The sequence below is a fragment of the Sitodiplosis mosellana genome, unplaced genomic scaffold (assembly GCF_009176505.1).
Source record: "Sitodiplosis mosellana isolate CC-2019 unplaced genomic scaffold, AAFC_SMos_1.0 Smas_scaffold_6226, whole genome shotgun sequence".
Classification (NCBI taxonomy): domain Eukaryota; kingdom Metazoa; phylum Arthropoda; class Insecta; order Diptera; family Cecidomyiidae; genus Sitodiplosis; species Sitodiplosis mosellana.
The window spans coordinates 15044464-15282139 of record NW_022601467.1 but is presented as its reverse complement, the minus strand read 5'-3'; the positions used below and the strand labels follow the sequence as shown (position 1 = coordinate 15282139).

The following is a 237676-nucleotide window of genomic DNA, read 5'->3' as shown; positions in this document are numbered from 1 at the left end:
GTTGCTCACTCTGCTTCACACTCTCTGCGGACGGAAAAGCAACAATGCTCCCATTTGTGATAGATGACGAACCAAAAGTGTGCCATATCGCTGAAAATTGATTTTCCAACTCTCTCACCTTCTGGCCCTTTCTCTTTCTTTCTCTTCCTTTCTCCCTTTCTCTCACTCTCTTACTCATCAGCTGTGGCAATGCATTCGAAACTGAATCTGTATCGCATCATAATTAGTTTGACTCTTTACCTATTCACAGGGCAATATTTGAAGTTGCGATTCAATCAAGACATAAATCACATGTGGATAGGTAGCACTGAGTATATTGAGCACATAAATTTTCGGTTTTTATTGACAATGGTCACTATACTTAAGCGCCGATGCATATTCCTCAATGCCGTTGACAAACCAAAAGTGTAAGAGAAAGAGTGGGGGAGAGGGAGAGAAACAAAATACACGAAATTGGCAAAGGGAATAACGTGTCAAAACTTTTAATTTATATTCGTTGCATGTAAAAGAAGAATATCCATAATAAAATGGCATTCAAGCGTAAATGCGAATACTCTGTCGTTCGGTGCAACGGGCAAAACTGGGATAAAATAGTGTGCAAAAATAACTGTTATGATGTAATTTTTTGTCAACGGTGTGTCCGTTTTTTCGTCTCTTTCTCTTTCGCACGGTTGAGAGCAAATCTCATATTTCATGTCCATTGCCGTTTTTTATCCGCGTATAAACCATTTCCCTTATGAGCTAAAATGAATGAATGTAACAAAATCAAATAAAATGAAATGAAATGACGGCAATTCCGTTTTTTTTTATCGGGTATAATGTATAAATTCATGGTCACACTGGACTAATATATCGAACTGAATTTTCCATATCGTTACTTATTTTCAATGGTCCAAATAATGCGTTCTTTTTTTAATTCATTCAATACACACACACAAACACATATAAATTTTTACGTTTTTTCGCAATGACATGGTCCACACATGAACACGCATCCCGTATGCTCCAAACATGAATGAGCTCGGAAATCTATGCTGTGGAAGCTTTGAAGAAAGAAATATATATGTTGTGTGTGTGTGTGTGTGTGTGTTTGCTCAGTGTGTGACCGCACCTTAAGAAACCTGCTCCATGTTTCAACTAAATGCCATTCGCCCCGTATATATTATGTTGATCATGAAACACATTCTCGTACACTGGAGAAGGTGTGCCATTTATTTTATTGTTAAATATATATTTTTTGTGTTGTCGTTTTGAATTGCGACCATTCACCATCAATATAAAACGTATGTTTCACATCGATTTCAAGAAAAGCTCTCTGGGGACACATTTTCCTGCTTATATTTTATCCTCTCGCTTCTGTTTTTTTTTGTATTTTCCGACAGTATTTTCTGTTTTATTTTTGTACAATTTCATTCATGACGCTGAGCGGCATTTGGTTGTGCCATTAAACCGGAGATTTGTGATAAATGCCATCCTTTACTTTTTTTTTTATTTGGCATTTAATTTTTAATTTTACATAATGTTACGGAAAGTTCAACGAGTTGTTCCGGTTTATTTTGCTTTGGAATTGTATTTCAGCATCTGTTTTAAATGATTTTAATGAATGTTTAACTAAATGGATGTTACCTCTGAGATGAGCTCTGGCTGATTCCGGAATTCAACCGATCCGGAGGAATTTCGCGGCTTATTTATATCCAAGCGCAAAATCCCTCGTTTATCTCCTATTTTCGTGTAATCCGTTTTTTCACTTGACTCACTCATTTTACTTTTTTCGGCTTCACACAATACGGTTTTTTTTATAGAATAAACACACAATTTCTCCTTTTATCGATTTTAAATAATAACAAAATATTGAAATAGAAACAAGAATAATTTTATTGAAATAAAACAAGAATGAACCAAAAAACCCAAAACTTCTTCCTCGTCGAGCTTAAATTAAAAAAAAATAAAACTGTTATTTTCCCAATCGAAACTCAATGTTTTGTTTATTGATGGTATAAAATGGAATGTGGTGACCAACTTAGTGAGATGGTATGACTTAAATGGGTGCTGTTGTGCCAATTATCTTGGCCTGAAGTGAAATGACAGAAAAGTCGTTTTTCAGCCGCAGCCACTCAACAAAGGTGTGCGAACGCCACACATTTACCCAACTTGAAATTTATTTAAATGAAAAATAACGGAATTCTAGAGAACATATAATATACTCACGTGAGTGCGAATGGGCTTTGAGAGCGGCAGCGAGAAAAAGACAACAGGCAGAGATAGAGAGAGAGAGAGAGAGAGAGAGAGAGAGCAGCACATGACATACACATTTTACTTTATACATCCTGTACACATTACATACCCATAATGTGTGCGCACATGTAAGTTCGCCTATCGCCCATTTGTCTGTGGCACTGGATATAGTTTAACGCGCACCAAAGTCGTTCCACAATACATATATTATTGCTGATGACATGATATACCGCGAACCTTCAACTGCTGCAAAATGCACAACCACCAAACACACATACCGTGGGCTCTATATTTGGTCGACTTCTTCTCTTTCTTCATTCACCGAAAACAACAACAAAAAAATGTTATAAACGTAATAGTAATTAGCTAAAAGTATAATAATCATACATATAGAGATACTCACCAGTGTGAGTACATGAGCGTGCGCGCGCGCGTTGAATCTGAGCGGAGTGCTCGATGATGGTACGTGCCTCACGCAAGTGAGCTCGATTAAATGCCATCTGCTCATTTACTTGGCCATTACAAAATGTGTACAGCCGATCTATTTCAATCACCGAAAATTGGCGCCGACATGAGCATGGGCACACACACACACTCGAACGAGACTTTGCAAACACGGGCTAAGGCACACGAAGAATATGCTTGGTGCAAATTGTTCGATTTATGTTGGTGGATGTGACACAAGCCACTTGAAACATTTATTCGCAGAACTTGTATGTGCATTTCGTCGTTCTCTCGTTTCATGCACACAGGACACCTTTCTTATCCGGCCGGAAAGAAAGCGATGCTTTGCAACTTAACATTTATGGTTTTGTGGTCGACAATATTTGCGAAAAAAAAATTTAAGGCTACCCCATAAAATCAGGAGATCAGTACATTAATTTCATTAATTAAATAATTCTCTAACCGGACAAAATGAATGTGATGTGTCTGTGTGCGGGACTTTTTTGTTGTTATAATTTAAAACGAGCGTTTTTTCTTCTTATCATAAACGCTTTTCCAAACTTAATGCCATCATGTGAACGATGTCTGGCCGCAGGCACACCTCTTTCGCAGTTCAAGGAAAAAAAGAGACACTTGAATTTATATGAGAATGATTGTCGGTGGGTCGCTTGGTTGGTTGGTCGGGTGGACGAACCAGAAATACCTGGGAAATTCCATGGATAATAATTTTCCCAGTTTGCCTTTTTTCTATCTCTGTTATTGTTGGCTTTGTTGCTTGCAGAAAGACAAAAATTCGACGGTTCAAAACAATTCAACATGATCTCTAGTCACGAATGCACATTAATGCATAATTTTGCACGTGCATAACTTACCTTTGATATTTATGAATTTAGCGTTTTTTTTCTGCGCCATAGCTCTGCCATCATTATTTTGAAATATGTGTCCTCGATTGCTGGGGAAAGGGTGGATTATTATTTATGCCAAAGCAATTTAATGAACCACTGTTGATTTGCAAAAGCATTCCAAAAACAGGGAAAGAAAAGAAAAAAACGCACACAGAAATATTTTTAATTATGTTAAATTTGTGTATATATTCAGTCTCAAATTTTGTCTTTAACGCAAAAAATACGATAAAAAAAAGCAAACGAATTTTCATGAATCTATCGAATTTTGTTCTTCTGTCTCTATTGAACGCGTCAAATTTCTATTTGATCGAAATAGCCCTAACCGAATTTTTTTTTTTTCTCTCTAATTTCTAGATTATTCGCATTTTACTCAATTTATCACTAATTTTCTAATTACATCTCTAATTTCCAAAAATAAAGGGAGCACAATGAAAAATGGCTTTGTTGACCTAACAAAATTAAATCTAAACCTAAAATTTTCTCGAACTCTCTTATTCGTTTCAACTATGTCTAACACCTGGAGCAATGGGAATCGTTTGTTTGGTTTGCATAAACCGTTCAAAAATTGTGATCGTTTTTTCTCCATAGAAAATTAGTGTTAATTTGCAAAACATTTAGCAAAATTGTAATTTAATACGAAATATGGAATCCATTGTTCATATTTAAATTTAAACATTCCAAATATTTCAAATCAATGCAACCAAATATTTAATTATTTTGTGTGTTTTTGTCTGCCTTTTGGAAATAACACTGGTAATAATGCAGCCGAGAGAATCTATGAACTCAATTAACATTTGTGGTTTTACTTGACCAATATATATATTTTGTATTGAGCACATGTTGAGAACGGTTCTTGTACCTATGTTGTTCACCAATCAGTTTTTGTTCTGTTTTCGATGTTGAGCATTTCGATTTCGAGTATATGTATATATTTTTTTTAAAGTTATGTTCGTTTACATCTGTGAATGTTCAATCAGTTACTGTTGTTTGAGCTGCAAATATATAACATTAATTATGTGTTTGATATCTATAAATATATAAACGGCTTCTCTCGTTTTTTTTTCACGAATCTCATTATCACTTATTAATTAAACTACGACATTTGATAAATAAAAGGCAGTCGCAAAACAGATATTTCCAACTTTATGGCATATACTCTCGGTTGTTATCGTGTTTTTTTTATTGTTCTTGTTTTTGTTTGTATATAATTTTCTATAAGAAATAAAGTTTCGGCTCACAAAATAACATGCAGATGAAAATCACACATTAAACAGAATTTAGTTCAAAAAATTTCACGAACAGTGATTTTACGGGGCTTTTGTGCGTCACTTCAACATGAATACATTAATTATGAAAGCTATTCAAACGCTGTAACCCTAAAAAAACAGGTTTTGTAGAGAAAAATCGTTAGCGTTTAAAAAAAAAACGAAAAATTCGTTTGCGTTTCGAAAAGAAAAATTCTGAGTCAAAGTAAAAGCACAAATTCCTTCAAAGAAAAATCGAAAACAAATGCTAGAAAACTCGTCGCATGTCGAATTCCACCAAATTAAACCAAACGATATCAAATACTAATGCATTCATCGACAGAGAATGCAAATTATTGCATAAAGAACATGTGAAGGCTTTATACCATTTGTGCTTTTTGCAATAATATGGAGCCGCCATGATTATTTACCAATCAATAGTACTGAAGTACAGTGTATTTGATTGCGTAACTTCTCTACTACTGCTTGAAAGCACAATGGTATAAAAATCTGCAAGAATCTACGTCTCGTTCTTTGAACGAAAATACTCTGCAATTGCCACACCAAATGCATTTTCAATTGAATAAAAATAGAAATCTCAATATATAATTTAATGCAATCTCTTTTCGTATACAATTATCGATTTGAATGAGAAATATTCTAAAATGTTGCAAAACTATCCTAAATGTTGTTGGTTTTTTTCCTCCAAAATGTCTCAATCGATAAAACATCATTGATACAAATTTAAAACGAATTGTATTTTTGTGAATAGATTCGAAATGACTTCTAGCCCGAGTTTTCGATTAATAAATGTAATTCCGTGGCCGAGTGCAAATCGCTATTTTTTCAAGTGAATTTCATTTAAATTACCTATAATTCTAAATAGTACAATATTTCAACGCAAAATCGTTAATCTCGAAATTAGCCTAACCTAAATAACCTCGCGTATTGTTCGTTGCTTTCGAAATGGGGAAAAAACACTTTAAATATGAAAACCGGTGACTGTAATCCAAAAATTACTATACAAAATGAACCTAATTTCGATATGTTAAAAAAAACCGCGTGGAATTTCGTTGTTGTTGCATTCGAGCATTAAAGTGAAACTAAACGAGAAAAAAAATTAAACAAAATGAAAACTTATTAAAACCCTAATTCAAAATGTAAACACCATTAATCCGGCTGTGTGATGCGTGTGCGCGCCCTCTTGCCTCTTCTCTCATCGAGTGTACATGAATTAAAAACGTATTGAATTAAAATAAATACGTTCAAATTTCGCTATTTCGATTCAATATTCCGGTCGGAACGATTGTTTAGCGGTCTTGTTATTTATACGGCCACAATTTGATTATTGCGAATAACAAGAGATTAAACAATCTTTGTGTGCAATTAGCACACTATGACATTCTCTCCATCGCTCTCTCTCTCTCTCTCTCTCTCTCTCTCTCTCTCTATCTCACTTAAAATTTATCATGTTGATTTTGTTGTTTCCATGGAAAATGTGTAGTGGTTCTCATCTAAATAATTGTTTATTTTTTTATGTTGTTTCGGCATCTCGTTCTCGCTCTCTATGCAGCATTTTAAAATGTAGTCACTTTGCCCAAACGCAAACCCAACAGTTTTCGACGCTTCTTTGCACTTAATTTGCCCCATAAATTGCTGGTTCCCTCCACTAGTAGATACTCGTCGCATATTTCATCTGTTTCGCGTAACGGTTGTTGATCATCCGGATTGCGTTCGGAACGTGAATCACCCGACACAAAACCACTCTCTGGACGCGATAACGATGTCGGGTTGGAATTTAATTGTTGAAACCAACGTGCCACCTTTGCAGTCGATGATAACTGAAACAAAAGCACAGAAGAACAGAAAAAAAAAAATTAGTAATGAATCAAATGGTTTTTTTGTTGTTGTTGAAAATAGTAATAACAAGAAGAGAAAAAAAACGAAACATAAAATGAAAAAAAATTAAAAACTATGCGAGTGGAATAATGAATTTAGTTTCGTGTAATTGAATCGCTGGCGTAGCAAGTGCATATTTTCTCTCATTCTGACCAGTTCTTTTCAAACAACTTGGGATAATAATAATTCGCTACTTTATCTATTCGAATAAATGTACTCATCGCAAGCGAAATTAATTGATTCTCATTGTCATTGTGTGCGATGCGTGTGTGCAGCTGAGTTACCCTCATTTAAACGCCCTCACGCTTCTCGTTGCTGAACGATCTTTCTGAAATCAAAACGACGATGATGACGACTACCGAACAAAGAACAGCCGAACAAAAGTGAGTGGCTTTTTATCAATTGCTTCAAGGAATTCAGGACATATCAAAGCCATTCCCCAGCACAGATTTGATATCATTGTTGAACATTAGCTTTGATGCATGTATCAAGTGGTAGAGGATTTTTTTCCCTCGTTCTCTTTTCAATCTCTTTCTCTCTCTCGTTCGTTTGCTTGCAATGCAAACGGCAAAACCGACATGGGTTTCGAAATGTTGGCAGGCAATCGGTAGATACCGACAAATTTAGTATGTTGTATATCTTTGTAAATGTGTGTGTGTGTGTGTGTGCGGTCGTTGTATTCTATCAAGTGTGGAATATCACGAAGAAAATTGTTGATAAAGTTTTATCCCTCTAATTGCATGTAATGCTAACTTTGGGTGGAGATAACAGAATTCCACTGGTTCTTCTTTCCCACAGACGCAAACGTCTCTCTCTCTCTCTCTCTCTCTCTCTCTCTCTCTCTCCTCGCACCGGAAAAATATTTTTTTTGGTAATAAACACCACATCGAAGCACAAAGCACAGACCGATAGAGTCAGTTCGACTTTCAGCAGCGCCATTGAAAACGTACTGTGTGTTGTATTGTCGAACGGTACTGATAAAGTTGAAAAAAAAACCAGTAACGCAAAAAGTACAAACCATTTAAATACTGAAAAAGGCAAATGCGACGAAAGAAAGCAAAGAACGGCACACATACAAGGGACAATATTGATGGTGTTGTTTGTAAAGTTCATTTTGAAACGAAATCAAGAGTTACGCATTCGTATACGAATTTCAGTGTGGAATCTTCACCATTCACAGCATTAATCAAGGTGAACACGGGAAATGAGAGAAAGAGCGATCGAGCGAGCGAGAGACCAAAGTGAGAGCATCGAAATTGAGAAAAGGGACGAGAACATTGAGAATGATGAGACAGAATAAAAATGAGAAGCGAAAAAAAACCGAACAAGTTACACCATCGAAAACCCAAACAAAATAACTACGCCACTTAAATCAACAAGAATACAACTTGCGGAAAAGTTCAATTTATAAAACTTGAAAAAAAAAAATCGGAAACAGTATGCTACGCAAATAATTGTGAAATGTTTTCATCTAGGGGCTTTTTACTCTTTTTCATATATGTGATTTGTACGGATAAACGCGCATAGATTGTGTGCCACAGTGAAGTGTGTCGAATTTTGCACATAGTCACGAATATTACGCATAAAAGCGAATACGCGTGCACATAATGACGCCACGATGCGATTTAAGACGCATCAACACAATGTCAACATTCTGTTGTATCGTTAAGTTTCGTTCAAACAATATTTGACATCAACAATTTCTGTCTTTAATATTTATCAAATCTCTTGCTAATGAGATTGTTCTTAATTGATGAAAATTGAATTTAAATATAACACAAAATTAAAATATAATAGCAAAGAATAAGAATGAAAACGAAAATCAAAATGTTATATTATACAAATATTGAAGTAAAATCGCCGATAGTTTTGGTAGATATAAAAATCGTTGAAAAAATAAGTGCGACGATTTATTATACTTGGAAATAGCATCTGGATTATAAATAATAAAAAATCCATATGTACAAATGATTGAAGTTAACGAAAATGATCAGCAAAAAATGTGAGCCGAAATAAGTACAAATCAAACACTTGCAGTCAAGTATTTCTTGAATTTTTACATGAAAAAAGTCGTTGCACTTTGAATTCAAAATAGTCGATATTGTGGCGTGTGACCAATCAGAGAAGGAAACATTTTAGTAGGATTCATGCGAAATTATTCGCAGTATGAATGGTCTATATGCAGTATTCGGACATCGAATGTGTGCACTTCTAACGAATAGGCACCGCATAATACGCATAGTACGAAGAAATCGCCACATACTATGATTTGAAGCGCATATTCTTCGCATAAAACGAATTTTTTTCGAGTTAAATGCCCCTAGGTTTTCATTTCTCGGGCGGACGACTCTCTCTTTCTCTCGCTCTCGCTCTGTTGGAAAATGGTAAATTGCAGCGAGGGGAATTCGGTTTCAGCGTGTTGCTCTATATTTTTCAATTTTTCCATCTCTGCTTAATCTTTTTCTTCTCCTTTTTTATTTGCCAAACATGCATTTTCAAATCCATCTCAAGATCACTTTCATCCCTCTCTCTTTCCCATTCGATGTATTCTCACATTTCATTTTCTCTTCATTCCCATTGTACAATTCATCCATGCACAATTTTCACTTGAGTGCAACCTCTTCGCTGTTACAATGTTGAAAACATTTCGAAGAACGGAACGGGAAAAAAAGGGTTGTAAGTTGATGTCCGTTCGTAAGTTGAAGATTAAAATCGAGAAAATCAAAAAGTATGGAGAAAAAAAGAGCACGTAATGTGCGAACTGAATACTTTTACACGGTCAATTAAGAAAACACTGAATGATTCATTCGCAGTGATACTTTATTTTAACGTGGCGAACGTGTGCCGTTGTGTGCTTGCTGCTGCGTTGTTCAGTGTTTTCCTCTTTAAATGGATGGGTAATTTGTGACGGAGAAGCAAGAGAGAGAGAGAGAGAGAGAGAGAGAGAGAGAAAGTACTCTATCGCTTAGGTTTCGATTGTTTACGGAGTTTGTGATCACAATCCACTCTAATTGGCAAGCGAAAACAATTTCGTATACATTTATTTGGTAGCCGCATTCAAGGAAAACTTGTTCACGTCAACATTTCGAATGCCAAGAAATGTGGCTTTGCATTGAAAATGCTGCTGTAATTTGAGCGCCCACTGCATTTTCCATTGAATTTCAAAATGCTACCAATTATTTTCACAGTACTTACCGTGTTGCATCGTGTGAAAACTTACAAAAACAAATGAACCATTTTTGGTATTTGAATGTGTTTTAATTGTATATTTATTATAATAAATTAAAAAGTTTTCAGTTACACAATAATACAACATGTGAAAGGATCGATCTCAATAATAAATGTTTCTCTCATATATTCATCATTCCGAAGTTGAGCAATGTATATTTTGCGTGTTTTTCGCTTTGGTTTCGTTCATTTTGGCCGAAAGAGTTTTGTAGTTTTTGTTTTTCTTTGTTTCCGACTATCACTCAAAAACTAATTCTTAGAGCTTTTGATATCCTTTTCATCATTTTTTTCCGTTCAAATAACATCAACTAATATAATCATTTTTTTTCTTAAACGGGGAATATAAATAGTGTTCTATGTGAGTTTTTATCCTTTTCCTTGTATTTCCTGTTACCGTGTGATGACCGCTGAGCCGATATTTATGTTGTTCTTTTTTTTTTTGTTGGTCGATATGTGTAAAATATATGTTTTGGTTCAGTAAAACATCTAATGTTACAATAATGTTCTTCTTTTTTGGTGTGTGGAGAGATAATAACTAACAAAGTCAGGAAATAAAAAATGTTCCATGCAATTCAATAGAGAGACATCACATAGAGATAAATAACACTAGGTGTACATTAAATGGTAGACGTAAAGATAGTCCTTTTGAGCAAAAATTCATTTCGATCGCCCTCGTTCGTTCGGTGTGTATGTTTGTGTTTGTGTTTGAGGTTTTTTTTTTCTGTGCAGGCAAATCATGTATGTTTGCTTCAATTTTTGCCAAGGAAGCACTTCAACTGTTACTTAAATAAATTGATATAATTTTAATGCGATATAAATAACAAGTGACACGTACTAATAATCATAATTGAGCGTTTTGGATTTGTGTTTCTATTTTGGCTTGAACTGAGTGTATGCATTACGGGGTAAATTTAGATGAAAATTGATGGTATGCCTAGTTTTCGGTCTAATTGTGGTGATATGAAGTGGTAACCAAATCGAAATGAAGAGATAGAGATAAACGGAATTGAGAATAAAAATTTTTAACAGAATATCTATGGTCAAACTGATCGCATTATTATTATCTACTTGGTTGTGTGTCTTGCCCATGCAGTTCGTTGCACCTCGCTCATTAATTGACTTCGTGGTACTTTTTCGCTAGTGGTTCTCGTTATTGTACTGGGTGTAGCCGATGATGGCAAACGCTTGGAATTCATGATGTTGCCACACTCGTCGGTGATATGAAGCGTGAAATCGGGCAAAGTGACCCGTTTATCATTCTTTCGTATGGTGCCACTGCCAATGGTCGTTGCAATCGATGCTGACGATCCCGATGAGGTGAGCGTATTGCTCTTGCTATCAGATGATAACAATGGAATTGGTGTTACCGGTCGAAATTTGTCGGCCGAATCAAAATTGGTGAGTACGCTGCCACTGAGCGGTATTGCCGAAATGGATCGGAGAAATTTGGCCGTATCATCGCTATATATGTTACTGCATTCGGCCGCTGGTGTTGGGATTGTAGTCGCTGTCATTGTGGTTAACGGCGAATTATTGTCCAACATTGGACTGCTCGAGTATGGACTTCGATTGAATACCGGCGATGGCGTTAAATTTCTCAAGCTCGATGGCGAATTCAGCAAATTTCCATTGTTGTTGTTGTTGTTGTTATTTATAACATTGGCACTAGTACTGGTACTGCAATTCATTGCCGTTGATTGGACACCTCCGTTGAGAATGTGACTCAACAACGAACTGTTCGGTGTATTCATAATACTATTATTATTGCTGAAACCTAAACTAAGATTTTGCAATCGATTCAATAAATCCTGATTCGATTGAAATAAATCGCTCTGTATGAAATTGCTCGTGAGCTTTGTGTTGTTGTTGTTGTTATTATTCGTACAATTATTGCTAGTATTGTTATTGTTGTTGTTGTTGTTGTTAAAACTATTACTATTGACGATGCTATTTAAATTTGGCATTGTATTCAATACGGTATTTAAATTGCTGCCGAAATTTTGAAATTGTTGCAAATTCTGGCTCTGCTGATTTAAACCGCTCAATTGTTGGCTGAGTTGTGTGAGCTGCTGATTGATTGTTCCCAAATTGTTGAGCTGCTGATTTATGGTCGCAATACTGTTATTATTCGGTGTCATAACAAATGATTTACGAATAGGTGAACCACATTCACCCTGCTCAGAGCCAAATAAGGTGACGGGCGACTGAAACGGGAATGAAATTGAATGGTCAATGGTTTTTCATTCTTAATTGTGTGTGAGTGAGTGTGTTCTTTTTTTGTTTTCATTGTGATTTGTGTTTGTGCCACTTTTGGTCCCATTTTTTGTGTCTTTGTGTTTGTGTGTAACTTGTACATTGCAATTTAAATGACATTAATTTCCAAACTGAAATTGAACGAATCAAAAAAAAGGAAACAAAAATCATCACATGGATACGGACAAAAACAACAATGAAGGAAATAATGAAAAAAAAAGTTTAACTTTGAGAAAAGAAAAACAAATCATACTTACCTGCAAATTAATCAAACAATAATCAAAAAAACTCACAAAAATCATGCAAAACATCAAAGCATCTTTTTGACATTAAATTAAATCGAAATTAGAATCACAGAACGAAAAGCAAATTATTATTCTTATTTTTATGTAATGCAAACGAGAGAAAAAAATCATAACGTTACACAAAAGTTTCATGTCATAACACAAGTTGAACGAAAAAAAAGAAGAAATTTTTTTTGACAGCAACGGCATGTTTTTAGAGCGAGCACGGATAAATTAACGGTAGAAAAAAGTTGGTTATTCTCACATTTGAGAGTCAAGCACAGTCGAACACACATGTCATGCGTGTCATTCATGGTCAGATCATGTGAAAAAAAATGTTGTGTTGGGAAGCGAAAAACAAAAATTCAAATCGAAAAGGATATGAGGTAGGGGATAGGGCAAGTGCAGTTATGCTACCTGTGGTGCCAGACTGATGTTTGCCGATGTTAGGCCAGCTCGTTCATTTTCTGTGTACGTGTAACCACCCAGTGAAGCCAAATGCTCGAGCAATTCTCGATTCTGTTGCAGCAACTGTTGCGTTCTTGCCTGAACCATGGACGATAAGCGATGAGCAGAGAAGAAAGAAAAAAGAGAGAAAAAATAGACCCAAATCACATCCACAGTTAACATCATTTTCATCAAAGTCAAAACGACATTCAAATGAATCAAGCGTTAATATTGATACGCACCTGTGCTTCGATACGTGCATTCGTTTCACTGATCAATTGCTCACGAACTTGCATCAGTTGAAATAGAGCCTCACGTGTTTGCATCGCCTGTTGTTCTAATTGATCGCGCAAATGCTGAATTTCCGATGCCGTTGATAATGGTGCGCTCGGTGATTTATCGTCATTACTCTCCTGCAAACGAACGGGATAGAAAAAAAAACGTGTCATGTCGGAAAATGCAATCAAATTGGTACATAACCATGGTTATGGATGAACCGAAGAAGGAAAAAAACATCAAATCCACTGACTTGCTTTAAATTGACTTACGTTCGGTGATTTTTTCGGAGTGAAATTCGAAACTGGCATCAAATCCAAATGAGTTGGCCGTTTCAAAGTGGATTCAGGTGTGACCGGAATTGGATCTAAAAAAAATACCAAGAAAAAAAAGGTAAATAAGCATCAGAGCACCAAATGTATAAATAGAAAAGCTCATAAAATCTAACTACGTACACTAGTTTGGACTATGGAGATTTTTCGGTCATAAAACCACCGCAATTAATCACTTTTATTTATTTTTCAAGCAAATTCAATCATCAGGCGCCAATTTCAATTTCAAACCCAAAATTCATTAATCCAAACAAACAATAACAATAATCAAAGGTGGAAAATGAAATTGGCGAGCATTTTTCCGGATTTATCGTCATACATATACATCGGGCAAATAAATTAATATGTTTGAGTTCATTCGTGAAATGAGTTAATTTACTTTTAGCATTTACCATGCAAATCAGTTTACTAACTGTTCCCAATTAAACGTGAATAATTTCTGCTACACAGAAAGAGAAAGAGAACATGAAAAAAACTATCGTAAACGCGACGGCGACTAGGTTCGCGCTTAAGAGCGCATAATGTGAATGTGTTTTTGTCGATTGTTTTGCGTTTGATGGTAGCAAACGGATGCGTATTCCCTCGTAATATATAAATCAAATTCACCGAGAGAGAAAGATGTAAATATAAATATTTTTCGTTTATTTTGTTGATGTTGTTGGCCATCTCGTGTTGGGTTTTTCTCTTTCTCTCTCTCTCTCTCTCTCTCTCTGCGCTGAACAAGTGCGTCGTCGTTGACGTCAATTGATGCCTTGATTCCTTTTGTTTGTTTTCTTTTCGCTTTCACAATTCACTTGAAACGGGCGCTTGCTCGCTCGAGCGAAACTTGTTTTATCTTGCAATAAATCCTGTTGTAGCCACTTACGAAGTACGTGCTCTAAATGCGCTTCGAAATGATTACGATATTTGTACAATGTCTAACCAGTAAACAGATGATTTTGTGGGACACAACACAGTTTCACGTGCAATCTTTTTCGCTATCCCACTCCGTCTTTCTCTCTCTGTGTCAGCAGAGTTCAGATTCAACAAAACATGAAGGTATTAATTCCCGGTAATTCCTATTGTTTAATTAATTGAGCACAAACAACGAAAATAATATCCTTGAGTGTTGTTTTTCTCTTTATCATTACAACGGTAGTTCTACGAAACGGATGAATGGGTTTCAGTTTTTTGGGAGGAGGGAAAAACGTTGAAAATCAACCTAATTGCATAAATCCTAATTAGAATACGAAGTTTTTGTCTGCCTCACCGTGTGTGTGTGTGTGTGTGTGTGTGTATGCGGTTATCATACCATAAAATGTCAAAGTACATTGTTTGGTTCAATGAATGCGAAATATGAAATCAGTAAGAGTTTACCGAGTTGAAACTACGGACATACATACACCACAGGCCATAAGTTTGGATACCCCTATGAAACGTTTGTTTCTACGTTTTTTGAACATTTTCACTTGAAATTTAGTATTGGATATGAAAATATATCGAAATTCTGACCGAATGGATGATTTGGAAGATAAAATTTGGTCGGCCTATGGCCATCTTTTGGCCTTTGACCTGTGGGAGCCAAAATCGAAGTCTAAAACGGGCCATCGGATTAAAAAGTTATATACGCCATTGGAAAGGTCTTGAAAAGTAGGTGTGATTTTTGGTATTAAACATCAAAATCGGCCGGCGTTTGGCCAAGATATGGCCGTTTGTAATTTTTGGCCGAAATCTTCAATCAACCATATCTTGGCCAAAAGCTGGCCGATTTTGATGTTTAATACCAAAAATGATACGTACTCTCCGAGACCTTTACAACGACGTATAGCATGTTGAAATTGGACAAGCGGTTTGAAATTTAAAAATTTTGGGCCAAATTCATTCATAGGGGTATCCAAACTTATGGCCTGTGGTGTAGCTCAGAGTAAATCAGTGAATAGGCCTAATTGATTACTAGCTGACGAATATCGACGAAAACCACTGAGAAACTTTGTGTTTATTGTATGCTCTAGCTGCATTGTGTCTTTGTACGTGTTGTGCAGCGAGTACAAAATGTAGATATTTTCGTCTCATTGTCGTTGGCTGGCTGAATTGTTTGCTCAAGCTCATCGTCATCGTCATCACATTCATCTTCACATGCCGCACATAATTGAGCAAACAATTTCATCAGGAGTTTAATGAAATGACTTTCTTTTTTCTCCGTTCGCTTCGATTTTCTTTACATTGCACATTGACTTGTTGTTCCTTCATTCTGCGGTAAACATGGGTGCGGTGTGCTGTTGTTTGCATTTCGATCGATATTGCAACATTTCATTTAGTTTTCCGACATCAAATTTATCGTCGAATGCATTGATTTCGCAATCGTGTTTTACGTCAAGTAATTCCACCCCCCCCCCACTCTCCCCCAATCTCCGCCATCTCTCTCACTTTTCCTCTGTGTGTATTCGATATTTCCATTCCGTTCGTTTGTCGATTTAGATTTTAAATTTAATCGCAGCCACAATGTTTCAATCACAACAAAACCGAATTTCAAAATGTTGTAAGCCACGAAAACGCAATACACACATGCTTATCGAGATAGACTTTTTGCGGATGGTTTGAATGAAATCGAGTAATTAATTTTTCGACAGAATGAAAGAAAAAAAAAACATTGGAGTTTATTTTCGGATTGCCTTGAACCTTTTGCATTGCAGGGAACTTGAGCAAAGTCTATGTTTCTCTCAGTTTCTGTTTTTTTTTTCACTCTGCCTCTTTGTCTCTCGCTCCCTGGCTCTGGCTCTCTGTCTTCGTGTTGATGCAAATGGAAATGTCAAGCACTGCTAATAAGCTCTCCGATGTGAAACCACAAACTCGAACTCAAACTGGGTTTTGGTACACACATACAACTAACACACATGCGGTTTTTGCATTGTCGTCGTCGTCATCATCATCGAAGTGAAAGAAAAAATGGTGTGCAATCGTATCGTGTCAATCCTGCCGCAAAGCTTTCATCCTTTCTCGACGGTATCGATATTCTTATTTATGGCATTACCAATAGACACGTACGACTTTTCAACGATGTATTGAAGGATGTGTGTGTATGTGTGTGTGAGTTACGCAGAAGAACGAAATACACAGAAAATAAAAGAAAATAATAAAAACCGAAACCAGAGTCTTGAAACCGAGAGATAAGATCTTTCTATTACATGCATTCATGCACACACAAACACACACACGACTGCGAGAGAGGAAGGAGAGAGAGTCAATGAATATGCTATTTTTAAAAGATGGTTCACCAATACCGGTGCTTTTCTCTTTGCTTCTTGTACTCTACTGTTGTTGGTGTTGCTTCTTTGCTCTCAACTTTTATTGACATACTGATTCCTTATCGACGATGATGACATGGACAGGACACGAGATACGTTGAATAAAATCCATGTGCTTCGATGTTGCAACGCACCCATGTGAGTTGAGAGTTAGTTTCATGTCAAACATGAAAAATCCGAAAGAATACATCGTAAAAAAGCAAAGCATCGCACACACACACCCAACATAGCCGGCGCTCATGTAAAATAAATCAGAATAGATGCGCTCAATTTGATGGTTTGACTCAAGGCGAGTATTCGATACATATACACACACGCTCACAGCATCGAATATATGAGAAACAGTCAATTTATCTCGCATTTTTCATGCGATTCCTCTTCGGTTTCTCTCTTGGTAACATTTTCAACCGATATAAAAAAAAAGAAAAGTCTTAAATTATGTGTGTCACACAGCCAGAGCAAGCGAGCGTGCAAGCTACCAGTCCAACGATATTAGTCAGGATAATATCGACGTAAGGTGATCGATGAAATAAATGAATCGTATTACGTACGTTCCACAAAATCATCCACCGAACATTGAATACAGCGTGTGTACATGTGTGTGTGTGTGTGTGTGTGTGGGTATGTGCAAGAGTGGAATAGAAAAAAAACGCAAGCCATCCAGCCAGCCAGCCATGAGTCTCTCGCCTCATCTTTAACTTTATTTAAGCATGAGTTCGTCTCAGCTTACTTGACAATCATGATCCGATTAACCTGACTTTTAGGGTTTTATGTTTCATCTGCGATGCATGAATTTGCTGGTGTTGCGAAAAAATAATAATAAAATTGATATTATATGAATAATTTAGCACTGGTTTATTCGTGTGCAAAATTCGATTGAAGGGTGTGCGCTGCTTTTCTTCCACCAGCGACAGAATTCACTGAATACACACACAATGTTGGCGCACCGGTTTTTTGTGTTCACTTTTCTTTTCATCTTGACTTTAACATTTCCTGGCTGAAACATTTTATATTTAACGTTTGACGCGTCTCCGATTCATCGCACACCACACCTGAATCGGGCGACACAACAAAGCAGCATCAGTAGCAGTAGCAACAGCAGTAGCAATAGCGGTATCATCGCATGAACAATGCTTTTGTCAACCAATCGCTGCAATCGGAATAATCAGTTTTATGTTCGATGAAAATTGTTATTGCTTTATTTACACTTCATTGTCGCACACATTATATTCGATTTTATATGATCTAAATGTGCATGGGTAAAAAAATGACAATACACTCTTTCACTTGCTCCCTCTGCTCGCTCGCTCGCTCTGACAGGGCTTGTGTCGGTGTAACACGAGTACGGGCGGTAGCGCGCCGTATTTTTGGAAACGAGCGCATTTTGGTGGAAATAAGAAATCGGATATGAGTTAAAAAAAAAGTATCGTTTTGCATTTCATCCCATTAAAATTCATAGTCTTACATATGGCATAAGTCAAAATGTCATACGGTGTTGCTCGATGTAATGCAATGCAATAAAACTCATCGCATTTCGCTTGCGAACAAGAGGAATGGGTGGAAATGGAGCACACATTCATTTCACATACATGCATGGAAAAAGTTTTCCGCACGAATTCGCCTGCATTGAAAGCAAAAAGAATATGTGTGTGTGTGTGTGTGTGTTCGCGTTCACTTCCCATATGAACAATACGAATAACGAGATTAATACTAAAAGCGTTTATAATGTTCCGAGTTTTGACAAGTATTCAAATCGTATTCATTAATCCTTTATTATGGCAGAGACAATCGCAGCTTTTAATGCTATTACCTGCGTCAATTTCAATGCAATCGAATATCAGTAAATGTTCAACGGAAAATAAAAGAAGAATGCCAATATGATCGGGTATTATTTTCTCAATTTATGTAGGGATTTGCACACATTCAGAACACTCACAAAAGAAGTCAAACGTCGACAATGCCTTCGCCACCACCATCATCAGCATCATCATCATCGCCGGCTCTTCCATTCGTTTGCCACGTTTCATTACAAAACGGATGGTGATGATGATGATGATATTTTCTCAACTGCTTCTTATGTCTATTTTAAATGAATTAGTAAATTAATGGGAAAGTGTTGTAGAATAGATTTCAACTTTTGAAAATATAACAAACACAGTGTGTGCAAGTTTAGAGCTCTCACGCGCAGGCTGTGCCGACAGCGCATTTCCGACTTGTGTTTATATCATCTTTCTTTACAGCTGTCGCGCGCGCAACTTGTATCTCTCTTTTTTTGTTCATGCAACGTGATTGCACATTGAAAATTTTAGAATATTATTCATTGAAATACATTTTCCGACGAATTTTCTCTATCGCACATATTTCTCATTTTCGCTCCATCTCTCTCTCTCTCTCTCTCTCTCTCTCTCTCTCACACACACTCTCTCTCTATCTACCGACTTTTGCATTTGAACACGACAGAGTTTTGCATTTAAACACTAAATCAGCAAAAGTCTATTTAAATTATATTCATCATAAAGTTAATACCACCAGAATTCACAGAGAATCAGAATAGAGGCATCTTCATATATCACACACACATACTCCCGACAGCTGAAAGGAATTGAATAACGCAATGCATGCAAAAAGGATATAATAATTCGAAAATTAATGGAATCAATAACATAAACTGTTATGCCATACCATTGACACATGTTCAATAATTTATCGTGAAAATGAAGGCAAATTTCCTGCTCTGCTATGTTTAGCCAGCGAGCAAATGTTATTCGAATTTCACAAAGTTTGCGTCGAATTTGTTTTTTTCTTTCGATTTTTATTCTCATTCTCGTGTCTCTCGACTAGAGAGCACGGATGTTGTTGTCGTGTTTCGGATGCTGCATATCGCTCATCAGTTGAGAGTTTTAGGCGGTTTCAGGCAATAAATAATATTTAAGCGTTTTACTGTGAAATGCAAACTTTACACTTTTTTTTCTCGTGTCGATTTATAGGTTTCGTCTAACTTTATTTTCATTGGCCTACATATATTATATTTTGTCGGTTCGCAACAGTGAATTTACATGTTGAATTTCAAAGTTCGACATGTGCTCATTCGTTTCTTTTTATTGAATCATTTATTAACTCTATGACATTGTATGTGTAAATAAAAGTGATGAAGTCCTTGCCGATAGCACACTAAAACGTGATTTATTTTATTGCATGAAAATGAAAATGGGATTTTACCTTTCTTGGGTTCATCCTCGTCACTGATGTGCTCAGCCGAGTATCGGTCCGATAATTGAGATTCCGACTGATCGTCTGCATTTACCATGGAATTTTTCTGAAGACTAAATTTGTGACACACTTCGAAAGCTTGTCCAATGGTTCGAACGATGCGCATGGCTTGTGACTGCAATGAAAAAGAAAGAGAAACAGAAAGACGTCTCTAGAGTGGCTTGAAAAAAAAATAAACTGGTGAACTTAAAGTAAAAGCATCGATGAAAAACATGGCCAAAAGCGAAAATTGAACGATTTTGAATGGTGAAGGCTCGCACACACACAGAGTAGAAAAGAGAGATAGAGAGAGAGAGAGAGACTCTCTCTTCAAATTCAATTAAATCAAATAAAAAGTTTGAACGTCATTCCATGCATTTCTACCTCGAGTGGCACTTGGCTCATATCCATCGATTCGTTTGAGACAATCTTCTCTTCGTCTTCGGAGCTGCTTTGATTTTTTGCCGAATGTTTTGCACGTAGTTCTTTAAGCTTTTCATTAAAAATGACTGGTTCACGGAATGAAAGTTTTTTCTTTGGTTTTGTCGTTGGTTCCCCGGACGATTCATTGGCTTTCTCATCGCATTTGGATTTTTTTGTGTCTTTAGCCGCTGGTTGTTCAGCGATGCAACCACCGCCGCCATTACCACAATCGTTAATGGTGATAATTGGCACAACGGATGTCTGGCGTTTCAAAACTTTTATTGGTTTTTCTCGAACAATTTCGTTCGCATAGAGGTCATCACATGTCTTAATTTTTTTAAACTTCAAACGAGCCTTCGAAATGCTCGGATGATTTTCAACGATTTTGTCACGTTTACGATCACTCGTCAACATTTTGTTGGCATAGCACTGATCATCGTTCGGATCGCACGCTAAATTGCCCCAAGATCGGCGTCTGTGCCGCATTTTTGGCAATCGCACTCCACTTTTGACATCGAAACATAGCTGATTCAATTCACCATCATAGGAACGTCGACGTGCATGCATTTTTGATTCCTTCAGTTGCTTATGCTTATTCTTTCCTTTATCGGAACCATCATGGCACTTTGATTTACTTTTTCCGTTTGCCAATTTTGCATACGTTTTACTGCTATCGATGTACCAACGTTCGTCATCACCATTTTCAATAAACAAACTCCGTTTGTGTGATTTGGTTGAGTATGCCGGTTCAGCGGACGGTGATCGTCGGTGCCGTGTCCATACGGTGAGCACATCAAGCGCTTTTCGATTTGCCGCGATTGAGTCACACGATTTATTCACTTTGTTTGAATCAATTTTCGATTTCCATATGTCAGTTAAATTAAACAATGTCAGTCGAGCTCTATCGATCACACTCGGCTGATGATGATACGGCTCTTTGTCAGAGGTGAAATCGACGATTTTGCCCCGGATTTTCGGCGATTTCGTAAATGGTGATGGATCGTTTTGCTTATGGTTTAACATTTTTTTCTCTGTTTTGTTTTTATTCCCGTGAAATGTTTGTTCAAATTTATTATGTTTCATCAACACGGTTCGCATCACATTGCACGAGAGAGGGAGAGATGGATTGTGGATAGCTCTCCGTTTAGCGCTCACTCACTCATTTACATGAAAAAAAAATTCTGTCTAGAATTTATTTTACTGTTTCTCTGTTGTTTTTTTCGTTTGAGTTTTGTTTTAGGTTTCGGTAGAAATTTTTATTCACCAGTGTGCTATTTGCTATTGCAGTGAGAGAGGATGAAAAAAGGAACACAATTGTGTGAGGGACTGTACATTGAATAAGTGTGTGTATGTGATTTGAAACAGTGAAAAATTGTGTACGAAATCGGAACGAAGAGTCCCCAACGAATTGTTTTGGATAAACTTGTAAAATTAGAATGGGTGTTTTTTATTTTTCTCAACTGTGGTCGCATTACTTTATGGAACAATAACTGACGAACGCTTGCCAGCCATTGTGATTATGGCCATTTGGTCAAGCACTTTTTTCCGCAACAGCGTTCATATTCGGTAACAGTTTCTAACTTCATTTGTACACTTGTGATATTTTTGATGTGTTCCAATTCATGTTTCAGCATTTTTGTTTCCTTTTTCTTGTCGAAACTCACGACACTCGGGAAGTCACTGAGCGGTGACTAGAGTAAGTTTTCCGAAAATATTTTTCAAACACATTCCAAAGCGTATTTATTTTCCCGTTTAAAAATGATTCATAATTCACTTGAACGACGACGACGGTGACGATTGCGAAGCAAGCGGATTCGGGCAAGCAAATGGGGAAACGACCGAAAAAAAAGAGTCGTTACTAAATTTACTGTTACCTATGTAGCACATGGCATTTAAACGATTATTAGTGCGATTTTAAGAATTTTTCGTCTGAACTTCTTGTTCTCGTCGTGTTGTTTTTTCTTCTTCTTCAGTTGTTTTGGCGGAAATCTATTGAAAATATCATATATTTCATCGACACGGTTGACGAGAGAGAGTGAGTGAGTGAGAGAGACTAGCAAAGCAAATCTTGTTTGCATCGAAATATTTTTTTTTTTCTTCTCTTTTTTTACTTTTGCTGAACGATTTTCAATATTTTGTGCCCGAGATTGAGTTTCGCATACAAGTGGGAAATCCAATATATATATTTTTTTCGCCATCCACTTTTTTCTTTCAGTTAAAATCAGTTTAGCTATTTTTGAAGCTTGCAGTTCATACATATTTCGATGGCGTCACTTGTGCGAATGAGCAAAGCGTAAAAACGAAATGTGATTGTCAAGTGAAACAAACCAATTTTCTAGAATTATTGTCGTTTCAATATGACGTGTGCTTTTCATTCTCGGTTTCTCTCGTTCATGCGAAATGATCCGCGATTTATGTAAATCGATGGATTATGGCCCAGTCGGGAAAGAGAAACGGAAAAAAAACTTCACGAAAACGAAATAAAATAACAAGAAAATTTGTTTATTGGAGCTGCTTGTACTCGTCGCAATGTTATTATTATTTTCGAATGAAGCCAGAACCGAACGAAGTGAAAAAACAACAACTTCTGTCATACGTCATTTTCGTTCACATTTCTTGCTCCTCTTATTTTCATCACATTTTTCAAAGTCACGCGGAATATTTAGACTATTTAAATCGCTTTTTCGCATCGTTTTTTTTTCGTCTCCTCTTCTTTCTTACGTCTGTTGCTTACGTTTTTCCATCGATGAAGAAAGAAAAAGAATAACAAATAACGCTAGAAGCGCAGCACAATGACACAAAAGTATTGCTCTTTCACTCCCCCGGGAAACACAAACGTATTGCACGGGTTCGAAAAGAGTGTAAGTTTACTCGTGCCATTTTACGATTTACCGTTAAAACAAAACACACACAAAAAATCGACGGGTGTTCATACTTTAGTGGCAATAACAAGTTATGACTTAGGTTCCGAGCTAATTTCTTTTAAAAGCTTTTTCACACCGTGTGTGTTTTTTGTTCATTATCTATATAATGCAGGGAATGCATTCAATAGTGAATTTTGCAGTTTAACTTCTTATTTACTGCCATTGCAAGCGAGTCAGCATCGATGGCATTCATCGAACAGAATCAAGAAGAAGCAAGGAAAGACCACTAAAAGAATGGAATAAGCTCGTTAATATCGTTGTCAAAAGAACACAATTATCCACTGTTTAGTTTGCACTAAAATGTTGTAGCCCAAATTGAACTTTTTGCAACAAAAACAACCAAACACAATATCACACCTATTTCTTGTGAAAATATCTCAGTTTATTGTCATAAAATTAACGAGAACTTTTTTTTATGTTATCATAATTCACACCATTCAAAAAAAATCTGTCGAAAAACGTTTTTTTTCGGTCTTTATTCTGGTTGTTGTTTCGTTACTTTTTGAGCACTCACAAAATTACAACAAAACGATCCAAACAATCGTAGCGTTTAAATAAAATGATGCGAGAAATACTGTGTGTACTTTGCTTTAGCACCGACCGAGATCTAGTGTTTGTTCGTTGGCACGTCGGTTTTTCAGTCAACGAGAGTAAGAGAATGTGTGTATTTTTGTTAATCACAGCTGTTCATACACATTCAAAGGAAAATCGCTCGGTAATACACGATCCTTTGAGTCCGTTTGATGTGTGTATGTGCCGCTGTTTTGAGATTTTTCTCTATTTGTGACATTACACAGAGTTAATAGCATACATCAACACCGTATACGGTTGACCGATCTGTGTGGACGGTATTGCGTGTGTCCATACTCACATTCAATGGTCACCGAATTGTTAAATGCTCTCAAAATAAGTTGAATTGTTGTGTCGTGGTTGATTTGGTGTGGGGCACACACACACACGGTATATACATATGTGTATTTCATTAAAATATATCACAAAAAGAATGGTCAACCTGATCGCGATCGACTTTATAGCAGATTTAGCTTGTTTTGTTTGAAATTTTCCGAATGTTTGTGTCGCGACTGACGCGCCATGGAGAGAGTGTATGTGTTTACTCAAAGCCGTATATATTTCATAAAGGCTGGTCCAGAACAAGTCACTCAAATGTATAGTGAGCCAGAGAAATGTGCAAACACCAAAAAAAAAGAACAACCAACAACTAGATCGGTGTGACTACGAGGAAATTCGATGCGAAATTAAACAGAAATAACGGCCACGCAATAGAAACACAGAGAGCCATCGAAATCGAAAAGTAAATTGCCTTTTGCCCAGTCGCGCACACAGCGAGACAGAAAACAGTGTACGACCACATGGATTGTATAACGAATAAAATAAACAGTGAAATTGCAATTTGGACATTTGTCGAACAATTGTTCGTTTTTATGACGCTTTTATTGTTTATTTTCGCACAATTTCCATTTTGACAATTCAGCAGAAGAAGAAAAAAACACTAAATTAATCCCATAAACATTGTTTTGAGTTGGATTACACGACGCAGTTCCTTTTTTTTGTTGTTGTTCGGTTTGTTAGTTTGTTAGTTTCATTAAAATGTGCATAGCATGGACTTCGACTTTCAAGTTGGCATCATTCGGTGTTGACAGGAATAATACGGAGAGTTCTTGAAATTCGTTTGTATTTATGGCTCGTCTATTTTGAGTCATGGGTAAAGCATAAAAAAAAGGTGCGATCAACATTTCGTTGCTTTTTAAATACCTTTAAATAAATTGGATGAAGTTAGAACGCAATTCGGGCAAGCGATAGAGAGAGAGAGTGAGAGAGAAAGAGAGACGCATCACATGATTACCTAATCATTACGTATCTGAATTTTGATTCGATATTTTTCGATGGCCAATTAAATTGATTGCAAACATTGAGCATCCAGACATTGAGCGTATTTATCTCGAGTGCGATACTATTTATTGATATTCTAATAATAAAACACATGGCAAATAGCGTATTGTAAACAAAATCATTCCAATTTACTTGGCATCAGGGCTAGACGATGTGAGTGAAAGAGTGAGTGAGTGAGTGTATTTTCTTCTCGCCGCTTTGCTTTCTACTTCATCATCGTATTTACGATGGATTAATTGGCATCATAGAATGGCCCTGCCGTAATAAAAACAAATGGCGTAAATATATTTGACGCTCGGAACGATTTTTTCCCGCTCATTCGCTCTCCGCTCATCGTCATGTTCTTATTAATTGTTCATTTGAGCAGAGAATACATCATGGACACTTTTATGAGTCATGTGTCATGCTGCTGAAATATCAAAATGGAAACGTTTTTCTCTTTTTTCCTCGCTCTCTGTCGTTTCAGTTGTTGGCGTACGTCGCTCTGTTATTTCCCAGAAAAACACACAATCTTATTTATGTTTGGCCGCCGCACATTGTCCCCAAATTTTACACACACATATATATATATTTGCTGAGCTTGGTTTGTTCATTATCGAAATTAAAACAACACAGAACATAATAGGATTTACTTGATTGTATCAGAAATGGCAGAGGAAGTAATTCGTTGCCGCACCTCCATTCTTCCTTTTTTAGTTTCTACTGCTGCTGCTGCCGTTTCCGAGGTACGCGCACTTTTGTTTGCGCCAACGGTAAATGAATTTGCAATTTTCGAATAACAAATTCTATACATCTATGGGTGAGATTCAGAGTGGAGTATGTTTTCTGATGATTCGGTTGGCGTTAAAGTAGAGTATGTTGGCGTACCGTCTAGCCTCCACGGTAGGAGGATAAGAGCTAAGAGATAGCTGTCTTCAGCTAAGTTATAGAAGATCTCGAGTACTACAATTTTGCCGAAGTGACCAAGTTGTTATCTTTTATCAGTTCCAACCGCAAAAAACCGTAACCACCCGCCAAAAATGTACATACTCGCCTTTAATCACTTTTAAGTCGAAAGAAACTTACTCTTCTCTTTCATAACAAAGTCAGTGAAACATACACTACTCTCAGTCTCACCTATAGACATGTTACTAATTAAAGGTTCAAAATGAAGAGAATCATTTCATTGCAAGTAAATAAAACGCTTCGAAAGCAATCTATTACCAAGCAGAAACACTCATTAATGTTCTTCTCTGCTTCCGCAGAGGAAAAAAAGCGTAACGCGTTGATTCAATTTAAATGTTCAATATATTTTATTTTGCCATTTTGTTTCTGTTGAAATGGACGCTTCGCATTTTATTCATAGGTAGTGGACACACGAGTCAGTAAAAAAAAGCGCCACGCGAATAAAAGACAAATGGCATTTTTGTCGAATGGAATATTGTAATTGGATCGCGTAACCTTTTTTTTTCTCGCAATCAAATGAAGCACGTGAAACAATTCGAAATGATAATAAAATAAATTCACTGGTATTGCTGTTGTGTTTTTCTCTCTATATCACTCTCTCGCCCTATCGTTCCCTTTTTTATTCTCGCGTACGTGTTTTATACATTTGTGATACAGTGAACATGTTGACTAAATTTCCGAGAAGTGCGCAATGACAACACGAAATTTCCAGTATTTTCGTTCGCAATGAATTTTCAGTAATGATTAAATAAACTCCCGTTGTGTGTCTCTCTCCGCCTCACATCAAATTTGGTGCACACCATCGTCTCGGTCTACTCTCGGGTACGAGGAAAAGAAAAAGAAAATGCAAAAAGGAACAGCCGAAAAGAAATCGTAGAAACGTTACGGTGCGAAAACATCAATTAAGCCAATTGAGATAGTACATCGTTTTTTACGGTTCATGAATACGCACACACACACACAGAGAGAGAGAGAGAGAGAGAGAGAGAGAGAGAGAGAGAGAGAGACCAAGCATTCGGCGCGTCAACATATATTTCAGGCCGAAAGCTTTTGATAGCCTTGTGTAAATAGCATGACGGACAAACAGTCAGTTCGACTGGTGCTTGCTTTGCGATATGCTTTTGTTAACGTAGAAAATAAAGTGCGGCAGTCTCGTCTCTGCCTGGTAACATTTCTTCTAACATTTCCTCGAGTATTTTTCAGTCAATATTTCAATGGGATGAAATCTTCATACTCTTGAGCACATAAAACGATGGCAAGCACAGGCACAACGGATGTTTGCCTTCGATGGACGATGTCACTGTTATCGTTGTTGTTGTTGCTGCCGTTGCTACTGCTGCTGCTGCTGCTGCTGCTGCTGTCACTATTCCTTCATTGAGTGTATGTGACGCAGTTCCTGTATACTCTTTTACCTACTTCAGCATACCCCAAAAATGCTTAAAGTAATTGACGCTTTGATAAATGGTCAGGATAATGATGTTGATATTGATCTAAGTCTTCATATTGTAGTTGTTGTTTTTTATTCATAAATGTTACAAGCTGTTTAACTAAAATGATTCGCTCTTGATTTTTCCCGGTGACGCATTTTCTTTTTGCCTCTCTTTTGAGACGATTAACAAAAATTGGCGACTATAAAAACGGAATGATCGATATAGTTGGTTTGGAATCAAATTATACGATGTTTAAATGTAAATTGGTTTTATAGACCAAAAATTGGTTGTATGAGTGAATGTATGCGTAGGCCAAAAATAGCCACTGTCGATCATGATGAGGAAGCAGTGGCTCACAGAAGAAGAAAAAAATTGATTACACTCAACGGAAAAACCGTAAAATCATGCAAATGAATAATTAATCGAAGAATTCTACAACTGAAAATATTTGTTTTATTTCCCTAACTCCTAAAAATGAAAGCCCATTTGGAATTGCACGTGCTTTCGTTTGGTTTTTATTGTTCGTTCCGGTGCAGAAAGGAAGAAAAAATTCCCTCTTATGAATAACAATGAGTTCGCCAGAGGCGAAACCAAGGTTTTTTTTCTCTCACTAAATCCATATGTTCGTAGCAACAAGAAGAAAGCCAATACCGAATGGTTGTGAGTAGTGTTTTAGACGGAGAGAGACCGAATGAAAGAAAGTGAAAACGAAAGCGAAACGATTATGGGCAGAGCATGTGAAAACTGCTAGCAACGTGAATTTGTTAAAGTGAAATGAATAATGGTAGAAAACTTCCGATTTCCGGTACCAAATGAACGGCACAGCTTCCACTCGGCCATAAATCTTTGCAATCTGTGTGTATTAAATTCGTCCGACAATTTCAACTGATTTAGGTAAAAGAATAGTGGATTTTCTATTCCGTTTCTCTCCCTCAATGTTTTCCAATAATCATGTAAGTGTGTGTGTTGCTACTGCCCTTGTTGCTGCTATGCAGCCACAACCAGCAAATTCAATTTTGGTCACTTGGCGATGCGAAAGAATAAGAGATTCCTCCATTCTTTCCGATGAATTTTTACATATTTGGTCCGCATTTAACCTCAAAAAATCTCCTCTTAAAAAAAAAGAGTAACCTACCTTTTTATTGCTTTTGAACACTGAGCATTTGAACGTATCCGTACTGCCATCTCTTGCAATATAACTAAATATTTTGAGATCGCTGCTATCGTGTGAAACATAAAAAATCCTATAAATTGGATGACTCGCTAGCTCTATGTCGTCATCGTCAGACCATTGCTTTTTCTGCAAGAAGAACAACAACAACAGTGAAAAATAAGCGTTAGCAAAGATGAATGAAGAGAATGGAATTAATAGTGAGTGGGTGCATCAAATAGAGGAAGGAAGGAAAAACAAATGAAAATCGGTTGAAATTAAATCAAAATCAAAAGCATACAATTTCACTCGCCCTCTTCATCATTGCGTCAATATCCGACTACAATCAAAGTCATGCCAGAGATATGGCACCGAGTGAATACATACCATTTCATATAGTGTTTCGGTTTATTTAATATATATATATATAGCAGCACCTGCACAATTTTGTGAACTTACCTTCCGTTTTTTCTTTTTCAACGAAATTTTAACGCCATCCACCGATACATGGAGTGTTACTTTACGCTTTTTCAGATTTTGTACTTTGCATTCATACTGGAAAATTGAAAGCAAATAAAAACCAGGATTAAAATAAACAATTTCAATGATATTACGTTTTGGAGTTGCCTCTCTCTTTCTCTCTGTCTATACAGGAGATATTTTTTTTTGTTCATGGCTTGTCGTTGTTCGTGATTTCATTTGATATGCTTTTTCACAGTGCTCAATGCTCGGGCACAAAGAGTTCTTTTATTTCTTTTATTTAAAATTATTTTGCAATTTGTTTGATCTCGTTTTTTCATGCTGTGTGCTTTTCTGTTTAACCCATGGAAAAAGGATGAACGAGTGAGACTGGCTCATTCTATTAATCCGTATTCAATTTATAATTATTCAGTCTATTATGCGATTGCAAAATATACTCGACTCACTACTAAACTACGGAATTCAAATGGATTTAAGGTAGATGAGGTTTTTTTTCCGTCGAAATCCATTTAAAATTCCATTTTAATCCATTTTGCCATAACACATAACCCAATTGTTATTTTCATACCAATAAATGTGTGCAAATCATTTTAAATTGTCAAAATTTTCAAGCTTTTTTCAATACCACATCTAATTAATTCTAATTCAACTATTCATTCAATTTAATCGGGAATGTATAAAATAATTCTTGCCTGTTTCGTGGTTAATAATCAACTAAGCCGAACCAAACCAAACCAATCTTGGCATTGCATGTAACATGTAAAGCATTTTCAACATAATCTCAATAAATATAAAATGTTGTAGTACATTCCATTGCCGCAAACAAAGTATATACAGAATCTGAAGTGTGGGGCTTGAGTTGTGTGAAAATGTTGCAAAATGAATGTGGCGTGCGGTAGAGGGGTGGTGCTTAACATAAAATCCACTTTGTATTGATTAGCCAGGAGATGTCATTTCAAGATGTGATCTTATCAGAAGTAATTCCAATTAAAAGTGCGTCACTTTGTACAATACGATGCCATTTGCGATTCCATTAATTTGAAAAGTGTAGCTTAATTTGATAGTGCCAATAGCGAGCAAAAGTTTAGCAAATACAGTAGCATTCGATATCATCAAATAATAAATGATGTTTATGTGGCAAAGATAGTCTGTGTATATGATTGTACGGTTTTGTAATTGCTCGTATGGGTTTTTCTATGTGCTAGAGTGACAAGCATCAAATATATTCGTAAGCAATGTGAATCTCAGCTGTTTATTTGCACTCAAGCCGACTTAAGCAATGCTAACACTGTCGTTGCCGTTGTCGTCGTCGTTAGCATCATCCTCATACACATAGTAACAAGTAATTGCGACTGAAAGTGAAGACGTTTCTTTCCTTAATATATTTGCTTAGCCGCAATTCGTAATTATAAATTTTCATTTTGTTCCGTCGTTTTGTGCATGTGTTATGTGTTTTAATCCCTTGTGTATAAACGGCGCTGAATACGGATCGTGGATTTAGCGTTAAGGCCATGTATCTGTATTAATTGCACGTAAACAATTGTCAACAACAATATCATGTTAAACATTTGTCACAAATTCGTATGTTAAGCGGCTTCGCTGGAAAATATGGTGTGCGTGGCATTGAAAGAAATTGACGGGAGATAAGAAGAGGGTGACGCTCGCGGAAAAAGCACTTCTTAAACACCTGAACACACATGAATTTGGCGTATTTGTTTGTTGGATTAATGGTGAGAGATTTTGTCGCGCATTCATCATTTCGCACGAATATCAAATATCGTACGTTTTGTCGATGTTAAACATGTAAATTCGTTGCATTAGCGGGGTGTTATTCGTTGGAACTCCTGAACAATGTTGACTGATTTTTGTTCCCTACTTACCGTCTAATTTTTTTGCCATGTAAAGTGAATTATTACAAATGAATTTCTTTATGTGTTTTCCCTTTTTTTGGGGGGGGGCTAGAATCGGCTGTACGATTTTCAAGCCATATCAAAGAAAAGCTTTTCAACAAACAAACGGCACCGACACAAAGTTTAAGATGGATGACGCAACGAACGACCGGCGAAAAGTAGAAGAAGAAAAAACGCAAGGAACGCACTGAAATTTATCACTGTTGAATATAAATGAGTTCATTAAACCTCGCATCTTTGCTTGAATCGATTACCGAGCGTGTGTAAATGAAGCCGAATTTTGAACGGTTTTGTGATACAATTTTGCATTTATGGTAAAATGCTTTTTCGCTCTTATTCGCTCGTTTGCTCTCTTCTTTTTGTCGTGCTAAGTTTGCCGGCTTCGCCTCTTTTTGTTGTGTTTGGCGTATGTCGCTTCAACTCGAGTTATTTGCAGACACAAACACACACACACACACACTGTGCAAAGTTCACAGCCACCGAGCGGTGGCAGTGTCAATGATATCAGTAACGGCGGCACATAAAATAAAAGCACTCTATTCGATTCTCGACATTTGTTTGTCTATAACAGCTTTAATGCTCCGTTCTTATAGCGAAAATTAAATATTCTTGATAAGCAATTAAAAGTTAATTGCTATGAAATACTTCGTTTACAATTCATTCACATCGGCGCAAAAGTGCCGTCGAAAACAACACACAAGTAAACGATTTTGGAGTAGAAAGTACACGATCTCTCGTTGCGATTAGAAGAAAGACCGAAATAGACACAGATGGAGCGAGAGAGGCTGGGGCACTTCAACCTCTCTTACTTTTGGTCTTTCGGCAAAAGTTTGGTTATCACGTTTGATCACTAATTTGTGCAATTTGCGGCGGTACTTATGGATATTTGGTCTCTTTGCACCTAACCGAGTTGAGTGGCTATGAAAATTGAATGTCGACTTCATGTCACTTTATTCAAAACTTTTCATTTTCATGTAAAATTTTGCGACAAAAATTGTATCCGAAATTTTTCTTCCATTCTGCTCTCTCTCTCTCTCTCTCGCCACGTCTTCAAAGATTCAAGCAAACCCGTATTTCGGTGCAATCCCAGTTGGATTGAAAGGAAGAGAGAAGAAAAAAAAATTCGGTTCTGATGCGACACAAATGAAATCACGAAAACTTATTATAATTAGAATAAATTGAGGGTTCCCTTTCAAAATATAAACGGCTTTTGACTACTTACACGTATTCTTCGCATTGCCTGCACAATTTCAGTCCGGCTGTTGGGTCTTGGAACCTCTTGCCATCCAATCAGCTGTAATGAAATTGGAGAGAGAGATATGGTTGGAATAAATTAAAAATTTAAACTTGAACATTCAAAATTCAAACTGTGATTTTGTAATTTTATATATATTAAAGAAATTGCGGTACACACAGATTATGTCTTTGAACTTTTGTTTTTCGAGCCTGCCGCATTTGTGCTCTCCGGAAATGACTGCGGCATCGTGTCTCTAACGCAGATTTCTCAGTCAATTGCATAATTGGCCGACCGAAAAACGGTACGAGGAAAACAAAACCATACTAAAAAAAAATCTTCATCCAGTTGCAAAAAGCAATTAATAGTTAATAGGTCTTTAAGACTGTCGTAGTGAACAGCGTCTTAAATGCATTTAGTGGAGAAAATTCTGACTTTCAAATTAGCATGAAATTCATATCATTTGCAATGTCTCTTTCACTCTACCTCTCTCAACCGCTTTCCTTCTCGGCTGAAGAAAGTGATGAGTTTGGTGCGAACAAGTTTTATACGTAAAGTTAATTGATTGTTAGCAGGAGTATTTCCGCTAACCAACCAATTACCGAACGTGTAAAAAGTTTGCGTTTTCGATGTTTTACACTTTTCCTTCAAGTACTTTTCACTGTATTTTCATCCACGCGTGCATTCTCTCCAGAGGCGGCCGTGTGCGTTTTCGTGTGAAATGCGAGTGCTAGAGGGAGGGAGAAAGAGAGAGAGAGAGAGAGAGAGAGAGAGAGCAAACGGTGAACGGTGTGCAAAATACACTCGATAATGTGTAACATTGGACGATTTGTAGGCATTTGTAAGCATTGCGAAATTCAATTTATATTATATATCATTCACCGTTTGTCGCTTCAAATCTAATTTTAGGTGTTGAGTTTATTTTTGCTCGGTGCTTTTAATATGAAATGTGCTTGACTATTATTAGTTTGTGAGCGAGGAGGAATGAGAGAGTGAGAGAGAAGCAAAGTGTGTGCGAGTAAGAAGCGTTTGCACGCCATCACGCAACTATTGCAAATTCAACAACGGCAATACGAACAAAATTCATTATGTAGTTTTTCGACTGCAGACAGCAACAGCAGCATCGCAAACAACGAGTTTAAATATCCCATGGGACACACTTGTTGTATGTTTTTTACTTTGTATTCGGCTTTGCCGATGCGGATCATTTTAATTTTATTCAAAGGTCAGAAACATCTGTCTGCACTCGGCACTGCAATTTTGATTTAATCAACGGAATAAGCCGTTGTGTACCATCTGTTTGGTTCGGTTTGGTTTTTTTCTTTCATTTTTCGGGGCGGTTTTAATTTGTGTTTGTTGCCCGTCGTTACTCTTCATAAATTTGTGTGTTTTTTTTCTTCTCTATCTCTCTCCCTGTGTGTTGTTATTGCTTTCGCTATTTTCTAGCGGACCTAGTTTTAGCCCACGAGAATTGGCCCTATCGAAACAGACGTCGGCACACAATCTATGTTTATAATTTCAGAATATATTGACGTAAGCAAAAAGGCGTTCACACTGTGCATGTTTTTTTTTCCTCGTGTGCATCGCACATTGCATTGCATTGCATTGCGCGTACACCACAAATACACATAGCATAAAAAAAAATTGCGCGAATGCAGTTTCCTTTCGGAACAAACAGAACAAAACCGACCGAGAAAAAAAAATCACGCGAAATTGGTGCAGATCTCGCGAAATTCAAATTGGCCGTTGAAAAAACAACAGAAATTAGCGTTAGCCACTAACAGAGTCAAATAGAGAAGAATGAAACGCATCAAATGAACACAGGACTATATATATATATATATAACACATCGGTCAATAAGTCCCGAGCCTAAGTAGGAAAACAACATTTTTTTGCCAAAATTCAATTTTATTCATCAACATAGTCCCCTTTTAGAGTGATACAATCATTCCAACGCCTTTCTAGCTTTTCGATACCAGTTTTGTAGAACGATTTGTCCTTGGCCTCAAAATAGGCTTCAGTTTCGGCAATCACCTCCTCATTCGAGCCATATCTTTTTCCCTGGAGCATTTTTTTGAGATCGGCAAAAAGCCAGTAGTCACTGGGGGCCAGATCTGGAGAATAAGCCGGGTGGGGAAGCAATTCAAAGCCCAATTCATGCAGTTTGGCCATCGTAACCATCGACTTGTGACACGGTGCATTGTCTTGGTGAAAGAGCACTTTTTTCCTTGCCATATGAGGCCTTTTTTTGGCGATTTCCTTCTTCAAACGCGTTAGCAATGCTATGTAATATTCACTATTGATGGTTCTTCCCTTTTCAAGATAGTCGATGAATATTATTCCGTGCGCATCCCAAAATACTGAGGCCATAACCTTGCCAGCTGACTTTTGTGTTTTTGGGCGCTTTGGTCGACTTCCACCGGCTTCTGTCCATTCAGCTGACTGCCGATTTGACTCCGGAGTGAAATGGTGGACCCAGGTTTCGTCCATGGTCACATAACGACGCAGAAACTCGTTCGGATTGCGCTTAAAAATGGTCAAACAGCTCTCCGAATCATCGACACGATTTTTTTTTTGTTCCGGTGTCAACAAACGCGGCACCCATTTCGAACACAGCTTTCTCATGCCCAATGATCATGCAAAATTGTGTACACACTGCCTTTTGATATCTTTAGGATGTCAGCTATCTCCTGCAATTTCAGTTTGCGGTCGGCCATAATCATTTTGTTGATTTTTGTGATGTTTTCTGGAATAACTGCCTCATTTGGCCTACCAGAGCGTTCAGCATCATCGGTGTCCGTACGACCACGTTTGAAATCGGCAAACCATCGTTTGATGGTTGCAATTGATGGAGCAGAGCCCGGGTAACACTTTTGAAGCCATTCCTCAGCCTGAACGGTATTTTTACCCATTAAATAGCAATGATAAATCAACACACGAAATTGCTTTGAATCCATTGTTTTGAAAATTACAAAAGTAGCGTCACTTAAACCACTGTAACTAGGTAAATAATAGTCCAAATGTCATGAAATTTTGACAGTAATCTTTTGAAGGTTGGTACTTTCGAAAAATCATGTGGATATTTCATTAGTGGCGCCATACGGTGGTTAGGCTCGGGACTTATTGACCGATGTGTTATATATATATATATATATATATGTGCTAATCGATTTGCACCGCAATTTAGTCAAACAGTATGACGTACGCGGCAAACAGTGAATTTCGTCCCAATTTCAGTTCACACACAATAAATGACTGTTCAACGAGAGAAGGAAAAACCAAACGGAAATTCGTATCCTGCGTACGATGCGACAACGCACAATTAAATCATCAAATCAATGGATATAAAAAAGACGAACAATTAAACAAAATAGATGAATGACACAATAAAATGTTGGAATATTGCCGAAGCCAATAAAAATGGCTGGCTCACTGAAGTTGAGTAACTTTTTAATTGGTCGCAAACTTTATCGCCATTTAATGAGTCGGCCACTTTATTTACCCCTGACCAGGAACTGAGGCTATCCACAAGCATTCCCGCATTTTTCGCATCAAACATGCACAAGTATTGGCGTCATTTCAGACTAATCCCCATGTTTTTATGGCCATGTGTTGTTGGCTGTGACGTATGCACTTTAAATCATCACGAGTATAAATTCAATGGCAAAACAAATGTTCAATTCATTTGTTCTCCATTTACTATACAAATTGCCATCACGTCAAATAAGAACAGAAGAAACAGAGAGAAAAAAGATGAGAAACAAATGGCAAAAATTGCAAGCGTCCAATTGTGTATTTTTAGAATTGCTGTGCTGTTTGCTTTGAATGCAATTTGTTTCTATTTATAAGTCGCGGTTCTATTTCCGATGATCAAGGAGAACAAAGAATAGAAATGCATCAAGACGTTGTGTGTGCTTTGTGCAGGAAGGGGCCAAACACCGAACTCATTAAGCAAACACACACACACACACACACACCGCACCAATAAGATCTTTCACGCTTAACATAGATGCATTCGATCCACTTTACAAAAATAGCTGCGGCGTGCGTAAGCAACCAGCTTTTATCTATCCCTTTTTACATACGGTGTGCGTGTGTGCCTTTTACAACATCATTTCTTTTCGGTCATGTTTCGATCGCTAATTTTAACCACAAGTCACTTATTTTTGTAATACGTCAAATCATTGTTGCAATGAAGTTTTCACGCCATCCAAACCAATTTATTTGGGTAAATACGAATAAATTGTGATCAAAACATGATTTATTCGTTGCTTATCGATCCGAATTCAGTTCTAATTTGCAAGTAAATGGGATTAGAGTACAAACAAAAAAGTCGAATGATTTTCTTTTCTTGATCAATGTGATCCATTTTGTTGAGTATCACCATGCTGAACATTCAATCATGTAACGCGAATAAATTTCACTGTTTGTTGTTGTTGATTCGAATAATTGATGGAATTCAGCTGTTGATTTAGTTGAACACTTTCTGACGAAAGGATCAAGAGCTCAATCAATAATACACTCGTTTTGTTTTGACACCTGACCTTAGTCAATGTGTGAAGTTATCAATCCAACATTTGTTTTATACACTGAGCGGGCGGAGGGGGTGGGGGAATCGCATTTCGAATCAAAATAGAAAAGATCACACCAAACGATGTACATGTTTACGCTTTAGGACCGTTGTCTAAATATAAATCACAAATTTTGACCCAATTTTTTTCGCAGTCAACTTGTGTATTTCGTGTCATATTTTATCATGAATGTGTGGCTTGTTTTGATGAACACATCAAGATCAGAATTTTAATGACAATTAATAACGTGTGTGATCTCTAACTCTAAATCGCCGTTAATCCAATCAAAAGAGTGCCACTTTTCTCGATTCTTTAGGTCTGATTTTCTTGTTATATTAAAAAGGAATCAGGCTATGGCATTCTTCAAATGGAACGTTAACATTTACGAGACGCGTTTTTCCCCAACACAAATAATATTTATTGGCTTGAGTTTGGCTCGACGAGATAAGCATTATTTGATGTTCTGTGCAATAGATTCCATTGAAGCGGCGGTAATACCGAGAAGTGATTTGTCAAGTAGCTAAAAGGATCCGTTCCATTCAGTCTTGGGTTTTTCTGCACACTTTTGCCGAGCAAACATGCAGGGCAATCATTGGTCTTTGGCAATAATTCAAATCAATATCAGCTGTTTTCATAAACAAGTAAGCGAGCAACAGCAACAACAAAATGCCATGAAATAAATGATAGAAAACCATTTTCAAGTATACGCTCCATTTATTTTGTCATCATTACAGTGGTTTTTTTCTTCTCTTCTGTACTGTCTCTCTTGACGCAATTTCATTGCGATGAAGCTACTAAAATGAATCTCGTCGTTGATTCGGTGCCGGTTAAAAGCGGCGAATAATGGTGACAATGGGGAAGAGAGATGGAATCGCTAAGTGTGTTTAACCAAACCAAATATTCGCTTAAAGGATCTTGTAAGCACAATACACACACACACACACAAACACACACGAGCAAAAAAAAATAACGAGAACTGAATGTACACGAATCGCGATAGTGGCAAATAGCTGGGTTGTGTATGATATGGTGTGTGTGTGTGTGTGTGTATTTTGCATTTGTCGTATTTGAGCGATGAAAAGCGCTATCCGATTTCATCTACCACTCATACACACACACATACACGTAGAAAACAGAGAATGAATGAGAACGAGAGAAAAAAGAGTCTTTGGCTATTACTTTTGTGGAATCCATGCTGCAGTTATATCCGCATTTGCATAATGTACTGCGTTGAATAAAGCATCAAGTATCCTTATTTTCGACTTTATCATGCTTATCGAGAATTTTGATCTCAATTTTCCAAATGGCTAATATGACAGCTAAAACACAATGCGCTCGTCGTTTGTGCTCTCGCTTTGGCCGTATTATCATTCAGCTTTTTCGTCGACGTTTCTTCCCCCTGCTTTCATTCTTCCGTCCATGCCGAAAATTGTATGGCTTTTTCATTTTTATTCAGCTTACATATCTTCCACTGGTCACAGCACATTCATATTACATTTTCGGTTCTTTTCTTTGGCGGAACACGGACATGGCTTGGCATTTGTTTCTGGCTATTCTTGCTTCCATTTTTATTACTGATGCTGATCACAAACAAGCAGATATTTACCAAAGCTTTGAGCATTTGCTACGTGTAAAATTTCAAGTTATTTCTTTGCCCCGAAAAAAAAAGTTCTATACATTTTTTTCCCTTTAAAAATGACAACGAAACACTATAGATTATATACACATACACACAGTGGGGCCAATGAATGCAAGGCGCGCGCGAGATACAAGTTTGTGGTGTTTTTATTTTTCAGTTCACATGCATGGTTATCAAAATGTGAAACGAACTGGAAAAATGTTATTACAATACATCTATTCAATGATTATGGCTTCCAATTTTTTTCTTCTGTCTTCTTCTTTCGTTCTTGATGCGAACATTCTACCATCATTCATAGAAATTGTTGTATAAATTTGGAATTTTTAAAACTCCCACGTACACATGATGCGATGAATTTGATGAACATTCGGTTGCGGGTAAATGCGTCAGTCTACCGAATCAATGTTCAAATCGGATGAGTAAAAGTGAAAAAGCTTTTTTGTTTTAACAACAGTCCATCGAAGGATTTGTATACATACAGTATTTGGCCACGGAAGTGATTGCGTTTTAATTGAAATCGCTCTTTTCCGAAATGATGTTAAAATGAAAAAAAAAACGCTTCAAAAACAAAGCATCAGGATATCATTTGAAATAGTGGATGATGCGCGGGCGGGTAGGAGCACAAGTGCGCTTCGGGCTAAGTGAAAAACGATTTGTTTTGGGGAAAAACAAACGTTGGCAATTTCGGTAGGTTACTTTTTTTTCGGCGTAGTCAAGATAACATTGGAAATTATTGCGAGTTTTTCCATTAACAAACTCAACACGTTTCGAATCACGAGTGAAGAGCGGCGCCCAGATTACCCGAAAACCTATTACTCATCGCAAAATGTTTTCTATCTTGCAGAGCATGCAGCCCATAGCGAACAATATTTACGCTAGACATTTCATTTTAATAGAATACCATAATCAATGAAATCACAATTTGTACAATATGGTTTTTTTTCTCTCTCGTGCGGTAGATGAGAGCCATGCCGCATGTTTCGAATTAAAGTTACGAGATATTGAATCATGGATATTCCATAGACCAATTTAATAAATATTATTTATCAAATATTGATAGCACTTTTGGATTCATTGCGATTCCATTTTCGCCCAATTCGATGATGAACGTGGGCCAGAGAGTGGGAAGTGAGCGAGTACGAAAATGTGAAGAATGTCGAAAGAAGAAAGAGATAGATCGTTTACTGTTGTTGCTTCAAGATATTCCATTACTTCTTTCACTCCGTTTACTCTGAAAGCGCGCGCTCACACACGCTAGTTATACACGCAAAGTTGTTATTTCTTTCAAGTGGCATCTATGAATGGAAAAACTTTCATTCGACTTGATTGTGTTTTGGAAGCTTTTTTTTTCTTTTCGCCGCGCGTAATGCAATAACATGCAGCATAAATAGGAAAAGCGACGACAACAGTAACAAAAAAAAACACACACACACACAGCTATCTAGCAGAGGCGACAAGCGAATAGCAAGTGTTAAGGAATTTTGTGGAAAGGAAAAGTGTGTACGTGTATGACTATGTCAACTTCAATATTTGCAATGTTTGTGCGATGTGAAGCGGTGAAATGAATGTGTGCGGCGACAGCGGCGGTGGTGGTGGTGGTGGTGGTAATGGTAGTGATGCTCTTTTCGCATATATTCTTTTTCACACCATCATCAGCAACATTTCGTTGTTTTTAATAACATCATTTTGTCTGAGTGCAATACATAAAATGCTATCTAAATATTTTCTCATTCCCGTTTGTGTGTGTGTCTGTGTTTACTGTTTTGCTTTTTCCCTTTTTTGTGTGTGCAAAATAATACTTGCCTTGACGTTGGTGGCACTTTGTGTGATGCTGCGTTTGTAGATTCGTGAAAATAAAAATACGAACGGCGACAGCAACAGTAGAAAAAAAGCGCAACTGAGACACAGAGAAAAGGTTGAGAACGGAGTAAAAGAGCGAAAGAGAAAAATTGTTTTTCATATCGTGTTGTTTTGGTGATAGCAAAACTTTGTGCCAATCTATCGTTCCGGCAAGCGCAAAAAAAGGAGTGAGACGGAATGTGCCATGTGTTTTTTTTATCCTCGTATGTGTGTCATTTATAAGCCATATAAATTCCGTATATCAATGCGTAAAAGTCTTGATGCTCTCATTCAATATTTATTTGGTGAGGAGAAGAAAAAAAATAACTATACTATGGATTCATGCACGCATTTCGAGTGTCTTTGCCATCCTTTATTCTCTTTTGCTACCTCTATCCGTTCGTTTTCAATAGCATTTTGGTTTTTTAATAAATAAATTAAATTCGTGACTTTTCCATCAATACAAATTTTTGAACGCTTTTTCCACTCACTCTCATACACACGCAGAGAGAAAATGTTTGCGCTTTTACTTGTGCACACACACATGCCAAATGGTTATAGCCTCTTTTGTACGAAGTGTCGTTTCATTTTCTCATTTCCCTTTTCAACACAAAAATAATAGTCAATTTTCTCTTCATCTTTCTCGCATTTTTTTATGCGCTCCGATCTGCTTTTTTCTGCTTTATTTTGCTTCGTTTTTAGAACATTTCACGTAGAAGCACCACATGCACATTCCATGCCAAATGTAGAAAGGCTACGAGCAACTATTTAATAATCCGGTGGAACAACTTCGCTGTTATAGTGGTTATGAATAATATTACGTGCGTCAAGCTGAGCAAAATCTTTCATTAACTTTCACACTGCGAGCGCGCTCGAGAGAGACGAAGCGAGAGAGAAAAGTTTTGCAGCAAAATGTACACTGTCACTGTGTGTTTCATTTCATTCTTCGTATATACTATAAGATCCACAACTGTGCACATATGTATTGGTGTCGCTTTTTCTTATTTAACAACAGCTACGAAATTTCTTTTGTGCGATTTGCTTTAAAATTTATATGACGAGTGAATGATATGGCAAGCAAAATGGGGCCAAAAAAAAAACTTGGATGTCAATAAAAGTGAGAAAATGATGTATGGTTTACGATGTGAGGGAATGGCGTACAAACGAACGAGAGTCCAGTCCTTATTTGAAATTCAATCGATGACTTCCGGTGACCCATTCGGCATGCAGGTTGTCACCATGTTTCAATAAGCCAATTTAATGTTGCAACATATCGGAACGATGTGAAAGATTTAACAGCGATAAAAATGTTTATGGTTTTTTTCATCTCACTTAACCCCCCCACCCCCCTCCCCCTTGAATGACTTCTCTTTGGATGCTCTTGACTAATGATTCAACGAAACGAATGTACGTTTCAACCCCTCCTCTTCCCCAACGACCACTTGACGCTGATTCTCGATTTTTTTTCCATATATCTAAATGCTCAACAACGCTGGATTTTATGTCGTTCATTCGATTTGTAATCCGATATAATCATGTGTTGATTGCCCGTCGATTTTCCACATCGGACACGTGCTTTCTGGTTAACATACAATCCAATTATGTTGGGCAAGGGATTTCTCGATTCAGTCAGAAATCAAATCTAATCTTGTTCGCCATTTCTCACTCTCTTGCCAACGCTATCACTTGCACTCATTCCCAGGCGAGTTTATATCTTTAATCTCTGTAATCGACGATTTCATCATTAAAATTGAAATACACAATCATCAGATAGATGCGATATCCGTTGTTCCGCGTTTTCTCTCTCTCTGCTGGACTTTTATTTTGTGCTCACGCTCTGTCCATCCATTGCAATAAAGTAGAATGTTCTGCTTGCTATACAATATATTAGACAATTGAATCGAACAACATCGTAACATTGATTGTATAATATTTTAAAGTATAGCCCACACATTACTAATACACAATTCCATACAAATCACTTGGACAATTGTGTGCCAGAGGCCGAACTGTGTCGTTCATTTGGGTTTGCGAAATATATTGACAATATATATATATACATGTGTGTATGTGTTGTCATTTTCAATAACGTTGCCCTTTTTTTCCGAACATCATCGGATTACTCTTGTTCATTTCACTTGTCGACCTGATCAAGTGAGGAATGAGCACAGGGAGAGAAAGGGAGAAAGCTTTTATTTGCGAAATGAACCTGAATGAAAGTGGACTGTTGTTGACGTGTTGACTCATCTGCATTGTCACACCGACATCTTAGTCGCTCAAATGAACAATAGACAGACACACACACACCCTCGGATCCGGTCTATTTCGGAACAATAACAAAACTGAAATGCTGGAAACATGCGCTCGAACAAAGCACGATTAGTTGAATTGTACACATGCATGTGCTGTAAACACGTTTGCACCAACTATTTTTTTTTTTTACATTTTCACCCTAAATCGAAATCCCATCTCATTTTCCATTGAAAATAATTTAAAACCCTTGAAAAAAGAAAGTAATCCATCTAGGATTGTAATGTAAATTTAAAAAAATCGATATTAAGCTTAGAGCAAGTTAATAACAGTGAAACTCATCAATTCATAACCTATCAACGATGCGGAAAGTTTTTACGGGAGTGAGAAATAGAGAGAGAAAGATCACACTGTTTTTGTGCGTCGGCTGATTTTAAGTGTAAGGAGTCAGTTTTTGATTTACCAGCGTGGAGGAGCTGATAAGATGAGTGTTCCATTAAATGCCCATTTAAAATCATTTGAACTTGAGTGTCTTTGTTGGTAAATTACATTACGGTTGGCCATGTAGTGCCGTGCACGCTCTTCTCCTCACCCACCTCTCCTTCTCTCCTTCCCGCCCACGGATTTCTTGTCCGGGCAATCGTCTCTCTGTCTTGAGCACACTAGACTCGGGGTTGAAACACTCTCTTATCTCATTCGACAAAAAACTAATTATAAAAGTTTTTCTACGTAAAACTTCATCATCAGATAAAAAAGGCAATTAAAAAGACAACACTTTTGCAAGCACATATACAGAGAGGAGGCGCGAGCGCTCACTCGCTCGCTCGGCGCATACATCAAGCAGGCGTTATCGCTGGTGTGTTTTTTTTTCGTTCGTCTTGTAAGCTGCTGTTATTATTATGTATTAAATGCTGAATATCTTATTAAATACAGGCGCGCACACCAGTTACAGCTCGTTGGGGTGTCGCTGCTGCTGCTGCTGCTGCTGTTGTTGTTGTTGTTGCCGCTGTGCGATTGTGTAAAATTCAAAAACACAAACATTTTGATTCGAATAAATGAGTGATTAGATGAGAAACGGCAAAATAGTGGCACATGTATCGACTGATATATCGCCGTAGTTAAGACGTATAGCTATTAAACTTTTGCAAAAAATTGGTGAGTTTTGATCATTGAACACTTTGCACTCATTAAAAGTTGTTTCAAACTATGAATTTCGTATTTATACGTTTATTCGCAGATTTACCCAGTCGCATGGAACAAGAGATGGATCGAGACAGAGAACGAAATTGTTTCGCACTACTGGATTTGAAAATTCCAAGCCGAAGACAAACATACACCTTTCCCTCTCCCTCTCTCTCCCTCTCTCTCACGATGAGTATGAGAGAAGAGTCAAGTTCACAAAAATAATGACAAATGTGAATATATGAGCTGCTATACTTTGGTACACACCGTGTGGTTGCGTGAGTGTGTATGTGTCTTGCATATCAAATCTCGTGCAAATGTGTTTGTTTGAAAACACTTTAATACAGCAAACCGAAATCTAAACCAATTAATTACGCAATCGACCGACTTGAAACTTGAGCTGGGTATTCGAATATTGATGAATTGTTTACAAACAAAAAGTATTTGCTCTCTTTGTCAAAAGTTTCTCGGCATTGTTCTTTAATCAATGCTCAAAACATGCAAATTCGTCGTCTTTTTATTACGGTGCCGAGGTACAAACTGTTGCTACAAACGGTTAATAGACACAACACAGCGGCTGAACTTTTGTTGAAACTGGAATTATAATCGACATTTTGCGGCTGTGGACGCAAACACCAAGCAGTGCAAACAACAGTAAATTATTCGCATTGATTCGATATAAATGATGCACTATGCAATTGGAAAATATTGTCATCTCTTTAAATATTGAAAGACACCAATAAATAACCATGGACCATTGTGATTTATTGCAGTGAAGGTTTCTTTTTCTTCTATTTTGCTGTTGTCAGAAAACCTCACTCTCTGTCCATGAAACGATGGAGATGCTTAAAATAGCATTACAAAAACGATGATGAAAGATCCGATGCACTCTTTGGCATTTCATTCATATTAGCCAATTAAATGGGATGCCGTACTGGTGTACATGTACACATTGTACACACCACTAAAAATTCATCACAGCACTGAGATTAACGATGAAACATTGATGTAACTGTGTGTTATGAAACGGACATCGTCTGCTTCGGACAATTGCATCTCATCTCTGCATTCTCGTTTGAACATCCCCCTCTCTGCCTCTCTCACTCTGTGTATGCCTCGCACATCACACTGTGTGTCGTCAACAATGTACCATGTTTATTTTTCAAACACCAAAATAGTAAACATATCATTCGCATCAACCCATATTTTGCATTTCGAAAATTGAATTTATTAATATGACTTTGCGTGATCGCTCGCTCGCGCTTGTGTGCGTTTGTGTTTGTGTTTGTATGTGTGTGTGAATGTTGACGACAGTTTGTTGAATTTAAGCGTCCGCATTGTTGTTGATTTTCAAATAATTTTGGTGTTGAAATGAATGATGAGGTAATGATTTTATCTCATTGCATCTCGATGGTCATGTAAAATGTCAGAAATTGAATAGCATTCAATTTTGTGCAAAATGTGATATGATGTGTGCACATCAAATATTAAGAGTTTATCTCGCGCATAATATAGTGTGTATGATGTGTGTATATATTGTATTTTCAGTATTTACGCTGTGCTGACGACGTGTTTGATTTTCGTAAAATCGTAAAATACACCAAATGCGAATCATAAATTATTTCTCAGGTCGGTCCAAAAACCAGGAAACGAGCCATGAGCCACATACAATCAATAAAAATAACATGAAAACGCATTTAACTCTCTCTCTCTCTCGCTCTCGGATGCTAGAGACGTATCTTTCTCTATGTAGCTCTCGCTCGCTCCCTTGTTCGCTCTTGCGTCTGTCAACCCCTGCGTCTGTCTGTGGCTTTTCCTCTATTTTACTTTTAAACAAGTCACGATGCATGAAAACGCTATAATCCTCTTGAGTGGTCATAATACCGAGGCACACAGCTTACGCTGTGGAATAATAGAGCGCACTCATTTACCCCGTGCAAAGCTCGAGATATCGTTTCGTACGCTTTATATGCGCGATTTCATACGTGGCTTTTTCGATGAGAAATAAAAGTCGTCATTGTTGTTGTCATCGCCATCATCATCGTATCGATGCCATTTTCGTGCTGAACTTATTGAAAAAAGGGAATTGGTGTTCGAAAAAAAGAGTATGTAGCTGCCATCAATGGCCACGTAAAGCTTTAAGTTAAAAGATTATTGTTCATGACTTTCTAAATAGATTTCAAAGAGTAAATCTGCTTTATTTTTCACATAGCTCACTCTCTCTCTCTCTTTCTCTCTCTCTCTCCCATGTTGATGCTTTTTTCCGTGTTCTCCCGACGATTTTCGAGTTTTATTGAAATTAAACGAATATGAAAATGAAACCATTCAACGATCTGCAGCACAATGCAATCGTTACAACGGCTTTGTAATGGCGATAAGAGTGTGTAACATATAAAAAAGCGGCAATTGAAAAATATTATCGAAAGATTTGTGGAAAAATCGCAATTGAAATCAATTTTTCATCTTGATTTATTGATTCGTCAATGAGGGCAAGATAGAGAGAGATATCATCTCGTTTCCCCACTCTCTCAGCATTCGGTACTTGGCTTGTTTTTGTGCTGCCAGACAAGTGCCGAAAGAAATGTCTGTCTGAAACAAATCTTCACTCGAGCTATTATAATTTAAAAATGGGAGACGCAATGGAAGAAAAAAAAAATCGTAGCTGAAATAACATTATTTAAGAGTACTTTTCAATCATTCTCATTCTTTGGGCCTTGATTATGCAAAGTAAAGAATGTTACCATATCGAGAGAGAAAAAGTCAAACACACACACACACTCATACATCCAGAAATACCGCTTTATGAACTTAAGCTACGAAAAATTAAACCAAGTGGAAGCTGATTGAAATCGTAGTGAGTGCTGTATTTGAAGCCTGGTGTCACGGTTTTTTTTTGCTCACTATGACTTGCGATAGAGCGTCCACAAGACAATTGAACAGAAAAAGGACAGAACTAGAGCACACACAACTCGAGTACGAAAAATCATAAAGAATAAATTGTAACGACGTCTACCGCGTGCTAGTTGGTTCAACAATCTACCACGATAATCAACGCCATTATGGTAAAAGGAGTCGAGCACTCCAGGATTTTTCGTGCAACGAAAACTCTTTTTGCTGGTGTTGAGTTTGTATGTGGTCGAACATCAAAGTTATTATGATGGCGAAAACGAGAGAAGAAAAATAAAGAAAAACAAAAAAAGGAAGAAAAAACCAACGAAAAGAATGGAACTAAAATTGCCTGAATTTTTACGATGCAAAAATGTGCAGCATAAAATGGAATGGTGACGAAAAATGGTGTGCGATGGATAAAAAATAAAAACGAGAGAAAGACGAAGAAGAAAAGTGTTGACGCTTCTCTTGGGAGAGAATAAAAGCGAATTTCATGTGCCATAAAAAGCATTCATTGGATTGTAAAACCATTTTACTGGATAACGCCAACACATTGGCCAACCGAGCAGCAACAATAACGCACAAAGAAAAACCGTACAATATCTTTCAATTGTATAGGAAAAAGATGAATGGCAAGTAAAGTGGATGAAATATGTCATAATGGACGGCACAAAGCGAGTGAACGAGCGAGCGAACAGCAAGGAAAGCAAATTGAACTGCAAGAAGATGGTAGAAAAAATTTCACTTATTACAAATGCTAAATCATTATCGCTCAACCTCAAGGTAACCAATGCAAATGTATCTCACATAAGACGTTCGCTCGCGAATCGCAATGCTTTTTATTCCGTTCGCAGTCGGTTTTTTTTCTCTCTGCTGTGTTCGTTAGTTACGTGTTCGAACATTCCGTTTTCGCTTTGAATCGCAAAGCAAAGGAGATACTTCCCACCGATACCGGCGATGATCATGGGAATTCAATACAGGGATGCAAAATAGTATCATCTCAGTCTTTTTCTTTTTTTGCTCGTTCAGACCGCACTTTTTTTTCTCATCTCGTCATTTTTATTACCATCATTCTCATTTCGGATGGAATATTAAATAGAGGTAATGTTCATTCCCACAGATATTTCGCGTACGCTTTTGAACATTAGCCTGCAGCAGTGAGCAGTTTCAAATGCGAGTCAGTCAACGAGAGAGAGGAAGGAACTGGAGATGAAAAACGGACAAGAGGAATAATATCAACCCATTTTCTCTATTTTCATTTCTTTGTGATTTTGTAAGCGATTTTCATTTCGTTGCGTCTTCATGTTATGCGATCTCTCTCTCTCTCTCTCTCTCTTTCCCAAACACACACATACTGTGCCTCCCCATTTTTTGCATTTCCTCGCTTCACTAAATTGTCATTCTATGACTTAACAAAAGCTGTCATTTTTGGATGAATGGAACTCTGAATTTTTTCCTACTTGCATTCGTGCTGTTGTCTTGCACAAGATTTTTACATTTACATTGCTAATGGATTTGACAAGGTAACAACGGAGAAGACAAATGTAAGAATTTTACTTTTTGCACTCATTTCTTTTTCTGTGTCTGTCTCATCTCATTGTATGGAAAAACGGTATGCATTCTTATCGTTCGTCCAATTGCCTTTTTTTCCTCCCCATTCGCCGATGTAATCTTGACATTTTGATCCATGCGCTATCTCAGACTTTTGTTTGAATGATGATGATTACGTTTCACGCCATTGTTAGCAATTATGCATAAATACTATTGAATTTAATGACTGAGACAATTGCAAAATGACAGTGACGGCAACGCGCGCGTCTCCAAACTTTTTCTTCTAGAATTGAAACGGCGCGCATTCTCATTTTTATTTTTCATCTTGTACACTTCGTGACTATGCCATGATTCCGCATTTGATAACATATTTCAAGTGTTTTTTGTGTTGTGTGATTACTGGTTATTTGTATCGCACGTAATTTTCATTTAAGCTCTGGTTCGTTTTCGATTTTTTTTTATCGTTGTCAAATTGTGTGAACGAATTAAAGAACGTAATTTATGAGAATAATTATCGCCAATTCAAGTGAATCTCTAGTGTGTTTGATAACAAGACGAAGCTATTACTGCTGATGCTGCTGATGCTACCATTGTCGAACCGAGTGGCTTCGAATGGAACGCAAATTATATGTTTGCAAAATTACGATGTAAATGCTACTTGAAAGCGTTTTAATCGAATTGTTCAGCAATTCTGTTCGATGTATAATTAAACAATGCTTCGAAACACGCTTTTTCACTTTTGTCGAGCTGCCTCCACACATTGGCATCGCTCAACAATTCAGTTAATGCTTAATGTGTCGAGAGTACTTCTTTTACTTCCTGAAATCATCGCTTAATGTCCTATTATAAGCACGCGTGGATGTTCTTTCATTTGTCTGGCGTCTGCTGTGGTGACGGCGGTGGCTGTGGCTGCGGCTGCGGCAGCTTCAATTTTTTTTTCATTTTTTCTCTGGCTTATTCCCGAACTAGAGTCGTCAACCCGCCACCAGCATCTTCGCACTGCGCACAAAATTCTACCCGTTCAAAATGCAAATTGAAGTTTAAAGAAAGCAACCAGCAGAAGAAAACACAATCTATCTTATCATATCGCAATTTTTCTTTCCAAAGCACAATCCTTTTTCGTTTCTTTGTTTGGTTTGGTTTATTTTGTGTTATTGCAGCGTGTGTGTGCGTCTGTGTATTTATGTACCACGGAAACAAAGTTCCGAAACCAAACCAAACGAAAACGAAAAGTTATCGTGTTTCGTTGGAATCGTGTCTTTTGCTCCGCAGAAAGATAGACAGTGAAAAAAGCGAGCGGAATTCACACTTCCATTTATTCGAACATTTATTGCCGATGCCGCCGCCGCCGTCTTTTATCTCTCGGTCGGGTATTAAGTGCTTCAAGTCGGTGGAAAATGCTTCATAGTTTAAAGATAAACTCACAAATGCAACATCCAACTCATTATAATGGATTTGTGCAATCAGTGATGAAACCAGTGCCGTCTTAGCCTGGAAGCGAATGAAGCAGCCGCTTCAAGGCCCTGCGATTTCAGGGGCCCCGAGCTGCTGAAAAGGCCCTTGAAATATTAAGAGAAAATCTTATTAAAGAAAATTGAAAAAAAAGCACACAAAAAATACAAAAATTCTCAAATTTATTTCAATCTTCGTGGTTTGTTTACTGTCTACAAAACAGATGATGCGCGTGACGACGACGCCGTGGAAATGGTTTTGGCCCTATTTATTTAGCGTAAATCAAATCATCAATTATTTCATCGAAATCCAAATTATTCAAAATTTCACATTCAACCACTGAGCAGAAACGATTGAATGTCAAATAAGAATGAGTAATCAAAGAATTTCAACTGCAAGACGAAAAAAGTCATATACATACATATATTTCGCCTAATTTGTTGTTTCTGTCTTACTTTTTGAATGTAAGTAGTGTGGCCCACTTTTTAATAGAATGGTCAGTGGTATAATTGTTTACATATCAAAATATAAACAGTTTATCGATCAACCGGTTGAGCGAAATTCTTTATTGCTAAGTATGGTTGACTCTTCCAGACGAATGTAATTAAACATAGAGGGAGAATAGAGATAACGATAGGTTTCGTTTGTCAATTCGAATCGGATGTTGAGACATATATACATTCGTATGAATAAGAGCGTTCATGTCCAGCAGTATTGAGCAGTAATCAAAAAATAAATGAAAAACGGCATAGTTTAATAACTCTGAATTCATCTTTTTGAATTCAATCGAAATTGGCGCAACATTCGAAATATTGAATTTTGTGCTATTGAGAAAAAAAATTTAGGGCCCCGGAAAATTTTTGCTTCAGGGCCCCCGAAAGTGCTAAGACGGCACTGGATGAAACCATTGAAAAAGAAGGCAGAGAGAGAGAGAGAGCGAGAGAGCGAGAAAAAAGCGCCCGACACCAACACCATTTCTATGACGTGTTTTCGTACTTTGCGAGCAACAAATTAAAATTGTGTTCATCGTTTCAGAATTTTTATTTCGTTCCTCCGGCGAGCTGTGCTCTTTTAATAACGAGTTTTCAGCACATAACATTCCAATTTGCATTTATTTTCAAACTATTCGCAACCAATTTTCGTCTGTAATGCATGTAACGTACTCCATTCTAATCGCATACTTTTCGGCAACTTTGAACTCGAGTCAAGCCGAAAAGTTAACCAATTTCACTCATGCGAGAGAAAGATGGTGAGAGAGCGCAACGCGCACGAATATGCCGATTTTCCAAGAAACGGATTGGAAAAAGCACGGGCAGCTGCAACGTATCACCTCAAATACGAAAAGCGCCATCTGCACATATTTGACTATTCAAAGTGAACTAGCTGTCATCAGTATCGATGAGTCATCAATGCTCAATTTTGGGTCATTAACGGTACATTGAAAATTGCAAAAGTGCCGTTTATGACCTAAAATTGAACATCAATGACTCATCATTACTGATAACAGCTAGTTCACTTTGAATAGTCAAATATGTGCAGATAGCACTGCAAAATCGTTCATCACTGACAAACGTCAAATTAGTATGGAAAGAAGTCAATGTTGCAGCCTCCTGAAAAAGCATCACTGGCTGGCCTTCATTAAACGCGAATGAAAATGCGAATTGGATGACTGGGCGCGCTGAAAAACAACTGGATAGTCTTGCACAAATAAAATCACTCGCGCGCACTCCTCCAACACGACGATTTGACGTTTTCCAATTTTAATATTATACTATCATTAGCAAGGTAAGTGCTTACTAGCTCGGAACATTTTTAGCACTACATGAAATGTAGAGCTACTAATCTGCGTTTTTTTTCTAATACTTTTTCGAGCCATGAACAGAATTAGAGTGGTTTTCAATTTTATGCTCATATTTTGTATTCAATTCAAACTAGTGGCAGTAACGACAAACAAGTGCATAGTATCTCGAAACGCTAATCAAATTTTTATTATCAAATGTTGTTTAAAATTTACATTACTTTTTCCTTCTTTTGTATAGTATTCTCCGAGTCTTGAGCATAATGAAAGTTAATTTAGATTCTATGCTCATATTATTTATTTAATTTAAAACAGTGGTAGTATCTTTCAAAAAAGAAATCAAACCAAGATCTTGCAATTCATTTTTGAGATAACTGAGAAAATCTTTTTTCTGTATCAACTTTGTTGCAAATATATATCCTTCGTATTATGTTTTTAATCCATAATATTTTTAAAAGGGACGCCTTTTAATGATATATTACTGCAAAATTACTTAGATGAAATACATTTCATGTAGTGCGCAAAAAAAGTAGTTTGTTGTGAAGCAAAAAAGTAGAATAAATAACTGAAATCTCAAGAACGCAGAGCGGAGCGAAGCGAAGCTCTGCGGTCTTGTTTTTATTTCGCTTTCTCTTCGTCAGCATAGGATCTGTGTGTGTGTGTGTGTGTGTGGCGAAAAATTAATAACTTTGTCATAAATTTCAACTAATTTTAGTTCCTGAGAAATGAGAATTTATGTGGACGCATAACAAATTGTAAGGTTGGGCGACCGTGTTATTCGCTGGATGAAAGCTCAACAACATACAAACAAAAAAAAGTACCGAACACACGACGAATTTCGGTTTTTCTGCTTCCTTTCGGTGAACCGTATTTTTTTCTTCTTCGTCATTGTAAAAGACGTGTATTTTTACTGGGTGTGTAAAATTCTTCGCTTTTTTCGGCTTTGCAATGAATCGACACAAAAAACAAAATTTGTTTCACCGCAAAAGGAAGATTTATAGGCTCATCATAAGTTTTGTGTGAAGCTTGTAGACGAAGATGGAAAAAAAAGTATGTCTGTGCATAGAAGCACTTAAAGTGTGCAGGCGCAGCTACTTTCTTCATTCTTTTCTATTGCTTTGCGTAACATTAATGAAAAAAAAAAAGGAAGAAGCGAATCGAGAGAGCGATAGAGGAAAGAAAATCAGATAAAGAACAAAACTTCTAGACGAATGGTGAATAAATAGAACACCCGTTTTGTACTTTTGTGTGTATGTGTGTGTGTGTATGTAGGAGAGAGAAAAGTTCTTGGGGCATCCTTTTCAATCCGGAATTAGTTGCTGATGATGATATTACATTTTTCTTTGTTACGGAAAACTTTTCCAAAGCCATTATAAAAATTTACGCAAACATTCCTTCAATGCTGACAACAACAAAACAACATCGAGCGAAAGAAAAAAAAAAATCGCGCGCGCACACACACATGCCCACATCAAAAAATAAGGTGTAGGCGAATAAGAACCGAACGGTACCTAACAGTGGAATTTCCTCCAAAGTTATTCGATAAAACGGCAAAAATTGCGCGAACTCTTTAAGTCTCGTTTCGAAATGAAATTGTGAAATTGGTTTATACATATTCACTGCATACGAAATCATATCGTGTGCATGGTTGACAAATAATTGAAATGACGACAAGAATTGGATCGTTCAATTTTGATGGCAGAAGAATTTTGATATTTTTTTCCGTTTTTCTTCTTCATCTTCGTACTCTTCGTTTGAAAAAGATATCATTGTCGATGATTCAACACAAAAATGAAGTGATCATTCAAATGGCAGCCGGCTGAAATTACACTTTGAATTAAATAAGTGGCTTTCTGCCATTTATCAATCACGGCTGATGGAATACCGTATGCAAAAAGTGCAAAGAGCACGGTGTCACTCGAGGGGTTGGGTCAGATGGCATGATGCTTTTTTTTCTGATGTCACTGCTGCTTGAAACCAATAAAAGTAAGACTCAGGTTTCCAGTTGATCCTGAATTGTGCGAATCACATCACCAACGACGACGACATTCACAAAATAACAGACAAAACAAGCAACACCAAATCACAGAACAAGACTAAGCATTATATTCTACGGTTCAAACATGATTTATCTGATTTTTCAACGTGCAACAGCAAGAAGGAAGAAGAGAGCGACCGAAAAAAAAATTGAAACGAAAAGGAGAAAAGTTTTCTTATAATCATGGTTTTGGCTTACGTATTTTGATAAGACCGTTTCGAATGGAAATGCCACCGAAACGATAAATGAGCTCAATAACAACACACATAACCGACGAAGAACAATGTCATAAAATAACAAGATCCAAAACAGCAGCAGTAGCAGAAACAATAACTAAAATAAACACTGACGAATTATCATTTTTCCCGTTTTCCTGCATAATTTTGCGTAAAGCGACAGAAAAAAAAAAAAACACATTGTGAATGGTCGAGTGCTGCTGGTGTCGCTTCGCGTAAGGACTGTCGACAAAACGACAATAACGATGAACCATGGAATGATTGATTGGCGAAATTGGTTAAATGGCGAGGTATTTTCTCAGTTTTCCGTTTGTCGGTTTCTTTGCGAATCGAGATGCCGCTGAAGGGAAATCGCATTTAAATTGTTTTCGGATACAGCAAAAAGGTTCGAGTGTGACGAATTTTTTTCGGACGGTTATGATTGTGTGTGTATATGTATGTGTGTTTGTGTGTGGTTTTTCATTTGTATCCCATTCAACAATCATGAGCCTCATTTTTCTTGCCATTTCAACAAAAGCTCCTTCAATTTCTCTTATTCGCCCTGAACCGATCGAATATGATGTGCTTGCCAGACATTCTCTACTCGCAAATGTATACGTGCGATGCCAAACGATGCTGTTCCAATTCAATATTTACAACTTTTTCGATAATAAATTCATTATTGAATATATACATCATCGAAACATATCGAAATCAATAAGTTGGGTATCAATCATGCTGCATAAATATTGTTATTACACTGACGAAGTGCTCATGAAAATGGGAAATCATTGGTATTTGGTTTATTGCGTTTGAAATGTTTTTTTTTCCCTGCTCTTCTTCTTATTCCGTTTTTCTCGCAGGCAGTTTGTTACACGTGCGTATACTTACAACTGTGGCGAACACATCTTGAGGACAATGATTTGGTGTGATGCGACCAACTCAACCGAATCGACAGACGAAACGAATCGAAATAAATGCTCATTCTTATTTTCCCTAGCTATTAGGGAAATATTTTGGGATATGAAGGCAAAACTTTCATCGAGTCATGATTTACGAAATGCTGGAAAGAAATGGAGAGAAAACACACGCTTCGGATTATGTTTAGTGTGTAAGCAGGTGCTGTGGCATCGAAAGCGTCTATGAACATAATAATCGAACGTTTCGTGTATAAAATTGATGCGCCAATTATCAATCACAACGGGAGAGCTCGAAATTCGGTTGCAAATCCATCAATAACAATGTTGTCCTAATGAACGATGTTATCGTCCAAGTAATCCTACTACATAAAAGATTCGCTTCAACAAATAGCCTAGTTTTTTTCTTGTTACGTTCGTTTATTCGTTATTTCTTTCAGTCTGTCTAGAGTTCTTGCTCGATAAAAAATTAATTGGCAACATGCTGAATTACGTAAGTACATGTCAAAACAAAGAGGCGCCGCTTCGAATCAATTTTTTCTGGAACGCCAATCAAAACTGACGTCTCATTCAACAAATATTTGTATAAATGGTTGAAAGGTGTCGATTGAGATCGGTGTGCTTTTTTTTTATTCGCTTGCTTCAAAATCACAACACAACACAAATCAAAACCTCATCATGCCGAGGAGGAGGATACGACAGAGAGTTTGTTGCTTACGATTTCATAATGGAATATGTTGAATTCAAATGAAGAGGAAAATTATTGTGTTTAGTATGGATTGGCAATTGTAAAAAAGCCAAAAGAACTAACATTAAATTTATGTTTATGTTGTGTCGGCCGTTCGGTGCGATGAACTGGATCACCGACTTTGATAAATGCGGTCAACTTTCGATTGTTTCGGATTGAAAGTCGAAGAGTATTTTATGGTTGTTTTGTGACGGGTCATCAACAATCAAACTTGTTCGAGAGAATCAATGCGAGAGCCAGTCTGGGCCCCGAGAAAATCATGTGCACGCAGAAATGAGAATGGGAATAAATTTATTACTTCCAAGAGTTTCCAATGATGCTTTTTGGTTCGTCCTTTCTCTAAAAAAAAACTTTTTTGGAAATAGTCGAATGCAAACAAAAATTATGACTTATAGGAAAAAATAGACTTTGGCTTCAAGCTCTTTTACTCTTGTTGTCCATAAATTGTTTGGGCGAGAGTGAAAAAGTTTAAAAGAGTTAGTTTCACCGAATGATTTATTCGAAATTAGGAATATCTTTGTCAACTGCTTCCAAAGTAGTATTTAATACTCGAAGTGTAGTGACCGAAGTGGAGGTTTTTGCGGTGTGGTTAGCTGAAACGCAAGTACATTTCACATTTCAAGTCTCAACAAATGTGCAACACATTTTGGTTGCTTATTTTTCCCATGCTCTGCTCAACAACATACGCTCGTTTTTCAACGTTAGTTAACTTAACCATTTTGTCTGGAAATTCACATATTTAGTTTTCGCAAAATTCCGGTACCGTACGCACACTTCATTTTAACATTGCAACGATAACGAACATGCAAAAGAGAATGAGCTTTCCCCATTCATTTGATTATATTATTTTAATTCATTGCATTTCTAGTTCAGAGAGAAATGCTACAAATTTTATAAATTATCCAGAATTCAAGTGTTTCAGCTTGGACGTAACATTGTTACTCAACATGAATTTATGAAAACATTTACTGCGACACCGTAAAACTTTTCGACTTTGGCATTCGCATTCGCATTCAGTCGTATTTGCGTAAAATACGAGTGTAAAGTAAATTATCATTTTGCTGAAATGGTTTGGTCATGCCATTCACTCTGACTCTCCCTGTCGCTCCCGCTCTCTTCCGCCATCGTTGTGAAAGAGTGACTCGGTTGGCGATTGTTGTTCTGTGCACAGGTCATTAGACACAGGAAAATCTTAATTATTTATTTGGCTTATAAATTTCGAAACTTAAAAAAAAAACATAACTGGCTTACGCATAGAATTCGCATTCATTCGAGTCTGGCGTACGTGTGAATATACTGAATGGGGATGCAATGGATTTTCAATGGCACGAAAAGTTTTTCGTTTTCAGCTAGAAGGCAATCAATTTCAATGTTAAAATTTAATCTACTCGTGCAGAACATTCATTGAATTTTCAATCGATCAAAAAGTTGGAATATTCATTTTGAGCAATTAGAAGATTTGATTAATTAATTATATGATTCGATGTAAAAGTCATGGAAAACAATCCCCAGCCCCAAAAGTATCAATGCGAGCGACTTGTTGTGATTGTAAACGAATGCTGAATACGAAATTAGGTTTTTCATCGTATTGAGAATTGGTTGCTGTGATTTATTCCACTTGATTATTATCTAAAGGGATCCTCATAATTCTTCAAGCAATAAAAAAGTGCTTCTTGTCAAAATATTCAATAATAAGTTTGGGTTATCTTCAACACCTTCGAAACGGCTGTGACTTTATTTACTCCATTCAGTCGTTGGCGCTGGCGTACGCAATTCCGAAGCGCTCAAAAAAGCCAATTAATTATTTTGTTAAAGTATCACGATAGACAATTTTTTTTTTTCGTAGAAAAGGGTCGAATTTGGTTTTTTGGAGGGTGCAAAAACGTTTCGAATTCCAACGTTTTGGCGGTCGGCTGCATGCCGAAATCTTGAAATTATGACAAAAACAAAACAAAAATATTGAGGGATTTCAAAATCACAACTTGGGTTGTACTGCACTTAAAAAAGAAAAGAATCTTCTATGAAAAACACAAAGCTAAGACAGAATGATTTAGAATTGGTTTGGTGAAAAGGTGAGTTAATTTACCTACTTATTTGTTACGAAACCATTTTTTCTCGCCCGAATTATTCTATATGAAGATATGTTTTTGCTTCATTTTAACCAACAGCCAAAAGGGTCGAAAACTTAAACGACCTCTCTTTCTCTCGTTCGAAACGTGATTACATGTGTTTGCCATAAAAACCAACCAAAATGAATGTCAATTTACGTTGAATGGGGTTCGCTTTTTTATTCAAGCATAAATGATGCGGAAAAAAACTCTTTATGGGCATACGATTAGAGCAGGAGCCACGATGCGAACAACAAGCGAGCGAGAGAGAGAGAGAGGGGGGCAGGGGAATTTAAGCCTTTTGCAAATGAATTAGATGAATCACCATCGATTGTTTCTTGATTCACTTCTTTAATTATTATAGAAAGTCGAAACAAAAGACCCGCCACAATTGCTCGGTATGCAAGCGAAACGATTATGAAACCATAGCGGCGTCATCACCGCCACCTCGGTTGCCTCCATCATTGTATCCACATCAACTATGATCTTTTCGACGATGGACGCAGGTGATTTCGAACAATAACAACAACAGCAACAACAAACGGCATGATTCATTAGAGCCGGATTTTAATGGAATATTCCGTTGAAATTTAATTAATGATTAAAAGAAAATAGGATTTGGTTGAAACGATGGAATGGATGCCATTGGAAATTTTAGCTAAACCCATTTAGCCATCAAAGTGATGAATAATAGTTATGGCAACAGGATATTGAAGAATTCATAATATCCAATTCGCGTATTCGGTGGCTATCGCAGCGCGGCGTAACAACTGAATTGAATTTGAAATTTTATCGATGCTATTTTCGTAGCGCGAATCAATTCCATTGAGCGTTTATTATTCAGAAGATTATGGTGACCGAAGAGCGCTAAATGAATGTAAGGCCACACACTTCTATCATCTAGGCCGAAATGTCTAACCGAAAATGATGCTGTTCAAGGGTGTGTGCGCATTTGTGTGTGTGTGCTTGTGCGGAAGCCGAAAACGAGCGATCGAGTGTGATTGTTGTGTGCTTGATGCATACAAATTAATTCGTGTTTTTCCAATATCCGTTCGATTGTGTTGAAACGATTTACGCTGCACAATGGCCTGTTGTAATATGCATTGACGAAAATTTTATGAGGTTGGCCACGATGGAGGCAAGAGTGTGACGCGTATTCCCTTCTTGTGTTCAGCACATCATCAAAATCATGAAAATTTGTGGTCACAACTAACCACCAACGGGGAACAAACGCATATTTTAGTGTTCAATTTGGTCGTTTGAATGATGAAGCAACTGTTTGTGCTGCTGACTAAGTGTATATCCTCAGCCGGAGCGAGCAAATGAGCGGTCGCACGCTCCACAGAAACTCCCTTTTTATTGAGCATATAAAGCGCGCTCGTACACACACACACACACACACACAAACACAAACCATCACATGGAATTCACGTTTGGATTGCTTATTTTTATCGCTTATTCAATTCCTCTAGTGTAATTAATATTCTCAATATTGAAGCAATTTAACCTTTTAACATGTTCTGATGTTGAACCGTAGATATGCTGGCATCATCGATTGTTTCTAACGGCAACGCGGCTCAATATTACCGTTCGGTTTGTTTGGTTTGCTTGAATATTGCTCCGCTTTTTTCGTTTAAATCCGATGAACAAAAAAAAAAGGCGAAAAATTCGCAAGTCACTTGAAGGAAATTTCGTGATTTCATCGATGTATGCTTTTTTGCTTGTTCTCGCTCTTTCTCCTCTACCCATCGCTCTCTCCGTGTCTCCAATGTTCATTGGAAACTTTCCCGACGTTTCATCGAGTTTCATTTGAAACGACAAGCACATATTTTTAGCATCGCTTTTACCAAAGCACACACACACACACAACACATCATAATCTTTTTTCTCGCGAATGGTATGAAACAACGAAAAATGAATTGTGTATACATATAAATTCGTCTGAGAGAGCCATGGGAATGTTTAGTACTAACTCAATGTTGTTGTGATTATTCAGTGCGCGTTTTTCCCTCCGTTCGAAGTCCACACACGAGATGCGAGTGATTACACAAAATATGGCACATATGGATGCCATGTCACGACTATTCTCACATTTTCGCCGTGCCGATCCCGCACTCTGCCGTCTCAAATGATTGTGTGTGTGTGTGCGCGCTTGCATTCCTTGTTGTTGTCGCGTTATAATTCTGGCGCGTTTTTCTCTTTCTTCCTTTTCTGTCATCAGCTTTTGTTAGCCTTTGATTGAGCTCATGAAAATGTGTCATATGGTTTGTTGAGCAGCACATACGAGGCTCTTGTATTGTTGGTTTTCTTTATGTCATTAGCAATAGTTGTCCACATTTTACGAGAAGAAAGAGAAGAAAAAAACGATCCACTTTTAATCCTTCTGATGGTCGTTGTTAGTTTCATTGGTCGAATAAACGCTTTGTTTACAAATTACTAACTCAAAGCCTCGCCGCTGTTGTTTACAGCACGAATATGTGAGTACAGACATCCAAGTAAATTGATTAAATTTTTTTTTGTCAATTGTTTTGAAATTTTCACATACACAGGCACAGTATATACGGAAAAGAACCCACACACAGCCATTGAGTTCGAGCGAATAAGATTTAATGAAAGAGAAAACCACAAGCTGCCGGCTACAAAATGCTGGTACACGACCATAATGATTCTATTTTGCTCACGATCAGAAAGCTCTAGACCAATAGCTCAATGGGAAAATTTCAATTTATGCAAAATAGATATTGCTTGTTTACAAAGTCCACATGTTATATTTTCAATTTCTTTGGAGAAAAAAAAGTGTGTTTTTTTTCCTTTCCGAAATGAAAGTAAAAGTTAATTAATGCAATTGCTGATTTTACTTGTTTGTTATGTGCTTGTTTGTTTTGAATATGTGTGTCTGTCTATCAGTTTCAGCAGATGAAGCAAAAAAAACAACAACATGGAAATGGCATCACATTACTGCAATTAGTTAGAATCGATCATATTTTCCACCATAATTTTCTCGCTATCTCCGTTCACGGCACGTCGAGAAATCGTGTGTGTGCAGGGATGAGACACATATGGTCCAATGAATATGTTATTCATTCAGTGCAGCGCACGAAACCGTACAACGAAATTATACTTTTCCCAAAGTGTGTGTGTGTGTGTGTGTGTGTGTGTGTGTGTTGTTCATGCCAATTCGTGGTAACAGATTCATAATCACATAATAGTACATATTTATACCTTATGAAATTTTGCATATACTCTATATTCGAACACGTGAATCATTTGGTGCATTGTACGACCGGATTGTGAAACAGAATGAACTTATAATGCTACTACGTTCGTCGACGTTGTGTTGTATGCACAGGCACACATGATTTTTTTCTTCTCCTATGCTTATCGTACATTTTGCTGTTTTTTGTGTTTTATTTCAACCAATTTACATATAATACACATCTAAAACTATGAGATTCTCTCTCGCATCAACCGTCAATTTTCTCGTATATGCATCATAAATGCTGTACGTAGCCAGCGAGAGAGTGAATAGAAAAATACACGGAGAAATGGGGGAAAAAAGCATCGGCAACATGAAATAATTGCATCAAACGAAGTAGATGCTAATTAGATTGATGGAAATAATAAACCAGCTTTGGGTACTTCAATATTAGGAAATAGGCGTTATACGCTGTGTGTATACATGTGTGCTGTATGTTGTGATGGGTGTTTTCTTTCTTTTTTTTCCATTCATTCCTCTATTTCATTTTGCGTAAGTGCCAAGTGTAGTCATGCTTGTTCACTCTCATCCATACACTTGTACGCGCGCGCTGCAACGGCATGCAAATCCATTTTCTAACCGTTCAATTTTTGATTTGATAATAACAAGGAAATTGACTGTTAGATTGATGGAGCGGCCCCGACGCTCTCTCTCTCTCTCGTACCAATATGATAATTGAGTAGCCGCAAATAAAGCGAGTGCAATATGTATCAATATCGCATTCTAGTAGCATGCGGATGGACATTCCGCCAATTAATGTAATTCCGTACGTTGGCTGTTGCCAATTGGGCGTAGCAAACTTCGATCAAATTGGCTAAAAATTGATATTTACTTTTTCTTTTTTTTTTCATTCTGCTCTTCCTCATAACACGACTGCAACACGGCAATGACAGTAACAACAAAAAAATCGAATGTTTTCGAACCTTGTCACCCAATTTTTTTTTTATCGCCACAATATTTTGCTAACACTGATTTCGGATGCGCGCATTTTTCATTTTTAGCATTTTTCCGAACAATGTCAACTATAATTGAATCAACGACACAAATGACAATACATCAATTAATATTCGAGCGAGAACGTTGTCAGCGTACGACACAAAATATAAAATATTGCACGCGCGCTCGCAAGAGCAGGGAAGACAGCGAAATAAAAAAGAAGCAAATACACCAACAGGCATAACGCGTGGTGAGGTGTACTCCATTTTTCATTTAATGCAAATAAAATTACATAATCAAAAGCGAATTCAATTTGAATGAGTGACACGAAACGTAAACAAATTGATATCGGCACATGCATATACAAGGGGTTTCGCGTTCGTTGTGAAATGAACACAGACGCTAACACATTTGACACAGTAAAATTGCCGTTTTTCCAGTTAAACTGCATTGTTTTACATATTTAATCATCGAAAATCGATTTTAACTGGCCAAAAAAATTAAAATATCGTCAATTTTGGACCACGTGCTTGAACTCACACACACATACACACGCACCGCGCTGATCATCAATCCACTGATTGACAGATTCTTTGGCCGTCAAAGATTTTACGGCACCAACTGAAACAAGCGCGTGAAATTTATTAAAGCAAATCTCGATGTAAAAAAAAAACGATCAACACAACACGCCGAGGTACGTTTCATGGCATTCATCACTTTTCGAACCGTTGTTAAAAAGCTTGACACAGTGTTGACGGTTCTTTTTAATATCAGTCAATTGTTTCAAGAATTTTTCGGGTCGCACGTGTGCACCTACATTTCGGAGTGTTTTTTTTTCTTCTTTTCTCCTATGGCATGAGTTCTCCGCAACATTTTCGTAACAATTCCGAAACACCGTCATTCCTACCGAACAATAGAAAAAACGAGACACAGAAAGAAAATATTAACATTTCGATGATGTTGCCCATTTTGATTTATTCATCGTCACATAGAAAAGTCTTAGACCCTTGAATGAAATAGATATCAATTATGTCAAATATAATCAGTTCAAAAATTCTTCGGGGATATTGGACGGTTAAGAGTGGCACACTTTCTTTCGGAAGTGTTTGGGAGTTCGATTTTGTAATCTTGGCGCGAGACTAGAGCACATCGCTTTCTAGTCACACAAACACATTTCTCCAGTTGACGAAGTTTTTTTTTCGCATGTTACTTTCATTCGATCCTATTAGTGTCAACTTTAGCTTCAACGCCAATGTCCCGACCCGTCACTCTATACCAAATTCTCCCAAATGATTTCATTAATTTCATAATTTCATCGTCTATGTCATTCTATATCTCCATTCAAATTTTCTCGTGTGTTTTTCGCACATTTTTCTTGCAGCGCCACGAACTCTCGTATCATTTTGTATTGAAATTTCGTTAGTTCATGAGTTCGCCGTAAATTTCGTCAAAACGTGTCGTCACTTTGCATTTTTCATTGTTCGCCTGTATGTGTGTGTGCTTGTGCCTGTGCCTATTTTGTGTGAAATTGAAATTTCTTTTAATTTCTTTTGTATGCATCGCGCATACGAAAATTCCTCCCTTTATTTAATAGAAAAAACAGAAACAAAGTGAATTTTGATTGTATCGTTCCCCATCCTTCGTCGCACCGAAAAATGCTTCCAACAAATGTGACATTTTGCAATGTGACGAGGCATTTGATTGTAGAATTCGTTGCTACTCATTAAAATCTCATCATTTTCAATAAACCTTTTATGATGATGGCCAACATTAAACATTTTTAACCATATACACTCAGTGTACAACCGAGAAATTGATTTATTCGTTGTAGACGTCGACGACGACGATGTTGTTGTGGAGATACGGATGAATGAGCAACGGACGACAACGATGAAAAATTATAAGCACAACATCTGTTTGCACTTTAAGGAGAATCGTCAAATTACATGTAAAAATCATAGTTAAAACTGTCGGCCCACTTTTCTTGTGTATCGCCGAGACACACAACCCGACGAACGTTGGCATATCATTTGGCATTGTTCATTTATTGCGCTCTCGCACACAATGCTACAATGACTACGACTACGACGACGACGATGATGATGACGACTTGCATGGGATTCTTTTGCTACTTGACACATTTCAGCATAAATGTTTTTCACTCCTTTAAACTAAACCATTTGTCAGAATGATGGCGATTGTAATATTTTCGGTTGGCCACATCTAACGATCCACAGCGGCAACGGAGGAAGCGTTGTGTTTGTGCGCCACCAAAAATGTATTATCACGAGTTAAGTAGTAAAAATTAACTAGAATAAAATGAAAACAGCCACATTACCCCACACAAAATATGCACCACGCACCCAATTCAATAATATTATAATTTTAAGGATTTTGAATGGCGCGTTTATGGAAATTAAAATGATGATTTCTATTTAATTGACGTACCAGAGCTGACGCCGCCACCATCACCAGCATAGAGGCGAATATATGCAAAGTTAACGAGATGATGATGTTGGATGAGTGTGCGGCTGGTACTTGAATTGGTAACGAATGTGTGGGTGTTGTGCGAAGGAAAAGGGAAAGAGAGAGAGAGAGAGAGAGAAAAAAAAATACCCCTAATAAAAATGCCATCGAGCGTACAACATATTGTGCACAGAATACTCCACTCGAGAGAGTGGCTGCTTGACCATTGTCGGATGCTGAAATCTTTGATCTACAACAGAAAATACTTTTTTTATTTGCAATGAGCCGGACACGTTCAACATCATCTCTCTCTTCCTCATTCACGCGCACAACATGGCTAAATAAACTTTGGCAAAGATGCTATGTTGCGCTCCATCTTTTTGTATTTAAAGATAGATCGAGTGTGAAAGAACGCCTTAATTTTTTTTTCTGCTTTGCTTTGCTTTTACTACGGAATGTGTATGTGCAGTCATTTTCGTTGTGTTTATTTTATGAGGAATTGGTCACGATGGACCAATAAAACGACTGAATTTTATTCTACATTTGCATTGAGAACTGCTTCTATTTCGTCGACTTCGTTCCATACGTTATTTTTTGCTGCTCCGAATTTACTCAATATTTTAGGCCAGTAACGACAGTATTGTTTACGTAAGTGCTACGAGTTAATAACACACGAGATGCATGACACCGAGGCAAAGTGAAAGACAAAGATAAAGACAAAGGAAGAATGGAAGAAACCATTTGCACAGAAAGCGTATTGGTTGTGAATCGACAAACCGACCAAGGATAAAAGGCTACGACCGATACCGAACGCACAAACAGATATTATGTCGGAAGAGTGCGAGAAAAAAAAACAAATGCCTTACATCGAAAAAAACAAAAGGGCAAAAGACTCACCAGCAACTCAAAGCACACGCGCACATGCACAAGCGTACGCGCGCGAGCTTACACATACAATATAGATAAATATAAAAATGGACTGGTTGTTAAAACCTTTACAATTCATTTCCCCATTTCATCTAATAATGCAAAACATAAACATAATAAATGGTTTTGTTACATGGACCATGGCATAGGCATTCGCTATGACTAGCTAGTTTTTTTTTCTTTCCCAGATAGAGAGTAAGTAGTCTTTATGCGGACAAGAAAACAACAACGTAAAAGAAATGTTATCGTTTTTGCCGCACAACCGAATTATCTATGTACAAACACTCATTTAAAAGCCAGAGATCCGGCGTAGAGTACAAAGTGAGTTTGTGTGTTCATTTTTCGAGATCGGTTCGCGCGAACGAAAGCAACATGGCTATGAAATAGAAAAGAGTTCAAATTGGAAAAAGAATAGTATGGAACGTGCACAAAATTTAGGTTCTGTATAATAGTTTCGCAGGCTTCGTTTCACACTCTACTGTGGACTTGATGAACGGAAGAGGATGTGGAGAGTGTGAGCCAGGAAAAAGAGCAACCGAAAGCGACGGCACACAAAATGACGCCGACGACTACGGATATGATGATAATGATAATGAATTCACATTGTAAATACAATATACAATCGAAAGAAAGAGAGAGAGAGATGCCTCGAAGATTCTATGTTATCGCCGTTGTTGTTATATTTCCCACACTTGCTCTCATATTACGGTAAATTTGTCTTTTTTGAAAACCAAATAGGGAAAGAATGCGAACCGAAAGAGACGAGCATGAAAAAAATAAACGTCATCAACTTTGAGGAGCTGAAAGAAAAACAGCGTCAACGCTGCCGCTGGATATTTTTTTTCTGTATGTACTGCGAGTACATTCTTGCGAATATACGCTCTGTGAGCAATGCTCAAGTGATAAAAATTGCTGCAGCTGCGATTTTCAGCCGAATACTAAGAGATTTTTGTCATTTCGATGGATTGATAAAAGTATGTTTTGCTGATGTACACAATCGCCAATTTAATTTGTAATATTTTATTCGGCACACACAGAGAGCGAGTGACACACAGTAGACAGGCCGAAAATGTACGAGAATTTCAAGTAGGAACAAAGCACCACGCAAAATGGTAAATATATATATATATATGTAAATCAGGACGCACGCAAAATGTATGAGCTCCAGTATGGCATGGTTCGCTCTATATCTAGTTTCGCCAACATGCATGTGAAGTGCCGAATAAATAATTTAATTTTATCCTATAAATACTCATTATATGGCTTTCATCTTTTTCTTGCCATCCATTACATTTAATAGAGATTGCGGACACAAAATCAAGTCAGGCGAGAAACGAGAAAATATGCATGGAAATGAAATTCGAAAGCTGAGCATTTTCACGCGTACGCACTTGAAATGAAAAGCAGCATTGCTCGCATTTAGCCGAAACTCAAAGGGCAACATTTTTGGGGAATGGAGAGAGAGAGAGAGAGTGAAAGAGATAAGCACCGAGCAACCGAGTGACAGAGAAATAGAAAGAGCAGAATGTTTCCTCCTTATACGGAATGTCGCATGTCCAAAAGCGAGCAGATAATAATCGCTTTGTATTCGTTACATTTCAAAATATTTGTGTGTATCCTTTTGGCATTTTTGCGTCTGTTGCTGATACTGTGTGTGTAATTTGTTTTGTGTTATATTCAACGTTGATGCTTTTTTTTATTCTTCCTCGGTTTGTTTGTTTGCGCCTGAATCATTTTTTTTATCATTCGTTCGTCTCTGTGTTCCATTCATTCCACTCTTTTAAAATGCCACAGATGCAGCCTGCGTTTATATGTGCGAGACATCAAAATTACGTGATGCCAACAATAAATATTGCTGTGTGTTGTGGAAAAAGAAGAGAGAAAAAAAAAACAAGAGAGATGTCATGGGTTGAAATTAATATTCGTTTCATATCATTCCAGCTTTTCGTTTGTCCGCTCCTGCACATCTCCCGAAAACACAACGAAATAAAAATAAAATGTGTAATGTGCTTTGAACATTTTCAAACGAATTTGGATCCCGTTTGTTCCGATTAAATCCACACATGAAAAGAAAGTCGTTGTGCAAACAACAACAGCAACAACGAAAAAAAATGATTTAAATTTTTGCAGCTGGCTTGCATTAAGTGATGACGATTTTAGCCATTTTGTGCTCGAACGAAGAAAGAACCAGAAGTGGAGAAGGAGAGAGGCAGCGATAAAAAAAAGAGTGTTTCGATAGCAACAACTGTGTTGAATGCGTCGACAATTATAAGAATAAATATTGAAGCGAAAACATAAATCGGATGAATGATTTCCCCGTATTCCGTTTATATAATCAATCAAAACGACACATAAAAGAGAAAGAATAGAAAAAATGGCTAAATAGCCAACAAAATGGTCAAACGATGGCGCTAGAACATTATAGCTATCGTTCTTTGAACAACTGAATTGACCATACTGCATACGCTTAGAGCGAATTTATTTTTATTCTTTTAGAAAATATATATTTTGTTGTGTTGTGTTCTTTTTTGTTGTTGTTCCTTTGCATATGTTGTCGCTTCGCGTAGGTATTGGCTTTTGGATTTAAATTTGTTCATTTGTTCGCTGCTGTCGGCTACGAAAAATAACACAAAAGACAAAACACAGTGCAGAGAGAGAGAGAGAGTGAGAGAACGAGACAGAGGAACTTGAAAAAGGAACATCATGCATAGCTTAAACTGGTTTTTACTGCCCACAAAGGCCAAAATCAAACGAAAAAAGTAAACTCGTTCCATTTAGCCCATAATAAATGCGCCATCAATCAGTGTATGTGCACCATAGAGCAGATGCACACACAAATTAAAATTGATTTGAAACCGGGCGAAAAGAAGACGCGATCACTCAATACATTCAACTTTGCTGTCGACGTTTTTTTCGGTTTGGTGAAGACTCACAAACTCACACAAACTCAAAAAAACACACACTTCATAAACACTTTTGATAAAGTGGATGACCTATACGAAAATAAAACCATCGCGAGCGCGAGCACATCACATTTTTTTTCTTCAGTGCAACGAACTAAGAAAGCTGCAACTTTGCACGATATGATCAGACCATTCAATGGATTTTGCTCTTATTTTGTTCCGATTCTCCTTTGCAAAGTTCAAAGATTGAAGTCGAGACCAATCAATACGTGCAATTTCTGTCGAACTCATCGCGGTCATGGATGTCAGTGTGAATTTGATCCGAAAATTCAGTTCCATCACATTGATGATTACTCCACGCTCCGCGAGTCACTCACTCATCACGAATAATGAATAAATAATTGTACATCACTTGGCGTTCCTATCTTTCGGGTGTACCGTGTATATACGATGCGTATATATTTTGGGGTCGTCACAAGTAGCAGTTGGAACTTAACAAACAGTAATTTATGCGTTGAAAACGCTGCAGGTGGAAGATGTCAATTGTTGCCTTGCATCTCCTTCACGGTTGTATCGTGTCGTGTCGCGGTCTCAGCCCAATGTATATCAAACGAATGAAAAATCACGGGCCATTTCTCGGCCCACATCTTATTAATTTTACAAGAACCTGAAAGACAATCTCCGAATTTCAATTATTTCGCATATTTATCAATGAGTCCAGCTGGTATTTTTCGCTCTCTACTCTCTCACTCTTTCTCTCTTGCACTCACGCTTATTCTGCGTGTGCGTGTACGTATGCCCTAGTCTGTTCGGGTGTGCTGATTAAGAAAAAGAATGCCCGGACAGCAATTCCATTTTCATGAGAAACGGAGCCATCCAATTTCGTAAGAAAGTTGACGCAAATAATGCCATTCACTGACATGATGCATCTCTTTGAGCCAATTTTTACTGTCCGCGAATACATCTCGCTTTTTTTTCGCCGTCTTCTGCCATTTGATGTGTGTGAATGTAGCACATAAATTTAATCATTCCTCGTTATTTTTCCGCTCGTCTCGTTGTCGGAGTTTTCGTCGAAATTACAGCGATGTGCTGCACCGTGTGTGTATGTGTGTGTTGAGAGGAAAAATGTCAGAGTCAATCATAAAGCCAAAATATGGGTTGAATAACCGCAATTGCGGGCTTCAAATGTAATCAATTAATTCCAAATGTATGCGTAAATTCGACGAATTCTCGACAATGTAGTCATGAATTTTCATCTTGGTCTACATTTTTATTTCGGTGTTTGTTTTGAGTGAAACTCATTATGTACAATTTATGCGGAACTCGGCTCGCTCTGAATTTGCGGAAACTCACCGGATTTTAGTTGATAGCGGTTTGTGTGCAAGCACCCGCACCGCATTTACACAGGACTAAACGACAGAAGCATTCGAATTTTAAGTGTTGTCATTTTTGACACTTTATCTACAGCGTGCATCATTTGATCTCACTCAAATTCAATTAAGGGAAAAGTCCATTTTGGTTTTTTATGACTTTTTGTTTACGGTTTGAATGGACATTTTTGATTGACAATGCCCCAAATGAATTGATACCGTTTTCATGTTTACGCTCAAATTGCTTAAGTGGAAATTAATGCACGTTACATGTTTACCGCATTAAAACAACATTCACATTGAAATGGATCGATGTTTTTGACACTGGTCATTATCAAAGGGACTCATTTTCTATGCATTAAAACAAAGTAATCATCGAAAGATTCATCCATAACCCAATTTTGCGGTCGAAAACTAATTTCAGAAATGTTGATGAAGGATTTTAATCAATCTCTGCTATACACAATGATTCATATCCACTGTGTGTGTGTGTGTGTGTATCTCTGCGCGTTAGCAATACTCTGCAGTTGTCATGGCCCAAAATATATAGCAAATATGATGAGCAAAAACTATCATCGGCTCAATAGAGCGAGAGAAAGAGAGAGAGAGAGAGAGCGTAAGTGAGAAAATACATATTTAGATGTTAAATGTTTGTTTTGTTGGATTTCTCAAAATCGTGCAATAACATCATCCCAGTTTTTGGTATTTGTACAGTTCCATCCATTATCATATATTTGCAAATGGGACTTGACACCCCGAACAACTTTATCGAAACCATTCCAAAAATATCGGCTTTTTTCTCTTTCTCTCTCTCTCTCTATCTCTGTTGCTGCCAAACAAAAAATAGAACTTTATTGCTGTTGTCGCATGAGTTAAAGACTACATATATACATTAATATCTGAGCCATATGAATGTTTTATTCGTTATTGTCTTGTGCCCAATTCGAAATGAAAGCTGCACAATGCAAACTTCCTATTATTATTTTATTTTTCTTCTTCTGGGTATGTCATAATGTGTATGCAGCACATTGAAAGCCGTTAAGTGAGTGTTCGGCGAAGAGAAAATACGCCACGCCAAATGGAGGAAGTTTACTTTTTGATATATGAATATGCCATAAAAATGCTCTTTTTCCAGTTCTACGAACTACACGTGTATTATTTCTCTTGACTCTCTCTCACTCTCTGTCCCTTGGTCTCGGGTTTTTGTTCTTAATTCTTTTCTCGGAACATTGTGTCGATTCATTGCTTAAAACAAATATTAGTTAATTTAGTCATCAACTCATTGGATTTGAAGCAAACGTAAACTCTTAAGCAAACGCAATCGCAGTGAGAAAGAGAGAGATAGAGAAGAAACCCATGCTGCTTATTTACCGATTTAATATTTGGTACATGGTTTCAAGTTTCGTGTTGATTGAGAGCCGCAGCCATTAAAATCATCATACAAATCAAACAATTTACACATTTCTTTCTAATAGGCTTGTCGGCGGAAAGGAAACTCAATGTTTTCAATCGACCGCATCAAGAACAACAAGAAATGGAATGAAACAAAAGAAGAAGAAAAAAAGAGAGTGTAATTCAAATGGATGTTCATCTAAGCCTAAGCTTAATAAAATCAAGAGCCAAACAAGCCGATGAAAGAGGAGAGTGAAAATAGAATCTTTCGAGATGAAAACGAATGCTTTTTTTTCTTCTTCTTCTTCTTCTTTTTCTGCATTGGAGTCGAATTTTTCGACGCTTTTCATTTTTACGAAGTCTCCGGTTACTTTTTTCCTTGTTAAATGGTGTGAGTTTATGTAGCGTTTTGAATTATTTATTAGATCGATCCCTGTTGGGCATACATTATCAAAATGGAAATGCGAAACGGAACATTATATTCACTTATGGCTTTTCCTTTTTTTCCGCTCTCTCCCTCTCGTCTCAATTTATCTCATGGAAGATTTTTTTATTGTTGCTGCTCCTTTTACCACTTCCATGCAACCCAAGCTCGAATTTCCTTGTCGTCCGTCGTTGCGGCCGCCTGTTGTCATTTATTTTCTCGGCTCTTTTGTGTCACCGAAAATTATACAAATTCAGCAATATATTAGCCACTCACTCGCAAATAATGGGGTTCTTGAGTGAGACACTAATCGAAATTATGTATTGGAACAGATGTCTCCAACGGAATAAGTTTTCTCAATGAAAAAAATATAAATTATGGAGCATTTTATTTATACACCGAAATCGGACAGGAAAAAAAATCGATCGAAACAAAACGTTCACGTTTTCTTTCAGTTGAGTCAATTCAGCATACGAATTGAGAATTTCTCAATTCGAATTTATTTTCGGAAATAAACACTTTCGAATGAGAATTTCAGTGAAGAGAATATATACTCAAATTTATCATGCACATTGATCCAAAATCAATTTCTATTTCAATGCAGTAATAAATCAAATGTTATTTTGTGGATTTGAATATGTCTAAATTTAAATGGATTCCATCTGAATCAATCCAATTTGCTTGGGATTTGGTCGAGATTATTGCATTCATGCAATTGCACTGGAATGCATGGGACATTTGAGATTAGAAAAAATATATATACACTAGTGTGTATTTCCATGCTATGCCTATTATCGGCACAGTTCGTATGCACACGAAAGGAAAACGAGAAGGAAATCTGCTAAATAAATTCGTTAAAAATGTAAATTTTCTTCATTTTATTTGCATTTTCTCCTGTATATGGGCGACATACGTTTTCGACCATTTAGAATTCATGAACATAACGATAGTCGTTTTCTATCTCTCTCTCTCTCTCTCTCTCTCTCTCTCCCTCTCTCTCTGTACTGTTCGTAGGGAAACAATTCTACTTGTGTGCAGTTTTTGTTGCTCAGAACAACAAATTGGATCACGGCCATTGGAGCAAACATAGTCATTGACAGAGAGAGAGAGAGAGTTGTGTTGTACTACGGGTGACAAATGATTTTAGAGCGTGTTTCGCACGAAATTTGAAAGTAGAATAGGTGAAATAAATAGAGATACCTTTGACCTATCGAAATGGGTGACTGTCATTCGAGAAGTGAAAACTGATTTCCGTTGTTCAATCAACAATGTTTTATGCATTTCTTCAATTCTCCTGCTAACCATGCAATCATGTAATGCTCAATGTGCTATGCATTTGCATCTCCCTCTCTGTGCTTTTTAATGTTGTTATGTGTTTTGTACGGAATCGTTTTAGACACATACAAACACACAAAAAAACCAAATTCAGCTCAGAGATGTGGAATGAAAATCGGCAATATGCCGAACAAGCTTTGAGGCAACATATACATCGAGCGCGGGAGAGAAATTGCGAAGAGAAAAAAAAATTGTCAAACAACCGACCGATACAGCAGAGCGAAATAACATTGAATTGCAATGAATGAGGAAAAACAAAGGTATTTTTTTTTTTGAATAAATTTACGAGCTAAAATTGCATCTCGCGTCTGTTTGCGCTTTGTACACAATATGCGCTTTCATCAACACTAAGATTTGCGCATGCATTCAATAAATTGCTTGAGGTAGAAACGGACTAGTGTGCACATCGTGATTTATTCAAACATAGAAATAAAAACAGCGAACAAAAAGAAGAAAAATATGTGTACAACAACAACAACAACAGCAGCAGCAAACCATACTTGCGTTGAATTCGTAAACTGAATGTGAACAACATTGTTTTGATGCCCGTTTAATATATGCGCAATTTTACCGAGTTCGGAGCGCTTGCGATTGAACATAAACGATGCTTTTGTTATTTTTCCTTTTCTCTGTTTGTCGATACTTTGTTTTGCTTAAACAATATGTTTCGAGTGTCATAATGAGCAATGATTGAATTGGAAAGCCGGAAACTCGTGTGTGTTTTTCCATTATACATCCAAATCACCTCACCGCTTCCGAAACAATGCGGGGTTGAATTGGTATCGTAGACAATTTGGTGTTGCCATGAAAACTGCACATTTGCACATAGTCATTTGTGCGATAAACAATATGCGAATTGGTTTTTTTTTTCTTTTCTTCTCTTCCATGTCCGCCCAGTCTCTGGAGTCGAGAAAGTGTCAAATGCACAGAGAATACATTTTAATCAATCGTAAGCTGATTTTCTAATGCTTTGATCTTCGTTTTGTACGTGAGGAGAAAATTGCACCTGCACAAAAACAAAACGAAAGGATTTGTTGATGTGCACAGCTGTGTGTTTGCATTTGGAATGCATTTTTGCATGTATCCAATATATTTTTCATGAAAATTAAGTTGTGATCAAGTTGAAACATGACATTTCTTACGAACTCGATGTGTTTGTGTTTTTGTGCAATCGAAACCGATGGAATGGAACAATGGCAAAAGCCACTTTCATTGCATTCCTTTGTATCCCATCGAATCGATCCAATCCAAAGACCAATAGCAATTGTATTGCAATTTTCAAACACAAAGCACTCGTGAAATTGTTTGTCAGTTAATTAATTTTAAATGATGTTCGATGATCGTTTATTTTGTGTATTAAAACGTATTTTATAAATGAATGAACAAAACTGAATTATTTAAGTCACTTGAGAAATAATCGCCAGAACTTAGAAAATACATTTCGGTTCACCTCATTCCGGCAAAATGCAAATGCAATTGGCGCGTCAATTCATCTGTGTTTCCTCCTACGAGACATAGACACACACACACAATTTGTTCATACTGTCTTTGGTTTCTTTCAAATCGATATGTAGCTCTACCTCTCTTGCACTAAGCGTCTAAGCCACATTCATCATATTATCGAGTGTTTAATAAAACGATTAGCTGTAAATAAAATATGCATGGGATTTTTTGTCAGTTCCGTAGTAGCGTGATGTGTGTGTGTGTGTGTGTGTGTGCTCAATGCTCGTGCTCGTACATTCGATTCACTCGATTCGATTCGAATCGTTTCAAGGCGAACAGCATTCATTCTTAATCGCGCGAGAGAGATCTCACTTGAATTGCAATTCATATATTGCATTCTTGGGAAGTGCTGAATTAATTGAACATTCTGTGAAAACATCGAGCACGTAACATCGATGAATCATTCACAATGTAAGCAAACGAGTGCGCTCGACTCGAATATTTATTTGTTGCCGGTGTGCCTGCCGTTTTGTGATCATACTCAAACACAGAGTTTTTTTTATATATTCAATTCATAGCACAAAGATCATTTCCATTCATTTATTTCATTGTCTCATTCTGCCTCCCTTTCTCCTCCATCCCCACCGACCTCGACTGCTGACATGATTGCAAATTCATATTTTCAATTTATAATAAATGCAGAATACACACAACATTTGGATGTTGCTAGTTTTGCAGTCATAACCCATTCAGTACATCGGTGCACAACTGGCTTGCCATTTATGGCGAATATACGACGGTCTAATTGATTAGTTATGGTACACCATGCACACATAAAACACTGAACAAAAACAATCCATTCTTAAAACTTGATTCCATTCATTACGCCAACGAGTGAAAATACAGTGCCGACGAGATAACGAGCGAATGGTGGTGGTGACCACGAACGATTTCCATTTCGTTTTCGATAAGGTATGATTTTATGATATGAAATCAATAAAATCTATTTTCGTAATGTGAAAAACCCGATATAAGAAAACTCGATGAAAAGCAAAAGCCAAGAATTATGCATTTCACCGGATCACGGACAGAGAAAGAGAGAGAGAGAGAGAGAGAGAGAGGGAGATAAAGAGCGAGAGAGCATAAAAAAAGAAGAAGCTATAAACTCGTAAAGCATGTTTCCATTCCCAAAACGAATAGAACAGATTTCATGGCATTTCCATTGCTGGATACTCAATGCTCGTTTGTGGTATGCTGCAGTTAGTTTGGTCGTTGTTCTTTATCTCTGTTTTTTCTCTGTTTTTACTCTGTTTCTCGCTCTCTTTCCGTCCACTTTGCAATCGAAGATTTCGATTACTTTATCAAATGAAATTTTCATAAGCCTTTGAATAAAGTTTGGTGCAGTGCTTGAAACTGGGCATCGATAGCGTCATCTTTTCCGTACTCATCACGCTCATTATGGGTACTTTCGTCTTCGTTTTATCTCTCGCAACGAACACCGAATACACAACCACTCAAATATTGATAACGTATTATGACATTGTGTGTGCAAATGGTAATCGACTGAATGAAGTTCGTATCCATTCGGATTAATTGAAGATATTGGCTGTAAAATGTGCTGTCGACAAGCTCCTTTTTAGCTAACATATATAGTATTTTGTGCATGTGAGTCGAAAGTTGAGTGAGACATAAAGAGAGAGAGAGACAGAGAATGGATGTGTCCGAAAGAGTGAGAAGAACGAGGTAGAGAGTACGTAACAAATGCAATTTACAGTTCATAAATGCACTTTATTTACAAGCAAACCGTTTCGTGCAAAACGTCTCATGTCATTCATATTTCTCTGAGTTGTGCTGAGTGCACATCACAGTTTGCGGTAAGGATGACATACAGGCAACAGGAGCTAAAAAAAAGCATACACACACAAAGAACGACTCTCTGCACTACTTTGAATGGGTAAATTTTTTGTCCATTTGCACGAGCGAACGATGTTCGCAGCTTAACATCCGTGTTTGCTAGTTTGGTCGTAGTGTTTTGTTTTTTCGTCCGAAAATTGGAAAAGTTGTGAGTAGCAAACAACGTGTCAAACGAAAATTCATGCTTTTAAGATGCAAAACATTTTATCATCTCGAATGGACAGCACCACTGACAACCTTTTTTGTTCGATGAACTCGATGACATTTGGTGCACTCTATTTGCGTGCCAAAAGGGAGCAAAGTTTGCGTTTTTGTGTGTGTGTGTGTGTGTGTGTGTGTGTGTTTGTGTCGGCCAAACATTGATATGTATTGCTATACTACCCAAATCAATCTCATTTGCTTCTCCATTTTTTTTGCTCTCTCCTCATTTGCTTGCGAAATGGTAACTCCATAAATTACTCTGAATTCAACAGAAGGTTATTCTTTGAACTTTCATTTTCATCGGGCACTGTTTTAATTGTACACTTTTTTCTGGTTCAAATAAAAAAAAATGCTAAACAAAATAAACACAAGACGAGAAGAAGCTGCTTCTAGAAGCATGATTTTTTTTATCGAGAAAATGGTATGATGCAATTTGCATTTTTTGTGAGCGTCATTGGGTTTCTTTGTTGTGTTTCGATGCACGATTGCAAATAGTACGGCGCTGTAATTGCTTGTTTTCTGCTCTTAAGCCCATTTTAGGCGTATTAGGTGTGAGTGCGAGCAACCAAAATCGGTCCAAGATACAAACGATGCCATATGAATACGCGAGTGCTCTCTTTATCTCTCTTTTTCACTCGCTATCGTTTGAATGAGGGCAAATTTTGTGCACAAAATACCATCAAATGAGTAAAATATTGTGTGGATTCTCTCATGCATGTGTTTTTTTTCCTTTTCTTCTTTGTGTCGCTTTGAAACCAGTTCATTTCTGCATTGCTTTTCTTTTGTCGTTTTTCTCGAGAATTGCAGCTTTCTTAGCTAAAATAACATGTGCAATGCTTGTTGTACTCGATGCCAGCGTAAACTTACAATGTTGTAATTTTGAAAATTTTAGTTGTCAGCGATACACGAAATGATTTCGTGAAAGATGAAAAAAAAACAGACAAACACCACCAGAATATCGTAAAGTTTCGCTTAGCTATTAGCATTCATAACAAATAGTTCATTCTTCGTCTTGTTTTTCTCTTGTTCGCTCTTGCTCAAGTTTACAAAGAATTTTAAATTTTTTTATTCATTTTACTGAAGATTTCCATCTTCAAGAATGTGCGCATCTTGTCCAAAGTCTTACGTTTACTCACGATCTTTTGGATCTTTTCATTTTCGAAGGAAAAGAATGAGTTGTTTTTGGGCTAGCTGATTCCTTGCATTACACCACCCATCAAAAGAGTGCACACTTTTGTTGTTGATTTTTTTATTCCGCGTTTTCAATTACCCATTTTGAGTTGAGCGTTAATCAAGGAACAAGAAGAGTATCACATTCATTTACTGGAATTTTTTTTCTTTTAAAAGTTTGAAGCTCATTATGCACAAGCACTGAAGCACTCGAACAACTTGGAGAGAAAAAATATTATTGGCTACATAATAACCAAAAATAACCCGTAATTGTTTCGTTCAAACGAGAGAGAAAGAAAAAGAGCGATTGGCGTGAAAATTGCATTGATGGTTTGAGTGCAACGCCATTTGGTTGGCCAATGTTCATTCGCATCGCTGCAGTGCAGAGCTAGTTGTTATTTTTTATGCTCTCCCTTTCGCATTATGCGTTTGAAAATCGAATTTTGACGAAACAACATACAGAAAACATCTTCATTATGTATAAATTAAAATGTGCCGCAGTCGATGCAATGTGAGCAGCGATGGGAATTGAGCAAAATGAAGGAATCAAGAGCAGAAAAGAAATATAAACTGCACAGAAAATGAGATAAACTGCAGACTTTTATGAAATTTACAAAACTCCATGGTTCACAAGAGACGATGCCATTTTGAGCTTTGAACATTTTGAGCATTGACTTGAGGGAATACGAAACGAAGTATGGTTATTATGCAAAAAAAAAATGAGAGAAACAAAGCAACAACTTCAATTGGGTTCGCTTTCGGATGGGTGTACCAATGGGTACACTGCATAGTTTGTACACCATACGTGACGTATGTATTGAGCCTCAATGTAATTGCATGTTCTTTGCAAGTTTTTATTCGAAATTATTGTAAACTTATGAAATCGGCAGTAATCGTTTCGGGTCGGATTGATTTTTGCACACTTGCCGACTGATTCGGCGGCTCGATATGAAGTGCTGCTGCTGCAAACAATACATTAGAGCAATGAAGACGGAGTGTTAGCGAGAGAGTGAGAGAAAAAAGCACGTACAATCTAACAAATATCAATAAATGAGCCGTCGGCTCTACCATAGCCTATTTTTCAATGCATGAGCTATAATTGAGCTATTTTATGGCTGTTTGGATGTTGCTCTTTGAGTGCGCGCACTGCACCAACAGCATGATCTGCATATTTCTGACTCTACACACAAGATGGGCGCACGAGTGCGCAGCGCACAGATATGTTTACATAAATTCTTGAATTCCACGTCAAAGCGATTGGTAAACCTCGATTTTAATTGTGAAAAATGGCTTTTGAGCCACACATCAATCACGTTCAATAAAGTCAACGAAAAGCGCAATTCCAAGAATTATCGTGATGTGATACAACTAATGTATTCCATGTTTTTGCTGGCTTGTGGTTTGATTTTGTTGTTGCTGGGATTTTTTTTTTATCTTCTTTCTTTGGTCGCTTTTCATGTACACACGAGGGAAGCAAACAGACAGACACATACAGATCAGCCAAATGTTATAGATAAGAAGCTGAATTCGTTCTTTATTAAAACGTAATCACCGCACAAATATGCATGTGAATTGTTGATGCCTATTGAAAACGGCTTGAGACGATGAAATAACAAAACATAGACGAGAAATAGTCGAGAGAGAGAGAGAGAGAGAGAGAGAGAGAGAGAAGAAAAAAACATCGAGGCGATTAGTCGTCACCAAGGTTGGATATGTCGTGAATGGAGGCACTTCAAATACACAAACAAAGTGAAATCGTCGTCGTTGTCGTCATCGCCGCCGTTGTCGTTGTTATTGTCGCGCTAAACTAACCAATTATTCGCATAAATGTGCTCGAAGTGCATGGTCCAAAGCAGGAGTCATATTTTGCCAAGTCTTACTCTTTTCAACTCTATCGATGCATATGTGCAACGCAGAAGAATAGTTTTTTTTTCTTTCTACGATTACTTTTTCTTCTTCTTTTTCTTTTCTCTTTCTGTTTTTGGCTCTCTCTCGTTATGGCATTCGAAATCATTGCGAGAGAGTTCAACATTCTTTTTATTCGCATCAACATCTCGGCGTTGCTTCAAATGCAGACAATCTGGACAAAAATAGAGAGAATGTGATTATATTTGACGTTCGGAATGGCCGAGTATGAACACTTCAAAAGGGAATGGGTACGTGATGCTAAAGCTGCTGCTGCTGTTGCTATCGTCATTGTTGTGAAATACGATTTATTCATGCTTTTGAAATGTGATCGGAGATTGAAACCTTTTTGACATTGTTTCAGTATAGAAATGAAAATATTGTTGCATTAGTGTGGATTAATGCCTGCCGCTGGTTTGTGCCCGCTTTTCGTTCGTTCTTTGTTCGGGGCCTACACGGTTAAACACGTCGCAATGCGGCACATTCATGGCTGGCTTTTGTGTGTGATCTTAACAATTAGAAAAATATACATTTTAAATGAATGATTTTAAATGTCGACTTTGTCGTTAAGATCCATGAGCTTGGATGCTCTCTCTCCCTCTCTTTCGACCTCTCTCACCTCCTCTCTCTCTCTCTCTTGCTCGCATTTCTCGCATATACTTAATGACTGTTGGAATGCAGAAATATGTCTATTGAGTATCGCCATTCATAAGCGAGTTGAGCGATACAGTGTTACATGTCCGTTGTTAAGAGAGAAAAAGCAGAAGAAGAAAAAAAAACGTTAAATGAACTGAGCATAAACGCATAGATATTCACTACTGTAAATTGCTAAGTGTGCCTTTTCTTTCTATAAATCTCATATATCCGCATTGTCAAGTACGGTCATTTTTCAACTGCTTCTATGTTTCATTCAGGTTGTGTGTTTGATTCCAACCGAGAGAGAGAGAGAGACAGAGAAATGCTGAACGTTTTTCTCGCTAAAACGGCAAAACGATTAAAGGTGTGGTGTGCCGTATGGACAGCACTAAGCACTCCATATAATGAACAATAATTGCATATGATCTGTGTTTTTATTGCAGTGTAATAAAAGCCAGGCATAAAAACTTTTTGAACTTTTGTTAGTCACACATTAAATCAACCGCAGTGTGCATAAAATGCACACACTCATTCAACACCCATTCATTCATTTTTTCAGTTATCAGCTCGTCAGCCAGTCAGACGCATACACTTTTTTTTATATCTCTTAAAATGCTATGATTGCCGATTCGGCAATGTTGAACGCGTTGAACTCGCTTAACTCGGTCTGATGAAAGATTGATTTCGGAATGAGTCCCAAGCGAATTAAAAAATGAAAAATGCTTGGGTCGAAATACCTTTCAGTCCAAAATTAGATAGAGCCATAATCTTTGGATATACGTACCTAAAATGAGACAAAACAAATTAAAAGAGTTATTAATGTTTATTAGACAATTAAATCAAAGTGTACGGAATAAAGTGATTATTTTCATTAAAGTCAAAACATGACCTAACACAATTGCTATCTGCAGAAAATCTATTCGCTTCGAAATTTCTGTGACGAATTGAAGTTCAACCGTTCGCTACGTTCGATTGTATTTCATGAGCTTAGACAATTGTTGTGTGTGTTTTTTTTGCGTCATTCTATTGTTGTCGATAGAATGAACGGCAAATTTCGTCGAGTCAAAATAAAAAAACACGTTCATGCCTGAAATACGGAGAAATAATCTATATTCCAAATGGCATGTATTTATCTAGCAGCGTGCTCTTGTTCGAAACTTTCAGTTTTCTTTCAGTTATGTTTCTGTTTTATATATATTTTTCTCCCTACATTGTGAGTACGATGAGGCAAGCATGTGTCTGAATTTGCATGTTTCGACTCTTATTTGGTTCGATGTTCGCCCAAAAACCTCAAAATTCAATTCTTCTTCATTTGAATATGTGAACCATTAAAATGTTAAACGTGAGAGAATGAGCGCAAGCGACCAACCAAATGTGTGCGTATGGTTGAAGCGGAAAAGATGGCAATGTACAAACAACGACTGCCTCCGCCGACAGAAAAAAAAAACAATAAAATGAAATGATTCGTGAATGAACTTTCGTACGAAAAAAGCGAAATGACTTAACGAAAAAAGAGCGAGCAAGCAAGCAAAGCCAATATAAGCAATCCAATGTCAAGGTTATTTAAACTGCGAACCGTTTACCATCCCAATTTGATGAAGCGTGGATACCATCTGTTTTGTTGCTATATTTAGTGTACACTTGATAATTTTTTTTTCTGTTCTTCTATTGTTCTGTGTGTGTGTGTGTGTCTATTTCGACTGATTGATTTTTGCCGCTAATTTCCGTATTGGTTTCTTTTCGTTTACATTGTTGAATTTGGGTGTCGATTCCAAACTCAATATTTGTTCAGATGAATAAACGTTCGATAGCAATGCCAAGAATGTGCCACATTTATTTACATTAATTCACAGTTGCACGTAGACAGTCGGTAGCTATTTGGAACTGGTTGAAAATTAGTGTTGTATGTGTTGTGCACACGAACCGTATAAATATGATAAAGTTCAGTGCTCGAAGTAGATGCAGTACTAATGATGCTAGTAGTGTTGTGTTTACCACTCTCGTTTTGCATTGTTGATCTAATTAGCAACTTAACTCTTATTTCGCTTTGTAAACGTGCGTTATCAAATGCCGTTTGATGGTTAAATATATATCGGACATTCCGATCCACTTTGAGACCCATCAATGATAACGCAAGAGAGAAAGAGAGCGAGCGAGCGAACAAGCGAACGATAATGATTGGCGCTTCGTGTGTTGCGTTCATGTCAATTGTTATGTTGCCGCTGGTTGAGAGAAAGAGAAAAATAGAGAGCGCAAGAGAGGCTCGATGATGTTGTGGCCCCGTAATGATTGCAAATGTCGATGGCGATCATAATGATGACTAATAGAGATAAATACATATTACTATTACAATGTTCGGAGCCACTCGATGTTGGGTTTTCAAGAATGTGATCAACCTCGGAATATAGGTAATGGTGTTTGTAGCTATTATAATCATCTCTCAATTTGTATATCGCCATGCACTTTGATTCACTTTACGAATTATCGCTCTCCCCTATCTCTCTCTCTCTCTCTCACCTTTACTTTCTTCGTCTTGTGTTCCATCAAGTGTACTCGATACCATTGAATTGAGTCAATACACAACTGAATCGGAGAATTGGTTAATTCTAAGTGAAGTGGGCCTTTGTGCTATTTCTGCATGAGTGAAATTGATTACTCATCACAAATGGAATATTGTTCAGTTTGGTGGAGATTCTTTGACTTTATGAAATTAGAATTTAGAATAATTACTTTTGTATCAAATTGATGCCATTGAATGGAAGGTGTGGTGCTGCAGCTTGGAAAAAAACCAACGACTTTTGCATAAAATGATGAATTTCGAGGAAATGTGTTCAAAGGTATGGTTGTGTGTATGTGTTTGTTTTCAAACAGCAATTAATCCTCAAAAAGGTCAGTTGTGCTTCACATATGACTTCGCGTGCTGCCAACCGAACGATACAGAGGGCATCAAATGAACAAATACAAACTTCGTTTGGAATGCGCTGATATTCAACCGGAACACTGTATTTAGTTTTTACTAGCCGAGCTACATACACATTTTTTTTCCATGAGTTCTACTCATTCCATTCCAGGAATTCAAAAATGTACCGCAAAAAAATTTTGAGTTTGAGGGATCACCATGGGAGGTGAATAAAAAGTGGACAGTAACAAAAATGCAGTGATAGAAATAAAGGTTTCCAAAATTTGTTTCAACAAACAACAAAAACAGTATGAACAAAATGTCGAAAAACAGTTTTGAAATAGAAAAGTTACGTACATAACGAATAAGAATTGCGATAAATATTTATGCTATTTCCAGAGTGAATCCATGAAATAACTACGTACATTGTGTTTTGAACTTCTCGTATTAATATTCTGAGTCATATGAATAGAGCAACGAAATAAAAAAAGACACCGAAGAAAAATAGACAGGCAGGAAGATAACCGAAAAAATATGAATATAGATAAAATCAAAAGTCAGGTCATAGTAACGAAAAAAAATATGCCAGACCGAATAAGAATGTACATAATGTATAAAATATCCAACGAAAAACGGACACGAGGCAAATGATGATCGAACGTAACAACGACAGACGAATGAGAAAAAAAACGAACCCATAGAGGCGAAAAATAAAAAGTATCGTAGAAAATTACGAGAGAGAGAGAGAGAGAGAGAGAGAGAGAGAGAGAGAAAACGCAACGAATGAACAAACTAAAACTGGGCTGGGGTATGGTTGATTTTATGGTTGGTCGATGTTAGTTACACTAAAATGAACTTCATGTCAATGCTTACGGCATGCCAATAGCAAACACAACGCACGACCACAGCATAATGTTTACCAAATGGAAGTGCATAAGAAAAAGTCATCGCATTTGGTCGGCCAATGTGGTGTGCGTGCTTGCGCGTGCATTTCGTCTTGTTTTTTTGTTTTTGTTGTTTCTTTTCTTTCTTTCTTTTCAGCGTTCCATTATATTGATGTTATTATAAGCGCGATGAGATGTTGGTGATCGAGAAGAAGCCTCTCAAACTACATACAATCTGTAGCCAAAATATGGGTTTGGAAAAATAAAATCATTCACCAGCAGTCGCTACAACAACAACAACAACAACAACCACAGCAGCAGCAGTAACAACAACAACAACCCGGCCGATGCTAATGCTTAAAAGAATCAAGCTACAAAACAATTGAGTGTGTGTATGAGTTTATGGTAGAATCGGTGAACATCGAAGCACAAAGTTCGCTGAACCCATGAAAGTGCCCGTGTGCATTGCTGCGATAGTTTCTTTGTATATGTGAAGCGAGCGTGAGTGAGATTGTGTGTGTGTTTGATTCGTGTGCTCTTCTCGTTTTTTGGTTCTCTTTTTGTTTTTATATTCTTTTGTTAATTTCGTGCGCTCGAGCACGCATTTTTTGATACCATAAACTGAACTATCTGTTCACTGTGTTTTTGCTCACAACGATCTGCTGCAGTCGCATAACACAAAGCACTGAAGAAAAAGATGACGACGACGACGACGACGACGACGACGACGAAAAAAAAAACACATATAGTAATGATGGCTCGAACAGAACATAATCGAATAATGATAAAACTTAGTATATTCTATATACGTAGCAGCAGCAGCGTGCACACATTGAGTTAGCACACAAAGAATTGAAGAAATCATCTGATGATGCACGGTCGGTCTCTCTGTGAGTGTGTGGTTGAGTGTTTCACAGGGAATTCTTTTGAAGATGCAACTCGACAAAAAAAAGAGAAACTATGGATAAATCTGGTTTTTATCGAATGGGAGCACACACATACACAAACTATGGGGGACAACAACCATAGCGCGCTATCACTTCAATTGAAAATCAGAGAAAAGAGAACAAACGAAATCAAAAACAAAACACACTAAAATCAAAATTATTATTTTTGTGTGTTTGGAAAAAGCAATTCAAAAGAATCAAACGGAATCTCTTGAGAACGGGATATGTCGATAAAACGAGAAGACTCTCCTAAACTTAAATGAACTCGTCGAAATAAATCGGTTTGAAATTAAACTTTATCTACAGATTAGATGCTATGAAATAACAAATGCCACGAAACCATCCAATAAGAATGTGGTAGCGAACAAAATGTGAGAACAAATCCAGGAGACACGAATAACAAAATAATAAAAAAGAATAAAACCGTTTGAAAAAGCAATGATACCGATAGCAGCAGCAGCAGCATAAAATAATGTGATTCAACTCTTTGACTTTATTCCAAAGCGGCCAAAGGTGTATGTGTGCTATGGAAAGTTGAAGCGCACTGAATTTCAAAATACACACAAAGACACAGGCAAAAGGAAGACGGCGTGAATAATAGAAGAAGAAGAAGAGAAGGAAAAAAAAGCGAAGCAGTACAAAACAAATATACGGCGAACGACAAAAAAACAAGACCACGTCGAATAAAAGGTTCAATGTCTATAGGATGAAAATCGAGTTTTATCATTTGTTTGTCGTATAAATAGCATTCGTATCTGACTGGATCGTTCTTATAATATGGCACTCATTCTCTCTCTCTCTCTCTCTCTCTCTCTTTCTCTCTAACACACATCTATCCACATTCTCACACTTTGGGTCTCGCGACAACGGCAGCACTAGCAGCCACCGCCAGCGCCGCTACAATTTTCACATCAAATTCCGTCCTAGCCGACTGACTGATACAATTTCATTTTCCAATTTCGTGTGCTGTTAGCGACACAATATATCTTGTTTGCTTTGCGCCACCACAAATGGCCCTTTTCTTTGATAAATTTTGCGGTGACGAAGTTGACGGCAATATAAGACGATACGGTACATAAATCCATCGAGTTTAAAGTTTTCAACAACCGGGCCGGCACTGGATTGATGTGCGAACATCGACATTTTCCTCGCCCAATCGATACAATGGTTTGGTTTGGATTGCCTTGCCGCCTGTTTATATCATCGAAACACTTTCGATTTTCGTCTCCAAGACGAATTAATCGCAAACCTAATCTAATGAGAATGAGTCTGGTTGAGCAATTTCAGACTAGTCACTGAGCCAACCACACTTTGTTCACCAGTTCGATTGATGGTATACCGTATGTTTCCACCGACCATTTTAATTGTCGTTCATAAAAAGAGTTGAGAATTATAAAAGCAATCAATTTTAATGAATTTCTGTATTTCCTTTGAAATGCCAAACGGAAAACTATTTTTGCCTTTTGGACGCGAATTCTGTGTTTATGTTCTCTATTCCATGTACAACGATAGAAAAAGTTGAGAGTGGTATCGGTATAGGTTTTCGTTCCTTCGTTCGGTCATCCATAAATTGTGTAAAATTTAATTTTCAATTACATTTTCATGTGATTGAGCCGTTGAGAACGACCGACCGGTGTCGGTAGTGATGAAAACTGTGTATAAATTAGCCAATTCGGTTTTTGTGTTTTTTCGAGTGGAGAATACCGAGTTCGCCCACTTGTGTGCTCACTCTCTGAATCAGACCAAAATCAACACTAAAAATACATTGGGGAAAACTTAAGTCGTTCAATATTTCTTCGTGTTCGTTGCGGCCGCTGCTGTTGTTATTGTAGTTCTAGTTGACTTAAGGTGCCACTGATTTGAAATATCGCTTTGTTAAAACGACGAAAATCATCATCGGTAGATACATTCATTCACATGTGACTTTTCCGCTCTCTTGTGTTTTCTTCGATTTTTCTGTTGTTGTTGTTGTTGTTGCTTTTCATTCGTTTTTCTCGCCATTCAAGCCATTTTTCTCGTTGTCTCCTTTCGTTAGCTTGTGTCGTATATTTTCCCTGAATGTGCGCAAAATACAAATCACCAAAATTACGGCATTCGAAAATGATTTATTCATTTGAAAAGCAGTGACATGTACATAAAACGCCACTTAATGACCAAAATCACCGCCAGTGTTGACAAAACCGATAAATTTGTAGATCAAAAGCAAATATTATTGCGAGTGTGAAGAGAGACGAACTCGCTATCATTTCTTCGTCATATCGAAATGAGAGCATGTGGCTAGCTCGTTTGCCTCATTCACTGTGTGTGCTTCATCATAGCAGCCGCGCGCATCACACAAAACACACACATATTCATCGGAATGAATGATGTTGGTGTCGGTGCTATCTTTTGCAAACTATCATTGATGAGTGACTGGCTTAAAAGTTAAACAGTTTGTTATTTATGTTATGGTATATCTTCATTCGTAGCCGTTGTCGTATCATATGATGTTGTTACGCGATACTGTTCCAACATGAACCAAACCGACAAACGAACGAACGAACGAACATTTGCAACGTCATTACCAATATTATCATCAGTGAAAATTATTTATTTTATCTATTTGCTTCGACTGATGAATGGCAACACCGAAAACTGTTTGTTTTTAATTCAATGTTGATTTCATTCTATTCGCTCGCTCTCGCTCTCAACCCACTATGCCATAACTTTTACAAATGCAGACTAAACATTTGCCGCACCGAGTGTCCGAGAGAAATGTAAACGATCAGAGTGAGAATGAGGGAAGGAGCGCGAATGCATTTGCATCAAACTGAAATTCATATCCACCAACAACGCACACATACTCATGTCCGTCTAATGATTCAGTAGAAGTCGGTCTGTGAGTTGTATGCACATGTACAGAAAAACACACGATATATTTTGAACTTCGTGCACTTAGAATTCCAAACAATTACTCATTATGTCGGTTTTCGAACCGAATGGGAAACACATCGAAAAATACCGAGAAAAATAAACGAAAATAATACAGATAATAAGTGACGTTCGACGTATAACATTCTACATATGATTTGTTTTTCGTTGTACTTTTTCCTCTCTTATTTATCTCTCTCTCTCTCTCTCTCTCTCTCTCTCCGTTTTTCTCTCGTTCCATTCCATTTTGGTTTGAAAAATGAAACTCAATAAACTTGAAATGCGACAAGTTCAGTTTCATTTTTCGAAATGAAAGAACATATCTATACAATATAGAACTGTGGCGGTCGTTATAGTTACACATGGATGGCTTCAGGGGGGACCTCTAATATTTATATGATCGTGGTTCGAATTCGGGATTTAACACGATAATAAACGCAATGCAGAAATGGTTTAACAGTATCCAGAAACGAAATTGCAACAGTAATTTTGAGAGGCGAGCAAAGCAGCGAGACCGTAAAATGATGGATGATACAGAAATGTGCATTCGATTCCCATATACAAACACTTTGGGCAAAATGAGGGCCAGATATCGGAAATCATAATTAACAGTGAAAATTGTGAGAGTTGAAAAGACTGAAGAGAAAAATTACGCGACCACAAAGAGAGAAAAAACACGAGTACGTTTTATTTTTCTACTACGGTCATTAGTATTTGTTTTAAAATGCTGAGTAATCGTTGCAACTTCATACACACAATACATGCTCTTTGTCTAACATAATGGAGGCAATTGTTGTACTGTACAATTGCAATCGCTGCTGTTGCTGCTGCTACAAAAACCACAAGATTGAAGTCATTTCGAATCATAAAACCGAATTATATGCAAAACAAGTATGATATGCCGCCGTTTGTTTTGTGTAAATAAAAGAGAAAAGAACCGTTTTCAAACAAAAGCGGTACATTCGCCCTGGATGAGAGAAACTAGTATCTTGATGATAGAATGTAATGAGACGTGGCGAGATTCAGTACGCGACTTTAAGAATATGTATATTTGTTGAAAAGAAAAGAAAAACGTATGTCTTAATGCTTGCTCGCGAAATCAAACAAATTGCTCTTGCTCATGCCCATGAGGGAGATGCAGTTTTGCGATTTATTCAGGCGGCCATGATTTCCAAATAAAAATGCTCTCTCTCTCTCTGTCTTTCTGAATACACACAGCGTCATTGTCAATTACATAAATTATTAGTGGTTGATACACACACACACACACATCCAACGTGATCCGTATGGATCGAGTTCAATGCTTTGAACATTCCACATTCGATTATTTCACATTTTCCAATTATTATGCGCGACTTTTATGTTCGGATCAATATTCCGATTGCGATTCGATGCAAATGCAATCGGAAGTCTTTTTAAGTTCGTATCGAAACGATTAAATTGGTTCGGTTCGGTTCGGTTCATTGTGTGTTAACCCAGTGTGCAAAGGACAGAGAAAACAAAATGAAAGAGAGAAAATTCACGACAAAGCGACGAAGAATTGAAAATTTATTTTTATTATCTGAAGGTATTGTGTGTAATTACCATTGGCACAGAGATTGGCTGCTGATAAAAACCATGGGGAAAAGTCAATGCGCAGCATTCGGTTAAGCTCGCATATTTTTATTATTTCAATAGATACACGAAAAAGAAAAGTAACATCAACATATAGGGATTTTCTAGCAATAATAAAAAAGAAGAATCTGGCAAGTAATGCTGCTCTCTTCTTCACTCTCTCTCAGTCACTATTTTTTTTCTCTTCCACGGCCTGGTCGAATGGGGATCACTTCGGTACCAGTAAACACGAGTGCTGTGTGCAATGTTACTTATCTATTACGTATATAAACGTTCTCTGTTTAAAATTTAGCCGCAACATATAGAACACACGGTGTATACTGTACTGTGCTGTGCACGAATCGCATCGCATCTCTTTTGCTTGGTGCGATTCTCGTCTTACTTTCCGTGGAATATCTTTGGCATGGCATGGCATGGTATGGCATGTGTTCCGTTCCATGTACTTTATGGTAGGAACAAAGAATAGCAAACCATGTGTAATACAATAATATGTTTTGTTTTTTCTATTCGTTGTTGTTGTTGTTTCGTGCTTTTCTCTGCTGCTGCTATATTTTTTCCTCTTCTTCTTCTTCATCGTTTGGCTTTCTTTTCGTTTGATGAAGTGCTGAAAAATGTGGCTTTCAGCTTGAATACTGCAGCTTTGAGAGAACACAATAAAATGTAACACATTCATCGTCAATGTGAGTACCATAAAAAAGAATGGTTAAAAGTAAATGCTGCGCGAAAAAAGGGCGAAATGTAATGATTTCTTCTCTCTTTCTCGGTTTATTTCTCTTTTCGGTCGTATTTGCCATAGTTCTTGTCCCATTCAGAGTGATGTACACTGGCTGGCTGGCTCACACAGTGAGTCTCTTTTTGCTCTTTATCGACAACACACTTGAATGGGCTGAATACGATTCATGGCATAGAACGAAAGAGTAACATTATTCTAAGCGCATTTTCATGGATATTCAAACGCACGCAATATACATCAGACGTTGACGCTTTCTTTCCACACCTCGGGCACACACACACACACACACATATCTCACTTAATATTTTTGTTATTTTTATTTTTTTGATAAATGTTGCATATCTCATCGTTTGAGGCTCAGTTGTTGTGTGTTGAAAGCGTGTGTTTTTATATCCTTCTACATATTGTGGCGGTTATTATTCTCTTTGGTTCGCTTTTTTTTCGTGTGCTCTCTCTCTCTGCTCACATCTATTTGCTCGCCTATTTGCACGTAAACTGAGCCGTTTAGTTTTCAATTTATTTGCCACTTACTTCTTACACACAGGCACAGAGAGTGGGAATAAAGCGACAGAAGAAAAAACTGAAGAGTTTTGATGAAAGAAAAATGAAGAAATTGAAAAATAATATACTCGAAGCGCTTTGATGCATGTGTTTGAGACTTGTACGATGTATGCTAGTGCTTCTAATATTGACGTTGTTATAAATTGGACAAGAAATTAAGTGTAATGCAATAAAGTAATATGTTGGCTTCACTTCAATTCTCAAACATACACGTTTTGGGACGAATGAGGCATCAAAAAAGTGCTAGCATATTGTTTCTTCTCCTTCTTTTTCGTCGTCGTCGTCGACAATGAGTGTAGAAAAATTGAAAAATAAAAGCCCTAAAAAGCAATATACGATTTTCGAAGTCATGTTGTTGAATGAGAAGCATTACGCAATCTAAGCAGCCAACCATCGATGTGCTGCTCTGAGAATCAAATACAACAACGAACAGACGAAGAGGGAACACAAATGATACGAACGCGAAGCTGTAGTAAACTACAATTATTTATTACAGACAAGAGAGCAAATGCATTTGAAGCCTTTTCGATACGTTTAGTTTGCTTTTGTTTCAGATCGACATTTTCGCCTATTGGAAACAATAACAGCAACGACAGAGTGAGGGAGAAGTAGAGTAAAAAAAATGTGTAATAAACGAGATTCGGTCGGTTCAGAGAGAAAACCACACGAGAGAGAGAGAGAGAGTTAGAGAGACATGGAGAACGAGATGAAAAACAATGCACTCAAATGGGCAAACACTAATAACGAAACCATTTTAACGATTATTGGCGCTGTAAAGCCAATGTCCAACATCACAAACACAATATGTGACGACAAATAAACAAACGCACGCATACACACACATTCCACAAATCATGGGCTCATTTGCTATGTAATTTCTTTGTTTTTATTCTCGTTATAATTTTATTTTTATTTATTTTTTTTCGTTTTGTTTCGCGTCAATCGAAAAATTTCACTGTTATTGTAGTTGAACTAGTTTCATCATGTCATGATTGCTGTTCAAAATGCAATTGTTTCGTATCGTGCACTAGTTACATGAGCGCATATTGTGTGTATCCAATCAACGCAGAAAACGTGTTACTTACACGTGCAATGAGTGCACACACGTGTTTTTATTTAGAAAGCTTCTGGTTTTGCTGCTGCCTTCTATGTTTAGTATTATTCTTTTTGGTGTTTGTTTGGCACTCTCTTTTGTTTCATATAAGATGATGTGTCGATGCAATGGCCCGACTTGACCATCCATCCATCAAGCCAAAATGGATGACCGAAAATGTTATGCACAAGAGAGAAAACTCTCACATCATTGACCGCATGTATACGCATACACACTGAATCTCAATCAAAATCAAATCGAAGCTCGTGCATTTGGTCGCGTTGGACCGATTTGGGCATCGAAAAACCATATTCAAGGAGAAACTTTTTTTTTGCTAAAATAATTGCGATCGTAAAATTTATAATTGGGCATTTTCCGAGCGAACAAAAGTGAAATTGGTATTATTATTTTTTTTATCAATGCTCTCTCGCTATTGAAAAAGCCAATTGAAATAGGATCAATTGCTAAAGCCAGCAGGCAATGAATGGCCATATGAAAAATGGGGAAAGAGAAGAAAAAAAAAACAACAACGATAGAAAAAAATATAAAATAAAATTGCAAACGTAATTCGCTTGATTTTACCCATTTCCATTTGATGCCCGTTAATTGAATTTATTGTTCGAGTGCTAAATGGACACACATTCCAAGCAAAATCATTCTGGTTTCTCTCTCTCTCTCTCTCTCTCTCTCTCTCTCTCTCTCTCTCTCTCTGCAATTTATGCATGTGCTTGTGTTTGTGTGCATATCAATATATTCCATTCACAAAAGTTGACCGCGAATTGAATTACAGTGCCAATGAAATGTTGATTTAAATTAAATAAAGGTGAGAGCGTTTTTGTTGTGCTATTTTCATTTTTCCTGCAGCATATCAACACCAACGCCCTACATATATATATATATATATATTATAGTTTTGGCATCGAAACAAGAGCAACGCCACAAACCATTTTCGCATAGTTAATGCAAATGATTGCAATAATTACGAATTAGATGTGTCGATGGTATGCCGATCAATGCACAACTTATATTTTTAGTGAAATGAGTGTGCAGCTGTGGGTGCTGACCCATCACATTCGGCACGCTTGACTTCATCAAAAATAAATGATAATTTGTATGAGAACAAAAAGAATGAACTGACAAAACGGAACCACAAAAAAAATATATAAACCAACCGTTTTTCAGTTCGACAACAGAAAAAATTAAGTTTTTTTAATTACAATTTTCACTGTCGTAAATAATCATGATTGAATTGCATGCTCGTTAATTTTATTATCGCGCCAGTGATATTAATTATAGCTTTAATTCAAGTTCAATTTGTTAGCACATTGGTGATTTTTATGATGTGCATGCACAGGCACACACACAAAAGCCCGTTGTCCGTTTCATTACGTATCGTTTCGCTTTTGTTCCATAAAATCGATTTTATTTCTCTGAGTCGTGGACACATTTGATTTGATTGCAAATAGTGTTCAAGGGATATTTTTTTTCAGCCCATTGCTGCTACATATAGTTTTTTTTCATGCGCAGTGAAAATACTGATTTCCTATAAATTATGTCTGATACGAGTTGCTGTGTATAAGTGTGTACATTTGTAAATCCTCGCGATTCGCAAAAGTACAATCAAAAACGGAAAATCAAACTGAAATAAAACTCGTTAGCCAATTATCTATGGAGCAATACGAGGCAGCTGTATCACCAGCATGTTCTCAGCTTGCTGGGAACACATATTGGCATAAATATAGGCTCCGTGATAAATAAATAAATAAACATTTTTGTTAGTATCAAAAACATACAACAGTTACGAACAGATGCGAAATAGATACAAACTCGGGTTAAAATTTTCCGGAAATAATCAACCATTAAAAACTAACATTTTTTTTTCTCTCATTCGCTCGTTTTATCCTCGATAGCTCTATGTTTCCTGCGTTCGTTTGAAAATTTTGCGTATCTGTTGGCAATTGTTTATTTGAAAATGTGCACAAAACCGCTTCAAAACAGCTTGCCGTGAGCTCTCAATGGATGATTCTATTTGTTGCATTCTCGTGAACTCCACTAATAAACAAACACACATATACAAACATCCATCCATATCCACGCCAATTCAACTATATTACAAATGTTGTTTTGCAATGAATGAAGAAGTAATATGAGCCTAAAGTTCAGTGCGTTCTCGTACGCTATGAATGCATTACACATCAATTTGGATGTGTTTTTTTTCACTCCACTGAAAAAGCATCTCAACAACGCTTGAAATATTCAAATGCCTTGCTAAAGGCAGTCCTTTGTCGACGCATCGCAGATAGGGATTCCACGTGGTGGAACCAGTACAAAAACCTCACCAATTTCAATGAAATTACTTCGTCAAAAGTGGTTTGTTGTCAGTTGTGTTGGTATTCAAAACCAATTTGTTGTATGTTATGATATGAGCGTGTTGTTTGGATTGCTTTCAATTAGTAGTTCCAGAAACTGGTATGAGTGTGTGTGTGTAAAATCGAGAATAGTGAACTCTGAAATGATCAAAATTCGAACGTCTTATCAGAGCGCATGGTATATAGACTAGGCAAAACTTTGAATTACACTTAATTATCTCAAAGAGAATCTACCCACTCAATAGAATTAGAGTAAATTTGTTTTGAACACTTCCATTGTTTCGATATGACACATTTTATTGGTAGAAATAAATAAAAACACAACCATTTTCGTCGTCAATTGTTAGAACAGCGATAAAAGCGCGTTCGAACACATCAAATTTAATGTTGTGTTGCAGCAATTCATTTTGCTCCAAATAATCGTGAGCAAATGCTTGTTAGATATTGTGTTATTTCAGAGCGACTGCCAAATATTTGTGATAATAATTGAACGTTAAACGAAATAATTACACATTCCCATCATCGAAATGAGAGAGTACTCTCTCTGTCTCTGCGCAACGCGCACGAGTACTAATTTAACAAAAGCATTAGAATTTGATTCGACAGCACAACACCGACGAACGAACGATAATCACAGGAATGCAGTGTCATTAAACAGTAGTTTAGTTAGGGTGTAAGCCGATTTATTTTTCAAGTAATTTTCCTAATTCAATGTTGTTTCATTTTTAATCAAACAACAAAAGTGCGACATAATTTTAAAGTTGAGTAGCATGCTTTTAAATGAACTCACTTATGTCGTAATCTTTTTTTTGTGTCTGTATCGCTTTCTTGCGCATTGCGCTCTTTCCCAAAGAGTCTTTTAATTAATTTAATGTGAAATCCGGTAGCACTCGATGTACGACGTAATGTACGAAATCATTATGAGTAATGTGATTTAAAGTGTTCTTGTGTTGTGTCGTTTTTTTTTGTTGCCTCTTCAGCCATGATGCTGCTGCTGATTTTTCTTCTGCCCCAATCACGCGCGATTGTTTCAATTTGCATTTCGAGAATAGTCATTGATTTCAGCACTCGAGAGTCTCGCTCTCTCTCCCTCTTTCTTTTTCTGTGCTAAAAGTCACGGTAAAGTGCTTTGCATTGGCTTTGATTGCATGGGAAATGGGAGAGAACACGATTTTCGTGTGGAGTGTGGAAGAAGAAAAAATGTGCACCGCGTGCGTTTGAACGAACTTCTGCCAACGACGAAAAACGGTTATAATAAATCTAGCACTGGCATCTCTGTAAATGGTAAATGGCCAAGCAGAGTTACTCGTGCATTTCATTGTTAGCCATGGTGTTTTCATCATTTCAAAGCACATTGAACGCTTTAACCAAACCGAACCGATTCAATGCTGTGTGTGTGTGTGTGTGTGTGTGTACGATCAAAATGGATGCATACAAAATATACGCGCGCAACACTGAATCGAAAAGCAGTAGCCAAATACCTATTTTGTGATACCCGCATGCCTGAACTGCGAATATGTACGGCTAAGAAAATGAAATTGCACACCTCTAGCAACGCTTTGAATGTTCAAGCTGCATAACACACATAAACATACAGACACACGTGTATGGTCGCTGCGATGCACTACGTGCAGCATGAGCAATGTTGCAATTCAGTTTTTCATTTTGGGGGGAACTTTCTCATGTTTGTTGCTAACATTGTGTTTGGATCCATTTAAAATGGTGTAGTGTAATGGGCTGCCGGAATAAAATTACTTTGGCACAAACAGTAGCACCGCATACACACACACACGCTAGATGCAACTGGTCATCTGATCATGATATATACACGAGCATCGATACACTTTAGAGCAGATAATAAATTTAAACAACAAAAACAAAAACGTGTGGCATGGGGGAGAAAGAGAGAATGAAAAGAGGGAGAGAGAAAAAAAATTGCGAAACATAGTAAAGTATAAAGTTTATCTATTTGCCACGTGCATGTTTGTTACATCCAAAAGCCAAATGCATGTTTGGGCAGCAAGGGAAAAACTATGCAGCATTTTTAACGAAGCTAATTTGCAATTACTCTGTAAACCAAATAATTGATTTCAGTGGGCTAGGTTCCGTCGATGAAAAACATCCATGCAACAGCACCACCACCAGCAGTCGCAGCAACTCGAAAATGCAGCACCATCACGACATTGTCTCTCACTGGCAAAAACTTTTTTTCATCATGATTCATAAAGCCAATTCTACTTTTTTTCTCTTCGACTACGTGACCAGCGATGGTGATTGTGTGCTCTGTATATTTACTTTTTGATGAATTCGCTTATAGTTTTAAATATTTAAAACTGTTTTTTTCTCTCTCTCTCTCTTTCCATGTTTCTACATAACCTTGTTCTCACACAAAATTTAGTTTCTGTAGAATCAATTTGGAATATATGTCATATATGGGGAATGATTCACATACATATATCTATATTGTAAACTACTCACAAAACAATTAAAAAGTTGTGTGTATATTTCAAAGGAATTTCATGCGCGTATTCATTAATGATTAAAACAAATTCCACGGAGAAAAAGATGACGCATAGGCAAAAGATCAAAATGATGTTTGCATCTTCGAAATTCAAATCATATTATACCTGTGATTTGGTGGAGACTTGAAAACATGACACGACTACGTCAATGGGCAACAACATCAACACGATGGTTTAACGATTAAGAAATACCGTAAGTTTGGTTTTATAGTGACAAATGGAATTGGCTGGTTGCGAATGAACGAATAAATGAGCTAGCAAACGAGTGAGCGGCACGAGTAACAAACATACAAAAGTACCATACTAGCGTGTTGCCAGGTCGATGATTCATAATCCGAATGTTGTGTAAACAAGTTTTTACCACATGGCAATTTATATATACATACGGCACACAGAAATGTGTGTGTGTGTGTGTGTGTGAACATTCAGCCGATCTAGGTGTCGATTCGATCGAACGCAAGAACTACTGAATGACATTGTTTTTATATTATTGTGCTGGGGATACAGAGACTAAATACAATGATACAATTGCAACATAATAGGTGGGCGCTTGATCGAAACGTTTTGCCACACGTTTTAAGAACTGATACAGCTCCATCAAAATACACAACCAGGTTTCTCTCTCTCGTTGTATGCCTTTGTTTCTTCTCATTCTTGTTGCGCACAACAGCAAAAAATAGCCCACAAGAAACGACACGACAATGTATGCCGACATAGTGGATGTGCATTTTAGAGGAAATAAAAAAAAACATTGACGCGAAAGGTGCAGACAAAATGAATAGCACACATCGATTAGCTCACGTGTTTGGTGTTGTGAACCCATATTACCAAACAATATCAGAGCTCGGGCTAATAATAGCATCCGATTTAACTATGAATGAACTTTTTGGAACATATTTACGTTGTCAGTCAATGTTCCATTTTTGAAGCGACCCATACGGCGTATTCGTGTGTGTGCGTGTGTGATTGTGTATATATCACCACCGCTAATGGACTAAATCATGCAGCGGTCACTCAATTATGGAGTAATCATTGCATACGTTAATTCGGTCGAATGGATTATTCAGAATGGACAGTGGGCACACACACTCACATACCCAACGTATGTTAAGAACCGTAAACAAAAATCTGATGAAAAATTCCGTTTCAATTATAAGCATCATCTAATGGACACACATTTACTTGTGCATGGTTACTGTTGTAAGATTTGAATATTTCAAGTGAATTTGCGAATTGATTTGTGAGCGAAAAAGAGAATTTTCTGTTGCCATTTTCAAATTAATTTTCAGCCAATTTCAACTCGGGTACATAAAGAATATTAATTTTCTATCGATCGATGCTGAAAATAGTTTGGCAGTGTTAGTTTGTTTGTTTTTACATCGTTTACACATTTCGATGAGCCTATTTTCTAATCACTCAAATGCCAACTGTATCGAATGACACGCGTCGAATGAGAAATTGATGACGACAACAGCAACAACAAGGAAAAAAAACCAAATTGTGTGCAAGAAATCACGAAGTATACATTGAATTATTGTTTACTCTAATTTAGAAACATTGAGCTGGTTTCGTAATCAAAGTAAAAGTCAAATGGACTTCGATCGCTAGACCTAAATTAGAGCTTGTATTTTGCAGATGTGATCTCATTTATTTTCTATACGACACACACATCCTTCTGTTTCATTGAGCATTTGCAACAATCGAAATCGAATTTTCCTCGAAATGAAAGCATTTATTTGGGTGTGTATGTGTGTGTGTGTGTGTGTGTGTTTTTCCTCTCTTCCTTCTGTGCTCCAATTTCGATTTAGTTCGTTAGTTCGTGAAAAAAAGAGTTTTTCCGTCCCCCCTCCGAAAAATGTTGATGACATTGTCTGTTGAACATAAATAAATAGACGCTAATCAAGGAGAATGTTAATCAAATTTCCATTTGACACACACTCGTAAACGATTCATGCTCGTTCGAATGGAAAATGGCATCACCATCACCATTACCCATCTCCGTTGCAAAGCATCGCATGCTTTGTAGTGTTGTTACACGCACACATTTTTATCATTCGACTGAAAAGCCTGCCTGCCTGCCTGCCCGTGTGTGGGTGCGCGCGAGTGTTCTTCATTCTGGGAGACGTTCCAATGCTTTTAAAACAATTTCCGGCAAGTTAAGAACTTGGCAATGAAATAAAAAAACATGAACCCAGCCTTTCTGATCATGAAAATAGTAAACAATACAGCGCCCCCTGGGTACCAAGTGTAATGTGTCATAATTTCAACGTTTGAACTAACACAGACGCGTACTTTTTACAGCAAACTATGTGCATGATTCTCTATTTCTCCAACCAGTCTCCAGGTGTCGCTTTATTGTTCTTGTTTGACGTTTTCTATCTGTTTGTACAGACGATCAGAGAGGCTGCATGAACCATGCATTTCCTCCATCCCCCCCTCACTCTCGTCATTGCTACATGTTGATAACCTTATGATTGCTACTACAGCATCGAAACATTTTTTGGTGTATAGTACATTTTCCATTTATCGAACAGTTATCACGGACGAAACGGAAAACCATCACGTGGAAATTGATAAAGCATATTGGTTTGCTACTTCGTGCGCAAATGAATCAAAAATGCTCTCAAAATATTTACTTATATATTTCTTGCTTTTTTTTCGTTTGAAAATGCGTGTTGTTTTTCTCCCTCGTTCTGTTTTGCACTGAACGACTTTTCTCGATTTGTTGACAAATCAATGCGGGAGTTTTCAACGTTTCGATGAAAAATTTCCGCGTCAACTCAATGCTGCCGGATTAAATTTAGCTTTTCATCTACCAACGATCAGTTCAAAGCGCCTTATTGCTGCGGGATTTCATTGCTAAGAATGGATTATTTTCAAATACGAACATTTAAACGACCATCTGACTTTTTCTTGCTCGTTCCCTCGCTCGCACTCTGTCCCTTGTGTTTAACTTGCGAAAATTGGCAACATTACGACGACCTCGTTGAACTTTCTTTCGCTTCGGGAAAACGGTGTTGAAAAGTGAAAATTATTATACACTCGACGCGTGTATATAGAGATATGCTGCCATGTATATTTTCCAATTAGAATATCTGCTTTGCGATTGTGAGCATGAATGCAAAATGCGAAATGTCACCGTTTCAAACCAATAAACGCGCAATGTTTTATCAAGAGTGGAGGGGAAAAAAATCTAACGAGTTAAGCTCGAAGAATTATCGTTGAGTGGCTGCTGCCTCTCGCCACTCGAAACTCATTGCAAAACCATTCAGCTTTCTGCAATGCTGCTGCTGCTGCGTCATACAAGCGCTTGAAATGAGGGAAAAACTCATTCACATTCGAAATGAAAGATAGAGTCTATATATAATTTATTGCTAAAGCACTTAACCGTACAAAGGCACGCAGAGAGAGGGAGAGAGAGCGAGATAGAGAAAGAGAAAAAAAACACTACGGACACAAATCACTTTATCCAGAGCGTTATAATTTAATAAAGGGATTTTCTCTCTGCAGGCATGAGCTTTATGTTTTACAACTGCATGCCATTAAATAGAGTCGCACAAAATTCGGTGTCAAAACCAAACGCCGCTGGTTTAAAAAAAAATAAAACCAAACCATGAGCAGTAGCAAACAAGAGGCTAAAAAAACTTGAAAAAATACACGATAACGTTCAGTGAAAAGACGGAGAAAAAGAGCGAGATCGAAAAGAACATGTGTAGTATAATGGTACACGATTTCGACTATTGTTTCGCATTTTCAACCCGAACATTTCACCTAAATGCTACTTGTAGTGCAATCATGGGCTGAAGCAGGCGATAGTAATGCGTTTAAATATAATCGGTTACATTCGTTTCGGATCTCAATAGACACTTACATGCTCAACTAAATACTTATTTAAAGTGTGTGTTTGTGTGTCGGTGAATTGGATTGGCGCGGCACAGGGCACGCAGCAACACTGTAAACGAAAAACTCGTACTCCAACTCAAAAGAAACCCGACGAAATCACTACGGACTTTATACGCTTGACGCTGGTTATCGCCATGGCTCTTGTGTAATATTCCAGAGGAATTATGCTCACATTTGGTGTAGCGCAATGTCTGCATCCATTCGCAAGAGATCATTAGAAGTTTTGGTAGTTCACATTAAAAGAACACAGTTATAATATGAAATCACACCAACACCACCACCACCACCTCTACCGCAGCCACCGAATTGCAGAAAAAAAACCTGAAATGGAAATTCAAATTAACCCTGAATCGGTCGGGTTTTCAGCTTCAATAATTCATTTCACTGAATTAAATTAGGTTTGCTCTGCTTCGGATGTTGGCATGGTTGACTTAATTTTGACTTAAAATCGCCTGTAGCTTTTTCCAATTTTTCTTCAACCATCCTCTCCTCTCCAAGCTGGAGATTCCAGCCCATTATTTACATACATTGAAAATGAATAAAAAAAAGTGAATCATGGTGGAGGGTGGAATGGTGTCTGGGGTCACACCAATGTGTCATAATGAGGGTTAAGCGATCCGAAGTGAAATTGCATATCAAGTGGATAAAAATCTCAATGATAGGAATGTTCTTCGTGTTTCACGTTGGCATATTTGAACGACGGCACGCATGTTAAGCAAAAGCTTATCTAAATACGCAATAAAAAAAAGCAGCAACAGCAGAAGCACCATCGCAATGCGAATGACAAGAGGAGTACAAGAGTGAAGGTATATGTATACGATTTACACGAAAAGTGGCAACACATGCGGATGAAATAATGAAAGAAGACAAATTTTTATTTCAAACATTAAACGCAAAGGTTTTATTCTTCCTTTTTCGTACCGTTTCTAATCTTTTTTACATGCCATAGTCATTTCGAGCATCTTCATTTCGCTGTATGTCTTGAGCCAAGAGTCTTGGCAAAAAGACAAAAACTCGAGCAGCGATGACGACATGCATAAAATGTGTGTACGTCTACACATACTCAGTTAGCGAGCAAATGCATGACAACGTAGCACTTTACGCATCAGCTCGTACACGAAACGAATAAATACGATGAAATTACCTAATTTTGAACAAATTAGAATAAATGCTTTTCACGTATACATAGACATACATGCCGCGAAACGGCAGCAAGGATGTGTGTAATGTATATGGGGCTGGGTATTGTTCAATGCAGAGGTGTAACATTACCTCGAAAAATATTCCTGATGGTTCACAGTATTGAAACCGTTAGAAGAATGCGATAGCAACAGCAATGAAGACGACGAAGGCACCAGATCGAAAGTATCGTAACAAGAGAGAGAGAGAGAGAGAGAGAGAGAAAAACGTGTATTTGCGTTGTATGCTTCCTACGCAGATATGTTTGATTAAGGTAGTTCAAAATATGCAATACTGATTACTGTTCCGCAGTCATGTATCAAATTCTTGCTCAAATATCGCCGTCCGCATTCTTAAATTGAATCCAAATTAGTGGTAAATAAACACAAATTTTTTACATCCCCCAAACCGTATGTGTATGCTTGCCTTCGGTTCCATCCAATTATTATGTGCCATGCCACACATTCCCGTCGCTTGGAAGCAACTTCGAACATTTGGTTTCGGTTTCATGTGCTCTTCGTTTTTTTTCCCTTCGTTTGCGGCCACAAATTGCAAATCAACTTTTCAAGGTTGACAATTTCATTCATTGACTGTGCCACATTTGCCGTCATTTCCCCAAGGGAAGATTATTCGATCTGGTTTTTTTTACATACCATGGTAATGTCACACACTATGTGTATGTATGCGAATGAATCGGGACACAAATCGATGTTGAACATTCGGAAACATAAGCGTGAAATTCAATCACTTGAACACATTTTAACGCACATCCAATTCTACGAAGTGTATCAGGTTAAACGATAATGGAGTTGAATCGATGTGCGTTCGAACTGTCTGCTCTCACTTTGTTTGGAGACTCGATCGAGTACATGTGTGTGTGCGTATGTACCAAGCTAATTGAGGCAACTTCATTGAAAATTATTAAAAGGCTAGGTGTGTGTATTTAAATTTAATTCAATATTTAAATTCTCACTTGAATACATTCCATTGGAATGCTGAGTTCCTTTTTTTACTGTCTCTCCTTCAAAACCGAATGGTTGAATGAATAATACAAGCAATAATCGTAAAAAAAGAGAGAACATAAAAGTAGCCGATTCATTTCCTCTTCACCCGTTCCTGTGCCCGTGACAGTGTTTACATTTGCGTTTCTATTTGCACCAAACCAATTTGATTTCTCTTCGTGTGGATTTTTTTTCTTGCTTCTCTTGTTCAGTTTTCTTTTTCTATTCGATGTTCCACACGGGTGTGTGTTTGTCGGTATGAGAAGAGATAGAGAGAGTGAGAGAGATCGTGTGGCTGGCGCTCAATTCAACAAAGTAAATTTTTGATTGAAATTCTATTTCATTTTTCTTACTGAATATACATTTGCATCGATTGAATGCGATAGAGAAGGAGAGAGAGAGAAAGAGAGACACACACCTAATTGTTATTCCGATCGTCGAGTGGAAATATAACTCCAAGATATATGTATATATGTATGAACGGACGGTAAAATACGTAATTTGTATTACGTGAAAAATGTATTATTGCACCGGTGCGCTGTGTGCATACTCATAGCGAATGGTTGAGTTCGGGTTTATGTTTGGGTTTGTAACGTCATTGTAACAGGTAAAACATTGAATGTATAGATTGTTGTGCCGCACTCTTTATTCCTTTCGATTGAATTTTTTTCCCCATTCAAACGGGTGCACTTTGATTGAAGGGTGAGAAAGGACATGGTGAAATCGTTATTTCTATCTTGTATCATAGCGATTTTTAGCAGAGAGTTAGACAGATAAAAGTTAATAGCCACAAATACTGTGATACGATTTGGTAGCGGCTCTGTGTGTTTTACATATCTTTTTTTTTCAACTTCTTCATCCTCACGATGAAAACTATAGCTGTGCCATATTCGTATCTTAATAACCATCCTAATAATTTTGAGAGATTATTGAGATCCGATCATAATACCGATAAATCTTAATAACGCTATCAACTGTTTATCAGGTTATTAACTATATTCAAATAATAACGTTACCGGATGAATCTTAATAATATCGTTTTGAAGTGGATCTTCAGGATGGACCAGATCCGGTTTGACACTGCCCTTGGCCCATCCTGAAGATCCACTTCCAGAACTGGGAGCAGTTCTGGTCGATCCTGAGGATCCACCAAAACCCACTTCCAGAACTTGATGATTATTAAGATTGAATGTTGATAAATTATCAGGATTCGATCTTGATAACTTCCAAACGATATTATTAAGATTCATCCGATAACGTTATTATTTGAATATAGTTAATAACCTGATAAAAAGTTGATAGCGTTATTAAGATTCCATCATAATAACGATATCGAACGATATTTTTAGTTTATTACGATATCTTGATAAAAAAAAATCGTGAGCACAGCTATAATGAAAACGTGTGAATAAATTGAAGTTAAAAAGTACTATTTCGGTCGACTTCCACAAACATACACAACCGTCGACCCTAAATACGGTTCTCCAGTTTACTCTTACTACGCATAGTACTGAAGCAAAAAAAAAACCTGATATTAACGCAAATTCAACATTCGATCTGGTTGATCAGGTCCGTCGGTACACTCTATTTATTTTGTTTATCCATATTTAAAACGTTTAGCGATCGTTGTTTGTTATATTTCGGCTTCTTTCTTACATATTTTCCTGTTGTCGGTGTGGCTGGGCGAAAACGTCGGCATATACTCTGTGTTGTGTTGCTGCGACAATGTCGTTGTCGAAACTATCGACGTGCGTGTGTGTGTGTGTGTGTGTGTGTGTGGCTCAGTGAGCGTGCAGAGAGTTTTTTATTGGATTGCATTGCGTGCAGACATAATAAAACCCTACGATACAAAACCAATTCAATGTTTGTTATGCACATCATGAAGGACACACGATAATTTAAAAATGATCTTAATGTTTGAACACACAAAGGCAAATCTGACATTCAGTTAAGAATGACAGAGTGAGTTCGAGAGGAAGGGACAGCGACATAGAGAAAGAGAGAGAGAGAGAGAGAGAAAGAGATTTCGATTTCAGTCCCGTTCTGTTCATTTTGGTTTTGCACAATTTCACACATCCAAGGAATTGTGTGCATGCACAAACACTTAGATTTACTCCTTTGCATTCCCTATTCCGAAAATCATCTCTATAATGCATTTTGTGTAACCGATGTGCGTTGTATTGGCCAACTGAACAGCACTTGAACAACAGCGACAGCGATGACGGCAGCGGCGGCGTCAGGCAGCGGTGGTTTGCTTCCATTTTGGGGACCGGCTAAAAGCAAGCTACAGGAAAACTCAAAATTCTATCAGCAAACGTATTTACGCATTCAGGCGTGAATATTTCACGAGGTACCGATCGATTGTGATGCCATTATGTTGTTTAAACCAAACCATACCAACAGCTCTTAACCACACATCGCCTGCTAGCGTTTTCAAATAATTTCACTTTTATTATTGTCGTTTCAGTTGCCTGATACCTTACTCTTTTCATGGCAAACGATGCCGTGCTTCACCTCTCCTCCTTCTTCTTCTTCTTCTATCCATTTCATTCTTCCTTTCAATATTCTTTTTCTCGCTCACTCGTTCGGCTTCCTTTCCACGCGACGCAAATATATTCAAATTGAATTCTCACCACGAGATTCGCATTCAAAGCGCCGAATGAATTTTGAATGTGTTTAAAATTTTAAAATCGTAAAAAGTATTTTTCAATTGTTCACGAAAGCGAACGCTAAAGTCTTGAAGCTATCTGTTATTCTTTTAATGCTTTTTCTTCTCTTTTGCTTTTTCTTTTGCCAGTTTCATTTTCTAAAGTTTTGACTCTGTGTGTTTTTATTTTTCTACTTCGCTCGCTTAAGCTATTTCCATCTTGTTGCTGGCGTATGCATTATTTTTTTTTGTGTCTTCCAAATGTAAAAGAATCTCATGTAAACAAAAATCGCTGAGCGAGAGAATCAACGGCAAGCCGAGACGACAAAGAACAATAAGAAACTTCCTTAGAAACACCAAGTCGCACAAAAGTCTTAGTCTAAAACAAATATTTTCGTGGTGCCGATTTCGCAAACACAACATAGAATGTGTGTGTGTGTGTGTGTGAGAGAGAGAGAGGGGGGGAGAGAGGGAAAGAGAGGGGTGAGAGAGGGGGAGAGAGGGGGAGAGAGAGGGAGAGCGAAGAAAAAAACGGAAGTTTAGGATACTTTAATATATGAGATTTTGTGGATAGCTTGAAGTGTATAATTTACTATCAATGTGACTTGATCTGTTCGAGTCAAAAAGTCATCAAATCAGTGCAAATCTTCAAGAACACAATTCGTCTTCATTGCATTCTCACTTTTGCTGTCTCGTCGTTCAATTCTCACCCACCTTTTCCAGTCTTGGCGCAACGCAGCATTGTCTTCTTTTTTATTCATTCGTTTTTCTTCTATAAGATAAGTTCGGCCATTGTTCGGTCTTTTGACAGCTAACAAAAAGAAAGAAAGAGAGAGTTCGCGACACAAACTAAATCACGTAATGAAGAAAAAGCAATCAGGAGAAATGATTTCATTTATCACAGTTGCTGCTTGCTTTGTTTCGACGAACTCTTTAACAACTGTGCAGCCAGACAACGCTAGCGCTTATCCACCGAGATAACCAAAAAGCTAAGAGTTGAAATTGGTGAACAGCGAAGGATGAAGACCGAACAAGAATAACAGAGAAAAAAATCAACCCTGAAAAAAAAGCATTAAATGAATTATACGACGAATCGTCTTGGTTCAGACGCTACAGAGAAAATGAACACGCAACTCATTTTGATGCCACAATTCCAGAAAGCCACACGCACAACACAAAGTTACTAGAATGCCATTACAAAATGAAGCGAGACAAAGAGAGGAGGAGGAAAGAAAAGAATCCTGAGATTCGAAAATGAAAATACATTTACTGGATACCATTCGCTTCGAATCCTTTTTTTTTATTCCGCTTTCTTTGTAATTATTTTAATCTCTTGTCCTTTGTTTTGCATCAGGTCATCATTTGAAGTATACGATTCTCTATCTCTTCCGTTATCTCCGTTCGCTTCACCTCATTAATGGCTTTGAATCGCAATGACAACGAAATGAATTCATCTCTGATACGCATCTTAATATTGCATACATTAAATATGACCTTATCTATTCTCGAGGCTTTTTTGCCCGATGGTGATATAGAGATAGAGCGAGAAAGAGAAAGAGAGGGAGAGAGAGAGAGAGAGAGAGAACGAGAAAACACTGAACGACAAGTGGGCTACCACTTGTGTCATTGACGGAAATAGTAGTGGAGAGATTACGGACACCAGCAAATGGAAGAAAATTAATCTCACGTGTTGCAAGTGTTTACAAATCACTTTGTTTGTCATAATCATTAAATCACCGACCGAATTAAGCATGTGCACAAAAGGTTTCGACACACAGAGAATGGAATTCTCCGCAGCAGCAGCCGTAGCGTAACCCACTCATTGCTCTATACGTATGTATATATTGTGGTAGGTAATAATGTTTTCGAGGTTCATTTCCTTCGATATATTTCATTTCGGTATGCGGTTAACTAAGTGAATTTGGTGTCAGAGACCACTGCTCAAGCAGTATTTTCAAATGGCATCGCATACACATTTGTTTCACCATATTCTGGACACACAGAACCCATTGCTAGCAGATATGATAAGCGAATGCATTGGTTTTTATGTGTACTTTTCACGATTTTTCTTTTCGATAAATCTGCTGTCCATTCAAAAATGTGCGCCTTGTGATATGGCCGTACACAGATCAACAGTGCGACTGTGGAATGGAAATGAAATAATGAGGCGAAAAGAGAGAGAGAGAGAGAATGAAAAAAGTGGCTCGTTGATGTGATAAATTTGTTATTTAAACTTGGACAGACACAGAGAGCAAACTCTCTGTGCATGCATCAGCAGTAGCACCCAGCAATTGAGTAGCCAAAATATAATTTCATGTAATTATATGCATAATACACACAAAGAGAAGAAACGAAAAAAAAAAATCGCGTGTAAAAAAAGTGCAAAATTAACCGACTTACCTTGGCTTGAAATGTGATGCCATGGAAGAATGCCTGTTCAGCATGCAATGGTATGCGTAAATCCTGGTCGTCTCGCACCAAATCGTACGGCGTTGACGGCATTTTAAAATAATTCAATATCGCTGATTCGGTGAATTTATAATATCATGAGATAAATTTCATTTTTTTATCACTTTTCCGTGAAAACGATTTATTGATTTCAACCGTTGATGGATTTTCTTGAATTTTGGCACTCATATACTTTTTTTTTATTTGTGTGTGTGTATGTGTAAATAGAGAAATGCGATCAATTTAATTACTCCTCCGTACACTTTTTATACTTCTTCTTAGTCGTGGTCGTCGTATTTTTCTTCTCTCGAAGATTTCTCTTTCAAAAATGTGCGTCGCTTTGGTAGCTCGTGATCGTTAGCCAAAATAGAAATGTAAAAAAAAACCCAGTAATTGTGCGTGCAGTAACGATGAAATTCTCCGGTTTTTTTTTGGCCGTCACTCGCTCGCTGTCTGCTTCGAGGTGATGCAGCTACACATACAACGTAGAAAGAATGCTGCGTGTATGTGTGTGTGTGTGTGTGTATATATATATATATGTCCGATTGCTTATGCCAATTGTAATTACGCCCGGCTACACGCTATAGTTTTTCGATCCAGTGTTTATTTCTTTTGGAGGACAACGGATTTTTTTACCAAACACTAAAGCACAGAAGAGAAGAGGAAAAAAAAATGTAAAACGAAACCGAAAGAGGAAAATAGAGAAATAGAGAGAGATGGAGAAAAATCAGTTTTATTTGCTTGCCGTATTTTCCTGTCTAGTTCTTGTTGTTTAAATAAAACTAAATCGCAATGAAACAGAAAGTTAAAACTAACAGCAGAACCAATTAAAACGACTGAGTGAGCCAGAGGAAGCTGGAATTGATAGAATTTGTAAATTTCGGACGGAAAAAAGAACAAAAAAAATAGACAAACAGATTAAGCAAACGAAACATTAATGTGATGTTTTAAATGTTAACAAAATTGCATTTAACGCGTTTAATTTATAATTTAGAGACTTTGTTTTTTTTTAAATAGAAAAACCGCACATAAACTTGGTATATACACAGCCGTTGGTGTACGTCATCGGCATGACGACACACGCACTTTTCGAACAACATCAATTGCGAAGAAACCGTTTGGTCAACAACTGCGATGTAATATAGTTTCGGCAGACAAAATATACACCCACGGCTCAATTATTATCTCTGTTTTGCGCGCACACATCAATTGGATTACACACTGATCGCACACTCACGCCACTGAACAATCGACAAAACGCGCGAAATCATTCGGCCCCATTATATATAGAATTTGATTCTTTGGGATTACATAAACATTGAATTCGGTCTACAAATAAATTTCTTTTGCCTTCAATTTTTTTTTGTCCGACTTGATTCGCTCCGTCGCTCGCTTGCACGCCCGTTTTCGGAGCGCTCTGTGTTTATGAAATTAATTGTAACTAATTGGAATCCATTTAATTTGTTGTGAAACCTTTCAATTTAGAATAAAATTGAAATTAAACGTTAATGTTGGGATCTCATTGTGTAATTGTATTGTTTGCAACGAGTATCGTTGCGATCTGGTGTTCTCCCAATCGAAATCACATACGCATACAGAGTGATATACACCAAAAGAGAGCGAAAATTGCACCAGTTTTTATTTAATGAAATGGCAGTGGCCTTAATGCCATCAACGACAACAATAAATGCCGGCACAAGCAAACAGATGAACGGAAGTCTACGAAGCAAGTGCTTATCTTAGCAAAGAAAAGAAACGAATCATCATCTACGTAAAACTTGTGCAAATCGGATGATAAGAGATAAACAGCTGAAAAGCTTGTCAAGTGTGTGCTATTGACCTAGATAAAAACACTAAAATTGTCGAATGTCATAGAAGTGTTTAGAATCTTTTCAAAACGAGCAGAAAAAAAAACGGCAATACGAAAATATTTCCGAAACTGTATATACAAACATTACACTCACAATTGTGTTCAATTTGATGTGGTGCGGTCACTTTTGTTTTGCTTCGTATGTGTCAAAAGTGATGTGTCGTAATTGCAAAGTAATAGTTTTAACTTATTCACTACTATAAATAACTGAGTTTTGCTTGATGTTTACGAAACATGCACACACAAAATATGTATGAAACACACAACAATTTAGCGGCAAATTGGGAGCGAAAGTTGTAGAAGCAGAGAAAAAAATGAGTGTGCGCGCGCCTCTGCGCACAATTGATTCTGTTTCTTTGGTTTTTGCTTTCGGCGTTTGCTTATTTTATTGGATTCGTGTTGTGTTGTGTTTCATCGGCAAGCAGTGTGTTTACAAAATATCATTTGTGCGTTACAGTTTTACAGCGGGTCGATTGAAAGGCGGCCAAAAAATGAAATAAGAACGGGCTAACTGAATATTTGAAATGTGAACATTGTACTCGACACAAACATCAAAACTTCGAGTACATGAATCAGCACGCACCACACATCGATTCGTGATGCGAAATGAGTACTTTTTCGGGTGTGCAAATGATGGGTTTTTCGAGTCGTCTCTGTCGAGACAGACACACAAACAGAGAGCGAGAGGAGGGAGGGGGGGTGCGAAACCGAGAGTGAAAATGGTTGTTAGAACTTGTGTGAATGTGTTAACGAATTCAAGTAAAATAATCAACTGGCATGAATGAAAGAACAAAAGTGAATTGGAGGCATGAGAATCACATTTATATGCTATACACATGAATCCACACGAAACAGCCATTTAAAATTGAATATTTTATATTTTTGCCACCTAATTCAAACATGTTGCTCGCACGAGAGATGCCAATTGATTTGTTCGCACACCGTGAGCACATTCAAACACACACACAAATCTCATTTGTGGTGCGATTTGTTCTTTTTGTTGTTGTTCTTGCCAATAATCCTTTTGCAGTCGGAGAATGAAATCAATTGTTTCAAGTAGTGTGCGCTTCGTGATTTAGACTCGTGAATTTCATCATTTAACGAATCAATCACTAGCTCTATGCAAATGATGGTAAACATCAAAAGACACCGAAACTAGAAATGCTCGCAACCGTTTTTTTTGTCATTTACGACCAATAAATGGGCTGACAATTTAACAAGTTGATCGGAAAAAATCTCATCCATGAACAATGGTGAAATGCTCAAGCCGCAGCAGAAGAGCCAGCAATAACAGCAATCAAACGAAGAGTGAATCATTGTTGTTTAGAAGTGAGTGCAATATCCGTCCTACGTGACCATAGATTCGATTTTAAATGAATCGAAACATCCGGTGTTGATTGGAACACATCGCATGGTCGTCATCGTCGTCGTCGTCGTCGTCGTCGTCGTCGTCGTCGTCGTCGTCGTCGTCATCAAAGTATACATTGTAAAGTGCACACAGTAAACCAAGGCGATTTGTTGAAGCATTTTGTTACCTTTACCGAAATAGTTCGTTCTCGGTGTGTGTGTGTGTGTGTGTGTGTGTGTGTGTGTGTGTGTGTGTATGCATTATTTAAACTGAAGAAATGGTTTTATTGACGCCATCGCGCGCCGCGCACCTCATATTTACTCGGCCATAAACAAACACACATAACCGATGTTCTGGCTGCCTTAGATGGAGTTTGGTGTGTTCGTGAATAAAATTCAAAAATTCCAAGTCTCATTCTTCAGGCTCTTAAAAACTCAACGGGCGAAGGCGAGGAAGAAGAAAAAAAATAACGAAAAGAAAGAAGGTGAAGAGAATTTTTGTGTGGTATTTTCTAGGTGCAAGTGAGAAAGCGACTGAGAGAGTGAGAGCCAACAGTCCAAATGACAAAATAAATATGCATGGCGAGAAGACATGGTGCTCAACGACGAATACAAACTGCACATCGTCTTATTTATTGTTTACGAATGCACGTAGTATGTTATTACTATTTAATGCATTATGAATGCTGCTGTGTCTCGACCATTCGCATCAAGTGAATGTGCATGTGTTTGTTGTTGGTCGGTCGGTCGGTATGTGTATATGTGTTGTATGCATATTAGTATTGAGCTCTTTTTATTTTGTTGTTGTTGTGTTCGCAGTGACATGACATTATGAAAAAATAAATAAATAAATGATCTGCTGCATAGCCAAACAAACGCAATTAGATTTGCGGCCTGCATTTGAGAAGTGACTTCGAACGAAAAAGACGAAGATGAAGACGATGTCGACAACAACGCAAAACGAATCATATGAGATATCTTCTTGGATACGCTCGGAGATGTTGCATTGTAGATCATCATGCAGCAAATGTATTTATTTCGTAGTCATTTACAATCGGTGTTTTTTTTTCTTCGCTCTTGCAGTGTTTGATGTGCCATTAAGTGCACTAAAACCCGCTGATCAAATTATTCCTTTTCGAAGTAGGAGCTTAAGTTTGAATTGTGCTCTCAATTAGTTGCTTGTTCTAACTCTGTCTCTCTCTCTCTCTCTCGCGTCGCTCTTCTCACCATCGAATCATGGTCACGTCGAAATGCAAGACTTTGACTTTGTTCTTCCAGTCATGCAGTTGCATGCACATATTTGCCATCCACTGTGAATTAGCGATTAACCACACGGTGCCACTTTGTTTTTGAGTATGTGTATCTTCTGTATTAGGTGGATTCTTTTTTTTTGTTGTTCGTCGCAACACACAATGGCCACATCACTTGATGGGCAAATGACTCTCGGATCGTCAACGGCGATGTCGATAAAGGCGCTTAGCACGCAAATATTTCCGATGAAATTCACTTCGATTAAAACAAATGCACTCTATTGAAACTTAATGTGTTCGGGTTTGGTGCATACACTACGATTTTGTCTTTTTTTGTGTTCGTCGTACATTCCTTGATCATGCCCCATTCACTGCATCATCATGCATGCACATCGAGTTGCTATGTGTGTTTCTTTTTTTTCGTCTCTCTGATGTGTGTATTTCGCGCTAGTGCTTCAAGCTGCCCGCTTAATCCGACCATTTAATAATTCTTTCTTTTTTTTCATCGTTGACCCGATGTATATATGTGTAATTGCTGGTGCTATCTCACTCGCTGGCTCGTCCACTGTTTTTTTTTCTCCCTCATTCCCGATCTGTTTCGGTTTCACATTGCCGTTGCTATTCACGTTTTTTTTCTCTTCTTTCGATTTGTTTCACCCGCTTGTGCAAAAATCGTATTTTAAGCATGTACTAATTTTTTTTTGTTGTCTGCTGTGGTTTACCTATAAAATATTCATTTATTTATTGCTTTTCTGGGATTTTATTTTTAGCCAAGAGGCATCTCACACTCTCTCGCATTCGTGATCCTATGGCCGAAGCAAAAGAGATTAAAAGCAACCAACAAACAACTGGCACACACGGAGCCAATGCGAAAAAAAACGATTCCTTTTTGCACACACATGCACGCGCAACTACGACGATGACGGCGGCAGCAGTGGCAACGGCATTTGTCATTCCAATGAATACATACATATGAATGTTTTTTTTCGCTTGTGTCCACAATACAATACGATATGATTTTTTTTTCTTCCATTTTGGACACTACAAAACTTCTCATCATTTCGGCGTGTATGATGTGTTCTTTGTGTTTTGTTTGGTTTCTGTTGCTGTTCGTGTTGTTGTACTCGCCAAAAAATTGTAACAGTTTTATGACAATTTGTTGTCTGTCATTGTTGTTAACCGTTAAAAACGTGCAAAATGGCTCAAACGAATCGCTTCTAGTCATTCACACTGTCAACTATTATTTCAACCGTTTATTTTTTCATCACTTTTATATGTTTGATTCTCATCAAAAGTTATCCACATAAATTAATTTAGTTTTTGAGAATTAAAATTAACTTGCTCACATTTGACTGAAATCGAAAATTTCATTTTCTTTCTGGCGTCGCGCGATTAGTTATTTACTAATGAATGCTTTACGATCCATAATTTATTTAACCATTTTTTGATTTATTTAATTAATTCTGTAAGGTGTGTGTGTTTCGGATCTTTTCTTTTTCAAAAACATAGATCTTGGATTATACGCAGCGGTGTGTGTGTGTGTGTGTGTGTGTGATGTTAGTTTGCCTTTGATTTTTGTTTCCTTCATGTGATATTTTCGGTTAAAAGCGCGTGTTCGGTTGCGATGTGTGTTGTTTCATCGCATTTGAATTTGGATACATTCAGATTAAAGACGTTGCGAAGAGAACGTGGTCCACCATCAACAACAACAACAACACCAATAACAATATCGTTTGATGCGTATGTGGACGATTCAAATGTTTACGATCTTTTCTCGCTGTATTTACAGACAAAATTTTTCACTTCACGTCCATTCATTTTGTTTCGGGGGAAAAAAACAAGAAGAATAAAGGCAAAACAACCGAAAACCGAAATTAAATTTTATAAATTTCGATTTTCATTGAAATTCGAAAAATTCCACGGGATTCGTTGGTTATTGAACAACACATACACCGAAGATAAATCGCTCAGGTTTCGTTTGAATTAATTCCGCTGTATTTACTTCCGTTGTTCTGGTTCGGTTGATCAAAAATCGACTCAACTTGTTAGAATTAATCTACCAGTTTTGTAAATATTATTTTTAGTCACATCAGAGATATAGAACAATTGACAAAAACTACGAAACTATCAAAATTATAATTCATAATAAGGTTTCTCTACTGGGAATAAAATGTAAACCAAATTTCTAACCAAACGAACAACATCAACGATAGAACAGAGACAGTGCAAAAAAAACGACCACTAAATTATTTGAAATGTTTAGCTATAGAAAATACCATTTGACACAGTAGCACACAAAACCGTATGGAATAAAATACAACAAACGGCATGAACAACGCCGATCAACTGATTCTTTTGAATTTTTATTTTGAGTCAGTAGCAGAGCAAGCAGCCCGTCGTGTAGCACACCATCGAAGCGAACAACATATCCGCGGTAGAAGGCAACAACAAATACACATAAAGCGCCAATGAACTCGCTTCGCACATGTATGCTTTCGATATTCTCTCGTACTATGTGACTACAGTGAGAATATGGCCTGCAACAAACAATAGCAGCAGCAGCAGCAGCAGCAAGCAGCGACAACGGTATGTACACGGCTATGCTATGGCATGTCAACGTTTCCAACAGCCGTTTTGTCCATGTATTTGTTCAACACACTATGGCTATGTGCGCTCGTGTTTGTGTCTGTGTGCGTGTCTGTTATGGAGTGGAAGAGAAACGTTTATTTGTCGGAGTGTGTAATTCATATTCGCTTTTGGTGTACGATATGCCGTTTGTTCTTTGTGCAGAAGTGGATAAAGTGAATTGTACACTGTGGTGTATTCATATTGATTGGTATTGTGTATAACCTGCTCAATATTATTACGTATAAACGGCATGCTGCCGTGTGTGTTTTTTGTTTCTCTTCTTCTTCTTCTTCTTCTTCTTTTCTGCGTTGTCCGTTGCGACCACAGCAGAACAGTTGTCGAAATTTGAAACTTTGTCGCGACAAGGTATTTGTTAACCGAAAAACCAACATTTTCATCACAGAATAACGATGTGGAATCTACGTGGAATACAGAGTATTTTTTGTTCATTGCGATTATTTTGAATATGCTGTCCATTCCCTCCAGGTTTTGATTTATGTATCGAAATCGAACGAAAACTATCAACATTTGCCATATTTCATTTTATTCCGAATCGATTTCGTTCGGTGAGCTTAGTCATGCCGTTCGCTTTCAAGCTTCGATTGACAATTGAAATGTTTCAAACTTTTGGAATAATCAGCGCCATCTTTGGTACGAAAAATGCTAGTACCTGTCACGAATTCCATTCAAAGTGTTGGTGTTCGAAATGTTTCACTTGCAAACCGACTTTTTTTCATGGTTTCATCAAAGCAAACGATTTTGATAGGAATTTAACGACATTATGAAGACTTAGCATTTACACGATTGCATTTTTTTCATTTCTGTTTGCACTATTGAAGTCGGTGGGCTATTTATAAAAATTATCGACAGTAAATTCAAGTGAACGTATTCCAAATAATAATGCAAATGATGACGCATGTGATGAATGACGAATACAAAAAAAAAACTTCTCATGAATTTGTATAGTCCGAGCAAGTGATTCGTTAATTTTACGTGTCTTTGCTTCGAGTTGACAACAGCCAGGTGTATCACACGTGTTTTCCGATTAAACCCAAGTTTCATATTTTTCAAAAAGATCGCTCACTAAAAAATGAGAATTGCTGAGAAAATGATTCGCTTAAGATAGATCCGCTGAAGAAAAAACCCTGAAAAAATGCGCAAAGTCCTGAAAAATGTTCAAAGTCAAGTAAAGGAAAACTCCAAAGTTTTTTTTTTTATTTAGTTTTTTCTATCTTTTTGATAATTTTTATTTAACTCTATTTCATTAGATGGTTACATTATTTTAACGTTCGGTTATTCATTTTGTAATTCACCAATGGAAGAAGGGAAATTATGATTACTTTCTCGGAAAATAAAATTAAACCTTCGAACACAAAAAATGGGACATACAAAATGAAGTTAGTTTAGTAAAAATAAATGATTGGTTGCTTCAGAATGGTGTTCGTTCACGAAGCATTTGTGTTTGGTCATCAGTCTGAATCAGGATTCAAACACTGATTGAGACCGCTACAACGCGGCAAATGAAGTTTGTTTTGTTTGTTTTTTTTTTTGGTAAGGAACGAAAAGAAAGAATTTTGTATGAATTGAGAGTGGATGCAGAATGTTGTGAAGCTGACGTTTTATGAGCTAAGTGTAATTAATTTTGCAATTAATTTAGTCGACTTCTTCCATGTGTGATGCATCTTCGGCGTCATCAACGAGTGGTGGCACATCACCAGCGGCTGGGATGTCATCGGCGGCCATTGGTTCGTCTTCGTCGATGCCAAGACCCAATTTAATCATACGATAAATGCGTGATGCATGAACTTGTGGTTCTTGCAATGAGAATCCAGATGAGAGCAAAGCGGTTTCGAACAACAAGATGACCAAATCCTTGACAGATTTGTCGTTTTTGTCGGCCTCAGCCTTTTGACGCAATGTTTCAACGATTGGATGGTCTGGATTGATTTCCAAATGCTTTTTGCCGGCCATGTAACCGAGTGTGGATGTGTCACGTAGGGCTTGAGCTTTCATGATACGTTCCATATTGGCGGACCAACCGTATTGCGATGTAACGATACAGCATGGTGATTGGACCAAACGGTGTGAAACGACGACCTTTTCGACTTTGTTGTCCAACACGGATTTCATAACCTTGCACAAGTTTTCGAACTTGACTTTATCATCTTCGCGCTTCTTCTTTTCCTCCTCGTCTTCGGGCAATTCCAAACCTTCCTTGGTAACCGACACCAATTGTTTGCCTTGGAATTCCTTCAATTGTTGAATAACGTATTCATCTATTGGTTCAGTCATGTAGACAACTTCATAGCCACGTTTCTTGAGACGTTCAACGAAGGCCGAGTTGGCAACTTGTTCACGGCTTTCACCGCTGATGCAGTAGATGTGCTTTTGGTTTTCCTTCATGCGGCTCACGTAATCGGCCAATGAACAGTATTCATCACCGGATGCGGATGTGTGGAAACGGATGAGTTCGGCCAATTTGGTGCGGTTTTGGCTGTCTTCGTGCACACCCAATTTCAAGTTCTTGTTAAATTGATCGTAGAACTTCTTGTAGCCTTCCTTGTCTTCGGCCAATTCTTCAAACAATTCCAAACACTTCTTGACGATGTTCTTGCGGATGACCTTGAGGATCTTGTTTTGTTGCAACATTTCACGCGAAATGTTCAATGGCAAATCTTCGGAGTCAACAACACCGCGGATGAAGTTGAGGTAGTCTGGGATCAAATCTTCGCAGTTGTCCATGATGAAGACACGACGCACATACAATTTGATGTTGTTCTTCTTCTTTTTGCTTTCGAAGAGATCGAATGGTACACGACGTGGGACGAACAACAATGCACGGAATTCCAATTGACCTTCAACGGAGAAGTGCTTGACGGCCAAATGATCTTCCCAATCGTTGGTGAGCGATTTGTAGAATTCACCGTATTCCTCTTGTGAAATGTCGTCGGCGTTACGGGTCCAAATTGGCTTGGTCTTGTTCAATTCTTCATCTTCGGTGTATTTCACTTTGATGGTCTTCTTCTTCTTCTTGTCTTTTTCTGCTCAAGCAAAATGAAACGAAAGAACAATCGATTAGTCATTTGTTCAAGCAAAACCACAGCAAAAAAGTTCGATAAACTTCAGAATATGAAAATAGCTCAATTTGAACTGAGTAAACTTTGCATTTTTATTCGTATCTAAAAATAGCCGTATTGTGTACATACCTTCTTCATCTTCGACATCTTCAATCTTTGGTTCTTCACCCTCCTCTTTCTTCTCTTCCTCTTCCTTCTTTTCTTCCTTCTTTTCATCTTCAGCTTCGTCGTCGCTTACTTCTTGGTCGCGTTCCTTTTCGACCAACAATTTGATTGGGTAACCAATGAATTGCGAGTGCTTGGTAACGATTTGCTTGATTTTGCTTTCTTCCAAGTACTCGGTTTGATCTTCCTTGATGTGCAAAACAATCTTGGTACCGCGACCCAATGGTTCGGTGTTGTCAGACTTGATGGTGAATGAGCCACCGGCTGATGATTCCCAAATGTATTGTTCATCATCGTTGTGTTTCGATGTAACGGTGACTTTATCAGCAACCAAGTAGGCAGAGTAGAAACCAACACCGAATTGACCAATCATGCTAATGTCAGCACCAGCTTGCAATGCTTCCATGAATGCCTTTGTACCGGATTTGGCGATAGTACCAAGGTTGTTAACCAAATCGGCTTTAGTCATACCGATACCAGTATCGATGATGGTGAGGGTACCAGCGGCTTTGTTTGGAATGATTTTGATGTACAATTCCTTGCCGCTGTCGAGCTTTGATGGATCGGTGAGTGATTCATAACGGATTTTATCCAAAGCCTATATCGAAACACAAAAATCAATCGAAAAAAAATGATTAGTACACCAGAAAAAAATTGAAAAATCTCGAAAAATTTCATCAAAATGTTTGGAAAAAAACAAATATCCCGATAAATGAAACGAAAAAAAAACATTGAAAATTAATTTGGAAAAAAGGATCATCGTTCTTAGCATGCGATTCAGAGCAAGTGCATTGATTGCTATGTCCACGTGTTTTTTTCTGCATACTAACTAGCTCATGAATCGTGCAAGAACGACAAAGAAAATCGAAAGTGAAAAAAACAAAATGGACGCATTTGGGCTGTTGACTAATCCAATGAAATACTTACATCAGATGCGTTTGAGATCAATTCACGAAGGAAAATTTCTTTGTTCGAATAGAAGGTGTTGATGATCAATGACATGAGCTGAGCAATTTCAGCTTGGAAAGCGAAGGTTTCAACTTGTTCTGACATCTGTAAATGAGGCCAAAGGAGAGAAAAAAAATGTATCCAGTTAGTACTCGGTATAAATGACGGTATAATTTTTTTTCAACCGAAATAGCGGAAAAAATGCGTTGTGAATTATTTTCAGTAGGAAGGCAGCATAGAGGTTTCAACATTTTTTATTCAGAAATGCACAATTCTATGTTTTATCATCATAATGAATAATTCACAACCGAAAAATGTGAAGTGAAAAGAAAAATCGGTGTGTCTGCACCATTACGAGAACATTCGCGAAGGCTTCTCTATGACGCGCACTTCATGCAACCAATAGCAACTGACAACGACAAAGGAAAAAAAAATCGAATTTTTCGCTAAAATCGAAATTTACGATTACAAAATCTGATGCAATTACGTTCAAACAACTTTAAATGGTAAAATCAATGGTTTTATGGTGCGAACAACTTGGTTACATGAAACACGTTTTTTTTTTGCGCGTTACACTATGCTTCCCGAACATTCTCACATTGAACCGGCAAAATTGACACAATTTTACAAGTAAAAAATGAATCAACTTGTCGAAATTGTCAGCAAAAATGACAAACCGATTTTTAATTTACGAAATAAAATGAGTAAAAATTTAATACACACCTTGAGTAATTGTTCTTTTATAATTTACTTTTTTCAACAAAAAAAATCACTTGGTTTATTCTTTCTATTCAATAGAAATGATTCGCTTGTGTTTGGTTTGCTGTGTTTTCGCACAACTGTTCACTTTGCTTATTCAGTTCAATCTGACACAGCGCATACAATGGCCGTGTATATATACTAAATAGAACTTTCGTCTCGAAACGTCTAGAAGAATCTAGAAAAACGGACAGTTCCTTCCGGTTGCGGTCGAATGTTCTGTAAACGTTTTACAGCGTTTTATGTATGAAACACGGCAAAATGTGTAGCCACAAAATTTACTAATATTAATTTTAAACGATTTTCAATTGATTTTTCAACAAAATCACCGTAATTATGAAAATATGCGTAAAAATGAGATTCATTTTGACTTTTACCGCGGTATTGTTCTAGAAACATGTCGTCGTTGTGTTGACGGTTCCAACAGTTGAACGTCAGAGTTTCGGGCACTTACTTAGCGTTCGAACTGGCAGATGGCGCCAGCCCATCAACACCATGACTATGATAAATTTTTTCAATAAATTTCATAATAAGTTCCATTTAAAACATCGTTCAAATGATAATCACAATAAAATTTATTCCAAAAATCCATCTATACCTTTCAAATGTCATATTATGGCAATTTCATGAATGTTTCATTGAAAAAATTCCGTTCGGCGATTTTCACTTGCCAACAGAAATTTCGAAAACGACTACATTATAGTAAACAAAAAACAGAACGCGAAGCCGCATGAATTTTCTCGAAAACATTGATCACAGTGGATAGAAAGAAATCGTTATCGCTTTCTCTCATGCGTCGTTGTTGATTCATGGCGGGAATTTTCTGGTTTTCTAGAACATTTCTTTGTTTGTCATTAAGCAGTAACACATCGAATGTGTTTGGAATGTGGAATGTTCTACAAAATTCGATTTTCTGTAATTGAGTGTAATTTATTCGTGTTTTTTGCCAATATCATAACCAACGAATCAATCAACAGTAAAATTATTATTTATCGTGGCGATAAACGAAAAAGAAATATCCGCTTTTCACGTATTGAACAAACATCGTTCTTCGCACGATGCAATTGCATCATGCAATCAAACGGTATTCTCGCTCTCCCAATAAAAGGTCATACATTCCAAAATTATTCAATAATTAATCCGTATTAATTCAGCGCGCGAAATGAGTTTTTTTTTAATAGGGTTGATGAAAACGTCAATTTTCACAGACGAGACAATGATGATCGTTGTGTTTCATAGTTTCTTCAGAAGAACTGGTCACGGAACGCATAAATCTACATGCTATTGCATTCAATCAAACAACGGGCACACGTTGTTTCTCTTTCAGCCGCGATGAAGTTTTCTGTTTAAATGAATTTGGAACTAGCACCAGCATTAACAACTCTAACATGATCGCTGCGCTGGGCAACAACAGTTGAGTAGTCGGCATAGTTGCGTGAAACTACGACGTTGTTTACATTTTCTTCTCCTATCCCACTTTTATACGAATTTTGTTTCAGTATAAATTTTCATTTCGATGCAAATTGTTTCGATAAGTTTTCGTTTGGTTTTTATAAGTTATGTGTTTTATTGTTTTGATTCGTGTTCAATATCCTTTTTTGCCTAGAATTTATTGATTCACCTTTGAACTCTGCCACGACGGTCACATGTAAATGTTATTCTATTATTTTATTATTCAAATACGTACACATTTCTTAGACATATTTTCGCTCTACCTTTCCCTCCATGTCATTTCGTTATTACTGTTGTAATACTATGTGTGGCGAAGGTGTGGTGATGTTAAAATTCAGCGACATTTTTTTGATTTTGGTATGTTTCGCCATATGAATAAAGAAAGTATAGCGTCTTGCAATAACAAAGTCGCATAACATAAACAATGTAACATTGTTTACACACAGAAATTATATCGTGCACTGAGGAAATGAGATATGAATAGAGAAAAAAAAAATTGCATGCTGGAAATGGAAGATGAGTGCACTATATTGATAAACTCAATTGGACCAAATCGCAATGTTCATTCGGTATCATTTGGTTTTGTGTTTTTTTTCGTATCTCAATACCATGCCGAGTTTATTACCAATAATGCAGTCAGTATTCTTGCAAACCAGTCGCCCATACGTAACCAACAGAAGAGAAATGAAGAAGAAAAAGTCGGAAAGAAAAGAGAAACAAAAAAAAAACGGCTCAAGACTTTTGTTTTCATTATGGGTGAGCACACATGAAATGAATGCACATGCATCGAGCGATATTTTCTGGCGAATCAAAAAGAAATCCATTCCATTGAATTATTCGCCAATTATCCAGAATCGCTGTTAAAATACTTAGCCAGCAGTCTTTCTGTTTGCTTTCCGTAGCTAAGCGTATCAACGTCGTTCGATTCCACGAAATTGTACGAAATTTTTTTTGCTAACAAATTGAATTAGTCATGTCATACTTGAAGATTTTTAGCGCCATATACGAACAACGTTTCAAACAAATTAAGTGGCAGAGAAAACGCCTTCCTATTGTTGATTGTCATCACCTAGATGAGTTTATGTTGTTGATGATGACGACGACGACGACGATGATGAAAAAAAAACAATAACAAACAAATACCATAGTTGATAAAAAAAATAAAATCGAAAAATGTCCAATGTAAACATGCATTTAGATTTCACTAAATATTGACACTTGTTGACCAAAACATAATTAGTATCATGGATCAGGTGATTTAAATAAGAGAGGAGAGAAAAAAGTAGCGTACTAAAAAAAAATTTCACTCACTCTCGTCTATTCATAGCGCGTAATAATCTATACAAAATAGATGTTTGTGGCGATAGAGCGCGACACACAAGTGGAAAAAAGAGTGTAATTTGTTCGTTTTTTTTTTGTTTCGCTTCTCTACGGCTATGAATGTGCTGTTTTTTCTGTGTATTGTGCCCAAATGATAGCTGAACATGCTAAACTCATTTGAATCTTTGTTTATTGTTTTTGTTTCTTTCAATCTTTCCAACCGTTTCATTTTGTTCATGACTCGCTCGAATCGATCATGAATCTTAGCATTTTACAATTTTACTGACCTCATACAATCAAAACAAAATCTTTCGTGTATATTTTTAGCCACATTTACGCGCGATCAGAACAAAGAGAAGCGCTGTGTATATTGAATGTGCCTGATTCTATGAGAAAATTCGTTCTTTTTTTCTTCTCCATTCCCAATTTTCTGCCGTGTATTTGTGCTTTTTATTCTGCTTCTTCTTCTGTGTCTCCCACATTCTCATTCCACTTTAATTTTCTTTCATTATTGGCATTTCGAGTGGAAGAGAGCAGGAAGGAACGAATGAGACAGAGACAGAGACAAAATCACAATCCACGATATTTTAGTGCGAATAATTGCGCATAAAATCGAAAGAAACAGAATGAAAATGAATAAAAAAAGAACAACGTAGAATATAGCATTCGATGGTGGTAAATTGTTTTAGTCAAAGCGACCCAAAGACTATGTTATACAAGTTCAATGGATTCTACTAGATCACTTGGTATTCTTTGCAAAAAGAATCCATTTGTGTCTGTATGACTTATTTTTTTCACTCTCCCGGTGAGTTCAATCCGTTTCAGCTGGTGGAATAGGTGGCATTATTGGCGTTGTTGTTGTTGTTGTTGTTTTCTCGTTGAATTGCTATCGTTGTGTCGGTTCAACTAATATGGATAATTTCATTAATTTTATGTAATCATTTTCAAAGTTACGCATCATAACCACACCATTGTATGCTGGTTAAATGGATTTGGTAGCCGTGAACACGGACTGCTAACACTATTTTGCTACAATTTTGTGTTTCTTCGATTTATTTCCAATTCGGTTTCCCGACCGTTGTTATGAGCGGTCGCTATCTGTTATTTTTTCCCTTTCGTTATTCAATTTTTTTTATATACGTATCTAGTCTGGCAAATGTTATAGAATATCCACATTTGAATGAAGCCAAACCTTAAAAAATAGCAACAGCAGCAGCAGCAGCACACCGATCGAAATGAATATATGTGTATGGTTCGGTGGCAATCGAACGAAATCGACTCACCACCCCAAACATAAACAAAAATCTCGTGTACAGTGGAGAAGAGACAACGGACAGTGTGTGGCACAAAGCATGCGCACATATCCAAGCAGGTAGTGAATGTGCAGTTGTTAAAGCAAAGTGCTTCTTCTTGTTAAACGAACAAGCCTTTTCCTGTGTCTGCGCACACAACCTAATTAACGGAATTTTTATTTGAACGGTTTTTGCATTTCCATATTTCCTTTCTTTGAATTTTGCTCTTGAATACACACTTCATTTGAATGATTAACTGATAGCTAGTTCATTTTTTTGCTGTAGTTCTGTCCAAAAAATTACCCGATTTTGTTATCTGTTAAGTGTGTGCGTATTTTATTTTCGTAACGAGAAATTAAAAACAAAAAAACAATCAACCACAAAAATAACAACACAGAGTCGAAAGTACTTGCCGGTTTATCGGTGGGTGACATCCAAATTGTTGATTCCAAACAGCATCAATTAAAATTGTCGAGAAGGAAACGACCAAAAGTAACAAGGAAAAATTATTGAAGCATCAGACTCAGGCACATTGTAAGTCTTAATTAATTGAGCCTAATAAGGTAATAATTAGTAATTCGCCGCGGGTTTTCAGTGATAATAAATCAGGCAATGACAAGAATGATTTCATTAGATTATGTGTGGCGGCCACGTTGGCGGCGACAGCAGCGATGAGGTGGTATTATCATCATTCGATTGCATGTGGCACGAGCTAACATTGAAATGGCTCTATCAAACAATTGGTGAATAGTGTGAATAATGTGATCCGTATCTTACAATGTCATTCTTTTATCTTCCACTGATCCTAATGAACATCTTAATTAGAGAGAATTTCTCCAGTTTCAAGCATATAATATATCGGTTGCATCATCAACACCGATTAAAATGATGGGTCCGTGTGGCAAAATTTGTTTCAATTAAAAAAGGTCAACAATGCAATTCTTTCACCCCGTCGCCACATTGTGGAATGCAACGAAATAAGTACTCTCAAGTGTGGTTTTTATTATTCATTTACTAATAAATGATAGGAAAAAGAAAACAAACCGAGCGCGCACAAGTCTATACGCATACATGGATGATATGAAGTGAAAAAAGCCTAGTACTCATAAAATCACATGTGTGTTCACGTGAATTACCTCCATAGATTTATGGCCGAAGAAAAAGAAAGCGAAATCACATGGATATCACGGTTATTTTTGGTACTATGTATGCGCGCAATATAATGTGCTGATTAACTAGATCAATAGATAAAAGAACCGGTCTCCCATAATCGGTAGCTTGCAAAAACTGATAACAGCTCGTTCGCCAGACAACGAAAAATTGTTTTTAAAATCCAGCCTTTAAGAAGAACCACTAATTAAGCACGTGCCATTATAGCTGCACAGCTAATAATATATTATTAATTATTATTAATACTATATTATTAATTAGGCAGTATTAACAACTGATACGTTATTAACATCGCCTGTTAATATCGCTATTACTTACTAGTTAATAACACTTAATACCGGTATTATCATACTAATATATTATTAACATGCGATGTTAATACCGATAGTATGATCGTACTATATTATTATGATTTTCATGATAATATTTTATTAACATCCATGTTAATAATTATTAACATCGCTGTTAATAATATGATAACTGGAAGGCTAATTTCGCAATACTGATAAGAGATAGCGGTTCGATGTCTTCGGCAATGTTGTAGTACTCGTTGCCCTCTACAACTTTGCCACGGATTGTTATCACTTATCTCTTATCAGTTTACCGGAATGATAAGAAAAAGAAAAGTGTCATAGCGCTGTGTTTCGATTTGTGCCCAACTGATAAGAGATAAGTGATAACAATCTGAGGCAAAGTTATAGAAGGCGAAGAGTACTACAACATTGCCAAAGACACTAAACCGCTATCTCTTATCAGTTTCGCGGAAAACGCGAAAAATCGTGGAATTTAGTGACGTCACAGTATTGATAATAAAAATCATAATAATATAGTATGATCATACTATCAGTATTAACAACTGATACGTTATTAACATCGCCTGTTATATCGCTATTACTTACTAGTTAATACCAGTTAATACCGTTATTATCATACTAATATATTATTAACATGCGATGTTAATACCGATAGTATAAATAATAATATATTATTAACTGTGCAGCTATACGTGCCATAAATGGCATCAATCGTAAAAATCAACGATTTGATAAAGCGATCATAAGTGTCTGTGCTATTGGATCAACAATAAAGAAGAATGAAGATCCAATTTCAATGCTTTGAAAAAAAAAATTGAATTCAAGTATTTTTTGACATTTTTTTCCCCTTTCGTATCGCTGTTATCGTACATTCTTCTGAAAACGTGACTCCGCGCGCGTATGTATGTGTGTTTAGCGGCTGAGACAAAACACGAGAAGAACAAACACGCTAGTCACTTGACTCTGATATTTAAAGCATACTTTGTCGCAGTTGATTAAGCATTTTGCGGGAGTATTTCGAGTAATTCAAATCATCTATTGCTCTGTTTTACAGCCTTAGGAGATAGGAGAAGTGAATATCGTCAATATGGTAGTTCGCTGCAAGTCAATCGATTTAATTCTTTTCATTTGTGCATTGCTTGCGTCCAAGCCAATAAATGCCCAGCGAAGCGGTGAATGCTGCCAAGAATACTGCTATGATTTGGACAACGAACGACCACAATCAGCTCATTTTGCATCGAAAACTTCCTATTTAATCGTCAAAGGACCCGAAACTGGCAGACAATACCTTGTTCCTAGTAAGTTCTGTGGTTTTTCCATTAAATTTCTCTGCAAAGTTTAATCAACGAATTCTTTTGATTACTATTTTTATACCGATAATACTGATTTTGTGCTCAATTTTTCCACATTTCAGATTGCAATCCAACCAAAATCTGGATCTTCGCCAGACATGGCACTCGTTTGCCAGAAGGTTTGCGCACCTCATTTCATCAGAATTTACTTTCTACAAAAAGCAATCAATTTTTTAAATTCTGATAACTTTTTAATTCACTCTTTGTTTGAATTGGTTTCATTAATAGGAGAAAGAATGCAGAGTTTGAGCCAACTGGAAGATTTGAGAGATGAAATCATTGCAAACTATGAAAAACGACATTCGAAGCCAGCCATCGGTGCCATGTGTGAAAATGACTTAGATCTTTTGAAACGGTGGCATTGGAATCAGTATGTTTTTTTTTACTTTGAATTTTAATTCATAGAACATCGCAATTTGTTCAATATAAATAATCAATTTTTATTTCCATTCCAGAAACATCACTGCTCAATACGCAGCATTCCTTACAGTTCAAGGTATTTGCATATTTATTGATTACTTTACGTTTGTCTGATTTGTGATGGTAGAAACGCATTCTGTATCTTCGATCCGCAATTTGTTGATTTTTTCTTCAATTCAAATGTTCTTGTTTCTATTACAGGCTGGGAGGAGCTTAAATTTATGGCCATCCGATATCAAAGAGTGTTTCCGAATATTTTGGAAAATATTTATGATAAAAACAAATTTTTATTCCGTTATACAAACACTCAACGGACAGAAGCCAGTTATAAAGCGTTCGTTGAAGGTAAATGAGCTTTGATGGAAAATCAAAATTTTCTCATTTTTTTTTTCAAACACCGAATTTGTTTTTATTCCCAGCTTGTTTGGTAGATTATGAATAACATTTCCCTTTTTACTTTTATATTTTAGGTCTCTTTGGTCCAAATGCCCATGAACATATTCAAGTACAGCCGCCACCAACTAATGACACATTGCTCAGAGTAAGGATGATTAATTAAAATCATGATTGAATTTTTTTAAAAATATTTTCTATCGTTGTAATTAAATTATTTGCTTTTTTTTAATTGCTCGCTTAAAATTAGCCCTATGACTATTGTGCACCGCACGATATGTCAAAATCCAAAGGAGACGGAACTGAATACAAGAAATTCGTAAAATCGCAAACTATGACACAGCTGGTGAGCGATGTGTCATCCCGTCTTGGCTACAAGTATCCATTGAAATTGCAGCAAGTAATGGATATGTTTGAAATGTGCCGATTCGATCAAGCATGGAATATCGGGAGTCCGAGCGCATGGTGTGCAGCATTCACTCCAACACAAATCGATGACCTGGAATATCTGGAAGATCTTCAGAAATACTACAAAAGCAGTTACGGACGTGAATTGAATTCACGCATTCAATGTGCAGCTGTAAATGATATGCTTCATCATCTTGAAACGAACAATCTACCAAAAACCGTTGCATATTTCACACACTCAAAAGCTATAGTCTTACTTTTGACCGCACTTCGATTCTTTAAAGATTCCGATTCGCTTCGTGCCGACAACTACTACAGTATGTCACAGCGGAAGTGGCGCTCGAGCTACATTTTACCATTTGCATCGAATCTAGTTGCCATCAAATATGACTGTCCAAATGATATGGAACGCGATAAGGTCATGTTCTTCCTGAATGAAAAACCCATAACTGATCTTGACTGGTGCAAAGTGGGCTTGTGTAATTTGGCCGATGTCAAAGAACGCTACAAAAAATTCACACAAGCCAATTGCGATGAATACTATTGCACTGATTCGGGTGCATCAAGCATACTAGCTTCCATAATTTTACCTTTGATTGCGATGATATTACACAAATTAGCGGCCTAAATGGGCCAATAAATAGCCACCAAATGCTGAGTCATGCTGCTCAAATAAGATAAGAATATTTATAAATCCATCTGGCAACTGAAACAAAGCCAATCCAAATTTCTTTTATATTTTTAAGTCCGTCCAATTAACAGTGCTGCAATACAATTGCTATTAATGATTAGGCAATCTAATTTTTAGACAGGAGAAAAGAGTTAGAATTTTATTTACTAAATAACTACAATAATTTCAATTATTTGATGACAAAATAAAATTAATCTGATTTTATAAGAGATGACACAGACCATAACCCAATTGTATATTGAATCATCATGGTATATATTAATATTACCTTTCCCATTTTTAGAAGAAAAAAAAACTGAATTGATGATCATCATGGTATATATTAATATTACCTTTCCCATTTTTAGAAGAAAAAAAAACTGAATTAATGATTAAAAAAATGTTGTTTGTTTTAAAAATGGTACCATTGACGATTTGGATTGTCCTGCTTAAGTATCTGCTACAACAAATTATTGTTGAAGTCATAAAGAAGGGGTGAAGCAACTTATATCAACTACATCGCAAATACTCGACGCAAATAGAAAATTGATTAGCAAGGCTACAGTTAAACTCGGGTCATATTCATTCCCATTTATTATTTATAAAATATCACATATAAGCCCATTTATTGAGCCACACGATTTGTAGTAGTATATCATTAACAGTACGTAATCGTATCGAATACTTTTTTTTCCAAACAAATTGTATTTGTTTTCGTTGTATGATGAAGAAAGGCATAATAGAAAAAGTAGCATTTGATTTCCTCTTCCACATAATAGACCACAAGATATCTCTATTGACAACAGATAAGTGTGTTCATATCATGTTACTGTTTTAAGAATGTTCGGCAAAAAATCGAGAAAAAAAACAGCACTCAACCAATTTGTAAGCCGATCAAGTACGACCGATGGCTGTGTTTACAAATATTGACACCTTTTCCGATTTTAAACGCTTTTTACCAAATGAAGAGATCGTACCCAACTGGATATAATATACGGAATTCGGCAGGAGATCGAACAATTCGTAGAAATTTTGTGTCTATTTTAAAAATGAAAAGAATTGAATAAAAATGTGTTTCATTCAAATAAAATTCATATGGGAATGTCTGAATATTCTAATGTTAATGGTAAATTCTTACAACCGGTAAACGCATCTTTTCCATAACCAGACTACCGTTGCCTTCATTTATATACAGCGAATAGGAAAGTTCATCTGAAAAAGTAGATTTTCGTTATTAATGGATCAACAATTAGCTGTTCGTATTACGAAAAGATGCAGCTGTTATTACGACGATTGAAAAGAGACAAATTATTTTCTCACATTTTTCAATTGGATATTCTGAGGTTGGCTCCTGCCACTTCAGCCTAAAAGAACAAAAGTAATTCTAATCGGTTCATTTCCACCGTTTCAACGTTTATTAATTTACTGACCTTGTGTACACGCTGCTATTAGCCATTAATTTAGGTGTTGAGTCAATCGTTAAATTGGCAGGTGGTGATATGTGTTTTGGTTCTGCTGATCCAAAATACAATTATTTTATTATTTACTTTGCAATAGATTATTTCTATTCTAAAAAAAAATCATTGAAAAAAAGTAAACTTGCTTTCATTCAGTTGAAATAACGTTGAATCCGAACATCCTCTAGTGCCGTTACCATTCAGTGCTAGAATGCGAAATTCATAAAATCTTCCAATCTGTAGCGTGACCAAACCGGAAATTCTACATTGCGTGTGCAGAGAAAGAGAGAACACAACAAAGTGGGAAGAAAATAATTTCCACAATATATTTAGCATAGCTATGATTTTGACATTTCCAATACGCACTTGGTATTGTGTGAGTGCATTGATTCGAGATGGACATTCTCTGTGTTAATTGCAAACCACTGACCCAGTTTGTGTTTAGAAAACGAGTAACCAACGTGCGCACGTGCTTCAATAACATAATCAATTTGTTCTTCACACCGATTATGTGGTATTCGCATGAGCCAGGAGATTTTTGCTTTGCGCCTTGTTTCGTGCTCCATACTCAGTACACTCACATCGGTCGGAATGGGTGGCAATGTAAATGTTGAAATGCGATTTAAATTGTCTGGCATTATGCATGACCTATTGCAATTGTTTAGCCAACAACACTTCAATGCGGCCGTGCACCTAAAACGTAATATTTTATTTTGAAACACACACAAAAACTGTGACAAAGAAATTTTCTTCAGAATTTGTCAAAAAAAAAAAAAAATCAGTTGCAATCATAAATCACCTATAATCTTGGCCATCACAGTCATCAAAACAACTCATTCTTGCGTCCGTACTGTTTGCATACTTTGGACAATCTCCGAATTTACTCTCACTGATCATTTGTTCCACACAGTATTCCAGATCGCACTGCACAAAAAAAAAATCAAGAAACTCAGATGTGTTTTGTTTTTTTGCTTTGTCTGGAACTATATGCATGTGAGAATGAATGTCGAATAAAATTGATATTGTAACACTCACATTGGTTCTAGTTGCATCGCAAAATTTCATATTGCATATTTTATGGACAAGGTTTTCGTCGATATCAACAACACTCATCACATTGGCATGGATAAAAATATTCAGAACAATTATAGAAAACCACATTCGATACAGGTGCATTATCAACCAATTTGAATGGCACTGATGTGCTCGAGTTTAGCTGTGCTTTGGTATAGAAATTTTGTCAACGAACTTTTCCTTCTGAACTGAACTTTTCTCGCTTCGATTAGTTGCTCTATCGTTATTATTTTGTATCACATCTAAAAACCACTTTTAAAATCAATGCAAGCTGTCGACTAGGTTCAATGCCTTCGCCAAAAAAGTAATAAAAATAAATGAGACGCATTGATATATAGAGAAGCCGGCAAATTTTTGTTCACCGTGTGTTCTGACGAAAAACCCCGCTGCAAATAACTAGCTATATGCTGAAGCATCAATGAACTCTCGCATGGTGTTCGGTGCTTGCGAACGCATCTCGAACCATCGAAAATGCATGGACGCGCGTGCTTTTGCATGCGAACATTATTGAAATTAAGTACGCAAAACGAGGGAATAAAACTTATCATCGTGATCATTAACAAGCACATCGCTAGAAACTGGTTTACTTAGTTATAGCACACAGAGTCACAGAACGCGCCGCAAATCCATATAAATATATATATATATATGTATCGTGGTTTGTTTTGCTTTTTTTCCAGCTTGATTGCCTTTATTTTGCATTAAGGCCTGGTATCGGTGCTGATTTTGTTAGAATGTATAAATGAGCGTACGAACCAAAGGAATGGCTTTTATCGCGAATATTGCAACGGTACTCGTGCACTCTCTGAATGTATGAGAGTGCGCGCCGCGCATTCGTCAAGCAAATCATCGAACTTCCGACAAATTCGTTGCATTGTGTCTCTCTCTCTCTCTATCTCTCTCAGTCAGAACTTACAATGTTTCATCGGCATGCATCAAGTCAATCATCTCAATTGATTGGTAATTTTAAATAAGGCCACTTGAAGAATCAACAATAAACGCTACAATTCACACAATTCCAACAAAAATCAATTCGCATTTCATTCCATTCCCCGAAATCAGAGATTTAATCTGGATTGCGTGTGTATAGAACAGGTGATATCGATACACGGATTATTTATGATGCAAAGTGATACGACTAAACTATTTTCAAAACTTGTCATAAAGATATATCATCCAATGTTGACAGCACCAACTTGACACTTGATTGAGGGATCAATCAAAGTCTCATTCACATACTCTCATCAATGGAATAACAATATAAAAGGTTGTCAAACGTTATTTTTCAGGATTTAATCAGTGGCGCTCTCGATAAGTCAACCCTGCTATAGGTGTGTATATATTCTGAAAATAATAAAAACACCCGATACTCGTGCCGTTTTTGCATCGTTTATCATCTTAATGGGAAATACATGTGTTTTAAATTTAATCAATTTGTTTTTATTTACACCAAACAAGAACGGTACTTCCCATACAAAATGCTTTTCGGCTGTCGATCATTCGAAGAGTGAAATTTGTTTACTATTTCGTTTTTTTCTGTTTTTGACTTAAAATTAATTAACGGCACTGGTGCCGGCCACACCAGCTGAAGGCTCTTCTTCGACTTCTAAAAAGCATCGGCTTAGCACATTTCTGCAGAAGATCAATCAAGAAAAGATGAATTTTAATATGCCAATGACTAAAAATAACGAAAGGAATATATTTTTTGTGTGGATAACTTACACGTCGCGTGGACCCCATGGAATGTATTCTTGTCCAGTTGTTGATTTTGACGATGGCAAATTTTGTTCAACGCTATATATTCGAATCTTTTCGTCGTGTTCATTGAACGGTTGCAATCCGGGTGCGGCTGGTGGACAGCTCATTGTCTCATAAATATTTCTCAATTGAACGAAATGCTGACCAAATGTGTCTCGTTGAGCCGAATTATTATCGCTCACCGTTGCACTCCATGTGATAGCGATCGTCATGTGTGGATCGGCCATCGATACGATTTGATTAAACTCTTCGCTGTTATTCACTTGCTTCAAAACGCCTATGAATTTTGTTTCATTTTTCATGAGGAAGCTGCCCAAATTTGATGCACTAGGAATATCACGATCAACATTAGCTATTGGTTTGATGACAAGACTTGACAAGCGATTACGTATAAAATCTGATGGTGTCGTCGCTGGCATCAATCGTTTCTCGTTCTTTTCGAGCAAACATCGAAAACCAATCGATTCATTGAGTCGCAATCCTTTGTTTTCATTGATGAGACGACTGTAACCAGGACTCTGAAGATCTGCAATATTTTTTAACGTTATACAATTTGTGGAAAAAATTGATTTAGAGGGAAATTTTAAAAAGTTACATTTTATATTGTCAGGAATGAGTTTGTAAACTGGACAAAAGAGTTTGATATCGCTCAAAACAATCTCCGTAACGAGAGCGTGATGGACTTGATTTTGGTTTCTAACGTAAAAATCAATTCCAAGCTCATCTGATGTGACGTTGTTCAGCGTACACGTTGCGTCCACGTTCAATGACTCATTCACATTCAAATTCCAGGTGTGGCGAACCAATCGATACCTGTAATTCAAAACGTTTGATGAGTAAAATTGAAAGAAAATGCCAAAAAGGACAATAGAGAGAAATTGCAAAGAATTGTTTGTAAAAAAAATTAAAATTTTCACCTAAGTTTTGGGTAATGCTCAGGAGTGCCGTAGTAGAAAAGAAGTTTAAGCGTTGTTTGACCCTTTTTGAACGGTGCCTGAAGCCAAATCGTAACGGTTTTACCTTCCTTCGGCTGCAAAGTGCCGCCAGTTGCTGAGAATAATTTAAATGCATGTTGTTTACATGCCTCCCTATCGCGACTTAACGCTTCATTGGTTAGATCTCTAAAATCTAAATGACAAAAAATATTGATCGGCGGTTTAATTTTCGAAGAATCAGAAGATTCGAACGAAAAAAATTGTTTAGACCAAAATGTTAAGCAGAGCAATCACATTCTTATTCAAATTTACCTCTAAGAAGTGATAATGGTAACTCTTGACTATTTAATTCGCCTAAAATCCATCTCGGTTCATCGGCCACTACCCAAATGTCGTTCAATGACTCGGCACCAGCGTTGGTCAAATAAACGGTGATCGGTATAATTTCGCCAGCCAACACTTCGGTCGCTATTTGTGTAAAGCTGACATGAAGAGCGGGTGCTGGTGGTAAAATTGCTAAATTTAATTTCTTATCATATTGAGGTGGTTTATCAGCTGCCGATGGTCCATCTGGTTTAATTACAGGTGCCTCAAAATCAATTTTTCCCCATAGACTGGATGTCTCCTTTGTGGCCTAATGGAAATTACTCGAATTTAGAAATTATTCCACTCATTTTGTTTATCGCATATTCTCACCAATTTTCCAACTACTGCTTGTATATCCAAATTTCCGATATGATGTGGCGTCAATTTCATTACAACCACTTTTTTCTCGTGTTCATTCAATTTAATCTGTTTGATGAATGTGGACGCTACAATGTTATAAATGCTGCTTCGATCTTCGGTGTCAACGTCGTTTTTGAAAATATTTCGATTCGTAAATACTTCGCCATTTTGATTTGTAAATGTCCATAGCAAATTGATATCGTCAAATGTGATCGGCGGTTTAATGGTGTTTTCTAATGCGAAACTGATTTCTATTGGTTCTGTTTGAGAGAAAAAAGAACGTGGCATATGTAAGCAACCGGATATTTCGATAAAAATGTCAATTGAATTGAACTCAGTTGAATGCTAAAATACCTCCTTTTATGCTTAGCGGACTATCACTGGTCGGCAATTGATATGTAAATAATGATCGATTCGGCTTGAAAATCATAATCGGTTTGCTCGATGCAGATTGAGCGGCAATCCATTCCAGTTTATTCCATTTCCATTCATCAGCAGCCTCACTCTGATTCATCTGGATTCAATAGAAATTTTTTTTCAATGAATTTTTTTTGGTAATCATGGAGGAAAAGTCTATGCTCTTACATTGATATTAATATTGGAAGCGGCAACCAAATTAGGAACGGTGATTGGTGATGGACATGAAATTAGTACACGAACCGAAGTCTTCACCACTTTGGGCAAGCCAATGTCAAGCAATGTATCGGTGTTTGATTGTTTCAAGAACATTTTCTGCGTGGCAATGTATTCGCTAAGGAACGAAGCTTGTTGAGCTGCACTTTGTAGGCTTGATGGTCGCAAAAGATGCGCCAAAGCCGTAACTGCTTCATCTACTTTTTTCAGTGTTATTGCTTGTTTACTAAGCGTGTAGAAGATATGACTCTCCGCCAAATCCCATCCACGATTTTGAAATATTTGATTCGCCTGACGATAACAACGGAACGAATGCTTTCGCTGGCCAGACTTCGAGTATCTATTGATTATTTTTTTGTTAGTATTTGCGATTCATCGAAACTATTACGATACTTGATGGCTGTGAAACGTGCTAAGATACTCACCGATGACCAGCTAGAACCACATGAAATGCATATTTCCTGAATTGGCGTGGATTTGCCTTTAAAAATAAATAAGCAGATTGCTCGAGCAAAAGACCCGACATCAAATCCGCATCCGTACTAGTCATTCGAATGAATTGACGGGCACCTTCTGTGTATAGCTGCGACGATTTTAATAATTCAACACTCAATAGAGTACATCGTATAGCGAGATTTTGCAGTCTGCACGGAAGAAAATGTGAAGCAAAAGAAGGGGAAACATAATGAGAAAACAAATGGAATTAAAATCAATCGTCATCGATTTCATTATCTTGGCAAATATCCAACGCTTACTTACTTGCATTGATTTAAATAAACTAAAATCGCCTCTTCTAGATAGCTAAATGCCTTTTGATTCGATGCGTTTGTTGTGTTTGATAAAAATGCCGATAGGCCAGCCATTTCCAATGCACTAGCATAGTATTGCCACGCTGAATCGACTTGAAAATCACGTTTCACTTGATGATAATGCTGAAAGGCTTGCGAATAGTTGCCGAACAAAAAGAGTAGATCACCGAGTTTTCTGGTTTGTAGCTCAAGCGATGATTCGCTTGAATACACCACCACATTCTCACTAGCCGAACTAGCACCTGGTTTTGTGGCAAAGAACCGTTTGGTCGCACTCAACAGCGAACGACTTACACTTTTTTTGTTCGAAACTGTATCGTTAAGTAGAATAATTTGTCGTTCTATGAACGGAATCAGTGCACGTATACTAAAATCCTGTACTAAATGCTTTAGATTGTCGATATCAGTGACAGTCAAGTAAATTCCACGTTTCATATCAGCAACCGATTCCCACACATTCGGATTCACAATCTGTGTTTGCGATGATAAACTGTCGAGACTAGATGAGAATTTCGAATGCTGCAACGATAAAAGAACGAACAATAAATGTATAGAAAAGAATATTCATGGAATTGAATCAAACTCTCAAAAGATAAACCGCTTACAATCGTATCAGACACTTGTTCCTGTGACGGACTGAGCGGATGATCAACCGTTTCTTCGGTAATTATACCGGATGGTGGAGTTTCTAGTGTTGATATTTGTACAGTCAATGGCATTGATGATAGGCTGGTTACATCCTGTGGCGTTTTTGGTGCACTTCCCGATTCAGATGTTTCATCCTTTAATAAATTCAATTGAAATATTGTCACAAAAGTCAACAAACGACTTTATTTTAAGAAAAAATTGAAATCTCCTCCGGAAATGTTTGTTTGAACGAACATCAAAACTTACCATTTTGGGTTGCCGTCGTAAAAATTTGAGCCACGGATCGATGATATCATTGGTTGAAGGCGTTTGTTGCGAATTGATTTGTACTAAAAAGCATTTGTTGTCGCCAAAAGTCAATTTCAGTGATTCAAACGCTTGTTGGGCACTACAAATTTCAGAATAAAACATCGAATATTAATGATGGCACTCGCAAAATCAACGCACAAATCATATTCACCTGGTGACATTGCCCTGACTTGGATCATGCAACAGAACATAACAGTTTAATGCATCGGGTGTAAACCATTTCGGCACTTTTGGAGGCGTTGTATTTTGCATAACTTGCACTTTACGCGTTAGCAAATGGGCTGTTTCAAGAGAATTGGGATCACTGGTGGATAAAACGATGAGACAGCTTAAAAAATGTCTAGTAAATTCGTGGTCTGATTGTGATTGAATGGATAAGAAGATTTCGCGCCATTGTTCGAACCATGGCTCCGAAGTGGGAATGTCGATGAAGGTTTGATCTGCAAATCGAAAAAAAAACCGTGAAGGTTAATATACTGGAAATTGAAGTTGGCTGCGCCATAAAAGATGTGCATGAATTCACCGTCAATTTGAATAGGTTTGGTTTTAGTCGATTGCGCCGATGTCACCGTATCGGTGAGCATTTTGCGAGAGACCATCGTTTGTGGTGGCCGCCAATTAACATCACAGAAATTGAGTCGAATACCCTTGACCGATGTCGATGCTCCCGTCGCATCACGAATGTAAGCTGTTTCGAAACAAGAAAACCAAATCCAATTAGAAAACCTTCCACAATTGGCAACTAGTGCAAAATTCACCGAATACTCACCATCATTCGTAAGTTTGCTAAATGGTTGCAGCAATTCAACGAACGAGAGATTGTTTTTATAGCACAGTTCATCGGCCTGCGGGCTACAAAGGACTCCGATCAACGGTGAGAATACATTCTGTATGATTTCCTTTGCGGTTAGCGTTTGCGATGTTAGGTGAATCATTTTTCTTCTTGTTGAATTTCGTGAGGTGTTTCGTGATTTTCAGGCGATTTTTCAAACACTTGGAAGCACTCGACTGTGTTGTGTACACACTGTGTGTGATTGGATGTAGATTCGTTGTTTGCACCGTGACAAGAAACACACAAGATTCAACAAACAAATGAAATGAAATAAAAACAACGTGCAAAACGAACACGAAATAATTCACTGGTTCCGATGCATTTTTGTGGCCGTAACAAAATCGTAAAACTGCACTACATCCAAAATTCTATCAAATGTGGGTATCAAATGTGTCGTAAAGATAGAATCGTCCGCCTATCGAATGGGCCAAATATTCAAGTATTTTGTTGGAGTTTTTTTTTTCTTCTTTTCATTAAATACCAATGCAATATCACTGAAACAGTTGACGGAATGACAGCACTCGCAGCTTACGTATTTCTATGACCATTGGCATCTGTCACTTGTTTCGTATACACGTTAGTGTGTGTGTGTTCGTTCATTCACACTCACACGCATACACACGTCCACTGTACGACTGTCAAACACATACGGATGGATTCATAACACAGTGCTTTGGACATCGTATTCGTCTCTCTACATGCAACACGAGAGAGAAAAAAATCAATTCGACGCGTACTGAAGTTTTGTGAACCGACCTTTTCGTTCAACACCGTGTGAGACTTTTATTTTGATTTTCCTGATTCGGCTGCAAATAATACTGAACAATGGATTCAACACTGCAACACAATGAAGACACTCAAGCCAATCGCTTGATAAAATTTGGCATGCGAATGGGTGTCAGTGCTGCTTTACATCCTTTTGAATATGCCAAAGTGTTGATACAGGTACATTGAGAAAAGAAAAAAAAATAAACATGTCAATTTGTGTGGCCTTGGTCGAAAAACTATTTGCCCATTCCAGATTGGTTATGAACCCATCGCGCCACAACCTGGCAAAACATTTCTTGGACGACCGGCGATGATCTTGCCAAACATCTTTCAATACGGTAATTTGAAACGATGATAAATTCTCGATTTTTCGGTGATAACGTGATGACTAAATGCTTCTTCTTTTTTCTGTGTGACACAGTGAAACATATTAAGAAGGTCGACGGTTTGGCAGGATGTTATCGCGGTTTGACACCAAAATTGGTCGGTTCAGTGATTGGTGTAATTGGCAGCAAGAGAGTAGCAGAAAAATTTGGCCTCGACGATAACGATGACAATGAAAGCAAAGATGATTCGGAACTCACCGAAGAAGAAAGGTAAAAAAAAATGCATGCCAGTTTCTTTTGTCCAGATGAATTTTTTGCTCATGTTTTATGGGAAATTTTAAAATCATTCTCATTTGCAGCTATGAACGATTCCTGAAGAGTCTGAAACGCGATTTGATATTGCATGCATCGGGCATCATCATTACACACCCGTTTCAAGTCATTTCGATTCGAATGATGGCACAATTCGTTGGGCGTGAAACTATTTACAAGTACGACCACTTTCTTTTGCCCTAGTTAAAGCCAAGTTGAGTGACAGACATTTGAACTTTTTAAAATTGCAGATCGATTTGGTCATCAATAAAGGAAATATTCGGGCAAGAGGGATTGTTCGGCTTCTTTTCCGGATTGATTCCGAAATTAATTTGTGATTTGACATGCATTGCACTCACCAGCACAACATGTTATCTCGTCAACAAGTACTATATTAGCGACCAAGGAAATCGCACATACTTCGCTGGATTCATTCAATTCGTCTACGCAAGTGTTTTGTATCCAATTCAAGTCGTTTCGACCTGCATGGTTGTCACTGGTTCAAGGTAATTATTAAAACACAGTTTATATTTTTTTCAATGTTTTTTTTAATAAAACCTTTTCTTCTGTGTACATAGACTTCAAGCTGGTTCCCCACCTCATATGCCCGTATACAAGAACTGGTCGGATTGTTTGACTCACCTGAAATCAACTAATCAACACAAACGTGGTAGTTCCTTATTCTGGAGGTAAATACAATTTGTTGTGAATAACATTACACATGTGACCACATTCACTTAATTTTCGGTACATTTTTTTCCCTTCTCAGATATTATCATCCACAAATTCGCACCGATTCATTCGTTCCATACCCAAAATTGTCAAAGTACTGAGGGACATAACACAAGCGAAATCCCACAATTTTGATTCACATAAATGGCATTTAATTCCTCAACGCCGCTACAGGATTGGTTGTGTGACAGCCGAATTTGAAATAAACTCACATTAGTCAAGCATTTGTTGGTAGTGTTCTGAGTATTTGAGAACAATGTTTCCAAAGAAAAATATTCTATTTTTATTAAAAATGAAAAATGCAAATGTTAAAAAATGCATACAACTGGGGTTTTTCTTATCTTTATGTTCAATGTTTTTCTTGGTTTCACATATCGCATGAAACTGAAACCGAATATGTTTAATACATGCCAAACAAACGATAATTGCTAAGCAAAAGGAATTCTAAAATTTGAATAAATAAAAAACTTTTGTATTTGTGTGTGAAATCGAATAGATATGGTTTTAAGTGGTTTTATTATCGTTTGAACTAGCGATAAATTGATCATTCGGTCGCTAATTTGTACGATTGACGAGAGAAAAGTGTGAATGTTGGTAAATGAGAATTCAAGAACGGCGGTCAACACATTTGGTATTGAATACGCTTGCCATGGTCGATCCCAATTGAATGGTGCCACCACAGAACCAGTCCATGCTCCAACAAATGTACCGAATGCTTAATTATGGAATTCAAATGAGAGCTCTGACACAGGGTGATTATGCGATTTTTTTTTTAAATTAAAAATAGTAAAAGCGACTGACAGGGATATAAGAATTGAAGATACAGATATCAAATGAGTAAGATTTATCATGTATATGAGTAGGATGTAAAAAAAACAATAACTTCAGATACATTTCTTCAACTGTGCATTTTGGAAATATTCTAACTACTCTATTTGACAAGCAAATAAATCGAAATGAACAAATTTTAAATTGGTTGGAGATAAATATTTTATTTAGAGAACGATTTAGTGACACATCTATCACAAAATTTATTGATCCGTCTTCAATTCCACTGCAAGTACAAGAGCTTGAGATACAGAGAGACTTTTGATGAAGAGTTAAATCGCTGAATAGTGATTTGTTGAAAAAAATTTCATGATTTAAATCATACTTACATACTTACTTCTTACTTCAAAGAAAACTATGCTTTTCGTTTTGAATGATTTTGTTCAATTTATTTCTAATATCGCGTGAAACAGAGACAAAATATGCGTACACATTCAACAAACCAACGATGAATTTCTACTTAAACCAATGAAAAAATAATCGAAAAGTTGAATAAATAACAACTGAAAAATGTTTATGCTTCTAAATGTTTGTATGTGAATTCGAATGGTTTTGGTCTCAAGTGGTTTTCTTATCATTTGAAATCAGCGACAAATCGATCATTCGGTCGCTAATTTGTACGATTGACGATAGAAAAGTGTGAATGTTGGCAAATGAGAATCCAAGAACGGCACCCACCACATTTGGTATTGGATACGCCTGCCATGGTCGATCCCAATCAAGTGGGGCCACCACAGAGCCAGCCCATGCTCCGACCAATGTACCGAATGCGTTGTACTGCAACAGTTCGAGTTGCCAAACATCAAACGTTGAACTCAATTCGAACGTATCGTAGAATAAATACTGAACAGTTTTCGATGGTCCCAAAAACAGACCAATCGGCAAAATTGTAAGTGACATCAACAGCACGGCCAATGCAATCGTTTCCTCGTAGTGTTGATGGTACGGTGCACCCATTAGAATGCATACCACAATGAAAACAAAGACAAATATCGTCAACAATGCACACAGTTTGCAAGTCTTTTTGATGTGCGCCACCACAGATGTATTCTTCGTTGACGTCGGCCGAGAACCGGATATTGAATATTCCTTGCTGCCAACATCCAGGCCAAAGGCATATTTACTAATGCCCCAGCGTATTATTTCGCCCGCAACCAAAATCAATGTGATTGGCGAATGCAATTTTCCGGTCCGAATGGAATGCTCGTCTTCAAAGAAACTTATCGTACAAAACATCACAATGAAATGTGACAGAATGACGTGCACAAACGGGAACTTAATGGGAATTATCGGTTTATTTCGTGCAACCATTTTGGAAAATTCTGAAAGAAAAAAAAATGGGTTTTTTCTGTTAGAAACAATTTCGTTCAAGTTTTTTTAATGACAATAAACAAAAGAGTCACTATTTCTTATTCTTTCACATACCAAATTTGTGAATCACTCAATCGACACTAATTATCCTAAACAACTATTACAACTCCACCACGATTTTAACCCTAATCCGAATGTTTTTGTTGATAATTTTTTTCCTCTGCTTTACACTGTGACCATGTTTTTTCGGCGAACCCATTTAATAAACATCATTGAGAAGCAAGCAACAAATTTTCGCACAGTAAAATATTGTTTTTGTACGACTTTATCTATTCGACCACATATTCTCGCGTTATGAAAACTAGTGATGACAAGAACATATGTCAAATGTGTGTTGCATTTGTTTTCTGATGTCCCGATAGAGAACGCTGCAAACAGCACGCAATACAAAAATTCAAAATGCTCATTGAACGAACAGTTTGTTATGAATGGATTATTGCGAGAGAAAGATAAAAAAAATACGCATTGAATGGAAATAATCTTCGTCAGTTCGTCTTATCAGACAGTAAACAAAGTGATCATAGAGTGTAAAAAAAATTTCATGGAATTGTTCCACTCTAATTTCAATAATAGCGTTGCCATATCAGATTGTAAGTAAACTCGAATGTTTGATAAACATTTATAATTGCTAGTCAAGGAGTGTAACAGCAGCGAATAGAAGATATTTCAATAAAATCGTCGTAACATTGTATGCGATAAAAATAATCGAATTCAATAGAATTGGTATTGTGATAGAACGGAATAGAATAAACTTGAAATATTTCAAGTGGCTACAGAGAAAGTCATATTGAAACTTTGTGCTAGACATTATTTGAATTGTACACTTTGAACCGTTGACGCCGATAATTTGGCCGCGGGCAATTTGCTTCTACCAAAAAGCAAAAATACAGTGACACATACTATTTCAACCCGTTCCAAACTCTTCGTAACCATGTTTGTTCGTGAACGAACGAATGTAAGGACAGCGAAATGAAGACATGTCTCAGCATCCATTGGATGATGTATTAACCATAGTGTACCATAGTCAATCATCCTATCAACGCACAAATTGTCTGTATACCGAAATTATATGCACACACGCACTTGAACCAAAGCAACGATTTTGTGTCTCTCATATCTCAACCGATTTTCATTATTTTTCATTTAAGATGCCAAAAACGCTAATGACCACAGGAATGAGAGTGCAAAGAAACACAATAATGGCACGAGAGCGAAAAAGCAAAGCAACACATTACTATCCTCCACCTCTTACTCCTCCCGTTAAATACAAACTGTCCACTGTGGTTGCAAGCAGCAGAGTATCTCATCGAATCCAACATCATGGATGACTGATGTTGATACATCCGCGTATTAATCGTGCACATATTGCGAATGCCGCTCACTGAGCACAGACAGCTAGCGATTAAATTGAGCCAAACTGAGAGCCAAGCACAGCGGAAGATACACATCTCCGTTCATTTTTGAATCAACCGCGTTGAACTTCGAACGAGCTTTCGAGTTCGTCTCTTGGCCATCTGATATATACGAGTACAAAATAGTTACGAAAATCAGTGGTGCACTCAACGGAATTTCCAATCATTTTTTTTTTTGTTCGTTCGTTTGTTGATGAATTTGTAATCAGTGAACTGAAAGAGAATTTACGATATTGAAATTGTGGAATATTTTTTCCTTTCATTAAAAATAAAAACGAAACGAAAGAAGAGCAAAAATATAGCATAGTTTTCAAGTGGACATTTTTTTTTTTAAATAACCGTATTCTGGGGGAAAAAATGGTAAATCACTGATACATTAATACTTTAATTCGAATTTTAAAAGTGTGTGGTATGGTGGGGTGATAAGTTGCTTGGAGCCATTGTGTCTACAATATATACGAATAAATCAACCGTAACATTTTCATTAAATTTATAGATGTAACTTTTTGAGAGTGTAATCTCTCTCTCTCTGTCCTTCTCAATTTTTTGATGGGATAAGCATTAACGTTGATGTTTTTTGTTGTGCAACGACTAATTTGTTTGGTGAGCATTAAATGCATTGGTTGCTATCAGTGGTGAATAGTGACTGTTGACTTATAAACTCACTTTGCTGAACATTGGACTCTGTAAATGTAACTTCTTTTTCACGAACCCTAATGTTGCCGGAGTTTCGAAGATTGTTTGTTTTTTCTCAAGTTCTTTGCATTCATGATGTTTAGCAAATATAGATTGTTCTAAAGAACCACTTGAAAAATTCCATTTTCGAATTATGTGCGTACTTCAATCAAACGTTTTGGAGATTATGAAATACAACCGCCACGAGACACATAAACCCACCATGGCAATGATTGAGCTCTTTTTTTTCATTGGTGAGTCGCTATGTCTCTTCCCGAAATGCCACTCGTGAATATAATTGGAATTTTGGATGCTTGATAAATTCCGTGAGTGACATCCAACGCAATGGAATGTGATACGATGTCGTGCCTCTGTATCTCTGTCGATTCCATTCATAACGCGAAAAAATGTAAAATGAATATTATTGACATTCCCAAAAAAATCAATTCGTACAATTGGCTTTTTGTTATATACGAATTTACGAATCATATGTTTTTGTCGATTTCACTCTCTATCTCTCTCTCTCTCTCTCTCTCTCTCTCTCTTTCTCTCTCTCTCTCTCTCTCTCTCTCTCTCTCTCTCTCTCTCTCTCTAGTCTGTCTGTCTGCACAGTCATCGATTCATGGGATTTTGTAATCATTAGCATTTAAAAAGGATAATAATACGACAAATCTATGGTGACAGAGCGATTTTCGTTTGAATTTGAGTTGCATGGAATCCATCACACCCTCACACTCCAGCTTGTTCATTCGTCCGCCTGCGTGTCCGTCCATTCGTTCCGTTTTCATTCTTTCAACCGTTTAATTCAATGGTGAATTTTCTATTTTGTATTCATATTCACGGTTCAAATTACATTTTATCGAATTTCAAAACAAAACTCACCCAATTTAAAATGATGGCGGTGATTTTTATTTTTAGCATAGGCCTAACCTCATTCCAATCGTATTATCACAACAACAAAAAACAACCAATTAGTATGACCAAAAAAGAGAAAAATTTGACTGGACAACTAGTTTTCAAAATTTATTATAGAATATTATATATTCATTTTAGCTGTGTACAACGCATAAATGAAAACATGCACAACGCATAGATGTTGGCATTATGTCATTTAATAATGACTGACAATAGCGGATTACTTGCTTCAAAGGAGATTTTTATGTGCATAAAAATGCATAAGTATCATCAACGGGATTTAAAAATATATATATATATATATACGTATATAGACACTCACACATAAAGTTATTATGAAGTGCTTTGGAATGAATAACAGCCGCCAACGAAATTCGCATAGGATTATGAAGAGAGAAAAAAAAGTAACGTCACACAAAATAAAATATGAAAATATGTTTAGAGGTGGAATTTGCCCTGTGAGAAGACTCGTTCTTGGAAGCAATCATTTGGTCAATTATATATCTCACACAAGTTTTGTCAACACACGAACTACGACAGCAGTAGCGAGTGGCAACATTGCAGAAGAAAAAACATAAACTTTCCTCTATGTACGCACAGAGTTGTTGATACTAACGTTGAACGGTTGAAGGTCATAAAAACATGCACATGTAGGTTAAATGCCAAAAAAAACTTTTGTTTGGTACATGTCTAGTGACGAACTCACTGATTCGTATCGTCAGTTATGTGACCAGCACATTTGATAATGTCGAACATTGGTCGTATATATCTTTTCATCAACTCCTAAACTCACTTTCTTAGCATATGTTTTTTTCTTGGTTTCGCAGCATACTAATGGCCAATAATCAAGTCCATTGAAGGTAAAAGAGGTCATTGTTATTGAAAATTATGGTGTATACGCCTTAAGACGCCCCGTTTAAACCATAAACATATACAATTTCCATATCGAATATGATTGACCGAATGGTTGGCCAGTTTGTTCCAATTTTGGATGGTCTTTTTTATCTGCTTATCGAAATTCTAATAATTTCTCGTGAAGTATTATCCCTTTGTTCCGTCATGTCATAGAAGATATTGCATTCATGGTTTTTTTCCACTCTTCGTTTTTCTTCTGCTGATCAAAATCTTATCAATAAATTCTTACGTGCATTCACGGTGTTCCACGTAAAAATTTCAGAAGGTTTCATCATTTTCTTATGTTGGCTCAATACGAAAAATGTTTCTACTTCTCTGTTTTCTTTTAATTTTTTTTTTCGTTTTCGTTATTCTTTCTTTCTTTGTTTCGATCACAGTGCGCGATACTTATATGGACTCAATAACATATCAATCTACTTCAAGAGTTTATCATTGATTTCATTGTACATGCTGGCGAAAACCAACCCAGTGGAATCGTACAACACTTCAACAACTGAAGAATGGACTAAGAACAAGTCTTATAGGTAAGTATGGCTCTCATTACCATGTACCATCGTCATTACCATCGTTGCACTCAATCTTCAAGTTTTTTTATTTAAAAATAAATAAGTTTTATTATTTAAGCAGTTTTATTGTGTATCGTGTCTCTCACGCTCTCTGCGTGTATACCCGTATCACAAAGCCCAATACACATTTACTCGGTCCTAAATTGAGAATAAAAAAAAAAGGAAAAGGTTCAATTCATTGGTTTGAATGATGATGTCCAGAAAATTAAGCAAAGTTTCATTGTTCCTTTTGCATCGCCTCTTTGTTTACTTTGACTGATTGAACGCGGAACAAAAAAGAAGAAAATAAGTTTCTTATTGGTTTAAGGGAAAATGAGCAAATGTTTAAGAAGCATTCAGAGTGTATATTGAGATGAACGAAATAACTGTGAATGAGATTCTTAGCGACCGTTTTATCGCAACAACACGCAATCTATCCCACCATGCTTCGTATCAATATATATACATATATATATATATTAGAATATGTGAAGATTTGCTAGCGACAGCCGCGCAACGTCCGAAATACACCAATCAAAGCTGTTCTTCTTGTTCATTCCTATCAACTAGCCGCTATACGGCTGCTGACTGACTCCATTTACAGATGTTTATGATCCTAATATCATACATTGTAATATTCGGTGAATGCCACTAAAAAAATATTCATACTTATTTAGTGCGTGAGACGCATGGTCACTCATTTAGTGAGTGAGATGCATGCGGATGAGATGAAGCAAAGCAAAAGGGAAGCGCGCAACTAGAACATAGAGTTAATGGGTACTACGTGTTTGTGTTTATGTCCGTATTCTAACGACGGAGTGACGAAATGTATGCGCGCTATATCGTTCGTTCGTATGGAGTTGCCCCGCTTCTCTTTCGCCTTGTTTCGTCTCATCCGCGTGCTTCTCACGCACTAAATAAGTATGAATATTTTTTCAGTGGCATTCACCGAATATTAAAATGTATGCCCAATAAACACAATCTAGCTTGAAATTTTCTTTTTCTGCACTGCGTTTCTTTGAATTTCAAAGGACGGAAGCAATCACAGCTAATTATTCTAAAATGGTTTCTATTTTGCAGCGTTTACTTTTCACTATCATCTTATCATGGTTACCTAGATCCACTTTTTCTCGAATCAATTAATATACATTGGATGCGATTCGATCCACCAAAGCCGTGGGAGCATTATACACTGGCAATGATTTATTTGTTCATTATGGTTGTTGGCATGTTCGGAAACGCCTTAGTTGTCTACATGTTTTTGCGGTAAGTAGTTTCCTAATTGATTTTTCCACCTTTTCAAGAAAGTAAAAAAAAAACAACATCAACAATTCCACCCACAGACTTCGCAACTCAATGTTGAATAACAAAGACACAACCGGTACAGAGAAATTTCTTTTGTGCAAAAAGGAATTTGTACTTATTTTCATTCCCTTTCTCTCTCTTCGTCTCGCCCTTGTGCTTGTAAGCAATCAATTCAACAATGTCTTTTGCAGATGTCAAAAGCATAAATACACCACTTTTCAAATTACATTGCTTTTATGCACAAATATTTGTATCCGTGATTCGTGATAGCAATAAATCTTATATACAACGAATCGTCTCGTTAGGATAAAAACCACCACCGGTTTCCAGATGCAAAATCAAAGGTATTTAACGTAGATCAGGTGGTTGAACAATTTGCGCTGATAATAAAATTGTAAATGGATTTCCCATGAAAATCCCATTCAGTCACTGTTCACTGACCATGGTAATGATTTTCTCCTGATTTCGAAAGCAATTTATTTGACTTTTTGCGTGCGTGCGCGTGTGTGTTGTGGTGCAAAAGTCGAGTTAAGGTTGAAAAACATCAAATCAAGATGAATCAAATGGTGTGGTTCTACACAAATTCCGTAGAATTCAATACTACTTTGGTTTGGATGCATTTCGATGGTTTTTAGTGTGATAGACTAACTGAACGTAAATTTGTTGATGCAATCATTAAGTTTTTCAATCAGTTTGCTGTAATATTATTTTAGGTGTACGCACTGTCAATGAACGTAGAATGTGTTCTCATGCAAAATTTAATTGATTAAACGAACGTGATGAAATGCAATGGGTTAATGAAGAACAAAAATCAAAAGTGCACATTTGAATATGAAAAATTGAAAGATCCATTCTCAAAGGCGTGCCCAAATATTCAATGACCGAGCAAATAAATGATGATTTATGAATAGATTATACAGATTTGAAGTGTATATAGATTTATAGATATGTTCCACATCAGAGATCAACTCTCTTTCTCTCTACGTACACACTCGCACACAAATGCACAAATTCGTAGAAATTATCATGCTGATGAGATAACGCCATTAATTTGTACTTTAATCCCGGACTTTAGCGAGTTTAATTCAAAATTATACTCTTGTATTGACAATCCCCGTTGTGAAACGAATCAATAGAAAGGAAGACGAAAGCTTAAAAATTCTCTTTTAATCCTTTTTTCGTCGAGAAGAGTTTTTTTTTTGTTTTTCCACCAGCCAAAAAATTCGATGAAAAGGGGGAATTCAATGATGGGAAAATGTAAACAAAAAGAAAACTCAATAAACAAACTTCGCTTTAGGTATTTTCTGCGGCGATTTTTTTTTCTATTTTTAATGAATAGAAATGTTTTAAAACATCTTCATGGATTGACGGGAAAATGTCGTAATTTGCGTTTACTGGAGTAGTTTGTGAAATTGCGCTTGATTTCTATTGATTGAATGCACACAACAATCTATTGAATGTGCCAAACATATAAAAATAGTTTTCATCAATAGATGCACTTCAGTTTTTGTCAAAGTTCATCGGAGCTAAACAACTTTGTTCCATTACCAATAGCGAAACTTATGCCAGGAATACGATCAAACATGCAATCCAAAACAAAAATATCAACTTGCGTTGAGACACATGGCACCGGAAAAGTCATCATTCAGTTTAAATATTGTCTATACGGCTGGAGATTCTGATGCTTTTGATGCTTATAAAGCAAATATAACCAATTTTTGGCCCGGTGAAAGCGTTGTGTTTCGATTATTCATGCACAAATGTGACACAATTTCCAAAATCTATTAACTGTATCAAGTAAATTGATACCTCAAAAACAAGACATATATGCCTTTTCATATATGGTATTTAGAAATCATATGATTTTCAGAAGAAATTCGTTACGCACAATCCAACGCTTATGTCAAATCATTTTTATAATAATTTTATAAAAAATAATTGAAATAGAAAGAGTAAACTAGGACGAAATTTTATAGAAACAAACTTAGCAATGTTTTTTTTTTAAAAAACTATGAATCATGAACTTTGTGTAAAATAAGTAACACAATAATTTATCTGTGACTGTATTTATCGCTGACACAGTTTTTTCCAATCATCAAATTTTACATCCAAACCTTAAAATTTATATGGGTTTGGTGGAATTTTTTGGTGTTATCAAAAACCATGATGCACCCACCCAATTTTCCAATCAGCTATTCATCACTTTTCTTTTTGTGTCCTCTCTTCTTCCAAACAGTTGCCGAATTTTGCGAACTTCAGCTAATATTTTGGTTATAAATTTGGCAATATCTGACTTTCTCATGTTGGCTAAAACTCCGATATTTATTTATAACAGTATGAAGTTTGGCCCAGCTCTCGGTGAATTTGGTAAGTTTTCTATTTTAATTTGCAAATGTGACCGTTCTTCCACACTGGCATGCATAAAGTTGGGCGATAGATTACACTGTGCGATAAGGAAAAAATAGCCTTGCTCCCCAGAAACGAGACCAGCACATTTTCAAAGTATATAGACAAGTCTTTAGAAGCCGCCAGTGACCGTTTGAATGCTCTAGAATGAAAATCAATGTTTGATTTTGTTTAAGTAGAAAAAAAAAACGAAACAGACGTAGTTTTCATTCTAGAGCGTTCATTTATTGGTTGTGTATTTTGTGAGGTACTCTTATTATCGGAATGGCTTCCAAATTTGGACTTTTATTATTTGATGAAAAAAGTTGGTCACAGTATTTTCTGGTGTTCGGGTCAATCTAAATAAAACTTTACTTCTACATAAGCTTTTTTCGTCGCATAATTCCATAAGTGATAGCTCTACACTTCGTTTGTCTATTTTTACTATTTTTTTCTTTCTTACAGCATGTCGATTGTATGGTTTCATCGGTGGATTAACCGGTACGGTGTCAATAACAACCTTAACGGCAATTTCGCTCGAACGCTACTTTGTGATTATTTATCCATTGAACCCAACTATATTTGGAAGTAAGAAATGGCGTCCAATAATCATGGTGACCGTTGTATGGCTATACAGTTTTACATTTTCCGTGATGCCCGCTTGTGACATCGGTTTCAGTAGATACACGCCCGAAGGCTTTTTGACCAGCTGCAGTTTTGATTATTTGGACGAACGTACATCGGCTCGAGTATTTATGTTTTTATTTTTTGTTGGCGCTTGGATGGTTCCTCTCACCATAATTATCTACAGCTACTCGAAAATCATGAAGGAAGTGATTGCAACGGGCAAAATTCAATCGAACCGAAGTCGCAATCGGATCGAGCATAAGCTAATGATTGTTGTGATAAATGTAATCGCGCTATGGTTTATCGCATGGACACCGTATTCAATTGTAGCGCTGTTTGGCATTACCGGCAAAAAAGAATATCTAACACCATTGTACTCGATGATCCCGGCTTTATTCTGCAAAGCATCCGCTTGCATAAATCCATATCTGTACTCGATGACCCATCCACAATTTAAAAAGGAAATTCTTCGTTTTGTTTATGTCAAATTTGGCATTGGCAGTGCAAACCAATTTTCAACCACAACGAAAACGATGAGTGTTCGTTTTGTGAGCACCACACGATACACACGTCGAACATCAACAATTGACATGAAGTAAAGTTGGAGTTGTCGACCTTGAAGAGAGAAGACGTTAAGAAAACCGCTAAGGAACTACTAATCACATACACACATGAATCAATTAACTGTTTTGTGGTAATCATTTGCATTGTGCATGTGTGTGTATGTGTGCAACATGCCATTATCACAAAGCTACAACACTAACAACATTTTTCAATTAGCATACGCGATTCCAAAACTAAAGTTTACACCGAAATTCGATCAACGGGAATATACATATAGTTTTGAATGATGATAAAACCGATTGATTTTGACGTAACATCATTTGTATGGCATACAACTCTACAATAATAAAACCCAAACCAATTTGCCTAAAGCAATTTCATATGTGCAATGTTCAATGTGATTACATCAAGAAATGCAATTCCCATTCAATGTGGCCGCATTCTTCTGACGAGAGCGGGACATATTTCGACGAATGGCACACGCATTTACATTAGGCACATATTGAATGTGCAGTGCATTCGACGAATAAATTCGTTCAAAGCTGCGCTCGCACGCTCACTCCCTTTCTTTTTCTCTCTCTCTCTCTTTCTCCTCCGCAAACATTTAATTCAATTTGTGACTTGATGCTTTTTCCACCATCGCATCCTAGCTTCTTATCACAATTCAAATAATATCGGCTTTGTAATGATGTAAAATGAAACCATTCCAATCGGCCATCAAACCATACAATCAATCAACGAATCAAACGACATTGCAATATATACGCTTTTGATGGGAAACGAATGACATGTACACTAAATTGTCCCGCATTGTGAATGTCTTCTACCTGTATTATGAGGACAAAACACACCGACAATGAAAAATTTGTAAATTGCAATTTTCGACTAAACAAATATTTTTCCATGTTTCATTTATACCCTTTTTAACGATTCGAGAATTGTAATGAGCGCAGATTTCTATCTCTGTTCGCCTATTTATTTATTTTTTAGTCATTTTTTGCCTTTTTTCCAATCGTAGCAAGAGGACTCATTTGAAATAAGAAAAAAAGTGTATTTTGAAAGAATAATGAATGAAGTCAGAAAAAAAATAGCCGAATGAGTAACGATCAAAATATTCCTACCTAAGCAAAAGAATGAAAAAAAACAAACAAATTAAGATTCTAAGTACAACAGAGAACTATTCCAAAATAACCACTTCACATGGTGTGTGCTTAAATTTAGCGTTAAAAACAATAGGTAAATAGATGTGATGTATATTGTGATAAATAAATATCAAAAAGCTCAATGCTACGCAAAGAACGAACCAAAAACTGCAACATGAATTTATTTAATCCGAATGTAATTTAAAAACCATGCACAAATAAAAAAAAGTACCGAAAGGAAACACAGAATGAATGAAAGAAAGAACAAAAAAAAATTGAATAAACGGAAGAACTTTTATTGTTGTGGAAAAACAGGTGATTAACATTGCATTTATCTGTGCGAAGCGATCAAAAGGAAACGGTAGTTGTCGGTGGTGAGTTCGAAGTGCTGCGTATGAAAGTAAATGTGGACCAAAACCGAGAAAAATGTGCCGCAAGCGAGAGTAATTACCCTAATGTGAATGTAAATCGATGTTTATGTGTCGAAACACGCACACACACAAAGTCAACGTGTCTGCCAAACGGTGTTTTAAGTAATAATATGCTCTAATAAAATCACTTGTTCGACGGGTTAATTGGTGGCGAAGAGGTTTAATCGGTGTGCTCGATGCTTCAGCCAGTCAGCTAGCAACCATTGTGTATGCACACACTCTGCAGCCAACCGTTTCGTATATGTGTTTGTGTGCATGTAACTCGATTCACTCTCGCAATACACTCGATTTTCCATATTTGGCCAGCTTGTGCGCGGAACGCACACATACGTATACACGCTGCTTGTGTGCCTGCTGTCACATTTTCCGTGAAGCTATTATAGCATTCGGCTTGTCGCTTCGGTGATTATATTTTCGCTAGTCTGTGCTCTATTCCCATTTGTTTAACGAAAGCACCGAAATTTTTCGTTTTTTTTCTTTCCTGTTCCATAATTTGTGTGTGTGTGTGTGTGTTTGAATCAAAACGACAAAATTCACTCCGTATCTTGCTTTTGGAAGAGTATACTTTGGCAAAAACTTTTTTCCTCCTAACAAGAAGGAAGGCAGAAAAAAAAATAAACACGAAATACACGAGAGATTATACAGTCTGAGCTTTTAAAAAAATCCTACGCACTCGTACATGGATAGCATTTGCATAAAATGTGTCGAGTCGCTCTTGAAAATCAATTGAATTGGCTTAAACACGTTTACTACACGCGATTTTCTGTCAAGTAATATATTCGGTTATATTATGTGCGTTCGTTTCGCTATGAATGCAATATTTTGAGTTTTATGAGCTTTTAAGGATTCGACATACACATAAAAAAAGAAAAAAAAATACGAGTAAAAAGAATACTGCGTGTCATAAATAGTACATTTTGTTGTACATTCGAAGAATTTTGCGAGATTTTCCAAGTGTGGTTTCACAAAACCACAAGTTTGAAATGCGTTCGAATTGACTGGAAAGAAAAGCTCCTGGAAAACATAAGGAATTTTGCGTCATTATTTTTAATGTTTAACCACTGCTTGATTGGTAAAGTTTGCTGAATTTTGTGTGTTTGTGTTTGTGTGTCTGTGCCGAGCGCGAAAGAAGTTTTCCAACAATGAATGGAGTTTCATTTCTCCGAGGCTATCGTAAATTCTTTACACAGTAAGGGCAACGAAAACAGACAGCGAGAAAAAAAGAATCGAAAAAGAGCCACGACGATGTGAAAGTTGTGTTATTTTTTTTACTTCAATTGGCTGGACGGGACCAGATGACGACGAAAAACGACGCAGAAAAAATGTTGACAAGCCAGAGGAAACATTTCCGGTGTACAAAATCCAATTTTAAAACATAAAAGTAAATTCATCCCGACATTCACATAATTCAATCCGTACACGTGAATTACGTGAAACGCACGATATATACGTGCAGCATTGTTGCTTCTTTTTATCATAGGTACTTACTTATATATCTCTTTGTTATATTCATTCCATTTCAATCTCTGGACGCGTATTCAATTTGCAAAAGGCTGTGAAAATTTATTGATCAGCATTGACAATGCTTCGGCAAAGACCGACCGCGTAGACGGGATGAACAAAACACGAAAACGAGGGTTGGTTGGTTGACTAGAATGGTAGTTAAAGAAGACAGAAATTGGAACAAAACAAAAGATGAAACAGTGTTTTATCAATAATCCGTCAATAGTATTCAGCCAATCATCTCTATGGTGCGACAAGCATTGATTTTGTTCATTCCATTTTCCGAACACAATTGGTGTTTCCGTTGCCTTAGTAGTCGACGTCATTCGTTGTCTTCTTCTTATTCTGTATTGGATTTGTTGTTTTCATTTTGGGCGAAACGAAAGAATCCAGATTGATTCACCGTTTATTTAGGATCTGGTTCGCTCGTTCAATTTTCACGGTGTTTTGTGCAAAAAAGACAACAAAAGTTTGAATCGAGGGTGAAATACATTGAATAAAATTGTGTGCTAACTTTATGTTTGGGTGTATTTTTGTTTGTTTTTTTTTTCGATTCATCTCTCGCTCGCAACCTCTCTCCGCTGCTGGTGCCCACGCATCCCGTCTGTGATCGTTTCATTCGAAAAAAAAAGGAATTGAAAAAGTGCACGTGGGCAATGCGTTTATCGATATGGATTCCAGGCATTTTGGGAATCCTCGGTCCAATCGTCATACCCATATCACATATGGTTGTACTATGGTTCTATTGGCAAAACTATGCTCGTTTCGTTGACCGCCGATTTTGTTCGTGCTCCTGCTGGGACACCGTATTCAAAGGTAACAAACATACACATCATATCCATCCATATTCATACGTGCATGATCCGTACATAACATATGTTATTATTACTTTGAGTTTTATTTTAATTTGATTTGGCTGCATTTGATGTGCGCGACTGAAACATTTATGAAGCTTATTAAGTTGAACAGTCGCAATATATATATATATATATATATACATACACTACCGTGCAAAAGTTTGGAACCACTAGGTATTTTTCATACAAATTGACCATTTTTGGTGGACTCATTAACATATTTCGGAAACACCTGCACTCTTGATATTTTGTGCATAGTTTCTACAACGTTTCAATAGTAAATCACAGAGGTTTCATCAAAAAATATTCATGAATTTCAAAAATATAGCAATTTGAATTTGTACTGTGTGAAAAATGATCAAATTTGTATGAAGATTAAAACAGATCAAATTCGAATTGATATATTTTTTAAATACGTGAATATTTTTTGATGAAACCCCTGTGATTTACTATTGAAACGTTGTAGAAACTATGCACAAAATATCAAGAGTGCAGATGTTTCCGAAATATGTTAATGAGTCCACCAAAAATGGTCAATTTGTATGAAAAATACCTAGTGGTTCCAAACTTTTGCACGGTAGTGTACATACAGACACTCGTACGCACGTAATTTTACTCTGAAATTGATTTGAACCTCGGTATTTTCGGCAGGCACATATGAGTCAGGCATTGCCAGCTACAAGCACTTATACTTCAATGCAACGGAGAATACGATGAAAATATGGATTTTGACAGTCATTGCTATAATCGCTCTGTACGAATGTGCAAAACATCTAATCAGCCTAATGATTTTGAAATCGGTGCGATACTCCATGATATTCCTATTCTGCCTATCGATTTTCTCGCATTATTATGGATGGTGGGCCTTTCTTAACTATTACAATGACGATTTTTACAGCCAATGGAACCACCAAATGTTTTTTACGGTAAATACATTCAATCTCCATTTTTTCTTTGATTCGACAATGTTTTCCCCCTTACCTTTCATTCATCCCGTTCATATTATCATTCAATGACCCTCCTAGATCTAGCATTCAATTAATATATAACATTCAGAAAATATGAAGGATTACAAGAAACACTGTTATCAAACAATATTTATACATATCTTGTTTAATCGTTGCGATATTCTCATTTGTGTGTTTCTCTTCTCTTCTTTCTCTCGTTTATTTTTATTTTATTTTTTGTTTTGTTCGTATACCAAAAAAAATGTTCTTCATTTGTTTATCGTTTAGATAACCGAATTATTATCGACTAGTGTAGTGTTTCATTTAGCGAATTTAGAAAATATAGTAACGCCAAGAAAAGTACTCTCTGTCGTCGGCATAGCCATACTGCATATTGTAGCAAGTGGGTTTGATCAATTCATTGCGAATGTTTTCAAAGGTGAAGGCTTGCTTCATCAGGTACATATCAATTTAAATGGAATTAGATTTTATTTACAAAACTTTTACAATATCAACCAACAAATTTACATGCCATTTACATTTCCAATTACACCATACAAAACACTCGAAACTCTCTCAACTTCACCAATGCACACTAACATTATACTTACATGCACGCACACAGACATACACACAAAACACACATACACAATTCAATAAAACATCGAATTAAGTGGAAATTTTAATTTTTCTTACCGTAGCCTTAGTCGTGATTATGTTTGATAGAAATAATGTGATTTGCTGATGTATAATTTCTAGTCGATTTGCAATAGCGATGACAAATCATTAGAATTCATTCGGTCTGGCCGTTTGGTTTTATTGTTTTTTTTTTCTGCTATTTTAATGCTCTATTTAATCATCATTCTAACAATCAATTTTCTTCTCTTCTTTCTTCTTTTTTTTGTCTTTTTCCTGTTCTCTCTTTTTTCGCAAAAAAAAAATCGCACGTCGAAAACCAAAAATACAAAAAAAAAAACAAAAATAATGCGCGCACACACATATACACGCACAATTGCAGATAATTCGGGACTTAGGCTTTATGATACCAGACATTTTTCATTTCATTATACCGATTTGGCTTCTGCGAAAATCAAGACGCGAAAATTACTCGACTAAACCATTTTATCGAGATCATAAATTGAAAAATGATATCGTAGCTACGTTTGTCATTGTGACCATATTATTGCTGGTTTGTTTATTCTTGTAAAACACACGGGGCCAACGGCAACACACAATTTGTTATTTGCGATTTTTACATCATTTTATTTGTTTCGGATGGATTCCATTCCTGAAAACTGACCTTGTTTTTTTCTTTCTTTTGGGTTTGTTTGCATTTTGTTTAAATTACCATTGCCGACCATTTGTCGCCCATCAAATTATCTGATTATGCTTAGAATGTTTTTCAAATTGTTCACAAATAGAATGCCATCATAAATATTTATTCAAGCATTAAGGCGTTTTTTTAGAGAAATCAAGGACTGGATAATGAATACAACTTTTTTTCTACTCAATTATACACATGAAATCTAAATAGAAGCCAAACGCTTCTTCAAATAATGAACATGCTAAATTCTTACCGATATGACAATAAGCCATTTTATTTCCATGTTTTTTTTTCATTTTTATTGCCACATTTTCCTCTTTATTTTTTGTGAGTATTTTCGCGGTGAATAGCAACCGAAGATGAATTTTTGGTTTTGAACAGCCCCCCCCCAGCCGCAATAAGGAGCCGATTAATTGAGTTGCCTTCGATGACAATTGAATCAAACAAAAAACAAATCAAATTAGAATTTATTCAAACACATTGGATAGCCTTCAGAAAATTACAGGTCAAACGAAACGAAAAAATAAATAAATCGAAAATCAATTTATACGAAAAATGGAAATTTGTTGTGAAAATCATTTTCTTTATTGCGTTGATTTAAATTTCATTTTCTTTTCTATTTTTGCAATACACTTGAACACTCAGTTAAACGAATTTGTTTGTTAATGTTCCTTATCATAAAATACATAATGACTTGATAGCGACAGTGATAGACTTCTTTTTTCTAAACAAAATATACAGTCATCGATTTTATGTTTCATTTGTATCAATTTTGGTTATCATTAAATCTTAATAGCAGCGCACACTCAAAGGCACTTGCTGAAAACATTTGAATTAATTGACAGATTGAAATTGTGAGATTGTTAAGTATTTTATTTCTACTAAAAATGAAAGAAATTTCTTTTCAAATTGAAAATTAAATCAAAGTCAATTGAAGTATATATATTGATGAGATAAAAAAAAACCAGCCAACCAAACGAGAAAGATGGTCAGCTACGGCTGACGCTCGTTATCCAGATAATTTGCGTGCCGTGAACGCATATAGAACGCTCCGCTGACATTCCGTTTTTGTGACGTGCGATCCATCCAAATTCATGATAGAATTCATCATTTTTCTGACTTTGTGACGTGGTATCCAAACAAATTCATGGATTCTATCATGAATTTGGATGGATCGCTTGTCACAAAAACGGAATGTCAGCGGAGCGTTCTATATGCGTTCACCGCACGCAAATTATCTAGATAACGAGCGTCAGCCGTAGCTGACCATCTATCGCGTTTGGTTGGCTGAAAAAAACTAGAACAAATGAGAATTGGATTGTTCGAAGTCGTTGTGATTGAAAAAAAATATTTGTTGTATGATTTTTTTCATCCAATACATAGCAATTGGATTACGTTTTTCATATTGAATAGAAAAAAATGATGACGAGAAAAAGAATTAACCTGAATAAAGGAAACTTACAGAAATGATCTCCAGAACTTGTATTCTTCTCCGTATTTTTTCCAATTAAAATTTAGCTTCCAGTGTATTTTGTGAGAATTTTTTTTTTCTTTTTCGGAAAAACAGAAATATTTTATAAATTTTTGTTGCTCATAAATTGCTGCTTACTTATGAGAAAAAGTAAGGTCGTCGATTTGTTGTATCAGTAATAAATAAACATAAAAACAACATTCAACTTGGTGCTTGCGTTTGATAATTGCCTCACGAAATAAAAAATCATACACATTAAACTTAGACAATTTTTGTTATTTTTCCATTTTTCTGAGCGATACAAAATGAAAAAAAAAAAAAATAATTAAAATTTCTTGATTGAATTTGCATTTTGTTTAGGTCTTCTTATTCGATGATGTTTCGATCGATTTATTTTTAATATATAAATTTTCTTTTCGTTTAAATCTAATTACTAATGAACAAAAATGCGATCTTCAAAATAAGGAAATCGACAAGAAAACGCAAGTCCTAATTACGAAAATAAGTGTTTTTCTTCTTTTGAAATGCAAGAGATGCTTCGTTTTCTTTTAAATGTTATCTCTAGAAAAAAAGTTGTCAAAAAAATATTCTGGTAAAAATGAAGTAAGTAAACATATGGACGGTTTTGGAAATCTAAGACTAAACATTACTTAAAGATTAATAAAATTAAATTTTCCTCTCGAAATGACAAATATTGTTGTTGTTTCGTATGTGAATGCACAATTTTGCATCACATGTACTTAACATGGCATCTGAATGTGTGACGCAAATTTTGCATTCATCATATTATGACAGTGTTGGCTGTTTTGTTTCTGTTGTAAAAATGGTGAATATCGATATCAAACGGTGAAAGAGATTCGGTTTTGCACTGACTTTATACAAAATGAGGCATGGTAAAATTTGACCGATCAACAGAGATGCTTTATTGTGTTGCTTAAATTTCTTGACTTGATGTGTTCGATGAGACGAACCATTTTTTACTGATTCATTTATCCTAATCTCTACTCGAATATGGAATCAGATCTATTTTTTTTTCTTCATTTTTTGTTTTGTTTTTGCTTTTTGGTTCAATGCATTGGATGCTGTGTCCGATGCCATTTTCTACATTTGAATTGGAAAACTGTATTTTTCTTGTTCACTTCTAATATATTGATCCTAAATGTGTACTGCTTTGAGCAGATTTAAATGAACCATTCTTTTCGCTTTGTCACTTGGTGGCCTGTCGCTGAATTGACCACGGCCTCGTCTGGATCGTCGCAAATATCGGCACCCTTGTCTTCTTGCGTCAAATACTCTCCTTTGTGTTGATTGAGATAGCGACCAATCAAAACGGCCATCACCACCAGCAATAAGAACAATATCGCCAGGATAACTGGAAAATTGAGTAAAAAATTCGTTAATCTCTCGCAATTTCTATTATGAGCATGCAGACAATGACTCTTACCTCCCAAAAGTACTGAGTTTACGTGATGGTATGCCTTTCGCAGTTTGTCCTCATCGATCGGTGGCGGTGGTCGAGTCTCAACTTCAATCGGTGGATGAGTAACCGGTTCCACACCACAAAAATCTTCAGTCAGTTGAGCTGAAATTGGCAATTGACGGGATAACATCATTCATTGTTTAAAATCAATATCAAACGCTTAGATAATAGACAAACTGTATTTATTGCCAAACAACTTACTGCCGATTGATCTAACGTTGGGTGGCCCAGCTTCTTGGAATAGTAACTTCAGTGGATAAATGTCATCGAACTCAACCCTTGACACACATCCAATGAAACCGTCATTCATCGACTCATTTTTACCAATATACATGTACTGAATGTTATTGAACTGCGCATCGGCCGAATCTTTTATATCAAAGTGATATTCTTTTGGCTCGTAATTATCAACCTGTTGAAGAAAATTTGAAATTTTTCTTAGTTGCAGTTGATTTTTTTTTGAATTTATTAAAAATGTATTTGATTCTATTTTTTTTGAATTGATATTTGAAAAATGACCACTTAATTACCGTCAAAACAACCGTAGATCCGGAATTCTTTCTCGAAAACCGAACGTCATGATATTGTCCCAATCCAAAATGTTTATTTGGATAAATCAATTCTTGCCGTTCAAAGCCAAAATCAAACACAACACGCAAATGGCCCGAATTCGAAATCATAATTGTCAAATATTCGCCGGAAATGTTTGATGAGAAACCGAGCAGGAAACCGTGTGGATTTGTGGTGGTGAAGCCAACACGAATATTTTCAGAAATTGTTGAACGCCAACTGCCCAAAAAGTCATACTTAACGGATGAGCTCGATCGCAAGTTAACACCGATTTCTATTTTTGGTGGAAACAAATATTACAATGATATTACTTTCAATTGAACTCAATGATGAATAAAAAAGAATTGATGGGAATGAAAAAAAATAACCAGTACTTGGTTGTATCGAAAATAATCGAATAAAATACAAACCATCAGCACAAATGGGTCCTTTGAATGCACTCCAACGGCAATCACATGTGTAGCCATCATAGCGTTCGAAGCATGTTCCGTTGTTGAGACATGGGCTCGAATCACAGCGACCAACACAGTCAGTTGAAACACCATACAAGCCGCGTCTAGCATACGATTTCAAATCGATAAGTTGACCGTTCAATAGTAAAGCGCGCATGCAACCAGTAAAACCATCACGATAGTCAATCGTAGCACCGATAACCATTTCAGATGTTAGGTGCAAAGCACGAACTGGACCTGGTGGCTCACGAACTTCAGCCTTTAGCGATCCATCAACAACGAGACGTGCTTCTTTGCTGTAATTTCAATACAAAATTGACATTAGATTAGACATGAAACGTGTGAGTCTCACGTAACGAATATGAGGTAGAATGAAACGTACCGATTGCGTTCAACGCTCACCGAATGCCATTGGTTGTCATTTAAGTGGTAGCTAGTTTCTACATTAACACCAAGTGGTCCACTTCCAGCTTGATATTGGAATTGTATCTTTCTACCTCCAATAATACTCAACTTAATATAATCAGTTGGTCCCTGCAGACAAAATGCGAAACAAATATTAAATCGTCTTTTGCTGATATTTTTCCTGTAGCTTCGAAAGAAACACATACCTTGGCATGGAATAAGACCGCATTTTCAATGGTTGTTTTGAATTCAAAGTATACATCGCCCGAATGACCCATATCGAATGATGGCAAATTGATGGTTGCGTCAGTGACACGGAATGTGACCACATTATTGAATAGGTCATCGCCTTCGCACATCAACGGTCCCAACGTGTATCGGCCCTGTTTCTCATCCAGTGGTGTACCAGTGTCACCAAATCGTACTGCCTTCACTGGAAGATGTTCCTTTTCACGAATTTCACCGCTGTCTTCTTGCCAATCTGAATTGGGAATGAAAAACGCAATTAGTTTGAGTTTGGCATGGGAAACCAATTGAATGTTTGCTTTCAAGAAGATTGAAATATTTTCATCGCAAAGTAAACATAAGAAAAATCTCTACTAACCAAGATTATTAGCATCACAATTGCACCATTTCGTTGGATCGATACAGCTGCCTTGAATTCCGCATTCGCATTTCCGTGATCCGGGCAAACCACCGGCCCAGTAATCCATTCGACGATTGTGTCTCGAAATCCACCACGAATATGGATGGAATGTTTGTTCATCGGACGGTGAGTTGAACAATCGTGACGATCGGCATTGGTAGGACAATCGTTGCCAGCAGTTTGATGATCGGTTCAAAAGGGCTTCGATTTGTGGGAAGTTTGCTTCGTAAATGATATTCTGTTCGAATGAGCCCGGCTCTTGGAAACCATCAACCGAAGTTGTGTGCTCTTTGCTGTGACTCAGCACCGTTATAACACGTCCATCGGCGTAAAATTCGCAAGTGACTGGGAATGGATCGAGTGGTCCGCTTCCATCCACATCAATATGAATGTTCGCTCGTTGCTGAACGGATTGCACATTTTTGAATGCTTGACAAGACAATGGATTCAAAGCGGTATGGCACACAGCGCCCGCATATCCCGTATTACTGCAGTCACAGAAGAATTCACGTGAATTCTGTCGACAAATGCCGGAATGTTGGCACGGATTTGGATTACATCTATCGATCATGTGACATGCATCAAAGACAATTTCACCCTTGCAACAGTACTCTTCCTCTTTCCAATCGGATGGCAGCTTGTAGTTACCGTCAACGGTAATTGTTCGCATGCATCCGACAAAACCGTCTTTTCCTTTGCCATCGCCACCGATGAAATACACACCGCCGGTGGTCATATCCAATAGCCGTGTGGTTGGCATCGGCCGTTGATCAATATCAAGAACCAAACTATTTTTCGAAATTGTCAGTACGAGTGAATGCCACCGACCATCGTTGAATTGCTCATCATAATTGTCTAACGTTGTCTTCGGCCCATCGCCGGTTTTGATGTCAATTTTTACTTTACCATACTCAAGATAAACTTTCAAATATCCACGTGATGTGAATTCGTGGTAAACCATTAAACCACGGTCTTCATACGTTCGGAAGTAGAATGAAACGTTCAATTGTTTCATGCCTTCGTAGCCCTTCATTTTAGCATACGACGAACGTGTCAAGAATGTAACTGGTGTAATTGGTGGATCCGGACAACTGTAGAATGCATTTATCTTTTCGTATCGCAACGATTCGCCAATTTCATAGGCATATTTCATTTCACGGATAAAATTGCTTGAGTTCAAGTAGAGATTCTCAACACAGCCCGTATAATTCTGTTGTACAACCATTCCTTCCTGAATGTTCGGAACACCGCCGAGGTAGATCTGAAATTGGTACGAAAAAAGGCGGTAATTTAGTTGCTGTTGCTGTTACTGTTTTCATTGTGATGACACATTTCAGAAAGGAAATGCCTAAGGGGCAGCTTCCGTTGTTCACACTTACCGCTCGGTTTAAATTCAATCGACTAAATTCGCCTTTGATGCGACCGCGCACAATGACACGATCCACCGAGAAGATAATGTCGCGTTGATTACGGGAAACGACAACATCATGCCATACATTGTCGTCAAGCAAACTGCCGACCGATAGCGTTGTCATCAAACCCGATCCCAAGTCAATGTTCAATATCATGCGATTGTCTTTGAGCTGCAAAGCAATATAATCGCCCTGTGTACCACGCGAATATAGAACAATACCGTTGGCATAAGCGGTCTTGAAACGGAAACGAATCGATTCATACAGTGAAGCGATTGGGTCACGTAATAGATCTAATCGTGCCAAACTGGAACCGTTGAAATGCAATACATCGGAAACTAAGTGCAAGAAAAAGAAGAAAAAAAATGAAGAATAAACATGAAATCGTTGAAATCGAAAGCTGCAATGATTTCGCAGCGTATGTGTGTATTTCAACTTACTGTATTCACAGCCATACAATTCGGCTCTCAGTGAAATACGATCTCTCCAACGGGTTGGATTGATGCGAACCCATTGTGCGATTATCGGCACCTCAAACACATTGTATTTGATCGAATCGGCTCCCACATTTCCCTTGAACATCTGCGAAAATTTGCAATTTCATTTTTTTCAACTGTTCAATGTAAAACAATATTCGTACGAACGAAACGAAAGAAAAAACGCATTTTTAAAACAGTAAACAGCTAACAACAAGCCACAATCGATAAAATATGTTCAACCCACTACAATATAGAAGCTACAAGTAAAAAAAATTGGTTAGAATAATAGAGTAGAATATTAAAATAAGTAGCAAATAAGTGTTCAAGCCAAAAACGCAGGGGAAGAAAGGAAAAAAAAGATTAAATGAAGAAAAAAAAACACACGGAACAATAAATACTTGAAACCAAAATAGCGAATATTGCAAACATTGTTTGCCAAACACACGATTCACATTTTGAATTAACGGTTAATTTTATTTTTGGTTGGAGTGTGCACAAAAAGAAACTCGGAAAAAAAAATTCAACAATAAGAGAACAAATTTAGTTGCATGTGTGTTTGTGAATTAGATGATTTGTGTTACCTGAACCTCACCACCAGGACTAACATATGATCGCCATAGCTCTCCGTCGTCCGAATATTGCACAACGAATTCTGTGATATATTCATTTGTATGCGAACGACCAAGTGTTGCGATTTTGTTAACCGTTCGAGTTTCACCCAAATCAAATGTTAAAAAATGGTAATAAGTGTTTTCGATCGGTGTCCATGATGAGGGCGCTTTACATATTTCATTTTCCCAGATTTGGTGTTTGTGCGTTTTTTTTTTGCATAGCGAATGGGCATAAAGGCGACAATGCGAGGCGTTCGTGTTGTTAGCCATTTTCGAAATGAGTTTGCAATTGGTTTGATTGTTGATTTTAAATTGATGGAATTTGAGTTGAGATGAAAAAAAAAAATTGGGAGCCATGCGCAACATTTTTGAGTGCATATAATGAAGAAGAGAAAGACAAAAACGAATTTTGGGTTAGTTTTTGAGTGATACAAATATTCTTTAGAAAAAGTTTAAATAATAATTGATTTTGTTAAAATGATTATGAGACTAGAACATTCTCCATAAAAATTGCAACCTCTACCTTTGAACCCCACTTGATTTCGATAATTAGTATGAAATTTTGTTGTTAAAACTTATAATTAATAATAATGCCTATGTCGTTTCCCAGAAACGAGTATTTTGTTAGTAAATTGATTCAGTTTTTCGACCAGTTAATAAGGTTTTGTTTCGTTCAAACCTTGAAATTTTGCTGTTCGATGCAATTAGTGTGCTTAACAGTTATGCTTAAATATAAATAAGAAAAGATCATTTCAGCCACATCCTGGGTTATTGGTATATTAGCTTTGTTATTGTGTGTATGTGAGAGAGAGCATTCTTGCAACATTAAAAATGAGTTTAAATTTTGTGAGAAATAGCATCACATGAACTGAGCCAGCCAGCCAAGTTCAGGGAATTAATTTTTCCCCTTTCGGCGATATCGAACGGTGATGTTTTACCTTAATGTTGCCACCGGGCTCCTTAAAATCAGCATAATCAAGTCCATTATAACCATAGCTGATGGTGAATTCGGTAACATATTCGACACTATGTGGACGACCTTGTATCGCGATCGCCGTTATATTTCGAACTGATCCCAAATCAATTATCAACTTTTGTTCAAAATCTGAATTTTTCGCCGTCCATGATGTTCCAGCTTAAAATTTAATTAAAATTCATTGTTTAATAGGTTTATTTGTTCTTTTTCTCTCCTTAAAAGTGGTAGTAGTTTCCATTCAAGTACTGAGACTAAGATTATACGATGTTCCGTTCATTTCATAATTTTATGCAGTATCCATTCGAGAATTCTTATCTCTGTTGAAATTGGAATCCTTTTCAAAAATTCTTATTCTATTCGCTAAATTCTCATTCTACGCCAAAATAAATCCCATAGCATCCGATTGTAACGTATGCTCAAAATCAAATCAGAAAAACAACAACAATTTCAATACAGAGTCAAGACATTTTCATTCTCTTATATTGGCAGCACAGCCCATGACACTAGCACGTTGTCAAACGTTTGACATTTCATTTTCAATTGTCGAATAAGTTATGTGAGTGTTATTGCTCATCAGTTCATCACATCTTATTGTTGTGTCTGTTTTTGTTTTGGACGAAAAAACTGTTGATCTTGTTTACTGTATCTCTCGTGTCAATCGAATTCAACATAAAACTAGTCGAAAACAAAAATCTAACCAATTTGTACTGATTCACGAAGTAAATCGGTTGAAAAAAAAGTGTACGACGAAAAAAGTCAAAAGAGGGTGATTCATTCAGAATGTCGATAAAAAATGGGAATGTACGTTGGGCATTTGATTTACGATCCTGGCGATGTACGTTAAATGATTTGGAATTGGCTACGGCATGCATTCAACCGGAAGAAAAGGATCGTTTGGCAAAATTCCACTTTCTTGACGACTTTAAAGCATCACTCGTTGGTCGATTGTTGATGCGGCAATTTATTAAAGTCTGTTTACCTGAATTGGATTATAATGCAATACGCTTCGAACGTGATTCACGTGGCAAACCATTTTTCCGCCCAAATGCAACCGATCAAATAGCTGCTCACATTGACTTTAATGTGTCGCATCACGAGCGATACGCCGTGTTGGCCGGATCGTTTACAAAGAATTTCAATGAAAACAATCGGCAACTTGTTGGGGTTGATGTCATGAAAATGGAATACAGTGGTGGTAAGCCGTTAAGCGAGTTCTTTCGCCTAATGCACAGCACATTTACACCGAACGAATGGCAATTCATAAAGGCACGTAGCGGCGAACAAAAGCAGACGGACGCTTTTATGCGACATTGGTGCTTGAAAGAGAGTTATGTGAAAAACATTGGCGTTGGCATAACGATCGATTTGCAAAGCATTGACTTCCGACTGAGCACCGTAGACTTGTCCGCAACAGATATTGTTCGAAACAGTGTGGTTTCGTTCGAAGGAGCACCACAAAACCATTGGGTATTTGAGGAATCGTTGCTTGACAACGATCACTGTGTCGCTGTTGCTGTGAAAAATCCATCGACCGAATATACGACCGAATTGTCACAAAACGAATTACTATTCGAAATGATTGATTTCGAAAGGCTTATGAAAGACGCAAAACCGTTGATTGCCGTCGATTCGGAATATAGTCGAAAAGTACTTGGAAAACAGTTGAAGAAAACTTTGTGACACGATTCCTTCGGATAGCACACATTCAAATGGGGAAATTATGTTAAAATTTGTTAATTTTTTTTTCTTTCTGGTTCGCTCTTGTTTTATTGAATAAAATCACAAGGAAATTGGTAATGGGAAAATAAAGTACTGCTATTTGATATAAAAATCAAACTTTTCTCGTTTTCATTTTTTGTTTGTCAACTATAGATCTATCCATCATATATGGATTGTTGTCGACGATTTATCTGGCTTAAAACGTCCTCATTTTCCATCGTCACGAACCGATTTCGGTGCCAGGCAACGCAAGTCCCCGAAAAAAAAGAATATAACCAAGTACATGAAATGGGGTTACCAAAGTGTTTCGCAATTTATTCGAATTTATCGGAAAGGGGTGAATATATGCGGCGAAACGGTAAACATAATAATAATAAATTACAAAAACGAAATGAGCCAGAAACAGAAAATACACGTCGATCGACAAAAGTACTTTCATTGTTGTCGTTTTTTTTCCTTCTATATGCCAATGTGTGTTATTCTGTTGTTATTTTTTTTTCTGTGCGGTACCTTTTCATCAATGTTTGCCCGGCTCTTCACTTTTATTATTTTCATTTCGATATATATTTGTTTCCCTTTAAACATACAAAAGCGATCAGCACGGTGTAGTTGTCTGCAATTTCTAACTCTGTCGGTTTTTTTTTCTAGCGAAATGGGTGAGGCATACAAGCTTCGCCTAGTTCATGTTTATTAGAGCCGAAGGATTTCGGGGAAAAAGAGCCGAAAATTTGCAACTATGTGCCAATGGCAATCCCAAAAATGTGAAAAAAAAACATTTTTAGAAAATTAACCGTCTGAGCGCAAATAAAGCAGTTAAAGCAAAAGAGCAAAAAGAGAGAATGAGAGAGACACGTCGAACTGAAGAGATCATCCCCTAAACTCAAGTCTAATTGCAATATCGTGCACCCTTCGTGCATTTATCATTCGCAGCGCGAATGGTGCACGGAGAGACGAGAGACGAGCACCGCCGCAAAAATAAGGCAAACGCATTTATTTTAATTTTTTATTTGGTCGATAGCAAGCACTCCCATTGTCGACGAAAAACACACCAGAGCAAAGTACCAAAGTATTTATGTTTTATTTATATTTATGTCGATTTTTTGTGTATCAATTGTTCGTTTCGGTGAATTGAATTGAATAAACGGGGCCAGACGATAGATTCGGTGTTTTCGGGCGTGTGTGCGTGCGCGCGCGGTCTTGCCAACAAACGAACGAACTCACCTCACAAAATCATGACATAAGATCAAACAATATAATTGACACATATAAAATTGTAATAAAAAAAAACATTTATCGCATATAGCTGTGCAGTAAATGCCATTTTCGGTGTTGTTACCTATCAGATCAAAATGAATTGCACCGCTTCGAAAAGCCATTTTGCATTTACCGCACGCATTAAATCATTAAAGTCGCGTTTTTTCCAAAAAAAAAAAAAACAAAAAACAAAATAACGAAACCACCAAGCTCATTACCGGGGAAAAATTTGTGTGAGCATTCACTTTCTATACAGTTAGCGCCTCGGCGTAGGCAATGAGAAGAAATGTTCGAAATTAATATTTATGGGCTCAAACAACGTCGTTACCATTAATATTTCCTGTGTGTTGCTTGTTCCTTGGATACCATCATTAAATCCATAAATTTGATTGAAAATTCTCATTTGGACAGTTGCCATACAACCGAATAAAAATAGTTAAATGCACTCTCGCAACGATAATTTCGGGCACATCGCAAAAGTGAAATGAAATGGGCAATTTTCTGTGTTTTTTTTTCTTGTAACTCGGCTTGTTGCCATCGTTCTGAATGCTTTTAAAACATTACTTTTGCTATGGCCCAAGAATCCTACGCACACTTGCTACGGCTTTTAGATTTTTCTTGAGAAAAATGTGAATTTATTGGCGGTTTGAATGCTTGTTTGATGAAATATTTTAAAAATACTTCATTTCTATCGTTGTCAAAAGTAGAGGAAAACACGACAATCGCATGCTCTGTGGTTTCACCGATTTCGACACAATTCGATCAAATTTTAGATCCATTTGTTTACATTCTCCACATGTTTTGTTTTCATATTTCTTTGATGAAGTTTTGTTTGTCTCTCCACTTCACAATGAATGTGGGTACATTGCAATATTGTATGTGACACAGCCTTCTTTATTTTCAATTTTAAATCGCTTTTGAAATAATATTGGCAGATGTGTATTATGCGATAGACCACATTTGCCCCATTCAATATTCCATTGCCTTTTTACCGCATCGGGATAAATGTCAGCAATTAAACGAGATGAACAATAAATTCGGAGTCAAATAACAAAAATGAAGATGCTAAGAGCATCCAATTTCCAACTAGACTACTGCAATATTTTGCCCTAACGCAAGCGCATCTCATATGCACACTCGTTTGACTGCTTTTTTTCATCACCATCAACCATTCCATTCGAGAATAGAACGGACTTTCTTTCGGTCGAAGCAATATTGTGTCTGTGTGTTTTGAAACTACAACACAATAACCCAATGAAAATAGACTAAAACTCCAACTGGTTGCGAGACCATAAATCAATTTTGCCTGCTAGCGAATCCATACAAAAGAGAGATGAACGCAAAGGGGCCACTCTCACTCTTGCTCACTCACTCGCACTCGTTCTCTATTTAACAAGGATATGTGCGTGAATGTTGTTCGTGGCAATTAACATGTAATGTGTGTTGTTGTCATATCCTCATAAATATTCGACTTAGTCAACATTCTTGTCTCGCTTTGCTATTATTCCGTTGAACTCGCATTTCATTAATAATAGAAACGATTCTTACCATTCAAGCGCGCGTTTTCTGGACCTCTTTCCCTTAACGATGACGTCGCGGTTATGGCTGCCTGATCTAATAGCGGGATATTGCATTCGTACTGCGGATAATATGCATTTTCATAGTATTCTGTTCGGGTATGAAAAGTAAAAAATAATATAATAAACACATTTTAAAAAAATGCAGAAGATGAAAACTAGACTGGATCTTTGGAAGGTACGAAAAAAAAATTGAAGACAAACGCAACGTATAAGACCGATTAAATCCGAGTAGTGTGAAATGTTTGTCACTTTTGGCGGGGTTCCAGGTGTGAATGACAAAACGAAAATATCTACCATATGTGTGCACCAGAATAAGTGAACGATCAATTTTAAGCGGATTATCGATGCAAATAGAATATTTATTGGATTGGAACAAAGAAATTGAATGAATGTACGAACGTATTTGAATGAATGGAAAAAAATGCCACCGAAATGAAAAAAAAAACACCAATGTGCACATATGGGTTTTGGGTCAGAGATCTTTGCCTCGCTCATTCAATTTAAGCCGAAGTAAACTCATTGTGCGGTCACTCGTCTTCAAGGAAAATACCCATAAACGAAATCACAGCAAATGGTTAACAATTGAAGCCCTAATAAATTTCCCTTCGTTTGCAACTGTGGTTGTTGCTGTTGTTGGCAACGATGACAAAAATATCGAAGCCAATGATCCATCAATGACATAATGCATTGATTGAATGTTGTTTCGAATTTCAGAAATATAACGAAAAAAACAACCCACAAATTCAATATGAATGCACACATAATTTTTGAGTTCTCCGTTCAACCGAAAATCATTCATCGAGTTGCTAGTTAAAACGGTCGTTAGCATCGAATATTTCTGTCGGGCTTGAATCATAAACACTTCTTTCTAATTGCATTTAAATGACTTTCATGCGTCAAGTTAATTGTAACAAAATGTTCCGTTTTCACCAATCCAAGAAATTAGGAATTATTTTGTATTATTCTAACGACGATTGACATGAGTAATCACAAGAGATGCCATCACTTTTGTGTGTGAGCGTGTTTTCATTATTCGAGATTACTCACTTGATCCATCAAAATAAAATAATACACAAGAAAACGTTGAACACGGTGAGCGAGCGCACACCTTACGCCACCAATACATATATGTGGACAAAGTGATGCGAATGAGCGAGCTAACAACATCCATAAAAAAAGCGATCGTAGACACATTAGTAGTATTACGAATATATGTGTGCATTTGGTATGAAGTAGCGTGAAACGGCGAACCATTCAACAATTCTTTGATAAGCATACGCCCAGTTTTTATTTTCACCGTAAAAATACAAACAAATTTTTCGAGCGATAGTTTTTAATTAACGCACTTAATCGTCAAATTTAGAGAAAATATGGTACACATTTTGGTTTTGTCACAACCAAATTTCCACTAAATATGAATTTCCACGATTTCAATTCCAGCACACACATATAATTTATCCAATCAAATGAATCAACTCTACCTGCTTTCGTTGTTATTGTACACAACAAATAAAATACAAATATTTTGAATATATTTGTATCCATTTTTATTGGAGTCACTTGAATCGTTTTTCAATTATTTAAATCATTTAAAATGAACAATTCGATTCTTCACGGTTTGTTTAAAAAAAAATATATCTTTTTAATGAATGGAAACAAACACACACACGTCAATTGAGCAAATTGAAGAAAAAAAATGCTCGAGGAAAAATCAAAACCATGAGAAACTTGTTACTGTGTGTTCAGTGTGCAAACAGCAACTATTTAATACCGTCGCGACGTTTTGACTGAACTGGCATTTACGACAATGATTCAATGATAGGTGTATACACAAATTAGACAAAATACCGCACGACGCAACGCCGACAACCGTCTAGACCCGAATCCAATGCACGTATGATTCAAGCGGTTGTCAAATATTGTTTACTAACATCGAAATACTCAAGCGCCATTACTTTGCCGCGTCGCGTTGCTAAGTATTTCGGCATGGATGATTCTAGTGAATGAAGCCGTGGGGAAGTTTTCTTGATTTATTTTAACATGAATTATAAAAAAATCATGATTTCAACCAGATTTCAATCAATTTATTGCTGAAGTAAATTTATTTTTCAATTTTTCTGTGCCTCTTGTTCAAATTTAACAACATTTTGTCTATTCCGTACTTTAAGCACTGGAAATTTATACCTAAATGTTGGTACCACTTCTCTTTGGTTTTTTTTTACGGTTAATTCGTTATGAAAATAAGATTTGATTTACTAGATCTGTGTGGTAAAGTGTTTCAAAACACGATTTAAGCGAGAGTCATAGTTGATGGCGTAATTATTGGCCGCATTTTAGTGGCAATCATCAAAAAAAAATCAATCAATCTAAGCGAAATTACCTTCACCCCAGTGCGAACGTGTATGAGTCATACACTGCACTCACCATCGACACATCGATGCGAGCAAGTTGATGGGAGAATGTGTGCGTCGCGCACCTCTATGTATGCGTGTGGACGGTGGAGCGAACAATGCAAAGCCCATATAATGGAACGAGTGAAGTGAAACATGCGAAACGTCATCAGCGAAACACTTTATAAGACACAATTACAATGTAAAGTGCGCACACGCATACAGTGGAACCGCCGTAAATCGTATCCGCTATGAGCCTGAGCACTGGTGCGATGTAAACGCGCGCGAGAAACGAACGAGCTATGCGAACGATAGAGAGAGGCGAATAAACAATCAAAACAACAATATATGTACAGCTATAAGCCCTTTTCTTTGCCTTCTTCTCTCTTCGCTCTCTTTTTCGCTCTCACTCTCCTCACATACAAGTGAGTGTTACGTTTTTGCCGTACCATCGATGGTTTGTCGCTGAGGACGCTTCATTGCAATATTTACTTCCAACTTTGCCTTTGTATAGTGTTGTTCGGTCGCCAATGTTCTGTGTTGTGTGAAAATCTACATCTTCATTATTTTTTTTCGTGGTCCCCATCGTTTATCGTTCGCATCAAATATATTACTATCGATATCGATACGAAATATATATAAAAATTGTGAATAATTTTCTGTTTGGCGTATTTTGTGACCGCAACTCAGCGCATCGCAAACGAAAGAAGCAACGATTTTAAATAAAATTATCCAAATTTTTTACCGTACCTATTGCTCATTTCTTTTCGTGTGATTTTTTTTCTCGCTATATTTTGGCAACCTGTGGTTTAGCTCTAGAGAGTTATCAGAGAGTGTCATTCGAGTAACAAGCGACCAAATTGTAACATAACTAACGAATTGATGAAAAGTTTATTGTTTGCCTAACAAAAAATAACAACTAATTTCGCGGCTTTTCCCTTTTAATCATCGTCGTGCAATCAACGTTGCAAACAATTCGTCAATTTATTTTGCTGTGACTCATAACAACCGAAAAGAAAAATCGCTAACAAGAACGGAAAAATAAATTACCACGAAAAACCGTTCATAATTGAAACGAAATAAGTTCGAGTGAGTGAAATAGTTTAAAATTGAAGGGACAGTTGAAACATTCAATTCAGAATCACTCGGTCATGGTCGAAGATAAAAATATTATTGATAAATTGTGCATTGATAAAGTGACCAAAGAATCCACAAAATCAAACAAATCGAATTGTGATAATGCACGAAGTGTTCAACCGTTGATTGCAGTTGAGAACAGCAAGGAACAACAACAACATCAGCATCAGCATCGACCATTTCAGTTTGGTGTACGTGACGGTGAAAAGAAAATACAAGAAGTTACCGTTATCGCTGCAGATCACAATAGTCTAAACGCAAATTCTACCATTGATTCACGGGCTTGCTACAAACCTGAGAAAAAGGTAATTAAAAAAAAAGCACACTATACCAAGATATGAAGTACGCAAAAAAAAAATTAATTACACAAAATATCTAATAATATTTTGAACGAAAACCTAACAAAACGGAGGAAATAAGTAGAAGCCACAGCATTAGCTCTTAGAGAGTAGCAATAGCAACAACAACAACGAAAAACGACATGACGATGTGTCGGCACGGCGGCAGAGTTAGAGCAGAGCAGTGCAGTGGCAGTGGCGGTGGTGGCACGGCAAAAGTTATGAACACACAAAAAAAGAGCAGAAGCACACCGAAAAAAAACCACTGCACTTACTGCATGTAATACGCATATAGACAAAATTAATTACAAACAGCAATAACAGTAGCAGCCTCAGCAGCAGCAGCAGCAGCAGCTAAATTCAATAAACACACAACAATGTTGCATGGAAAATCATTTGCAATTGCCATTTTGATTTTTCGTATGCCAAAGAGATGGAGAGAAGAACGCGGACGCAAAGTGCTTTGGATAATGTTAATATTATTCATAAACAAGCGTTTGATTTCTCTAGCTCAATGCTTATTGCCCAGTTAGCTTTTCGTCTGTGCAGAGAAAAAAAATGCACATAGAAAAGAAAAGAAGAAGAAAAAAACAAACAAACAAACCACCTCAACATACAAAACGAGAAGAAGATGAAGAGAAAAAAAGCCGAACGAATGAAAAAAAGAACATATCAGAATGGTAGAAGCACCACACGTAATAGATATTATGCACTTAAAGTGTTCAAGTGAAAGAAAGAAAGATAGCTGCAGAGAAAAAAATTGAATACACTTCTTTTTTTTAAATATCAATATTATATTTGCGGTGTGCGTTTGCTGCTTGTTGCTTTCCCTGTGCTCATCCATTCCATGTGCTGTACTTTGGCTCAACGATACACATATATCGACTGTTTTCATTTCAATTCAATTTCTTTTTTGCATTTTCATAATCACTTTTTTTTTCGTAAACACACTTCACATTCTGAGTTGCATTTTGTTTTGGCGCACTCATTATACATATGCATATGCATATTTTGTTCGGCCGTTGGTTGTTTGGTTTTGTTTTATTTGATTAGTTTTTTTTCTTCTGTTTCTCTTCTCTTGAACTTATTTGTTAATCGAACATTTTTTCTGCTCTGTTATCATTGTGCGCTCGGTTCGTGGTGGTCGTTCCGTTGTTGTTTGTTGTTCATTGCTCGCTGTTTCTAATGGCGTGTGCTGCTGGTCTATCGGCGAAATGTAGCGAAATTCTTTAGCATATTACGATACAGTCCGTATCATTTGACAGCATTTGGTCATATATATATTTTTTTATACAGTTTTTTTTCATTTCGCTTTATTTCTCCAGTTTGAATATATACATTTTCTGTATAGTTATATTTTCACTTGCTTTCCTGTTTCCTTGCTTTCAACACAATCTATCATAATGGAAAAGAGAAAAAAAAAAACAGAAATTGAATCGAAGAACGCGATTGTTGTGTTTGTCTTGAAGCTTACGTAAGAGAAAGGTCAACGAATGCCATCATAAAAATATCGATTTTTTGTTTCCTATATCCTATACACATATATATATATTTTTTTTTTCTCTCTACTCCAATCTGGTTTTCTAAAAGGGATATGTGTGCATGTGTTTCTCTAGCTCAAAATGTGCTGTGTTACACTTACGATACACAAATTGAAGCGCTTGTTGCGTGTGTTATATGGCTATGTGATGATGATTGCATGCATTTCTCATGTTTTATGAATATCGGGTGGAAATGTGTTTGCAATTTCGAGCAAATGCAAATTATATACAATTACTCTCTTCCTCTCACTCTCTCTCTCTCTCTCTGTGGCTCCATTTCGTCATCAAATATCGAAAAGGATCTATCATTTGAATGTATTTCTGTCGTTTATACCAAATTCCACATTTCTGTCACTGTCGCTACTTATTTTCATATGGTGGCACTTTTCATCATCCATAAAATATTTCTTGTTGTTCTTGTTTTTTGCTGCTGCTATTATTCGTGTTCATCATGTTTCAGCACGGCATTGAAAATGACTCATACTATGTAATTATTTTATGTGCTACTACAACTTTGTGGCAGAAGAAGAAGAAAACTGGTGGCATACACAGTACACACAGGCGAGAGATTAGAAATGCTACAATTTTAATTCAAATACACCAAAGGAGAAGAGAAGGAAAAACGAACGCATGTGAAATTAAATGTGTCAATAAACAATGAAGAAAGAAGTGTATTGAATGCGAACATTCGACGTTCCATGCAACAGCTTTACGGTTTGCTGCATTTATTCTCATCACTAAGTCTCTCTATCTCTCTCTCACCACAAATGATAAATGCGTTCCATGCGTTTGCATGTTTTGTTTTCCTTCTTCTTCTTCTTTCCGTTTTGGATTCGCTCAGATCGAGAACAAGTCGAATTGCTCAGGCGGAATGAATTCCATTTGAAATGAAATGGTATGCATCTTGTGTCTCGTCATCGGTTTTGCTTCAATCGAACGCAAATCAAAACTGTTTTGAAATTTCGATGACTTTCAATGAGGTGAACCACATACGAAAAAAGTAACGAACGATTTAATTTCGTATCCAAAAGCAAAATTATACCTGGATGACCGCTGAAAGCAATCGGAAATGGTGAGCATCGTATCAATTTTCAATAGTTTTTATCTAATCAATTCAGGCCGGATTCGACTTTTTGAACTCGTTTTCCAGCAAATTATGGCATTTCGATTGAGAGTTGCTCCTCTTTTTGTGTGCTTTGTAAATAAATAAAGCATGCGTACAATGATTTACGAGTTGATCGAGGCCGACATGAATTTTCCCAGCATTCCGAAAACAATCAATAATCGCGATGCCGGTGAAAAGAAGAAACAAAAAACTAACGTACACAATCGAAATTCAAAAGAGTAGAAAAAAATCATCTCTCCGAACTGATTACAATAGAAAAGTGGAAGTTCATACACAAAACAGCAGAAAGATTTACCGTTTCTATGGCAAACAAACGGTTTCAATACGCACACATATACATACGATATAAGACGATTTGCCGTAAATGTTATTTATCTCTCTCTCTCTCTCTCATGATGAAATATGCATGTCAATCAGCAAATCCACACACAAAACAATAAAAAGAAGCTGACCGCAACAATGTATATGTGTATTAGATAGGAAAGAAACAAAGAGCCCAAACCGAAATAATAAATCGAAATAGAAAAGTGTAAGTTAACTGGAAAACTTGATGAACTTTATGGAGAGTTTCACCGTGCAACACATTTATTTTGAATGAATCGCGATCTAAGTTGAAATAGCCCCAAAGAGCGATTACTTCCATTCATTCGTGATTGTTATTTGTATATTGCATTTGAGAAAGAGATTCATATCATCGGATAATCAGAAACTGAATGATAATACCTTTATCATGTATTTGTATGCAAAATAAAGAAGAAAATCTAATTCACAGAATTGAATGAATTGGCCATTGAAATTCAATAATTCACCCAAATTTAAAGCAACGCATTCGCCCGCAGAAAAATAAGCCATCAAAAAGTGTTCCATACACACACACACACAACATGTGCACACACACACTGGCTACTATGCCAACAAACAAAAAACCATACAACAGAAGAAAGACGAGAGAAAAAAAACGGCTGATTCGACCGATTGTGTGTGTGACACCTGTATGAATCGAAAACATAATTTTCGTGATGTGATTATCATTCACATAACGTTGATACGCACATAAAATGAAAAATTTATACAACATTTCCGTTACTTGATGCGTGTATGGGGCTTTGCACACCGAATAAAAATAAAGCGGTTAAATTAGCAATTAAATTAAAACGAGTCTTTGCCATACTTTTTTTTTGCTCTCGATCTCTGTCCCTCTTTCTATCACACACGCTCTTAAAATACTGAACTTTAAGTACATGGAAGAAGGACAGTTGATTGACCTGAACTTCGAGAGAGCACGCTCGATGGCTGATCGTCCAAAAATGAGATTTCTTCGCGCATGAATTATTTTCGGATTTTCGGTGCGCTGCTGATGTATTGTAATGACCCAATGTACGTATTGGGTTTTTATAATGTATATATATGGATAAAAACGACACCACTGAATCGCAATTGGTTCGGTTCTATGTGTTGTTGTTCATTTTTTTTTCGACGAATCATTCGAATTAAACCGTGCATTTGAATTCGCAACGCGCTTAAAATCATTATGGCGTAAATAGTTGAAATGCTTTTTTCCCCTTGACTTTTTTTTTTGGATCGCATCACACATTTTTATCAGAATAGCTAAGCTGTGGTCGACCGAACTTCGTACCACATCGAATGCACGATGCCACCACAATGAGAGTGAACCGAGTAAAAAAAAACAACCAACCAAATGAACGTGTGAAGAAAAAGGCCATAAAACACACGTCGTGAAAACTAGCAGATGATTATAATTTATGTGAATCAGCCATAAATTTTGTCTGATGGCTGTTTTTTATACCGAAAAATGATGGCTTTTTTGGCACCCAACCGACAATTTGCAACGTTGCAAAAAAAAATGCTAAATTTGGTAAATCGACACAAGCGAGCGAGAAAAAAAAAACTAAAGTGCTGTTCTGTATTGTGTGGAAGTTCATTAAAAGACCATGAACAGATGAGATCGATCAACTTGTAATGACATGCTGTCATTTTAATACATATCAATATTATTCGATCGAAACTAGACTGATCTTACTTGGCTAAAAACAATCGAAAAAAATGGTGGTTTCGTTTAATATGTGAATTTATTTCAAGTCATTTCATTTGATATGAATGCTAATTTCATTCCGACTACTTTTGTTCACCGGCTCACTTTTTTTATTTATTTTTTTTGGCTTTCATCGAGATTTTCTCCAAAAATAAAACGCTCATTTCGGTGTGCTGAAATTCTAAGCACGATTGCGAATATGTGATGGCATAGAGATTATGGAATAGAGAGAGAGAAAGAAGTTGAACTTAGAATGTAAAAAAAATGTACAGTTTTTGGTGATTGATACGCTAAGCACAGTATCGTTCGAAATTTCGAAATTTCCCTTGATCATCTCATCAAATATGTACGCAAATGCCCTACTCCACATTTTTTGCCTGTGTGTTGAATCCATATCGACACATTGATTTTTTTTGTGGAATGTCACGTTTTGAAAAGTGCTTATTTTTGCGGCCAATCTCATTTTGAGGCATTTTCTATAGAAATTCCCCCACATTCCATCACAAGATATCTCATGCACATAAAACAGAAAGGAATGTTTTTTTTTGTTCTGTTTTGCTTCTGGTCAACGCATAACAATGAACTTTATCACACACAACACAGGATTTGTATATCGTTTGTAAAATAGATTGTGCATTATAATGTTATCACCGCTTAAGTGATTGCAACATTTACATATATGTATATAGCAAATGAAATCACCCATTCTTATAGGCCTGCATGATGTGTTCGATGCTTCTGAGAACTGTAAAACTGAGAAAAAGAAATCATTTTAATTTCTTTTAAATGTGATTAATGTAAGATAACGTGGGTCGAACGTATTCATCATCTCTTAAGCTCGCATGCACAATTTCATACGTCACTTAAGACGAAACATATGAACACACAGAAGAAAAAAACAACGAATGAAATCAGACACAATGCTTTTAATTGACAAAAAAAATGTACCGTCCGAAAATAAAATGAGCATGCATATCAAGACGAATAAGACAAATAAAATGAAACGAACAAGAGAGCAATTTTTTCACTAAAATTAGTCGTACTTCTACACTGGGCTAGCTCAAGCATTGCGATTGTATATACGTGGTGTTGCAGAACCTCTTTAGCTCAAAAACTTAGCATAGGCCGAGAGAAACAACACATCGTCGTTCTTTCGTTCGAGTCCAATAAGCGTGAATGATTCTCTTTTTTGTCTACGTTGCTGCTGCTGCTGCTGCTGCTGCTGCTGCTTGTGTTATTTGTGCTACTCCTGTTTTTTCGCCGTTGGTGTCTGCAAATTGTAATAAAATGTGAAACTGCAATAAAATCAAGAGGGAAAAAAAAGAATGGCCAGCAAGAAAAAACATTCGACAGAACACAAGCATAGACGAATTTTGTTGTAAAAATCAACTGATTCGCTTACAAGATATCAAACTTACAATAAGTTTATATCAAAATTGACTGAATGTTTCTGGGGGCCATTTTCGCTGTGGCAGCAGCAGCAGCGGCGCAACTGTTATTGTTTCATTCCAATTGATATTCATAGATGTTGAAACGTGTACACTTTGTACAACAAAATGGTCATAACTTATTGAATCATTTTGACGGTTTCATATCGGTTGACAACGTTTTTAATTGGAATTATGTCACCGAGAGAGTGAACACTGAGCACAAACACACACAGAGAGAGAGTGTGTGTGACACCATAAAAAACATCGCTGGCAATTACAATTTTCACGATTGCTTTGTCCGATAGAGTTTGCAATTCCATTATCATTTCATATTATTGTTATTACTATAACAAACTGTATGGCGTAAATGTCTATTGGGCCGCTGCTGCGGCTGCTGCTGCCACCGTCGCCTGTTTTTGTTGTTTTTGTCAATTGCTGGTTGTTACTGTTATTGTCGCGTAGCCGACATGTTTTGTTTCTTTTCCTATTTTATGCTCATGTCGTCGATGCAAAATGTCGATGACACACTTCAATCTGAACTGAATTGAAAGAGAAATGTGCAATTGGCGGTAATAAATTGAATTACATGTGCGAGATGTACCGTAATTCAACCGTTAAAAATTACATGAGAATTCTGATTATGGCAGAGTAGAGAACAAACAAATAAACCGAAGCGGTAGTGCACATAAATCCGACCAACAACAACAACAGCAACAACAGCAACAAAACACAAATCATAAAAGATCGAGAGAAAAAAACACGCAGAAAAGATAGAAACCCCCCAAAATGAAAATGAAAACGAAAAGAAGCAATTAACTTTCATGCAAACAGAAATCTCAGCAAGCAACAAGAAAATGTGTTGCTCGAACAAAGGCGATGACGAATAATCAACCGTACAATTCCAAAGATAACAACAACAGTAACAGCAGCATAAAACAAGAAAAAGGTTCGTTACCAAAGAAAACACATGCTGCACAAATGAAGAGATGATACCGAAAAAAAACAAGAGAAAAAAAGACGAACGTCTGCGAACTATTGCTCATATAATGCTATCGTTAGTGGGTAAAAATAGATTTTCGTTGTATCGTCTCGTAATACGCGAAAACGAAAAACTGATTCCGTGTGAGCAAATTGCAACGAGTGCGCCTAGCAATGGTGCAAGCTATGTGTATGAGCGTCGTCGTCGTTGTCGTTGTCGTCATCGTCGAACATGCAACATCCTTGAATAAGTCTCTGAATTGCCAATCGAGTTTGATTTGCCGTTCTCACAACAAACGGCTTGAAGTAATTAAAATAAAACGGAAAAAAAATGTACGCTTTAATATATCCATACTGGAATATATATAATCCAGTGTTTACAATCTTACACGAAGTGGCAATACCGACGAAAAATCAAACGCATCATCGAACCCCGATGATTGCATTTTGGCTTGAGGTTGAATCAATCGATTGTAATGAATATGCATTAATGATGAGCGAAGCCCGTTCCAAACCGAATGTGAATAATAGAATTAAATTAAATGCGAACAAAAAAAAAAAAATCACACACAACGACAGAACTATCAGTTTCACAATCAATTAAAGTTGGTCACGTCCAAGCCATAAATCCCTTGGTTAACTAACCGATATTTTTCTGCTCGTGCATTCTTTTTTTTTCTTCTATATTCAGTCATTCATTCACAGTAGTACACACATTGAAATGAGGAAAACAGCAGAAACCAGATTCTATATGATAAAGTAAACGTAATTCATATGAATTGATTGCAATATAAAAGAGTAGTGTTCTTTGAAAATTGTATTCAAATTCGATTTGAAATGTTGTGAAGCCATTCATTGACGCTTCTTTGCCTTAGCATTCGATTCGAAGCGAAGCGGCGATTGACGATTGGCCATTTGAACTTGAGCATTCCACTGTCAAATCAAAGCCAGCAGAGAGCAACGGTCAACCCGTTACAAAGTGTGTTAATATGATATCACACATTTGGTAAAATGCAACAAGGTGATGATCAAATGGAGCTCACCACATCCCAGCGAACGAACGACGATTGCGTACGTGCAGTAACAAAATATACACAGCACAGCATGCTTGCACATTAATTGATCGTAATGACAGTCTAATTGAACACGATTAGTAGTGTCACCATTCACTACATTTACGATTTACATGATGCGTGAATGTTGGTTTAGGCCACAGCGTAATCGGAATGTTAAAATTGGAATTCTATTTGATTTGCTTGAATATTTCAATATCATTTTGCTTCATCGCACATGTTAAAAGTAACAGCAGCAGTCTGCGGTGTTAAGTCGCTGATCTGAGCCCATCCACACGATTCGTATTCATTTGCAATGTGCATTTTATTTTCTCGGCCAGAATCAGATTGGTTGGTTTTTGCTCTCTCTCTCTCTCTCTCTCTCCATTTTGTGTTCGCCTTCGTCATTTTCATCACTCTCTAGATATATTCAATCCACCGTTTTAGAAGCTCAATTAGCTCTTGTCCAGCATGTTGCTGTTGTCGTCTGCTGTTTGGCACCAGACATTTGTTTTTCTCTGCACAATGTGTTCGCATTAAGAGAGATTAGAGGCAGAAACAAGTAATGCTCAACTTGATTTGGTACATTTTTCTTCTTCTTCTCTCGATTCCTCTTCATCTCTCTTCTATCGTTTTATTTCACTTTTCCCTAGATCATTTCAGCAATGATCATTACGCACACCGGTTAACGTTGATGTTTATCTGCAATAATATTTTAATAGAGAAATTGGGATAATTGCCGCACAACATCCAACTTTCATTACCAACTGAACGAATGACAAAGAGAGACAGATTGCACCAAATGAATGGGCGTTATGATCTGGCAAAATGAGATGGCACAGGTAGACTAACTCGTTTTGGTCGCGATTTTTTGTGCTGGATGCTGTTTTCTCCCTCTCTCTCTCTCTCTCTTTCTCTCTCGCTCCTCTCTCGCTCTGTCTCGAAAACCAATTGGAAATCAAGACCTGTGATAAGCGCTGCTTACCGAGATCCAATTCCATTGCGAGCCGCATGTCAATACACTCCATTGACTCAGATAGATAAAAGCAAATGGCAATATTTCTTTTCCATAACCACTAACCATTTCGAACTCACAAAAAAATAATAATAAAAATAAAACGGTTACGAAAATGACGTCGTCCGGCCAACGATGAAACAACGGTGAAAATATGTTTAAATGTAGTATTTTATTGATTATCGAGATAATCAACGGTTCGACTTGATTGTGCAGTTTTTTTTTGGGAGGTATGTGTCGATATGTGACCGAGTGCTGAATACCGCTCGGAATGTGTGCTAATCGCAAATGCGACGCTCGTACTCAATCGAATGAGTGCGCGTTCGCAACCCGATGTTCGACTTTCGCACCAAAGGTAGTTCATATTCTTGTTTGAGTTATCCATTGCCCTATTACACGCAGATAAGTGGGTGTGAGAGTTATGGTTCGTTTTCAATTTTATTAGTTGTTGTCGTCGTCGTCGTCGTTTTTTGCTTGTTTACAATTAAATTGTTATTGATTGTTTGCCTGTTTGTTTGCTGTTGGTGTGTATCTATTTACTTTTTTGCGTTCTTCAAAGTGTGCTTTAAAATGTGCAGCACGGTCAATAAAACGAAAAAAGGCCATATTTACGACGACTGCACTTTGTTCCACTTACAATTTAATTTCTTCCGTTTATTATCTGTTAACTTTACTATCTAAAACCTATTATTTTTTTGTGTGTTATTTATTTTCATGTTTTTCCTTCATTTTTATTGTTTTTTGTATTTTTTTTTCTCTTCTTGCATACCTGCCTTAGAATATCGTAGCGGTTTAAAAGCTTGGCTTTCGTTGAATTGTCTAAATTGAGCGCTTAATTGATTTGTCGAGAATATAAGAGAAAAAAAAAGTAAAAGCGAACACGAAATTAAAAAAATAAAAAACAAATAAACCGTGCACCACCAAGGATTTTCTAATCGCACATATAAATATCACAATAACGAAACGTGCTAAAACCAAAATTTGATGACGAATAAAGAACCAAACATTATTTTATTCCACATTGGCCCTGTTCAGTAAATAAAACGTTTCATTTTTTCTCTCTCCATTTCGCGCTTTTTCGGAAAAATAATAATCCATTTCATATTGACAATCACGAAAACAAACATACAAATAAAACCTAGCAAATCAACGAATTGTACAGTATTTTAAGCAAAGACACAACAATGACGAACTCACAGGTAATGCTCATGAATTTTTTTTTTTTTTTAACGAATTTATTGATTCATTTTTATTGCTTGTCAATTTGTTTACTTTCCTCATTATTTTATTTCGTTGCGTTTGACTGTTTTGTTCCTTCATTTTCTGTATACTGATTTTTGTTATTCATGAACATGTGCATAAATTTCGATGGGAATAAATCAAACCGCAAATTTTTTTGTGATTTTTTTCCCTATTCTCTTCTTGCTTCTTCTTCCATTTATTTTCAAACTGTAAATCTCGTTCTTCGCAGCTATGGTTTCGTGGAGTGCGCGCATCAAAGTTTCGACATGTGTACGGAGCACCATCGCGAAAGGAAAATAGTTACACAGATATAAGGTAAATATTACTTTTCTTCTCAAAATAAACCGTTTGCGGGTTATAAGTCAAATTTCCAGAATTTTAAGCAAACATTTTCATTTCATCTATCGTTTACAGTGTGGTTCGAAGCGGAAACGATGGCAATTTGTGTGCAGTGAACCCATTATTTTTAGCTATTGTCGTTGACTATGCCTTTGTCGTCATTCCCATCTCACAGACTGGCCGCATCGATTTCCAGTGCAATAAAGTTATCGGCCATTCCGGACAGATCTTAGATTTGAAATGGAATCCCTTCAACGATTGTATCATTGCATCAGCTTCGGATGATTGTACCGTATGTTTTGAATTCTTTCTTTTTTCGATCTTTTTTTTTTGTTAAAATAAGTTTTGGTAAAAAACAGATCCTTTTTTTTCAAATTTAAAGCATCAAAAATAATTTCAATATCAAAACATCATCATGGCACCAATTTATTTTTTCTCATTAGATCAAAATCTGGCGCATCCCTGAAGAGGGTTTAACATCGAATCTTGACATCTTTGAATCGGAACTCTTGGGTCACAGACGAAAGGTTCTGCACATCGAATGGCATCCAACTGCCAGTAATGTGATGTTCAGTGCTGGTTTCGACCATACTGTAAGTAATCGTGCTTGAATTACTCGGTAATTTAAAGGGTGCATTTTTAAAATTGCGGCCAATTGAAATCGATAACGATTCTCGTCTACAAAGAGAGATAGAGAGAACAGCATTTTTGATTGAATGAAATCCTTTTAATGTGTTTTGACAGGTGCTCGTTTGGGATGTATCAACACAAGAAATCATGCAAACCATCGACTGTCACGTGGATATGATTTATTCGTTGGCTGTAAATCGCGATGGCTCCTACATTGCAACCACCTCCAAAGACAAAAAATTACGTGTTATTGAACCGCGAACCGCAATCGTTATTTCGGTATGTGTTGTTCTCGGCGTTATCAAGAATTTTTAATTGGAAAAATGTCTCAAGTTTATTTATAAACATTTAATGAAATAATAATGAAAAGAAAAAAAAACAAATTGAAATGAGTATTCCATTTGTTGAAAATAAACATTGATTATTCTCGCATTCCAATTGGATATTTACAGGAAGGTGTGTGTCACATGGGCACCAAGTGTTCGAAGGTGGCATTTTTAGACAACGGAAAGGTGGTAACAACCGGATTCTCGCGACACTCCGACCGACAATACTCGATTTGGGATCAACATGATTTGAAAAATCCACTACACCAAGAAGTAATGGATAGCTCAAGTGGTGTTGTGACTCCGTATTTTGACTACGATACACGAATGGTGAGTAGTAAATCGCGTGTTAATTCTGAGATGTTGGACAAAATAAGTTCGAATTTCGAATTTAATGGTGTGTTATTTCAATTCACAGCTCTATTTGGCCGGAAAGGGAGATGGAAGTATTCGTTACTATGAAATTGTCGATGAAGCCCCCTACATTCACTATTTAAATCAATTTTTATCGGGTCATCCGCAGGTAAGTGTGAAACCAAACCGCATTTGTGTCGGTCTATGAAATTTGATCTATGGTTGAATTTTTTTCTTTCTCGTTCATTCTGTCACAGAAAGCGCTTGGTTTCATGCCGAAACGTGGTTTGAATACGCAAATCTGTGAAATATTCCGATTTTATAAGCTTCATGCTGCTGGAAGTATATGCGAGCCAATCGCTATGATTGTCCCACGGCGATCGACAATGTTCCAGAGTAAGTGATTTTGACGAAATGATTTGAAAAAAGAAAATCGATATGAAACTAATGGGTTCTTCACGGTGTTTTCGATATTAGATGATTTGTATCCAGACACCGCGGCCAATATACCAGCAATATTGGCAAAGGATTGGTTCAAGGGACGTAATATGCAACCGATTATGATGTCAATGGTGAACAAACAACCGAAAATGGTAAACGATATCACAAACGCAAAGTATAAGCAAAACGAGCAACAGCAGCAGCAACGAGAACAAAACCATCATCATCATCAACAACAGCAACAGCAACAACAAAATAAGCATCAAATTAACGAACAACCGACTGCGATCGAACGTAAATTCGAAAAAATCGTCGACTCGAATTATAATCTGAATATCAAAAGCAATATGAACGGGTTAACTAAGCACAAAGACAACGATAACAAATTGCACACTTGTGATAATAATAATTCAAAGAAATTCGCGTTTTTGGCACAACAAACAATACCCGACTATCGCTCGCAACAGGTGTGTTGACTGATAACAATAACAAGTCAAGGGGCTTATGTGTCATGCGAAACATCACGAGTCAATACGACAAATGTAGACAACTGTGCGAGTCATTCATGTGAGTTTATGAATCACTGTATCTTCGAAATAAAAATTCGACTGACTCGCGATGATTCGTAAATTTGCTATGAATACGCTGTACTAGGACTCGCGAGTTAATTTGTATGAATTAACTTGTGATGAAAAATAAGCCCCTTGTAACACAAGTAATTGAATATGACCGGTTTATTTTATAACTTAATCTTTTTGTGTTTGTTTGTGCAGCTGATAGAAAAAAGTCAAAAGACATCAACAAATCAAAGCACGAAATTCCATCAGCTGCAGGCGATATTCGGACACCAAGGTGCAACAATCAAAGACATAGCCAATATTCAAAACAGCTTGATGACCACACCAAAGAATGGAACGCCCAACGGTTCGTCCGAAAATCTGAATTTCACGGAAAATGAGGTAAAACTACCGAAAAATCCAATTTATAGCACTTTAACTCTCATAGTCAAAGTAAAATTCATCATTTTTATTCTATAATAATTTTTTTTCTTACATTTTCAGCTCCGAAAGGCCTACACTCGCCAAAACGAGGAGATAAAAAATTTGAAAAATCAATTGGCCAATTCGGAGAAGCGACGCGAAGAACTAGAGATTGAAGTGAAACGCTTGCAATTGCTAGCGAGTTAAATTGATCCAGAATGATGAAATGGTTCTCAGACAGCAAGTGCAAGTGCATCCAGTTTTTTTTTTAATTGAATTATATTTCCAAAACGCCTCCCCCCACCCTTCTTCCCGCTGTGTATTTCCAATTGTATTTTATGCGTATAAGTTAATTTATCGAAACCAATTTTTAGTCAGCTTGATTCCAAGAACAAACAAAAAATAATGACAACCTAAACATGTGTAACGTGTATGTAAGAATGTTTATTATATGGCTGCAATCTTTATAAATATGATTTTTTTTCTTCGTTTTTTTTCTGAATAAGTACCAATGTCGAATATAAAAAGACAGAAAAAGTAAGCAAGAAATAGAATGAGACACGCTTTAAAGCTATGAACATGAGTACATTTAGTAAATGAAACAATTGTAATTGGGCTTTGATAGATGTTTTAGCTGTAAGTGGTGTATTTATGAACAAACAAAAATGTCCTTGCTAATATTCACCCTCCTCCTGTTTGCAATGTTTGCCTCGATGTGGTTTGGCGTCGATTTTTGTTTAGGATGCACGACATTTTCATACAAAACCGAATGTTTTTTTAAAAATTTTATACAAAAAAATGCCAACAACACACACAAAACAGAAGAAAAACGAAGCAGTGCATTGGCTTATCTAAACAATTTGCTCAAATTGGCTTTATTAAAAATTTAAAACAAAAATATCGAAACAAAAAAGTGCTTTTGATGGTAAAATCGATGTGCGTGAGTTTTTTTTAAATTGCAATCAAAGTGTTTGTTTACTAGAGATTTAAAGAGAAAATACATTAATCGCATTTTGCAATTTTTTTCATATATTTCTATGTAATTGTGATAAACCGATTTTTGTTCGTCTCTTTATGTAAATCTCTCTCTTCTTTTAAATATTACTGTATTTCGATTGACGAACTCTCTGTGTGTATTGAACGCGATATGTTGTCCTGGGTCTACGAACAACTTATTTGTTTGAATATACGTGTTTTTTTTTTACTTTTATTTTCAACCAAAATGATTTGAAACTTTGAGGCGTTTAAGTGTGGAACCAAAATCAAAATGAACGAACAAACAAGACGTTTTCCTAAAGAGATCGAATATTGAAAATAATTGAAAGAAGAAAAAAAAGCATAAACAGAGAGAATAGCGTAAATCAATAAGGCCAAATAAATATTTTAGAACATTATTTTTGCTAATTCAAGAATTTATTATTATTAGCGTCATGCAAATCATAGGAAACAATTTTTTTAGTGAAAATTCTTTTGTAAGCCAAAATTGTCTCTTTTACACACCAAACACACACACACACGCACCACACATACACAGACCCAATCATGGTGGTTGGTATGTTTGCATTTAAAAAAAAAATACTTTCAAAAATTCATACAAAAAAAAAAAAAAACAATTATAAGTAATTTTCTTTGTGGCGCAAACATTCAATGGTTTATTTTGTTTTTAAATTGCTTCAAATATTGAACCAAATTAAATAAAAAAATGCATTCAATTGCTTCAGCCAGAAAAAAAAAGATCCGCTAGCATGTGTTTTATTTCCATAATACATAATATAAATTGCATGTAATTTATAAAGGCGACTCAGTGGTGGATGGACAAATGAACGACCAAACGAACGAACCTGACACTCAGGTGCAAATTTGAATGGTAAATGGTAATTGCCATAAAATAAATTACCATTTTTTATGACTTTTGATGTGTATACAAAGTACGATTCACTTACGCTACATCCAATGCTTGGCAGCACAGTACACTACAGTGACTTGTCTACACGTATACATAACCACCAAACAAATCATCATATAATACAATACAAACGCGACGCTAATTCCAAGCGTCCGCTGTGGATGTGAGTTTTGTGTTACTGTATGCGTGTGTATCGCATAGCTCATGCGATCGGCTTGAGAAAACAAAACACTAGCATTTTATGACACAGTCGAAATTGACAAATAGATTTCTACGGTTATCACAGCGAAAGTGAGCGGAAAACTACGCGATAGGTCGAGTGTGAAGGAAAAAGAATACAAAGTCAACATTCAAGATGAGCATTGCAACGACCGAAGAAATTGAAAATTTACCAAATCGTCCAGAGGTGCTATTGATTGACGTTCGTGATCCACCCGAAATCAAAAGCACTGGACTAATTCCAACCAGCATTAACATTCCGTGTAAGTTGAACACCTATTAGATACTCTGTTGTTTCTAATGATAATTGCAGGTTGTAAACGACGCCATTGTGTATAGATTGTGTTAGAGAGATTGAGAAATGTGACAATGGCAGTAATCGGTCAAATTTGTATCATTGGCATCTTGATTGACTCGATTTGTTTATATTTTCCAATTTGTGACAGTGTAATAATTAATGGCGTTCTGCTTTTTTTCGCTCTCTTTTTTTTCTCGATGCAGTGGGTACATTGGAAGAAACGTTAAAATTACCAGGCGACGAATTTAAGACGCGTTTTGGTCGTGATAAACCGGAAAATGAAACGGAAATCATATTTTCGTGTCGTCTCGGTGGTCGTGCGGCAAAAGCGGCCGAAGTGGCAAAAACGCTAGGATTCGACAACAGTCGGGTGTATCAAGGCTCTTGGTCGGAATGGGCTGCACATAAAAATCTTAATTAAAACAAAAACATCTTCCTTTCTTACATACAAAACAAAAAAAAAATTTGCTTGCATTTATTGATTGTCATAACTTACTTTCTACATTGTAATAAAACTTTTCGAAAGTGGTAAAAATATTGACTTTTACAAAATAGACACGACAAAAAAAAAGTTCATCTCTTTTTTACTCACACGAAACTTTCCCACAAAATGTGTAAATGGACGGATTTTACTAAAAATCTACAGATAAAAGTAACTTTTCTTTTTTTTTTTTAATTGAGACTCTTCGTAAAAATGTGTTGGTTTATGTAAACAGTTTGATGATGGTGAAGAAAATAGTCAGGAAGGCACCGAACACAATTCGATTCAAGGTAATATGATTTGAGTGATTGCATCCGTCTGTGTCACAGGTGAAAATGCACGAGCGATACTCCATTCGATCACCCTTATTCTCGACATAATTGCAATAATTGCCCAAGTCCTTGGATGAACAGAACCGCTTAGCGCCAATGCCACCTTTCGAATACACACAGAATTTCCAATTAGATATTTATTTAAATGAGGGAATTTGTGTGAGAGCAAACATGAAACCCAATCAGCAAATAAATGATATCATTAGTATATCTACTTTTCACAAAGAAGCGCTATCAAATTAACAGTGCACTTGATAATTTTATATGTAACATATACAGCGAACAAAAATGAAGCGAAAAATGAAGATGATAACTCAATACAATCCGAATTGATACAAACTCTGCAATAAAATCAAGCCGATTAATCGGAATTGATCAAAAATAATGAAAGAGAACCGAACAGAAATATAAGCGACCAAAAAAGAAAAAAAAAACAATTGCGACAAAAAAGCGATCGACACATGAAGGAAATTGATTGGTTAACCATTGAGTGCGGTTGATTTGACACAATATTTCGCATCAATCACATGTGAACAATCTTCGGGTTGCAGCGGTGAATCGGGCTGAGCAATCATCAAATCACCACAGTTTATTGTATCAGCCGATGAGCATTGATAGCATTTTATCGAAATGGCTACAGAATCAGAAAGAGTTATATGGTTCAAATTTGAGGTTAGTTATTGTTAAAATGTTAATTGGTTAGCTGTAAAAAAATTGTTTATGATACAAATTATGATTTCTCAATCTGTTTTCCCCTCTTAATTTTTAATTTTTTAGCAAAATTTTGTAAATTTATGTGGTTAGTTAAATCATTTCCATCACAGTTAGATCCATAAAATGAGCCACCGACCGAAGAAAGCAATGAAAGTTTGATAGGTGAAAGTGACCAGTATATGAGAAATGTTTGCAACATAGAGATGAAGTAGATTCATTATGCCCAGTTAGATGAAGTAATAAAGCCTAGATTCCAAAATATTCCCAGGCTTTCAAGAAGATCGAATCGATCAAACGATTCGGTTCAGTGGGCATTTACCTTCAAAGCGACCGATATGCTTTACGCAATATTTGGCGCCGTACACATTTGAGCAATCTTGTGGCACAATGTCGGGTGTATCGTAGCGTTCAAACCATTCGCCACACTGGAACGGCGATGTCGAATCGGTGGCATTGCAAACATAACAACTAATCGAAGTTGCTGCATTGGTTATGAATTCAAATTTGCAACACAAATGGAAAACAAAGCCCAAGAAGAAAATAAAATAAACAAAAAAATTTAAACAAAATTATAAATTTACTGGGATCAATCCAATTAGCAGCGGCAACACTCATTTGAATTTAACTCTTTTTCGGTGCTATCACTTAGCTGAAACTGAAAATTTAAGTTAATTACTGGAAATGTGAAACAAAAACCTACCAATTTTTATGAAGCTGCAGAATAAAACGGCGCTAACTATCGTGTAATTTCTCATGTTGGACGGATTTCTTCGGGAATTATTTTGTCGTTTGAATGGGCGTGTTAACCTCGTCACCAGCTATAATGTCACTTAAAATTCACCAAATTCTTGATCGATGCAAACAAAATCGCTTTACCAATTTTTTTCGTATTCACAAAAATATCCGGCCACAATTGCCTTCCAAATGACTAAGAAATCGAATAAAAAAAATTTAAATAATGATTAGCGATAGTTTCGATTTGACAAGAAACTCACAAGCTTACATATTTAAATTGAATGTGTGTACGAGTATAGTTCCATTGAACACAGGTGCGTTATTGTTATGATTCAACCAACGATCTCACTTTCATTGTATTTCAATGCGTGTATATGTTAACACATATTCAAGTGCCATGGAAACCTCCATACACACATATACACACACACACCCTTCCGATTGCCATTTAATTGTCACGCACACTCATCCAATCCAATTGTCAATCGAGTTTAATTATGGCTAGACGCAACGACTCGTTAGTAATGTTGCTGGTTCGTCGTTGGTTTCTTTATAATGAAAGTCTTGATTTTTCGGATTTTAGATACTCTGTAAAATGGTTTTTTTCCGTTTTCTGCCTTGATCTTCTCTTTGCAATTATTCAATTGACATCTTCAATTTGTAAAGCCGTTAAATTTCCAAATGATTCATGCGATATTTTTATATGCAAATTGACATTTGATTTTTATTACAAACATGCATGAAATTGTCATTCATTTCATATAAACCTAAACCAACAAACATTCAAACGTATTCATCGAAGCAATTTTGTTTATTATTTTTTGAATGGCAAACGAACGTGAAGTTGTGCGCTTTACTAACCATCAAGTATATTGTTTATACACATAGCGGCAAAAGAGAGTTCGAACAATGTTATTGTTTTGACAGTTGTTCATAGACTAGAAGCTGTCGGGTTTGAATTTGAGAATTTAAAAAAAATGTTCGATGGTTACGTGTTTGTGGATCAACTCCCAACTGATAATTCGGATGTGAGTTTTGTGATAATTTGAAATTGAGACGAAATAACAAATAATCGAAAATATTTTGTCTCTTTGGTTTCAGGAGCCCGCTGTGCATATTTACACTCGTCCATTTGATCTGACTTCTGTGAAGCCTCGAGATTCACTCAGCATTTACACGACTGCTTTTCTTAAATCGATTATGATCTGTGATGACGATTCCAATGTATACTCCCAATACCTAACCGCATTCAATATCCACGAATGAAAATTGAAATTGAATCAAAGTAAAAACTGTCCAATATTATTTTAGGTACGAGAAAGCATAAAGATAATCAGCGATTGTGGATTGCATTACAGCATTGAGCTACCAAACAAAGAGACCGTCATCATCAAAGCATTTTCATATGGAAGCAAAACACTGAACATTGTCATTTTGTTTGAATGTAATATGCGACTTCATTTTCAATACTAAATTAACATACGATTTCCTTATTTTGCTTACTTAGTTGGCTACTTTGGTTTTCCGTCAATTAGATTGCGATCGATACACATTGTATGCTGGACAATTCAGTGGCAACAGTGAAATTTTGAACCACATGTTCTTGCGAAAGTTAATGGCACAGAAACAAATTGATGATCTGTATATTGATGTAACGTCAGCCGATGTTCGCGACATCAATTTGCGGAGGAAAGCTGTCGGTGAGATTGAGTCAATAGTTAGGTGAGTTCTTGACTGACCAATGAAAAATCTTGATGAGAAGTGAATGAATTTCGATGGCAATATATCTTTGAAGGTGTGGAAGTAATAGAAAACAGCCTCTTAGTATTAATAAGATATTTTTATGATCCTTAATTTAAATATTCATCTTGTCAAAACAATAATTTCCATCATATCTCAAAATGTTGATTTTTAATCTTTAAAAAATGCTTGAATATTTTAGATCAACGAACGATTACTCATTTCATATGTTGATTGATGATTTCGGCTATGAAGATCTACTATTCGATTTGACGCAGAAAGGTATAAGAGTGTGTCTCGATTTGAACCGTTCTCAAATATTTCAAAGGCAACAAATTTTACATTATTTCACCACAAATCCCGAAGAAGCCGATATAATCATCACAAATGAACAAGCGGACAATATTCAAAAGTACTTAAATTTTTTAAACTATTTTTGGTTCTTTTATAACTTTTTTTTCATTTTCTTTAATATTAAATTAATAATTTATTTCAATTCGAATTGATTGAAACAATTGTTCATTAATTGACAATGTAATTTCTAGGTTATATGAAGGTTCGAAAATCATAAGTATAAAATTGACAACAGATCCATACGCTACATCTTCAGATGGTCTTCGAATTGTAAAATACACCAAATATCCAACGATTCAAGATATCCAGTACATCGTTCATCTGACCGCACCATTGCACGTTTACACAATCGGTGAACCAATTTCGCTTCCGTTCAATTTAAATCACTTATGTCGGTATGACGAAACCTAAGATAAGGAGAATCAATGTAGTGGTCACGGATGATATGACTCATTATTGCCGTAAAAATTAATAATCGTTTGATTTTTGTTTGTGCCGAAAACAGCCTATGACTGATTAATAAAATAAAATTGTATTTCCTAAAACAGAAATGTGGGCCTGAGAGTGAAAGTGATCAACAAAAAGTTGAGCGTAAAAGTGACCTAACTACATACAAAACACATGCTACCGTCACGCTGTTTTGTATGGAGTTAGGTCACTTTTACGCTCAACTTTTTGTTGGTCACTTTCACTCTCAGGCCCTCAAATATAAAGTTAGAATTAGATCAAATCAAATTTTTTCCAATGTTAATCTGTTGTAAATTATCGCACATAAATAGATTGAACCATGGCAATGGTGCAGTTTGGACCAACAATAACGGAAGAAACACTTTTGACAATTTGTGTGATCAGAAAATATATTGCGACCTTTGATGTGTTTTCCTTCTCTTTTTTTGTGATACTGGGAAGTTGTGAATGAAGTTCATATCAATTGAATGTCTTTCATTGCACACAATAAACACAGTCTTTAATAGAAGCATCAACCGACTATTTATTTATTTTGCATTTCAACTTCAAACGGAAGCATCCAAATACAGTTTTGTAAGGTAAACCAATCAAATGTGCAATGATGACAATAGCGCTTGGTTTCATTTTCGCTGAAAAAGAATAAAACGAATTCGTTGTAGTTTTTTTTTGTCGAGAAAAAGTTTGCTAAATCAAATTTTAGATATTTTATAACTGAAATAATCTTGATGAGTTTTTTAAGCCTCAATAAAGGAAAAAATCCAATCGGTTGCTCTTTTCGACAATATACAATCCAGTTTAAAAACGTTCAGCGCAAGCATAAAACAAATTATTTGATCAAATAATCTTATGGTGAATTCGCGGTAAAAAAAAGAACCAACTAACGCTATCAGCGCGTAACATACCGTTCAATTTTGAATGGGCTTCGTTACGAACCACTTAAACGATTGTTATTCCGGCTGAGCACACAACTTTATCAAACTGCCATTCAGAACTGTTGGAACCGAATAAAGCCAAAAATAATTCCAAACATTAGTCAGCTATATACAGAAGCATTTGCTGAAAAGAGTTTCAGTTGTAAATTGGTCGTAATTGTAGCAACATTGAAAAAAATAAAGTTCTTGAAATGTGGCTAGAATTCAGTTTGATCGAATCCAAAGCCGAATCCAAAAACTAAAAGTGATTTAAATGCACTTTAATTTTTTTTCGTCGGATTCTGATTATTTCCACTTAATACGTGTTTCCTTCAGTCCAGTAAATAGCAATTTATGTGTATATTCGAGGCAACTTTCGTGTGTGATCAGCCCATTTTTTCCCCCATTTATATTTGCAGCAATTTTTAAATAAAATATCCATTTAGATTAGTTAAGAACATAAAAAAGTGTTCACAAAAGTCGATTATGTATTACGTAAATTGCTTGAAAATGGTTTTGTGTGTGCTGCTACTGTTGTTTTGCTATGTGCAATGCCATCCCGGCGCAACCGATTGCGATAGACGGCTTGCAGATTGTCGATCGGGTAGGCCATTCAAAATTTGAGCTGTTTCATTGTGATTAAGTTTTCTTTTGTTGTTTGAACGATCAATGACATTGGCTTAAATAATTCCATATAGAAATTGAGCACTCCATGCATCCAAATATACCGATGAGACAAAAACGAGGCAAAATCCATACAGCAGATGTGCACGACGATTACTATGACGAGACGAGTTCATTGTATTGGGAAAGTTGGGCACAGTACACAGTGCACAATCACTTAAGAAAAGCACGAGAGCACAATACGAATAAGGCCAAGAATGTTATATTCTTTTTGGGTGACGGAATGTCAATAGCGACGCTAGCGGCTGCACGAACGTATTTGGGTCAAAGACAAGGAAAAACAGGTGAAGAGACTCGCTTATCATTTGAAGAATTTCCATACGTTGGCTTATCAAAGGTAAATTTGTAAGTTACCGTACGACGACAGCATTTTTAATTAATCCTTCTCGGCTGTGCTTCCCCGCAGACTTACTGTATTGATAAACAGGTGCCTGATTCGGCGTGCACAGCAACTGCGTAAGTAAACACTTCACGTGCGGGAAAGTGAAACACAACACACCCAGATTGATCCATTTTACAAAATGTAAATTGACAGATACCTGTGCGGAGTTAAAGGTAATTTCCAAACAATTGGGTGCAACGGTCGAGTAGAATTGAACGATTGCAAGGCTGCCAATACTACGGTAAATCAAGTACAGTCGTTGATGGCATTGGCACAACGAGCTGGCAAAGCAACCGGATTTGTGACAACAACCACAGTTACTCATGCCAGTCCAGCTGGTAACTATGCACACACTTCAAATCGGGGATTTGAATGCGACAGTGATGTTACTTACGAAGGACTGGATCCAAATGAATGCCAAGACATTGCAAGTCAATTGGTAAAGATAAACACAAAACAATGACATAACCGTTAACACATTCAAAGCCAAATACTCATTGTTCATTCGATAGGTATACAATAAACCGGGCGATAAAATTAAAGTAGTTTTCGGTGGTGGACGTGCGAAATTTCTGCCGAAAACAACAACCGATTTCGATGGATATGAAGGTGAGCGTGCAGATGGAAAGGATCTGATTGAAGAGTGGAAAAAAGGCAAACCGAATGCAAAAGTCCTTTACGATAAACGTGATTTCGACAGTTTGGATATCGAAAATACCGACTTTGCTCTCGGGCTGTTTGCTCCTAGTCATTTGGACTTCAATTTAGATGCCGATCGTACAAAACAACCGAGTTTGCTGGAAATGACGGAAGCGGCCATTGAAATATTACAGAAGGATGAAAATGGATTCTTTCTTTTTGTTGAAGGTAGAGAGAAATTTGCAGAAAATCATAACTTAAAAAAATAAATTAAATAATTGGGGAAATCTCTTCAATTCTCAATTTTAATTTAAAAAAAAAAATAATTCTCAAGGTGGACGTATCGATCATGGTCATCACAACGCACAAGTCATCAAGGCATTAGATGAAACGGTGGAATTTTCGAATGCCATCAAACGAGCCGTTGAAATGACCGATCACGATAATACGCTGATTGTTGTGACCTCTGACCATGCACACACCATGACAATAGCAGGCTATCCGGATCGCGGAAATCCAATTACTGGATTAAATTCTATGTTAAGCGACGTCGGTAAATAACAGATTCATACTGGATGCAAATATGCATTCGTTTCTTCTTTTTTTTTTCAAAAAACAACTTCATAGCTTGCCTTCTGTTCTTTTTTTATGGGTAAGAATTTTGAGAATTGAAACCATTTTTTTTTTCAAATTGAAAATTTTGCAGACAATTTACCTTCTCTAACGCTATCATATGCCAACGGGCCTGGTTTTGGAATATATCAAACGCAGAATGGCGTGCGGAATATAACTGAAATTAAAATTGGTAAATTTTTTTTTAGCCAAAAGTCTCGCCTCGCTTATCCAAAGTTGAATGTTCATCTGTCTATTAAATGAAAATTTTTATTCGAAATTGTTGGTAAAAAAATTTTTGTGTGAAAACCTCATTCCAAGCATCTAGAAGTCAAATAGCACGCATAACAAACAAAATAGTTAGTTGAATGTAAAAATGTGGTCAAACACTCGTGACTGACAGACACAGATGAACATTCAATTTTTTTTTATATAAATTCCCTATTAATTATATAACTTTAATTCACTTTGCTAGATAAAAATACTATTTATCCGGGTTCGTATCCGACTCTTAGAGAAACACATGGCGGTGACGATGTGGGTGTTTTTGCTTTGGGTATGACGAATTATTAATTGAAAATCACCAAATTGATCTGAGCACAAATTTTGATTTAAGATGAACAAAAATTTGTGTTCATTTTCAGGATGTTTTTCGCACCTATTCAGCGGAGTGTACGAGCAAAACACTATTCCACATTTAATCAGCTATGCAGCGTGCTATGGTGATGGGATTACAGTATGCGTCCCGGAGTGACAGAGAAGCAAACCGCTTCAAGCGATGAATTAGAGTTTTTTTTTTGCTAAACTTAATAAGAACTTAGTTTTGATTATTTTGCTATAATTTTCAGTTAATCGCGACTTATGCTAACTTGCTATATTTACTTTGGCTTTTATTCTTTTCATTCTGTCTTTTACCATTCATTAAACCTACGTAGTATTAAGAACAAAAATAAAGTTAGTTGTTTGCCAATAAAAACTGGTAACATTTTTCTTATATTTTATTTTCTTCCTTGTTCTGTTCTCTCTTTGTTCTATTAATTGATTGCATTCATCGTAGTAAGTGGGAATTTTTTTCATTTTAAATCAATTATTTAATGATGTATTTACATCATAGATAAGGTTACACAAAAAATTTTTCTTCTTGTTTTTTTTTTCATTTTCTCCTCCTCCTTAACACGTGGCCGCTTAAAATGATGATAGCAATTTTTTTTCAATTCATAGGTATCTTGTTATGCATGTTATTTCAGATGGTAATGAAAATTTTCTACAACACAAGAAGCTTCATGTTAACAAAAAAAAAAATGTCACACTGCAACTAGAAAAAGGCACAAACAAATCTAACGGCTCTTCATTTCATCATGTAGTGCTTAAATTTAACGTTTCCATCATGCACGGTGAATCAAAATTACAAGGATCTGATTTGCAGCATATAGTCTACGACTACCGTCCATGTATTTGCGAATCTTGAACATATACTGTGTATACACAGCGTGAACGCACATACATTCACGTGCGGTCACTGTCAATGTGAAACTTCAGTGACAGTTGCTACCAAGCGCTAATCGTATTGTATGTGTATCTCTTTCCTTTGTAAACAGCACTGCTATGTAGTGATTCACAATTCATCCAAACAGCATTCTACTCTGACTCTATCTCAGAAACTCAATGCAACTGGTGCATGAAATTTCAGTTGTCAATTGCATTCTGCACAAAGTTTATCGTTGCCGTCAGCAGAACAAATACTTTTCATTTCCAAATTCATTCATTATTTAAATCAATTGATAATGCCAATCGGTAAGTTGACATTTCGAAAGAGAGAAAAATTAGAAATAAACTTTGACAAAAAAATTAAACGCAGTTGAGAAGTTATAAAGAAAACTTGAAAGTTGAAATTATTTCCATTAAGACACATAAAGTTTTCTGGCTAGAGAAGAATAAATTGCTGGCTAGAATTGCCATGTTCAATACCGTCTTAGTACATATTCGGTTTTTTATTTTACGATATTCCAGGTGGATCACTAAGATGGGTGCCAGCATCAAATGGACAGGTTCCTCATGGAAGTGTTGAAGGCGGTAGAGATCTTGAAGGTAACGTCTGAGAGACTATTTTGACACATATGAAAAAAATGCCAAAAAACCAAAGAAACCGGTTTTATTTGAAAATTTCTTGTTCGTGTATTTTCATCCCATTGTAGGTGAACCCTTATTTGTGGGTCGTGCTCGTCATGAAGGTGATTTGATTCCGGGAAAATTGGTTCCGTCTCACAAAGTGACTTATGTGGCTTACGGAGGTTTAGAACATCCGCACAGAAATTATGAAGTTTTAGTTGGTTGTCGTCCACGCTGGGTTCAAGTTACGGGAAATCGAATTCCACCAAATGCCATTCAAGGTAAACAATAACAAAATCCCAACAGCCAAGAAAAATTGATTAAAGTTTTAATTGTGTAGGTGGAAAAACGTCTGGCGGCGAACCATTGTTCATTGGTCGTGTGCATCACAAAGGAACTCTTACAATTGGGAAAATTCATCCGAGCCATGACGTCTGTTATATTCCATACGGTGGACAAGAACTTCCTTTTCGAACCTATGAAGCTCTGTTGAACGATGAACCTGCTCCGAATCAATCTTCAGGATTAGAAAGATTAGAAAGATTGGAAAGAAGAGCAACAACATCAATATCGCAACAACCACCACCAACGCGATCAGCACCAACAGCAGCGCCGGTGTCGACATCAGCTGCTCCAACACCGGTGGCATCGGCACCTGTGGCATCAGCACCTACCGCTCCAACAGGAACGGTGCCATTGTGCGCTATTTGCCAAGAGGATCTGCTCTCTAGATCACCAAGGACACTGCCTTGTAATCACGCTCTCTGTTCTCCATGCATCTATCAGTTGATCGAATTTGGGCAATCATGCCCAGTATGCCGCCAAGGTATACCATCAATTGAAGCTTGCAAACCAATTTTCTTTCCATAAACCTGTTTGAATTTAAAAAAAAGTTAGGAAATAATGCTCTCTACGCAGATTGTTTCAGACCACAAAGATATTTCTATGTTGCCATGATATAATATTTGTTAAGTTTATTTGAGGCTGTGAGAATGAAAATGGCAATACAGGAATAAACATTCGAAGCGCATCAAGAAAAAAAAAATCGCAAAAGTGAATCATGAGTTCTGAATACGCAAAAGTGAAACATGAACCTCCTATGCCTGCTCCAAAAAAAAAGTTGCCCCTCATCCAAAAGGCCCGGGCAGTTTCGAAAAATATACCTCAAAAAAATAGGTTTTGTCTAAAAAAAATCACATGGGTACCATATAAAAACCCATGGCAAGCCCCATATGAAAATTTTCATGACAGCGATTTCGGAAGCCAATTCATATCGCAACATTTCGACCTAAATCATTTTTCCAGCCAATTCTCGGCAAAAACTGATGATGAGGTTTTGTTTGGCTCGTCAATATGTACAACTTTTACCAAGACATCAGCCCTTGAAAAGGCATTCTGGGCCAGTTACAGTGTAAAATGACGAAAAAAATGGCAATTGTTCGGCATTTTTTGCATTTTTTGCTCTACTGGTCACCCAGGTGGTAAACTTTTGTTCAATTTTGGACTTGTGTCGTGTAACCAGGACCTGTACAAAACATTTTTTACTTGTACGATTGCGATTTGGAATCCGAACAAAAATTTATATTTTCATAGTAAAATCCATGAAAAACGTATATTTTGTTCGGGAGGTACCTCAAAAAGTCAATTTTGAGAGTTTTTGTCTGGGTAGACTCCACATATTTTTGAGAAAAAATAACATTGCACCAAGACACCATCCCTGAAAAGCCTATACTTAAGGATTTTTTGGTCAAAAGTCGATTTTTTGGGAGTTGAAATCGAATATGAGGCCAGAAACATGTGAAAACATCACTCGATTTGGTCATGTAAGTACCCAAAATGTTCGTAAAGAACCATACTAGATGTTCAATGGCAGAAAGGGTAGAAATCTTTTGCTTTTACCTGTCAAACCGAAGCTCATGTTTGTGATTTGCTCATTTTGGCCTGAAATCAATCGGCACTAAATTCCATCCAAATTGCAATCTAAGAAGTGCCAAATTGTTCATACGGCTGCTGGCTACATGACACGAGTCGAAAACTGAACAAAAGTTTACCACCTGGGGGACCAGTAGAGCAAAAAATGCCGAAAAATTGCCATTTTCCGGTCATTTTACACTGTAACTGGCCCAGAATGCCTTTTCAAGGGCTGATGTCTTGGTAAAAGTTGTACATATTGACGAGCCAAACAAAACCTCATGAAAATTTTCATATGGGGCTTGCCATGGGTACCCATATGATTTTTTTAGACAAAACCTATTTTTTGAGGTATATTTTTCGAAACTGCCCGGGCCTTTTGGATGAGGGGCAACTTTTTTTTTTTGGAGCGGGCTACTGCCCATGTAAATTCATGTTTCACTTTTGCATATTCAGAACTCATGATTCATTTTTGCGAATTTTTTTTCTTGATGCGTTTCAGAATGTTCATTCCTGTATTGTCATTTTCATTCTCACAGTCTCATTTGAATAAAGGATTCCTTCAATTAAATATAAAATAAAAAGTTCCCAAAGAAATCGGCCAAATGTTAACATCAATGAATTGGAATGAGTCAGACGAATATAAAATATGTACATATGAATGCGTGATCGTATTCATGATTTCTTGTGAATTAGTTTTCTGAGAATCAATTTATTCAATTCTTTCCCATGAGTATACGAATACTGATTATTTCGCTGAAACTAAGATTTGGTTTAATCACTGGCTGTGATTCGCAACAAAAGTGATAACACGATTCGTCACAATGTCATGAGTTATATGCCCCAATGCGAAATAAATTAGATTATATGAAGACAAAAAGAAACATTGCTCATTAATTCTGAATGAAATAAATGCCATGTCTCAATCCGATAGATGTGTCAATTTACTAACCTTTCAAATGAACCGTTGCGACAAACAAATTTCCTCAGAATATTTTAATTTTAAAGTGCAACATAAAATTGTTTTCATGTGGAGTTGTTGTTGTAAACTCTATGAAAAAATTTCATGTTGAACTTTAAAATTAAAATATTCTGGGGAATTTTTTTTGTCGCAATGGTTCAAATGCCAGTCTTCCGTTTAATCTCCAAAAATTCAGCACGAAAAGAAAAAATAACAACAAATTTATGATAAAATGTTTCTTATAATTTATTTCCTTGTTCTGTTCTCTTTTTGTTCTATTAATTGATTGCATTCATCGTAGTAAATGTCAATAGTTTTTCCATTTTAAATCATAAATTACGTTATGGATAAGGATCTACACGATTTTTTTTCCTTCTCTCTCTTATTATTTTTTTTAAATCTTCTTCTTTTCCTTAACACGTAGCCGTTCATAATAAATGTTAGTAAGATAATAATACAATAATAATAGCAATAAATTTAAAATATAGTAAATCTTAGTTTCAGTGTCCATCCACAAAAAAAGTTGTATACGTATGCTGTATGTAGTTTCTTCAATTGGAATCGCTGACTCGAACGAAAACAAAGCAAAACCAAATGAAATAAAGAATCCAAAATGAAAATAATAATAATAATATAATAAATGTTTTGATTGTGTTCAAAGTAGCGTATTCATCGTTCAGGAGAAACGGAAAATAAATGGGTTGCTAGGAAGGGAAATGCTAATGTAGACATTTCCGAATACTTTTCGAATAAATTCAATAGAAAAATCACAAGAAATATGAAATCGGTGCATTTGATGGAAAACTAATGTTACAGAACATCAATTGAACGGTAATTCGGTTTTTTTTGTTTCTTCTACATTGTTTTGTATGTATGTGTGTTTTTTTCTGATTATTTTTTTTCTTCGTTATTCACACAAATAGGAGAACAATTAAAAATCGACGATAAAAAAAACACAATGTCAATGCATATTTCACATGAAGTAAATAGCAAATGTATTACTCGCGTTTAGTTAGAATCTGCCATCAATGTTGGACAATTTGTTTTCATTTTAAAAACTTTTCTTTCTTTTTTTTTTACTTTAAATGGTATTAAGGCAATGTCTATATAAATAATATTCGTGTAGAAATACATGTTTATGTATGTTTTTTTCTTCTGTTATTTCTTTCACTTCTCGGTTTGTTTTTTGTAATTTTTTTTTGTTTAATTTTTTTTTTCCATTGTAAAAAAGATGTAAATATCTAATTCAATTTTTCATTAATTTTTTTTTTTTGCTTGATTTGTTTTTATTTATTACGACGGTCGGTTTTCTCATTTTGCACGATGAAAAACGGAAAAATTCAACACTCGTTTATTTTAGGTGCATAAAATTGATTTTGTATATTGAGCTTCTGCTAATGCGGTGTAACTATTACTCGGTTCAAGTTGGAAAAATCTCGACCACCAATCGTCTATATTTTGTTTTGTTTTTTTAATTGAAGAAAAGTAATTGCAAAAAACGAGTCTATGAAATATGCTGAAAATGCTGAATAAATCCCATGTTACCACTATGAAAAGCTGGTACGTTTATGCTAAGTATCAATTTGTATAGTTGGTTGTTTGTTTTTTTTTACTTGTTTGTTTCGTTCGGAATAGCCATTTATAAATACGACAAATGAAGTGTTGATATTGAAAAAAAAAACAATCGGATTTTTTTTATTGCCTGATTTGCTTGCTAAATGATCTCATGCATTTCTATAATTTCTGTTACGATATAAATTTCAAATTCTTTTTTTTTTTTTCTCATTTCTTCTTTTTGTTAAATATATATACATTAGGCAGACGTTCCCTCTCCGCATGCATTCTCATCATAGGTTTTCATTTATTGTATGTCCCTCTAATTGGTTTACTGCACAATTTGTAAATTGATTTTAATTTTAACATTCTGGCAACAATTTAATATAAAATAACAACGATGCACACAAATTCGATCGACGATTTATTTTCTTTTGTCTCTATTTTTGTTTGTTATATAGTTTGTTTATGTCTGTTTACGATAAGAATGGATTGGATGCGGCCATTTCTGGATTGAGCCAGGACGCTGCAGCATTATTGTTGTTGTTGTTGTTGTTGGTGTTACCGGTCGTATTGTTTCGGTTATTATTGGTTATATTATTCTGAAAAAAAGTGAAGAAAAAAAAACAAACATCATTTCAGAGCTAAGTCACAAATGATTGGCGGTATTTTATTGGGCTGCAGTGTGAAGTGATTTTTTTTTTGTTCAAAAGTCATGTTTACACATCAAATTGCATCCACTATTTAAGTAAAAAAAAATAATCAGACTGAATTAATTTTCGGATAAAAATGAAGATCGATTTTATAGCTTGTGAACATTGGTTTAAATTGTCAATTTCAATATGCGGTGCTTTTTAGTTTTTTGAAAATTTGTCAATACAAAGCCAAAAAAAAAAAAAATATTCATGAATTTCTTTATTCCCCCAAAATCATTCTTCACTTTATTCCGAAAAAATTATTTCAGTTTGAAAAAAATGGGTAAAAACTATAAAAAAAAAACTAATTAAAGTGTTAATTGAATTAACTGAATTCCAAACGGAAGATAAATCAGAAAACATAAATGTGAGAGTGAAAAAAATCCAAGCGATAACAAAACGAAACCGAAGCGAACGTTTTTGTATCAACGATTCATGTGAAACGGAATGGATAACAAGAGTGCATAAAATGGAACAATGCAAAAGGATAATGGGCAAATAAAGAAGATAATTGCAAAATTTGTATAGATGATTGGATCGGGTGACAAAAATAATGAAAGAAAATGGTGACAAAAATGGACAAATGGGCTTCAACAATACCTAACAAAGATAATGAAGTGTTTTAAGTTCACTTTATTTGTGTGTTTATGTGTATCGATTTGCAAGAGTTACCAATGGCATTGTTTTGTCTATTTAAGCGTCCAAGCTTCCCTGTTATGCTGTTTTAATACGAAAAATACAAAGTGGACATGTTTTGATTAGGTTCGATTGATTTGCTTCACGGCGATGGTTTTTTTTTTATTTATCAAATTGAAGCTAATCAATACGTAATGAAACGATTTGATTTGAAACATTTCAATCAATTCGTTTTTTTCGTCTTCGTGGATGAGACTATATTTTATGTACATTTCGAGGCTATTTCGAATCCATGAAATATTGAGCAAATCGCACAAAATGTGACCATATTGTAGAGATTCATTTTCGACTATGTAATTCAGGCGGGGGAAAATGATGGCAGATTGAGAAGAGCGAAACGTTTGGTGGCCAAAGATGAAATCATATTCAAATGAGTTTGCAACAAATACACAGAGTGCACACATTGTTCGCTGTTAATTTTAATTGGCATCAAATGAAATTGACAACGAAAAATTGTGTTGAGTGACAAAAAAAAAATAAATATATACACAGTGAACATGTTGCTTGATGGTACACATTATAGCCACTAAATGTTTTCTACAATTCAATATTTCTGTCTACTTTTACTTCTGAAAATGGTGTTGTTGGATACGAGTTGAGCGAGAGAGCATATACATATCGATCGACATTGGAATTCGATGAAAAACGCATATGTTTTGTGAATGTCAATGAAATCAACCATGAATGATGCTAAAAAATTTGCGACAAGTGTTGTATGTGGCTTTGGCATTAGTCTGAAATTGGCTGCTGTTGTTGTTGTTGTTTTTGTCGTGTGGACAGTGTGTTATTGTACTCACGCGTTCATTGTCAACGCATTTTTGGGAGATTTGATTGAAGTCATGGTATTCGTCATCGTAATAGAGCTTGTAATTGTTATTGTAAGTTGGATTAGTGGTAATGTGTATATCTTCGATGGCTTGAACAACGTGCTTCGTATCAAATACATCGTCGTAGTTTGCGTTCGCATCGTATTGATCATCATGTGTTGTATTATGCCCATCAACATTTGTGGCGTACTGTGGCATACATAAGACAATATAATCATAATTCAATTATACTCATTAAAAGAAGAAAATCACCTAAATAGATATTAGACATGGTACTTGTATGAGCTTTTTTAAACGGATTTTTTTTTCTCGTCTAGGTGAAATAACAACAATTAGAGAAACGATTTTATGTACATAAATAGTTATGGCGCTGCTTTTTTTTTCGTATGTGTGTGTTTGGATTTAGGCCGCTCACAAATTAGTTGTTAGTTAATAAGCTTAGGCAGCAGAAACGTATATATATGTTTAAATTCGTATGATCCATATTAATCCATGTATTGCACAATGGCTGGTGTAATTGATTGCCTTACCTGACTGCTATTGTTCACTGGTGCCCATGGATCTTGGCTTAAGATAACTGGAAATGGGCTTTGCTTTAGCTGATTGATGGACGGAACCTGCAGGTATTACATGTAATATCCAGAACAAGAAATGAAAAACAAAAACAAATTCCCAATTTTAACAAAACCAGTTCTCAATATGTGGTGATGTTTATCATCGAAAACTTACCGGTTGCATTTGCTGTTGGAACAGATTTGTTTTTGGTGGTTGGTTCAAATCACCGAATGGATTGTAGGCCGCTTGTCCAGGATTCGTTGGATTTGTTGTTTTGATTAATTGATCCAAATTTACCAGAGCCGAATTTTCACCCAAGAATGACTGCGGTGTTTTTCTCGTTGAATTATTTTTTGCGGCTAATGGATCCATCTCATCGAGCAAAGCTATTGATTTATATCCGAAAGAGGAGCCGATTTTATTTTTGCGATAAAATGAAATTATGCATGCAGAGCGAAAATGCTTTGCTTCAAAATGAATGACTTACCATTGCTAGTGTTGTTGTTATTGTTGTTGTTAGGATTTTGAGTTTTTGCTCTGTTGGATATCACATCAAATTCGTCATAGTCTGAGTTGGGCGATGTTTGCGCACCGATTGGCGATGGTCGAGACTGTACACAGAGAGCAAAAGAGAAAATTATTGGCTTATTTCAATTGCATTTCAAAAATGAGCTCGAAAAATACAAGGAATACATACGCCTATGTTAGATGGTGCCCAAGGGTCAACGACAGCCGATTTGGATGGTTGCCATGCATCCGCATTTGTTTCTGGGGCTTTGGTCAACCATGGATCGGGCTGTTCGGGCTTATGTTGTTTCGACAACCATGGATCGCTCAATGGCGGTGCATTCGATGCTACATTGCCGTTACCGTTGCCATTGGCAGCGGCAGCAGCAGCATTCAGTCGATGATCGAGTTGCAACCAATCTTCAGTGGACGATCCAGATGCAACCGATGGTGAATGATTGCGAGCAACCCAGTTCTCGACATTACTAGCACCGGCTAGCGATGGAATCGGTGGTTGCCTTGAAATTGCTCCAGTATTTGTATTCCAAGGATCTGTTGCTGGCGATGCACGACCCCACGGATCCGATGCCTGTAAAACAGAATGACAATTCTCAAAAATGTGTGATACAAAATGAGATTTCGTTTAGCCAATTGAATGGTTGCATACTGGTTTTTGATCTGAGATTGGCATTCCCCATGGATCGCTCGCCTGCGATGGACCTGAAATCGATGCAGCACCCAATGAAATATCCAACAAATCCATCAAATGGCTTGCATGTGCCTGCTTCTGTTGAGGCGTTGGATCAATACCTTGTTTTCTATAGACACAAGAAAGAAAAAAATCAGTTCCATTAATTTGCATGAACAAAAGCGCAAAAATAAACGAAATACATTTTATTTTGTTAGTCAAAACTCACTTAAAATCTTGTTCGCTTTGACTCAAAGCAAGTTGCAATCGAACGTCATCGCTGCGTCTCTTGGCCTCCTCTTGTTCGGCTTCTTCTCGACTCATTGCCATCGCCAATTGCAATTGTAGCTCCTCCTCGCCCACTGTCTGAGGACGTACATATTCCAATTCGGATGCAGATCGTGATGCTTCACTTTCGGCGCGCCAAGATGGGCTATCCCGATGGCTTAGCGTTGGACCATCAATGGAACCATCACTGCCAAAACCGCTGGCATGTTGAGCGAAACGCTCTTTTGCCTTCAACGCTTTGGTTCGTTCGTTTTTCAAGCGTTCATCATCTTTTAGCAACGACACCAATGTTTTGGCCTTTTCACGTACATGCAAACCTTGATCTTTTCCCTCTTCAAAATACTGAAACTCTTTCAATGTTTGTATTGCGTAAATGTTTTCTTTGCATTGTTGAGCAACTTTTTCGGTGCCAGTCTTGATCAAATACTCGAGTAAGATGAGTGCTTTGTAAACGTGACGCCAATTCTTGCCGTGGTCATTCAATCGTTTCCAAATCATTTGCATTATTTCGGAAAATGCGACCACATTGTAGGTGAGGTCGGCTATTTCAGCCATTATCGTTGCTGATGGACCCCATGGATCATTCGATGTTGCTTCACGTACTTTGACCTGAATGACGATGACCAGCGATGAAAGAAGAAGAAACAAAAAATTAACATCACGATTCAATGACAAATAATTCAATATCACTCAAAATGTGCCTACGATAATTACCTGAGGATCCGAGTAATTGTGCGCTAAGTTTTTGATATTTCTTCGAATCCCTGCCACGTTAACTTGCATGTCGTCTTTTTGCCGTCTCACTGGAAAATAATCGAAAAAAGCGGATTTTTGTTAGTTCTCGGCGATATTATTTTTCTTTCTCATTTATTGATACGATTAATTTTATGCAAACTATTTGATTGATTGCAATTTCATTGGATGAATGTGAAAATGAACATTGTTTTGTGTCTTCTTCAAGTTAATATCATTGAATGTGAGAAGCTTTTGAAATGTATGTTTGCAGAGAGCGGAGAAGAAGAAGAAAATACAAAACAAAACAAAAAGTATGGTATCTAGATGGAATTTTGCTTTTCATTTCGTTGCTCGATCGAAAACGTGAAACTATTCAATGGTGAATTCGTTGCCGTACGGCCGAAAAAAAACAACAACCAACACCAACAGTGGCGCTGCTGTTTATATTTCGTTCGTGTCGTTCAAGTTTTTCGCGAGTACATATTATGTATATGTATATTGATAGCACTCAATCTATTGTTGTTAACGGGCTAAAACTAGACAGACAGTCCGTGACTGAGTTATACTATCAACTCAAAGAAATTACGATGTGATGCGTGAAATTCAATTTAAATACTTTCAAGTACATATAGATAACGAGATAAAAGTGAGCGCGGCACACATACATTTACGGTGCACTCTCAATTATGAAAGCAAAGAAAACAAAAATTCGTTGCTTGAATTTTCGTCGAAAATGCAAAGCTTACTGCTGAGAAAATTAGATATGTTTATGATTTCCCCTCCCATTTGCCAAATTGCTATGAACAGAATTGTTTTTTTTTCGTTCGTCGGCTGTGTGCAGTAATAACAGCATTTTTTTTTTCGGCGGAGGTTTTTCCATTTCCAATGGAACCAGATGCCATTCCAATTTCTAGATGCTTCTATTTATAAAACTGTCTTTATCATTTCATTTGATATCGAACTCGGTCGGCATTTAATATCACACTATGTATGTGAGCGAGTGAGTGTGAGCCGCGTTCCAAAAATATTACGACAATGACCAAATACAACGCATACAAACACACATAACTGTGCGCATTCAATCAGCCAGCATCATATGATCGTTCATGATTCATGATTACAATTCAAGTCTACACTCGGTGTATCATACCGAATTTACTTTTTATTTATTCGTTGAAAAAACACCGTCTAATAAAAACACTTCACACACATACACACGAAACCAAACAAAACAGCAACAGTAGCAACAAAATAAAAAGTTTCTAATTAAAAACTCGAGCAAAATAAAAACAAAAAATCAAAAATCAAAACGAAAACGAACAAAATTCTCAAAATTTATTCGAGAACATCAACACGGTTGATACGGAATGTGTTGCACTCCTGAAAAATGAATTGATGCTCGAAACCAACACTGAACACTGCTTCAGTACTGACTTTTGAAATATCGTCAAGAGAAATGTTTTGATGTAAATATCGTGTTTGGTGTTTTCGAACGAAAGAGAGAAACAACGAACAAAAAAAAATGGTTCACGTTGTGTGTTCGTTGTGTGTGTACGAAGTCTTAGGATACTGTGAGCACAAAACTGTTGTGCATTGTTTACTCTATCGCGAGCGCACCCAGAGCGATAGTAAATAATTTAATTTATTTTGTATGCTCTCGCTCTCTCTCTCTCGTCCCGAAACAACCAAATACGCAAAAGACACTGTGTATATGCATGAGTTTTCGTCGATTTCGTTGTCTTTGACTCGTTCCTCCTATTTTTTTGGGCATTCCGTATGCATCATATGTTGAATGGTTTGCGACTATGAGTTAGGTACTCATATACACTCGTTCAGCTCAGAGAGAAAGAGAGTATTCTCCGTGTTCATTTTTTTCTTTCATTTCTTCCGTTCAGTATTTTTTTCTTCAATATTCGTTCATTATTTCTCTTCTTTTCTGGTGTGCCATTTAGTAGATAGATATCTCACACACTCACTCACAAATGCTTCGTTAGTGGAGTTCTTTTGGTTTCCGTGTATTTACTACTTTGGTATTCATAACAAATAATTCGAATTGAAAGATATGTAGCGGAAGCCGTAGAATTTCTATATCCAGTCATTTACAGGCGAACGGCCCTGAAAATTTCCAACCACTTCAGTGCATTTGTTTCCTTAACATTTCTTTGTTTGTGCTTTGTGTTTTGCTATTTTTTTTCTCCTCTCTTCTCTTATTTTGTTGTTGTTGTTGTTGTGCTGTCTCCATTCGGATACTGTCGATCGAACTTGATTTATTTTTTACACACCTGCTTTTGCCAACTTCGACACCGACTAATCGTACCAATGCTCTTCGATAATGATGACTCAAGGAGAAAAAGAGTGAGAGATTTGGTGCGCCGCGGTTAATTCAATGTGAAAATGCAAGAGGATTTAACGAAAACAAGCGGCTAGACCATTATGAACTATACGTAACACATGGATAGTGTGGCGTTGCACGTGCCTTCACCATACGTTATCGTAATTATTGTTGAAAAAATAAATGTCAACAGGAGCCAAATCAAAAAAGTACGACAGAAAAAAAACACGGTTCACACTCTTAATCACTTATGCTCACGCCGACCATGGTATCTCTCACTCTGGCTCGGTTGATTACAGAACATAATGAAGATTTGTTGGAAAACTATGATAGAAAAAAAATTACAAAAATGAAATGTAAAACGAAAACATGGAAGAAGAGCGAGAGACAGACTTTTTTTCGTCAATTTTTTTTTAAATTCTCTTTTCTCCGTTTTTGCGAGAGAATTGAGAGGGACAGAGATGAGCAAAAATCAATAAGGTGTAATAGACGTTACCGCAAACCGTTGCATTTTAAACGATTATTGTAATTATGTCTGTATTTCAATTGAAATACTATCACATGAAAATCGTTTCTCAGAACAAATTCGTTGTACATATATGCAGGTTGTTCTTTTGCTACCTTCTCGTCGAATATATTAACATGCTTTAAGTCTGACTATAGAGGCCCGAGACATGAATAATTTGACGCAATGCGCGTACAGAACAACTTCATTCCACAATAGAATGCCGACATATTATACGATGATATTTTTGTTTTGTTCTGTTTAGTTCGTGTTTTTGAATGTGTTTTCATTTGTGTGTGAGAGGGAGAGAGAAAGAGAGAATGAAGAGTGGTTGCTGCCATCGTTCGAAATTCATTTACCGATGATACATTGAGTGTCCATAATGCAACGTAACGTCATTGGCCGCGTCATTCAAAATATAAATAAAGAGCTCGACTTTCTAAGTCTGCTTTCGTTTGGAATTAAGTCGACCTACCGCTTTTTGTGTGGTATGTGCATATACTTCTGTCTCAACAGACGACTCAATGAAATGCCCCGACACAACGGTACACACAACGAGCTCACAAACCGGCTGCACCGGGCTTTAGTCCGATGTTTTCTTTTCTCTGTTTGTTTTAACAATCGGTTTTCCTATGCAGAATTGTCGCATTTCCTCCCAATTCTCTCTCTCTTTTTTTTTTCTTTTGTAAGAATCTCTGCACCGATTCAATATGATACAGTATCATTAGTTGCCATTTTTATCGCTCATTACCAATGGAATAAAACCAGCTGAGTGACCTCTATTTTGCCAAAAACTTATTTTTTCCCCATCGATTGTGTCGACTCGTTACGTCTATCGAACACAAAGTAAATAGACACATTTTTCGAGACACTTTTAGTATAGCCATCCAGATGGATAGATTCACACAAACACGTTCAATGTGTATTCAGTTGCGAGCAATGAATCCGTTTAGATTTTGTTTGTTTATGACGCAAGTAAATAAGAGTCTAATTTAATTATCAATGTCAATTATCATATATACAATGAACCGTTCATATAAACACACACGTTCGCTTTGCTTGTTTGCTTGCCTGTTAAGTTTAAGGCTAGCCGTTTGTATATTTTCGAGGAAAACACATTTTTACCAGCCAGTCACACAATTTCAATAAAACCGAATAGAACGAACGAACCAACAAACGAGCCAAGCAACGTCATCATTCTTTGTCGCTTTGCTTTTTTTCTGTTGTCGAATGGGTTTTTTACTCTTTGAATTGTGTGTGAGTGTGTGCTTTCCATTTTTCCCTATATCGAGTTTTCTCTCGGTCTCTCTCTCTCTCTCTCTCTCGCTCACTCTTTGTCGCTCGCGATGGGAAAATCCGCATTCGGTTCTCAAGTGAAATCAATTAAATACCACACACTTCTTCTTTTTAAAACAAAGAGCGATAAACTCGGGACTGTGACGCTCTTCGTCACAACAAACAACACAAAAGAATTTATCTTTTCTTCTTCTTTATAGCTGCTTGCTATGACAGCCGCATTATCGTTTTACTTTATGGAAAATGTCTTGCGAAAATATTTGCGTTTTGAATGAATTTTCTTTTTCCTTTTATTGTCGTTACAAATGGAAATGGTCGACAAATGGAATTGAAATGAGTTTGAATCATTAGTCATATTTTTCTTCTTGTCATTCTTCTACGGCGATCAATCTGACAATGATCAACAATTGATTTTTGTGGAAATTGATACCGATGATTCAAACTTTGCACCTTCAATCATGTGCTGGAAATATTTCCAAATTTGAAATGCGATATGATCCATTAGATATGATTGCTAGATATGGGTCAGTTCAAAGCAAGAAAAATCGTTTGTCTAACAAAATTTTGATGAATTTCAACTAAGAATGTCATACAATTGAATTTGTCGTCACAGCGCAAAATTCTCTGAATATTTGACTAGAATCAACGCAACTGAATCAAAATCGCACGCGCACACACAAGTCAGAATTGAATAAGAGTTTCAGCCATGTGCTGTCCATTGCAAATAAGCAAATTAGACGGAATTTACAATCTTGTTCAAATAAGCAACAACAACGAAGTGCCTCATTAAATATGCACGTGATATATGTTGCAGACTAATGTGAACATTTCGGAAGCACATAAACTGATATCGAATTAAGATTCATCAATTATTCACGGCGTCCAAGTGATTATAACGAAATGTGAGGAAATTGTTGTTGATTCACGAACAGGGTTCATTCATCAGTGAAAAACAAAGTTGTCGTCTGATTGTATACGTTTTGAGGAAAGACCGAAACGTATAAAATCGTACACATCATGTCACGATAATAATAAAATTGACTAAGTCATGGTTTAGTGACAAATATTAGTCAATCTCTCTCTCTCTCTCTCTCTCTCTCTCTCTCTCTCTCTCTCTCTCTCGGTAGCAAATATTATCGAAAGCAGAAAAAATAGCATTCGGAATTATTGTTGCGGTTTTATTTTGTTTCGCTTTCAGTTTCTGTTGATTCTTTCGTATTGTTGTGAAACCTTATCACGGTAATATGTGTTATTTGTATCTTTATCGTCTTAAATAAATTCAAGTACATGATACACTTGTTCGCTGCGGCCAATGTGCTAATCCAATTCAATTGCGCTTGATCACTGCCTCAAAAAATTGTAGCGCGCATTTTTTTTCCGTTTGTTTGAATTGTCTGTTTCGAATGGTTAAAAGAAATGAGTAAGCCTATGATCGTAGTTGGTATGTGTATGAGTGTGTGCAGACGAGCAAAATTCGAACGTAGAAAAATCGGTGCGAAAATGAACGTGCATGTCTAGCAATGGGTAAAAAATAGGCATGTGATTTTAAGAGATATCCGGTGTATACATATAATTTTATCGATTTCTGTACTGAACATGAACTTTTGCTCTTTTTTTTCAAAAAAAAAATGTACCTTTTCGAATGATTTTAAAAGTGAATTTGCTCCCCTTCTATGCGAATTGAACTGAATGCATTCTGACTGCATGAAGAAAAAGAAACGAAAATTGTGTGTGAATGAATGAATGTATGCAAAATTTGCAACTGATGTTTATGATAGCAAAATCAGACAAAAGCTTTCATCTATTTATGATTATTTTGTTTGTTTTTTTTGTATTGATTTACGCAGAACAACTTTCCGTATCGTTTGGATCTTTTGTTTTGTGTATCATTTTTATTTTGTCATTGCGAAATTTCAATCAACACATACACACACATAATTTGTTGTCACAGTACAATAAATCATAATCAATACAAGAAGTTACTTTGAATTATAGCATTATCAAAATGATTAAATCAAATGCAATGAAGAAAAAAACGAAAAAAAAACGTCCACTTACCAATTTGTTTTTTCAAAAATCAAAAATGAAAAGTCAGATGAAGTTAAATGAATATACCAAAAATAAACGTTCTTGGAATTTATAGCTCAAACGAACGAGAAAACAATACGATTCTGTCTCAACCAATTTTCGAGTAATTAGAAAGAGTGAGTGAAATAAAAAATTGGGGGTTCGATATCCAGTCGTTGTTGTGTAAATGCGTTTCACGTTATAAAACAAAAAAAAATATGCTTCGAATTATTCTCTCTGCTCGAATTGTTGACCGCTTTTATCGATTCGATCCAAATCAAAAAAAAAGTCGCTACAATAGTAATATCCTAGTTGAAATCCAAATAACTGTACTTGTTTTGATTGTATTCGGTGTGGTATTTTTTTCTGTTTCTTTCGTTCTCTATTCGGTTCTTGAGCCGCTTGTGTTACTTTTTTTTCGGTTTGTTTCCTTTACTTTCTTGTTTCTTTTTTTTATGTTTCTTCAATGTACGTGTCCTAATTATTGATTTGTTTTGATTTTTTTTTCTCTATTTTACACAATTCACACACTTTCAAGAATATATATGCCGTAGAACTTCTTCTTCAGCTCGACCAAAGTAATTAATATTTCTCTTGTTGTTGTCCTTTTCTTCTTGCTGTTATTTCTCTTTTTTTCTTTCATTCAGACTGTGATTTGAATTCTTGTATAATATCACCGCAATTTATGGAATTTCTGCGAGCAACAACCGTCACATACACACGCACACACTTTATAGATAACAATTTTATATGTATATATATGAAAATAAATAAACGATAGCAGGTAGGTCAATATTTATGTATACGAGATGACGGCTGCCACAACCGATTCTAAAGGGGGGAAAAGAACACAATGAAAAAAAAAAGAAAAGTATACGATAAAAATCATATATACAAAAATTAAAAAGAGAAGATAACTCGATTAAAGTTAGTTTTTTTTTTTTCACGGAAATCAAATCAAAACGGTTACGTGTGTGTATATGTGTAATACAGCACTTTTTTTCTCGTCTTATTATTACAAAGCCAATCCGGGACACATACAAACAACAACAGAAAAGAAAAAAATAACAAATGGAATATGGTTGGTCTTGAAAATTCGGTTGTAGTTGAATTTCGAAAGCGATTGATCTGATTTATTTACAAAATGACGACGACACGTCAAGCGCAAAATACGCAACACACACTTTCCAAAGAAAACATCTATATATATATATAAAAAGCAATACGAAAATGGTTTGGACAAAAGCGAACACAAGAGAGAAAAAAGAAAACAACAAACCAGACACAACAAAGCACATATCGTCACTGACTTTTCTCTATTCTAAAATGTTACGAGACTTTTTCTTTCTTGCTTCCATTAACAAACAATTTTTTTTCTTTTTGAGTTTTCCTCCAACTTGGCAAAGCAATGTTACAAGCAACTCTAATCAAATATGGGATATGATCTTAAATTAAATTATCATTGCAACACAACAGTCGACGTAGTATTTAAACACAGAAATATACAGAAATATCAAGTGTAAATTACTTTTTTTCTTCTTCCTTCGATAGACCTTCTTGTGATGTGTGTATTTGTTTTTAATTTCCCAATTCTCTCTCACTTTCCAGCCAATCTTGCACTTTATTCGTTTCTTGTTTCGCTCCTCGCGACACAAATTCAACTAGTTTTTTTCAATTATTGTTGCTTCAAAAACACTTTTCACCATACGATTATTGAATTGGTTTCTGTGAAGTTTTCGTATTATTAAAAAAAAAACGAAGAAATGACAGTCAGTATCTTTTGTAATATGAAATTACAATGTATATATGGCGAATGGAATAGAGTAATGACATCAAGAAAATGAAATTCAACCATAATGGCAGATGACTAATCGGCGCTGCATTCGCTTTTTCAGCTTTGTTTGACAGCGAGAAGCGCCAAGCGTACATTTTTTAAAACAACACAATGTCGTTTGCAAAACGCGCTCAAAATCAATTCATTTTAATTTTGTTTCTGTTCAGACGCAACCCGTTCGAAAATGTCTACGGTTTTTAAATTGGAATGAAATTAAAAAAAAAAAAATTTGTTGCCAAGACGTGTGGATATTTTAATTACTTATTTTCTGACATTTCGGCTTTTTAAATAGAAGAAAATGACGTTTCACAGGAATATTCCAGTAGACTACAATGTTTTTTATTTCTCGTTTCATTTCATTTATTTTGCTAAATGAAAAAATGATTTAATTTATTCTTCATTCCCCAACTTTTTTCTAAATTGTCCATAAATACATGCAAACAATTTGGACTCAGCATTTCCGACGAGGAAATCATTAGTCAAGCCGATCGATGTTAAATAAAAACATATGCTTATTTAAGCAGTTTTTTTTTCTTCTTCGCTGTATGTGTATGTGCGGTGCTAATGTGTGAAGAAGAGAAAAAAATTCTTTAGAAACGAAGACACAGTAAAATAACAACACAAGCCAACCACACATGCTTCAATGAATATGTGTTTTACAACTGTTGTTTATCTGAAAAGGATGCTTGGGCCGATTTTATCGTCTCATTTCCATCTTCAGTATATTTTATTCATTCAGAATTTCAAATTGCGATAAAATTATTCTTGACCGATAAACTGAGTTAGTTACTACATTCGGTCCGACTAACAAAAACCGAAATAATCATTTGCAAGTCATTTGAAGCGTACTATTTGCTGCATATTGTGATCAGCCACGAAAGATTGAAGATCGAATTTTGTGACGCGCTTGAAGAAAGAAAATCAGTAAAAACATGCAGACAAGACGCTGGAATAAACGCCATCTAAGCATATTAGGCATTGGCTTATTAGTTGTTTACTTCATTTTTTCGGCTAGCCGTAATACATACGAATCGGATGTCATCATCCGAAATACAAAACCCGAATTGGTTTGGGAATATGTGGCTGATTTTCACAAGATGCACCTACTTAATCCAACCATGTGAGTAGAACAGTTTGATAATTATCATTAATAATTGTTATGGATGGTTGATACCATTTTTGTGTGTGTCGAAATTGTTGAAATTGATGTTTTATAATTTAAAGATTAGAAACAAAAGAAAATGAGAATTTCCATAATTATTGGTTATTCCTTAATAATTGAGGGATTCAAAAAAGACTTTTAAAAATTAAACTTATCCAACGTTCGATCATTTTCCACTCTTCAGATTGGGTTTCAAGATCACAAAAGATGAAGGCAACTTCAACCACTGGAAGTATTCCGTGGAATACACGGAAAAACTTTCACATTGGCCATACTGGATAAATGTGGCTGAGGCAGAGTTTGAAGTGAAAAAATTGCATCAAGACGAACGTGGACAATATTCGGTTTCATCTGATCATCGAACATGCTTCTTTGGTGGTTTATACTGCTGTAAGTGTGCGAATCAGTTGAATTTTAATCAAATATAGAATAGTTACCATATCTGTGCCTTGCAGTGTATTCAACGGGTGAATTCCTCTTCGCGGGCATGGGTGCCGATACTTACGTCATTGAAATGGTTAGCTATCAGTGTCCACCATTATTCGGTCCAGTTTGCCGGCGTGAAGTGGAGTTTCAGCGCAAAGCAATCATGCGAAATTTATCGGCTCATTTCAACAAGAATTAACAACAACAAAACACAGAGAAAAAACCATGTACTTCAATATAAAAAAAAGTCATAAATATATTTCCATTTACAAAAATACTTGGTTTTAAATTATTGGTTTGCATTACAATGGGAAAGGAAATTAACGAAACAGTCAAGTCTATAGGTTGCGGAAGGATGCTGAAGGTAATTTCAATGCAAACAAATACACATTTTTTTCATTCCTGATCCGAAAAGATGATCGGGCTCTGAGCGGTGCTAGTCGATGGTATGTCATGTCGTGATTTTTGGCTTGGTTTTGATTTTGATTTAAATTCTTTGAACAAATTTCGTGGTTTTGAAACTTTTGCAATATCATCCGCTTTCAAATTGCTTTCGTCAGTTAGTTGGCGCCATTTGTCCAGTCGCCGGCGTGACTGTGGTGTCGTATCACCGCTTCGTGGTGAGGTTCGCGACGATGTGAGCCAACCAAGCCGTGAATATGGGGATTTTTTGCGTCGCTCGTCAGTAGTAGCTCTACCATCTGCATGCCGTTTTAAGCACGAACGTGTCGATGGTGTCAGTTCTTGTTTGCATTCGGGCGTTTTCTCACGATTTCTCACACTATCGTCCGAATTGATTTCAATAATTTTCTGTGTTTCGTGTGCTGTTAAATCGATAACATCATCCGAAGTCGAAAGGATTTGTGGCGACGATTGTGATTGTTGCGATGGCTGTGTCTGTGACATCAGTCCATTTTGAATTTGTTCCACTTGATGATTGTTTAGGCGAGGCAAAACGACCCGTAATCCACTCAAACAATTCATACTTGGACTTGATTTTTTCTGTGTCGATCGAAGACTTTGACACCGTTTCAACGGTGTTATTTTATCATCCGCACTACAGAGAACGTTATCGAACACGCTATTTTTTGTAATTTCAAAAATATCCACATTGGTATTTGACAAGAGATCAATGTCATCGCATTCGTCAGGCTCACCAAAAACCTCACGAAATGTATCGTTCTGTTCTTCATTTCTCTGCTCAACTTGATTCTCCTGACTATTCAGCACTTGTTGACTCAGAGCATCCGATCTGGCGCTAGTAAAACTACTGAATAGATCCGGTGATGGACAACTGGTATCTGTGTTTAATTCAATGTTTTGTCCATCCACAGGCGCTTTCGAACGATCATCTTCTGACGTCGATATAACAATTGGCGATAGTGTTTTCTGTGTGATAATTTGCACATCAGATGTGCTGGATGTGCTGCGAGTATTACGTCTCGGCATGAACTGAGACACACTTTCAGTGTCAGTCAGCACCGTTGAATTAGCTTGAGGTTGTTTTTTTGAGCGGAATAAATACGTTTTGGCTCTAGGGTTTGTTGAATTGATTTTGATTGGAAGCTGTTTATAGTTGAGTCGCTTGCTGCCCGGTGATATTCGTTCGAAATTTATTCGAAAATTTCGTTCGGTAGGCGTTGTATGGGATCTGCTACTATTTTGAGTAGATGCTCTGGTTAATGCGCGTGTTTTGGCCGCATGCTCCTGATTGCAGGCAATATCTGGAGTCATTGTACGCTGGCTAGCATGTTGCAAATCCTGATCATCGTCACCATGTTCTGAGTCGGAGTATATGAGCGGCGACATTTGAGTATCAAAATCACTAAATTCAGTGAGAGCAGTGTTCAGCAACGATACATCTGCCACAGTAGAAACCGTTTGATTATTTGGATTGGTAAATACTTCAACGGGCGATGAATCGTTCTCTATCGCATTTGAATTCAATGGTGCAGTGTCACCCGAAGCATCCTTCCATGCATCAAAGTCGATTTGAAAATCCTCCGGCTTAATTGGGGGAAATTGTGAGCCAAACTGGTTGCAAAGTCGCCTCATATAGAAATCGCTGTGAAATTAGTACGGAAATGTTAGAAATAGGTCCAGTTTACAAACCCAATAAGTTCAACAAAACAACAAAATTCAACTCACTTGCATGCAAATAACAGATTCTTTTGTTTAAATATTATATTCCGTTTTGGAACACTCTTATCACTGCATCCAAACTTCTGTTTGAATTCGTCGAGAGTCAACGTTTGACTTGAGCCATTTTTCTGTGTCAATGGCCCTGTTTGATCACAGAACTTCAGTACTTCGTAGAAGTACGTTAGATTTTCCTGAAAGAAAAGTGCCAGCATTAGCTTTAGACGTATCATCATTAAACAAGCTTCGAAGAATCTCCCGGTTCCGTGGAGTCTTACCATTAAATCATTACTGCAAAGCATAATTTTGCATGTAGCTTTGATTTGTTTCAGCCGTTCAAACACATCCACCGATATCTGTGTGTGTTGATCTTGCAAAATAACACAGTCGTACTCCAACGTTGCAAATGCTGCAAAGTGTGTCAACACATAATCCAGTGAGGCAATTTTAATAGTATCCTCATCGGCATGATCTTGTTGTGTATCACGTTTATTATCGGCTATTGTGGCGCTAAGATTTCTCAAAAAACACTCTATATGATACTGCCAATGTTCCAAATTCTGTTTACGTTGACAAATAACTAAAACTCGACTGGACGTCGACGCCCTGAAAATTGCATCGAAGAAAGCAACACATTGAAAACATTTCCCCGAACCGCCTTCATCGTTTAAAATACTTGATTTGTGCTGAAACAAAAAAAACCCCGCATAAACGCTTAGTCAATACCATTTTCGTAATAACATTCACAAATTGTTTATCAATTACTCACCTTTTTGTAATTGCGATACAAAAAACGAACACCATTTATTTGATGCGTCAACAAATACTGAACGATTTCATCACTCACATAATTATCGGTGTCTTTGTTCAAAATTAATTTTTCCTTTGGTCGAGTTGTGGTTAACGTTGATCGAAACATTGTTATGAAATTCGCGGTAAAAAGGTCGCACTAATTAGTCGATGCTTTCACGGAAATGGTTTGGCCAATATTCATGTGTAGACCTTAGACGAAATTTTATCGAATTTCGATTTTATTTTTCAGCCGAGAACCATTTTTCAGTGTCGACTGTACAAGAGCCACAAATTTATGAAACGTTTATTTTGCTATGTCAACTAAAAAATAAATAAATAAATATTCCTCAAAGCCATTAACGCTGTCAAAGCGAATATTGTGAGTGGCAAAAACCAACTTCATGCCAAAAATGATGATATATCCATACATTGTTTACTGTTTGTCGATCGGCGCTGCCTGTTCCATGTATACATTCACTCACTTTTGACATTACGACGTTCAAAGCAATTTTGAAGCAGTTTATTCGATGTGCATGGAACCTTTTTTTTTTAGAATTGATAGTTTTTTTTACTGAGAATTCGAAATGGATAGCACCAATCAAGTTATTTATGATTTTTCAAATTTAACGGCAAATGAAGTCGAAATTGAAACCACTGATGATACAGACAAATCAACGGAAAATAAAGTCAAGCCAAAGGTTGAAACACCATTTTTTGAACTATCCGACTATTTGAATGGAGCACTTCATGAGGAATCCCATTACAGCTGGAGTCAAACATTCACAGAAATCGGTAGACAATCTAAGCGAATTTATTTGATTCTCGTTAAGAAGATTTATCAAATGACATTGTCTTTTTTTTTTTCAGAGATTCACATTCGACTGTCGAAAAATGTTACATCAAAAAATCTCAAAGTAAATATCACATATACCTCGATCGACATACATGCAATTGTAGACGGAGAGCGGACTAAAGTCCTTGGCGGCCAATTGTACGACAAATGTAAGGCACCAGATGCCATGTGGACAATAACCGGTGGCAATAAACTCAATATTAGCGTCGGTAAATACAATTATTTCAATGGTTTAAATTGTTCATTGATGATTTTTGAAATACGTTCAGTGCAACGCAGACTCAATTTTGCTTCACATGCTTAAATTTCCTTATGTTGATTCAATTGTTCCAGATAAAACAAAGGAAATTTGGTGGAAGAAGCTCTTCCAACACGAATCGGAGATTGATACCAAAAAAATCGACTGTTCCCGACAAATGAACGAACTTTCCGACGAGACTCAGGCCCAAATAAATCAAATTCAATTCGATGAACAACAAAAACTAAAAGGTACGATTCAGTCGAAATAGAGCATTACTTTCGATTATTTTTGACTTTCTTTCGATATTTTTCAATCCATCGAATTCCTTTTTTTTCAAACAGGTCAACCGACATCGGATCAGATTAAACAACAGGAACTACTAAGAAAGGCTTGGGATGCTGAAGGCTCACCATTTAAAGGACAACCATTCGATCCGAATATCGTTCAATTTCAAAATTAGCTTTCTTTTAAACAGAAAGAATAAATAAAACTGCATTTGTTTTTGTATCAAATTAAGTGTAACAGATCAACTGTTTATTGATTCATTGACTATTTATGAATAACGACAAAACATTAAAATAAAATGTCTCAACTTATATGAGTGGGTGTTAATGGTTCAACTACATTGACTAAAAAACGAAGGTGAGATGGTGCACAAAAATTTGATGAGAACTTCTCTAACACTTATTAGTGTGGTCAGTTTATGTGTGTTTGATTAAGTATATGAGGTAGTTGTTCTGTGAAGCTACTTGAGAAGCTTGTTTTTCTTGCGTTCAAGCTGTTGACGCTGATAGGCGACGTCACGAGCATCGGTTCTCCATGCGATGAACATGTATGTTGTCCAGAGGATAGCCAGCAAAAGACGATCAAGGCTGCGAATGAACAAAACGAGAAATGAAAAATTCAATGAAAATTCTTCTTTGAATCAATCTTGATTATTTCTACCTCATGATGTTTGGGAACCACAATATGATTGAAAAACCAATGAACGATGGATGACGAACGTGTTCATAGAGCACATTGAGCTCATACGATTTGTAGTTCAGAGGTGGTAATAAGTTATTCCAGTCGTAATAAACCTGTTGAATTCAAAATATTTAAAGTGGATTTCTTCTCAACTCTGAGCATTATAAAAGATACATACTTGTTTAACGCCAGTCAATTCCGGCAGATCCATAACAATGCTACCACCATAAATGATGAGCCATGCGAGGAAATGAACCGTGAAGTACACCCAGTAGAAAACTTGACTCGATTCAACATCGATGTTCCATAACGTGGCTGATGGAACGCGTTCCCATTTTTGGGTCAGAAGCTAAAACAGATTCAGTTGGTTGGAATGAATCAAGTTTCATTCATAAAAATTCATTCAACCGCTTACCAAAAGAGTAGCTGAGGTCACCAAGTTGTAAAAACTGCGGGAGGCAGACGTAAGTCCAATTTGATCCCAGATATACTTGAAGAAACTACTTTTCAAGAAACTGTGCGGCAAAATGAAGAGCACAATCAAAATTGCGTCGGTAGTCAGCGGTAGTAGGGCAGTTTCAAGCTTAGTCCAATCGTCCAACAAATTCACGATCCAAACTTGGTGGATAGGGATTTTGACGGGCAACGACAAGAAAACCATCAATTTTGCGATCGCATAGAAAACACCAACAAATGATGCAATTGATAGCGGCACAGTAATCAAATGACGAAATGCAGCCATTTTTAGAGAATTTTGCTCCAAAAATTCTAATGCTTTGTCAAAATTTTAAAAATACAAATTTCAGTTGGCCGTCGTATTCAAAATTCAATAAGAACGAAATAAACAAAAAACTAATAAATGACAACAGAAATCAAACAAACGCCGCTCGGGTGGTACTGAATGATGGCGTTGTTTATTTTCGGAATGAACATTCCAATGGACGATGTAGACACGTCTTAAGTTTGACATTTCAATGAGTCACTCGAGTACATTTTGTTAATGTATACCGTTTGATTTGTACTTTTCATATGGACTTTATTTTCGAAATTCTCTTCAAAATTTGGAAGAGATTTGAAAACGCTGATTAAAATAATGATTTTTTGGGAGCAACACAAGTCATTAGGCAAATATTTTTCAAAAAAATCTTTCTCTCAATTTCAATAAAAATTGAGGAAAAACTCAAGAATCGTTCTACACAAGAAAAGAGAGAAACATTTCGTGAATAACAAATTTATTTTATTCATATTTTGTTATTGGAACATAACATTCCCATAAACAGCCATCATTTCATGATTTGACTCGCCTAGTTAAGTGATTGAGAATATCGTACGATTTTTTTACAGCTTATAGCTTGAAGACGGCCGTTTCGGATGTGATCGCATTGTAGATGAATGTATTGTTGATCGGTATGTACTGTTTTGTGATCAGTTTGATGATTTCTTGGGCCACGCACCCGCCTATGATTCAAAACAAAAACCATCATTAGATTTTAATTAAATTCAATGCAATGCATGAACACTTACCCATGAAAGCTGAAACGGTGTGAATTTCGGCGCCGCCATATCGACAGAGTTCATGTGCCCATTCATCACTGAACGGTGCCGTAATGCCCCATTCACTGAGATATTTGTATGCGATCGACTTGATGCGTGCCGTGTCCGATTCAACGTAAATGTCACCAGGCGATGTGCCGTGCTCCGATTCGAATTTGTCCAGTGACCGAAGTGCGATATAAATCATCATCAATGAATTTGGTGCGCCTTCTATTTCGCCGGCAATAACATTAACCGATGGCTTCTCGTATTCATCAGCGATGCAAGATCCTTTCAATGACACAATTGAGCTGAACTCACGACAAAACAGTTTGACTTCTTTGTCAGTGATTAGGTCGCTGGACAAGTTCAATTCACGCAAATGTTGCTGGGCACGTTTGTACACCAAGTCAGCATCGTGCAACGACTTTTGACGGTACACATTCTGAAGATTAATGTAATTTTCCGTGTTGGCAGTCATGTCGGGAATGGTTCCAGCCAACGGGTACCAACCATTATTATCTTGCTCGATGAAATCTTTCACCGAACGCACCAAAATCCAGAAAACATTGGACTAAAAGTTGGATTCGAAAATGTTCGTTTTACAAAATGGGAACAAGAAACAGATGACTCCATACTATGGGGTCCATAGAAGAACTGACAAACAAAAGCGTTACCTCTTTAGTTAGCTGATTACATGATGGATCATTCAAAATCTCTTGCAGCCGCGACGTTGGTTTACCACCACCAAAACAAGAGTTGATCGCTTTCACAGCCTCTTCGTAGTTTTCTTCTTCTTTTGTAATCGCTGAAAATGTTGAGAACAAAATAAGTGCATGAGCTCACGAGTTTGCACTTTTTTCTCAAAATGATTACCGCAACTTACCATCTTGAATGAGTTTCTTCAATTCGCACTTTTCCTTGTAGTTATTTGGTACCTTCTTGCCTGAATTGGCTTGCCATTGCTTTAGGAATTTATAAACAACTACAATCCACGGCACTTTGTGTGTGAGCTCGACACTCTAAAAATACATAATACAAATGATGATGAATCGCATAGAAAATGGGTCAATATGTTTATGACGAGAAAGGTTCGTACATCGAGATACTTTTCAAATGATTCAAACGGTTGTTCTAAACGTAAATCGCTTTGTTTGTTATCCGGGTGCGTTTCAACGACAAAGTGCTCTTTGTACTGAAGTCGAGCTGATGCGATAAAACCAACCGACCGGCAATACACAAACGGTATATTTTGTGTCCATAGCATTCGTGACAGCGTAAGCAATGTTTTTTCCTTGAGCGACGATGCAATCACAACTTTGAATGAATTGAAAAATTCCGGATTGTTACTTAAAATGGTTTCAACACTTTCGTCCAAGTAATCGCTGCTAACATCTGGATTCATTTCTTGTAGCAATTGCATACTGCATTTTGCTTTCGGCTGACCAATCGAGTTTGAATCAAAGAAAAAGCTAAAATACGTGCAAAATGGTTTAGAGATGGTTTCAATGGCTTATCGTGACAATTGACTCACTTGCAACCGATATCTTCTTCGGTGACAATGCCGCTGTCAACGATCGTGAATCCACCGATGCCGGGCAATACGATGTTCTTGAGAATTTCCGTACCCAATGCCGTTACATTGATCAAACACAATTGAGCCGCTTCCAAAAGTGCTTGTCCATGTTCACCCCACAATCTGTTAACATGACAAAAAGCAATAAAAAAATAGGTTGAAAAGAATGATGTTTTTTTCTCGCGGAAAACATGCAATGATATTCATGATTACTCACCGCAATTGACGATCGTATTTCTTATTTTTCTCGGATAATTCCGGCGACAATGCTGGTGACGACATTTTTCAGCACAATTTTATCGTTTTCTATCAATTTGTAGATCTGGTGCCGTTGATCCTAAAATAAAATGTGTGCAAATTTGCTTCGTTTCTCTGCCGAAGATTATTTATTTGCTGTGTGAATACCGACGATTAGATGCAAAAGGTTAAGTATTTTGAAGCAAACAAGCAACTTTTGTTGTTTATTCCAGTGTTGCCATTCAAATGTTCAAAGTGTCAATGGTGCACTTGAATTGATTCGCCACGATGACGAGAGATGGCAGCATTAGTCTATTAGAAAATTGACCTGAAAATGAAATGCATTTTAGAACAGAAAAACTGATAAAGAAAATAAGATTTTATTGGAGCAAGTGCATTTTAAGTGAAACTTCAATCCTTTTAATATTTTTCAACGTGCAGCCATCCTTTTTCATTCAATTTCACCGTTTAACCGATTTCTTACCGTTCTGCGCAAAGCTCTTCGCTGTGTCGTTCTTTGTGTGCTTTGCTACATGTCAAAAATCTGGTCAAAGTGCTTGCTTACTTCGTTGTACTGTCATTAACAGAGCGATGCAAGGGAAAAAAAACACAATCAAACAATAGAAAATAAATTGTATTGCGATATTTTGGATATTATTTCATTGCGTTTCGAAATTGTTTTTTTTTCGTGTCGTTTTGCAATTGTTGTCGAACTTATTTTGGTGTACAATTGGTTTCATCCCATTTGCAGTAAAATAGACGAAAGAATTTGGAATTGGATTGGGCGAGGGAAGATTTAGTTTAAGAAAAAAAAACACGTAAAACAAAACTAGTGCAGAATAAAAAGTGAGTAAAAACACCATTTACCCATATGAATCATTGTGTATGTGTAAATCTGTGCGAGTTTTTTTTTCTTTTTCGGACCATTCGCTTTTTTTAATGCGTTTCATAGTGATTTGATATGGGGTTTTTGTACCATACTTTGGGTGTTTTTTTTTTCATTGAGTTTGATTTTAATTGAACATTATCTTTGTGTACGAAGAAATCTGTCTGCGACCTATTTCCCTTAGCTGTCCATTTCGTAGGCGATTCACGAGAATTTAATTAGTGATTTTAATGTGATTTAAAATTGTATCCACCCTCTTCGAGTGTATGATGTTTGTATCAATTTGATTGTAGGGCCACAATGGATTGAATTTCCTAAGATTCGATTCGATTGCACCGTGATAAAAGATAGATATCTCATAAACAATCGCTCTACTGTCAAATGCTGACGTGATAAAGACGATGAATCATCTGGAAAATAATCCAAGCCAATTAGCGCTTTCTTTGTATTATTTTTTTTGTTAATTGCGACGGAATTTTTATCATGTGCTACAACGAAATTAATTAAATGCTCGTTACTTTTGTTTCGCTCGTAAATTTATTCGTATGTTAATTAGGATTGATTGTTGATTTCTGATTTTAAGATGAGTTCATCGTCGTATTCGACAAGCAGTAAGTCGTCACGCAGTGAGGCTGAATTCCAGAAATTATCACAGACCATCGCCACCAGTATACAGAAAATACTCCAAAATGGTGAGTGAGAAGCACGCAATTTTTCTTTCTCTCCCGTATGAAAATAACAATATTTCCTTCCTTTGTTTCAGTATCGACTATGCAACGTATGGTTAATCAGATTGGGACCGCGCAAGATTCACCAGATCACAAGCAACAGTTGTAAGTTGAAACAACAATTTCTTTGTTATAATTTATATCTAAAGTCAATGGGCTACACACGAACCACGGTAGCACTACTATAGTACAATCTACTCTAGGTATTACTCCGTGCCTCTTGGAGCCACCTGATTCACTCCAATGTGCACATATTATTCGAAAAACTGTCAAATCAAAGTTTACATTCAAAAGATATGAATGTTATCATCCTCAACTAATATGAATGCGCTTTGTTATTTTTCAGGCATCAATTGCGTACGTACACGCAAAAACTTCTCAAGGACACAGAAGGCATGCTGAATGATTTGGTAAATTCGAACGATGACCGTCATTTGAAAATTCAAAAAGATCGTTTGCTTGATGAATTCGCTGCGGCAGTGTCTGCCTTTCAAAATGTCCAGAAGAAAACGGTTGACATTGCAAAGAGCCAGTATCGACAGGCCCGATCAAACAATGTGGCAATTCCAAAACCGCCTAACTCACAGGGCAACAATAGCAATAAGGGTTCGTTTTTCATGGACACATTTTCATCACCACAACAAGGCGGCCAACTGCAGAACCAATTACAAGAAGACATTGACTTACAAGCACTTGAAGAACAAGAGCGAACCATTCGTGAATTAGAAGTGAGTTGTGTTTTCTCTCTCTCTCTCTGTCAAATTCGTTTTGCTTTCACACAATTTTCTTCATTTACTGATTAAATTTGAAACTTTTTGGTCGCAGGAAAGCATCGTCGGTGTTAATGAGATTTATAAGAATTTGGGTGCGTTAGTATTCGAACAAGGAAATGTGATCGACTCGATTGAACAGTCCGTGGAACAAACCAGTGTATTTGTGTCGGAAGGTACCGAGCAGCTGCGAAAAGCTAGTCACTATCGCAATCAAATCCGAAAGAAGAAATTCTTCATCGCTATGATTTTAATGGCTATTATACTTGTGATTGCCTTTGTATGTTGGATTTCAAAATGAACCACTATCTATTTATATCCTATGTAATCGTCCACGTTTATTTTTCTAATCAATTATTCAAGCAAAAAAAATGGAACCAAGAAAAAAACGATTAAAAGAAAATGAAATGTTACAACTGATACAAGTGTTATATTGGATTATTGCATTGAATGATTTCTAGAAAGGCAATAAGAATGAAATGATAAAAAAAACGGAAGAAATATTACTTATATTTTCTTTGAAGATTGCGATGTGCATCAATGGAAAAATAAATTATAGATTAAATTTTTTCGGAAGCAAATTTATTATTTTATTTAATGCCAATAAATATATTTATCATTCCATTAATATTATGAATTAGCGCGAATAAATTCAATTTTGATCATGTAATCGGAGAATGCTGCGTTTCCCTGTTCAAAGCATATTGTAATAATACGGTCGCTTGGATTTTCCAATGTTCCAAAAAGGAAGTAGTCGGTAGCATTGTAAATTTGGTGTCCGTTGCCACTAAGGACTTCTGGGGCTACCTCGACTAGTTGGTTTACGGGCTCTATATTGTTCCGACGATTCATCTGCGTACTTCCGATGAACATTTTCGGCAACGCATTGCGTTCGGCATGGATATAAATGTCGAAATTATCTCTCCTTAATGTAAAACCACCATTGCCGAGGTACGCTCTCAACATTTCGTTGTGGTCCTCTTGTGCTCCTTCCAAATTGGCCGTTGGAATGTGTAAAACATGATCCTGATCAATGTTCCACGATACGGACGATATTGCGGTGGTTAAACCTCTCTTATGCCAAGCGAATACTGCAGTCATTGCACCAATTCTTTTGAAAAGAAGACAAAGAAAATCAATATTTTCGTCGTTGTCAATACAATTCAATTGATTAATCAAAATAGAAATCACTTTCACACGAATAACTAATTAACTTTAGCGTACTGGATAGACTTATGGTACGATTTCAATATTATTTAAGTGATAAACTTACAAGACAATAAGATGTTCGCGGGTAGAATCGAGGGGCAAACCACTCAAAAGTAATACTGTGTATTAGTATTACTTTAAGTAATACTAATGTAAATATTACCTTGTATTACTTTAGTATTACTTTTTTCAAACAATAGTATTATTTTTAAAAGGAGTATTACTTTATCAAAAGTAATACCACTTTTACCTAGTATTACTTCGTATTACTTCGCAGGTATTATGTATTACTTTTGAGTGGATTGCCCCTTGGGTAGAATGATGTTGCTATACTGATTAAAATATACTCTAGTTGTGCACGCACGACAGTGACAAAAAAATGCAATAACAACAGGTGCAATTACACCACGCGGTCATCGTATCATTTTACCGTTGTAGTACACCTCACTTACAGACTGGCACGTGCGTTAAAAGAGATGAGAGGCGAATGCGTGTGAAAAAGTGGCATATTCTTGAATGAAATGAAGAAAACGTTTTTTTTTGACTATTTGACGAATTTTTTTTATTATCCAGAAGACTGTGTTTGGTGACATTTTTGTCACTTTCATTATAAAAAGGGGAAAAAAATAACTTTCCATGAAATTTTTTATCTGAAACTTTAGGAATGCTCTTCCGACCATTAAATCTATAATATAAAACAAAAAATTTCTTCAAAATTAAATTCCGCACCTTTATACTCCTTTCACTATGTTTGGTGACTAAAATGTCACATGTGTTTTCTTATCAATATAATTATTATTGCATATGATTTTTTTCTGTATTTTACACTTGTACATTAACTTTGGAGTCTTCTCAACTCGAAAAGCAAAAAGTTGAAAGAGATATCATATATTTTCGGATTTTTTCTGACACATGCAAATACATCCCGATGACGAGTAGAAAAATCATCAAATCAGAATTCAGTTGACTGTCAAACGCAGCCACTACACATCGAACTTTCGGATGATTATTTGGCATAATTTCAGCAAATATTATTTTATTCATTTATTTTTTATTTTTTTTAACACCGCCAAGATCTGGCTGAAAATAAGAGAGGTATGGATTAGGGTTTGGCCGGAAAAGAGTGCAAGACGGTTACATCAATTCAAAATAATGAACAATGATTAGCAATAACTATCAGTTCTCGTTAAAAGGCTGGCTCTTTTCGTAAATATTTCAGTATTCACACAAATAGGACATGAGAACAAAAATATAAATTCTTCAAATAATTTCGCTAACGGATTTCGAGGTTTTTCTATATAGAATGTTTGAAAAAAAATTTAAACTGTGTGCTGGATCCAACAGATTTTTCGTATCTCCTATCAAATCTCTACTTGTTCCCAAGCATTTTAGAGGGCATTCATTTTGGGTAACTGACAATTAATGGTTTAGAAAACTGAACTTTGTCATATCTACTGCCGGGTCCAAATTCAAGAACCTTAGCTTTCCAGCCCAAGTTCGATTCTAAATGCACCATTTCATGTTGATCTAAATTCATAATTGTTATTGATTCTAATGTTTTGATTTGCTCTACGTAGTAAAACACCGTTTCTTGTATCACCCAACTTGATATTTCAAGATCTACTAACATTGGTAGTGTTTCTGCCAATTCAGATAGGTTTATCTTATCAAGGTCTTTTTTTGTTAGACTTAGTTTCTCAATTGACCGATTTCGTCTGAGAAATTTATGGATAGCGTCGGTGGATTCAAAAGTAGCATAACAAGCTGAAAAGTGTTTGAGCTGATCGAATGTAAATGGAAAATCAAAATTTGATGAAAAATTGTATGACTCCAATCGATGGTTAACAGCATTACAATACAGACTATTACGTAAATCAAATGTTTTAACATTTTTAAAATGGATCCGTTTATCATGTAAAATATGGGCGAATTTAATATCAATCATAACTTCAAGTTCTTCTAGCTCTGGAAGATTATCTCTGACAAGTTGTAGGATGTTTAAATCTGTGAAGAATCTTAAGCTCAAGGCACGAAGCTGTGGATTCAAATGGATAGCACGACAAAGCGGGCCGTAAAGTGACCCATCACATTCAAATTTATCTCGGTTTTCACAAACCTTTAGACTTTTCAAATAAGGAAAATTATTATCGATACCAAAGGGAGGAAAATATTTTGTGATTGAATGCCGTTTGAAATTGGTAATATCTAAAAATATAATGTTCTCCCCAAAGCAACGAAGCAATTGCAAGCATGTTTTCAATGTGTCTAGCTCTTCCTTTTCACCCAGATTTTCCACAGTTTTTGAGTTCGTTGGACTTTTACAGTTCCGATAATACCTCGTTCTCCAATAAGATGAAAAATCATTTCCTCTATCTGTGTAATCTGTGATGTATATCTTCGGCTGATATGTAGTTGCAAAAATAAAGGAAAAGACTTTTCTCAATCGTATGCAAGTGTCTGCGATATTTAGCAATTCTTTTAACCCGAGGTACTTGAAAATTTCTTCAAGACAATCAATATTAACATCGGTCAACTTTGTCTGCATTCTTGGCTTTTCATCAATAGCTTTTTCATCGGCGTTGGTTGGTGTGAACTCCATTTTTACGTGAAAAATCTGTAAATTCAGTTTCACAAATGAAAAAAACTTAAGGAATGAATATTTGAAATTGCCAATAGGTTAATAAATGGTTTACTCACAGTTACAGTTCCACTCGATTAAGTGTTCTACTTTTAGCGATTTTCCAAAGATTTTTTTAAGTGAACAGAAAAAAACGAATTGAATATGATCGCCAACGTTTGCTTCTCTAAATTTGTGCGATAATTTTGAATGGTGTTTTGTGTTGAATTCAGCTTTCAGTCTACGGACCACGATGATAACACTTCAACGATGGAACAACAACTAGTTTAAAAATACTGAAAACGATCTCGATATTGTGTCCTTTCGATTAACGTTGAGACTGTGACAAACGAGTGAGACTGAATGTTTCTGCAAAATGCTAACTTCGTTGGTTTGAAAACCGTTTTACCTTTAAATTTCAACATTATAATTAGGAGGTTCGGCCGAAAATGATGGACTTAAACAGTCGTAGATGAATAAATTAGTCTAGACGAAAGTTAATGGGTCCATGTGTTAGTCACTCATTTGAACTGCACACAAATATATATCCACAAGAGAGTCTTGTATTCATCGTAGATGGCGGTAAAATCTGGGAATGTAAAAATGTTTGTGAAATCCACACTTCCTATTAAGCTGATTGCAAATTTCTTACTTTGATTCAGTTTCAATAAGAGTTTTTCATTTCAAAGTAATAATCGAAGCAGTTGGATCTTTTCATAAATTTCCATAGAAACGACTCGAAAATGTGCGAATTGAATCAGAATTGTGTACAGCGTTGAATGGAATTCATTGTTTTTACTCCAACCGCGAATTGACAATAAATGCCATTGGCATAAATAAGCTGAAAATTTCGCATTTAAATCCTACAATACTTTTCCATAAGTTTGTGCAGGAAATGAGGTAAAATGTTTTTCAGCCATCGATTTTCCGTTCAACCAAGTTGAATTCGTTGATTATGAAGTCATAACATTTTACTTAGCCACTACATTGTTCGTGTTTTCCCACAGGTTTTGTCGTTTTTGTTGTTCTTGGCGTACAGCAAGGTGAAGGCATAAAATCATCGCTATGTGCTAAGACCAAAAATATTTATGGCATTTCGATGTGATGCTTAAGAAAATATGAGCGCTGCCTAAACAATGAATGACTCGCAACAAAATAGGCTTATTTTATGGTTTATTTTGTTCCTTTGCATAAATTTTAATGGTATTAGTCCGATGGCTGAAAATCAGAAAGAGAATCCTTTGCTCTTGAGCAAACAACGGCAGAAAATTTTAAGTAGTAAAAAAAATAAAATGATTATGAAGTGAAAACACGAACTTTCCCAGTGATTCTCTGTTCCTTTTCTACAGTCAGCCGCCCACAATGTGTCGGTTGCCGTGTGCTCTCCCTCTCTCTCTCTTTTAAAGTCTGTGCACTGGAAATGGTGAGAAAAAACACAATTAAAATGTTAACCCTTTATCACATTTCGGTTCCTAAAGTAACCAGATACGCCAGACGCTATAGCTATGAAACCACTGAATATTTTTACATTCTTGTTTGGAAACAAATGTAGGGAAATGAACTAGCTTTCATTTGATACTTTACAGGCTACAATCGGCTGGCTGAATGGAAAGTTTTTTCTGTTCATGTACTGCTGTAAAAAAAATGCGAAATTATAGCAGAATTCCACATTTTTCCTCCTCTTATCTTGTGGGTTTGTTCATTCTTTTCAATTGTCAAATTAGGACTCGTAGGACCAAAACACATCAATTTAACTTTCTGCATCATTAGTTTTATAAAATTTAATTTTTTCAAGCTTTTATAGTGATTTGACACTTTTGACTCTTTTCCGATTTTCTCGACAAATACGCAATTTTTCAAAAATCTAAGTATGAGGTCTTTCTTTATTTATCGTGGCACAAAACATATATCAAAATGATTCAAAAACAAAAAATTGTGCATCAAAGGGTTAATCATAGAGTTTTATTGGATTTCAATTCAAATCCGCAAATGGGACGCATTTTGCAATGCAATTACTATTGTTGCAGGCGGCTCAATCGTCCGTTCCAAGGCTTCTTGCCTTCTTCATACATACTCACTGCATATACGGTTGGTAGTGATTCGACAAATCGGATCTTTTTGACAAGTTCAAGTGTGTCCATTAAATGCACAACGAAATCCCAGCACGTCTCTTTTGAATTCAGGTGAGTAAACACCAGTAAAATGAAATAAAAACATTGACTTGGCAGATTATTTAGTATTTTGTTATTATTCCTTTTTCCCGTACATTCGTTCGTACATTGCCTCGTTTCCATGTTGGTCTCAACAGAAAGAGAAAGAGAGAGAAAAGCACATTTGAGAAATGAATGGCCAGCCCAATAGGTGAAAGGCATTTTAAACAAGATTTTCATACATCTTACTGTATTCATCGAACAAATTGTTCAATGCGCTGACATCGAAAGGCAAGTGCTTGAGATTCTCATCATAATCGATCGTTATCAAGAGTATGTGTCGGTTATATTGATACGTACAAATGCGATATTCGAAAACAATTGCTCTAAATTACTGTCAAAGAAGGTACTACTCAATTAAGAGTGATATATTCAATTGTTTGAAAGATGATGACGAAAAAAATATGCCCAACTTCTTCAGACGGTGGCTGCCTATGCCTCATTTTTTGCGTGTAGTTAAGAAAATATACGCAGGACAAGGAAACACACTGTTTTGTTATTTCAACGCAGAAATTTCCAATGAATATCAACACCGAAATAATAATCATAATAATCGAAATGTGGCATAATGAATAGAAGGAGGCTCCTGTTCAGCACACACACACATACACGCATGAAACCATTACACATATTGAAGTGTCTGCACAGCCATTGATAATCCAGTGGAGCTTAAATGAAAAGAAAACACTATTCCAGCAATGAAATAGACAATAAAATCATTGCTTCGAAATGAAATTATCGGTATGAATGTGTCGGCAGGGCTACACATATTAGAAATGTGTTCGGCCCATGACTATTTAGCTTTCACACATCTTTTTTTTCATTGGCTTTTTTGTCTTCGTCAGAATTGGTGAAGCGTAGTGGAAAAACTAACAAAATATGCGCTAAATCCCGGGTGTCTTTGGATGATTAAAAGTGGCTGGACACGACAAAAGAATCAATAATTTATTGTTGATTTTGGCCAGTCATTCATTTTCGTCTTACCTTTCGGTTGATGTTGACATTTTTCTTCCGTTGAAATGCTATGTTGTGCGTTAGAATTTCGTCTCACCGCACACTCACACACAATTATTGGCTATGTCATCGGTTGGTTTGTTCACTCAGCAGATGAAAAACGTGGTTATTACTGTCCAAAATAAATCGTGTTACTTTTGCTGCAATGTTTTTTTTATCGCTTACGCTATGTTGTTTTGATAGGCAAAGGTTTCCTCTCATTTTCTCTCTCTCTCTCTCTCTCTCTCTCTCTCTCTCTCTCTCTCTCTCTCTCTCTCTCTCTCTCTCTCTCTCTCTCTCTCT

The 237676-nt window shown here is 36.5% G+C and overlaps 24 protein-coding genes across 51 annotated transcripts in view; 12 read left to right on the top strand and 12 right to left on the bottom strand.

Moving 5' to 3' along the window:
- LOC129578149 (transmembrane channel-like protein) overlaps positions 1-2166 on the bottom strand; it is a 16123-nt gene extending 13957 nt beyond the window's left edge. Inside the window, exon 1 of the mRNA XM_055466311.1 lies at positions 1627-2166. Coding sequence (XP_055322286.1) covers positions 1627-1761 — 135 coding nt within the window. The 5' untranslated portion in view covers positions 1762-2166. The remainder of the gene's footprint in view (positions 1-1626) is intronic.
- A 2552-nt stretch (positions 2167-4718) lies between these two features.
- On the bottom strand, positions 4719-114650 carry LOC129578147 (capon-like protein). Of its 10 annotated transcripts, none has more exons than XM_055466310.1 (10): positions 114417-114650; positions 107626-108315; positions 32476-32547; positions 29323-29418; positions 28849-29013; positions 20051-20216; positions 13488-13582; positions 13182-13352; positions 12910-13038; positions 4719-6669 (listed from the first exon to the last, which is right to left on the bottom strand). In XM_055466310.1, the coding sequence occupies exons 2-10, from the start codon at positions 107725-107727 to the stop codon at positions 6406-6408; spliced, it is 1260 nt and encodes a 419-aa protein (XP_055322285.1). In that variant the 5' UTR covers positions 107728-108315; positions 114417-114650; the 3' UTR covers positions 4719-6405. The 10 variants fall into 10 exon arrangements, with proteins under 10 accessions (XP_055322285.1, XP_055322281.1, XP_055322280.1 ...); XM_055466305.1 differs by lacking the exon at positions 4719-6669 and adding an exon at positions 9973-12159 and having other exon boundaries at positions 114417-114488; XM_055466302.1 differs by lacking the exons at positions 4719-6669; positions 28849-29013; positions 29323-29418; ... (1 more) ...; positions 107626-108315; positions 114417-114650 and adding exons at positions 9973-12159; positions 20465-21534; positions 23238-24065.
- Positions 114651-116011: 1361 nt separating this feature from the next.
- LOC129578146 (heat shock protein 83) lies at positions 116012-119817 on the bottom strand. Its single transcript, XM_055466298.1, has 4 exons — positions 119682-119817; positions 118938-119063; positions 117975-118608; positions 116012-117809 (listed from the first exon to the last, which is right to left on the bottom strand). The coding sequence occupies exons 2-4, from the start codon at positions 119061-119063 to the stop codon at positions 116422-116424; spliced, it is 2148 nt and encodes a 715-aa protein (XP_055322273.1). The 5' UTR covers positions 119682-119817; the 3' UTR covers positions 116012-116421.
- A 655-nt stretch (positions 119818-120472) lies between these two features.
- LOC129578144 (multiple inositol polyphosphate phosphatase 1-like) lies at positions 120473-128755 on the top strand. 5 transcript variants are annotated; one of them, XM_055466296.1, is made up of 9 exons: positions 120473-120825; positions 124067-124315; positions 126320-126563; positions 126680-126736; positions 126846-126987; positions 127073-127113; positions 127239-127382; positions 127508-127578; positions 127681-128755. In XM_055466296.1, exons 3-9 carry the CDS (start codon positions 126353-126355, stop codon positions 128464-128466), a joined length of 1452 nt encoding a protein of 483 aa, XP_055322271.1. In that variant the 5' UTR covers positions 120473-120825; positions 124067-124315; positions 126320-126352; the 3' UTR covers positions 128467-128755. The 5 variants fall into 5 exon arrangements, with proteins under 5 accessions (XP_055322271.1, XP_055322270.1, XP_055322267.1 ...); XM_055466295.1 differs by lacking the exon at positions 120473-120825 and adding an exon at positions 120923-121365; XM_055466292.1 differs by lacking the exon at positions 120473-120825 and adding an exon at positions 120923-121365 and having other exon boundaries at positions 121486-124315.
- Positions 128756-128914: 159 nt separating this feature from the next.
- LOC129578145 (anosmin-1) lies at positions 128915-132320 on the bottom strand. Its single transcript, XM_055466297.1, has 8 exons — positions 131001-132320; positions 130765-130889; positions 130332-130658; positions 130112-130227; positions 129939-130020; positions 129829-129872; positions 129647-129720; positions 128915-129546 (listed from the first exon to the last, which is right to left on the bottom strand). The coding sequence occupies exons 1-8, from the start codon at positions 131139-131141 to the stop codon at positions 129403-129405; spliced, it is 1053 nt and encodes a 350-aa protein (XP_055322272.1). The 5' UTR covers positions 131142-132320; the 3' UTR covers positions 128915-129402.
- A 136-nt stretch (positions 132321-132456) lies between these two features.
- LOC129578143 (trafficking protein particle complex subunit 8) lies at positions 132457-138277 on the bottom strand. The gene is made up of 15 exons (XM_055466290.1): positions 137627-138277; positions 137381-137545; positions 137009-137297; positions 136795-136936; positions 136506-136682; positions 135851-136419; positions 135517-135735; positions 135044-135431; positions 134813-134972; positions 134429-134718; positions 134045-134366; positions 133715-133925; positions 133393-133610; positions 132762-133323; positions 132457-132671 (listed from the first exon to the last, which is right to left on the bottom strand). The coding sequence occupies exons 1-15, from the start codon at positions 137790-137792 to the stop codon at positions 132593-132595; spliced, it is 3957 nt and encodes a 1318-aa protein (XP_055322265.1). The 5' UTR covers positions 137793-138277; the 3' UTR covers positions 132457-132592.
- Positions 138278-138338: 61 nt separating this feature from the next.
- Positions 138339-140324, top strand: LOC129578140 (mitochondrial carrier homolog 2). The gene is made up of 7 exons (XM_055466288.1): positions 138339-138634; positions 138711-138795; positions 138879-139053; positions 139143-139274; positions 139347-139601; positions 139674-139784; positions 139865-140324. The coding sequence occupies exons 1-7, from the start codon at positions 138515-138517 to the stop codon at positions 139926-139928; spliced, it is 942 nt and encodes a 313-aa protein (XP_055322263.1). The 5' UTR covers positions 138339-138514; the 3' UTR covers positions 139929-140324.
- A 692-nt stretch (positions 140325-141016) lies between these two features.
- On the bottom strand, positions 141017-142357 carry LOC129578141 (phosphatidylinositol-glycan biosynthesis class F protein). The gene is made up of 2 exons (XM_055466289.1): positions 142081-142357; positions 141017-141977 (listed from the first exon to the last, which is right to left on the bottom strand). Exon 2 carries the CDS (start codon positions 141964-141966, stop codon positions 141214-141216), a length of 753 nt encoding a protein of 250 aa, XP_055322264.1. The 5' UTR covers positions 141967-141977; positions 142081-142357; the 3' UTR covers positions 141017-141213.
- Positions 142358-143546: 1189 nt separating this feature from the next.
- On the top strand, positions 143547-152679 carry LOC129578139 (opsin, ultraviolet-sensitive). 2 transcript variants are annotated; one of them, XM_055466287.1, is made up of 5 exons: positions 143547-143798; positions 146321-146467; positions 147569-147754; positions 150030-150160; positions 150644-152679. In XM_055466287.1, the coding sequence occupies exons 2-5, from the start codon at positions 146391-146393 to the stop codon at positions 151402-151404; spliced, it is 1155 nt and encodes a 384-aa protein (XP_055322262.1). In that variant the 5' UTR covers positions 143547-143798; positions 146321-146390; the 3' UTR covers positions 151405-152679. The 2 variants fall into 2 exon arrangements, with proteins under 2 accessions (XP_055322262.1, XP_055322261.1); XM_055466286.1 differs by lacking the exon at positions 143547-143798 and adding an exon at positions 144789-144924.
- Positions 152680-153355: 676 nt separating this feature from the next.
- On the top strand, positions 153356-158651 carry LOC129578138 (uncharacterized). 2 transcript variants are annotated; one of them, XM_055466285.1, is made up of 5 exons: positions 153356-154422; positions 155078-155261; positions 155954-156228; positions 156538-156708; positions 157268-158651. In XM_055466285.1, the coding sequence occupies exons 2-5, from the start codon at positions 155102-155104 to the stop codon at positions 157454-157456; spliced, it is 795 nt and encodes a 264-aa protein (XP_055322260.1). In that variant the 5' UTR covers positions 153356-154422; positions 155078-155101; the 3' UTR covers positions 157457-158651. The 2 variants fall into 2 exon arrangements, with proteins under 2 accessions (XP_055322260.1, XP_055322259.1); XM_055466284.1 differs by lacking the exon at positions 153356-154422 and having other exon boundaries at positions 154462-155261; positions 156538-157405.
- A 648-nt stretch (positions 158652-159299) lies between these two features.
- On the bottom strand, positions 159300-172531 carry LOC129578136 (neurexin-4). Of its 2 annotated transcripts, none has more exons than XM_055466280.1 (13): positions 172110-172531; positions 170597-170716; positions 166038-166234; positions 164450-164591; positions 163977-164347; positions 162556-163858; positions 162158-162432; positions 161929-162080; positions 161505-161842; positions 161055-161368; positions 160726-160936; positions 160489-160626; positions 159300-160416 (listed from the first exon to the last, which is right to left on the bottom strand). In XM_055466280.1, exons 1-13 carry the CDS (start codon positions 172171-172173, stop codon positions 160226-160228), a joined length of 3816 nt encoding a protein of 1271 aa, XP_055322255.1. In that variant the 5' UTR covers positions 172174-172531; the 3' UTR covers positions 159300-160225. The 2 variants fall into 2 exon arrangements, with proteins under 2 accessions (XP_055322255.1, XP_055322257.1); XM_055466282.1 differs by lacking the exon at positions 166038-166234 and adding an exon at positions 165070-165266 and having other exon boundaries at positions 172110-172526.
- LOC129578137 (L-aminoadipate-semialdehyde dehydrogenase-phosphopantetheinyl transferase) lies at positions 166614-169236 on the top strand. The gene has a single exon (XM_055466283.1). It carries the CDS (start codon positions 166856-166858, stop codon positions 167753-167755), a length of 900 nt encoding a protein of 299 aa, XP_055322258.1. The 5' UTR covers positions 166614-166855; the 3' UTR covers positions 167756-169236.
- A 923-nt stretch (positions 172532-173454) lies between the features above and the next one.
- On the top strand, positions 173455-188471 carry LOC129578135 (coronin-2B-like). Of its 2 annotated transcripts, XM_055466279.1 has the most exons (13): positions 176500-176748; positions 176876-177106; positions 184831-184887; positions 185160-185245; positions 185345-185561; positions 185713-185862; positions 186014-186178; positions 186352-186555; positions 186644-186748; positions 186837-186975; positions 187057-187487; positions 187794-187979; positions 188082-188471. In XM_055466279.1, the coding sequence occupies exons 2-13, from the start codon at positions 177104-177106 to the stop codon at positions 188205-188207; spliced, it is 1869 nt and encodes a 622-aa protein (XP_055322254.1). In that variant the 5' UTR covers positions 176500-176748; positions 176876-177103; the 3' UTR covers positions 188208-188471. The 2 variants fall into 2 exon arrangements, with proteins under 2 accessions (XP_055322253.1, XP_055322254.1); XM_055466278.1 differs by lacking the exons at positions 176500-176748; positions 176876-177106 and adding an exon at positions 173455-174460.
- Positions 188472-190075: 1604 nt separating this feature from the next.
- LOC129578132 (rhodanese domain-containing protein CG4456-like) lies at positions 190076-190958 on the top strand. Its single transcript, XM_055466276.1, has 2 exons — positions 190076-190388; positions 190627-190958. Exons 1-2 carry the CDS (start codon positions 190262-190264, stop codon positions 190842-190844), a joined length of 345 nt encoding a protein of 114 aa, XP_055322251.1. The 5' UTR covers positions 190076-190261; the 3' UTR covers positions 190845-190958.
- An 89-nt stretch (positions 190959-191047) lies between these two features.
- Positions 191048-192938, bottom strand: LOC129578133 (U-scoloptoxin(05)-Cw1a). Its single transcript, XM_055466277.1, has 4 exons — positions 192651-192938; positions 192270-192431; positions 191721-191870; positions 191048-191339 (listed from the first exon to the last, which is right to left on the bottom strand). Exons 1-4 carry the CDS (start codon positions 192703-192705, stop codon positions 191128-191130), a joined length of 579 nt encoding a protein of 192 aa, XP_055322252.1. The 5' UTR covers positions 192706-192938; the 3' UTR covers positions 191048-191127.
- Positions 192939-195709: 2771 nt separating this feature from the next.
- Positions 195710-199483, top strand: LOC129578131 (membrane-bound alkaline phosphatase). Of its 2 annotated transcripts, none has more exons than XM_055466275.1 (9): positions 195710-195825; positions 196857-197179; positions 197249-197298; positions 197378-197663; positions 197737-198091; positions 198198-198416; positions 198570-198668; positions 198951-199031; positions 199120-199483. In XM_055466275.1, exons 2-9 carry the CDS (start codon positions 196871-196873, stop codon positions 199227-199229), a joined length of 1509 nt encoding a protein of 502 aa, XP_055322250.1. In that variant the 5' UTR covers positions 195710-195825; positions 196857-196870; the 3' UTR covers positions 199230-199483. The 2 variants fall into 2 exon arrangements, with proteins under 2 accessions (XP_055322250.1, XP_055322249.1); XM_055466274.1 differs by lacking the exon at positions 195710-195825 and adding an exon at positions 196318-196762.
- A 552-nt stretch (positions 199484-200035) lies between these two features.
- Positions 200036-204111, top strand: LOC129578126 (uncharacterized). The gene is made up of 4 exons (XM_055466267.1): positions 200036-200269; positions 200486-200563; positions 200671-200865; positions 200925-204111. Exons 1-4 carry the CDS (start codon positions 200260-200262, stop codon positions 201452-201454), a joined length of 813 nt encoding a protein of 270 aa, XP_055322242.1. The 5' UTR covers positions 200036-200259; the 3' UTR covers positions 201455-204111.
- A 1007-nt stretch (positions 204112-205118) lies between these two features.
- On the bottom strand, positions 205119-218028 carry LOC129578123 (epsin-1). Of its 9 annotated transcripts, XM_055466262.1 has the most exons (11): positions 216193-217032; positions 215769-215834; positions 209981-210069; positions 209208-209875; positions 208958-209108; positions 208481-208879; positions 208271-208394; positions 207958-208169; positions 207759-207845; positions 207199-207417; positions 205119-205612 (listed from the first exon to the last, which is right to left on the bottom strand). In XM_055466262.1, the coding sequence occupies exons 3-11, from the start codon at positions 210047-210049 to the stop codon at positions 205487-205489; spliced, it is 2055 nt and encodes a 684-aa protein (XP_055322237.1). In that variant the 5' UTR covers positions 210050-210069; positions 215769-215834; positions 216193-217032; the 3' UTR covers positions 205119-205486. The 9 variants fall into 9 exon arrangements, 8 of the variants coding, with proteins under 8 accessions (XP_055322237.1, XP_055322233.1, XP_055322236.1 ...); XM_055466258.1 differs by lacking the exons at positions 215769-215834; positions 216193-217032 and adding an exon at positions 217730-218028; XM_055466261.1 differs by lacking the exon at positions 215769-215834.
- Positions 211280-230925, top strand: LOC129578127 (syntaxin-7). Of its 2 annotated transcripts, none has more exons than XM_055466270.1 (5): positions 211280-211291; positions 229430-229538; positions 229610-229679; positions 229921-230302; positions 230400-230925. In XM_055466270.1, exons 2-5 carry the CDS (start codon positions 229430-229432, stop codon positions 230643-230645), a joined length of 807 nt encoding a protein of 268 aa, XP_055322245.1. In that variant the 5' UTR covers positions 211280-211291; the 3' UTR covers positions 230646-230925. The 2 variants fall into 2 exon arrangements, with proteins under 2 accessions (XP_055322245.1, XP_055322243.1); XM_055466268.1 differs by lacking the exon at positions 211280-211291 and adding an exon at positions 228471-228806.
- Positions 218120-219909, top strand: LOC129578130 (uncharacterized). Its single transcript, XM_055466273.1, has 3 exons — positions 218120-219155; positions 219382-219587; positions 219653-219909. The coding sequence occupies exons 1-3, from the start codon at positions 218968-218970 to the stop codon at positions 219820-219822; spliced, it is 564 nt and encodes a 187-aa protein (XP_055322248.1). The 5' UTR covers positions 218120-218967; the 3' UTR covers positions 219823-219909.
- LOC129578122 (uncharacterized) lies at positions 219855-223055 on the bottom strand. The gene is made up of 4 exons (XM_055466257.1): positions 222532-223055; positions 222041-222448; positions 221772-221956; positions 219855-221688 (listed from the first exon to the last, which is right to left on the bottom strand). The coding sequence occupies exons 1-4, from the start codon at positions 222679-222681 to the stop codon at positions 220020-220022; spliced, it is 2412 nt and encodes an 803-aa protein (XP_055322232.1). The 5' UTR covers positions 222682-223055; the 3' UTR covers positions 219855-220019.
- On the top strand, positions 223041-224172 carry LOC129578129 (nudC domain-containing protein 3). The gene is made up of 4 exons (XM_055466272.1): positions 223041-223346; positions 223422-223616; positions 223741-223896; positions 223990-224172. The coding sequence occupies exons 1-4, from the start codon at positions 223139-223141 to the stop codon at positions 224106-224108; spliced, it is 678 nt and encodes a 225-aa protein (XP_055322247.1). The 5' UTR covers positions 223041-223138; the 3' UTR covers positions 224109-224172.
- Positions 224144-225553, bottom strand: LOC129578128 (nurim homolog). The gene is made up of 4 exons (XM_055466271.1): positions 225030-225553; positions 224793-224963; positions 224594-224727; positions 224144-224520 (listed from the first exon to the last, which is right to left on the bottom strand). Exons 1-4 carry the CDS (start codon positions 225354-225356, stop codon positions 224394-224396), a joined length of 759 nt encoding a protein of 252 aa, XP_055322246.1. The 5' UTR covers positions 225357-225553; the 3' UTR covers positions 224144-224393.
- Positions 225830-228219, bottom strand: LOC129578125 (nedd8-activating enzyme E1 regulatory subunit). The gene is made up of 7 exons (XM_055466266.1): positions 227941-228219; positions 227682-227846; positions 227247-227619; positions 227034-227169; positions 226825-226955; positions 226139-226721; positions 225830-226072 (listed from the first exon to the last, which is right to left on the bottom strand). The coding sequence occupies exons 1-7, from the start codon at positions 228003-228005 to the stop codon at positions 225960-225962; spliced, it is 1566 nt and encodes a 521-aa protein (XP_055322241.1). The 5' UTR covers positions 228006-228219; the 3' UTR covers positions 225830-225959.
- Positions 230926-237676: the final 6751 nt, after the last annotated feature.

Coding starts and splice junctions, on each gene's coding strand:
- LOC129578127 (XM_055466270.1), top strand. CDS start 229,430: ATGAGTTCATCGTCGTATTCGACAAGCAGTAAGTCGTCACGCAGTGAG. Junction 229,539..229,609: donor ACAGAAAATACTCCAAAATG/GTGAGTGAGAAG, acceptor CCTTTGTTTCAG/TATCGACTATGCAACGTATG. Junction 230,303..230,399: donor GAACCATTCGTGAATTAGAA/GTGAGTTGTGTT, acceptor TTTTGGTCGCAG/GAAAGCATCGTCGGTGTTAA.
- LOC129578136 (XM_055466280.1), bottom strand. CDS start 172,173: ATGGATACAAATATATTCAAAATATTTGTATTTTATTTGTTGTGTACA. Junction 166,235..170,596: donor AGAAAACGCGCGCTTGAATG/GTAAGAATCGTT, acceptor TTAAATTTTAAG/CTGGAACATCATGGACGGCG. Junction 164,348..164,449: donor ATTGTATGGCTGTGAATACA/GTAAGTTGAAAT, acceptor TCTTGCACTTAG/TTTCCGATGTATTGCATTTC.
- LOC129578137 (XM_055466283.1), top strand. CDS start 166,856: ATGTCGATAAAAAATGGGAATGTACGTTGGGCATTTGATTTACGATCC.
- LOC129578125 (XM_055466266.1), bottom strand. CDS start 228,005: ATGTCGTCACCAGCATTGTCGCCGGAATTATCCGAGAAAAATAAGAAA. Junction 227,620..227,681: donor GAAGAAGATATCGGTTGCAA/GTGAGTCAATTG, acceptor CACGTATTTTAG/CTTTTTCTTTGATTCAAACT. Junction 226,956..227,033: donor GAAGAAACTCATTCAAGATG/GTAAGTTGCGGT, acceptor CAACATTTTCAG/CGATTACAAAAGAAGAAGAA.
- LOC129578126 (XM_055466267.1), top strand. Junction 200,564..200,670: donor AGGCGGTAGAGATCTTGAAG/GTAACGTCTGAG, acceptor ATCCCATTGTAG/GTGAACCCTTATTTGTGGGT. Junction 200,866..200,924: donor TCCACCAAATGCCATTCAAG/GTAAACAATAAC, acceptor TTAATTGTGTAG/GTGGAAAAACGTCTGGCGGC.
- LOC129578147 (XM_055466301.1), bottom strand. CDS start 21,601: ATGCGAACCGTGTTGATGAAACATAATAAATTTGAACAAACATTTCAC. Junction 20,217..20,464: donor TGAGCCAAGTGCCACTCGAG/GTAGAAATGCAT, acceptor TTTTCATTGCAG/TCACAAGCCATGCGCATCGT. Junction 13,353..13,487: donor CTCCGAAAAAATCACCGAAC/GTAAGTCAATTT, acceptor GTTCGTTTGCAG/GAGAGTAATGACGATAAATC.
- LOC129578135 (XM_055466278.1), top strand. CDS start 174,170: ATGGTCGAAGATAAAAATATTATTGATAAATTGTGCATTGATAAAGTG. Junction 174,461..184,830: donor GCTACAAACCTGAGAAAAAG/GTAATTAAAAAA, acceptor AATAAAACCTAG/CAAATCAACGAATTGTACAG. Junction 184,888..185,159: donor CAACAATGACGAACTCACAG/GTAATGCTCATG, acceptor CGTTCTTCGCAG/CTATGGTTTCGTGGAGTGCG.
- LOC129578123 (XM_055466258.1), bottom strand. Junction 209,876..209,980: donor ACAATTACTCGGATCCTCAG/GTAATTATCGTA, acceptor ATCGTCATTCAG/GTCAAAGTACGTGAAGCAAC. Junction 207,418..207,758: donor CAGTGAACAATAGCAGTCAG/GTAAGGCAATCA, acceptor TGTATGCCACAG/TACGCCACAAATGTTGATGG.
- LOC129578146 (XM_055466298.1), bottom strand. CDS start 119,063: ATGTCAGAACAAGTTGAAACCTTCGCTTTCCAAGCTGAAATTGCTCAG. Junction 118,609..118,937: donor TGATCTCAAACGCATCTGAT/GTAAGTATTTCA, acceptor GTTTCGATATAG/GCTTTGGATAAAATCCGTTA. Junction 117,810..117,974: donor AGATGTCGAAGATGAAGAAG/GTATGTACACAA, acceptor TTGCTTGAGCAG/AAAAAGACAAGAAGAAGAAG.
- LOC129578139 (XM_055466287.1), top strand. CDS start 146,391: ATGCTGGCGAAAACCAACCCAGTGGAATCGTACAACACTTCAACAACT. Junction 146,468..147,568: donor ACTAAGAACAAGTCTTATAG/GTAAGTATGGCT, acceptor TCTATTTTGCAG/CGTTTACTTTTCACTATCAT. Junction 150,161..150,643: donor CCCAGCTCTCGGTGAATTTG/GTAAGTTTTCTA, acceptor TCTTTCTTACAG/CATGTCGATTGTATGGTTTC.
- LOC129578133 (XM_055466277.1), bottom strand. CDS start 192,705: ATGAGAAATTACACGATAGTTAGCGCCGTTTTATTCTGCAGCTTCATA. Junction 192,432..192,650: donor CTGCAGCTTCATAAAAATTG/GTAGGTTTTTGT, acceptor TAACCAATGCAG/CAACTTCGATTAGTTGTTAT. Junction 191,871..192,269: donor GCATATCGGTCGCTTTGAAG/GTAAATGCCCAC, acceptor CTGATTCTGTAG/CCATTTCGATAAAATGCTAT.
- LOC129578122 (XM_055466257.1), bottom strand. CDS start 222,681: ATGTTTCGATCAACGTTAACCACAACTCGACCAAAGGAAAAATTAATT. Junction 221,957..222,040: donor TTTGCAGTAATGATTTAATG/GTAAGACTCCAC, acceptor CTTTTCTTTCAG/GAAAATCTAACGTACTTCTA. Junction 221,689..221,771: donor AATCTGTTATTTGCATGCAA/GTGAGTTGAATT, acceptor CTAATTTCACAG/CGATTTCTATATGAGGCGAC.
- LOC129578131 (XM_055466274.1), top strand. CDS start 196,645: ATGTATTACGTAAATTGCTTGAAAATGGTTTTGTGTGTGCTGCTACTG. Junction 197,180..197,248: donor CATACGTTGGCTTATCAAAG/GTAAATTTGTAA, acceptor GCTTCCCCGCAG/ACTTACTGTATTGATAAACA. Junction 197,664..197,736: donor AAGACATTGCAAGTCAATTG/GTAAAGATAAAC, acceptor TTCATTCGATAG/GTATACAATAAACCGGGCGA.
- LOC129578132 (XM_055466276.1), top strand. CDS start 190,262: ATGAGCATTGCAACGACCGAAGAAATTGAAAATTTACCAAATCGTCCA. Junction 190,389..190,626: donor AACCAGCATTAACATTCCGT/GTAAGTTGAACA, acceptor TTCTCGATGCAG/TGGGTACATTGGAAGAAACG.
- LOC129578141 (XM_055466289.1), bottom strand. CDS start 141,966: ATGGTTGCACGAAATAAACCGATAATTCCCATTAAGTTCCCGTTTGTG.
- LOC129578138 (XM_055466284.1), top strand. CDS start 155,102: ATGCGTTTATCGATATGGATTCCAGGCATTTTGGGAATCCTCGGTCCA. Junction 155,262..155,953: donor CTGGGACACCGTATTCAAAG/GTAACAAACATA, acceptor TATTTTCGGCAG/GCACATATGAGTCAGGCATT. Junction 156,229..156,537: donor ACCACCAAATGTTTTTTACG/GTAAATACATTC, acceptor TTTATCGTTTAG/ATAACCGAATTATTATCGAC.
- LOC129578145 (XM_055466297.1), bottom strand. CDS start 131,141: ATGCACCTGTATCGAATGTGGTTTTCTATAATTGTTCTGAATATTTTT. Junction 130,228..130,331: donor ATGCACTCACACAATACCAA/GTGCGTATTGGA, acceptor CACGCAATGTAG/AATTTCCGGTTTGGTCACGC. Junction 129,873..129,938: donor AATAGCAGCGTGTACACAAG/GTCAGTAAATTA, acceptor TTGTTCTTTTAG/GCTGAAGTGGCAGGAGCCAA.
- LOC129578144 (XM_055466296.1), top strand. CDS start 126,353: ATGGTAGTTCGCTGCAAGTCAATCGATTTAATTCTTTTCATTTGTGCA. Junction 126,564..126,679: donor CAGACAATACCTTGTTCCTA/GTAAGTTCTGTG, acceptor TCCACATTTCAG/ATTGCAATCCAACCAAAATC. Junction 127,114..127,238: donor AGCATTCCTTACAGTTCAAG/GTATTTGCATAT, acceptor TTTCTATTACAG/GCTGGGAGGAGCTTAAATTT.
- LOC129578128 (XM_055466271.1), bottom strand. CDS start 225,356: ATGGCTGCATTTCGTCATTTGATTACTGTGCCGCTATCAATTGCATCA. Junction 224,964..225,029: donor TGACCTCAGCTACTCTTTTG/GTAAGCGGTTGA, acceptor AATCTGTTTTAG/CTTCTGACCCAAAAATGGGA. Junction 224,521..224,593: donor TGGTTCCCAAACATCATGAG/GTAGAAATAATC, acceptor GTTCATTCGCAG/CCTTGATCGTCTTTTGCTGG.
- LOC129578143 (XM_055466290.1), bottom strand. CDS start 137,792: ATGATTCACCTAACATCGCAAACGCTAACCGCAAAGGAAATCATACAG. Junction 135,432..135,516: donor GTGGTTCTAGCTGGTCATCG/GTGAGTATCTTA, acceptor AATAATCAATAG/ATACTCGAAGTCTGGCCAGC. Junction 132,672..132,761: donor CCATGGGGTCCACGCGACGT/GTAAGTTATCCA, acceptor GATCTTCTGCAG/AAATGTGCTAAGCCGATGCT.
- LOC129578130 (XM_055466273.1), top strand. CDS start 218,968: ATGCAGACAAGACGCTGGAATAAACGCCATCTAAGCATATTAGGCATT. Junction 219,156..219,381: donor CACCTACTTAATCCAACCAT/GTGAGTAGAACA, acceptor TCCACTCTTCAG/ATTGGGTTTCAAGATCACAA. Junction 219,588..219,652: donor CTTTGGTGGTTTATACTGCT/GTAAGTGTGCGA, acceptor TGTGCCTTGCAG/TGTATTCAACGGGTGAATTC.
- LOC129578140 (XM_055466288.1), top strand. CDS start 138,515: ATGGATTCAACACTGCAACACAATGAAGACACTCAAGCCAATCGCTTG. Junction 139,054..139,142: donor GAACTCACCGAAGAAGAAAG/GTAAAAAAAAAT, acceptor TCTCATTTGCAG/CTATGAACGATTCCTGAAGA. Junction 139,275..139,346: donor GGGCGTGAAACTATTTACAA/GTACGACCACTT, acceptor TTAAAATTGCAG/ATCGATTTGGTCATCAATAA.
- LOC129578129 (XM_055466272.1), top strand. CDS start 223,139: ATGGATAGCACCAATCAAGTTATTTATGATTTTTCAAATTTAACGGCA. Junction 223,617..223,740: donor TAAACTCAATATTAGCGTCG/GTAAATACAATT, acceptor CAATTGTTCCAG/ATAAAACAAAGGAAATTTGG. Junction 223,897..223,989: donor TGAACAACAAAAACTAAAAG/GTACGATTCAGT, acceptor TTTTTCAAACAG/GTCAACCGACATCGGATCAG.